The sequence below is a fragment of the Mixophyes fleayi genome, chromosome 1 (genome assembly GCF_038048845.1).
Source record: "Mixophyes fleayi isolate aMixFle1 chromosome 1, aMixFle1.hap1, whole genome shotgun sequence".
NCBI classification, from domain to species: Eukaryota; Metazoa; Chordata; class Amphibia; order Anura; family Limnodynastidae; genus Mixophyes; species Mixophyes fleayi.
In genome coordinates, this window is record NC_134402.1 from 82,058,387 (window position 1) to 82,346,744 (window position 288,358).

Sequence of the window (288,358 nt, forward strand, 5' to 3'; positions counted from 1 at the left end):
TCGTTACTGACTTTAAACAAACCAAATATCTCTATGTGTAGAGAACTGTATTACATAAAGAATACCTTCTGCTCCCTTCCCTTTCAACCATACACTTTGCACACACACACTACACTTAACTCCTCCCAGCCACCTTCTGCTGTGGCTGCTGCTCTGTTATGTCGCTGAACACCCTCTGCACTTTCGGGTCACTTCCAGCTCAGCACCTGCTGCTGCTGACTGATAACACCATGCGGTGCTCCCCTCTCTCTTCTCTTTCATCCCCTCCTCTATCCTCCCCTCCTCTCCCTCCATTCCATCTCTCTCATCCCCTCCAACTCCAGAGACCAAAGTGAGCTGGGGGGGGGGACTTGCCCATGAATAGATCCACTATGCCAAGTTTTTTGAGTATAAAAATTATATTGGGGCTGGTGGGGGTGTTAATGTAATTTAAATTTGGGCATGTGGGGGTTAATAAATTAATGTCAGGGCTTATTGGGGGAAATTTGGTTGCTGTTAACTTAATATATGGGACAGGTTGGGGGAGATAGGTCTGTTTATTAAATGGGATTACCATTTATTTAATGGGGAGCTTGTGTTTATTAAACAGGAATGCCATTATTTAATGTCAGGGCTGGGTGGAGGGGTAGGCATATTTGTTAGAAGTGAATACTGTTTCATTTTGGATCTGTTTGGGGGAAGGAGGCCTGTTTGTTAAACAAAAAACACTATTAATTTAATGTCTGGATGGTCAGGGGGGACATAGATATTATTGATAAATGTGAGTGCAGTGCTCACTCTTTGCTTTCTAGGAGGTGAGTAGTAACTATCTCTTTTACAAAAAGGGCCCCAATGTTCCAGGATCCAGCTAAGCAGCATCTGAACTTAAGACACCAATAGCGGCACTGAGTAGTCAAAGCTGCAAGAACAGGTAGGAGAGAGCAGCACTCTGTTGGAGGGCAATCTAACATTTCTAAAAGTTTTGATACGCCCCCACAATGGGTTGGTCATGCCTCCTCAGGCAGAGCCTCATCGCTTGGAGGCAGCAAAATTGTGGGGCGCCATCGCTCACTCTCGGCCATGGTGCTAAAATGTTAAGTTAAGGTGATTGGTCAGAGCATGCAGCCAGAGATGTGTGCTCTAAGCATGCCCTAAAGTTTAATCCTGGGATGTTAGTGACTGAGAGAAGATAGATTTTCACAGTACTTATTTTTCATAATGTAAAGATCTGTTACTTCTCAATTAGCTTGGGTGTTACTTATAGCTGCTAAACATTATTGAGCTACATGCTTTGGAAAATGGAGGCTCAGAGAAAGTTTTAAATGTGACACCCTGAATGTACATTTGTTTCACTTGCTAGGGACTCACCTACATTAGATGCCTTGACATTGGCAGGTTAGCTTATCCGAAGATAGCTGTATATGCACAAAATTCTCCTATGTATGTATTTGCTGACACATGTATCAGAGCGCTGGACAACTTTGTCTTTTGTTCTCATAAACATTATTTGTAATATAAAAAGAAAGGATGTGTCTTTTACTGAGTGTGATATTGGGAACAATCTATTATGATTTACCTTTTGCGGATTAGTGAAAATCATAATAAATATATTGATTGCAACTGTATTTTAGGTATTAAAATATGTGCAGTATCATTTGTCTAAAACTGTAAAAAACATGAAATTGTGTTGCATCGTACACTAATTACTGTTTATGTTTTGTATGGGATGGCACCTTTATATCATTTTACGTCAGTAATTCACTTTGACTGTAGGAAACTGGAAGTGGCCTTAGAAGATATGTCCAACATAAATAATCCCCATATTTTCAGCAGCAAGCATCATGACCACCTGATATCTTATTTCCTTAGTACCAGCTGTTGCGAGCAGCTTCTGGCTGTAGCCATGTGATCCTGTCAACAGATCAGACCCACTCCTAAACAGTGACAAAGTCTCTGGTACAGCTATGACGGTGCTGGAGGAAAAAAAACCTTTTGCTCAGCAACTCTCCAATGTCTACTTCACTATCCTGGCACTTTTCTGCTTTAAATTGTTTGTGAAAATCAGCCTTGTGATCCTCAGCCATTTTTACATAGTGAAGGGAAATCGTAAGGAGGCAGCACGAATACAAGCAGAATTCTACACAGTTACCCAAGGACACGGTACTGTACTCATCGATTGTATAGCTTTATCCAGCAATTATACTGTAACTAAGACTGATAACTGTGCAAACTTGTTACTTTCCTTATTATGTCTGTAATACACTGGGTCTGTTTGTTTCCTAGGTCACAATTTATTAATTACTATCTTTTTGAGAACTGCTACAAAACACAGTGTTTCATTCTGGATGACTGCACAGGAGCTATGCTCACTAATCACTTTATTAATGATTACACTATTGTCAAAATTAAACTTGCCTTTAAACATGCTATGTGCAACATTCACAAAAACACATGTAACCATTTTTTACATTAGCAGAACATATTTAATGGAATATGTTTCCCAGTATAAATTTATCTTTATGTAGTCACTCCCTTTGCTTGGTGGGGGCGGTATTGTTGCCATTGTTCTCTGTATAGAGTTAATTCTGTATTCTGTTTTGATTTTACAAACTTTATCTATTCACAGTAACTGTTGCCACATGATATTTATACATGCAGATATTGTAAATTAATATATACAGGAATAAGGTTGATGTATATAATAAATTATCTGTGTTTTATTGTGTATTTTTTATATGTTGCTTTATCTTTTTGGCTTTCAACAAGGACTTTTTATGTTTTCTAGGCACAGTTGTTTATATGTGTTGTCTCTGGATACAGAGTTCAACTATGCTCTTTGACACAATTGTGCATCATCATCATCGTTTATTTGTAAGGCGCCACAAATTCTGCAGCAGCAGACAGACGGCAGCATAAATCATATAAAAACAACTTGTGCATTAAAACAGAACAAGTAGATACGGGGTAAACAGAGGAAGTGCTAACATGAGACAGAAGGGAGAGGGGGCCCCGAGACAATAGGAACTAATAGGCATACTTGCCAACTCTCCCGGAAAGTCCGGGAGACTCACGAAATTCCGGGCGAGCTGGCATTTCTCCCGCATTCCCAATCTCACCGAGAATCGCGTCATTTGACGCGATTCTCGGTGAATCATGCCATTTTTGAGGGCGGGAGGTGACGTAAATTACAGTTTCGCGGGGGGCAGGGCCAAAATGACGGGAGTTGGTAAGTATGCTAATAGGACAGGAGTGGATGTGGCAGGTAGAATGTGCAGAGGGAGCAGTCTAAAGTGAGGGTAGGAGAGGTTAAAGTGAACAGATGGGTATTGAGAGAGCAATTGAAAGATTGACGGTTGAGGGATAGTCTGATCAGGCGGGAAACGAAGTTCATAAGTGGGGATAAGCTTGAGAAAAGGATGTGGGAGAGGTGGTTATCGGGCAGGGAGTGGTGGTGGTAGTGGGGGGGGGGGTGGTAAGGCTATATAGAGAAGCAAAGAATCAGAAGCAAGCCAGCGCCAATCCTAAATTAATAATATATTATTAGATTAAACTGAAGTCCACCTTATAACATATAAATATTTATTGCTACAAACACAGTTAAAACAATAACATCACAGTGTACACTGTTAAAAATTTACACATAAAACCAACACTCTAAGTGTTTGGCACATAAGTATATTCTGATAACAATGTAATAATGGTAGGTATGACCACATCCTTTTGATACACACACTGTAGCAAAAAAATATATCTGTGATTAACTGTGACAATTCAATTGAAACATTAGGTCTCCGGTATGTTGATAAAACATGCAGTTTGCATAAACCCATATAAAAAAGATTGTATACTTATCTGGACACCATTACGCTGTGCAGATCCTGTTGATAAGTGATGTATAGAGAGCACAGCAACTTGATATGCTGTCCACTCGAAACAAAAGCATTAAAGTGCATATACTTAAGTAGACACAATAGCGGGGGAGATTTCACCACTGCCTGCAATGTTAAAACCACTTGTAGGACTCTTTAGTATGAACAAGTCATTTGATTCTTATGACAGCTTATTAAACAGCAACTCTAGGCTGCAGAAGATTAACCGATAAGGCTGCCATCACTAATCCAAGCCGATAGTATAGAGTGTCCTTCCAAGTGATCCGTAAACAAGTGAGGATAATTAGGCATCTCACTGTCACGAGTCGCCACGTAAAAGCTCGGCTAATCGCTCCTGGCCACGTACCGTAGGGTGCCCTGGCAGCTGGGACGTCACATCCGACCTCAGCATCCCGGCTGTTGCCAGGGCAACCGGGATGCTCTCTTACAATCTGTTCCAAAAGGTTATGTTGGTAGCAGTTAGCGGTAACATTACAACCAGCCTAAATAAACACATAGTGGAGGATTTTGCGTCTATGGATCTCAGTCAAACTACCCCCTGTCCTTCTCAGGTATTGGCTAGCCATGTTCAGACGCTGTCTCCAGGTGCTCTCTCACCAGTTGTCTGTACAAGAGGATGTTTCTGAATCATCTCAAACCATCCCGGGGACTGGAGGCTATTCGCAACTTTATAGAAAGTTACAAGCTTTATTTTCACCTGATGCCTTACTCTTCTGGCTCAGAGAAACAAAGGATGGGGATTGTAATCTCTCTGCTTCAAGGAAATCCTCAAAACTGGGCCTCGGCTTCAACCCTAGCAGTCCCACTCTGCAATCTGTGGACGCGTTCTTTAACACCTTAGGCTTAATTATTGATGATCCAGATCAGGTGGAATCACACTTAAGATCTCTGAAACGGTAATCTCCTGAGGAATATTGCACAGAGTTCAGGCGCAGGTCCACGGACAGCGTGTGTAATGAACCTGCCCTTTGTAGCAGATTCCATTTAGGTTTGTACAACCAGATAAAGGACTTTCTGGTGCAATATCCTTCACCCACATCTTTGGAAAACCTTGTGCAACTTGCCATTAAAATTGATAGTCGAATCAAGGAAAGAAGTGGAAAAAGAGGCACCATCTTATTCTATACCTTCAGCATTCTTCTTAGCAGCAGTGGAAATTGTTGATCCAATGCAGTTAGCGGGCGTACAGAATCCACTGGTTAATACATCTACCCTCTGGTCTACTTTGCCCAGTAGAGGCTGGATTTTGTATTCCAGAAGGACAGGAGTCTATGACCTTCTATAAACTTCTAAGGTCTTAATAAGATCACTGTTAAAAACACCTCTTATCTCAGTTCTATTCGATCAACTTAAGGGAGCCACAGTCTACACCAAGATTGACCTTCACGGGGCATATAATCTGATCCGCATTAGACAGGGCTACAAGTGAAAAAACGCCATTAACACTCAATCTGGCCATTATGAATACCTGGTCATGCCTTACGGCCTCTGTAATGCACCCGATGTCTTCCAAGATCTGATCAAAGATGTTCTTTGTGACTTTCTGGGCAAGTTCGTTGGGGTATACCTATATGACATTTTGATTTATTCACAGTCCCTGGCACAGCATCATCTTCATTTCAAGCGGGTACTCCTAAGACATTGAGAACATAATTTCTTCACCAAACTCGAAAAAGTGTGAATTTGAATCCCAGAAGGTTTGTTATCTCCTCTTCTCGATTGTCTATGGATCAAACCATCCTGTATTGGATGCCCCCTACCAATCTGAAAGTTATCCAGAGATGTTTGGGCTTTGCTAATAGTTACAGAACATTTATTTGTTCCTTTTCTGATTTGGTGGCTCTGATTACTACCCCAACCTGCAAAGGGGCAGACACCGCCAATTGGACTTCGGATGCCGTAGCCTCCTTCAAGGCCCTAAAGATAGCTTTTATTTCTTCAGTTAGGAAACATCTTAACCCTGACTTACCTTTTGTGGTGGAAGTGGACACCTCCGATGTAGGTGTAGGTACTGTAACGTCACAGAAGGACGTCCACCATCACAACCTGCATCTTTGTGCAATTTACTCCTGAAAATTTTCCTCTGCAGAAGCTAACTGCAATGCGGGCAATCGAGAACTTCTGCCTATAAAATGGGCCTTTGAAGTGTTGCGTGACTGGTTAGAAGGGGCTGTTCATACCATGTCTGTAATCACTGATCATAAAAACATGTTATATATTGAAGATTATATATAAAAGGTTGAATGCCAGATAGGCAAGCTGGGATCTATTTTTCACACACTTTAGGTTTGCCATTACCTAAAGACCAGGTTCTAAGTACACCAAAGCCGATCAACTCCCATCATTATCCTGCTGCTAAACGTCTGTCGATTATTCCTTCCTCCTCCATTCTCGCTGGACTGTCTCAAGATTTGGGTACAACCCTCTGCCAACGCCAAAATCGGGCTCCTCCGGAAACCCCTACAGACATATTATTTGTTCCAATTCATCTTAGGAAGGCAGTCCAATGTGAGCAAGACCTCTGGACACCCTGGTATCTCCAAGACCATTGAGATCCTATCATGTATTGTCTGGTGGCCTTCTTTTTTCTCGGATGTCAGGAATTTTGTCCTCCTGTGAAGAGTGCACCAGGAGCAAATTCTCCAGAAGCTGTCCCTCGGGCAAAATGATGCCCTTATCTGTTCCAATGAAACCATGGACACATTTCTCGATAGATTTTGTTTGGATCTACCTTGGTCATCTGGTCATAACAGCATCTGAGAGGTAGTGGACCGGTTCATTAAGATAGCCCATTTCATCCCTCTGGCCAAACTGCCTAATGCTCAAACCCTGGCATCTCGGTTTCCCCAACATGTTTTCCTGTAGATATTGTCTCAGATCATGGCTCTCAGTTTATCATTGAGTTCTGGAAGTCCTTGTGAGCTCTGGTTGGGATTAACATCAACCTGTCATCAGCATATCATCTGCAGTTCAGCGGGCAGACAGAGAGAGTCAACTAATCCCTGGAGCAGTTTCTTTGGTTGTATACCTCCAAATTTCATAATAATTTTGCTACCTTGCTCCTGTGGTCCAAGTTTGCATATAATAACTCTTGCCACTCCTCCTCTGAGGTGCAGTATCAATTGCATTGGAGAGTGGTGTTATAGAGTCAGGGCTGTTAAGTTTGTGCAACTTTGGATAGATGTGGGGGGCAGGACGTTGGGAGAGGAAAGAGGAAAGGAGATTGTGATCAGACGGGGAATACTGAATTGGAGAAATTTGAGATGTCATAACGGTGTGAGAAGATGAGATGGAGGGGGTGACCATTATTGTAGAAGATGATGTCCATCAAGCTATGGGAGGAGGTGAGTTTGAGGAGATTAGAGGCAGCAATATTGAAAGGGGTATCAATTGAGATGTTGAAATCCCTGAGCTTAAGGGTGGGAAGGTCAGCAGAGAGGAAGTGGGAAAGCCAAGCAGCAAAGTTATCTAGGAATTAGGAGGGGGAACCAGAAGGCTGGTAGATAAGAGCGACATGGAAGTGAAGAGGAACAAACAGGTTAATGGGATGAACTTCAAAGGAGGAGAAGGATAGAGATGGTTCAGAGGAGATGATGTTGTAAGTATAGCAAGGATGCAGCAGGATGCCTATTCAGTCACCATGAAGGTCAACAGGACAAGGAGTGGGTGTCTGAGAGGACATGCCAGGTTTCCGAAATGACTAAGAGACAGAAGCATTGGGAGAGGAAAATATAATGGGTGGTTAAAAGTTTGCTGCAGAGGGATCTAGCATACCAGAGTGTGCAGGACAAGGGGAGATGAGTGAGAACGGGATGTGAATGAGATTAGAGGGGTTGGAGGTGATAGCAAAAAGCTGATTACAGTAAGTGAAAAAAGGATGTGAAAATTGTGCACTGTCAACTGTAATCTGTGACTGGTTTGCAGCGAGTCCTCACAGAAGAGATTTGAAATTGTTCTGCATATCAGAGTTTTTGAACTCTAAAGAAAGTTTAAGCTTCTTCCTGTGTACTGGAGGGGACATTTAAAAACTCTGATAATGCTATTTCACCCCGTACTGGTGGTGGTTCTATTCATCCTACATAAGTCACTGGCATCACTCACGCTTACATTTAGGGAGTCTGCAATTTCTTTGTCTCATTAAACATGTCCATTCTCATCAGTTGATTGCCTTAATATTCTTCTTGTTTTTTTCCGTTTACTAATGTATCTAAAAAACATTTTTGGCATCGTTTTTAACTGACTGCAATTTTTCTTCTGGACTTTAGTATGTTTTATTGTGTATTTAGTCTTCTTTAGACTTATTTTATCCTCCTCTTTGGTTCTATCTGAATTTTTTTAGTGGAGATGAGTGGTTTTGGTTTGAAGAAATCAGACAGATCCAAGACTCGTTGTCACGAACGCCCAGCCTGTCCCAGATACAGCAATCTGAACAGCTGGCAGTAATTGGTGTTACCTTAGTTAATTAACAATCAATACACCTTTTCTGCCACCACAAAAGATTTATTATGGTGTCCTTACGTTCACCAGAACCACTTATTAATGTTTCACACTTAAATCACATACATATGTAGCATGAGCCTCCCTGGGCTTCGTTAGTTCAAAAAGAATCACTGAGAGAACGCTAGATAAAAGTGAAGAGGCAGTAACAATCAGATGTCATTAAATGAACAGAGGAATCAGTAGATATTTAGACAAGTATATACCCAATTGTAAAGCACAAAGTAATTTGCTGTTGCTATAAAAATAACTGTTGATGATGATAGACGACGGTGGCCTTAAACAATACTAAAAAATTCAAAGATTAGTACTATGTACTTCTGGATTTGTAGATAATTCATTGAAAGCCAAGAGCAGTGCTTTCAAATAACTTGTTTTACTTAATTGGTTGTTTATGCTATGAGTAAGGTAGATGTGTGCCATAATGCTGCCCTTGTGAATCAAGCAAGGAACTTGTAGGGTGGGGTGCAGTGTTTAAGTGGAAGACATTTAATTAGATAAATTAGACAGCAAAAAAACCTGTAGTGTTTAGAGTGTAAGGTGCAAGAGTTAAAAATATTGAAACACTATGCACACACTAAATTTGAAATATTAGACAGCATGCATCATGGAGAGTGAAGAGGCAGTAACAATCCGATGCCATTAGATGGACACCGGCATCAGTATATATTTAGAGAAGTAGATAGATACGCAATTGTAAAGTGTTACCTAATTTTCTTGTGCTATATAAATTAAAATTGATGATGATAGACAAAGATGGCCTGCACCCATACTACAAAACTTCAAAGACTACAAACACAATACATTTTGAATGTTACAGGGCATCCATCATAGACAGTGTGGTTGGATCACTTAGAAATAACTTATTGTATACATTCATTTTAATTAGTGGCGCAGTGCAGCAATGTATATAATGTACCAATTTTTGTATTGGAAATGTATTGATTTCTGAAACAGTATGTCATGATTTATTTTTGTCCCTTTTCTAAAGAAAATCCCATGCTAATTAAGTGTTTTCATCTGTATGACCACATCTTTTTAGCCTTAATGCACAGTCGGGGACCTTTCATCCTGTATTCTAGAGAGATAGGAAACCTATCTGAATAATGTAACAGCAAGTAAGTAGGAAATCTCAGATTGATGTGAATTTTGTTAAGTATAAATTGCATTAAATCCAACGTTAGACAACATATTACATCCTGATGCTAAAGATCTGATGGTGGCTTAGTGGTTAGTACTTCTGCCTCACAGCACTGGGGTCATGAGTTCAATTCCCAGTGTTTGCGTGGGTTTCCTCCGGGTGCTTCGGTTTCCTCCCACACTCCAAAAACATACTAGTAAGTTAACTGGCTGCTAACAAATTGACCCTAGTCTGTGTTTGTGTGTTAGGGAATTTAGACTGTATGCTCCAATGGGGCAGGGACTAATGTGAGCGAGTTCTCTGTTCAGCTCTGCAAAATTAGAGCCGCTATATAAATAAATGGTGATGATGATGATGATACTATCTCAGACTTTGTGCTGCCAGCTAGGATCAAGGGCTGGGTTACTCCCTGCCAGCATGTGTGTCAGAAACCATATATAAGAGCTGTTTTTTGTATTTCAACTGTAGTATACCATCTGTACTTCTGAATGATCACTAGTACCTCCAACCCCTTGAGCAAATAAACATCACTGTTTGAAGATGCTGCCTGACGTATCATATGACCAACAGATAAGAGCTTATACTCTAATCTGTTCCCCGGCTGTCCTGTGTTGAACCCAGCATCTCTGTGTCAATGCTCTACCCGTAGAAGTCCTGATCCATAGTAAGCGGTCAGGAGGTACCTGCCAACCCAATGCAAAGAGGCTCTCTAGCAGCTATACCAGCTACCCAGAAGAAAGTGGTACCAGGTGCCGTGAAGGTGCCTAGTGTTGGCAGTAGATTCTCATACAACTATTATGTAGTTGACATTCACAGTCGGTGAGTACCTAGATGACACCAGTAGGAGTGGTCAGTAACAGCCGGTTACTGATGGTGAGAGAAACCCAGATAAACTGTGCAAGGAGAACATCGCTTTATTCTCGTTCCCCCAACAGTAAGGCCATCCGGTCACAGACAGTGAAGTTATAGTAACAGGTACAGGTCATTGGATGGGTAGTTGTATGAATGAATAGAGATAGACATTTATAAAAGTAAATAGAGGAAAGTGGCCTGCATCCATAATAAAAAAATTCAAAGACTAGTACTATGCACTTTTTGAAGGGCAGAGTTTTATCGGTAGCCAAAAGCAAAGCTTTCAAATACCTTGTTTTACTTATAAGCTATGAGTAGGTAGATCTGTGCCGCATTGCTTCCCTTGTGAATCAAACAAGGTGACTTTGAATATATTTGCCAGTTACCATGTATATCTACATCCAGTTACCATGTCTAGATTAAAATTTCAATCTCGATTCATCTTTCTGGATAAACTCAAGTGTAATATCTGACTTAGTATGGTTGGTTTAGGAAGCCCTGAACGGGACGGTCTCCTTGGTTTGATACCGGAAGGCTGGTGGTGTTTGGAGTCCGAGGTCTCTGTGCCTCCGGGGGATAGGATCCGTAGGTGATTTTAAAATGCAGTGGTGGTACTGGAATAATCACCTTGCAAAACCCTGGGGTAAAGGGGACTGCCCGAGACTTGCGGCGGAGATGAAGTTGGAGGGTCAGTTGGGCGGCTCTGAAAGCGGTTCCGTGCTGCAAGGTGAGATGGGTATGAAATGTATATAAATATGGAATGTATAAAAAAAAAATATATCTATATATATAGAGAGAGAGAGAGAGAGAGAGAGAGATAGTATAGGTGAAGTGTAAGAAATATGTAAAATCGACAGTTCAGATAGGCCAAGAGTTCAGAGTCTCCCTCCCACAGTAAATATGTCTAACTTATTATGATGTAGATTTGGTTGTCAAAAATATCTGTCTTGACAAGACAATGCAGTTAAAAGTCCACATTCTGAGTAAATAAAAGGACCGAATTTGGCACTGGCAAAGAATACATGTAGAAAAGGAGATATGATGGCTGATGATTTACACTATGTGATTGAGTTAGAGAATCATATAGACTTGTTAATTCTTTATATTAAATTCACATAAATGATTTTTAAATTGACTAAAGTCAGTCCTTTTAAAATCTAAAACCTTTGTTTTGGTGCAGTTATTCTTTAATGCTGCCATCATATTAAAACACAAATATATATGGTCATTAGATCCCAAGTTCCCTACTATAAACACATTTGTCCAACCATACACCACACACAACACATTCATCATGTGTCCTGGTCTTCCTGCTCTGTATCATATGTCTGTATTCTCCCTCTGTTTGACACTCACTTCCTTTTCTGTTTGTGTTTCTCCCTTCTCTATTTCCCTTCTGTGTCTATGTACATTCTGCTTGTCTTTCTACTCTGTTGTTTCATCATTGTCATCATCTGTTTTTGAGGTATCACAAAATTCCACAGTGGTGGACAGTCAGTATAACAAATCATACTTTAAAGCAGATCAAGTACATGCAATGTTTACAAAGGAGATGCAAAAGTGAGAGAGAGAGGGTAGACTGGGCCCTGCTTGTGGGAGCTTACAGTTTGTAGGGAGGGCAATGCTGAAATGATAGGAGCTAGTAGTACATCCAGGGGGAGTAGTGTTAGGATGGGTAGGATAGGCTATAGTAAAGAAGTGGGTTTTGAAATAGAGTGCAGTGGTGGGTTATGGGAGAGACTGAAAATTGGGAGAGTCAGAGAGGAAGTTTGGCAAAGAACTAAGAGGCAAGAGGTCAGAAATATATGAAGGGAAGGTGTTGGTGAGGGTTATGAAGGTGAGAGTGAGTAGCTTGAATTGGGTTATGGGGAGCCAGTGTAGAGATTTGCAGAGTGGTGCTGCAGAGTGTCAAGAGAGAGAGACCAGACTTACTGCAGCATTTAGGATGGATTGTACCAGGGATAGATGGGTGATGGGAAGACCAGGTAGCAGGAGGTTGCAGTTGTCTCTTATACTCTCTTCCACTTTCTGCTTTCCTCTGTCTTTCTATTTTGTGTGCCTCATCCCATTTTATTTGTCTCCCTCTGACTTTCTCTTCCCACTTCTGTGTCTATCTCCCTAATCCTATTTTATTTCTCCTCCTTTTGTCTCTCTCATTGGAATAGTAGTATGGCCTTGTTTCTGCAGTAACTATAGAAGGACAGGGACTGGGTCATAAAGGAAAGCAAAGCAGAAAAAAGGAGTAACTTTGCACCTGGGCAAAACCATGTTGCTTTGGAGGGGGAGATAAATTCAAAATGTGGGGACAGATTTATAGTTGGGATAGGGCATCAATCTTAAATTTCAGTGTAAAAATAAGCTATCAAGTATTTGTGTGTTATATGAAAAAACAGCCAATATTTAACTTATGTGCAAAATAAAAAAACTAATTTACACCCCTTGCATTGTAACATGGTCTGTCCAGGAGAAAACGTACTCCTTTTTTTTTGCTTTGCTCTTCTAAATGACTCAGGCCTTCTGTCTTTAACTTTACTCTGCTGCCTCTAGCTGGTGCTCAGGAAAAGTACAGCAACCTCCATGTCTCCAAAGTACTCTTCTCCAGGAAGACTTATGTTACAAACAGTGCTAACTTAAATTGTCATCCTAACTGTTTTTAATGGTGAACAGTGAACCTTGAATGCAAATAGAGAATTCCGAAAATGTAACTTTGAATACTGTAATATTTACATGAAAGGCGAACTCAAACGTGAAAGGTGAACCTTGAACGCAAACTGTAAACAGTGAAGTCTTTTGAATATTGTACCATAAACATGTTCATGGCCATCAAACCGGAGAAATTCAATTAATTTCAAACAAGTCTCAATCTGTCACTTCCCTATGTCTCTAGAACACCATATTTAGTCAGCAAATTTAAAATACAAGTAGGTATATAGGCATGGCTACTTGATGATCAAAATGATTGGCAGCAGCACTACTTTTCTGCCTAGAGTCTATATCCCGATTAAGAGGAAATGAGTGCTGCTGCTATATGCAAAGATAAGACACATCAACATTCATCTTACAGTCTGAAAAATATTGTAAAGCATAATGATTTGCATATAGCACCTATGTCCGAAAGATGCTTTGTACTTTTTATCCCTTCTTAACCTCCCATGGCCATTATACTCACCTACTACCCCTCATCACAGTTCACGCAACCCTTACTTTTATTCTCTTTGTTTACTCGAACAACCTAGTGGCACCCAAACCAACTTTGCTGTGTGACTGGATGATTTAACCTCACCAAGTACTTTTTTCTCATTGCAATCTGGCTGGACCAACATACAATAAGTGGCACTTAACCTTATCTATCAAAATCCTATTTTTCTATAGATTGTCAGCTTGTGAGCTTTGTTTACTAGTACCAAGTCTTTTAGGATTACTGAGCTTGTTCCCAATTGTAAAACACTGCAAAGTATACTATTGCTTTATAAATAAATGTTAATAAATAAACAAATGGGCTTCGTTCAGTTGAAGTCAACAAATGACTGGCAGATCACATTAGCTTCACTGATAAAGTAGTGTGGCAGATCCCACACCTGATTAATATATGTACATGCACAGAAAAATAGAAAAATAAAATGAGCCTTACTTAAAAATATAGTTTTACAACATTGTACTTTAAAGCTGAAAAGTGGGAGAAGATACAAAAATAGTAGGGAAAATAGCAGAGGGCATACTAGAGACTAATGCAAAACGTATGTTTAAAAACAAGCGAATGATTTAAAATGCTGTCATGCAGATCTATCACTCAGAGCACAGCATCAGGGCGGAGATGTGGATGTTGTAAATTAAATTGCAGTCTACAGTGACATGAAATGGGTTCAATGTGCATGTTATCATGATGGCTAAGCCATATGATGAGAATAGGATGTTAAAGTTAATGGGGTACATTATGGGTCTTTGTTGCAGTATAAGCATTAATGGGCAAACCAAAATGCTTGAGTTTATAGCGTTCCCATCATCATAAGATATTAAATTCTGACCAATACTAAATATATACAGTGATATAACATACACGCTATTTCTTCCATACATGCTTACCCTTTATAGGTCTCTTCCCAAACCCTTTATTGAAGTATTGGAAACATTTTAGGCAAATCATAGGGAAGAAACAGATTGAAAGCCAAACAGCTTGCGCACTCAATCTCAAAATCAAAACTATATATATCACCCACATTTACGGACCCAAACAAGCTTTCGCTTAAAAGCTAAACAGGAAGTCCAAGACCATCTTCATCCAGCCTAGCTGATAACATTGATTACTTGAGAAACTTGTAGCATGCACGTCCCTTTCCCAAAACGGAGTTTTTTAAGATTGCGGTAATAGGGAAAAACTCCATACAGATAAACAGATGCAGGGGCCATATGTTTACTTATCATGCATTTGTTGCAGGGCCTACTTGTTCTCAACCGATCCACCTGCTATTTACACTGCACCAGTTCTTCATGCACTGCTTCAGTTTAGGGGAAAGACAGCAACAATTACTCTAACGGAAGTACAGTGTGGAAGGAAAGAGGGGTGTCCGAGGTGATAGGCGGGAGTAGAGAAACTGCACTATAAACCTGTTGCTGACACCTCAATTTTGAGCTAGGCCTGGGAGCGGGGCTGCAGATATTTGTGACAGGAAAGACTCCTGCCCAAATATCTTACTAATGGTGAGGGGCTAACCAAGAGCAAAACAGAATGGGGGACACTTACCATATGGGCACTCTCTACTCTTGATGGTGATCTGAGACATCCAAGAAGGGGGTTTAGGAAAGGACAGGAACAACATCCCTTGCACAGAGCTGTCTACCTTTTCTAGTATTGACCACCTACTCTAGTGTTAACTACAACAGCAGCACCCTGGTCCTATCAGCACTCTATATGACCAGAATGCTTTGCAACATTAACCTCTAATGCTAGGTGTAGTATACAACCCTATCTATGACCATAGCCTAGGCCTGTGAGAGGGTTGCCTAAAAACCTTTCGTCTGGCAGCTTTTATTAGCAGCAGGGGAAAACCGTGAAAGCCCAGTGCGTTCCCCATGCTACTTCTCCTGCAGGTGACCTTCAGTGGTTGTGTGGGCGCACATTTATGGCACGTTGAACCCGCCTCTCTTCAAGTGAATCGGCTATAAGTCTCGGTTCAGGTACCGCCCCTGTGGGTTGCCCTGTGGTTTCTTCCCGTATAGCCCAGAGGATGGGCGGGTTCGGTAGAATCGGGACGTAGTGCCCCGTCCAGGTAGATATGTGTCTTTTTTCTTGATCCATGGCTTTCCACTGCTGTTGCTGTATTCTGTGTTCAACTGCAACTCTTCTGATTTGCTCTGACATCTTGTTGCTTGATCTCGGCACCATTGCTTCTCTGCTCCTCTTTTTCGCACTTGCCTACTGGTCTCCAGAGCTTCTCTTGGGTCTCTCTCCACTGGTCGGACTGACTGTTCTGCTCACGATGGTTGAATATAAGCCATCTCAAAGGCGCATGGCAATGATATGCTGAGCATCAATTTGCTCGCTGCGGCGCTCAAATTCAAATGAGCGGAGGTCAGCCCTGATTATCTCACTATCATAGCCACTGCTCAGATTCCCTGTCACCAATGCCAGGGAGCACCGTAAAGTGACCAGACTTACCACAACTGGAACGGAGGTCGGATAAATCTTCTTTTCTTTGTGTCCTGGCCGGCTTCAGTGCTGTAATCTGTGGGGCTCTGCTCCAGGGGCACCTTCCTACACATATTTTATTGTGTACTGTGATCAGAAGCATACATGTAACTAGAGAAAAATTTGCACACAGAGTGTATCGCCTTAATCACTAGCTGTTTAATAAAATATCCAGGATGAGACAGAGTAACACACATGAGGCCTGATTCATCAAGGAACGGATCTGAAAATTTGTGTGCTGATGAATTTGTATATAGGACTGCTTTGCTCTATTACAGAAGATACTGCAGGGTACGTCCAATCCATATGTGAAATACACATTCGCAAATGAATGCACAGAAAAAAAAATCTATTGAATTAATGTTACCTGTTAATAATATAAGCATTGATGACCAAATGATTTTATATATATATATATATATATATATATATATATATATATATTTATTTTATTTTATTTTTTTCTTTTCTTTTCTTTCCATGAAATACATATTAGAGATAGCATACTAGGCTGTCACTTGTACTCAGAATTAGCCCTGGAGCTAGAGATACAGCAAAAAAACAAGTAACTTTGTAATGACCACCAATGGGCACCAATCGTTCTCCGGGCACCCCAGGCACTAGACGCCCTGAGCAGCAGTTAGGGGGGGGCACTGTAGGCTATTATTGGGCATTAGGCCCATAGCTAGTTAGGGGGGTCAGCCCCACCAGCACGGCACAAGGCCCTTAATTAGTTAGGCCTGAGCGTTAGGCCAATGGCCAGGTATGGGGCTCAGCCACACAGTCAGGGCACAAGGCCCTTAACTAGTTAGGCCTCTAGTTAGTTAGGCCTAGGTACTAGTCCCATAGCCAGGCAGGGGGCTCCAACCCCCAGAGCAGGGCATCAGGCCTTTAGTAAACATAAGGCTTTCATCATCTGGGACACAAGGCCCAGAACTCCTTCTAGGTCAAGCGGCAGGCTCTGTGCAGAGTAGGAAGATATACTGTGTATTGTGGTATGCATACGTGGATTGTGGGGTTGGGTTATATTTCCTCTTTAGGAGCAAGAAGTCAGCGTCCTGTTGGAGATAAGCTTTGGTGCCTGGTCCATTCTCTGGCCACACTCGAAGCCTGGAAGGGGCAAAGGAGAACGGGCAAAGCGCCATGCTAGGGAAAAAGCCACACGGTAGGCTTCCCGCCCGATAAGTCCCCAGGGTACCCGTAAGGTTCTAGAGGTAGTGGTTGGGCTCTTCTCTGGCATTGCAGCACAGCCCTTTTGCGTTCCGGGGGTGTTACCTGCAGTTCCATTTGGGTGCCTATTTCCTATTTCCGGCAGGTTAGCCTAACGGTTCCAGTGCAGACAGTGTCTCGTGGGGTAGGGCGTGGTTCAGCTGAGTTCCGGCAGTGCTACTGATGGTTCCAGGTAGCGACCCCCACATTTAACACCCCCGGAACTCAAAAGGGCTGTGCTGCAATGCCAGCGAGGAGCCCAACCACTACCTCTGGAACCTTACGGGTACCCCGGGGACTTACCGGGCTTGTCCCGTGGCGTGGCGCTTTGCCTGTTCTCCGTTGTCCCTTTCGGGCCTCAAGTGTGGCCAGAGAACGGACCAGGCACTAGAACCTATCTCCAATGGGACACTGACTTCTTGCTCCTGGAGAGTAAACTCAATCCAACCCCACAAGCTCACAATGATGTTGGACTAGATGTGACGGCGTAATAATCCCCGGCAGGCAGCTCCTGAGGACCGGATCATTCGGGATATCCACCAATCAGGAAGATTAAAATAAATCCACCTTCACCCTTCTTCCAGACTGCTGACCAGCCACCTAATATCGTCTCCTTTTTGTGGGCTAAGAATTCGACATTTACTAGGACTCTACTGCCTCCTGGGAAGTCTTGGAATACGAACTGTCAATCCTTATCCGTGTTTGAACCCCTTTGGGTTATTAGCCATTTAGGACTGTTACTTTAGCCTGGTGGGATCTCCCCACAAGGACACTTTATCCTCTTTTAGAGGGATCAGTGAAACCTTTACGTTTGTGTGTATACCTGTAGCTGTTGTTTTTGCTATGATTTTTAATTTTGGAGTGGTCACTCAGTTAATTGTGATTTTCTGTATTATCATTTCATTTCGATATATATACAATTTGATTTTCATCATACTGACTGTCCTTCCATACATTGCGCTGGGGAATCTATCCATTTTTATTTTCAACTAGGAGATTGGGCCCTTTCTCCCTAGGTCTAATTTCCCTTACTGCATACTCAATTTCACTAGGAAGCGCAATTTCTCCCTACATTTTCTATTTCTTTTATTGTCTCTAAGAGAACTTTAACACACATTTGTGTAGAACATAAGTGATTATTCCTATTAGATCAGCATGTTTTAGTGACTCCGGCCTTGTAAGTTTACTGCACTGTATATGAAGAGTTATATAGTAGATATACAGTAGTTAGAATATTTTATAATGTGAACCTATTATGTAGCACTGTATGAAGCCGCATGGAAAAATAATTTAGATATTGTTATTGTTATAACTAAATAATAATATTTAAAATTTTGATTCCATACTGCATTCCGATCATGCCATGGGTAATCCAATATAAAACATCCGGGGCTGAATGCAGTCTGCAGGGCACCTGCTGTAAGGGCCATGCTAATGACACAAACAGGGATACATTTGACAGTAGAAGTACTCTGGAGACAAAGTTAACTATATGACCTGTAAAAATAATTTCCTGGAAAATTATTTAAAGTATTCACTGCTGCTGCTATGTATCTGTATGTGTCATGTATTTGTTGCAAGTTGTGTTTCTGTCTAACATTAACAGCTCCATGGAACGTCATACTCTCTTGCGAAACTACGGAAACACTGACTGTGTTCAAAACAAATGGCCAGAGTTGTTTTCCTTGTCTCAAGTCTCAACAATTGATAATGACATTTCACAACAGTTGTTGAGGGACATAAATTGTGCAGATCAAATTCTCAGCATTCATTCCAGACAGATCAGTAGTCTATAAATAATAAATAAATGCACAGTATGTTTGCATGAGGATATGCAGCATACTGACTGTACTCTAGGTCAATGACTAAAATTTACCAAACAGTCTTACTGCAAAGCTCAAGTGGAAACTTCTGTCTGATAGATGCAGAAGTGACAATCTGGCAGCTAAATTATTTTTCACTAAATTTGACTTGTCACTAAAAATGACCTCACGAGAGGTGCATATCATCTATAAAGAGCAGGCCCTTAGCACTTTATGATTTGTTTTGGCATTTAAACTATTGCAGCATTGACTTTTTTGGCTAGTAATTTATTTTATCACTTTTGACTCTCATCAGCACTTAGCAACCATATTGATGTGGTTTGAAGTATTCCATATCTGTTGGCCATTGAAAGGTTAGCAGGACTCCTATTTCTCCTCCTATATATTTTTTAACAACAAATCAATAAACAATGGTAACAAATATACATGTCAGGAACACACAGAAACCCCAGATTCGAACATTCAGTCTGGTTTTATGCTACTATTAAAGTAATTTTATCGTTTTAAAATAAGCATTGCCCAATCAATTGAATGTGTGTCCAACGCACAAAGTGATTTATTTTTAACGGATGTAAATGGTCAACAATTCAATACATTATTATATCATGATAAAGTACAGTACAGCACAGCCAATACCAAAAGATAATACATACATACCGCTGCAATCGCTTGCGCACGCTGCGCAACCACGGGACCCGATGGACAATATTCTGTATAGAATATTGTGTCAGAGTTGACTGAGCCCCAGTGAGATGCAGCTAATATATATACAGTCAGTGTTTCATTGTGAACAATAGAGATGACGTAGATTGTTTCTATAGGTCCAGACGTTGGGTGGGTCCAGGCCAGCCAGGTAATAGGTTGATTCAATCTAAGGAATCCAAAGGTGGGGGTCTTCTCTCCAGGGGGTCTGCTCCTTTTCATAGCCAGTATCATACAAAGGTTTTACTCTCTAATATCAATAACTAAAGTATGCAATGTGCGATCTCTTCGCCGATTGCACCGGACAGCTGCTGATGATTAGGGCTTCAATATGATATCAGGCATGACACCTTTCCTATTACCTAAACCTTTAATAACACTACAATGTACATATAATCACTATATATATATATATATATATATATATATATATATAGACTAATAATAAACCGAATACTATCTGCTCCTGAATTACAGTGTAACAGAACCAATATGAAATGATATAAATAACTAACTGTTGTAATGCGAGTGTGTGCGTGCGTATTTTACCGTGCGAACACACCACGTCACGTAACACGTGGCGTACGCTTCGCAATACGCACGGCAAACCAATATTAAACCAATATACTTTCGTTCATCCAATTATACGACTTCAACAGTCCACCCTTTGATAGTACAATAAACTATCACCTTAAAGATGTTATAAGCAGGATCTCAGTACCACGTTTCATTGTTATGTAATACAAATCCCCTTTGGTGTATGTCCACACTGTTTGTAGATCTAAACAAGTTATCATAAGAGAGAGTCTTAATCCTCTAAACGACTTCTTCTTTTACTATAAACCGTACACTTCTGGAGCTTGGAGATAACTTCTTGTATGCCCTTCAAGGGTGCAATAAAACACTTAATACATTATTTGGAAAGGTACATGGTACAGTAGAACGTGTATCAGCTATACAGAATTCTCTACTACAGTTCTTCAAGTTTAACAGGTTCTTCTGTCCAACGCATGTCTTTAAGCTCAGAATACATTTAAACACTTCATGTTCATCAATAGCATCATCCTATGTCTATCAATAATGTCATATGCAATCTCCTTCAGCTTGCGTTAATATACACACATCTAATAATGTCACCAGTTCTTTTCATCAACCCTTGTGGGCGGGCTATTGTCTGTTCGTTCTTCCCAGTCTCTCAATGCTCAGATTTAACAGTGATCGGCTTGCAAAGCATTGGGAGACTTCAGACTAAGGGACCTAGGTGTCCTACTTTTTCCCCTAGTGACCTCCCACCCATAGTTCAGGTACCACAAGAATATTTAGTGGAAAGAGAACTAATCCTACTTGATATAATCACTGAGGCACGTGTGAGCACGCCCAGCACTTTGTTTGGTCTAAAACCTTACCCTCCCAAGAATGATAATCATTCTCAAGGATGCCAGCTCAAGTCCGAATATTACTGGACTGGCATCGCTGGGTGTGTCTCTTTTCTAACCATGGGGTCGCCGTACTTACGGACGTAATGCTACTCAGACAATAGCCCCTCGCACTTTCTCCAAGCTCCAAGGTTTCCAAATTTTCCTTTACCCCTGAATTGAATAGAGTAATTGGCCGGACTGATTATGCTACTAACTTCTTCCTCCCCAACACCTCCTTATCATTACCCGAACCAGTCTCTGTCACCTGCTAATAATCAAAAGAATCAACCGTCCTGAGAAGAGAGTGAAATGAGAGAACACAAAACAGGAAAAACTACAACTTCATGCTGGACAACAGTCTTAGCCTTTGGCTCAGGTGCTACTAACTGCATTCGAGGCCTTCCAGTACAAACTCATGAGTGCGTTTGGACCCTTCTCTGAGTGTTGGCCCCTCTGCAGTGGGTGGTATGGGCACCAGTGTGTCTCTGCTACCCTTGAAGCCGTGAGGCTGGTAGCCTACACCTGGTACCTGTCTGGCAAATAACCTAAGCTTAAGAGATTTCTGCTCCACAACTTACTCTCCCGATCCAACATCCTGACAGTTAGTGTGACCTTTCAGGAAACAGTGTTTTGGACGTTCTCGGTTACTGTCTCACTATTTACCTTCTCTCAAGGTCTAACCTAGCCTCCCAGTTACAATCTCATCTCACGAGGGGTCAAGAACATTTCAAAAACCGACAGGTTAGGAGTCTGCCCAGGGGTGATCTTTTAGTAGCGGGAAAGGACTAGTGGCACTTCAATCAAGTTCCAACTCTTATTCTATTCAATTCATTCTACCGAGTACCACTACTTTATGTTCACACTGGTTTATGGCTAACTGAAAGTATGTGATTTGTTACCACTACTCATACATTATACATCTATTATCAATAACATGAATACCCCTATCATCTATTATAACTCTAGGACTATCACATTAAATAACAAAAGCTTTGAGTATGAAACAGTAATACATTAGACACATTTCAATACACCTCTACCTAGACATATTTCATTGGTACACCTGTGTATACTTGAGGATCCTGCATGGTGGTAATTGGATGACGTGTATTTGTTTTACCTGGAGGAAAACCCATCAGCAGGAGGGATATGGGATGGCTCTATTGGTCTACCTTGTCCATCTCTCCAGAGTCCACCAGACTGATCACCACATCTCTTCACCTTCCAGACAGTTTATCCCTCGGGTAACACAAATCTTCCTATATTAACCAATATGTGTATGCGTGCATGTGTGTGTGTTCACCTTTTTAAAACTAAAACAATACAACGAAAAACAAAAACAAAACATAGATTTGTTAGCTGTCACATAAAACCCTTCTGTCTATTTGACAGCTATGTTCTCCCTGGTGTGACAGCCATGTATGGTTGTGCGTGTAAGTGTGGACCTTACTAGCAGCTACTTCAGTTGGTAACTGTGTCACTGTATAAAGTCCTCTATGTAGTGTCCTAATCATGTGCTGGTATTGCTATAAAACGATCTCAGTCACCTCAACATCGCCCTCTAGACTAGAAAAATGCTAAAGACCAATGTATATCAATCGATTTTCCCTCTGCCAACTCACATGTCATTCTCAGTACCTCATATTCAGCTACTTGACTAAGTGGGAAAGGCAAAGAGGTCTCTTTCTATAACACTTTCTTCAAATATAACAGTATCCAGTACATGCCTGTCTAACAGTGAAAATTATAAAACATGAAAATTCTACATTTTCTAGGGTTTCACATTATGTCATATCTTGTGGTAAAAATCCTACTCCAATGTTCTACACAGAGATGCATATCTGTAGCAATCTCCTGTCTCCACCCTTTGTGCATCCATAAAAAGGCACATTTTTGTACAGGAGGCACGAACCAAAACAAAAAAACAAAAAACAAAACAGATATGCAATCTATAAAACATGAATCGTATTTCCACAACAGAACCTTTCTGCTTAAAAAAAAAATCAGCAGTTTCTATACACATGAAAACAAAACCCCTGACTGTTTCTGTAACTTATGTCAATCTAGTGTGTGTATCTCTGAATTTGTCTTATGTAAAAATATAAAAATATGTTTTAGCCCCATTGTTGAGACTGTGTAATTTTATCTCTACCAGAGCAGAGAGAGAGAGAGAGAGGTAGAGAGAGAGAGAGGGAGAGAGAGAGAGAGGGAGACTAGCGTTTGTATCAAGAATGAGAAATAGGAAAGCAATGAATGATGGGAATACAAAGGTTTGAATACAAACATACATGTAGAAAGGGAGATTTTTACAACAAAATGACAGCTGGATTCGGCACTACGACTCTATGGGGACATGGCTGTATTCATTCCACTGTTCCCCTTAGCTATTTGCTAACTATGACCCCTCCCCATACTTGACTAGGGGTTCTTAACAGTGCAATCCAGTGTCGTCCGTCATTTGTTCATTAAGAACTCGGTATCTCATTGACTACATACCTTTTCAACGGACTTTTCTAACTTATAATAGAGAAATGTGAAAATGTACTCTTAGTGACTCATATTTTCTCTGAAATACATAAAACGATATTTTGGAGCAAAGTATGTACATACTTCATTGTTGGATAATGATTCTCAGCCAAACAAATTATCATGAGTCACTGCAGCCTAAAACAAAAGAGTGTTCCAATTGTCTATTGTTAATTAGTCTTTCAAGAGTAATTCTTCTATTTCTCTATCTCACCCCTTTTAAACACTTGTCTATACTTCTTTTGTGTCCCTTTTATCTGTGAAAAGAAAAACAAGATAGTTATCTTAAAACAGCAAACAAAACAAACATTTCTATTCTTTGCCGTCGGCTAGCGATTTAGGAAAACAAACATGTGACAACATAAAACAAACAAACAAAATCAACAAAGATTACTTTTAAAAAAATAAGTTTCTTTCTACATTTTGCACCTTAATGCTCACCACAGATTAACTCTAGAGTCGACTATATTTCTCCCCCAGAATATTAGTTGTTACAGAGTGTGCAATCAATTAAAGGGGAACCTCTGAGAGAAGTGTACGCCTCCTTTGTGGATGTCTATGTGATTTCCAACCCAGGTATTCATTCTTCTCTCTACACAGTTCCTACTCATGTGTCCCTTCTTATGGCAGTAGAAGCACGTCCCTGTCATGTCTGCACAATGTTTTGCTAGGTGTCCTATTTTATTGCCTTGAAAACACTTCCTCAACTCGTGTTGTTTCTCTTCTTTTTTACAATCTCTTGCGAAATGGCCTTATTCGTTACACTTAAAACACCTGATTTTTATATGTTTCTTATTATGTGGGTTGTATGCTGGTGGTCGTGTGTGCAGTCCCTCTAGTGCTGGGATACTTACCATCATTACCCTATCACTTAGTGTCTCTTTCCGTTTATTTATACTTTTATCATGTTCTATAGCTGACTCCCTGAGAGCACTTACAGTGGTTCCTTTCCAGTATGGTAATGAAGTTTGCACCCTTCTTTTCAAGTTTTCCCTGAGGCCATCCATTAGAACTTTAACAGCAACCTCTCTGTAATGTGGATTATCTTTTATGTCTGGTACCCCAGTATATTTGCCCATTGCTATCAAAGCTCTGCAAAAATAGTCTGCTGCATTTTCACTATCTTTTTGCTGGATACTAAAAATTTTACTCCAGTCCACTATCACTGGGAAATATGTGGCCAACTGTGTGATTATATTTCTAATATTGTCCTGATTATCATCCTCGGTTAAGGATTCATCCTCCTCCAACATACAATCATTAATGAACTTTTGTATATCAGTATTGAGAGGAAGACAGGCCTTCAATAATACTCGCCAATCTTTATTAGTTGGCTCATACACATTACCATAATATCTAATAAACTGCTGACATTTGGTCAAATCTTTCCTAGGATCAGGGAAATCAGACAAAATTGAAAATGTTTCAGACCTAGTGCATGGATCATGCTTTGCTACATGTTTTAAGGGAACATCACTATTCCTGTCTGCTTTCCCATTGGGAACTGCTGCTGTGCAGACAAGATGTAAGTCTACCAAATCACTGAAACTAGTTGCTGAAATTGCTGCTGCAGTAAAATGGATGTCTCCCCCTGTGTTAACCTTTTCATTACTCTCACCACTTTCAGCAGCTGCCCCTGCTGGTGGGACCGTTCCTCTTCTTTGTCCTGAAACATTACTTTTAACGTTACTTAAAACAACATACAAGTTACTAGTTACAGTTTTTACATTTTTGGTATTGGCTGTACTTCCCGCCCCGACCGAATTTATCGGGGGCGTGTTTGCGCTCAGTTCGCCACGCTTTGCAACGCACACTTCCGGAATGCTTGTTTCCGCTGAACACGTGTTTTTCCTTACACTCACTTCCGCTGTGCGTTCGCTGCTCTGCCACGTGTTACCTTCCATTTGCCACGATTTTAAACAATGATTATGTGCATTTCTCACTTTCGTTGACTTAATCAACCATACTTTATCTTTTACGGTATTTAGCACCTCTGCATTAAAACTCCCTGTTGTTGGGAAAGGCCTATCACAATCTTTGGTCATTTCGACCCACGTGTCACAATACACAGTTGCGTATGCACCATATTTTGCACACATGAGAAATCTTGCTGACTCAATAAGACCTTCCTTAGGCAGTAAATTGGTAATCTCTAGCGTATGCCTAGCACCCATGTTGCACAATATACTTTCTACCCGGAACACAGACACACCGCAATGCTCTGTTCCTTCCGGCCAAATGTGAAACACAGACACACCGCAATGCTCTGTTCTTTCCACTAAATAATTTCAACTCTGTTGCTATACTCACCGCTAGAGATCTATAATGCTCGGTGAACGTATTTCCTTTAGCCGCGTTCACTCGCTTTTCTCGCCCCTGGCGAGGATCCCTAATACAGAAATATCACTGTGGGCCCCAAGGGCTATCAGCTCCTCGATAGCCTGGCTCAACCACAAAAATCTGCTGAGTTTATTATCGCTGGGAGTGCAAGTTAATACAATCAACCTGCCTTTCCAGTATAATTCCTCCTAGCTGCTTCACCAATTCGCACTAACGGTGCGATCGGATCGCACTGCCTACCAATACTAATTATTAGCAAACCTTGCGATCTATTGGTAGCGCTTTTGCGAAAACTTTGTTTTCGCATTCGGTATACCTGCCCTGTATACCGTCCTTCAGTTGGGCAATCCGCCTCGTCAGACAGCAACTGAGCACCTCAACAATAAAACAGTGTATCTACGTTACAACATCACACACTATACACCTTTTCTGCGCAGAAAATCAAAAGTTCCCAACAACAGTAATAATACCTCAGAGGCTTTCACAAGTAATTATACTATACACGTACAATAACTATCAAAACGATTGTTTAACCACGTGGCAAGTCTACCGGAAGTTCGCGTACGCACAGCAGGAAATACACATACGCTAAGCAATGCAATACAGTTAAAACGCACAATGACAGAAAAAAGAAACAGTTTTCTCTTTTGTCCCTAGGTTCTAGTTAGCGTGCCCTAGATAATGCAAAACGGACATTCGGTTTCACAACACAGAGTAAAATTCAGGTTTTGAACACAATGCGTTCTTACCCGTTTATGACGCGTCTCCACCCTTTGTTGAGGAACCGAAATCCGTTGGTCTTGCGTATCATCGGCAACGAAACCTCCAAAGCTCACGAGCCCCCAAATTATTAAAGTAATTTTATCGTTTTAAAATAAGCATTGCCCAATCAATTGAATGTGTGTCCAACGCACAAAGTGATTTATTTTTAACGGATGTAAATGGTCAACAATTCAATACATTATTATATCATGATAAAGTACAGTACAGCACAGCCAATACCAAAAGATAATACATACATACCGCTGCAATCGCTTGCGCACGCTGCGCAACCACGGGACCCGATGGACAATATTCTGTATAGAATATTGTGTCAGAGTTGACTGAGCCCCAGTGAGATGCAGCTAATATATATACAGTCAGTGTTTCATTGTGAACAATAGAGATGACGTAGATTGTTTCTATAGGTCCAGACGTTGGGTGGGTCCAGGCCAGCCAGGTAATAGGTTGATTCAATCTAAGGAATCCAAAGGTGGGGGTCTTCTCTCCAGGGGGTCTGCTCCTTTTCATAGCCAGTATCATACAAAGGTTTTACTCTCTAATATCAATAACTAAAGTATGCAATGTGCGATCTCTTCGCCGATTGCACCGGACAGCTGCTGATGATTGGGGCTTCAATATGATATCAGGCATGACACCTTTCCTATTACCTAAACCTTTAATAACACTACAATGTACATATAATCACTATATATATATATATATATATATATATAGACTAATAATAAACCGAATACTATCTGCTCCTGAATTACAGTGTAACAGAACCAATATGAAATTATATAAATAACTAACTGTTGTAATGCGAGTGTGTGCGTGCGTATTTTACCGTGCGAACGCACCACGTCACGTAACACGTGGCGTACGCTTCGCAATACGCACGGCAAACCAATATTAAACCAATATACTTTCGTTCATCCAATTATACGACTTCAACACTACCTATAATGAAAGGATACACCCCAGAGGGTAGGTATACATACTGCAAGGAGGTATAGGCTTTGCTGCCATCCCTATGAAGGTCATAGCCCTCCGTACAGGTCAAGAGTGACTTTAAAGAGTTAAATACTGGGTAACAAAATCAGGAATACAGCAGGTTTCTGAAGACAACAGGAATAATGCAAATTGTTGAAAATACCAGAAATACAGCGGCTGGCTGAAGATACCCAGAATTTAGCGAATGGCTGCAATTACCAGAAATATACTGGATAGGCCTGAGTCATTAAGGAGAGCAAAGCATAAAAAAGAAGTAACTTTGCACCTGGGCAAAACCATGTTGCATTGGAGGGGAGGTGGGGACATATTTATAGTTGGGATAGGGCATGTCCAGGATGAACTTTAAATTTCAGTGTAAAAATAACGTTATCAAGTATTTGTGTGCTAGATGAAAAAGCAGACAGTATTTAACTTATGTGCAAAATAATAAACTCAATTGCACTCCTTGCATTGTAACATGGTTTGTCCCGGAGAACATTTACTCCTTTTTTTGCCTTACTTTCCTTAATGACTCGGGCCCGATGATTGCGTATACCAAGAATACAGCGGATGGTTTGCAGATACTAGGAATACAGTGGATGCTGACAGATCACGGAATACACTGGACTAGATGGAATTACCAGGAACAAATTGGAACAGATGGAATTACCAGGAACTAAAGATATTACCAGAAAAACAATGGAACAGGAGCTAAGAGTCAACTTACAGGTCAAAAGACTTCAAATTGTCCTATCTTGCAGCCACAGCTGCTTATATATAAGGAAGCAATTACAGGGTGTGGAGGCTGATATAAAGACAAAATGACCCAGTCGTTAACTTTTATACAGGTCAAGGCACTCTTAAGCACTTGGTGTCCCAATGCTATCAGAGAACAGCACTTCATCGTCATTTTTCATTTTAGTTGAGCCTATAGTCAGTACATGCATTGTTCTATGATATTACTTTTGATGGGCATATAGCTGTTTGTGCACTTCCGCAACACCATTGTAATTGCTTTTGCACTAAGCACCTGCTTTTGTATAGTTAAATTGCATATACTTTATGCACATGATCATGACAGCTTTTTAGCTGGGCAATGAGTGGATATAGAGAAAAGTGGAGGATTTGCAAGCCTGATATTTAAATAAGCAAAAGAGTTGTCTATGTAAACTTGCAGACATGGGGCCTGATTCAAAGGGAAACACAGGTTGTAGATCTGCAGGGTTGTTGCCGTGTTCTCCCTTTCTTATGCCCTGTTGTTTCTTTTCTCAGCTTTAAGCTCAATCAAGTTAAATTGTAAGCTTTGTTTGCTATAGCTTGTAACACTTGTTTATCTTACCTTAAAATGTCTGCTAATTACAGAGTGATGCCTCTTCTGTTGGTTACATGTATTGTTTTAACTTATTACTGAGATTAAGTATATGGTGTGGCCAGAGCCGTCTTAACGCATGGACGGGGGCCGCATGATCATAGGGGCCCCATAGGCTTGCCAACTTTTCAATATATTATTACAGGAGATTTATTTAAAACCTTCAAACCCAATTGTGCAGTTGAACGTTCATTTTCAAAACTGACAAAAAAAATCAGCTTAGCAGCACAATGGGGCAGCAGCGTTTGAACTGTCTTTCACTTATGGAACATGACATTCTGAAGACTATTGACTTCAACCCAACTATAAAGCAATTTTCTGCAAATACATTTTGCAATTGTTTGTGTTAAACACTTTATTAATATTAAATAAGTAATAGTAATTTCATGTGCCATCTCCTACTGTATGATTTACCAACTGAGTATCATTTTTATGTTGAATTTCTTGTCTTTCAACTTCAAAGCTCATGTTACATTGTCCAAACGTTTGTGTGGATTAATCTCTGCTGTAGAGCATGTTTTTTAATGTTTAAACACTGTTTTTGTTGGAGGTACCAATAAATATAAACTTAAATTTTAATTGATAATTTGCATGTTTATTCTTGTGAGTGGTTGTTTAGGTTGGGCCCTAGTGCAGAGCTTTGCCCAGAGGCCTATATCGCTGTTAAGACAGCCCTGTGTATGACACTTTTGAAGGCTGTGAAGTCTATCTGGTTACTTATGTTTCATACAGATTGTTGTTTGACCTCTAGTGGACAGTAATGAGTAAAATTTTAATATGGTTTGCTGGATTGAAAAGCATAGCTACATGTACATTGTGGTGTATCTTCCTGATTGCTTCAAGCCATATATTAGTCTAAATCAAACAGTATTTTAGAGAAAAATTCAAAATTTGATGTGGTGCTTATACATCTAGCCTGCAGTCTCCTGAGAGTAGGAGAGCACCAGGAAGTGCAAAATTAAGGAGTTCTGTGATGTATATCAAGTGCAGTTTGTAAAAAAAACATTTATTAGTGAATGTAAATCACACTTTTTGTATCCGACATCCTTATTTTTGGTAATAGTTTTGGTGTTTCAATGTGTGCATTGTCCTTTAGTTTCTCTGTTGCCGTGTATGTCCGATCTAACGTCTCAATGTCTTCTGTGATGCCCAACACAGCACATGTATTTAGATTGTAATGTACCACCTGTATGATTTTGAGTATTTTCTTTGGTATGTATTGGCAGCTGCAAAACAGCATTGCCCCTGTTCTACTCACTTTTAGTGTTTTCTTCTTCAGCTTGTTTCAATAACTGCAGAGTACAACTTCCATACTCACCAGTATGACTTCTTTTTACAATGTGATAATGGACTTTTTGTGCTTTAGCCAATTATTTCCTATGTGCAATAAGTAGACTTACAGGGTAATAGTCCAGTAATGCACTTGCTCCTTTTACTGCTTGTCTGTTTGAATGAGCGACAAGTGAGAGCATATCTATACTGTACCCAAACTGAATTGTTTATTATATGTTCTATAGAGATAACCTCTAACCTGTGTGGTGGACTATAATGTGTGTGGAATGTGTGTTCCAATAATAACTTACATTTCCATGAGGTTGCCCAAGGTGAATGAACCTCAGACAAACATATAAACACATTAGGCTGGTGTAACCTCTGTGATTTAGAAATGCTTATTTTAGTAGTGCTCTCATGAGCATTTTTTAACTATTAGAGAAAACACTGTTTTGATAATTACAACTTGTGTGTGACATTGATTTTAATAGACCTGTGTCATGATTATAGTTCAATCAGGGTACGTAGAAACATAATATATTAATGTGGTCATGATCAATATTAAAATCTGAAAAGCTTTAGGCAATGTGGTTTCCAGCAAATCACTGTATTTAAGCAAAGGATGAGTTAATGTATTTTGATGTATGCTCCAGATGCCTGCTTTATGTCACCTTTGATTCCACTGGTTAACAAAATTTTATCTATCACATTTTTGGGTGAAACCCAATTAAAGTTTACAATATTACATTTATTAACAATACATACATAGTAGATGATTAACTCACTTAAAATTTAAAAGAATAGAATTTACTGCTGTATTTTGCCTCAGGAGCATCGCTTTTAAGGGTCCAGCAATAGTCACAAGCATACATGGACTTCACTTGCCCTGATACCACATTTGCATTATGGAAATATCCCGATGGAACCATTCGCCATGTTCATTGCTGACTTTTCCAAGATCTGCTGGGAAGAAATCCAGGTGCGAGTCCAAGAGATGGATCTTCAAAGACATTTTACATCCCATGGTCTTGTAAGATTTTTAAAGATTGTCCACTATTTCTTTGTAGTTGTTTGCCTTATGTTTCCCTAAGAAGTTTGGGCAAATACTCTTGACATACTCCCATGCAGATTTTTCAGCCTGATTCAACTGACCATCGAAGTTCTCATCATGAACCAGTTCTTTTTTTTGAGTTCCTACAAAGATCCCCTCTTTCATCTTTGCATCACTGATCCTAGAAAAAAAAATTCTCAAGTATGCAAATCAATGTCCACTTCGATCCATTACTTTAATAAAGTTCTTTGTAAGACCAAGCTTTATATAGAGAGGAAGTAGATATACTTTTTTCCTGGATCAACGAGTGCTGTACTGACAACATTCTACTTTCCTGGAGTTAGTGATGCTCGCTTTGGCTACTGCTTCTGAGTGTAATGATTTCTCCAGTCTCTGCTGCCCCACTCACAAAGAAAGCAACAGTACATCAAGTTGTAGTTCAAGCAAAATAGCAATCACTTTTAAGTCCCCACAGACATTCTATTTGTTCCTAAATATTTAATTTTATCCAGCAGGAGTTTCATGCTCTCATATGTTTCTTTCATATCAGCAGAATGAGCTAGTGGTACTGATGGAAACTTATTTTCATTGTGGTGAAGCACAAGCTAACTTTAAAAAAATCGATAAATATACTTAAAGTCATTATGTCTAAACACACATACTTTTGTTTCTTTGTGGAGGAGATTCCAGCCTTTCAATCTGGAGCCTAAAAGTTCTGCTTGTCTTTTAGATAGGTTCAAATCTCGGACAAGGATTTTGAGAGCTCCTTGGGTAACTAAATGTGATTCAGAAGATGAACAGTTTGGATCAAGCCTTACATGATCATCACCATGCTCTACAGGCACTATTTCTTGTTCATCATCACTATTTATAACATTTACTGGAAGCTTTGGCACAAACAATTCTTCAGTATGAGGCACAGGCCTTATGACTGATGGTAAATTAGGGTATGTCACAGTGTGCTTTGACTTAGAATTGATGCCTGAAATGTTCGTAAGACAAAAGTAACAAACTATACAGTGATCTTTTGGTTCCAGTCAAATAACTGGAACAGCAAAATTTGATCGACCTGACAAAAGTTATACAACAAAAATGAGGGGCCCAATTTTTATCTTGGTCTCCAACTTTGCATCCAAAGTAACACTTTAAGCTCATAACACTTCTTAGTGAGTGGAGTAAAACAACATTTCTGAAATGTAAGTGTTACCTCACCACAAATGTAGCAAAAAGAGTTTGGATAGTTAACACAATTTCTAGGCATTGTACCACTTGGTATTCTAAACACTATAACATATGTACTGAACTATATATGTACCAACTTATGACAGAAAAACACACAGCATTAAATATTTACAGAACGAACTGTGACCATCGACTGTCTAGGAATGGTGACAGTGGATCATGCTGCCAATAGCAACCAATCAGCATTTATCTTTCATTTTATAAAATGTACTTGATAAATGCTTCCTCAAAGCTGATTGATTGCTATTGGCAACTTATCCACTGGTCCACTTTTCCACTCTTTTCACTGCTTGATACATGAACCCCTTAGTAACAAAGGTTTACTTGCTTAGTCATCACTCCTATGAAATATCATATCCAAAGTGCACACATTCAATCGCTTATAATTATGTACCCTTCTTAACTTATACTAATCTTCCAAGAACAATATAATTAAAGAAAACAATGGATTTTTACTGAAAGAAAAAAAAATATCTCCCTAAACGCTGTATAAATGGGTTGTATATCACAATGTATATTCTTAAAGAGGGCATAACTTTAAAATTATGGGTTATAGAGATATTTTAAGATCATTTTTGACATTAGAATACAAAATACACACCTGACGTGCCCTGTCAAAAAAAAATCTTTGTTTACCAGTGTTAATCATTCAAAGATGCCTGTTGTCCCAGAAGGGCAGTCATTCCTTGATTTATTGCCCAGTTCACAGATCTTGAAACTTGGCTGAAATTATTTTGCTAGAAAGGACAATCCAAGTTCAGTGTATATTCCTTATGGGAAAGGCACTTAGCTGCACTTCTATGTACACCTGCTCGTTAATGCAAATATCAGCCAATCGAGTGGCAGCAACTCAATGCATAAAAACATGCAGACATGCTCAAGTGATTCAGTTGTTGGAAGAAATATTATCTAAGTCATTTGATTGTGGAATGATTGTTGGTGCTAGACGGGATAGTTTGAGTGTCTCAGAAACTACTGATCTCCAGGGATTTTCATGCAAAAAGTCTCTAGAGCTTATAGATAATGGAAAACATAAAAACATCTAGTGAGTTGCAGATCTATGGGTAAAAAAAAAAGGTCAGAGGAGAATGTCTAAACTGGAAGGTGACAGTAACTCAAATAACCACACTTTACAACAGTGGTATGTAGAAGAGCACCTCTGAACGCACAGCGCATTTAATCTTGAAGTGGATGGGCTACAGAAGCCGAAGTCAACACTGGGTTCAACTTCTGTTGGCTAAGAACAGGAAACTGAGGCTACAGTGGGCAGAGACTCACCATAACAAGACAGTTGCAATTTGGAAAAAACATCACCTGGCCTGACTAATCTCAATGTCTGCTGTAACATGCAGATAGGTCAGGGACAGAATTTTGCATTAATGGAGTGGGGAATGTTTTCTTGGCACATCCTAAGCTCCTTAATCCCAATTGAGCATTGTTCAAATACCACCGCATACCTGCGTATTGTTGCTGACCATGTACATTCCTTTATAGCCACAGACTATCCACCTTCCAATGGCTGCTTCTAGCACGATAATGTGCCATGTCCAAAGCACACATCCTCTCAAGCTGGTTCCACAAGCATGGCAAAAAGTTCTGTGTACTCCAATGACCTCCGCTGTCCCAAGATCTCAATCCAGTAGAGCACCTGAAGATTCACAGCATGAATGTGCAGCCAACAAATCTGCAGCTACTGCGTGATGTTATCATGATAACATGAATCAGAATCTCTAAGGAATGTTTCCAGAACCTTGTTAAATCCATGCCAATAAAGAATTCAGGCTGTTCTGAGAGCAAAGAGGGGTCCTACACCTAAAAAGGTGTACCTAACAAACTGAGTGTGGCATCGTACAGGAATGTTCGAGCCAAAACTCACTCAATACACCCAGTACTTAGGGTGTGCAGATCAAACAGGTAAGGACAATAGGAGAGATAGAATGGCATCTTTATTACATTATGTAATAATACAATGTAATACAGCAATTCATCTATATATAAACACGTTTCAATAGCCAGGTGAGTCACCATCCCCTTAGTTTTGACCCTTACCCACTGTGACTACAGTTACCAGCCCCCATTGGTCACTATGGACTAAGAGACTGTATTTGAACTTGGATTGTCCGTATTAATTTCACATTCAAAGACGTTTGTTAAATTCCCTTGTGTGGACTACATAGTACATCTTTAGAAATATGAGATGGCGGACTGCAACTGTTAACTCTTAAATGTAACTAGGTGGCTTGCACGTTTCACTTAGAAATACAAAATGGCTGCTAAATTGTTTCCTGCCCAACCATCATCATCATCATCTATTTATATAGCGCCACTAATTTTGCAACGCTATACAGAGAACTCACTCACATCAGTCCCTGCCCCATTGGAGCTTACAGTCTAAATTTCCTAACATACACACACACACAGACAGAGACAGAGACGGGTCAATTTTCTAGCAGCCAATTAACTTAACAGTATGTTTTTGGAGTGTGGGAGGAAACTGGAGCACCCAGAGGAAACCCACACAAACATAGGGGGAATATACAAACTCCACACAGATAAGGCCATGGTCAGGAATCAAACTCACGACCCCAGTGCTGCGAGGCAGAAGTGCTAACCACTACGCCACTGTGCTGCCCTGTTGCTCTGAGAACAGAAAGTTTGAAGCACCTGAAACCCCTGTCGCTTCTCAAAATCATGGAAGGGGTTAAAAGAGTGAGTTTCTCTTAATTAACTAGGATTAAGTGCTTCAACAACCAGTTTGAGCAACTATTGTTTCTCTATTAACTAATCTCCTGAGCACCATCTCAGCAGGGATATATCCATGTGGGGCTGATCATCCATCCCAGCCATTTCCAAACCCTGCTCAGCTTTCAGCCAATCACAGGTCCAATAGTCCTGTGATTGGCTGCAAGCTGGGCAGGGGTTGGAAATGACCTTGCATGATGGAACTTTCCCCTTCTGAATTTTGGACCTATTAAAAGAACTCTGGAAGGAAAGTTCTGTGTATTCGAGATTCATCAGTTTGGTGTTTAAGTTTTGACTTCTACCAGCTTCATTGCAATTCTATCCTACATCACACAATATAATAAATGTATCAACATACAGTATATTGAAATATGATTTTAAAAACATAAAATTACACAAGGTTTTACAAATCTACATTTCTATAATTAATTTCCTTAATATTATTCTGCTAAAATATGCCTTAATGAGTTAAAACTCAAACTAGTTAAGACTATTGAAATTTAGTCCGAACATCTAAAGTAAATTTAAAATGGCACAATAGCTCTGTACAGGTACTGCTGATAACCTTTCATGGATGTGCATTGGAATCTTAAGGTATACAAACACGGTAAGATTTTTGGTTGGTTAGTTTGACAATTTTACCAAACTGTCAAACGATAGTATACTGTGCGGGATTAGATTCCAATTGATCTGGTGTGGTGGAAAACCAGGTGGAACAATGAGAGACATTATTCAACCTTACATGCTCTACAATCGGGCTGTTCGATACAGTTGTTTAACAACCAAACCAGTGCTATTTGCCCATGCACATGTACAGCTATATTGTTTACAGATATGGTTGGGCTACAGTTGTGCAAACACTGTGCTTTGTGTCTGGGATGCTCTATGTTCTTTGAAATGACCAAAGTACATTTTACTAAGCACACTTATACTTAATGGACACAATCTCTAACTTCTAATATTATTTTAACATTGCTGGGTTTTTAAACCATGTAGGTCTATGTATAGATATTGTTGTGCAACTCTTATAGTGGTTTTCATTTTCTCCAGTCACCTAAAATGGACATACATAGCCTGCATATATGTATATCACATGACACAAGGTCATTTATTTTCTACTGTTTTTGTAAGAAGGAAGTTGTACTTTTCAGCCGTTGGTGCAGATTGTTGTAAGTCATAGTGTGTGCAGTATGGTTTTCCAGCCAAGAAGTTAATCTTGCCCATTAAACAGACACTTTATCTTTCATGGGAAGCAAAGTGAAGTCTCCAGACCAATAGGAGAATGTTTTCTGGCTTACATCCAGAATGAAAATAGACTCCTGGACGGCCTCTGCATTTTAAGTGAACTGCTTTGGTGCAACTTTTATTGAGCAAGATAAGGGATGTGTTATGCCAGTCTTTCCCACTGTAGGAACAACAACAACCTTCTATTCTACCAAGTCTTACAGCAGAAATCATTCATTTCTATTCTGTTAATTGTAAAGCCCTGTGGGATTCATGGTTCTAAGAAAATAAACATCGATTGATTTGCTTTTCCCAGTATCTATTTTAAAAGGACACAAGTATGTAGCCCCTTCTTTCCTAAACTATGGATCCTGCTGCAGCTAAGCTGATTCCTTCTGTTTTAAAAATAGAAAGCACTAGGTGCAGTCCATCCCTTCCCCCATTAAGTACCAACCAGCCCAGACTATGAAGTGTTACTGAAAAGATTTCAGTGTGTTGCTGACATTCTGCATACAGTACAAACATTCTCTAAGCGGAATAGCACATGAAAATCCAGCCTGAGGAGTGTTGTTAATTCACAGAGGAGGGAGACGTATGCAAGGAATAGAATGGCTGTAGAGGCTGCTGCACAGCATAGTCTCAAGAGGAAAAGGACAGTAGACAGTGTAGAAAAGTATCCTGCAAAGCGAAGCGCTAGCTGGGGCATCCTCACTAACCAAGGTCAGTAAAACAGCATTGGCTTGCAGGCCTTTAATGGGATGGCATTTACTGGAGGATTTTGTTTTTAAAAACGTACTTATATTCATGATACATGATGTTACTAGTGACAATTTGAGGATTAATTAAAATAAGATGCATAAAACCCAAGATAATCAACTTATTGTGGATTTTAATATTTTTATATCAGTAACTATTATATTTTTATTAATAATTGTTCACATCATTAACATGAAGCTATATGGTCTATCCATTTTGCTCGACTGCTAACGTCATGTGTGTTGAAATACAACCTGTAACAAAAATGATTAATACAGATTATATAATTTTTTGCCTGTAATAGTAAATATCTTTTATATATCAATTGTATTTTAGTGGCTTGACTACTAGATTAAACAATTTAGCAATTTTAGACTTCATAAAGAATGGTTGCAGGAGAAAATGAGCTCAGTTAAAGCTCATGTTTGTGTCTAATAATTTAGGTGTAGTTGAATTACAATGAACCTTTCAGTAGGAACATTCATTGTAAATGGGGCAGCATTCAGCAATATAAAATACCAATCAGTGCAATCGCGCACTTACAGCATATTTACTTTCAACGTAGATAAGTATAAAATTTTAAACCATACTTTCTGCGTATGCAAGTATGTCTTACAAAGCCGTGACTTAGAATTCTAGTGCCCTGGGTGAGAAAGACAAATGCCGTCCCCCTAGCCCTCAATTTTAACCAAATTAACCTAAGATATTCCTAAATTGCGCCCCCCTTCAGTGTTGCGCCCTGGACGGTCGCCGCTGTCGTACAGCCCTAGTTACGGCCCTGATGTCTTACATACATTTTCAAAAGAGCAAAACTAGTTTAACTATAGCTGGTAGATCATCTGTCCTTGCATTCAAATCACAACCTAACTAGAATCTTTACTGGTTAAGCCACACAATAAACACATATGGGCAATATGTAGGTGTCTGTGGGGGTTCAGATTTGGGTGGCACTGGAGAATACCTTGCTAATCACTGAATAGGCACACAAGTGCTCCCTTTTATCACTGATGTGGAGAAATTAGATTTCTTTTTGTGTGAATGGATTATTCAAACAAGCTCAGAGGAGGGGGGGGGGGTGACGCATTAAAGAGGTAACCCACTTTACAGGTGGGTGCTTAGCAGCCTCTCCCCTAATATTTGGTGGTATGAACCATGTCTTATCCTACACTTTTAATGGGATGCATTTTGCACTTTCTAGTTGCACTATGGCGGAAAAGCAGAGATATAGAACAAAAACATTCAAGTTTAAATGAATGATGGGGTGGTTCTAAAGTAGAAGACGGTTGGAAGTTGATGTGACATTTAAACTGTTTTTACCATATGCATTTCCAGAACATCCACAAACCATGTCCCTTTTACAGTGCTGTCAAAAACTGAGATGTTGGTGTACACCTTAAAAAGTATTTGATGGACAATTAGGAGAACAAATAAAAGAACACAGAAGACAGTGCTAAGCTTAAAACCTAATGATAACACTTTAATAAAAAAAAAAAATCGGTTAAGTACCAACTGTGCTCTTGGAATCTATCTATTGTATACATCCTTGGTTTGTTCCCCAAAAGGAGATTGGATTCACATGCAGCTGTGATAATTGGGTGGTACAGCCCGGGAGTGCTCTGAATTGAATGTCCCACAATAGTGGTAATTATAGGAACTTTGCCTATGGACGGTGATTATTTTATTTGAGTATTTTCCTTACCTAATTTACATCTGAGTTTTGGATGTTACAATGTTTAATGCACCTAAGGTTTAACTATTAGTCTCCAGCAGTAATGCATAATTGTCTTTTGCATATTACGTGAACATTTTATTAAAGTGTTATCATTGGGTTTTAAGTTTAGCGCGCTCTTCTGTGTTCTTTTATTATTGCCTTATACTAGAGGTTCCAGAGCCTGTCAAAAAGAACTGCAGCTTAACCAGGCACTGTATTTATATTTTTTGAAGATCACTTAGCGCCCTTCTTATTGCGTGTTTAATTAGGAGCACAAGTCAACAGAAACATTTTTTGGGCCTTGCAATTGAGCTTTCTAAAAAGATAGACCCCAACGCCCATACAAATATGTAGCTAACAATCAGCCAGTGACAGACAAAGAGCCATGTGCACCACAACACAATGGTTAGTACATTATAGTCAGGGCCGGATTAAGGTAATGGAGGCCCTTGGGCTAAGGGGGCCTCCATTCCCCCGTGAGACTCACCCTAACCCCAAGTGCTTACATCTTTCTGTTGTCCTGTCACTGTAGTCTTTCCGCGGCGCGCTGTAAACTCCTTACTGAGGAGATCTCGTGAGAGTGTGACTCACGAGATCTCCTCAGTAAGGAGATAACTTAGCACCGTGGAAGGACTACAGTTACAGGCTCAGGGGCCCCCTGGATGCCGAGGCCCCTGTGCTGTAGCCCAGTTAGACCTTGGGTTAATCCAGCCCTGATTATAATACTCCTATAACCTTGCTTAGTACCAAAGCAGCAAAACTGACATGGTTATTGGCTGACATCTAAAGTAATATAAGTGTATGTTTCCCTGTGTGATTGTGTAAAAGACTATTTGGTATTACCCGAGTTAAGTGTACAACTACTTTCCACAGTCACCATTCCACACTGCACATCACATTGACAAGTTACTGTATCCAGTACTAGAGATCAGTGACATTTTTAATACAGTTACACTAAATTTTCACCTTGTTCTGCATTCACATATGACATTTTAGAAGTTTTCTTGGATGAACTTGGTCAAAACATTTAGAACATTCTCTGGTGGAACTTGGCCTTAAGTTTTTCCAGTCCTACCCCAACTACACTGCAGAAAGAATTGACCATCATTGTCTCACTTCTATTCATAGTTTATACATTCAGCCAGATGCAGATTTATAAATACAGATCAGAATGGCAAAGCAACAGCAGAATTTGAAGATCTTTTCACTGGAATTTCAAATCTGGGGTGTTCCAGTGTGACTTCACTCATTTCTACACAGAACTGAATTGCCATCTGAATTGCACAAAACCCATAACTAGCCACATTGCACTGATAAATTGTGATTCACATTGCACAGACCCCAATTGCATCCATACTGCAGAAACCAGGGATCTGATTGAGGGTAAGAGAGCATTGAGGAGAGTAAGGGCAAAGTGAAAGAATGTGAAAGTGAGGAGCATGGGAGATCAGAAGGAGACTTCTTAATTAACAGGGAAAAGCGGAGAACATTAGAGGGCAAGAAGAGATAAATTAATAGGCAGGAAGTGGTGTAGAGAAAGCAGCAGAGTAGAGCAGGTAGAATTAGGTGATAGGGCAGAAATATGGAAGCAGCAAAGAGAATACAGCAGTGTAAAAAATGGGAGTAGAAGAGAGCTGAGGTGCAGTGATGTGTGTGCGGGAGGGGCAGGGGCAAATGCAGGATTTGTAGAGGGGGGTTTCCACACCACGCCACCAGTGGGCGTGACCAGCATGCTTGGGGGCTTGGGTATAATTTTAGACAGTGCTTGGCTGCTCTCCAACTCTTCCTATCCCCATAATATACCTGGGCAATGCTGTGTGCACTACTGTTAGGTGCACACAGCTCTCCCTTTTCAAGCAGAGCTGTGTGAAGCAGGAGCAGCGTCAAACCACCTCACTTATACAGTGCCCCAGGCTTGGAGGGGGGTTTCCAGGCACTAGAACCCCCCCCCCCCCCCCCGGTTTGCCTATGAGGGGGGTGGTGGAATTGGTTTTAGTTGGTTATATGAAATAGGCCAGGTCAATGAAATGCTAATGTTTACAACACCAGAAGCTCCTGTCCTTGTGCAAGATACAAGTTCAATTTTAATGTTGTCCACTTTTTAAAGCCAATCTAGAAATATACAAAAACACAATTTTCCTTGTTCCAAGCTAGACAAGCAAATAATGCAAGAACATTGTAGCTAGTAGAGATTTCTCCATGCACATATACACAGGCATGTTTTCAGGGTTAACTGTTAAGGGAGTTGAATTACAACTCCTCAGACATAACTGCCATACTAAGCACAGAAACATTGCTTGATTTTAAAATCGGTTTAATATAGTACAGCCATGAGTGCTTTTTTGGTACATAGCGAATGGTGGGAGGTGCCTTGGGGAGACGGAGATCTAGGTAACGAACATTTTTTTGTCTTGTGTTTGATCTAGTTTGTGATAAATGCTGTATTTGCCTTCATGCTTGTAAATGTCACATGACATGGATCATGTTGTTAATCTAAATATAGGTTGCTTCTAAACAGATCTCTCAGGCTACAACCTTAACAACCTGCAGTAAATATTGCTTTTTGTGCAAACTATACTTCATGCCCTTCTGGTTTTTAGAGGATTTGATTAGCTTCGAGAATCTTTATTTTCCCTTTACGCATTCACCTATTTATTTTGTTCACTATTTCCCAGAATAATGCTGTATGTGAGTATAGAAAACTACTGTAAATATTTTTTTAAGGTACTGTAGTTATTTAAGAGCAAATCACATTACAAGTAGAAATACACATTACATCCACATTTTGAAATGCATACACAAAAGCACAAGAAACTGCAGCATTTAACTTAATGTTATTGCAGCATAATTATCATTCATAAATTTAAGATGATCTAATTGCAAAACTTAAAATTTTTTAACAACTTTGGGGTCTAAGTCCCTGTTTGTATTAACTATCTCCTGGTTGGATATTTGAATAATTAGGCTTTTATATATATATATTTTATATATATATATATATATATATATATATATATATATATATATATATATAAAAGCAAAGTTGTTATGAGTGAGAGCTCTTTATGTTTCTCTATCCCTCTGCTTCTTTCTTCTCTCTCATATGTTTACATTTTACACATTTCAGAAAACATTTAGTTACACATAATGTAGTATATGTTACATTTAAGCTACTTTTTCCATCAACGCCCTCTTAAGGAACGGATAGTCTTACACCTTGAAGATGAACATGAAAATGTTTGGAATGCAGCAGGTGTTGTCATGGATATTGACTCAGGTTTGTCACATTTCCATAAATGCACATTAACAGCTTTGGACGACTGTGCTACTTTTAAATCAATTACAGCATTCATGTTAAATGTTATTTAGAGTGTGTGTATGGGGATGGGGGGCATTTATTAAGTGTTGTACAGAATAACAAACAGTATTGTCCGGAGTAATCAATCCAATTCTGTAATTTTTCTAGAGGAGTTTGAAAAATAAGAAGTTTACATTTGATTGGGCAACATCAACTTTTTCTTTTTGAACCAGTTTTCGTAAATGTAGCCGTATGTCTGTTAATGTTTTCTTACATGCAGTGGCAGAGTGAGGGGTTAGTGGGGGAAATTGATTATGTCCATGTAGACTGTAAGGGCTAGATTTACTAACTGCGGGTTTGAAGAAGTGGGGATGTTGCCTATAGCAACCAATCAGATTCTAGCTTTCATTTATTTAGTACCTTCTACAAAATGACAGCTAGAATCTGATTGGTTGCTATAGGCAACATCCCCACTTTTTCAAACCCGCAGCTTAGTAAATCTAGCCCTAAGTGTCATTTACAAGCCCCCAAAAAATTTATGGACCCAGGCGTACATTTAAGGGGTGTTTCCAGTTGCCTGGAATGCCCCCACCCCCATCCTCACAGCCAGTTCACCAGCACACTAACTACATTTTTATACATTTACATGTAACTACATTTTAGCTTGGTTTCTGACAGTTTAAAGTCACTACTGTGGCTGCAGCGCTTCTCATATACAGTGGTTATTGTAAGAAAGACTGAAATAAGTTTCAGCCTTACAGCCTACCATGCAAGCAAGTGGTGTCCGCACTCAGTGTGTGTTACACCGCACTCCAAACACTTTGTAAGTCTGCTCGCTGGGCGTTTGTTGCCTGAAGAATTCCCAGACTGTAGAACACAGACCCCTGTCTGGTCAAAACCAACAGATTCAGGGACAGCAAATAGAGTAACCCATATGTATTTAAAATTGGCATATTTACTTTACTGGATAAGGAGTGAGGATTCCCTCCTTCTATCCCCCTTCATTTATATCGCCATCTTTAACTCTTTAACATGTACTATTTGAAACCCTACATTTACTTCTGTTGCAGTTTTTATACCGACCAAGCACAATTAGCTCTAATACAAATGTTTACTTGCCAAACCAATAACATATACTATTTGCACTCTCCATTTGTCTAGCAACAAATAACTTCATACATTATGAACAATTTTAGTTAGTTTTGACTATACATTATATGTTGGCTACTACCTTTCCCAATACATCCCATTAATTTTCACACTTTGTTAATAGACAAATGGACAATGCCAATAAATAGATTAAACAAATGAATGAAATAAGGGAAATGAACTAAGGGCAATGATGAAATTATTACATGTGAGAGGGTTAGTAGGAAAAGAATTACAGCGGATGGTCAGATGTTTTTTCCTTAGTCCTGCACAGCCATGATTTTGTCCAGACAGTAGAGATAGCTGAGGCATATGAAGTCTCGCCCCTGAATAGGCTGGACATGCCATCTCCTCATTCAAACATTTAGAAACCTCCCACTAGAAATCCTATGTTTGCCTTTGGGACCTTTTTCATGTGTACATGTGTGCTTACTTGTCAGTCAAGTGCATTTCAAAGTGCATTTCAAAGTGCACACCTTCTTGAAAGTCTTTGGAAACACCCTTGTAAAAGTCTGTGTCGATTTTTCCTAAAAAGGCGCAGTGAAAACGTTACATCAATGTCCACCTTACTGCTTAATTCAGACCTCCACCTTTAGTCATTTCAACTTTTAGATTGGCTTCTTAGCACTTCTATGTGTATTTTTATGGAAATGGAAAAGTGTAAAGCGTGTCTTATTGTTAGTATAGGGATGAGAATTGATCAACGGCACCACTTATGTAAGGGAGAATAAATAAGAGAAGGGCTGAGTGCCTTCCCATTTCTTTTTCTATATTTAATCATGTACCGCAAAATGTAATTTCATTTATGAAATCCAGTGCCCAGTAGGCTCACTCACATGCTTTATCCTCAGTTAGGAATGATCCACCCTTGATCCACGCCTCCCCTGTAAAGGTTACAATCTTGGCCTGAACATTCATGCACTTCCCTGGAAAACAAGACACAGTAGTAACGTGACAGCAGGGCATTTGCACTTGGTTGTCCACTTATGCTGTTTGTAATTGTCCTTTTGAGTTTGTGTTCTTTGTCTTTTTAAGGACAAGTTATTATACTAAACGTATGTTATATAGTATTATAGGGAACCTTGGGTGTAACAAAGAAAAACAACATAAAAATTCAGTATTATTTGCAACTAAGTAAGTCACTGGATATAATAGGCAAGTGTATGTGTCATACTGTCATACCTTTAAAACTATCAGCATAAGAGTACTGACACACTGGGATTCTCACTATTTTAAGCTCATGTGAAGCACATTTCAGTCAAACAAGTAATTACAACTCACCTTCTGACATCATCTAGACTGACAGTTTTAGGAGGCTGTGGCTACATAATACCTTATTTATGTGTATGTAGCTCCACCAGCCCTACTTCATCTCACTGGAGGTAAAATAACATTACCTTGGCAGCTGAAGGCTTTGGTTACATTGTGATCTTCTCTACCTGTTCGACACCTAAGAGATGACTATTCATGTGAAATCTACTTATGCGAAGACATCAGGATAGAAATATATTTTTTTCAACTTAGATGGGGTGAAGACACAGCTATTGGAGCCCAATGATCCAACCTTTTATGGATTTATAAGAGGAGAAGCTGGTTCTCCATTCATTATATCCCAACAGTATTTTGGTGGCTGAAACTTTTTAATCTTTATTGAACTAAATTAGTCATCCAGACCAGGCTGGGTGTATTACCTTCAGTAAATCACTTTTTCTCAAATGCAATGGTTTTCTTTTAACAAATGGACCAAACATTCATTTTACTGTGAAAAAAGAGTCTGATATGAAACTATTTGTGTATTTTAATTATACAGTGTATTATAATTTATTTTTGTCTTTGGGAAACTTAATAAAAATATATACGTGTTGATGATACTTATAATTGCTTAAGAGTATAAACATTTTTGGGAAGTATTTCTTGAAGCATGTATTTGCCAAACATAGGTTTATGTATTAATTCATATTGCAGTAAAAAGACGCCATAAAAACGTGAGAACTAATATATAATGTAAAGACAATGTAAACTTCTGAAGAAATTTAAAGTACACTGCACACAGTGGAACATGTTAGGCAAAGTTCTGGAAATATAATCTTAAAGGCCGATGCTGTGATGTTCTCCACAGTTATGCAAAATTGCATATTTTGCCTCGCAGTTCACAGCGGTGAGCAGGAAAATCCACATTACTGGGTACTGTAGCACCTGGAAATGCACACAGTCAAACATCACAGTAATGTTTGGTGGCACATCGCACTGACTTGAATTCTCCCCTGAGAGTTATACTTTTTTTACAACTTTGTGACATTCATAGTCTATAAAGAGAGCTGGGATAATGACAGTTCATTAATTATGTTGTGTGGCTGGAGTAACAACAAAAATGATATGATGAATTCTGGTACACGTAAAGCCAAATTCTGATTGAGAAATGTGCAACGTTGTCACCTATATACCGAATTAAATTTCTGAACAGTTTTGCTGACATTTTGATCATCTCAGGGCTGGTGCAGAGTTGGTTGCAAAATGGGACTAAATAACACAAAAAAAATGCATGGATTTCTGCCCATATGCAGCGCTATACACTGTCCACCTCTGCATCAGCAGCATGTGCTCCTGGTTTATGACATGTCATTATCGTCAACGAGTATTTGCACCTGCCATATGAGTAAAACATATGCCTCTTAACAGGCATATATGTATGTTACCTTCTGCAGCTCTGCATCAGCCAAATATGTGTAAAAAACATTCTTTTACTGTACTTGGCTGCATTTGAATGCCCCTTCCCTCCTCAGTCCCCCCTCTCTGTGCACAGGAAAGCGCAAGTGAGAGAATTGCGCAAGTCTGCATTCTGGGCATGCGCAGATTGATTTCCCACAAGATACGCCATACACACTAGCATACATCCTGCTGTGAGTCAGTCCCCTTTACTATAGTATATTTATGGAAACATTTTACACTTAAGGAGAGATAACCGGACTGCTGATATGTATATTGTGGGCTAACAATATTTTGTCATTGTATTGTCATTCATAGGATCATGGGCAGACAGATCACCACTGCATGAAGCAGCAAGTCAGGGGCGGCTACTTGCACTGAAAACCTTGCTTTCTCAAGTAGGTAAACCCTGTTATATTATATACCATATGTTACATGGATATATTGTACAAGACTACATTGTGGTCCTCTAAGAATATTTATTTCAAATTAAAATAATTTCACCTTTAAAAAAAAAAAAAAAAAAAAAAAAAAAAGCATAATAACATTATAACTATACCAGGAAGTGCAATAAAGGATTTTTAGAAGAAATGGAAATATTAATAAGAAGTTTGAAACTATTATTCTATATGTAAGTAGGAAATGTATAATTTTAATACTAAACAAATGTAAGAGCTACACAATTTTTGGCTCAAAGGTCTATAAAATTATAAAGTTTTTATAAGTAGATGTTTTAGAGTTTTTTAATATTTATACTGCACAAATTAAATTAGCTCCTGTATATTCCATGTTTTTGTCTATCTTTGACTTCACATAATACCATAGATTTGTTACGAGCCGTAGTGGTTCCCCTAGCCGCCACAACTTGCTTTCCCAGCCTGGCTGCATCTCGGCCGCCTCCTTTACAACCGGCACGTCACTTTCGGTTCTCGGCCTGGCTGTTGCTAGGGCAACGGTCGGGACGCCTAGCTGTCAGATCCCTGTGTCCTGGCGGGGGAAATAGCCGGGCACGTGCGCAATGAGGGGAAATTAATCATCAGCCTCCTGGGGCTGATTGCCTTATGCTTTACCTCCCAGTGGTGATTGGCTGTTCTATGTATTTAAGGCAGGGAGGACTGAGCCTCCCTGCCGGTTATAGTGTTCAGCTCCTGGCTGCTGATCTGCTCCTGTATTCTGTACCTGTTTTCTGGATTGATCTTTCTGTATGATCTCTGGTTTGTTTCTTGGACCATGATATATTGCTGGTGATCCTGACCTCTGTCCTGTGACTCGGACATCCTAGTTTTCTGCCGGCCCTGACCCTTTGCCTGAATCTCACCTCATTGCCTGCTTATGCCCTTTGACCCCGGCCTGGTACTCATCACGCTTATCTTCTGCCATCACCCTCTTGTACACGCTACGGTATTATCCATAACATTGTACTACACTGAGCACTGAGTTTAAGACCTGGGGGCATCTGAGTACCTGTGAGTGTGACAAGCACTATGGTAAAGGCAGCTACTCTAGGTGAAGACCTCTATCACCTGTTCTACAAGCTAATGACAGCAGCTGTTAGCCGTGACAAGGTTTTCATTTTACTTTCATAACTTTGTGTTTCCCCTGAAATGCACTGGTCTATCTTGCAGTAAAATAGATGCATTTTAGATACTTGTGAACCTCACTTTGCTTATAAATTACCATTACAATGGTAGTTGCATTTGACATACAGCATATTATTTATAGGTAAGGATTGTCCATGTTTTCACATAGTAGCCTGTATTTAAGAACATCCCCACAGGCAGTTACAGTGCTTATAGAAAATCATCATACCCTATCAAAATCATTACCTTTTGTCACATTACACCATGGAAATTGAAAGAAATGAAATAAAACTTTTTCCAACTTTATTTACACGTTATAAATCTCAACATCAAAGTGAAAATAACATTCACAAAAATTATTATTAATATAATTTAATTACTAAAAAATCTGGTCTGGATAAGTGATCATGCAGAGTTGGTTGCAAAATAACCAACATCCTGGCATCATCCACCATTATAAACTTGCTCGGGTACAACCATTGACGTTCCAGATCACACGACAGGCTAATTTTCCACCACTTCCCATCATTTGTAGACGTTTTGATTTCTTCAGCATAAAACCAGCGGTTCCTTGAGGATTCCACTACTAATAGCGCATGGTAAGGCAAAGAATTCACCATGGTTGGAACGGTACTTTCAAAAGGGCTCCAGGATAAAGTTGTGAAAATGCACAAGTGAGTAGAAAGATACAAAAATATTTCAAAGGCTTTTACTCTACCTCTGTGTACTGTTCAAAGCACTATTAAGAAATGGAAAGAGCATGGAACATCAACATTTTGCCTAGATCGAACCGTTCCTCCAACCTGGATGACAGAGCAAAGATGATATTGATCAGGGAGGCTACCAAGAGGCCAATGGCAACTTTGAAGGACTTACAAGTCTTTATGGCTAAGATTGGTCAATTTGTGCATGTGACAACTATCTTACAAGCTTTATACAAAGCTGCCCTATATGATAGGGTGAAAGAAGCCTCTTCTGACAAAGTGCCACATTTAGTCTTGCTTTGCAAAAAAAAAAACACTTGCCAGATTCTGATGCCATGTGGTAAACGGTTGTATTTTAAATGAGACCAATATAGAACTTTTTAGACTGAACGTCAAGCGCTATGTTTGGTGCAAAGCAAACACAGCAGACCACCCAAAACACACCATACCTTATGTGAAGCATGTTGGTAGCAACATTATGTTTTGGGAGTGTTTCTCTTCAGCAGGGACTGGGCGATTGGTCAGGATTGACGGGAAGATGGATGTTGCCAAGTACACACAAATTCTTGGGGAAAACCTGCAGCCCACTGCTAGACAGCTCGAAATGGACAGGTGGTTCCCCTTCCAGCCTGACAACAACCCTAAACATACCGGTAAGAAAATTACACAGTGACTTAAGGATAGGAAGATGAATGTCCTTGACTGGTCAAGTCAAAGCCCTAACATAAACCTGCTGGAAAAATCTGTGGATGTTCTTGGAAGAGAGCAGTCCATCATCATCATCATCATCATCATCATCATCATCATCATCATCATCTATTTATATAGCGCCACTGATTCCATCACCGCTCTCCATGAAATTTGACTGAACTTGAACAAATCTGCAAGGATGACTAGGCAAATATTCCCTAATCTAGGTTCTGGGTGCACAAAGCTGGAAGAAACAAATCCAAACAGACTGATGCCTGAAATTACAGTTGGCTCTAAAAGTAGTAAATCAGGGTACTGATCACTTTTCCAACCCTGTTACTCTAGTTTTTAATTTTTTATTAATTTTCAGAACTGTTGCTTTTTTTACGTTAACGTAGTAAAGTGAAATGTGTAAATAAAGCTGGAAAAATTTTGATTTAATTTATTACAGTTCCCATGGTGTAATGTGACAAAAGGTAATTATTTTGACAGGGTATGATGATTTTCTTTAGTCCTGTACATATGGGGCCTGAGTCTTTAAGGAAAGTAATGCAAAAAAAGGAGTAAATGTTCTCCGGGACAAACCATTTTACAATCCATTCCTCCTTCTCTCCCTCCCTCCCCTGTGTCTCTCTGTCAGTCTACCCCACCCCTTAGATTGTACGCTCATTTGAGCAGGGTCTTCTCTCCTCCTGTCTTCTCCACTTTCAACTCTGCTCGCCAGCTTCCCTGCCTTTCTCCTTGAGGACCCTCTTCTCCCGTCCCCTCTCGCTCCCTCCTCTTCCCCCTGGGGGTCTCCCTCTCATCCGTGCCCTCCCTCCTTGGGGCCGTTGTTGGCAGACGTTCTCCTCTCCCCGCCCTGCTAGCTGTGCCTTGAGCTCACTGAGTTACTGTGATTATTGTTTACTGTACTGTGCTGTCTCACCTCGTATTGTAATTTCGTTTGTCCCTGTACGGCGTCGCGGACACCTAGTGGCGCCCTATAAATAAAAATTTATAATAAAATAAATAAAAATGCAAGGGGTCTAAATTAGTTTATTATTTTGCACATAAGTTTAATATTGTTTTTTTTATGTAGCACACAAACACTTGATAGTTTTATTTTTAAACTGAAATTTAAAGTTGATTTAGGACATGCACTACCCCAACTATAAATCTCTTCTCACATTTTAAATTTACCTCCCTCTTCAATGCAACATGATTTTACCCAGGTGCAATTACTCCTTTTTTATGCTTTGCTCTCTTTAATGACTCAGGCCCATGATGTACTTGTTATACTTAGTGGCCAACCAACAGAAAAGTGACCAATGAAACAAAATCGACACAATTCCCAAACTCTTTCTTACAGTGAAGTTACTGACTTGATGATGATTGCTTTGATGACATTAATTGAGCATTTTCCCAAAGATAATACAATTTCCAGTACACACTTGAGATTTAAGAATCAGTATCTTTAAATTAAAATCTGCTTTTTAGAGTTGCCTATGAGAGAATTAATAGAAATTGTGAACATCTGAAAATAATGTATATACATTTGTTTATATTGATTTAAATATCTTACCACAAATGCTGCAATGTATTTGACTGAAATGTGCAATTCGTCACAATTAGGGTTACAATGTGAACACATTAACTATCGATCATGTGACCCCATTACATGAAGCTTGCCTGGGAGATCATGTTGGATGTGCAAGAATTCTTTTGGAAGCCGGAGCAAATGTAAGCTTTGTCATACTACACCAAACACTTTAGGACACATTGTTTTAATGTTACAACTGACAGTAAGATGCATTCTACATTACAAATAGAGTATTAGTATTCCTAGGCAAATGCATGTCAGAGTTTTCTTAATTTACTTAGTAGATGTTGCTGCTTTAGAATTTGAATTAAAGCAATATCCAGATATGTGAATAAAACATTTATAGAAGGTCTATGTGTATTTGTGTGGCCCTGCAACATATAAATTGTTCACCTATTTCTGTATATTGCTCCTGCTTACAATTTAGTTCAACAAGATGGAAACAAGTTTGGGGTGGGGCGTTGTCCATGTACTGGACAGATCCGAGTTGTCCTTACCGAGTATAGGCTAGTTGTAGTAATGCACCCCATAATGCATCCAGATGTAAAAGTGAGATTTTGTGTTGTGTGATGACATATCTCAATGAGCTTTAGGGAATGTAGTGTGAGCATTTAAAGGGGGTGTTCCCAGATTAGCGGGTGGCTGCACAGCCCTTTCGCCTTTAATAATCCTCTGAATTTTAACGCATTCTCAGAGGTGGCTGATATCAGACGTCAAAGGCATTCTTCATGTAGACTTTGGAAGAGGAAAGATAATTGCACAAACACCAATGTAATAAGAGCATCACAGTGTACCAATGTGAGAGCTGAAATAAAGAGAGCCTGATGTCCTCCTAATCAGTATTGAAAATATGTAATTAATTAAGAGTTGGTCCAAAGTGACCAACTATAGTGCAGAACTTTAAAGGGACATTGTTGCTATTTCCAGCATATGCATTCCCATCTACGCCTGCAATCCTGCAAATGTTCATGCAAAATACATACATGGGGAATACCCCAAAGGGAAACATGGGTATAAATTTTGTTTTTGAAAAATAAACACACATATATATATATATATATAAAAAACAATGCACTGGACATCTGTATTTACCAGCTTTCTATAGTCTAAAGAAGGAGGAATTTAGAGGAATTAGCTTAAGGGGAGACTGGGACATTTTGTATGTAGTATGGTAGCTTTATAGTTACCTTCTGTGGAAATCACATGAGGTTCATGTGAAACACTTTGCTTCATGTCTATTCCAAGACATCTTGTGATATGTTTTAGGTGAATGCTACAACTATTGATGGAGTGACTCCTTTATTTAATGCATGTTCAAGAGGCAGCGCAAGTTGTGCAGAACTACTTTTGGAGTATGGTGCAAACACGCAGCTGGAGACATGTCTTCCTTCACCTACTCACGAGGCATCAAGTAAAGGTAAAGTGGATGGCAGCAGCACACAGAATGCTTATGCCGTTTATTCTATTGTTTTGTGTTGATTTTTATAGTTTGGTTTTTCTGTTAACACTAATTATTTCATGATAGCATTGTGAAACATTTCATAAAATTCTACCCTCAAATAAATATATTATAAATATTAAAAAGTTAGTAAGCATTTTTTATTTTCTCCTACTAAGTTGAACAAGCATAGCAAATTGTCCAATTCCTACCAGCAGCCTCCAGCCCAATACAAGACTCTCCTGTACACCATATTTTTGTTGGACCTAGCCCAGTCCATTTCAGTGGCTTCTGCGTGTATTTTCCTGTAGTCCTGCTTGTATCCATTGTCTAGTTCTGCAGCTCATCCCTAGTTCTATCTGAATTATTTTTAGTCTGTAGTTGTCCTTGAATAAGCTTTTTATCTATGTAGTGACAAACTTGTTTGCCCTAGTGTGGCTGCAGGGTCTATGGGCCTGATGGTCAATTGGACATACACTTGTTTGTGTAATGTAAAATTTGCAAACTGGTACTGCCCACAAAACAAGCTGCTTGCATATCCGCGTAGGCAGAGTTGCACGTATATATTTACACCTGCTTGAGACTGGAGTGGCTCGAGGCAGGAGGAAAGGGGCAGTCTAGCATAGACCAAGTACAGAAAGGGTGTGTGTGCATAATTGCGAACAGATACAGACCGAATGTTGATACAGATATACATATTGAAGACATAATAAGTGGTGCTGGCTGAGGGCTGATGCAAATACACGCTGATAAATAGCTGATGATGATGAAGATGACAATGATGGTTGCCAGCACTAGCTAACCACTTCTAAATGGCTGATTGTGAATTTACCTGTGAAGCTGATAGATTGGTTCTTATTAATTGCATATATATTATAGGATTTTGTGGGCATATTTTGAAATCATATTTTGCTACTTACATTCGTACGCAAGAAAGAATATTATATCTGCTGTATTATATCAAGCCTAGTAATGAATGTGTTTTTTGTTTGTCAAAACAAATGTTAATAAATTTTCTTGTGCATACCTGACCTAAACCTGGTGCATATGCTAGAAGCACAGAGCTGGACACCCCGCATAAGAAACAAAAACACACTCAAAAAAGACAGACTAGATGGACGTGTATTTTATTTTCTGCCATCAAATTCTATGTTTTCATTATATGCCCAGCAACAAGCTTTGACTCTAGGGGGTAAATGTATCAAGCTGAGAGTTTTCTGGCGGGTTTGAAAAGTGGAGATGTTGCCTATAGCAACCAATCAGATTCTAACTATCATTTTGTAGAATGTTCCAAATAAATGATAGCTAGATTGGTTTTTTAAACCTGCCGGAAAACTCTTAGCTTGATACATTTACCCCCAGGTCTTCACTAGTGGTTTCAGCGTCAAACATATTATTTTATCCTGCCTAGAATCTTTGCATGATGCATGTATTACCCCCTCTCCTGCCGCTCCCCACACAATTTAAAATCTCATCTGTCATTAATCACTACTAGAGTTGAGTGTATGAGGTGTAAATTAATAGAATGTAGTGTTACTTGTATAGTCCATGTATGATCCTCTAAAACCATTTTAAGAACATTTTTAGATTCCTCCATTTCTATAGAATACCACCATTGCAACTGAATCCCATATTCTCCAGTAATTGTTCAGGCATCTGACATTTGACCCTGAACTGCTCCTAGATCCCTTGACTTATTCCTGTGAGTGTGTGTGCCAGTTTCAGTGTTTGGTTCTTCTCTGACTATCCACTCAGACCTTGGCTGTTCTGATTTGCTACTTGTCCCCATTACTCTAACTTAAATGCTTCTTTTTCTCTTTTACTGTATTGTTATATATTTAATTTCTTATTTTCTGAAAATTGGTTCTAACCAGTTTCGATCCCTGGGTCTCTATAACTATTATCCTTCCCTACCAGTCCCAGGATTCAACTCCTGTATTGCACTGTTCATTATCCTTGTGAGCATAACAATTACCAAGTGAACATTTTCACACTTCTATCATGACAGATAAACCTGTGGATGCTACTGATGGCACTCATTTTTACATAGGAATGATGTAAATACATGTACACTGTGAATTTCAGTTGGAAACACACTCCTATAAAGACAGAAATAGAAATGCTTAATCCTTTATGGCCAGAGGGGATTTGCACCATACTGACTATAACCTTTTCATTTCTAAGTCCATGTAAGCAAATTTTATACATTTTATTTTAGAAGAGCAGGTTATTTTATTTGGTAGCATAATAGTTAGAGTTTAATTTTGTGGGCACTAGAAAGACTGGTATAATCACAAAAAAAGTACAGACAAATACCCCAAAAGTGTATTGCTTAGTTCTCACGAGTATTGGGATCAGGGCCTGATTAACCCTAGGGCTAACTGGGCTATAGCCCAGGGGCCCCGGGCATCCAGGGGGCCCTTCAAAGTCCTCAGCAGCATTATTGATCGGTCGGGGGCGCCCCCGGCCCTATCAATGTTGCTGAGCACTGTCAGTGCAGTCCTCCATCCCCGGCGCTCAGTAATCTGCTTACTGAGGAGATCTCGCAAGAGTTCATGAACTCTCGCGAGATCTCCACAGTAAACAGATTACTGAGCGCCGCGGAAGCAGGACTGCACTGACAGGTAAGCGCTTGGGGGCGGCGGGCGGCTCACATTGGGGGCCTCGCGGGGGAATGGAGGGCCCCTTTGCCCAGGGGCCTCCATTCCCTTAATCCGGCCCTGATTGGGATACAATGGGTTCATTTGGCAACAGGCTAATTTTATTAAAGCAAAAATCTCTAAAATTGATTGGAGGCAGAGAAAATGGTATACTAGTAAAGGTTTGTTTTTATAAATAATTTTTTTTCTGTGGTCACCGTGATAATGTATCATTATGTCAATTGGTTCCTGGTCATCTCTTGACAACCTCAGGTTACAAGGCTCTGACCAGTCATCAACATCAACTCATCATCAACATTTATTTATATAGCGCCAGCAAATTCCGTAGCGCTTTACAATTCTGTTGGAGGGACCCCAAATCCCTGCTATCATTTATACACAACAAGAGAAACTAAAGCTCATTAAATACATGAAGTGGGCAATTGCTCAGGGATTAAGAATATTTAGGCATTCCAGATTTTAAAATGCTTACACATGTATTCAAGCAGTGATATATATACAACATATATTTGTATATATACACTGTACAAAAATAATAGTACACATATTGAGTAAGTATGCTTGTAGTTACATATATATTCTATCATTATTATTATTTTTATTTTTATTGCTATTATTTGTAATACTATTATTTGTATTTGCAGGTTACAGTGAATGTCTGGATGTATTGATTTCCTGGGGTATAGATGTGGACCAAGACATTCCTCACCTAGGCACTCCTCTTTATGTGGCGTGCAAAGGACAGCACTTAGCTTGTGTTAGAAAACTCTTACATGCAGGTCAGTGATTTACACAATAGACTAGCTATACATGCTGTAAACAAAAATTATTAATGAAATATACCAGTGGTTTCCAAAGTGTGCGCCGCGGCTCCAAGGGGTGCGCGTTGCTGACACAGGGGTGCCGCGGCGCTGTCACAAGGGTGCCGTGGTCAGGAAAAAAAAACTTGCCAATCTGGTGGCGCCCAGGACCTAGCATCCTCCTCCCTCCTCGCTTCTCACTGAATGTTGGGTGTGACGTCATCACTTCCAACATATTCAATGAGGTGCGGCAGGAGAGAGGAGGATGCTGGGTCCCGGGCACCGCCGACTTGGTAAGAAGACAGAAGAGAAGACAGAAGAAATAGAAGAAAGAAGGCGAAGTATGGTAAGTAAAGAAACAGAGGGGCAAAAGAATGAATGAGGGGCAGAGTGAGGATGAGGAGGCACAGAGTGAAGAAGAAGAAGCACAGAGTGATGATGAAGAGGCACAGGAGTATGAAGAGGCACAGAGCGTGAGGATGAAGGGGCACAGAGTGTGTGGATGAAGGGGCACAGAGTGTGTTGACAAAGGGGCACAGAGTGTGTGGATGAAAGGGCACAGAGTGTGAGGATTAAGGTGCACACAGTGAGTATGAAGGGTCACAGAGTGTGTGCATGAAAGGGCACAGAGTGTGAGGATAAAGGGGCACAGAGTGTGTGGTTGAAGGGGCACAGAGTGTGTGGATGAAAGGGCACATAGTGTGTGGATGAAAGGGAACAGAGTGTGTGGGTGAAAGGGCACAGAGTGTGAGGATGAAGGGGCACAGAGTGTGTGGATGAAAGGGCACATAGTGTGTGGATGAAAGGGCACATAGTGTGTGGGTGAAAGGGCACAGAGTGTGAGGATGAAGGGGCACAGATTGTGATGGTGAAGGGGCACAGAGTGTGAGGATGAAAGGGCACATAGTGTGTGGATGAAAGGGCACATAGTGTGTGGATGAAAGGGCACAGAGTGTGTGGATGAAAGGGCACAGGGTGTGTGGATGAAGGGGCACAGATTGTGATGGTGAAGGGGCACAGAGTGTGAGGATGAAAGGGCACATAGTGTGTGGATGAAAGGGCACATAGTGTGTGGATGAAAGGGCACAGAGTGTGTGGATGAAAGGGCACAGAGTGTGAGGATGAAGGGGCACAGATTGTGATGGTGAAGGGGCACACAGTGAGGATGAAGGGGCACAGAGTGTGTGGGTGAAAGCGCACAGAGTGTGAAGATGATGGGACACAGAGTGTCGGTAATTATTTTGGAGGGGTGCCTTGAAAAAATTATGGTGACTCTAAGGGTGCCGCGAACTGAAAAAGTTTGGAAACCACTGGAATATACTGGTTCATATGTTGTGTATAATTACATGTAAGTGAACATTTCAATATGTTTATAAAAAAAGCATAATATTTATTTATTGTTTTGATGAGGGTGCAGTATTTTACTATATTCATTGTTTGCACCCCGTAAACTTGCTACTTGATAATTATAAGGAAAAGAAAGCCAGACGTATCCTGAAAAATAACATTCACAGATAAAAAAATATATTTTTATTAAGTCACAGAGAGAAAATTGGTCTAGTTCTTGGGGTTTTAATTTAGAACTTGTCTATTATTTAACCTGACTATAACAAATCTATTGAATTTACATTGTGGATCTTTTGTAGGTGCTAATGTACAGTACGGCAAACAATTTGACACTCCATTACATATTGCCGCTCAGCAGACTAGTACAGATATTGTAAGTCTATTAGTAGACTTTGGTGCCGATATTAATACCAGAAATTTAGATTTCAAACGTCCAGTTGATGCTGCTGCTGCAAGAAGCCCAGTAGAGAAACTCTTGTTGATGTACGAAGGTAAGTGTTTTAATTTTGGTATATTAATTAATCCCAGTTTGTACCATTGGAACCCAAGTCATAATTTTTTAACTTCAATAATATTTTTATTATTAATTTTTCAAAAATTATGGGGTACAGAAAGAAGAAAAGGGATGGGGGGTAAGGAAAGGACACAAAATAAAAAGGGGAAGGATTGAAGGGGTACATAGTGGGGGGAACACATTAAACAATTCTGCTGTTAAACCATATTGAACACATGAGGGAGGGAACCTAATAGGATCCCTTCCAATTCGTGAAAGTTACACTGGTCGAATGGTCACCATGGAACTACTAATAGGGACATTGGGGAACTTCGCTAAATGTAGGAGATGCAGGTAGTAAATCCCAAGTCATAGTTTTTAGTTATTAGAAATATCTTAAAAGTTATCTAATTTTAAAATTCTATTGTAATAATATGTGGACCAGTGCCATGTTTTTAAAAAGAGGATAAATTGCAGGAAATGCGCTATTTCAGTTATACGTTAATTAATTGTGTTATGAAAGAGTATCTGAGTATTTTATGCATGTAAATTTACAGACAACACAGACTTTGGCTGAAATACACTTTAATAAACGTTTTCTCTGTATTCCCTTATGCAGAGGAAGCAGGCTTATGTTTACCCCCCTGCCTGTCTTCCATCTTCGTTTGTAACTGGCACTTTTCTGGCACTCCGCTTCGAGAGTATTTTGTGCAAAGATTAGAAGAAATTAATTTATCCATTAGCCTATGGCTAGATTAAGGGGCAATTCATTTTCTTATACTCATGTGAAGATGAATAGGTCTTGTGAAATGTATGCTATTTCCTATGAAACATACCATTTTGAAAAAATATAGGCTGGCAAGGACTCAACATGACGTATCCTCAAAAAACAATTAGTTCTTCAATCCAAAAAAGTAATATTAATTGTACTGTTGCCTACATGAATAAGTGCAGGAACTCAAATGTAGATAAGCCGCTACTTGGCTTTAACTGATGCCAGTCACCTCTGCTTCTGCTCTTGACCGTATGTTATTCATTTATTTGACTGTGTGATGTTTAGCTATCCACTTGCTGCTCCCTCTGACTCCATATTAGTACATGAGGAAATCCCTGCAATGTTTGTTATTTCTGTCTCTAAGACACTGAAAAGTGAAATGAAAAATTGGGAGTCGAGAAAATCTAACAATGTGTCTGGAGAGGAAGGCTAGGTACAGAGACATGTACTTAACAGAGACTTCGCAGAAGAGCCTTAATTTGTTAATTGTGTCAAAATTGTGGCACAGGGATTCTGGCTCAAGCTGACTTCAATGTATCCACAGTTGTTACAGGTTAGCTGGTGGTAGATCTCTTCTCACTAATGTTCACCTAGTTTCAAATATGGTTACTAGTGTGGCCACCAAACAAAATTGAAGTTATAGTCATATTAATGAAAGCAGTCCTGTGGAATTTATTATTATGTGAACCAAAAACAAAAAGAAATGGCCCAGGTGCACAATACTCTCTATTATTTGAAGATTGGGAATAGAGAGATGTGCATAAAACTTTTATTAATACAAACAAAAAAAAACGAAATATATCCGACTATCCTAATTTAAAAACAATTGTGTGTGTTTAAAATCCACTAATAGAGTGATTCTGCCTCATGTTGTGTTTAAGGGATTAGTCCTAGGTAGTATCATGGAGGAATTGCTAATATGTTATAATATGATAGTGCTGCATAAAGGATTGTCTATCTATACACTATTGCAAATAGATCCCGGTATAATAACCACTTTAGATGCAGCAGGTTACAAATATATATAGATAGGTATAGGCAGGTTCTACTAGAGAAAAAGCCTTCTATTAAAATAAAGCACTGTGTCTTGCTAGCTACCTAACTATTGCTCCTTCTAACTTGGAATATATTGGAGCAGTATAGGACAACATTCCCTACAATATAAAGAGGCAAGAATTTTAAGGAGCCGCTACCTGTACAATGTTATTTAGAAAGCCTAATACATTGTACAGGTGGCGCCTCCTTAAAATAGCAGGTTAAGAACAGCAAACATAATGTGCAGCTTGAAAGTGACGTCATAGTTACCTGCCGGCTTCTTCATTCATCGCTGCGGTTTCTGGTCACTGTTTTCAGCTGTCAGTATTACCATTGTGCCAGGAAATGTACCTTTGGTGTATTCCTGTCGGTGTATCTGGTATCGGCGAGATGGTCATCATAATAAGGTATCCCACCCTCCCACCCTCCTGCAGACAAAGGTGATGCTTTGCATATGTCTGGGTACACACATTTTCAAAGATCATAAGACTGGGAGTTCATTTTTGCTGGGTACACACTACAGTATTTGCAGCTAATTATAGGGCCAATCACCCGATAAATGACCGTTCAGACCGATATCGCATTAGTGTGTACACTTAGACAATGAACGATAGTCATTCCAAGCACCGGCCATCGTTTGATTAGATTGTTCAGCAGAACTATAAATCTCGTTCAGCTATGAAACGACTTCCTTACAATTCTGCGGTGTGTGTGCACTCACGATCAGCATCTCTATAGAATTTAGAGTCATAATCTTTTCAGCCGACAGTTATGACAGATGAAGAGCACAGATCTGAGGGTAAATCTTTAAAAACGTGTATAGTGTGTACACATGAATCGGCAGGCTGATCGGGACTTTTTTTCTTCAGTCGTTAGTAAAATCTTTATAGATAACACACTGGCCGGAATATTCTGTAATGTGTATCCAGCCTTATTGACCTTAGAAGAACCATCGTGGCCAACTGTGGCTTCTGGTCATCATAATCTCCATTTGTTTTGGACTTACATTCAGAGAGTATCAAAGAAAGCTTAAATCCTAATACAATTGATGTATTAGGTGAGAATGTTCTTGTCAAAAGATTTGTAAAAGGATTCTTGATGGTTCCCTCTAAGTTAAATTAGGCTATCTGTGCTCTTATGGAATTTTCTTTCAAATTTTAGTAACTTGAATAGTTTACTTAAGTAAGGACTATTATTCTATTTACTTACAACATAAGCAAAGCATGTACGTAAACTTGAATGGCATATCTACTCTACATTTCTATCAAGATACTGTGAATATCTGGCTTCCTCTGGGAACGCCACACACGACATATTTGAATTTTCACAAATATCAGGATATTGTTTCATCTGCTTTTTCTTCAATATGATAAAGAGAGAAACAATATTTCTGTAACATATAAGGATGCATTCAAAATTACCTTATAGCACTTAGATTTTCAGAAAAGATTCCAAGATACTAAAATATTTTAACTAGAAACTGATTATTGAAAAAGTTCAATTGCTGCTGCTCAGTGACTATGATATAGACAACTACTAAATTTACAATTTCCCTCTCCTCCAGTAACTGTGACATTAGTGGGGGGAAATAAAGGGGTATATTTTAAATGCTATTTAGTATATTTTAAGCATGGTGCTCCAATCTTCAATCTCTGATAAACACTACTACTTGTCACTATTCTTTACTACTGATGATTTGAAAATGAACTAATGTTCTTCTATCTGCTTTCTTTTAGCTAATCCATGTTCACTATGTCAGCTGTGCCGACTCCATATTCGGAACTGCATTGGACAATCTAGATTACATCTTATTCCTCACCTGCAGTTGCCAAAGATACTGAAAAATTTCTTACAGTATCGAGAAACTATAAGGAACTTTTAATAATTTTGTAAATGTGTATGTTAACTTTATTGTAAAAATCACTTTTCCTTTAGCAAAATATGCCACTGATTTAGACATTTGATTTAGCTCAGTGCCTCTCAAAGTAATATTATGCACTTACACTGGTAAAGAATATTTAGTGTTAACTGGAATTTAGTGGTGTTCCTATTGTATGTGTGTATATACAAGTAATGCTTTCAAGCATGGTGAAAAGGTATGACTCTGGAAACATTATTTTTTTTAAACATCTTATATCCTCAAAGTTCAAGAATGTTGAGTCTTTAGCAGTGTTAGAACATTTGCAGAGAACAAGTCCCATGCATCTTCTATGGCAAAATGATTATAATACTTAACATTTCCTGAGCAATATAGGCTTAGTGCAGTAGGGGCCTTCAGTTGTTATGAGGCAAATATAACTGCACATAATTTAAATAAGTTTGCTATACAAAATTATCAGATTAAACCTGACACCCAACCAATATAACGATGATCTTGTTTTTAACCAAAAATAGATTACCGCATCTTGTGAAGACATTGCACAGCTCAGCTTCCAATTCACAGCAGGAAGAATATAATTTCATGATTTTGCAGATCTGTATTTCCATGGGGCTTCTGTGGCTCGGCCTCCCTGTTGCATGGTAATGTGCACGTAATGCCATGTCCATAAATCAGGTGCCGCATCTTTTACACTTCCCTTTTAAATGTTGCCAAATAGATGTAGCCCTACAACAATCTGGGGGTAAATGTATCAAGCTGAGAGTTTTCCGGCGAGTTTGAAAAGTGGAGATGTTGCCTATAGCAACCAATCAGATTCTAGCTGTCATTTTGTAGAATGTACTAAATAAATGATAGCTAGAATCTGATTGGTTTTTCAAACCCGCCGGAAAAATCTCAGCTTGATACATTTACCCCCTGATGTCAATTCACCAAATTTCAAAACAGCAGACATTATCGAGAATTCTTAAGTAAAAAAGAGAAGAGTACCCCCATTTACTGTAATCACTATATGAACGTGGCTTCCACAACCTCTTTACATATCACACATTAATTCTTGTGTTATTTATGTATTGTATTAAATCTGTGCATTATCTGTGTGATAATATTAGATCAGGATTTTATGGAATTGTATTTCTCTGATAAAGAGAACACATTTTAGCATAACAAGGGGTCTATTTATCATTGTAAAATAAACTCTTCTTCCTCGTTGGTGTCAGTGCTTCTCCCAATACAAGAAGGGGCCGAACCTGTTTAAGAAGAATCGCAACGACTTGAATTGCCAGATTCTTCTTATTGTAATCGCAATCTCAAAATGGTTATACATAGGATCTTCCCATTTGCAGAGGACAAATGGGAAGATCCTATGTATTCTCTAGCCCTCACCTCCCACGGCTGCAGCAGGGCTGCTAAAGCCTTCCGGAAACAGAAAAAATGCTTTATTATATAAATAAAGCATGTTTTCTCTTTTATTTTTATTTTTAAAAAAAACATTTTTTTTTATATTTTAAAATGTATTTTTTACTTCTTTTTTTTTAAAATTTATTTATTTTAAGCAGCGATAGAAAACTGGTCCGCTTGCTGCTTTTTAATAAATATCTCCCATGTTGTGAGTGTGCACTTGTATACATTTTATACTTCGAAAAAGAATGTATGGGTAGTTTCATTGTATTATTATATAAATTATTATTATACAGAAACCAGTCTCTACCACGTTTTGGGTGACATATCCACCTTAAACAGTGCTACGCAATATACTATACATATGTTAATTCTATGCTAAATTCTATGTAATCTAAATAACACTGCCTGGACATCTTGCAATGTACTGAATATAAACTAATCACTAAGAACAGCATATTTCATCAAATACAAAAAACACTTTCTATGTAAATGTATCTGTATGCACATGCTGTACGTTTGATTCTCACTGGATGAAAGTTGAGTATTTGCTTTAATGTCTAATAAATACATATAGAAATGTGTATCTGCCTCCTGTCCTTTGAAAGATAACTAAACATAAAAACTTACATTTTCCTATAGGAAAAAATTAATGCAGGAAAAGATAATGGGCAATGTTCAACCTTCATCTGATTTTCTGCTGCTGCTGTTTAGAAGTGAATACCATCACAAATAGTAGAAAACATGTCCCAAAATCTCATACAGTATGCAATTTTGTAAGGTGTATTATTAAGAAAAAACAAAAATAAAGTTTAATGTCTTCTTCCTTACGCTTGACACTGTGCCCTCCATGTTGCTTTTGCTCCCCTTCATCTTTCTCCCCTGTTTCACACTGTGCCTTCTGTGAAGATACTGGATTTATCTGATCCAAATCTGCCCACTTCACACTGGCTGGCCAACCACGGGCAGGGCTGCCAAGAGGAATTTAGGGCCCGGGTACAACAAATTCATGGGGCCCCCCTCATAGTCGAGTAAGCCCTAAAAACATTTTGGGGGTGTGGTCATACATTCAGGGGCGTGTCAATGTGCCGTTGGGGCGTGGCTAGCCTAACGGCGGTGCAAAAAAATTCGGGGTGTGGTCATACATTTGGGGCAATGCACCGTTGGGGCGTGGCTAGCACATCAAAATCACTAGGTCCTGAATTCACCAGAGCGTCACACATGTCCCAGCACTCCTGACTTTTAAGACATCTAGCACCACAGTGTAGTATACAAAGAATGCAGTGTGTACACAAAGAGTTCAGTCTTGGCCTGCACCTTACATTGGGCAGAACACTCACCAAAAATTGCCATTGTCCCTACTAGAATCACAACATTTCACACACTCTGCTGCTCTCTCCTACCTGTTCTTCTCACTTACACCACCTGTGACTGCTGCTTTCTTTAGTTGTGGCTTGTCCGGATCCTGGAATGTTGGAGGACTTATTTGGGAAAAAAATGGCTACATTTAGAAAATTACAGCCAACCCCGGCGTTAAATCAATAGCACCCACGATTAATAATTAGGCCTTCCTCCAGCCCCAACATTAAAATAATAGTATTCACATTTAATAAATAGACCTCATTCTCCCTAAACTCACCCCCATATTCAATAGCCCCCAAACCACCCATCTTAAATTAATAGTCCCCACTATTAAATGTGCCTCTCCCCTTTTTTTTTTAACTCTGTGCTTCTCTCCGCTTTTTTATTTATTCTGTTTCTCTCCCCTTTTTTTTTTTTAACTCTGTGCTTCTCTCCCCTTTTTTATTTATTCTGTTTCTCTCCCCTTTTTTTTTTTTTTAACTCTGTGCTTCTCTCCCCTTTTTTATTTATTCTGTTTCTCTCCACTTTTTTATTTATTCTGTTTCTCTCCACTTTTTTATTTATTCTATGTTTCTCTCCCCTTTTTTATTTATTCTATGTTTCTCTCCCCTTTTTTATTTATTCTATGTTTCTCTCCCCTTTTTTATTTATTCTATGTTTCTCTCCACTTTTTTATTTATTCTATGTTTCTCTCCCCTTTTGTATTTATTCTATGTTTCTCAACCCCGTTTTTTTACTCCCCCTTCTTTTTAGCACTGTCCCTTACCTCCCCTTGCCTCTCCGTTTCTTTACTTACCTCAAGTCAGCTTCTTTCTTTTTGTCTTCTTCTCTTCTGTCTTTTCTTCTTTCTTCTGGTTTTGTCTTGTCCGGCGCTCCTCACTGACTGACGTGCGTGACTTGATGACGTCACGCCTGACAGTCATTGTGAATGGAGAAGAGGAGAGGAGGGACGCGGCGCCGCGGTCACGTATTTTTTTTGTTTGTTTGTTTTATTGTTCCAGCTCCCCCCACCAACGAACCCTCCCCCCCCCCCCCCGGCCGCGGAAAAAAAAATACATAACAAAAAAAACCGCAAGATAAAAAAAAAGAACAATTAAAAAATTAGAAGCGAGGGCCCGGCCCGGGCCCCCTGGCAAGCCCGGGTAAAATGTAGCCGCCTCCTCCCCTCTCAGCGGCCCTGACCACGGGTGCCTTTCTATGCCAGGGAAGCCTACCCTGTACCTTCTAAGGGTCCTATAGTCACTCAGGCAAATGCAGTTAGAAAGTAAAACAATACATTTATTGTAATAAAATCAATCACTAGATTATTATATACACACATTAAATAAATGCCAGGTTGGTTTACCACATCATCTGTCCCTTACCCCACTAGCTTAAGGAGTTACAGTCACCAGGCTGTCCTGACTTGAAGCTCCATGGATCTGCAGATGTAGTACACTGGTAGAGAACGGCAACTCAACACCAGACCTTGCACCTTCCAGGAATCAGTCCACAGAATGAACACCCCTCCTCCCCTTGAGTGGTTTCTTACATGCAGGGTCAACTTTCCACAGTGCTATCCTCTCCCTGGGCACACCCCTGGCTCTCTCTCTCTCTCTCTTAAACATTGGGGGATGCTAGATCAGGCGGTTGGAGATTAGCTGTGCTTACACAGAAGCTACCCTGCTTAGTTGCAGACAAACTGGACTAGTCCTGTGGAGGACAATGGATACTAATTTGCCTTCTCCACCTCCAGATATAGAAGAGCAGTTAGCCCCTCACCTGTCTCCTGGAACTTGATCCTTACCCATAACCCACCTGGTTTCACTTTAAGAACAATGAATAACAGTTTCACTGCAATATCAGCAATAAACAATATACATATTTACAATGTCCCCTTATCAATATATAATTAGACACAGCATTTGTACTCTGGTGAGCTGGGGAACATAAACAGAACTATAAAAAGTACATGTTGTAAAGCTAGGGACAGCCTGGTTGAGGGGATATCAAGCTCGTTTCATCACACTCTTCATGCTGCTTTTTCTCCACTTCATCTGTCTCTCCTGTTTCACACTGCACTCTCCATGCTAGTTTTGCTCCCCTTCATGTCACCCTTGTTTCACACTGCACCCTTATGCTGCTTTTACTCCCCTTTAACTGTCTGGTTGGGTACTTTTACCCGAAGCTTCAAACCCCAACAACAGTTACGGCGACATCTTCACTACGAATCCTGAGGACCCCGACATATTCTTCATCTGGACTGTTCAGAAAAATGCAAATGTCCGGCGTGATGACGTCATTCCCAACATTCAGTGTGAAGAGAAGAAAGGGAGGAGGGCGCAATGACACGAGATATCTGACGCCACAGCGGCGTCACATAAGTGTTTTTTTAATTGATTTCTTTTAGCTGGGCCCTAGTGGGGCCGCACAAACGATGCGTTTGAATCGCGAGTTTGACACCCCTGCTCTAGGGAATTTTGAAGTATCTATGAACTGCCCAACCTCATACCAAAGTAATAGAACATAGAAACTCTGTTCTCATTTACATTCTTTTAGATCTCATCTTTGATTAGATAGTCATAGTTTGATATACTTAATGAGCATCGAACCGTATTTTAAAGGGGTAGGTTACCTTATCACGAAGTTGACAACGTTGACATGGAATAGCCCGACATGATTAGACCGAAGGTGACATGCAAAACAGCGTGGTAACAGTGACAGCTTGAAAAGGAGACTTGAAACAGTTCCGATGAATGAGCATCCCGGCAGCCTGCAATGACGTCAGTTTCAAGCTCCCCACTATCGTCTGTGCTGTTAAGCTGGTAATTTAAGGAGACGCTGGCTGTACAATGTTCTGGGCTTTCTATAGAACATTTTCCAGCCTACGTCTCCTTAAATTAGCTGTCATTATGAATTTAGCTTTGCAAAGTAAATTTCAAAACACTACAAGTTACAGTGTTATCTAAAATACACTTTTTCTTACCAGCACTTCTCTTATCTACTATTTAAACGTGTTCTACATATTTCCTGGAACATTGCCATGTACTCATTATTTTTCTTAAGATTTATACATTATATTTGAAACAAACATAAAGGCACAATACACATTATTAGATGACTGCTATGTTCTAATTTCTCAGACCCCTCTTTTGATTCAAATTTAATCTAGAACCTCTAAACTATACTCTGCCTGTAGTCCTATTTGGCTTTTATTTAGAACCTACTTCACTATATATTTCTCTAAAGGTTTTATATAATGAAATCTTATAGATTTATTCAAGTCTAGTGGCCGTACCAAATGAAAGGGAGGGAGAAAATAAACAGTGCACTCAGCAAGTGTTATATGTCACTTATTTCACAAGAAGAGGGATTGTCCATTGTGCTGTATATCTTCATAAGGAAAGGCTTCAGTAATGAGCATGTGGAATTCACAGAAAAGGTTCTTGGTTTCGGCACTGATCACAGATGGCAGTAGTACTGAGCGTTCCACAAAGGCCGCACTCATCAGATGGGGTGTACCGTACAGCGGTTAAGAGAGGTGTGATAGCTTTAATTTCTCTGGAAGAGAAACACTCAAACTTAATACACTTGATGAGTTAAATTATCAGATATATATATATATATATATATATATATATATATATATATATATATGTATATACATATACAATAAGGATTAATAACAGTCCTTGAAATACAAAGTGTATCAGACCCGATATCCATCTTCCTATACACTTGATCTAATTGGCCGGGTTTAGCCATGAAAACCATCCTTCTAGATAAGCATCTCCAGTGTACTCCTTTAAAAATGTATATTTCTCTTATTTCTTGTAAGTGTTCATCAATTATTTTCTCTGGGTCATCTGTGTCATTAAAAAGGTGCAACACTGGACTCCAAATTGAGTGTTTAGGGTCAAGCAGTACCCTTCAGAATGAGCTGTCAGGTAGTCCAATATTAACCTATTGTCTTGTGTAAATGTAATAATGTGTTGGGCTCTTTGTTAGTGGGATTCTGGCAAAACCTGATACACCTTTCTTCAGGAGGGTGTCCACAATACTCACAAATACATTTCTGTATTGGGGTAAACCCCTACAGTCATGGGTTGCCTTCTTCTTTATGTGTTTGAGTTGAACTTTCATAGTGGAATTTTTCCCATTATGTATAATGATCTTTACACTGCTATTGGCATGAGTCTGGTTCTCCCAGACCTGCCTTTCTTTTGTAGACTAATAAGCAACTATAACCCACAACAAAAGAAAATAACTTGCAATCAATATACCTCCCGCTAATATCATTGAACACCACACTCTTTTGTTCCTTGGACTTTTAAGTAACTTGTAATTATACATTTTACTCCCCTTGTCTGAAGATCTTGCAGTGTGAAGCGTGTATCCAGGTGTCTCTTCCTTGCACCTTCACTGTCGTGGGAGTCATCAGTAAGATTTGGTATGGTCCTTCGAACCTGGGTTCAAGAGCTTTTCTCATGTGTTTCTTTATAACAACCCAATCTCCAGGTTTCAGCCGATGAGTGTTAGAATCCTGGTTTGGATCTGGAATGGAAGTGGATATTAGTGAATTGTTTCCTGTTTCTGCCATTAGTTTCTGCATTTTCAAATTTAATATACCATTCAGCCTTTCTACCCACCCACTATGCTGAGGTGTGTAATGCTGATGTGATAACCACTCTCTCTAGAACCTGCTGTAGTTCCTTGCCTGTGAAATGGGTACCTCTGTCACTCTCAGTCACTTTTGGGACCCTTATCGACATCCTACTTCTGACATCAGTTTCTTTGCCATTGCTTTGGTGGTTGCTGTTCTGCAAGGTCACACCTCATCCTACCTTATGACTTGAAACAACAATTAATACAACCTGGACCTGTACCTGGGTCCCAAAGAATCAAATTCCTTATCAAATTGTGTATGTTATGGATTCCAATGCAATGACATTAAACATTGTCCATCAAATTTTCCAAGAACAACAGATAATATGCAAAACTTACCTTAAACAAAACGAATATTAAACTTTTCCTCTGATTTCCTTTTATGGTCGAACACACGGACTAGGGAAGCCTGCAGAAAGATACAGAGCTGGGCAGAAAACTACTCACCATGTGGATTTATACGTCTGTGTCCCTCTCTGAACCAGCTGACGTTCCGTGGGTCACTGTACACTGACCAGCTCGGTTTGGGATCCTCCAAAGAAATGTCAAATCTATCGTATGCTATCCATGGATAGAAACTGAGCTATACACAATCAAAGAAATTTTTTACGATCGATCGGAGAACAGAGAAAACACAACACCATCTCCTGTGTGTATAGAAACTGTTCTTTTTACAATCAAGATTACACATTTATATAGCACTCTGAAACTTTTTCTAGCATGCAAAAAGATAACACCTGGCATCATATGTAGCCCTAAAATAATTGGGGCTATAAATCTGTCATTATTATTTCAAAACACTAGAAGTTGTAATGTTATCTAAAATGAACAATTTCTTACCAGCACTTCTCTTATCTACTATTTGAATGGGTTCTACATATTTCCTGGAACACTGCCACGTACTCATTATTTTTCTTAAGACTTATACATTATATTTGAAGCAATCTTAAAGGCACGATACACATTATTAGATGACTTCTATATTATATTTGAAGCAATCATAAAAGCACAACACACATTATTAGATGACTTCTATATTTTAATTTCGCAACATCAATTAAACTATTAAAGTAAATCTCTAACAATTGCTTTTACCGTCTCACTGTAACTTGATAACCTCTGGTCTCAAGTGTCCTCCAGATCTCAACAACCCCCCAGGATCCGGCAATCACACCATAACCTTTAAGTGCTGCACACAGATTATAGAATTGGAATTAATAATTTATTATGTTGTTTATTTTTTAAGGTTTTTTTTAAAGGGGATGAAAACTACATTGCAATATGTATTGCTATTAGCTGAAGAACTAAGCAGCAGTAGTACCTAGCCATAACAGGAGTCCCAGGGTAGTAGTAGTAGTATAGCTGAGCTGATGGGGTAGCTGCTAGAACTGATCATTCCTGCAGGGAATCACCAATTTTATGGACCATCCTGTGGACATAAAATGTATGCTTGAGTTCCTCTGGTATTGGAGGTGGGCAGCTGTAAATTTTAAGTCTAGTGCACTAAGAGCATTAACTTGTGAGTTTGTATTTCTTATTCTGTCAAGATTTTTTCATTCATGTATGCTTCAGTTATGGTTTTCTGTAATGTTTTCACCTTCTAATATTTTCAAAAATCTGTTTCATTGTCGGTACAGGTATGTTTAACGGTATGTTATAAAGGATGGCTGCTTCGATGGAGACCATAATTCACATACTTCTCATCACACTTTATAATAGTGTGATGAAACTGTCAAAATTCTAATATCAGGAGAGTCAGCTGCCAAATTGTCTTCATAAAAGAAAGAAAAATATCTCAAGGTCTGATTAATGTATTGATTTGTCGATGGCAGGCACCAGAACCCTGGACCTTATTTATCACATCCAAAAAAGTGAAGGGACAACACAAAGGTAACCTTTTTGAGGAATTGATTTCTTCCTAAGATAGATGACAACAAGGCATAAGGAGTAGAGTATGGGCTTAGTGTGAGATTTAAAGCTGCTCTGTTATATTCTTCTTGCTGTTTTGAGACTTGAAATTTGTACATTTTAATATTACAGAACCTTACATAGAATGCTATTTCAGTTACCTTAAGGGTGTAGCAAAAGTCATTTGTTACACAACTTATACAAAGAATACATTTAAAAAAAACTAAGTAATATTACATTTCTTAATATTCTGCCATATTAATTATTGATAATTTTGATTAATAGTAGTCTTTTAATTAGTTTCTCAAAACTAGATAAGTCTAGACAACATGTTTGGAAACCTTATTCCACACTCTTAAAAGATATTTTACCAACCAAATTAACATACAGATGCATTGCACAACAAAAACTATAGTAACTATTCCCTTAACGATTTATGTACTATGTCACACAATATCAATAATTTCTGGCAGTATAACGATATAAATAACAAAAGTCAAAATTAAATAGAACCTGGTGCAATATGGATGTGGTTCATCCGCTAAGAGTCCTGCAACGGTTGGTGATCCAGTAGAGGTTACTACTAACTAGAGGTCTACTAACAGCGAGGAAAAAGTAGGCCTGAGTAAATAGGGGACTTTAGGAAAAAGTTCAAAAAACAATATCCTTAAAATAAAAGCCAAATGTCAAACCGTAGCAGTCCAAAGAACGATACCAAGGGTATATGCAATGCTAGTAATCAAAATTTTATGCCAGAGTCCATAAGCCAAAAATCTGTCTGAAAGCAAGCAGATGTTTCAAAGGAATAAAAACAGAATGGTAAAAGGTGAATAGCCAAGAAGTCCCAGTCATAAATACGTCAGTCCATTATGGACCTGACTACTATTTGGTTTACCTGATTTTGATATGGCATATCACAATCAGGTAAACCAAATAGTAGTCAGGTGTAAAGCATAGTAGGTCTAGTACACAAGAGTGCACTGGTCAGGGAAAACAAAGAAAGAGTTATGGTGAGGGTCTCACAAGCAGATTTCAGTAACAAAGCAATTTACTCACAGCTCCAGTGGTCTTTTATAATGCAGAGGCTGATCTCCTGCTCTTAGAAGGCATATGGAATGCATCTAATCTGCATGCGCTGGCGAAATTCCAAGTCCACCGATTTTTCATGTCTGCCTTGCATCTAGAATCGGGACTGAAGACCAGACCCCAGCCAAAATAATGGTATGTGGCACACCAAATTCCAAAGGAGGTCCTTAAATCCCAATTACCTGTTACTTTTAACTTTTCTCCTCCACTTTAAGAATGTTTACAATATTTTGCTGTATAGCTTGGGATTCAGAAAATCTAGAAACATTCTATTGTACTAATGGTCCTTACTTCCTCAGTTAATTTAATTAATGATGGGTAGTTTTATTGGTAGTTTTATTGAATATTTTATCTAAAATATTGGACAAATTATTTACTGCCTTCATGGCTAGGTAAACATCATACGTAGCAAAACCACACATTCTGTTTTTCCTATTATACTGCTTCTCTGTAATTGCTCCTTAAAAATACAGTAAAACATAATTCAGAAAAGGACTTATTTACTAATTTTGTGGGAGTCACTTGTAAGCATTTCATCTACTTACAAAAAATACTTATGTATGTTTCTATTCTACATACATAAAATTAGGGGTATTTTACACATGATTGGGTTTTTCATCAAGCAGAACAGAAAACAGCTAAAAAGTGACATTAAATGTTGATCTTCATTTTTCAAATAATCCTGAAATATCAAACATAAGTTTCTTACTTGAGACACTATTAAGAATCGACTGAGCACTGTTATCCTGTTACAGTGAAATTACCCTTACTGTATCCTATAACTATTAATCATTTCTTTGTTAAGCAAACACATTCTACACAAGAATTTAAACAAAATATCTACTGAAATTCCCTTACACATTCCCTTTCATAATACTTACATACTGATTTCTATTTCATCTACATATTAAATGGCTGTCGTAGGGAATCCTCTCACTGTATGTATAGGAAAAAGTGTGCACATCCAAGAATTGATTTAATTGGTCAAATTACAATACTGGTTAGCAATTATAAATGTCATCATACTGTGAAGATACCTGGTTTAGGTTTGGTCAACTTGTACCCACTCAACAACTAGCTGCCCACCTAGGTGTACATTATGTGCTAAATGAGGTTAATAGGTACCTTTTAGGGGTTCTAAGTCACTCAGGCAACAACAGTTAGAAAGTACAACAATACTTTTATTATGAAAAAAGAAATCAATATTAACAAATGTCAGGCAGGCTTACCACACTCAATGGCTTGGCCTAATATTCTCCCTTCTATCAGCATGACAATCTCAAACAGTAGCAGCAGGATGCCAGTCTAGCCGAAACCTAAACTTCAAGGCATAGACTGTCCCAAGCTGACCACCCCGACCCAGGCCTAGGCCCCTCCTTTTATGGACAGTTTAGTTCCCCTACTCATGGGGTGTTACCGAGCAGTTCTATCCCAAACACTCACCCACAGGCCGCCCTGCTGGTCTGACACAAGGATGTGTAGCTGGACACAGCCTGGAATAATAGGGCCCAATTTAAGTTAACTAACTAATTGGCTGGGTCTTCATAAGGACTGGAAGACTCCCAATTTAACACCTTCCATTACTAATCTCCAGAATCTGGCTGTCATCTGACCTGGACTTCCTGTCTCCTGTTGGGACATGGTAGTGCAGCCCCTCTGCGGCACATCTGACTGGGACCCCCCTGACAATTACCTAGAACCCACCTGGCAACATTTAAGAATACACAATAAGAATGTCACAATACAATACACCTATCAAAATAGAAAAGGATACATATGGGGTAAGTTACACACACATAAAACGCCCTCCTTACAAGTTTAAAATGTGAGGGCAGGTGTCCAGTGGCTTATGATTTTCTTTTTTACACTGGCTCTCACCACACATACAATATACCAAAATTGTCCCTGCTCCTCTCATGCACTTTGGAGACACAATTTTATTGTCTTAATACATAGATTCATCTTGACTGTTGATTATATCCTCTTCAAGTAGTGAAATAGAGTTGTCAGGTTAAGGATGGAATACAGTTTTATTTTGTTAAAATTTTCGAAAAGGGTGCTCCAAAACTATGAATACCAGGAGAAAAATGGTGGCATGCAGATAGTAGTGAGATATATATATGCCCTACCTATTACATGATCTTATTCTCACAAATATAAAGCATCGGAAATTTGTGAAAACTGTCGGTAAATTACACAGTAGCACTAAGGAGTGCCTTCACACCAAAACCAAGACTGTTTCAAGGATCTACTGGACTATCATCTCTATACAGCTGCTGAACCCGCTAAGTTCAACTGCTGTTTCCATCTCTGGTTGCTGAACCCACTGAGTCCAGCTGTTCTGGACCATATGTCCAAGCTGCAGTGGCTGCCTACTCCATTACCCCAGGAAGGAGACATGGCAAAGGAGCCTCCACTTCCTCTACTGCCCTGCACTACATGGATCAATTGCTGTTCTCCACATCTATCCCTGTTCAATAGTCTACACATATGTACAGTTTTGTTTCCTGCACACACTCACCGGCCTACACAAGCAATAACAAGGGCAGCGCGGTGGTTTAGTGGTTAGCACCTCTGCCTCACAGCACTGGGGTCATGAGTTTTATTCCCAACCATGGCCTTATCTGTGTGGAGTTTAAATGTTCTCTCTGTGTTTGCATGGGTTTCCTCCAGGTGCTCTGGTTTCCTCCCACACTCCAAAACAATACTGGAAGGTTAATTGGCTGCTATTAAACTGATCTTATTCTCTCTCGGTCTGTGCGTGTATGTGTATATCTTAGCGAATTTAAACTGTGAGCTCCAGTGGGGCTGGGACTGATGTGAGTGAGTTATCTGTACAGCACTGCGGAATTAGTGGTGCTATATAAATAGCTGCTGCTGCTGATGATGATGATGATGGTGATGAAAAAAGCTCACACAAAGAAATCATCCTTGTGTGTCCTCTTTCTCGACCTACTCCTCCTCATGGCGACTGGTGACATCTCACCCGACACTGGGCACCAAGCCATCCCAGGTATATGCTAATGCTCCTTGTTTCACCCCAATACTTACTATTCTCCTCATACTTTCAATCCCTCCACCTTATCAATTTCTCTCCTTAGCTATGGTTTAAATTATTTTAATATATTAAATTTACTAAGTCACCTTCACTTAAATACCCCAGTGAAGGTCACTCAAATAATTTTAATATACTTTATTCTAATTGTGATATTTGTCTTATAAATACCCTTTTTTCATTCAAATAGGTACTGCAATACCTGTGGTTTAAATATATTTAATAGATTGCTATATTATGTATCACTGTTGCCTTTAAGATGAGCAATCTGGAAGTTATAGTGTTAAAAATATGCTTATATAATGAGGCACAATATCTACCACCTCACATGCTTTTGCAAGGAGAAAAATGTTTTACACCTTCTAAAAACTCCTTCCCCATCCCTTTATCTACTTGCAAATGTTCTTATTTTGCTCCTAAACAACATTCTGATAGATCAACAGTTTCCATGAAGTATACTAGCTTTCATGCCAGACACTGTAGCTCATTGTAAATATTTATATTGTTAATTGTATATTGGTGATGTGGCAGTGAGGTTGTTATTCATTGTCCTTAAAGTGAAGCCACGGGGGTTATGGGTAGGGATCAGGTTGCAAGATACTGGGGGGGGGGGGGGGGGGGGGACTACTTAGTGTCCATTTTTCTCACCAGACTAGTCCAGATAGGCCATCTAGCAGGGGAGGTTCTGTGGAAGGACAGCTCATTTTCACTCCCCTCTCCAACCCTTCCTAGTCCAGCACTGACCAATGGTTAAGAAGAATCGACCCAGAGGTTTGCCTAGGCAGGGGAAAACACTGTGGAAATTAGACCCTAGATACAAGGAGCACTCCATGGGGGCAGGGGATATTCATTCTGGGACTGGGAGCTGCAGGATGGCTGGTTTTTAGAGTTGCCATTCTCTACCAGTGAAATACATCGGCATATCCACAGGTCGTTAAGTTCAGATAGCCAGGTGACTGTAACTCCTTAAGCTAGTGGGGTAAGGGACAGATGATGTGGTAAACCTGCCTGGCATTTATTTACTGTGTGTTCATATTAATCTAGTTTATTGTTTTTATTACAATAAATGTATTCCTTTACTTTCTAACTGATTTGCCTGAGTGACTATACTAATCCTAGAAGGTACTGGTTAGACTTCCCTGGCTTAGGAAGGTACCCATGGGTAGCCAGCCAGAGTGAAGTGGATTGAATTGGACCAGAAAGCTCGGTATCTTCACAGCAAGGGTACATCAGCAGTGGGAGTTACCCAGAAGAACTTGTGTTTCTGAGAAGGGCGCTGCTGCCTGTTCTAGAGGAACGACAGGACAACTTGGTCACTACTGTGCGCTGGCTGGTGGGTTTTGAAGGTACTTTAATTAATCTCTACACATGCTGCCAGCATGGAAATAAATGAGGTGTTCAATTAAATGCAAGGCGGCCACATCCATGCTGGTGGTAGTCAATTACTCGGCACTCGCGATGCTGACAGACTTTACAACGACTAAAAAATACTGATTACTATAACAGCAACAACATGTAAATATGGACAGACAAGCAGGATTTCCAGCACATTTAATTATCACCACATTGAAAAAGCGACTTTCACAAATATCTACAGTAACAAATGACGTCACTTGTAATATACAGAGGGAATACGTTGCTTTGAAAGCGGCAATGGCCGGACCCACTGCCTGTATAATGTAATCCAGGTGGTGGGTCTGGCCATTGCCGTACTCTGGCAAGTGTCGCCTTTTCGATGTGAAGGTAATTAAACATGCTGGAAATACTGCCTGTCTGTTAGATAGTAAGTCCGTATTTTCACGTTGTCACTGTTATAGCAATCGCTATTTTTTCAGTCGTTCTAAACTGCGTCGTCATTGTGAGTGCCGATAAATCCTATCACACCCGTCCCTGCGGCCCCCTAAATCCCAGCTGTATAAAGCTGCCTAATGGTAGTGCCAGGCCTGGTGATGCAGAACTACACCCCTGCTCCTACTCCTCCCATCATACCCCAAAGTCCATGCTGCCCCCCATACCCCAGCTGTATAAAGCTACCTAATGGTAGTGCCAGGCCTGGCAATACAGAGCTACACCCCTGCTCCTGCTCCTCCCATCATACTGTGCAAACGCATTAGCACTTATGTTCTGTAGTTCATAAGCCTTAGCTTAGTGTACAGTACTGAGCATATTAAAATGCTAAGCATTGCCAAGATTATGTATGTCACATATAACTTAGTTTAAATGTTCTGTAACTTGTTTAAGTTTTATATGGGTAACAAAAGGCAACAATGATAATAACAATATAAACTCCTCTCTCCACTGACAGACCTGAGACTAATAACAAAACAAAGGGCAGACCGATGAGATAACACGTGATATAGAGGGCGGGACTGTTGGCTGCATCGGTATAGGCTGCGGGGCTCTGTAGCTTGTAGTCACGGTAACGGTCTCTATGGAAACGGAAACGCTCCCCTGTCCGGTGTGCAGACACTGAGACCCTGCTCTGTATGAGCGCCGGTCATCCGCTAACATGGCGTCATACCCCGAGGTCCCGCGCAGAACCGGGGTGCCCCGAGACGTGCTCCGCTGGCTGCAGAGTCTGGATTTGAGCTTCTCCCCTAAAAATTTCCGAAGGTACCTGAAAGAAAATGACGGGAGAGATCCTGACTGACTGTGGATAAGATACCGGCTCTTATGGAACTACAGGTCTCGGCATGTCTGATCGTGCGTGCTGAGACTTGTAGTTCCCACAGCGCCTGCAGTTGCCTAACATTTTTCATAGTCAAACACCATTGTTATACAATTTGGGAAACAACATTAACTAAAGGCATCATAATCAATGCAGTAGATTCCCTGTAATCCAAAAAGTTTGTAAATAATCACCTGAATATAATTATTATTATTATTATGATTATTATTATTAGTAATAATATCGTAATATTTCGGGTTTCAAGGTCTTGATCTTCCCATGGTATATCACATGTTACAGCAGCATAGCACATTGAAATTTCAACCAAGGACATACATAATGATAACAGTAATTCACTGTATAAAAGAGAACAAAGGGTGAACCTAAAAATAACAATGTTAATGTATAACTTGGTGTAATGTAGTTTCTTTGTTCAATAGTTGCCTTTAAACTGAGCGACTTGGAATTAATTTGAAAAACTGAACTTGTTATGGAAAAATTTATTTGAAGGGTTGCACCAATCAGCAGGTCCTCATTTCAGATGCAATATTTTTGGCCTAAGATCACAACACTACAAGTTTTCACTTCAATATCAATTGATAGAAATGGTATTTGTAAAGAGATGCACATGTTGAATGATGTTGCATTTGTTTTCGTTACTATATTGTAGCAAAATCTGTATCAGTGATATGTTTAGATGAGTCTTGATTATATAAAGGCACAAATAAAAGGCCATTGCTTACTGGTCTAGAGGGTTAAAGCAAGAGGTATCCAGTGTTGGCTAACCTGTGACACTCTAGGTGTTGTGAAACTACAAGTCCCAGTATACCCTTCCAGCAATAAGCTGCTATATATTGGCAAAGCATACTGGGACTTGTAGTTTCACAACATCTGGAGTGTCACAGGTTAGCCAACACTGACCTATGGCCTATCTCACATCAGTGGCCACAATGGGATGGAAAGTGATGACGTTGCTGGGTCTAGTGTCATAACTGCAGTGTATTGCAAACGTTACCACAGATAAAATGTGTTTGCTTGTTTTAGAGACTTCTCAAATGGATACATCACAGCTGAGATCATGTATTGGTATTATCCAGAAGACATCCAGTTGCATTCGTTTGGCAATGGAACCTCACTAGCTACAAAATTAGGCAACTGGTCACAACTAGAGAAGGTAATCTCTTAGCTATTATGCTGTCAAACTTCATGAACATGTGATAAGAATCGTTCTGTCGATACATCAAACTAGCCTTTCCAACACACCAATTACAATTTGTTGTAACATTTTACTGCAAATTAATTTTAAGGTTATAGTTTAATAGAATTTACATGTTTTTCACAGTTCTTCATGAAAAGGAAATTGAATGTTTCTAAGGAATTAATTGATGGAACAATCCATTGCAAACCGGGAGCAGCTGAAATACTTTTACAGGAAATTTATGTTATGCTAACAAACAGAAGGTGAGGACAATATTTGATATTATAGCAGCTTAAATTCTGGTGTGTGTAAGTATATCATGCCTACAATTTATATTATGCATTCCACCAGGTCACATGTGAAGCAATTTTAATGCAGCTATGCAGCGAGTATCCATTTGTGTCTCTATTTACATTGGTAATCTATAGCCCTACCAAAAAATAAACCGTATGCTTATTTTGTTTTTTTGAGTTCTGGACCCGGACAGGACACTGTGAAATTTGGAGCAAATGTGAAAAACTAAACTTGTTATGAAAACATTTATTTGCATCATGGCAGATGCAGGATTTTGTGCCTAAGATAACAACACTACAAGTTTTCACATATCAATTGATAGAAGTGGTATTTGAAGAGATGCACATGTTAAGTGATGTTGCATTTGTTTTCACTACTATTTTGCAACAAAATTTGAATCCATGATGGGCCTGATTCATTAAGGAAAGTAAAGCAAAAATAAATGAGTAACTTTACACATGGGCAAAGCCATGTTGCATTGGAGTGGGAGGTAAATGTAAAATGTGATGAAAGATTTATATTTAGGGTAGGTCATGTCCTATATCAACTTTAAGTTTCAGTATAAAAATAAAACTATCAAGTATTTGTGTGCTACATGAAAAAGAAGCCAGTATTTATCTTATCTGCAAAATAATAAACTAATTTGAACCCCTTGCATTGTAATATGGTTTGTCCCAGAGAAAATGTACTCCTTCTTTTGTCTTACTTTCCTTAATGAATCAAGCCTAATATGTTTAGACAAGTCATGTGATTATATAAAGGCGCAAATTCTAGGCCAATTGTTTTCATACTGGTTTTGGGGGTTAAACTTAATTATATCACTCCTTACCATTTGTATTTCTCTCCTCAATGATTACAGTATATGACATCACAGTGCAATGGTTATAGTAATGTCACTAATGATTTTAAGAAGATTTGTTGACCTAGCAGTGTGGTCAATTTTATAGATCACAAATATATAGCTATATACACTTCCTGCACAGCCTTCAAATAACACTATTTGCAAAAAGGAATTTATACAAGTGCTAGAGCAATGGTAAAAGTGGCCAGTCAACCATTTCTGCTCATATATTAGTCAGAAGTGAGGTCTTGAAGGGGATTCCTGGCATCAGTAATCCACCCATTCCCCATGATTACCTATATAGCCTATTCAGTAGCAGTCACAGCAAATGTAAAATGTTCATTGATGATTTGATTATATTTTATATTTACTACATCTTTTCTGAAGGGTCAGAACAATCCAGGATAGCGAAGTAGACTTCACAGATCGCCATTATCAAGAGAAGCTGCCTATGGTCGCTAGATCTACCGCAATAAAAGCGGTAAAAAACAATATAACCTTGAGCGAGATTCTGGCTGAGCCGGATATTATTGTCAACAAGCAGAAAGTTCAAGCTGTGATTGATTTACATTTGCATCAGAGACAGCAGGAGAGAATTGATGACCCAAGTGAGTAGAGCACATTGACAGTGTGTCTTTCCAAGTCTAATTGTATATTGACAATAATTTTTCTGCAGTAAATCTCTTTTTTCAGCCAAGGAATACTATTAACATTATTTACAAGTGCAAAACAATGCAGAATAGTGAATTTTCAGATGCATTAGAGTGCACCTGCTCTCAATGTCAATAATATTCCTTATTAAAGATGCCCGACATTTATGTGTACATTGTATGAATGCAACTTTGTTGCACTTGTGTAAAATTGTTTCATTATCCTAACCCTCTTGTTAAAGCAGCAGCCCCATGAAAAAAATGAGGTGTGTTTTGAACACAAATCACTGTGGCAGGCTAAGAAGAATGTTAGTACTTACTATTTACCTTGGTTTGTTTCTTCAGGCTGCAATTAATGATTTACAGTTCTACACAGTGTTATGTACTACCTTGGCAACCACAGTCACATGGCTTTGGACATCCCCTCTGAGCTCTGTCTTCACATGACATGCTTAGAGCTGTGTACCTGTGTCCGTGTAACTGTCAACCATACTTTACAAATTCCAGAAAGATTTTGAAAAGGAGATAATGATGTAAATGTATCATTAAGGGGTTACTCTCGATTCTCAGGGATTTGCCGTCATTATTTAAAACAGCAATTTTATTAAAGGTTAAGGCCATCATATTGATGTTTTCTCCTTTGGACTTCAACAGCGCAACATATGTTTCTAGCTAGTTACACCTACAGAACACGCTACTCCATACACCATCTGACTTATATTCCAAATGATAACTAATTTTTCCACTAATAAAGCTGGTGCCAAGAAATGCGAGTCGAACCATGTACCCAAAATCCAACACCATCTGTCTCTAAATCCAAATAACTCCCAGTTATCCTATCCTAAACTTTAAAAATATATTTGCATTCCAAGGTTATATCTTGAGTTGTCATGTACTTACAAGGAGGGTTTATTTCTTTAACCCTTTCAGTTTACATGGATGTAGGAATATTTTACATCTTCACATCCCGCAATGATCATGCTCCACAAAAACACAATGGGAGTGATTATGATGTGCAAAAATATTGGATATTCAGAGCAAAAGTTATTTTTTCCTGCTTTATGGCTGCACACACTTTACATGCTGTTAATGTGTGTTTGACTCGGATAAAAGCACCTTTTTGTTATTCTTCATCTTCAGATTGACCACTATGTCTCCATATTTTTGAAGTGGACAGTTATAGCCATTCACATCAGCAGAATACTCACAGATTATTTGAGGAGATGGGTGTGCTGATCTTGTGTGACCTGTGCTTCATGATTATGTTGAATGCAGAATACCACAGATTTAGTTAGTGTGAGGAGCAGGGTCCCCAAATAGCTAGTGATTCAAAAATCCACTTAAACTGATGCCGGAAGATTATAGTAAAACATGCACTTCAACATGAATCAAAGTTCATACAAACAACTTGTTACAGATTCAGAGTAAGATGGTTGGAGCTGGGCAAATCACAGTGTTCCATACAGAATGCGGGATGTCGGCAATATGGCTTCCAATTCTGCTCAGAAAAGCAAAAAAATTCATTTCAGAGCCTGATTCATGGTTCGAGCTGCTCTTGGTTAATATGCTTCTAGCGCCCACTCTCCTTCCACACCAGTCTAAGGGGTATATTTACTAAACTGAGGGCTTCAAAATGTGGAGATGTTGCCTATAGCAACCATCAGATTCTAGCTGTCATTTTATAGCATACACTAAATAAATGATAGCTAGAATCTGATTGGTTGCTATAGGCAACATATCCACTTTTTCAAACCCACAGTTTAGTAAATATACCCCTAAAGGTAAAAACAAACTAGTCCTTAATTTAAAATCCAGTTTCTTTCCTAACCTCATCAATGTTTGTTTGCATGTTTTCGAAACTCAGCTCCAACTTGGCTTTTTTAAAAAAAAAAAATCCTTTTTTATTAAACAACAAAGAATGCAGTTGATATGAAAATACAGTCAAAATAAACAATGTACAGAGTTATTTTTTTTATACAACTACCGTTGACATGTCATACTTCCTTTGTTATACTTTTACAGTTTTATATTTATTATGACAATAAGAAGCAATAAAAAACTAACTTAAGAAATCCCAGGAAGAGAAATCAACCGAGTCAGGCATCTAAACAATCAAAAATGGAAAAGAGAAGAGAGAAAATACAGATAGTAAATTTTCAGGTATATAAAATAACATAAAGGTGCAATACAGTCATGGCCAAAAGTTTTGAGAATGAAAAAAATACTATTTTTCACAAATTCTGCTGCATCAGTTTCTATGATGCCAATTTGCATATACTCCAGAATGTCATGATGAGTTATCAGATGAATTGCAATTAATTTCAAAGTCCCTCTTTGCCATGTCAATGAACTTTATCCCAAAAACAACATTTCCACTGCATTTCAGCCCTGCCACAAAAGGACCAGCTGACATCAGATCAGTGATTTTCTCGTTAACATAGGTGAGAGTGTTGATGAGGAGAAGGCTGGAGATCACTCTGTCATGCTGTTTGAGTTAGAATAACAGACTAGAAGCTTTAAAAGGAGGGTGGTGCTTGAAATCAATGTTCTTCCTCTGTTAACCATGGTTACCTGCAAGGAAACGTGCAGTCAACATTGCTTTACACAGAAAGGGCTTCACAGGCAAGGATATTGCTGCTAGTAAGCTTGCACCTAAATCAACCATTTATTGAATCATCAAGAACTTCAAGGAGAGAGGTTCAATAGTTGTGAAGAAGGCTTCAGGGTGCCCATGAACGTCCAGCAAGCGCCAGGACCATCTTCTAAAGTTAATTCAGCTGCGGGATCGGGGCACCACCAATACAGAGCTTGCGCAGGAATGGTAGCAGGCATGTGTGAGTGCATCTACACTCACAGTGAAGCGATGACTTTTGGAGGATGGGCTGGTGTCGAGAAGGCCAGCATAGAAGTCACTTCTCTCCAGGAAAAAATCAGGGACAGACTGATATTCTGCAAAAGGTACAGTGATTGTGCTGAAGACTGGGGTAAAGTCATTTTCTCTGATGAATCCCCTTTCAGATTGTTTTGGGCACTTGGAAAAACGCCTTACCAGAGAAGGAAAGGTGAGCGCTACCATTAGTCCTGTGTCATGCCAACAGTAAAGCATCCTGAGACCATTCATGTGTGGGGTTGCTTGTGAACCAAGGGAGTGGGCTCACTCACAATTTTGAGGCAAAGAGCACAGCCATGAATAAAGAATGGTACCAAAACATCCTCCAAGAACAACTTCTCTCAACCATCCAAGAACAGTTCAGTGAAGAACAATGCCCTTTCCAATATGACGGAGCACCTTGCCATAAGACGAAAGTGATAACTAAGTGGCTCGGGGATCAAAACTTTAAAATTTTGGGTCCATGGCCAGGAAACTCCCCAGACCTTAATCCTATTGAGAACTTGTGATCAATCCTCAAGAGGTGGGTGGATAAGCAAAAACCCACAGATTCTGACAAACCCCAAGAATTGATTAGACAAGAATGGGCGGCCATCAGTCAGTATGTGTCCCACAGGTTGATTGACATCCTGCCAGGGCGAATTGCAAAGGTCTTCAAAAATATTGACTCTTTGCATAAACTTAATGTAATTGTCAATAAAAGCCTTTGACACTTATGAAATGCTTGTAATGTTACTTCAGTATAGCATAGCAGCATCTGACAAAAAGTTCTAAAAACACTGAAGCAGCAAACTTTGTGAAAACCAATACTTATGTCAGTCTCAAAACTTTTGGCCGTGACTGTAGTAGGGGGTACACTGCCAAGTGGGGTAACTCCGGAACCATTATAGGAATGTAGGAGTAATCCAGTCTGGGTACATATATCTTACTACCATTTAGGCATAACACAGCTTAATAGAGGAGGGCAATAAAAGAAATATAGAGATACCAAATCACTGCTGTCTAATCAAAGACCACATAGTGGATTCAAATATTTTCATAATGGCTGTCTGCAATTTCTCAGTTAAGGACTCTACATATGGTCCCCACTTAACATAAAAGTGTTCCACTCCCTTCACTATGTCTGGAAGGGTCGCTTTTCTATCAAAATAAAGGACATCTAATAATTCAGATTTCACATCAGTGAGTAAAGGAAAAGAGGCAGATGTCCATTTCCACAAGATAATTTTCTTTGTTATGGTCACTATAAGCATTAACACAGGCTTTATTTTAGGCACAGGAAGTTCTGGTAACCATACTTGGAAGTCCGCAAATAAAAGAGCTTTGTCGTCTTTTTCTAAGGAAATATGGAATATTTATAAATACAATGACTTTATCACGTAATTTTATATTTTTTCTGCAGGGCCAGAAATTGGGGAAAAAGGTAGCATTTTAGTGCTTACATTTGGGGCAGCATCCGATCACCACGTGGTCACCATGTGTTTTCGCTGGTACTGTGATATATACGTCCTATGGAGTGTTGTGAAGTGCACTTCTGGTTAGGTTTTCATTACGCATTCAGAATGATCAAGGAAAGGTCCTGCACCAGGTAGATCAGGTGTTTCTTACAGCCATGCAATCAGTGTCTTTAACGTCAGGTCTTCATAAAGATATCTGATCCAGTATTTGTTGCTAACAATAAAGGGCAGTAGAGATTCAAATTTATTGTGTTCTGGTAAAGTATCCTTGAGTAATGGTCATGGTTTGTACATACATGTAGAACTGAGTATTGCACTTGGCTTTGTAAACGGTTAACAGTAATATTTGTCACTGATTTATTTTGTTTCCATTACATCAGAACTGTATAGAGTAAAGGAGATGTGGACGTGTGCTTCAGAGGGTGAGGGATTGAAGGTGGGGGGAGGGGGGGGGTCTGTCACACCTGCAGCCATCCCTGTCTCTCCTACTTGCTTTCCACAAGCACCCACCTGAGGATGACTTGTTGTCTTCAGCCTTTATCATGGGAATATGTCAAGATTAATAACCTTACTACATTTATCTGTCATGTTTTCTTTTTTATCTTTTTACTTTGGAGAGCAACTATTCTTTTATATTTTAAAATTTATTTCAGTTTATACCTCTCCCATTCACAGATTTGCACCTCCACAAATCTTACACCCCCCATCACCCCAATCCTTGGCTATAGCCTAGTCAGCCTATTGGATAATCTGGCCCTGTTCAGAGCCTTATTAAAAGTGCAGCATGGTCCACTCAGTGTGAGCAGTAATCACACCCCAGCCAGCACTTTCAATGAGCATCTTTAGCTTCTTAAGAGTCTTCGGATGATTTTATAGAATAAAGCCATTGATATGTATGTATTAAAAATATAGTGGAATTATTAAAATCTCAATATGTAAATTTGTGACATTGAAAAAAGGCAGACCCAATGTATTCTGTCATGATTTATTTTTACAAATGTAAGTAAGGGTCAAACAAACATTATTTAAGGAAGAAAAGGAACATTTGTTAGTAATTAAGGAGTGGCCCAAAAGTGATAGTGAGCAGTATTTTGTATAGAGTTTTTTACAGATGCTGACATGCATTTCATTCAGAACAAAAATCTGCAAAGCGTTTGCTGAATCAGACCATCAAAATGTGAAATAGGGGAGTGTAACTAACTACAAATGCATTGTGCAGCTAAGTAGGCCCATATGTGCAGATTTTCGTTTTTGTGGTTCATAAATAAGCTCTATGATGACAAGAAAGGACAATCTCATTTATGCACTGCACGAGCACCAATGATAAGTTTTTATTTATCAGAATAATGCATATAAATAAATGTCATGTTAAATTTAAATTCCCAACACTGAATTTGCTTTGTTTTCTGTTTCTCATCTAGAAAGATTTAATGTGAAACCATCACTGGGTGAGCGTGCCATTCGTCTCCCACCTCCACCTGATCACAGTGACAGTGTGAGCAGCTTGTCAAATAGATCATCATCTTCCTCCTTGTCTTCTGGTTCCAGTACGTATTTAGAAATTCTGTCTTATTTGAATAAGGCAGAAATGTTTTAATCATATTTAATAAAATGTATTATGTGGGACAATTACAGCCTTTCCAGCAATATCTGCAGAGATGGTTTAGGAGGTTGGGTTCAGGGGGCCCATGTTCCCAGGCCTCCCACTTCAGGAGGGCCCCTGTGCCTGCCTCCATGGAAAGGTATTTGCCTCATATATTAAATGCATGATGCAGACTACTTGGAGCACTGTCTGAGTGTTCCAAAGAGACAACAGGCAGCACCACAATCCAGTGCTCAGAGAGGAAGTGTACTGGGCAGCAATGAGAGACGAATGGAGGGACAGACAATGAGAAACACATGGAAGGGGTGGCAATGAGAGAGATATGAAGCAGGCAGCAATGAGAGAGACATGGAGGGGGCAGCAATGAGAGAGACATGGAGGGGGCAGCAATGAGAGACATATGAAGGGATGCAGCAATGAGAGAGACATGTAGCAGGAAACAATGAGAGAAACATGGAGAAGACAGCAATGAGAGAGGCAAGGAGGGGGCAGCAATAAGAGAGATATGAAGCAGGCAGCAATGAGAGAGACATGGAGAAGACAGCAATGAGAGAGACAAGTATATGGCAGCAATGAGAGAGACATGTAGCAGGAAACAATGTGAGAAAAATGGAGAAGGCACCAATGAAGCAGGCAGCAATGAGAGGCATGATGGGGGAAGCAATGAAAGAGGCATTGAGGAGGCTACAATGAGAGAGACATGTAGCAGGAAGCAATGAGAGAAACACGGAGAAGGCAGCAATGAGAGAGACAAGGATAGGGCAACAATGAGAGAGACATGAAGCAGGCAAGATTGAGAGAAACATGGAGGGGGCAGCAATGAGAAAGGCATGGAGAAGGCAGCATTGAGAGAAACACGGAGAAGGCAGCAATGAGAGAGACAATGAGAAGGAAGCAATGAGAGAGACATGGAGGGGGCATCAATGAGAGAGACATTGAGAAGGAAGCAATGAGAGAGACATGGAGGGGGCAGAAATGAAAGACGTAGAGGGGCAGCATTAAGAGAGACATGTAGCAGAAAACAATGAGATAATCATGGAGAAAACAGCAATGAGAGTGGCAAAGATAGAGAAGCAATGAGAGAGACATGAAGCAGGCAGCAATGAGAGAGATATAGGGGAGGGGGCAATAAGAGAGTTATGGAGAGGGCAGCAATGAGAGGGAGATGGAGAAGGCAGCAATGAGAGAGATATGGGGGAGGGGTCAATAAGAGAGTTATGGAGAGGGCAGCAATGAGAGGGAGATGGAGAAGGCAGCAATGAGAGTTGTTAAGGGGTATAAATGACAGAGACATGGAGGGTGGCGATGGGAGAGATACGAGGGGACAGTGGGAGAGATATGAGAGGGCAATGTTTGCATATATTTGTATTATACCATAGGGACCCCTATCTTAAGTGTCCCAAGCCCCCAAAGCCTTAATCCAGTTCTGAGCTGCTGTATTCTGTTACACATGATATCACAAACCAGCCTGTCTGTAAAAAGTTAAACATAATTTCTGCATTGCATTTGTTTTCTCACAAATGTCATTTATGATTTCTCACCAATCATCCTTGTGTTGTATTAAAGCAAAAATTAGTTATTAGGACACACATCCCTGGGGGTAAATGTATCAAGCTGAGAGTTTTCCGGTGGGTTTGAAAAACCAATCAGATTCTAGCTATCATTTATTTAGTACATTTACCAAGTAATAGCTAGAATCTGATTGGTTGCTATAGGCAACATCTCCACTTTTCAAACCCGCCGGAAAACTCTCAGCTTGATACATTTACCCCCTGGTGTTATATATATCTATGGGGCTCAAGAAAAAGTGAGTGAATATTTCAGTAAAATAAATCGCCGTATAGTGTCTTGGGGCTATCCTGGAAAAATTTTTTGTACAATTGAATCTGCCCTATGTGTTGGGTTTGTGAGATGAATTTAAAATACTGTTGTATTCATTCATGTCAAGAGATATAGGACCTGATTCATGTTCGGACGTAAGTCTGTTTGCGTGCCGTATCTTGCATGAAATAGTTCTGAAAAAGACCAGAGTTGGAACTCAAAAGGACAAAAAGCACTTCAGTCCACTAATTAGAATTATTTCAATAAAATCATTTGTCTATAATCAACATATTTTTTCTGATTATCTGGCAAACTTGCCTATATTACAGAGATTAATGTTGGCAAAGTATTAAAAATAAACAAAAAGAATGTGTGAAAGAAAAAGAAAAAGAAATTGTGAACATTAAAAGCAACAGGACCCTTCAGTGTTCATCAACTTCTTGTTGATAGTATTGAATTATTGTTAAGAGAGTATATCTAAATCTTGTCCCATTTGGGATATTATCTTCATGAAAATTATGATTGGAATTGCTAAACTCTCTCAGTTCTCATATATCATCCATGATAGGCTTGAACGTCTAATTTTGGCTACACACACTAATAAACACATAATTGTTATTTTCTCATTATGCTCATCAGTGATGTCTAAATGTATGTCTTGAGTTTATTTTAGCCTCCTTATTTACTTGGATTAACACTCCTGTAGCTGTTCTATCTTCCCCAGATATGTATAAGATATCCAATACGGGGAAATTTATAGAGTCACACTCCAGTGAGATATCCTCCTACATTTTTGCTGTCATATGAAATGGATACAATGTATCATAAATAATTCCCAGAGAACCGAACACACCCGAACTTAGCAGATCTGCGCTCCCTCGGAATTGAAAACGAGGCAAAATGTCATCGTTACATCGTCGGATCTCTGATCTCACGAGTTTTCGATTCTATAAGTATTGCCCTCCATGGCAATCCAGCACCATTTCACAAAGGGACACAGAAGGGGTGGCACAGTTTTTGGCAGTCTCTAGTACAGTTGGGCAGCGTCATAGGTAGAAAAAAAAGAGGAGGGGTAGCAGTGTTCTTCAAAGTCTCCAGTGACATATGGAGAGCTCCATTGCTAATTGTCATTGCTGAAATACAAATAATAGGTCTTGCAGGCTTGGTCTTCTAAATCTGCAGTCACATTGTACTGTGTTATATAGGTAACATACAAAAAGGAGAGCTTCATTGCTCCATTGTTAATTGTCATTACTGAAATAGAAATAATAGGGCTGGCAGGCTTAGTCTTAATCTTCCGTTACATTGTACTGTGTTATCAAAATGGATTCACAGCAGTACACTGAAGACCAGGAGCACCAAGTAGCTGCTGGTACCAGTCATGATGATAGTAATCCCTCTACCTCATCTGCTAAAGCCTATGATAAAGTGTATAATGTTTTTTAAGTCAGGGAAACAAAAATGTAAAAAAGCACTTTTTACCTTTGTCAAGAAAAAAAGACCTGTAATCCAGGAAAAGTTATCTGCAGAAAAAAATAAAATTGCCAACATGCCATTGTACACACGCAGTGGCAAGGAAAGAATGAGGTCTTCTCCTTTCTCTATGAGTGCTTGTTCTGCAAATGTCACTGAGGCATCTTCTTGTAAGGTCAGTCATGAACAAATAAGGCTTTGTCATTCAGACTCCAAAACTGGTGTCCAAATACGTTTACGTAAAAGCCGAGCTGGAAAAAAACAGTAAGGCATTAGATGAAAATGTATGTTCAGATTTAAAAATGACACAAATGCCTGAGGAGAGTCTATCCACGAGTGCTATGTGTAATCCTGACCTGTCTGGTAGTGTACCCATAAAGAAGGCCCCTTTCAGCATTTTTTCAGGTGTGTACATTAACAGCCCAAATGTAGCCGGTGATACACAAATTGAGGATGCTACTTTGGAATTGCAACAGGATGAGGAGGATATTTGTGTAGCTGACGAGGGTGCTAATGAGGATGTTGATGAGGATGATGTTGTTTGTGTAAGTCCTGTACTAGTGGAAGCAGTTCTTGTACGTGATAAGAAGAAGGCCATTGTCATGCCTGGGAATAAGACCAAAAAATCCATCTCTTATGCATGGAATTATATTTACCCAAATCCTGACAACAGTTGTCTAGCCATTTTGTAGTGTTTGTAAAGCCACAGTCAGTAGAGGTAGGGACCTTAACCATCTGGTAACCTCATCCATGTTACGCCATTTGAAGCGAGTTCATGGCAAGCTGTTGGGAAAATCAGAAAGTTATGCTAAAAAAATAACAACAAGCAGTCCATCATCATCTAGGTCCCTACTCTCAGCTAGATCCTGACACCTGCAATCTACACCAACAACACCGTCCTCATCAATATCCTCAGTAGAGATCGGAGTTAGTCCTGCATCCAAGTTGCTAAGGCTAGATGACTCCTCCACTATCCTGGATTCCTCAGAAGAATTATTGAACGTTACTCCTACTGCTGCTGCTGCTGCTGGGGGTGAATCTTCATCCCAGAAGCAGACCAAGAAGAAGACTACTAGTAGTTTACAACAATTGACTGCTAAACAATCTTTTGCAAGAGGAAGCAACTATGAAAGCTGTCACCCAGTCGCAAAGCAGATCACAGACACCATGGCGACTATGCTAGTATTAGATCTGCGTCCAATATCCACTATTATTGCAGCTGGTTTTAGACAATTACTTGAGGTCTTGTGTCCCCGTTACCAAATTCAATCATGACACCATTTTACTAGAAAAGCTATTCTTCACCTCTACTAGAAGGTTTGTAAAAATTTAATTATTGGGCTACAAAATGCCATTCTACCCACTGTACACTTAATCACAGATATGTGGACAAGCGGAACTGGGCAAACTAAAGATTATATGATTGTGACAGCCCACTGGGTTGGTGATTCGCCTTCACCAGCAGGAACAGCAGCAGCATGTACCCAAGTACATCACATTTTTCAGAGGCAGGCTACTCTAAGAGGCATACAGCTGACAATCTGTTACAAAAACTAAGGGATGTCATTGCAACATGGCTTATCCCGCTTGGCTTTTCCTCAGGATATGTCATTTCTGATAACACCACCAATATTGTGAGAGCATTACAGCTGGATGAATTCCATCACATTCCCTGTTTTGCTAACACAATAAACTTGGTGGTGCAGAGCTTTTTAAAAAAATAACAGGGACGTGCAGGAGATGCTGTCTGTGGCCCGTAAAATATCTGGACATTTCCGGCACTCGGCAACAGCATGTAGGAGATTGCAACAGTTATAAAAGCAATTTAATTTGCCCTGCCACCAACTTAAGCAAGAGATGGTGACAAGGTGGCGTTCCACCCTGTATATGCTTCTGCAGATGGAGGAACAGCAAAAAGCATTCCACGCTTACTCCACAAGCCATGACATTACGAAGGGAGGATGTATTTTATTCAAGCGCAGTGGAGAATACTTTCCGTGTTGTGCAAGGTGTTGAAACCATTCAAATTAGTCACCTGTGAAGTGAGTTCAGACACTGCTAGCTTGAGTCAATTGATTCCCTTAATTAGACTTTTGGAAAAGCAGCTTGAGAAACTGAAGGAGGAGATTAAACAAAGCAATTACGCTGTATGTAATTGTCGCATGTAAGTATGTTGGATTTGTAGATCAAGTACTTTATTTCCTTCGCCAGTATCCAAGAGTTATCAAAATCTTGAAATCGGATCACTACATTTTGGCGACTGTGCTTGATCCTAGTGTCTTATCTTTGTTTCCACCTGACTCAGATCTGAAGAGATGCAAGGAGCCCCTGGTGAGCAAGATGACAGCTCAAGTGTTAAGTGACAGGACGGAGTCTCCTCCTTCAGTTTGTCACTCAACTGCTGCTAGGAAAAAACTTGGCTTTCCCAAGAGACCCAGGGATTATTAATTATTATTATTATTATTATTATTATTTTTTATTTATAGGGCGCCACTAGGTGTCCGTAGCACCGTACAGGGACAAACAAAATTACAATTCGAGGTGAGACAGCACAGTACAGTAAACAATAAGCACAGTAACTCAGTGAGCTCAAAGCACAGCTAGAGGCGGGGGAGGGGAGAGGGGAAGGTCCGCATACGACGGAGCCCAAGAGGGAGGGCACAGATGACAGGGGGACCCCCAGAGGGGAGAGGAGGGAGCAAGAGGGGACGATGGGAAGAGGGTCCTCGAGGTGGAGGGCTAGGTAGCTGGAGAGCAGAGTTAAAAGTGGTGAAGACAGGAGGAGAGATGACCCTGCTCAAAGGAGCATGCAATCTAAGGGGTGGGGTAGACAGACATAGAGACACGTGGGAGAGAGGGAGAGAAGGAGGAATGAAGGATAGGGAGAAGGGAAGGGGAATGAAGGGGAAGAGGCAGAAGAAATGGTAGAAAGTTAAGTGGGAGATTGGAAGACTTTAAGAAAAAGGTGGAATGATGCAGATGACTCGGCACAACATTTTGACATCTGGTCTGGTCTAAAAGAATTGACAAAAAAACGGGACACCTCTGCCGTAAATCAACACCCAAAGGATGGTTGAGGATTATTTTCATGACAGCATAGAAATAGACATATCAGACAGTCCCTTTATTTGGGAATTTGGAGACCCATGTACCAACTCGCTTTGCACTGCCTAATCTGCCCACCCTCCATTGTGTACTCGGAAAGAGTTTTCAGCACAGCCGGGAACCTTGTCTGCGATTGGCGTAGCAGGCTACTTCCTCAAAATGTGGAATAGATGATGTTCATAAAAATTAACTTCAATTTTCACGAGGAAGGCCTTTCCCGCCAATTACATCAAAATACTGAGACTTCTGTAATGGTGGATTCCAGCGGTGATTAATTAATAATGTGTGAGGATGATGACAACAACATCTTGCCACAGTAGATTTCAGTAACTGCACTGTTACCTTAGATGCCTTAAGCCCATTGTTAGCTTGTTTTGTGGGGGCCCAATCAAACCAAGCACATCAGGCTCAAAAGTGACACTCCTTGTCACTGAAGTGCTTTGTTTGTTAAAGTGTACATGTCCTTAAGATCCAAAATAAGGGTGGGTGGGAGAGCCCAAGGACAATTCCATCTTGCACCACTTTTCCTTTCAGCTACTGCTGTGTGCCAGTGTTACCTACATGTGCTATATACTGTTATGTGCTTTGCAAAAATCGTAGACACCCATTGATGATGCAGATGACTCCGCACAAACTTTTGACATCTGGGGGTAAATGTATTAACCTCCGGATTCTTGAACTCGAGTTCGGCGTCTTCAGCGCTTACATTTAAAGCGGCGCTGACTTGTAAAGGGAAACTTCCCCGCTTTAAATTTAAGCGCTGAAGACGCCGAACTCGCGGGAGTTCAAGAAGCCGGAGGTTAATACATTTACCCCCTGGTCTTGTCTACTGTAAAAGAATTGACCAAAATTTGTGACACCTCTGCTGTAACTCCACCTGATCCTACTATCAACTATCAACATCCAAAGAAAGGTGGAGGATTATTTTTCATTTTTTTTAAAACCGGTATAAAGACAACAGTTTTATTAACAAAGAACAATGTTGCTTGCAGAACTAATGTAAGTATGGATGTCTAAATAGACGTGTATATGTATTACCTTCCACTTTGATGCTGTTTCATCATTATTGCACAAGGTGTTTGTAATCTGCACTTTACGTCAAAGGTACCTAACTATATTATAATTTTTTTGTGAATTTGGGCTTATTCAAAGCTCAGTGATGAACTTGCTTTTTGCTGTGAATTACAGTAGTTATTTTTAGTGCATTGTCTGGCACCATGGATTGGTCTGGGTCTGATAAAAGCATGCATTCCGCTCGTCGGCATGTTTTAGCTGTAGAATTAACACAGTTATCCAAGGAATGGGTGGAGCGATCAAATGAACCATAACTGATTTCATGATCCAAGGACAATTCCATCTTGCATCACTTTTCTTTACTGACACTGCTGTGTGACAATGTTTCCTAGATGTGCTAGGAACTGCCGTGTGTTTGAGTCATTGCTCTGTCACTTAGCATCCAGCCAGGTCGCTGCAGTCTTTGTTTGAAAGTGTATGAAAATAATATTGTTACCTGTGAGGTGGTCAAAATTGACTGCAAATTACTTGAAATTAGTCTTATTGAGGTTAATAATAATGTAGGGGGAAAAAAAAACAAAAATATGTGATTTTAGCAAAACAAAATAGGTATTTTAGAAAAAAATCGGGATCCAAAACCAAAACACGCAAGGGCGGTTTTGCCAAAACCAAAACACGAAGTTAATCCAGATCTAAAACCAAAACCAGAACAACGGGGGTCAGTGAACATCTCTACTAATAATTGCTGATTATAACATCATAGCCTTCAGAAATCAAAACAGTATCATTCACAGAAAGAGATCTTGTGCATTCACACTGAGTTCAATTTAGTGTTTGACATGAAGTTGTCTTAAGTGATATGGTATAACCCTTAGATTCGCTGTATAATATCTTATGGGGCACTGGGATCCCAGTGGCCTCACAGCACTGGGCCTTATCTGTGTGGAGTTTGTATGTTCTTCCCTGTTTGTGTGGATTTTCCCCGGTGCTCTGATTTTCTCCCACACTCGAAAAAATATACTGGTAGGTTAATTAGCTGCTATCAAATTGACCTTTGCCTGTGTGTTAGAGAATTTAGACTGTAAGTTCCAATAGGGCAGGGACTGATGTGAGTGGCAAGCATTCTCTATAAAGTGACGCTAAATTGGTGGTGCTACATAAATAGATGATGATGATGATAACGATACATTGGATAGAGTTCACATCTGTCTTTCACACAAAACAATTTTTTTTTTTTGTCTTTGGCAAAAGAAGGCTTTTTGTTGGATGTACCGGAACTCCCCAATTTGAAAATCAGACTTTCTGTAAGGAATTAACCAAGTGGGATGATTATATTATTATTAACTTTATTCACATAACAGCAGCATTCTCCACAGCACTTTACAAGAAGGAACAAACACAATAATAAGATAAGAAGTTAAAATTTTGAGTGAACTCTATAGAGGGGATTTAATCAGCTGGAATAGCCTACAGAGGTTAATTGTTTGGAAATGTGATAAGCTTTCCGAATGGGTGCAGTCCAAAAAAGTCCTGTATCCATGAATAGAATCAAGTATTGAGTATGGATGAGATTCACAGATCTTGGGCAGAATGGAGGGGGCAAGTCAATAGATATATATTGGGCAATTTTATTAATGGATTTGTATGTTAGTAGAAATATTTTATGTTGTATTTAGTGAAGTATAGGCAACCAATGTAGGGACTGGCAGTTGAGCAGAAGTATAAAATTGTTTTGACAGAAATATTAGTCTAGCTGGGTGGGGGGGGGGGGGCATCCAGTCAAAGACTAAGGGCTAGATTTACTAAACTGCGGGTTTGGAAAAGTGGAGATGTTGCCTAAAGCAACCAGTCAGATCCTAGCTTTTTTTTATTTAGTGCATTCCACAAAATGACAGGTAGAATCTGATTGGTTGCTATAGGCAACATCTCCATTTTTTCAAACCCGCAGTTTAGTAAATATACCACTAAGAGACAAAAAATATCTATAGATACTACACACAGGCCTCTTCACATGGCCATCAAACCTCCCACAGGCCCATCAGACCTCCCCATATGCCTCTTAGATGACCATAAGATCTCCCCATGCTATCAGACACCCCACAGGTCACTCACACCGCCAACAATATGGCTTCTCACAACTCCCAAAATGGATCCCACAAGCTCTGCGGCTTAGAAGTTGAGAGAGTACACCGCTCTCTCTTCTCATGAAGCTTGGAGGGGCATAGGATTTGAGTGTTTAAAAGACCGTTTGGTCAGAATTATTTATTTTTATAATAGGAGAAATAACAGCATGCTGAAATAGTGCGGGAAAGATAACAGTAAAGAGAGAGAGAGAGAGAGAGAGAGGGAGTGAGAGAGAGATTATAGGTGTAAGCTAAGCTAAGAAGTCAGTGAGTGAACAGAGTCAAGTGGATTGATAGTAGAGTGTGTGCATAAAAAAAGAGTAGCTACTTCATCTTCATTTGTAGGATCAAATGAAGAGAAAGTGCTAGAGGTTGTTGTTCGGCAAAGAGGATGCAAATTCATTTCACACCTTGTCATTCTTTTCTTTGAAGTAGTAACCAAGATCTTGGGCAGTGCTGGTAGTCTAATCGGTTGGTGTCTAAAGGGTTGAGTAGATATTTAAATGTATGGAAGAGGCATTTGGCATTACAATCCTGAGCAGTGAGTAGAGGTTGGAAATATATTTGCTTGGTAGTGTCCAAAGCATTTCGGTAGGAGTGGTAAATACCATTATATTCGAAGAAGTCCCGTAACTTTTGCCAATTATGTTGTACCTAGCAGAAAGTTTTTGAAGGCATTGTTTATTTAATAACACAAAAAATTGGAATAAGGCGCAAATGGGACGGTAATGGAATAAACAGGTTTTCTGAGTATCGCAACACAAATAGATATACATCAATAACAATAAATAAAAATTGAAGAATAAAATAAAACGTTCATAATCACAACCAAACCCGGAAGTAGCTACGGAGACACGATCGCGCCTCAGCGTGGCAGTAGGAGCTTAGCCGCGTATGAAAGAAACCTTTATGTGCATTACTACCCTTACTAAATGTAAGTGTATTTTATCATTGTTTTAATCAAATTTTATATTGGAACACTACACTATTGGGGGAATCTTTGTTTTTTCTTGTCTCCTGTTGGGTAACTGGGGCAACTGAACCCGGAAAAAGTTACAGAGACACGATCACGCTCTGGTGTATCAGCAGGACCTTGGACGTGTGTGAAAGATACCCTGATGTGTACTGTTACCCTTACGTAATGTAAGTGAATTTCATTGGTGTTCATTAAACAATTCTATTTTGGAATACTATACTACAAGGGAATCCTTGTTTCTGCTTTCTCCCCATATCTATATGAACTGTATGGTGAATCTTGGAAAAACGTATGAGAGCGCATTTCGATTGGCCATTTGGAACTAGATTCAGAATCAAGAAAGACTATGTACTGGGATTGTTATCGCTTTACATTGTGATTATGAACGTTTTATTTTAGTCTTCAATTTTTATTTATTGTTATTGATGTATATCTATTTGTGTTGCGATACTCAGAAAACCTGTTTATTCCATTACCATCCCATTTGCGCCTTATTCCAATTTTTTGTGTTATTGTCTATATTTTTGGAAATCTAGTGGGTTTCCAAGAGAATTGGGCTGCATTCCCCATCCCCTCCCCCATCTTATAGGAGCGCAGGAAGGACACCCATTATATGCTATTGTGTTTATTTAGTATTCCACGGCTGAGATCAAGGACAATGCTGATAATAAAGAGTAGCTGGAGCCTCTTGATCAAAGGTTGTTGCCAAGGTGTAATTAATATGTGGTTCTGCCCAATTAGGACAGTAGAATGTAGAAATTGGGGTGAGAATTTCTTGTAGAGAGGTTGAAATTTTTTTGAAAATGAATAGAACTGAGATTTCTGCAGGTATGTGAAAGTTTGTTTAAATTAGAGCGTAAAAAAGTTTAATTGATGAAAGAGAGATTGGAGGTGATCAGATGAGGCTCTGAGTGAGGGAAAGGATGTTAAAATCGGAAACAGAACACAGTGGAGAAAACAAGATCAAGGCAGTGGCCATCACTATGAGTAGAAGAATTGGTCCACTGGAAGAGGATAAAAGAGGAGGTTAGAGAGTAATATATCTTGAGAAACTTGGATTTGAATACGGACGGAACTATGCTCAAGTTGCATGATTTTTTTCAAAAATGTAGCTCACGTGCAAATTGCATTTGGGCATGAACCAGGCGGTGTGAGTGAATTCCGAAAGGCACATTTAGAGGATTTTGAAAATGATGGGAGGCAGGTGATATGTTTGAGGTTCACTGGATTTCTGTAGTTTGCAAATTCATAAGTAAGTGTATATGAGATGTGGGAGGGAGGTGGGTGCAGGACTGGATTTGGTGATATATCACCAGATGCTAGAAGCATAAAAATTGAGACGTTGAAAGGTTGATTGCAAGATTTTAAAGATCGTATTTTGCGCTGACAGCTCGAGGATATTACAGTTAAGGAATGACAATAGGAAAGAAGTTTGAGTGTTAATTTGAGGGGAATGGAATAATGATGGACAAGTGGGTGTGATGGACAAATATATGGACAAATGGGTGTGATGCTGGTGGAGATGTTATAATTATAAGGATAATGGAAGTTATACGATATTAATAAACAGTGTGGTTAACACTGGGATTTGAGTATAAATTGCAATGGACTAAGGCAGGCCTGGCCAACATTTTGCTCTCCTGGTGTTGTGAAACTACAACCACCAGAATGCTTTGCCATTAGCTAGTTAGCTAATAGCTTGCAGGGCATGCTGGGTGTTGTAGTTTTACAACACCTGGAGAGCCACAGGTTGGCTAGGCCTGGACTAAGGCAAATAAACAATAGGAAGTAAAGAGAAATAAAATTAAGTTACATTGTCCACAGTAGTGAATGCATCTATTTTAATAGACCAGATATTTCAAATACTTAAAGTCCCTTAGTGTTTTGTAGTCCTTTTTCAGTTTCTCTGTACTTTCAGCTTTTTTCCACTATTCATACCAAAGATAGTACCTGAATTTTATGATGGAAAAGTTGTATACTAGATGCGGTCTTATTTAAACACTATGGGCCTGATTCATTAAGGAAAGTAAAGCAAAAAAATGAGTAACTTTGCACCTGGGCAAAACCATGTTATATTGGAGGGAGAGGTAAATTTAAAATGTGATGGCAGATTTATAGTTGGAGTAGGTCATGTCCTAGATCAACTTTACATTTCAGTGTAAAAATAAACCTATCAAGTATTTGTGTGCTACATGAAAAAACAGACAGTATTTATCTTATTTGCAAAATAATAAACTCATGTGCACCCCTTGCATTGTAACATGGTTTTGCCGAGGTTCAAAGTTACTAATTATTTAATGAAACAAGCCCTATATATTCTATAGTATTAATGTTCACCGCTTGGTTAAATGAGATCAGTGTGAAATTATTATTGGCAGATTGCAATTTGGTGGTGGAGTGGGATGTCTAGTTCCTTTCTACAGAGGTTTGCCACAACAGCGGTTAGAGTATTTTCATTTGTAGTTTACTTATAATAGGAGGAGAACTCTTCTGACAGTTGCACCTGACTAGAAGGATCCCACTACTATACAATGCCCACCTTTCAAATTAACTGTAGAATGCAAATCCATTAAATGGTCTCCATGCTACTACGAGGTAGTAGTTATTCAGCATGCAGAAAACAACAGTGTAAACATCACTGGAATCACCAGTTAGATAAAACTACTTATTAAAATATTATCAAAAATACTTGTTCAAGAATAGAATGAGGTAAAGTTTTAAGGCAAAAGTATAGCATGTAATGGTAAACCTACTTTCTTTTCAAGATGTATGCAATTAAGCAAGCCCTAGTGTGTCATGAGGTGGGTTGGTTGATTGTGCATATGTAGTGTATGGTATAGTAGATGGTTTGAAATAATTATTTGTGCATCACGTGGCATAATTTTTGTTTCCCTTATTGTCTGATTTGTTATCACTCAGTATATATCGAACAGGCCAGGCTCCGGAGAAAGCCATACCTGACACCAAGTTTAATTTGCAGAACCTTACCTGGTGCAAAGATGAGTGTTCAGAGCCATAGGGATTCAGAGAGTGAAATTGCAAGGGAGTGCCCTCATTTACTTGATGAAGCAACATGTATCATTAGGTCATTATGCACGGATGCTGATTTGCAATATGTAGTACTAAATGTCACTTTCTGGAGCAATATCTGGAGCAATTAGACTCACTGGACTTCCAGATTGAAAGAGCCCATTAGGTGTTATTACAAATGCAGGTCTTCACGCTGAGGAATGTTTTCCTTGCTCTGCTCTTCACTGTCAAATGAACTATGTCTCATGGAAAGTCAGGGCAGATTTTCTAATGCTGGATGAATAATTCAAAGGAATATCAATTACAGCTATTACATTTTCAAAATGGCTCTTGCTTCACATTACTGGATGGGATCTCTCAAAAAATGTGGGTCAAGAATATTCTTATTCATTTTACAACAATGTTCAAAGGAATAAATGTACAATAAGATAAACTTTAAATTATATGAAGAGTCTGTTTTTAAAGCTGTATATGGAGGGGTTAGATCCTAGTGGTTGGTGGGTGGGGACACCACATACATCCCATAAGATGTGGGATCTCTGCTTAGAGTAAACTAACCTAGATCATATAGCTCTACATATAGCATAGGTTTTTACCCTTCTGCTTGTCCATCAGAAATTGCTTGATTTATATCACTGTTTTACACAAAAGTGCAGTTTAGGTCAACTAAAATGTTTGTAACTGACCTTATTATACCTGTTTCTTTTTGTTATACTTTGGAAAGTCTTTTGGTTACATCATTAGTACCTAACTTCCTTACCTGCCCCACAGTTCTTGTTCTTTTTCCAAGAATATCCGTAGTATCAGTCATACCTTACAATATTTTTCACTATCATTGTTTTCTTTATTTACACAGGCAGGGCCGATATCCGAAGCAAAACAAATGTAAATTTCAAAGAAATCAAAGTGAACCAAGGTGGTAGAAGCTATATATCCTCCAGCTCCACAGTATCATCCTCCACATTAAGTGCGTCTTGAGAGGAAACACATGTGTATTTCAATGTCATTTGTCTCTCCTGAAGTAATGCATTGTCTTCTAATAAAATAAAATGGTGTTAATTTTATGGATCGTGTCATTTATCACTTTAACAAATCCTAAATGTAAATCACAACAAACAATTTATAGGGGGGTTGTATAAAAGTGAAGGTGATGGCTGGTCTTAAAAAGCTGGATAATAAACTCCAAATTCTTCAAAAACAAAATACCACCACTTTACCAGTAGTTTAAAGGGAAGTCTATAAAACTGGAGGAAGAAGAAAGTGGAAGTTTATAATGGAGGTAAAAAGAACTAACCAAAGTATTTTTTTTAAAGAGTGTGAATTCATCTCTATTTTAAACACATACTTCCACATTCTGCCATGATGAAGCACATCCAAGGTGTTATGACTTTCACAAGCCAGTCCCGGCAGTTTACTTGGTTAAAAGATATAATATTTGTATACCAATAAAATTATTAAATTTAAGCCTTCAGTTATTCACTCATAAACAATAAACCTAAAAATCACAATAACCATTAAGAACCATTCCTTAAATATCCAGTTTGGTGTCATTTTAGGCACATATTGCTTCTCGGGTGATCTAGAAATGACAAAAAAAAGAAATTACATCACGTGCAAGCAAATAGTGTCTGTAAACGAAAAAATGTGATTTAAAATATGTTTACCTGTAATAATCTTGCAATCACCTGACCTCTTCTGCTGCGTATTGGTAATGACTGTCAGATATCGCAATCATTATTATTCTTATCTTTTTTTTAATAAGGCAGTGCCATACATGACATATACAGAACACAATGATCCATAACCCATTACGTGATACATGAAAACAAAATACAAAGATCAGACATGCTGAATAGACAAATAATTACCATATAACATGGTAATGCAGATCAATTTATTTATGGGACAGGGACTGAGACTGATGGTAATAACTAGCAGGGAGTAGGCCTGAGCTCAAGAAAGCAGGGCAAGAGGTACAGGGAGTGATGGAATAGTAGAAGGAGAACACAAGGAAAGAGGGTCCTGCTTGTGAGAGCTTAGATCCTAAAAGTAAATGGGAAGAAACAAATAGAGTGGTATCGATTGGGGGAGTGACGGTGAAAGCTGAGACAAGGGAGTTAGGAGGAAAGCTGATATGCTTGAATAAAGAAATGAGTCTTAATGGCACACTTGAAGCCTTTGAGAGTAAATTATTTTATAGGAAAGCCAGGGGGACACATGTAGTTGCCCATCATGCAATCAGCCTCCCCTCAGACAGATAGCCTATTGGTTTCCCTGGAGGTACAGGCAAAATTGAAGAGTGAGATAGAAGAAATGTTGGATCTAGTGTAATTAGAAAGTCCCATAGCTCATGGGCTGCCCCAGTAGTGCTGATCTCACAAAAATGTGTGGGCACCTAGTTCTGTTTAGTTCTGAGGTTAAATGAGGCCCCTATATTTGATGCTTATACCATGCCCAGGATAGATAAACTGTTAGAGCAATGACCCCATGCTCGCTATATAGCCATTTTGGATCTGAATAGGGGGTACTGACAGATCCCTCTGACAGCCAAAGCTCAGGAGCAGTCTGCATTTATCTCCCTGTTTGGGCTGTATGAGTTTATGGTCATGCCCTTTGGGATGAAAATGCTCTTGTCTCCTTCAGCAACTTTTTGATAGCATGCTAGAGGGCCAAGAGAGGTATGCAGCAGCCTACCTTGCTGTGTTCAGACCTGGGAGGAACATATGAACCGCTTGATCGGTGTGCTAGATAAAAAAGGGGCAGGTTTAACCATTAAGCCTGTAATATGGCAAATTGGCATGACTGAAGTACAGTACTAGGGGCACTGAGTACGGTGAGGTATCCTGCGTACCCAGCCAACTAAGGTAGATCATATTACTGCATATCCCTCTCCTAAGACCAAAAAAACAGGTCATGTCTTTTTTTGGGGACTGCTGGGTACTACTGGAAACTTGTACCTCTCTCTAAGGTTATATCAATATCAATAATATCCAAAATCAGACCTCTCACATTTTTGGTGATTCTGTGATATTTTAGGACACCTCATCTGGGTGACTGAGCAGCTGGGATGAATTTTAATGAGGGGGAATAAAGACACAGGAAAATGTCATATTTTCTTAACTATCATACTCGCTTGAGTCATACAAATGAAGGGAAACATGACATGATACTTGGAGGTAATATAATTTTTGTAGGGCATTCTGGTAAGAATTTAAGTCAATGTAAATAAATCCTGACTTGAAAAGTGTATGAAAGAGGTCATAAAAAAATTATTTTCATTTACACAGACTTTCTAGGTCTGACATCACAGGAAAGGGTATTGTGGGCATCTGAAGAATGTTTAAAATTTCCTCTAAATCTAACAGATTTGTTCACTATTGGGAGTCAATTTCATATTGAGAAGTGTCCCATTATTCCTGTTCTCCCAGCAAGCAGACATTTTCTGTTGTTTATTTCTTTTTATTTTGCCAAAAACTATTGAATTAGATATTTGTATGTCATGTTGTAAATTGTTTTCATCTTAAGCTTTGTGGATTTATTTTCCATATTAAATTGCACTTAATTGTTACGACTCTGCCTATTCTTTGTATGTAGCAGCAGTACCTCAAATCTACCAGAGGTGCTGCTGTTCTATTCATGAACTTTTCACCATGCCTGTAGAAGTTAATCCCCTTGCCTGATGCCTGATTAGAACTGCACTTGTCCCACAGCTTGAAAAACCTGCCTCAAGCTGTGGTCTGTGCAGTTCATCTTTAATCCCTGGCTGCTACTGGCTCCTCCCTGTTCCAGTGCTTGTGCTTCTGCTGTGGATTTTCCGTTGTGACCCTCTCCCTGATTCCTGGACCCTGCTTGTTTGCCTGTTGCCCCGACCATGGCTTGATTACTGGACTATGCTATTTCGCTTGTGACCCTGACCTCTGCCTGGCTATTGGATTCTGCTTAAGCTGATCTCTGCTTGATCACTGGACTCAGTTTGTCTGCTTCCCTGGACAGGCTTGTGCCTCCTGGACTGGGGTAACTCATAATACTTGTCCCTGCTATTTATCTGTATCAGTCATTACTTGGAACCTGTTGCTCTGTGGACTTTTTTTGCCATTGATCTCACCTGTTCATATCTGTGGATTTGAGTTATAACTGTTTATACTGCAACCTGGAAATCTGCATATCCCACCTACTGAATCCTTGTTTATGTATTTTGCCTCAATAAAGATATTTGCTTTATTATAATTCTGTTGCTGCTTCCTGAATGCACTAGGAATCATAACAATAATAAGAACAGGGCTCACTTAGCTTGATTTTAGAATGCTGCATAGTTGAAATGGAGGAGATCATTTGGTTTTTGATAATTCTAATGAAAGTATATTGTGATAGATAAGTTTAAAGGGAGAACCAAAGGACTCCTGGTAAGAGTGTCAGCTCTTCACAAAAAGCCTTGGTTGTGGCATAATTGGTAAGTTAGTGTGTGGGACAGACAGGGCGAGTTGTAATAATTTGTAAACAGGCCAGGTGGCTGTTTTTGATTAACCCTTTGTCACACACACATCATGCAGGCTCAGGTGAGTGCTGGATCGTAACAAATCATTTTGCAGATGTATGTCCCTTAAAGTCACACTTATAATTGAACATATACAGAAACAAAGTAGCATGTATATTGTAGTAAATTCCCCAAACCCTTTAATATGGAAAAAGTGAACATACATAAAATAATAGTAATAAAAAGCCTATCTGGAAACCTCTAGTAGCATGTTTGTTACTTAGAAACATCATCAATAGACTGGGCATGTACCAGCAATTTCCTCAAGGAGATAACCAAAGTGGTTCAGAGTTCATACGAAGGATTAAATCAAAGTCATGTGTGTATGTGATGTCAGATCAATAAGCCGGCTTCGAGTCCACATAATCTGATGTAAACTTACCACCATCATACAAATGCATTCACTGTATGCGGACCTTGAAATATTTTAAAATAGTTTTAGTGTGATATCCAGTATTTAAATAACTTTACTTTTAAAACACCCCTATTAATAGCTCTTTTGATATAATAAAACTGATAATTGTTTTGTTTTTTCTAACTGGCTAACTGATGGACCTGTGAGGATCAGGATGATTAGAGCTCCCAGTATTTTTTCACAAATAGAAAGTATCAGATGGGATCCCAGATGTCATCAGAAAACTTCCAGACATTTGGCACTTCTCCTCATGAAACACTGCAGGTTGCAGGGGCATGGTCAGCAGGTAGGCAAGATGGCATCACGTCCTACTGATACACCAATACAGCCTCTGTCCCAAACCTTTATTCTGATTCTATCTGTGTGGAGACATCCGTCAGGTGTCTTTCAATTGCTACTTTAGTATAGTCTCTGCTCTCCTGCTAATGACCCTGTAGTGGCCCTGACAATTTTCAATACTGGCAAGATTAAACCTCTTATATCCATTTTGTTACATGCCTCACCAGAATGCCTCCTGCATGGATCAACTCTAATGGGATCTCTCCCCTCATTTATTGCTGTGTGATAAGTTTTACATGCTCACAGCAAGACTTACTATATCCTTAGCACTCACCCTCAAATTGCGTTATTCCCTAGACTGAAATCCAACAAAGTGGTTGTTATACGTCTGATTAGAGCCCTACAATCAATACCAAAGGCTTAATTGTCCCTTTCCACCATTTAAGTCCATTCCTTTTCCTCTCTCTGGTCCTCATTCATGAATACACACATTCGGAGTGTAAATTACATTTAGCATTAAAGGTATTTAGGCATTGTGTGCTGTTGAAATCGGGTGTAGGACTGCTCTGCGCTACTACACAAAACACTGCAGGATACGTCCAATACCTATGTGGATTATAAATTCACAAAAGAATGCAAAGGGAAAACAAATAATTAATGTCACCAGTCAATAATATAGGCAGTGTAGATGCAATTTCTATGAGTATGGAAGCAAATGCAGTCATTGACTTGCTTTTACCCTTAGGCTAGGTACACACTGGAGGTTTTTCAGTCAATCATCAGTCCAATCAGCTGATATACGACCATTCGGTCAGATATCGCATTAGTGTGTACACTAACTATGAATGACAGTCGTTCCAAAGTGCTGATCGTCGTTTCATTTGGTTGGTCGTACTGTTTGATAATCTCGTTCCAATTACCTTCCGATAATGCAGAGTGTATGTACTAATGTTCACAATCTCCATAGAGTTTAGAGTCATGCTCTTTTCAGCAGATGCTGGCAATTAACATGTCCTAGTGAATAAATGTAAAGCATTCTGGAGATTAAATATTTTGTGAATATTTTGTTTCAGAGTCACAGAAGCTAACGAAATTCGTTATGACATGTGGATAGCTATAACAAGGCGGTTTAAATCGATGGGACAGGAATGAATGAATGAATGAATGAATAAACTGTGCTGTTATTAGCTAAACAACTAGAGGACTAGATTAAGAGCACATATCTGAAGGTAAATCATGTAGAGTGTGTACACATGAATCACCCGCCCGATCGGACCTTCAATCGTAGGTACAATCGTTGTAGATAATAGATTGGTTGGAAAATTCTCCAGTGTGTACCTAACCTTAGTCGTAAAACAGCTGAGACTTTTATGACTATTATAGATGTACAGGGAAATAAAGTGCCTAAGTCTGACCAAATTGCTTAAGTATTTCACACATATTACACCACCATTTATGCGAATAAATAACTCACTAAACTGTCATTGAGACAGGGAAAGACTAATAAAACAAATGATTGTGTAATGGCTTCTAACATGCCCATTATCTCTTAGGATAAGGTAAAGACATTAGATGAACTGATAATTGTAAATAATTTGCTGCTATTTTGCAGATTTTATCAGGCAAAATCTCTGGCCCTGACATTTTTTTTTAAAACTTTATTATAAATTATGTTTGGATCCTCTGGCATCCGACTATTTAATAAAAATGTAACCATATCTGTTAATAATCAGATCCCTGACTCAGCAATGGAGCTTAGTAGGAGTGAGAGCTAAATAAAGGCAATATACAGGTTAGGTCTCTAAGCCCTCATTGAGATAGATAGATAGATAGATAGATAGATAGATAGATAGATAGATAGATAGATAGAGCTAGCGTATTAAAGTTACTTTATATAGAAGAAGTTCACAATCAAAACATGTAAGGTGGTCACCCATGCATATTTCTAATTGCAGTTTCAACTAGAATTCGGATGGAAAGGGCTCTCTACTGGCATCTGACGTCACTTCTGGTCCAGACTCGAAAAGCTTCAGGAACACACTGCTGCAAACAGTTCTATATGACAGATTACTTATTCTTGTATGAGATTTTAACTTGGAAATTTAATAAATTGTGCTTTACTGTTGATACTGCATATGTTTGACCGTGTAGGTATATACTTTTTTACAGGTCTACCTATCATAAAATATCTGGTTCAGGTCTGAAATATCTTGTCCAGCCCATATTATCTACTGTTGAGTTATGCAGATATTGTTTTTCACATCCATAATACTTGTATTCAGATCATACTATAATATTAAGACTTCCCAGTTGAGTCTTTTTATCTTCGATATATATATATATATATATATATATATATATATATATATATATATATATATTCCTATGCAGTCAGGGCCAAAAGTTTTGAGAATGACACAAGTGTTGGTTTTCACAAAGTTTGCTGCTTCTGTGTTTTTAGACCATTATGTCAGATGTTGCTATGGTATACTGAAGTAAAATTACAAACATTTCATAAGTGTCAAAGGCTTTTATTGACAATTACATTAAGTTTATGCAAAGAGTCAATATTTGCAGCGTTGACCCTTCTTTTTGAAGACCTCTGCAATTCGCGCTGGCGTGATGTCAATCAACTTCTGGGCCACATATTGACTAGTAGCTGCCCATTTTTGCCTAATCAATGCTTGGAGTTTGTCATAATTTATGGGTTTTTGTTTGTCCACCCGGCTCTTGAGGATTGACCACAAGTTCTCAATGGGATTAAGGTCTGGGTAGTTTCCTGGCCATGGAACCGAAATGTCAATGTTTTGATCCTCGAGCCACTTAGTTATCACTATTGCCTTATCACAAGGTGCTCCATCATGTTCTTGGATGGTTGGGAGAAGTTGCTTTTGGAGGATGTTTTGGTACCATTCTTTATTTGTGACTGTGTTTTTAGGCAAAATTGTGAGTGAGCCCACTCACTTGGCTCATAAACAACCTCACACATGAATGGTCTATGCTTCACTGTTGGCATGACACAGGACTGATGGTAGCGCTCATCTATCCTTCTCTGGACAAGCGTTTTTCCAGGTGCCCCAAACAATCTGAAAGGGGATTCATCAGAGAAAATGACTTACCCCAGTCCTCAGCAGTCCAATACCTGTATCTTTTGCAGAATATCAGTCTGTCCCTGATGTTTTTCCTGGAGAGAAGTGGCTTCTTTGCTGGCTTTCTTGACACCAGCCCATCCTCCAAAAGTATTCACCTCACTGTGGGTGCAGATGCACTCACATCTGCCTGCTGTCATTTCTGAGCAAGCTCTGCACTGGTGGGACCTCGATCCCGCGACTGAATCAACTTGAGGAAACGGCCCAGGTGCTTGCTGGATGTTCTTGGGTGCCCCGAAGCCTTCTTCACAACTATTGAACCTCTCTCCTTGAAGTTCTTGATGACTCGATAAATGGTTGATGTAGGTGCAATCTTACTGGCAGCAATATCCTTGCCCGTGAAGCCCTTTTTGATCTCCAGCCTTCTCCTCATCAATACTCTCACCTGTGTTATCGAGAGAATCACTGAGCTGATGTCAGCCGGTCCTTTTGTGGCAGGGCTGAAATGCAGTGGAAATGTTGTTTTTGGGAAGTTCATTGTCATGGCAAAGAGGGACTTTGAAATGAATTGCAATTCATCTGATCAGTCTTCATGACATTCTGAAGTATATGCAAATTGTCATCATAAAAACCGAGGCAGCAGACTTTGTGAAAAATAATATTTGTGTCATTCTCAAAACTTTTGCCCATGACTGTATATATATATATATATATATATATATATATATATATATATATATATTTGCAGTATTTGTGAGTTTCTCACTGTCAGCCGTGTGCCAAATATCTTTGTGTGTGTATAGAAATACAATGGCCCAACCCAGTGTCCCAGGCCAGGACCCAGATAAAGAAAAGTTGTCTTCCTTGAAAGAAGATGCAAATACTTACACCGTCTGATCTGTCTCAGGGCACAATGGACTGATCAGTCGCTTATTTTGCAATCCATCACAGAGAGAGCAACATGAAGCCAGAACCCCTCCATCAATGAATACTATCGCTCATCAGAAGTGGATGAGGCAGACACCATTATTCTTTTTCGTCTAGGGCACTAAAATATCTAGTTATGGCTCTAGCGAACAATCTACTTTTAGCGTGCAGCTGACATTAAACACTGGTCTCCATCAGAGGAATACTGTTGTATGGCGGTTGTGATCTCTGTCTCCTGCTTCTGATATAAAGGCCAGAGAAGAGGTGGGCTTTCAAACCTGGTCACAGCAACATGCATGCTCAGTTATCAGGCCAAAGATGGGGCCCCATTGTGATGGTGCTAAGATATATTTATGATGACAAGGAAATATTTTGCAGATCTTATTCGTCCTTGAATAACATAATTTCATCAAACAGTACTTCAAAATACTTTTGCCTTTCACATTTTAACTTTTAAAAGATGACAGTTTTGTAGCATCTATCTTTACAGCAGGCGTAGTCATACCGTTGCAATAAATAAGGCTGTTTAATTACTATTTATTTTTCTAGAATGTAGTGAAATATGGAAATAGGTTTACATGTTTTAATTCAATATACTCATAAAAACACTTTATTTGAAACAGACTATTCTGCTGTAAACATATTATATGACTTTGTAAATGCTCAAGACATTTGGACCTATATTCTGCAAGTTACTTGTTTTCTAGACAAACTGTACCTATCTTACCACAGTGCACAAATAATTGTAGCTCCATTGGGCCTGATTCATTAAGAAAAGTAAGGGAAACAAAGAAGTAAATTTTCTCCTGGATAAACCATGTTACAATGCAAGGGGTGCAAATTAGTTTCTTATTTTGCACATAAGATAAATACTGGCTGTTTTTTCATGTAGCAGACAAATATTTGATAGCTTTAATTTTACACTGAAATTTTACGTTGATCTAGGACATACCCAACCATAACTATAAATCTGTCCCCACATTTTAAATTTACCTCGCCCTCCAATGCAACATGGTTTGCCCAGGAGCAAAGTTAGTCCTTTTTGTTTTGTGCTTTACTTTCCGTAATGAATCAGGCCCATTGAGTTAGAATTAACCCAGACCTTACCCACCTACAATACTGTACACAAGATGACTTATGCGCTTATAAACACAGTCTCACATTTGTAGACAGGTGTCAGGGAACACCTATATTTTCTTTATGCAGCTCAAACAACAATCTTTTACTCATAATTTTATACGTATAAAAGAGATTCTGACGTAGGTTTGGGTGGTTTCTTTTGGAGGGGATGTCTTCTTTGAGCAACACAAAATGACCTTTTCTGCCATTTTATACTACTTTTTACCAACCAACATGTTTGTGAACAACCTCTACAATATCTTCGACATTCACCCTTAAGTTTACTTTATTCCTGGGATTGTATTTTTCCGTGTAGAAGTATGTTTTACCTTTCATTAAATCAATACCAGAATCATAGTTTACTTTGTATATCTTTATTTATAGAACGGTATAAACAATGAATGAAAGGGAAATGGGTATGACAAAATGTCTGCAATCAATAATATATATTTTTACAGTTAGTGGTACTACACACAGTAGAGTTACAGTACAAAGTTGTGTGCTAAATCTTTACATTACGTAAAAATGGTAATAAATTTCACAGTTTCATTTCTTAGCCTATGTACAGCACTAAAATAACAACCAAGCAGCTTATATTGACTTATTTTGAGTTGTTCTCTAAGATTTACTTGACATATACAGTATTTTATTTTTTTATGACATGGTAATAATCTGCATAAAAGTAATATGTCAGTAAAATGACATAACTTGTTGGGCTTTGGCTAGTCAAACTACATATATTTTACTTTTTTTATATACACTTAGCTTTGACTTTACCATTTACCAATCAGAAACTTAAAATAGTTGCATCTGCTAGAATTAAGTATAGTTAGTTACTTTCATCCACTGAGGGAATAAAAGGTAACATCCCGACACAGCTATACGTAGCTGCCTAATAGTCTGTCCCTTTTGCACTTATATTTTATATCCCGTGATAAGTATCGGTATCCTCTCCATGTTGGAGGTGAGTCCACTTTCAGAAAGGGTTCAATCGTATTCCTGTCCCTAAAGGTGAAAATGGATTAACCTTTGCCCACATTAAAGCATCATTCAAAGAGATAGCTGACTTTCCATCTTCTAGAAAGAAAACGGGCCCCTGAAAAAAAAACCAAGAATGTCACCATAACTGGTAAGCTACATTATGTATGTATGTATGTATATATATATATATATATATATATATATATATATATATATATATATATATGTATATATATATATAATTACTATACTGTAGATAGTAACATTTCTTTGGTATTCATAAGTTTATATAAAAAAGACCACAAGATAATAATGAAAAAAAGTCCACAATAATCACTAAGGGTGAGTCATTAAGGAGAGTAAAGCCAGAAAAGGAGTAACTTTGCATCTAGGCAGATTTTTAGTTTTGGGGTAGGGCATGTCCTAGATCTACTTTAAATTTCAGTGTAAAAATAAAGCTATCAACTATTTGTGTGCTACATGACAAAAAAGCCAGTATTTTCTTTATGTGCAAAATAATAATCTGGTTTGCACCCCTTGCATTGTAACATGGTGTGTCCAGGAGAAAACTTACTCCCTTATTTGACTTGCTCTCCTTAATGACTCAGGCCCTTAGTGACTTCAGGGCTAATACTGAGTTGAATGCCCAGAGAACATAATTTAAAGTTGCATGTAAAAATAGCATATTTATTAGAGATGCTCAGGCTCGGTTCACCCGAACTTAGCAGATCCGAGTACCGAGCCGGCTTGGTACTTTCGCATGCCCTCGGAAATGAAAATTAGGCAAAACGTCATTGTTACGTTTTCAGATCTTGTGAGTTTTGGATTCTATAAGTACTGCTCTCCATGGCGATCCAGCGCCATTTCACAGAAAGACACAGAAGGGGTAGCACGGTTCTTGGCAGTCTCTAGTGCAGTTGAGCAGCGTCATAGCTATAATAGAAAGAGGAGGTGTAGCAGTTTTCTCTAAAGTCTCCAGTGACATTCTACTGAGTTATAGCTCACACAGAAACCAAATAGAAATAATAGGGCATTTAGCTAACGCACCAACAGGACAGCTTCATTGCTAATTGTCATTGCTGAAATATAAATAATAGGGCTGGCAATTTTGTTCTAAATCTGCAGTCACATTGTACTGTGTTATATAGCTAACACACAAACAGGACAGCTCCATTGCTAATTGTCATTGCTGAAATAGAAATAATAGGTTTAGCAGTGTTGCTCAAAATCTGCAGTTACATTGTACTGTGCCATAGCTCACCCAGAAACAGGAAAGGTGGCAGGGTTCAGTGCTGAAACAGAAATTGTAATATTAATTATTACAATAATAAATGTTATTCAGTGTTCTTAAAAGTCTCCAGTGACATTTTATTGTGCCATAGCTCATACAGAAACAGGAGGGGTGGCAGTGTCCTTGTCACTCTCGAGTCTCAGTCATGATAATAATAATCTCTCTACCTCATGTGCTAAAGCCTATGTTCAAGTGCATAGTGGGTTTTAAGTCAGGGAAACAAAAAGGCTTGTACTTTTTTAAAGAAAAAAACACCTCTCTAATAAAGGTGAAAGTTTACTGTAAAAAACATAAAATTGCCAACATGCCAATCTACCCAACATATTACCAAGCATACCAGCATCAGCTAGCCCCCTTCTCTCAGCAAGATCTCAGCACCTGCAATCTACACTATCATCATATTCAGCCTCATCAGTTTGTACATCATCCTCAAACAATACTAATTCATCCAAGCTGGAATCCACCAGCACAGAAGCCTGTGTACTTTGATGTAATTGCCGGTAATGGCCTTCCTCATAGAATTGGTAGTTCATTTTCCAGCAGAGCTGTCACAATTTTTAGGCAATTCTCTAACACCTGACCAAATGTGAAAATGTTATGCACACTCATCTGCATCACCACTAGGTGTCTTGGGAAAGCTAAGTTTTTTCCTAGCAGCAATTTCCAGAGAAATTGAAGGAGGAGACGTCATTGCATCTCTTGAGATCTGGATCAGTTGGAAAGAAAGAGAAGACATAGCTTTTAAACCTAGGATCAAGCACAGTTGCCAAAATGTAATGATCCGTTGCTGCTCCCCACTTATGGAATTCCCTACCACGCTCAATCAGACTTTCTCATAGGGGAGAAGTCATCTTGCCTTAGCAACTTGGATGCGGAATTAGTGGCGCTATATAAATAAATGGTGATGATGAGGATGATGATGATGCAAGACTAACTCCGATCACTTGTGAGGATATTGATGATGAAGGTGTTGGGTGTGTAGATTGCAGGTGCTGGGATCTACCTGAGAGAAGGAAGGTAGCTGAGTTTCTGATTTTTACAAAAGCTTTCCATGAACTCGCTTCAAATGGCGTAACAAGGATGAGGTTTCTAGATGGTTTCACTGGCTCCCCTTCCCCTACAGAATTCTGTTCAAGCTCCTCACTGTTAGATACAAGGCCCTCGCCAACTCCACTGCACCCTACATCTCCACCCTCCTCTCTATTCATGCTCCATCCCGCCCTCTCCAATCTGCCAATGACCATCGCCTCTCTACCCCCCTGATCACCTCCTCCCACGCACATATCCAAGACTTCGCCCGCGCTGCCCCCCTCCACTGGAACAAGCTCCCTCCCTCCATCAGAACTTCCCCTAATCTGTACAGTTTCAAACGGGCTTTTAAAACACACCTTTTTCTTAAAGCCTTCCAGTCTCCCACTTAACTTCCTACCTTATCTTCTGCCTCTCCCCCTTCATTCCCCTTCCTTTTATCTGCCTCCGTTCCCCCTTCTCTCCCTCTCTCCCCTGAGTCTCTCTGTTTGTTTACCCCATCCCTTAGATTGTTTGCTCCTTTGAGCAGGGCCATCTCTCCTCCTGTTTCCACCACTTCTAACTCTGCTCTACAGCTATTTAGCCCTCCTCCTCGAGGACCCTCCACCCTCTGTCCCATCTCGCTCCCTCCTCTCCCCTCTGGGGATCTCCCTGTCATCCGCGCCCTCCCTCTTGGGCTCCGTCGTATGCGGATCTTCCCTCTCCCCTCCCCTGCCCTCTCTAGCTGTGCTTTGAGCTTACCAAGTTAGTGTGCTTACTGTACTGTGCTGTCTCACCCTGTATTGTAATTCGTTTGTCTCTGTACGGCGCTACGGACACCTAGTGGCTCCCTATAAATAAAAATGAATAATAATAATAATAAAGTTAATGTCCCTACCTCTACTGACTGTGGCTTTAAAAACACTATAAATGGCTAGACAACTATTGTCAGGATTTGTGTAAAAATAATTACACACATAAGAGGTGGATTTTTTGGTCTTATGCCCAGCCCAGTAATTACATTTTTACAAACTGTCTGGTAGAGGTGAGGAATAGCTTTTCTAGTAAAATGGTGTTGTGATGGAATTTGGTAATGGGGACACAAGACCTCAAGTAATTGTCTAAAACCAGCTGCATTAATAGTTGATATTAGATGCAGATCTAATACTATCATAGTCCCCATGGTGTCTGTGATCCACTTTGCGACTGGGTGACAGCTTTCATACATGCTTCCTCTTGCAAAGAATTGTTTAACAGTCAATTGTGGTAAACTACTAGTAGTCTTCTCCTTTGTCTGCTTCTGGGATGAAGATTCACCCCCAGCAGCAGCAGTGGGACTAACGCTCAAGAATTCTTTTGAGGAGTAGTGGAGGAGTCATCTAGCCTTAGCAACTTGGATGCAGGACTAACTCCGATTGCTACTGAGGATATTGATGAGGACTGTGTTGTGGGTGTAGATTGCAGGTGTCGGGATGTAGCTGAGAGAAGGACCTAGCTGATGATGGATTGCTTGTTGTTATTTTTTTTAGTATACGTTTCTGATTTTCCCAACAGCTTGCCATGAACTCGCTTCAAATGGCGTAACATGGATAAGGTTCCAAGATGGTTAAGGTCCCTACCTCTACTGACTGTGGCTTTACAATGCTACAAATGGCTAGACAACTGTTATCAGGATTCGTATAAAAATAATTCCACACATAAGAGGTGGATTTTTTGGTCTTATGCCCAGACATGACAATGGCCTTCTTCTTATAACTGGCAAGAACGGCTTCCACTGGTGCATGACTTGCCACAGTATAGTTCATTAACAGCACTGTTTGCTTAGGTGCCTTAAGCCCATTGTTAGCTTGTTTTGTGGGGGCCCAAACAAACCGAGCACTTCAGCCACTAAAGTGGCACTGCTTGTCGCTGGAGTGCTTGCTTTGTTAAACTGTACATGTCCTTTTCAATATGTTACATAAGGGTGGGTGGGAGGGAGGGCCCGAGGACAATTCCATCTTGCACCACTTTTCTTTTCTGCCACTGCTGTGTGGCAATGTTTCCTAGATGTGCTAAGAACTGCCATGTGTTTGTGTCATTGCTCTGTCGCTTAGTATTCTGCCAGGTCACTGCAGTCTTTGTTTGAAAGTGTATTTGAACATTGTGACCTGTGAGTCAAAACTGACTGCAAATTACTTGAATTGAGTGTTATTGAGGTTAATAATAATGTAGGGGGGATAAAAAGAGCAAAATTATGTGATTTTAGCAAAAAATAGGGATCCAAAACCCAAACACGCAAGGGCAGTTTTGCCAAAACCAAAACATGAAGTTAATCCAGATCCAAAACCAAAACCAGAACACGGGAGTCAGTGAACATCTCTAATATTTATGCCCATCCAGCTGCATCCAGCTCTGCATATATGCCAGGTTTATGTCATGCATATATACACCCACATGCACATAAACACAGCCAGGTCATAAGCACAAGGAAAGTTTAACATTTGTTTTGATAGCAATTTGGCGTGATTTCAATGAAAAAAACTCTCTATCATACAGCAGATATAATATTCCTTCTTGCATACAAATGAAAGTAGCAAAACAAATTGTAAAATAAATATTTTTAATGTAGGCGCACCAAATTCTATAACATATGCAAAAGCAATGAGGAAAGTGGAATTGGCAACCAGCCAATCAGAAGCTGCTAGCTAGTGTTGGCAGCCATGATCAATATCAACGTGTATTTGCATCATATCTCAGGCACCCACAATTGATAGGGCTTTGCGAGGCGTATCTACTTTTCAGTGCGGGTCTGCATCTTTAAGCAATTACGCGATCATACCCTTAAAATGGGTACACATCTATGCAATTATCATGCAGATCCCACGATTTACGACAGTTTGTTCAGATATTGCAAAAATGTGTACGCTCCCACAATCATGATTTACCGCACAAACACACATTGCATCTGTTGATATGGTTTTTTAAACTTTCTAAAAATCATGATCAACGATGGAAGGATTTCGGTCAAATGTGGAAGTGTGTACGCACTCACGACCAGCAATGTAGGCAGATATCTGTAAAGTGTGTAGAGAGTCATGATCTTTTCAGCAGATGGATATGAGTAATGAAGGTCACAGATCTGAAGGCAAATTGTGTAGGTTTTACGTATGAATCGGCATGTTCTTCAGGACTTTCAATTGTTGGTGAAATTGTTACAGAAATTGTATATGAAGTAGGATTGCATAGGGGTGTACCCAGCTTTAGTGTACCCTTCTCTCCCCTGCCCCCCTTCTCCAGTCACAAGCAGACGAAAGTGTAGATGGATGTAAATCTGGATACTCGCATGTGTGTTCAGCTTGTTTTGTACAACAGTACAAATTACGCAAGTGACTCTACCCAACTCAACATTAGGCCCTTCATGAGGGTCCAGGCACAAAGTATGTACTGTAGTTTTTTATCCTTTTTTATCCTTTTTTTTTTTTTTTTTACTCTCAAGCACGTGGGTACTACATATGCGTAATTCCTTGGGAGGAAAGTGAGGATGGTCATAGGAGAACAAGTGTCAGGGTGGCTGGTGCTATTTGGGAATTTTCTGGGAAAAAAACTAATAATATGCTGGGGGATTGGGTACGAATGAACTATTATGAGTATGGCGACATGGACAAGGTCTACAAAAAAACCCGAAAAGCTGCAAAAACAAATGAAAAAAAACATCAGCATGATGACAGCAAGTGTTTCCTATTGAAGAACACTTCGGCAGTGCAGACTGGTGTCAACGCGATGTCTGTCAGTAGAAATTTAACACTTGCTGTCATCATGCTGATCCAATCGGAGATCTCCAGCGTCATCTTTAAGGTAAGTCTGGTTTTTTTTCATTCGGTTTTGCAGGTTGTCATGTTTTTTTTGTAGGGCATGTTCATGTCGGCATAGTGGTAATCGTTTTTACGATTTCCACCGGTGCAGGGAAGATCGATTACAGCCTCCGTTCACCCTATCACAATTATATGTTGTGTTATCTTGTAGCAGATCTGATATTTGATACAGATTACATTGGACTAAATAGTTTTAGAAGTACAGATGAGGTCCGGATATCTCTTCACATCTACGGAATGCTGGTAATATGATAGTGATGTCATTGGCTTTCTTAGCACCTGGTACTGACGGCTTAGGCACTGCCTCATTTTGAATACAGTGCTTACATTAAGTGTTGTGTTCCAGCTTTAGAGGGTTAGGAACAGATTACATTTATTTTGACAACTCTTTGGACCCTCGGCCTATCACTGGCAGCCCAGGTCAATTTGGCTGAGCGTACAGCAGAGCGCCAGCTATTACTGCTGGCTATTTAGTTTGCCTTAGACCAATGTGTGGCATGTGTTGATGTAGACAGAAACTAGTTAATTAAAAATTAAAAAGCTTAAAAATTAGAAAGATGCTTGACCAATAGGCTTCATTTGTACTTAAAATGCAAAATAGTTCCTCTTTATTCTATTAACATGTTAATATAACAAATAAATAATAAAATACACAGCTTGGTTTTGTATAGCATTTGTACAAGAAATGTGAATGAGCTTCATAAAAATGACCCCAACCTTTCATTTTATTCATAAGTGTCTCTGAGGTCCTTGGCTTCAGTAACTCAGCTAGCTTGCTTCAATTTATTACGGCAACAAGACTATAATTAGCATGTATCTGGTTTTTGTTGAAAATATAGGTAAAATAGTCACCATGGGAGTTTGTAGGGAGGGAACTGAAGTGAGTTATGCTAATGACAGCGATCACTGGATAGTCTGTTCTTACTGCTTTGTAAGTGCAGTTTTTTCTCTATGTATTAACAATAAAGCAAATGTCAAGACTTTTTGTTATTATAAATGTGCTGTAGAGTACATTCTAGAAGTGGGCTTTAATTGTTTTGTGTTCATACTTGTTCATCACATTGTGTTCTCACGAGAGAAGCACTACATTGGATTTTGCCTACAACTTACATATTGCATATATTATGCATTCTGGAAAAATGCTGAGAAGAGATGCTGTCATTGGATGGAGATTTAAAATACTCTGACTTCAGGTGTGCAATGAAGGCAGCTCCCACTAGGACAGGAAAAATGGGCATCCAGGGATAGAGAACTCCCTTCAAATGATACATAGGAGATATATTACTAGACAAGCATCCACAGCCAACCAAACTGGGTGCTGTATGTACTCTACATCTTCCATCCTAGAAAAGGGAATCCATAGGATGGGCTCAGTTAGTCTGCACCACCAGCTCCTCTCTGCTGTTCACCGGAACAGTTTAGTTAATGTTGGGGGGACCAATGTATGGACCTCTATAATTTTTGCATGTTTATTCCCCCACCTATAAAAAATCTAAGCAAATACCGTACAAGTCTTACAGAAGACTGTAACTGTGCCATGTCGTGCTAAGAGAAACATGTTTTAAAATACTTTACTGTAACTTATTTTGAATTACTTTCCCCACTTCATGTTCTATCTTTGCACGAGAATCTTGAACAACCTTTACAATTTAGCATAAGCTATATATTCTGTGTTTTTGAAGCAATAGCAGATGCATCCCTCATAACAAATATATACTTCCCAATAGTCATGATTCCCAGAGACCAGAAATGGGGTGTGCGGGATGTGGCCTCTCATGTCCTGATTTTCTATTCGGGAAAATCACAAAGTATGATATATGGACTATTTATAAATGTAATAAGCACTTTTGATTAAGAAAATAAATGTGGTCATGTCTTCAGGGACGGTGCTAGGGTCCGTGGCGCCCTAGGCACATTTTCAAAATTGTCGCTCCGCGCCCAAGGCACATTTTCAAAATCGGCGCCCCCACCCTGCACACTTACAAAATAGTGTGTAAGTGTGCAGGGTGGAGGCGCCGATTTTGAAAATGTGCGTCTTTTCTTACCTAAACTTGCCTCCTCTCTGCTCTGTCTGCTCCCCTCCACTCACTGACACTGTCGGGCCGTGATGATGATGTCACGACCGACAGTCAGTCAGTGAGTGGAGGGGAGAAGACGGAGCAGAGAGGCGGCGGTGGTGGTGAGCAATAGTCCCTCCCCCCCCTCCCTGTGGATGTATGTGAAGCTGTGCAGCGGCCGTGAAAGGTATGGTCAGCGGTGGCCGCACAGTTTTAAATAAATTTTTAATCTGTGGCGCCCTCCAGGCGCCCTCCAGAGCCCGGCGCCCTAGGCAACTGCCTTACCTTGCCTAATGGGAGCGCCGGGCCTGCATGTCTTTCTTGATATGCTTGTTACATTAAACTGTATGAAACATGCAACCCACCTGTATTCGTAACCCGGTTAAGCAAGAGACATGAACATCAGAGTGACTTGGAAGATTAGATCCTGTGACATAGTCTGGTCCGATCAATCCTTTAAGAGGTTCTTCTTTTATCTTTAGGAGTATACTTGAATAAATCTTTCTTTGCAACTCTGTAGGCGGCGTGTATGGAAGATCATCACTTGACCTAAACAATAAGCAGCGGCCACAAAGTAAGTTATCACCTATAGATATGATATATACGCATAAAACGCAGTCAAACATTGCAGAATGTCTGGACACTAAGTTATGCCCAAAATTAGGATTTTACCTGAAGCACTTGATTGTCTTATGTAATCAACCATTAGAGCTACAACTTCAATCATACTTTTATTTTCATTTTTTCTAAAAAAAAAATCGAGTTCTACGAATTTTAAAAATTATAATGATTCTGTAATAAATATTTAAACCTTCTTCTCTATTATACCATTTATGTTACAGTAGCAGTTCTACCACCACAACTGAAAGAATATTAGTTAAATATGGAAAAAGTAGAGAAAAATAACAAAGAGGCTAAAGTGGATTTTAACGGGGAGCTCAAGAACACGGGGGACCTGATTCATTAAGGAACATAAATACTGACAAATGTCATAAAATCACTCTGCATATGCCTAGAAATTGACTATATACCAGTGAATGCAAGAACATCCAATTTGTCTCAGAGTGTAAAGGGCACTTCAGACAACCTACAATTTCATGGAAGAAGAGGGGAGGGGAATTAGCGTATGCACATAGACAATGTACATTAAGGGTGTGCCAAGCTTGAGTGCACGCGGAAACCTTCGATTCAAGCATTGGGCATCTCAAAGGTACATGGTTTTCTGTCATATCACTTGCACCAGCAACAGGTCAGGTGTAAGTGCCGAGTGTTAATGACAGTGATATATACATGCCAGAACATATATTTGTAATCAAGAACAACTGTAAAAATGCATTTCATGCACAGTAGACAGTAATGACATTATGATAAATGTACTTTATGGGGGGCTGGAATGGAAAAAAAAAAATACTTTTTTAAAAAATATATTTTTAACCTTAATGATTACTAGAGATGTTCACTGACCCCGGTGTTTTGGTTTTGGTTTTGGATCTGGATTAAGTTCGCGTTTTAATTTTGGTTTTGGATTTGGATCTGTATTTTTTAGAAAAATTGCTACAATATGTTAAAATCTCATTTTTTTTGTTCTTACATTATTATTAACCTCAATAGCACTAATTCCAATCATTTCCAATCAATTTTGACCCTCTCACAGGTCACAATATTATTTTCATACACTTTCGGACAAAGACTGCAGCGAACTGGCTGGATGCTAAGCGACAGAACAAAGACACGGCAGTTCTTAGCACATCTAGGAAACATTGCCACACAGCAGTGGCAGAAGAGAAAAGTGGTGCAAGATGGAATTGTCCTTGGGCCCTCCCACCAACCCTTATGTAAGATATTGAAAAGGACATGTACAGTTTAACAAAGCAAGCACTACAGCGACAAGAAGTGCCACTTTTGTGGCTGAAGTGCTTGGTTTGTTTGGGCCCCCACAAAACAAGCTGCCTTAAGCCTAACAGTGCAGTCAATGAACTCTACATTATTAAACCATGTCTGCTTGTGCTGCATCTTTAATCTCCTTTTCATCTCTCCTTCTCATCTCTGGATGCTTCCCTCTCATCCCTGAAGAACTGCCAAACTTATGTAGACACAGGAATGGATATTACAACTGGAGTGGCATTAGATCTGCTTCAGACAGTCTGTGACACGGAACATGTGGGCAGCATGAAATCCGTCATGTTGGAATACGCTGCATTGAACAAAGATTTAAACCAATATATAGACGCAGTTGAGGAGACCTTACTTAAGTTAAAACGTGACCCACCGGATGATATCCCGGATTTAAGAGAGCTTGTACACGAGAGATACATTGCACTTCAGAAGAATAATACAGAGGAAGCTCTGAGGCAGGACGATAAATATGTCCAGTTTAAAGAACAGCTAAGAGACCTGAGAAAACAAATGGGTGTGTCACCGGCCCCTGCAACTAAGCTTTGGAAGATGAAGACGAGGAGATCGCTGTCACCCAGAGCACTCCTATAATACAGTTGGAGATGGTGAACTCAGTGAAAAACAAAGTATGTGGTCACACGTATGAGAGAGAAGCAATTGAAAGATGGATTGAAAACAAACTTTAAAAGGTTAAATCCGCCGGGTGTCCCAAAATTGGCTGCGATCACTCTGACATGAGTATATCGGATCTTGTTCCAGACAATGCATTAAAAAGCGCCATTGAAATTCACAGCAAAAAAACAAGGTTATCAATGAGCTTCGAATCAGCCCCAATTCCCCAAAATATAAAATATAGTTAGGTACCTTTGACGTAAAGTGCAGATTACAAACACTTTGTGCAATACTGATAAAACAGCATCAAAGTGGAAGGTAATCTATTTAGACATCCATGCTTACATTTCTTCTGCAAGCAACATTGTCCTTTGTTAATTAAACTGTTGTCTTTATACCGTTCAAAATTTTTTATAATAATCATCTGCCATTTTTTGGATGTTAATAGTTGATAGTAGGATCAGGTGGAGTTACAGCACAGGTGTCACTAATTTTGGTCAATTCTCTTACAGTAGACCAGACCAGGGGGTTAATGTATCATAGTCCGGTTTTTGCATCCCGCGCGAGATCGGCGAGACGACAGCTAAAATTTAAAGCGGCGCTGCCTTGTATAGGCAAACTAGCCTTTACACGGCAGCGCCGCTTTAAATTTTAGCTGTCATTCCGCGTGGATGCAAAAAACCAGACTGATACATTTACCCCCAGATGTCAAAATGTTGTACTGAGTCATCTGCATCATCAATGGGTGTCTTTGAGTTTTGCAAAGCACACAACAGTATATAGCACATGTAGGTAACATTGGCACACAGCAGTAGCTGAAAGGAAAAGTATTACAAGATGGAAGTGTCCTTGGGCTCACCCATCCACCATTATGTTGGATCTTAAAAAGGACATGCACACTTTAACTAACCAAGTACTTCAATTACAAGGAGTGCCACTTTTGAGGCTGAAGAGCTTGGTTTCTTTGGCCCCCCACAAAACAAGCTAACAATGGGCATAAGGTAACAGTGCTGTTAATGAACTCTACTGTGGCAAGATGTTGTCATCATCCTCAGTCTCATCGTCACCCTCATCAGTTTGTACATCATCCTCACACAATATTTATTCATCACCGCTGGAATCCACCATTACAGAAGTCTCTGTATTTTGATATAATTGTCGAGAAAAGCCTCCCTCATTGAAATTGTAGGTAATTTTTATGAACATCATCTTTTCCACATTTTGAGGAAGTAGCCTTCTACGCCGATCACTGACAAGGTTCCCAGCTGTACTGAAAACTCTTTCCGAGTACACACTGGAGGGTGGACAGCTTAGGTAGTGCAAAGCGAGTTGGTACATGTGTCTCCAAATTCCTTTTTTTCTTGCCAGTATGTAAAGGGACTGTCTGATGTGTTTATTTCTATGCTGTCGTTAAAATAATCCTCCACCATCCTTTGGATGTTGATAGTAGGATCAGTTGGAGTTAGAGCAGAGGTGCCACGTTTTTTGGTCTGAACTCACTTCACAGGTGACTACTTCGAATGGTTTCAGCACCTTGCACAAGACGGAAAATATTCTCCACTGCGCTTGAGTAAAATACATCCCCCCTCCTTTGGTTTGTGGAGTAAGCGTGGATGGCTTTTCGCTGTTCCTCCATCCTCAGAAGCATATACAAGGTGGAATTCCACCTTGTCACCATCTCTTGCTTCAGTTGGTGGTAGGGCAAATTAAATTGCTCTTGTAGCTGCTACAATCTCCTACATGCTGTTGCCCAATGCCGGAAATGTCCATTTATTTTATAGGCCACAGACAGCATCTCCTACACGTCCCTGTTATTTTTTTAAAAGCTCTGTGCCACCAAGTTTATTGTGTGAGCAAAACAGGGAATGTGATGGAATTCACCCAGCTATAAAGCTCTCACAATATTGGTGGCGTTATCAGAAATGACATATCCCGAGGAGAGTCCAAGCGGGATAAGCCATGTTGCAATGACATCTCTTAGTTCATGTAACAGGTTGTCAGCTCTATGCCTGTTGGTGAAGCCGGTGATACACAGAGTAGCCTGCCTCTGAAAAATAGGATGTACGTGGGTACATACTGCTGCTGTTGGCGAATCACCAAGCCAGTGGGCTGTCACAGTCATATAATCTTTAGTTTGCTCAGTTCCGCTTGTCCACGTATCTGTGGTTAAGTGTACAGTGGGTAGAATGGCATTTTGCAGCCCAATACTTACATTTTTATGAACTTTCTGGTAGAGGTGAGGAATAGCTTTTCTACTGAAATGGTGTTGTGATGGAATTTGGTAACGGGGACACAGGACCTCAATTAACTGTCTAAAACCAGCTGCATTAATAAGGGATATTGGATGCAGATCTAATACTAGCCTAGTCGCCATTGTGTCTGTGATCCACTTTGCGACTGGGTGACAGCTTTCATGCTTGCTTCCTCTTGCAAAGGATTGTTTAACAGTCAATTGTTGTAAACTAATAGAAGTAATTTTTTTTGGTCTGCTTTTGGGATGAAGATCCACCCCCAGCAGCAGCAGCAGTGGAACTAACGCTCAATAATTCTTCTGAGGAATCCTGGATAGTGGAGGAGTCATCTAGCCTTAGCAACTTGGATGCAGGACTAACTCTGGTTGCGACTAAGGATATTGATGAGGAAGGTGGGTGTAGATTGCAGGTGCCGGGATCTAGCTGAGAGAAAGGACCTAGCTGATGCTGGACTACAATTTTTTTAGCATTAAGTTTCAGATTTTCACAACAGCTTGCCATGAACTCGCTTCAAATGGCATAACATGGATGAGGTTTCTAGATGGCTAAGGTCCCTACCTCTACTGACTGGGGCTTTACAGACACTACCAATGGCTAGACACCTGTTGTCAGGTTTTAAGTAAAAATAACACCACACATAAGAGGTGGATTTTTTGGTCTTATGCCCTGGCATGACAATGAACTTCTTATCACTGGCAAGAACTGCTTCCACTGGTGCAAGACTTACACAACAACATCATCCTCATCAACATCCTCCTTAGCACCCTCGTCAGCTACACAAATATCCCCCTCATCCTATTGCAATTCCAAAGTGGCATCCTCAATTTGTCTATCACTAGCTATTCTTGGGCTGCTCATCCACACATCTGCAGAAATGCTGAAAGGAGGCTTGCTTATGGGTATAGTATCAGAAAGGTCAGGCTTACACATAGCACTCGTGGATAGACTCTCCTCAGGGATTTGTGTCATTTCTGAATCTGAACATACATTTTCTTCTAATGCCTTACTGTTTTCTTTCAACTTGGCTTTTACATGTAAAAGTATTTGGGCACCACTTTTTGAGTCAGAATGACAAGGTCTTGCTTGGTCGTGACTGACCTTACAAGAAGATGCCTCAGTGACAGTTGCAGAACTACACTCAAAGAGAAAGGCAAATGCCTTATTCTTTCCTTGCCACTGCGTGTGTAGAATGGCATGTTGGCAATTTTATTTTTTTCTGCAGTTAACTTTGCCTGGATTACAGATCTTTTCTCTTTACCAAGGTAAAATGTGTTTTTTTACATTTTTGTTTTCTTTACTGAAAAACACTACGCACTTTAACATGGGCTTTAACAGATGACATAGAGGGACTACTATCATCATGACTGTTGCCAGCAGCTGCTTGGTGCTCCTGGTCTTCTGTGTACTGCTGTGAATCCATTTTGATAACACAGTACAATGTGACTGCAGATAATGAAGAACACTGTCAGGCCTATTATTTCTATTTCAGCAATGACAACTTGCAATGGAGCAATGGACCTCTCAGTAGAATGTCACTGGAGACTTTTAAGAAAACTGCTACCCCTCCTCTTTCTATTTTAGATATGAGGCTGCCTAACTGTACTAGAGACTGCCAAGAACCGTGCTACCCCTTTTGTATGTCTCTGTGAAATGGCGCTGGATCCAACACTCCTGAGATCCGTCGACGCAACATTGATGTTTTTGTGTTCATGCACTACAGGTCTCAGTGGTCCCTGGGTTGTCATTATGGCAGGGGGAACCCATGCTTTTTGTCCCCCCGACTTTGTTACTACCAGCCTAGGCTGGCAGCAATAAGGTTAATCTGTTTAGTGGGGGGGCATGTTGTTTTTTAAAAATATTTATTTGTTTTTAGACTGCATTGTGCCATCGGGTCTGTAATCAACTTGGTCAGGGCTGCATGGAAACACGCCCATTCCCCATCCTGTTTACTCCCCTAAATCGTAGGCTGTAGTAAATGCTGTTTGTGCTTCTAGATCATCTGGTTCTCAGCATGCGCAGACTGATTTTGTGGAGAATAAGCAAAAGAACCACAGAAATGCTGCGTAATGACTCTTAAGGCCCTGGGTTATCATCCTGTGCTGACTGAAGGTAGATCAAACCTTGGAATTTATCTTTAGTTGTTTTGTCCTGCAAGTAAGAGACACATGACTAGGGACTTTTTTTAAAACAAAAAACTTTTTATATGCATGTATATTATGTTGATAAGAGGCTGAATGTGCAGCTCACAAAGTAGATTGCATAGACTTCATTTTGCCAAATGTACTAAATAAATGACAGCTAGAATCTGATTGGTTGCTATAGGCAACATCTTCAATTTTTCAAACCCGCAGTTTAGTAAATCTAGCCCCAAGTCTGTGAATCACCACGTAATAAGGTTTTCATAATGGCAACTTTATTTGTAAATGTCTTAAAGGACTTTAATTTAAAGAAAGTCTTTAATTTAAACATTTTTGGTCCAGAAGAGGTTAAAGCAGAGAAGGCAGATTCACAAGAGCCTAACTAGTCCTGGCATCTTGAGTGGCCACTCGAGTAGCAAGTTTATGGATCAGAATTCCAAGCTATTCTGTTAAAATTTCTGCCGGACCATGGCCCATTTTTAATGTGTTGGCGTGTCCTGACTATCCGTTGATGGATGAGGTTCAATATCAAGTGGAACAATCATTCCAAGGTCGAAATATCTGTGTCAAGTTTGGCAAAACATACCACAATTCTTTTGGAGAATTACACCCCATTATTGTTTTAAATAAGTTTACAGTGTTTTAATTAAATATTTGTTACTAGTAACTATAAGAAATGAGGCAGATATGGGACATTAATTTGCTACTATTTAAAAATGGGTGTGTTAAATATAAGTCAAATAAGTCATTTTAAATATGACTACTTTCTTAAATATATAACAATATTTATTTTATTAATAAACTTTATTTGTTCATAATATAACTCATCAACGTGCCATGAAGATTAGGTTAGCAGTTTTCAACCAATCAACAATATTATCTGGCTTTTTAAAAAAAACAAAAAACCTATGAATGAATGTAGCCACAAACAGGGCCGTAACTAGGGCTGTGCGACAGGGGCGACCGCCCAGGGCGCAACGCTGAAGGGGGGCGCAATTTAGGAATATTATAGGTTAATTTGGTTAAAATTGAGGGCTAGAGGGGCAGCATTTGTCTTTCTCACCCAGGGCGCTAGGATTCTAAGTTACGGCTCTGGTTACAAAGGCGAAAAAGGTGAAAAGATATTGTGGGGATTCAAGTTGAAATGCAGGTAACAGCCATTGTACATCTCTGGTTCTGGTTTCTGCTCAGTCTTTTTAACAAACTGATTTACCCAAATCAATTTGTAAGTGATATTGGGGCACATTTATCATTATTCACATAAAGTGAAAAGTAGTTTTCAATCCTTATCGCAATGATAAGGATTGAACTACTTCTCACATTTATGTACAGCCGTGCAGAGAAACAGCAGTTCCGAAAAACTGCTGTTTCAGTGATAAAAAAAACCATACTTACCCCCCTCTTCGGAAGCGCTGTCTTCAGGTCTTCTCCTCACTCTTCAAGTGCGCATGTCCAGTTCCAAGAACTGGACATGCGCACACAGATCCCCTCTCTGTCTCTGCAACTATCGTTGCAGAGAGAGAGCTGTGAGTGACAGGGAGGGATCATGTGATCCCTCCACACATGCGCTGTCCAGCTCTGCTCTCCGGAGCAGAGCTGACAGCATTAGATTTCCTCATGTACGCTGGCGTACATTAACATGACAAGTTCCCGTAAAAAATGTTTTTTCGGGACTTGTTAGATTGCGGCCAGGAGCAGTCACCATTCTGTTGAATGGTGACTGTTAGAAAAAACGAACTGCAGCGAAAATTAATGGTTTTGGAGATTGAACAGTCGAACGGAGCTATCATAAATATCAATTGCAGACTTCCTTTACCTAATTACACGGTAAGTGCACGATAGTGCAATACCGTCATTTGTTAAATGTGCCCCATTGTCTCTTTGCTAATGAATACAAGCTATATATTAATATCTGTGCTCTCTCCTGTGGCTCATAAGATCAGCAAGCAGCTCTGTGTAGTGCCCTAGTTGCCCCACTTATTGAGTCTACTCCTTTCCTCCATGACTTCTTATCCCACCTCTATTCAGAGAATATAAAAGGAACAAGATTGTGTTGTTCTCATAGCCCCATTTGAAGCTTCCAGAATCTGGGATACTTTACTGCATAATTAGCTCATTCATTCTCAATAGAGGTTTCCTCAATGCTGGGGCTACTTTCACATGGACCATTACTTCATCACAATTTACAGACGCTGTACCTAACTACATGGAGGTTCAAACCACCTTCTTAAGGGACACGGTTGCATTGTTTACCACAGCTGTGGTAAACAATGCAACATGTGGGTGCACTAGAGAAAAGCCTGGCCATTCGATTTTTGAAAATGCATATCTTGGCCTTATTCCCATATTGCTTAATTGTTTTGCTACATAACAAGTATCAGGAGTGTCCCGCAAAGTCAAATTTTTGCTGTTTAACACACAGATAAGACAGTTGTAGAAAGGTACCAAGCTTTATACCAAGGGTGAAACCTCTATTTCCATTTTGAAGAAAAAAAGGAGTATTCTTCTTGTAAATTAAGAGGTGTGTCCTGTCTACTGGGGGCACTGGATGATAGCCCATTGTTTGTAATTACAAATGTAAGCACAGGAGAAAGGAATCCAATGGTAATTAAATCATTCCTTTTTGTACCCCATACATTTGATTTTGCAACCTAGGCTAAAGGGCACAAACTAACATTTATAAACAAAGAACACACAGAAATTCATGACAATATCCCATGAAAACCAGGGTAGTGCAGCCTTCTATAGAAATGTTTTACTGTTTGTACTACAGTAGACGGTGAACACTTACTTATTAGTGGTGTGTGTACATGCTGTCCATGCATCTAATTCCACAGAGAGCTGCTCAATCTGCAGGGGAACAGACACTTCCCGACGTTTCAGAAGCTGACTGGAAGTTATTGCAAAGAGAAAAGAAACATTACATGTTGCTATTGATATGAGAAATGGATAAAAATGTACAAACTTCCTATTAAAATATGTCTATGACTGAATTTTAGAAAGATGTTTAATGATTTGACCACTCTAGAGTCTTAGTTATAAAATGATCTTTTATTGCATATATACGATATTGTGTTCAGTTTTATTTTACCAGGAATATGTTACATTATGCTTCTTGGGACTAATTTACCTGGTATACTCATAAAGTGCAGGGACAATGCTTGTATAGTGCCTCCTAATAGCAAGCAAAGCCCCAGTGTACCCACACAGTATCAGCAGTTCATTGCGTACTCTGTAAGGAAAAATACAGAAAAGATTCACATTTTACAGAGCTCAGTTACAATTCATGTTAACGTTAATGGGAAAATAACCTTCTTTTAAACAAGCATGACGGGACTTTGGGCTATAACTTTTGGCTCTCTATCTAGATGAAATAAGTGTTAGCACATACTCTAAAAATTTGGGAGCATGGGGGAAACATTGTCATCCTCTTTATTCCTTCTAAACTTTGAATCTCTTGAGCAGTTTCATTTGCCTGCATGGTGGTGGTGAATTTTATGTTTTGAAAAATAAGAGAGATTTGTTAAAACTGTACAAAGAAAGCGCAGTAAACTATTTCTACAGAGATGTCTACATAGGGCATGAGGAAGAATACTCACTCACTACATTTATGAAGTACTAATCTCTCCGTTCTGATGTAACTGAGAAGGTCAAGGATTGGACAAATAGAATCCAAGGTCCAATCAAAACTGCTAATTTGTTCTGTGGAAAACATGGAACAAAGAGAAATCAATCAATGAAGTAATAATCGTTAGTACTTTTCAGGAATATATAGGTGTTCTGAATATCTGCTAAAAGAAAACTTTGTAAATGTAATATATGGTTGAATGCACTCCCTACTATAAATTATATGGATATCATAAGTTATTGAGGAGTTCTGTGACCATATAAAAACCAGTAGGTCATAGAAATCTGAGGTGGCTTCTAAAATTTGTAATCATTTAGGTGGTGCATCTCTTGTATTCAAGTTTTTCTTCTGGACACTGATGACCTCAGAGCTCACCGGTGATAAGCAATGACATCAAAACTTGCTATTTATACCGATATTGTTTATACAAGTATATACATATATTAATATTACTTCTAAAAGTTTCTTTACGTTAGGGTTTCCATGTTGACACATTGACATTTCAGGTCTTAATTTACTAGATATACTTGAAATGTTGTATGCTTCAACACTACTTTAGATATAACAACCATGCCCTCTTTTACTAACATTGAAGTATAACTGTATATCATGTGTATGCAGTGAATATAAATGTGGTGAGCTTCATCATGATGCTGAGCTAAGTTTTGATCCTGTCAGTGCCCTATAAAAACAAATCAGTTATAGAGATATGATACTAAAAAAATGTCTTGTCTGTAAAGGATAATTTTACTTTCAGTGGTTTTAATTCCCTACACCCTTCATTCAAATGGTAGAGGTCTGTCTCCTGCATCCACCTTCCTGCACCAGAGGTGGGCTGTTAAGATCAGACCTCAACAAAGGAGGACACAATTTGCAAAACATTCAGTAAGTTTATAACTATTGAAGACATGTTTTATTAAATATTTGCTGAAAACTTTTGTTAAAATAAATGTATTAATAACGTGTCTATCCAAAAGTCTAGGAACACCTGTGACATCCATGGACATTTGAAAGTTTTATGTCATCATTTATTCAGTACCTTTTACAAAATTGATCCCAATTGGAAGGGCCTTTTCAGGTTCTGAACTTAATAAATAGTATTTGACAGCTTGGAAGATGTCTCCTTCTGCATGGAAACTCTCCGCAATTTGTGAGCATTCTTCCAAAAATGGCAAGTTACACTGCAAATAATTATGGAGAATAATGGATTGTCAGTAGGGTCATGCAACCCCCCACCATATTATAGAATGTTATACAACCTTTAAAACTGACTAGGAAGTGAATAAGGGAATTAAGCCATTAATGACCTAGTACTTTTTCTACTGGGAAATCACTCGTTACCTAGTGACATACAGGTTTCCTTTTTATATAGAAAATGATCAGCTTATTAACTTGTACCATTCAAAATCTCTCCTATGTTCTAAACAGAACCATGTTATACCAAATAACTTTTTTATTCTGCTCCAGACCATCCCTAGTTACGTGCACTAATTAGGCTATAAAATTCATAATTTTTTTATTGTAAATGGAAGCTAGGGATACATTTAGGTGGATTAAACACAAGGAAGGAACAGACCATTGCAGGACCCCATTGCCGAATTTGGTCAGGGGCCCAGCGATATCGCCACAACCTCCCAGCCCCCCCGCTCTGCTTTGAAAAGAGCCTTTTCTGAATATGAGCTGTCCGGTGCATATATCACCTGCTCCTGGTCAAAAGAGGGGGGGTATTAATGAGTACTGTAGAAGCCTGGGTGTGGGTCTTTGTGGCCTCAGATTTATGGGGGGACCCCTTACCCTTGGCACCCATAGTGGACATGGCCCATACATCTACAGCAGTTCCACAACTGGTTATACACTTACTAACAAGCTGATACTGATCAATTTTTAATTTTTAATTTCTTGACTTTTTAAATACAAGCCTCTTGCCTTATTATGGGTACAGTCAACAAAATGATGAGACTGAACCAGATGTCTGTTATTATTACCATTATTATACTTATATTTTTTTATTATTTATTTATTTATCAACCTTAAGGGGAGCTGCAACTTAAGCGTTTCAGACACTGGTAATGTAGGATACGAATAATGCATATCACGCCAAATATGCACAGTAAGGGGCATATTCAATTGTTGGAATTACTCGGAAAAGTAATGCGGCGTGTGCACCATCCTTATGGTAATAGTGCGCGTAATTACCGTTATTACGGTACCTTTAACACAGGATTTAACACAGGATTTCAGCTCACAGCTCAGGAAGCTGCGAGCTGAAATCCGGCTTAGAGTTACCTTAATAACGATAATATTTTTAACACCGCGGGAAAAAAGCCAATAATTGAATATGCCCCTAAGCGTACCGTTACGAGTTGCGGCTCAGATTCCTAAGTAATTTCCAGGATGCAATTTACGCTTACGCTGTCAGCGTGCATAGCGTCCAACTGGAAGTAAGACCATGAATTTTTAAATTCACATTTTGCACAATTTAAATTCTGTTAACATATTTGGGATGACAATGGTAAATTCATTCTGCTTGTGGTGCGCTTGTTGCAGGATTGGGAACACATAAAAGTTCCAACGGTGAAACGTGGCAAATGCGGAATGAGGTGAATGTTTTGTAGAACGGTTTTGAAAGTGTCACTCATCTCTATTCCTCACACTTTCTTTCTTTAGTCTTACAAAACAGGAATTCTTTTTTATGCAAACTTTTGCATGTATTGTATATTTGTTTTCAGCAGCTACTTTATATATTGTCCTTTCAGTAAACCTAGTCCTGTTAATGTAATGGCAGATATTACGGTATACTGCAGATTGAATAAATCATGTTTTGATTTGAAGATAGGTGAAGAAATGTGTCTGCCTAAAATAGTATTTTGAGAATCGTAAATTCACATAAGTAGGGTCTTTACCATCAGTATTATGAGTTATTCTCCTAGTAATTGTTAATAAACAATTATATCACCCTTGAATATGCTGATTCTATATAAATAATATCAGTAAGATAAAACAGGACATTCCATTTCTGAAACATACTTTGCTGTGGAGGTCGTTAATCTCTGCAGTGCATCCTGGGTAAAATGCACACAGCTTGACTAAGAAGAGGTCATTGCTAGGTATCATTCTGAGGAGATCTGCTGCCAAGTCCCTGTAAAAAAATAAATTATGCTCATATACATTTTATCAGCAGTGTTCCCAAACATAACATTACTCATCATAACTATGTAAAGATGGATAGTGTGAGGCATGTATGACCACAGAATAATCTCTGAGACAAACATGTCTCACAGTCTTGTAGGAGAGAGAGAGACAGAAGTTTCTAGAAAAAAAAAAATACAGTGTGTGTCACAGCACAGTGGTGAGACAGGCACATTGTATTGCTATGTGTGATAAAAATGAACACTGCATTGGCACAAATTTGTAGAAAACTTGATGGTACTTGAATGCAAAATATGTAAAGGCTATGTTTATGGATACATCTAATATTTGTTTAGAAATATTTAAATAATGTAATGTGTAACCAAAATATTGCATATGCCACATAAAAGGAAATGTAATTGGATGTTGCTATTTATTTAATTTTGTAAATGCAGTTTTCATTCTACTAATGGCTTTGTTATGTGGCTCCTCGCCGCTAATTGAGTGCAGTATCCTCTTACAGCCTTGACATGTCACTGTTGCAAATGCCGCTAGTAGACAGACAATGGCCGTCATTTAAAATCCTGAAAAATAGAATGGCCTAAAAGCTTTTTCCCCCATATTGTGACATCATCTGCCTACTTATGCACCCACTGTGTCAGATTTTAAGACACTGAACAAAGATTTCCATGGCAAGATGACGAAGCTTTGCACAGCTTCTTCCCTGCTCAAGAGGATCAGATTGTAAACCCACATTGGAGGCAGTGTTATCCACTACTGCTCATTGTAAGTGCAGTACATAACCAAGATACTTGAAATAAACACAGTCTTAATGCCCCTTTAATACCTTCATGAGAGTTGAATAAGCATTATATTAGAGTCAAAACTAATTAAGGTGACAGTCCATATGTACAAACAGTTATTGTTTGACACAGCATTTTGTATCATTGCAAACCCGGTCGTGCTTACTTTTTTGGCCAAAAAGATGGTTGTGCAAAATGAAAATATCAAATAAAGCATTAGTCCTTCAGACGTGAAGAAGGAGACATATTTGCACAAATCCCTGTGAATCATGTGCTAAATGAGATGCACACATTTGCTATCTGCTATACACCCTAAAAATGCCCCCCCTATGGCAAGATGTCTCCAAGGGCAGCAAACACAACTGTGACACCTACAGGTCATAACAAGACATTACACTGCATCATGTTATATGCTTGTTTTAAATGATGGACTTTGAAATAAAATAAAACTGGTAGTAAAATAGAGTGTCAGTGTACATTGTCATTAGTAAACGTAACATAACCGTTTTATACCTGTATCCAAGAGATGGAAAGCTGAAGAAAAGATATATCATTAGAATGTGCAACATTATTACCGTACATTTTATATTACTGCTGTTTTCTATTTTTTTACTTTTCGCTACTCTGTTTGTTTCTATGTATCATGTAATTTTTTCTTTACATTTCAAAAATAAAACATTGTAAAAAACATAAATAAACAAAAGTTCTATGAAGTGAAATAGAGATACTTTCAAAAACAACTTCCTAATACACATGATAATTTGGGGGATAGAGCAGATTCCAATCAAATGTTATTGAAATTTTCATACTCCAATTGATAACAAGATGATTTGCTATTCGATCTTCTATAAGCCATACAGTTGAAAACGATGATCAGATTCTCTGCAGCACCAGGGGTTATAGAGAGCTGCAACTACCTCTAGTTGCCAGCCAAGTTCTAATGTTGTGAATAAGGAACAGAGGGAGTGTGAGAGCTGTTCTGTCTTTTCAGCCTGTCTTGTTATACACCAGCTGTAATTTCTAGCTCACAAGTAGATATGTTATAACAAGCATAATATATGTTTAATTTTTCACAAAGACAGACAATAATTTACAAATCACCTCCACAGTAACTGAGGTATATTCATAAAAAGAAAATGTGGGTGTCCCTTTTAAATTCATGATTTTAGATATGCCCGGTTTATTATTGTGTTACATGAGACACAATCACGATCGGTTATAGGTCCTGCTGCTAGGAGCTAATGAAGTTGTCTCCCTCCTCACATCATGCATAAAGGCATGACACTGGGTTAATCTGTTTTTGGTTAGCGTACATAGAATGTAGATATGTAGACCCTTTGCGTTTATATTTTTATAATGTAATCATTCATCTGCCATTTATCAGTAAGTTTTTATATATGTATTTATGTATTTACTTTACAAATAATATATCCATTACAACCAGGGCACACATTAAGTCTGGCTTAATAATCTATGATTCACATTTGAAATAATATTTAATTTAATTTTTATTACATTACTTTGTCTACATATGATTGATGTCAATATTTTATAAGTAGACAATTAACCAATTGTACAGCTGTTGTTGTTACATATACTGGACCTCATTTACTGGATGCAACATGCAAAATTCTGCTTTTGCACTGGTGCACCTAGTGCTTTCACTGTGTATGTTTACGCTACACTCTTGGCAGATGCCTCTTTAGATTGAACTGTGTCTGAGTTTGTAGAGAAACGGAAAAATACGAAGAGCTGTAAACGTCAAAGTCCAACCTCCAACCACTACAGAATAATTGCCTTTATTAAAATAAACTTTTTCATTTTTGTCATAAAATTCTTCTTGGTTTAGCTTCATTTATGGCTTAAGTGAATCATTAAAGTCAGGTCTTTATTACAAGTGCCACTTTTTTCCATTTGAAGCTTTTTTTTTAATTTGAGAAATGTGACTACAAATGTCCTTTAAAGTGCAATTGGAAGGTGCAAAAAATATAGGATGGAAATCAATCTTTGACAGTTCAGAGTTGGTGCTAAATTCAAGTCTTTTTCCAGAGTGAAAATGGCTGTGCGCCCTTCTGCAAATCAAGGGACATCCCTAAATAAGGTCACTCTTCACCTCTGTATCTCATTTCAATACCACACCTATTCCATACTTATAAATACTCCGTTTGTCCTCTGCTTCTCCACAAATGCTGCTATTTTGTTCCACAAACTCTGCGCTTTAGTGTAAATCTAGGCGAACCTGAGCACAATTGTCACTAAAGAGAATGTTGTTCTGAACCTCAGCCATTTACAGAACCCTAAAAAAGTGGAACACAGATATTGATTGTAGGCTGCACTGCAGACATTTCTAGTTAAGAATCTCTAGACGTATTGAAATATTAGAAATATCTTCTTATCTTTTCTAGCTCACTTACAACCTAACTGTAATACATACCATGTGGTCACAGTCATGCATTTTCTTGCAAGCAGCTCTAGTGCATATTGAGTTGCTTGTGCTGCACTCTCTCCAATAACTGTGCCCACACATACTGCCAGTTCCAGCTCATTGCCACGGATGAGGTTGGCCATGGCTAGCTTAAATGAAACAAAAGACATTTAATTTATAAAAAGTTTCTTAGCATACACTGACAATCGTTTACATAGAAAGGAAAAGCTGGGAAGTGCAAAGGCGGCCATTCCTCCCATCCAGGCAACCACAAGATCAATGTCTGATTCTTGTTTCGGGTATTAAAAATTCATGAAGATCTGCCCACCTAGATCTGTTGGGCTGAGCAGACACAGCAGTTACTTATAGCCATGGCCTGTCCAGCCTGAGCTGCCGTCGGGCACTTAATGAATGCAGCTTTAATCACAATAGGTGTTGGGATCATACATCCCTGTGGAGAAGTACACATGCCATTCACATTGTTAGTTGGACTGACCCAGATTTCCATTCAAGATCTGCCTAGCACTCAACACAAATGCACATTACCGGCATGATCACTATGCCTCCATAGTGCTAATGCCGCTTGTGCCTATCTATTCCTGAATGCATCCAATTTTATGCATTGTGCATGCAGCTTGCAGTTTATGGTTCGCAGAGCCCTTTTCCACATGGAAGTGACAGAAACCAGGACTTGACCTATACTTGTAATGCATTTTGCACCTGGGACACTTTGATATAGGAAGATGCTTTAATGTCAATATAATAAAAACATTCAAATGTAAAAAAGTGACACATAATAAATACAAAATCAATGTCCTCTGACTCTCATGGTTTATTTAAGACATAAACAAGATTTTACAGAGCAGTAATCAATGAAGGGGGTTGTCCTAAAGTGGTGGTGGACTGGACTCACAAGTTACTTTTTACTCATTCCACCATGTGCATCCCAGCGGGACCCTCAAAATTATAGAATTTGGCCTAAGAGAGCTTTTATGAGAGCAGTTCCAAAAACCAGAATGCATTTAAGTAAAAAAAATATGTACTGCATGTCGGCAGATTTTTCGGCTCAGAAATAATCTTCTTTGTGTACTTCTTCATAGGGATCAATGATTCCTATTTAAAGCTGTGTTCACCAAGTGGCTTAATATATCTCAGGATGATTGGATCATAGCTGCTTTACATGCACCATGGGTACCCTGCCTAAAATCCAAAAATCAGGAAAAAAAATTGATTGCCTCTGTGATCTCACTGATTCCTTGTAAACCAATAAACTTCACTATATATGGGTGTATACCAGAGATGTACATCAAATTTCCTGCAAACATTTAATCCCAAAAGGCCACGTGCTAGGGCGCCACAAAGAGTCTTTTAAAGTACACCTATCACTTACATACATTGGAGGCAGTATGTTGTAGCAGTACCAGTATTCACGAGAGTACAGCCTACTGTGAACTGCCTCATTTATGTAACCAATTCCTAGTCAACCGATGGGCTGCATTGCAATGAATGTTGGTTCTGTCCACAAAAAATGACTGCATCTGCTGTGTGTAGCTGACACCCACTTTAGACTATTTAAGAGGACAGTAGATTGCCTTAGCGAGTTAATAGTAGTACACATATTTTCAAATATTTTATCTTAAATCATGCCACAAGAACATCTATCTCTGTATAAGTTCATTTGCGGTCGCACTCAGATTCCCGATGCTGTAACTCCCGACAAGAGTTATCTTTACTGTGAATGTTTATGTCCCCGACAAACTATTGCTCCGGAATGTTTTAAAAACTCACTTGGAGTAAACGCGGTTCATTAAACAGCCTGGCAGCACATAATGATGTCACTCTGTACGCCAACAGTAATATTAGTACACTTAAAGAGGCAGTTATGCAATTGCTTAAGGCTACATTATGTAAGCTTTACTAATAAACATTGGACAGACAGCGCCTCTTTTAACTGCCCCCTTAACTGTACTAATATCACTGTCAGCGTACAGAGCGACGTCATTATGTGCTGTCGGACTGTTTAATGAATCGCGTTTACTCCAAGCAAGTTTTATAAACATTCGGGATTAATAGTTTGTCGAGGACATAAATATTTACAGTAAAGATGTCACTGTTACAGCATCGCCAGCATCGTCTTTTAGTACCCAACCCGTTCATTTGCGGCACATTGGTTAGCTGAGCTGTCTTACAGCACCAAGGTCATGTTTCCATTTCAACTAGGGCACTATCTGTGTGGAGTTTCTTTGTACTGCCTGTGTTTGTGTGAATTTCCTCATTGTGCTCCAGTTTTCTCCCACATTGCAAAAATATACTGGTAGAGTAATGTTAGTGTGTGTTTTTATGGTAGAGATTCTAGACTGTAAGTCCCACTGGGGCAGGGACTGATGTGAATCATTAAAACCTTCTCTGTAAAGCTCTGTGTAATATGTTAGTGCTATTAAAAAAAGGTTTATAAATATTGGATACTTCAAAAACTTGTATTTCAGGTAAATGATTCTTATTCTTTTCTTTAAAAAAGTTTAAAATTCTTGTCATCTGGTTAATAAATTATTACCCTATTAAGATCCACAATGTTGTCTCAGAAGTGCATAATGAAACTTACTTCAATGTTATCTACTGCTAAATGACAGCATGCTGCAAGCACAGCCCGTCCGTCCTGGAAATACCACTCTGCCAGCTCTGTACTGACTCTACTCAGAAGTCTGCACAGAGAAAGAGAAGTAGTAGAAGTTTGTATTCATTCATTTATTCATTCGCTCACTGATAACTCAACAATAAGCACACGATGGGCCTGATTCATTAAGGAACGTAAATGCAGATAAATGCTGCATTTTGCATAAAATCGATCTGCGCATACCTAGAACTAGACAATACACCAGTAAATGCAGCAACATCCTATTCATCTTTGAGTGCAAAGGACCTTTCCTACAGCCTACAATTTCATCGGCAGAATGGGGTGGGTACTGGGTGTATAAATGTAGTCAATGTACAGTAAGGGCATGCCAAGCTTGAACGCATGCGGAAGTGTCCAATTCAACCTTTAGGCATCTCAAAGGTACGTGTTTTTCTGCACCAGGTACAGGGCATGTGTAAGTGCTAATTCTAGTGATGACGTATGTGTATGCATGCTAGAACATGTGTTTGCCATCAAGAGCAACTGTAAAAAAATATTTTATATACAGTAGACATTCATAACTTCCTAATAAATGTATTTTACAGGAGGGGAGATACAAAAAAAACCTTTTAATTTTGATTATTTTAATATTTTGTCATTAATGACTATATTATATGAGGTGACATTAATAGGTTTTTTTTTCTTTTCTTCTGTGTGCTCTTTTGGAACTTAATATTTCACATATGTATCGGACAAATCCTGCAGTGCACTGTCTGTTTGAGCAGAGCACACCTAGACCCACATTCAACAACAGACATATCTTTACATTAGCTCCTTGTTGAATACGGATGTACGTAAATCTGATTTAAGTGCGTGTTAAAGAAAAAAAATACGTTTTGCGTACCTTAATGAATTAGACCTTGTATATGTCCAGCTCCAAGGTTGAAGCTTTGAACACTGTGATGAGATGTGATGTTCAATACTTACTCATTGTAATCATCTATGTTGTTGCCATCAGTTGGAGATGCAGTAGTGACTGAAACGTGGTCAGACTGTATGTTTCCTTCACAAGCTGCCTAGAAGTAAGTAAGTCAGTTACTTAGTAGGATATGGTGTAATAACTAACTCTTGTATAAGACTATTGCTTGCTATAAACAGGGAAATCATGATACAAAGTTTGGACTTCAGAGTTAATGAAACCAACTAACTGCATAGAAAATTGAATCCTATGTATCTCATTTTTTTTTTCCATGTACCGGTAATTTGTTTTTTATTAAAACTTCAAAATTAGTACTAACAAGAAGTACATGACGTACATGTAACAAGTAAGGCATATTTCAAACTTAGAGTCACAGATAAGAATAATAATCTAAGCCACAGTAAAATGACTTCATTTTTTTACGAATATACAATACAGAACAATTAGATAAAGATGTAATGACATAGATATAAAAGAAGACGAAGAAGAGTTAAAGAGAAGAGAAGGTAGGTAAGAGTGGATAGTGGAGGGGGGTAACTCCTTGAGGTGTATAAAGCCCAGATAAAAGAGATAGTGTCCACAGGGTTAACATGTAACGTGACCTCTCGCATAAGCATCTATCAACATTCAGATCTCAACTGAGAATAGTTAACCTGAGTCGATAAGAGAGCGGTAAGACGTGTGGATTCTTTAAATTCAAGCAATCGCAGCCATGATGCGTATTCCGTGACCTTCTTTTGGCTGGAGAAGTATATGTCCTCCATAAGCCCAAAAAGGTCAATCTATGTATCTCATTTTATGAAGACAGCCCCACTTTTCAAAATGTGTTTGACTCAGCCACAACACTTAACTGCATTCAATCTTTATCTCCTGCTCATACGGTATCAGATTTGAAAAGGGCAGGGATAGAACAACCAGCAGCTAATCAGATAATCAGAACTATCACAGCAGGACAAACTATTGAATGAAATTAGTGTGTTGAACTTCTTGAGTTGCCCGCTTATACGATTGGGACAGTATGATTATATAAAGGACATAACCTATATTGTAATGTTTCTACCATATCATTTCAAGCCTTCACTCATCACAGCTGTACATGTTCAGCTCTTAAAGTAAGTAAGTCTGTCTGGATAAATCGCATACTTGCCTACCCTCCCGGAATGTCCGGTGACTTCAAAATTACTTGATTTGAGATGTCAACTGTTGTTGTCATTTTACCTACCCTCTGGGAGATCAAATATAAAAGTTGGTAAGTATAATAAATCATGTTATGCAGCCCACACACTGTTTAAGGGGCCCTTCTCTGAAGTTTTTTCCTACAGTCACATTTGTTCTCCATTTGTGAGAACTAAATTTAGGATTGCTTCCTTGCATGTTGGTCCCTTAACTAATTACTTAAAAAATGGTCAGTTAATACTTCTGGGATCTAACAATTACCAGATTCCAGACGACATCAAGTGTAGTGAAATCTCCCATAACTATCACCTCACCTTTCAGTGTGGGTTCCATTCATTGAAATGAGTGAACACTTAATAAAAAGTGGACTATATAAGTAAACTGAGTGTTTTTGTTTTGAATAGGCTATACATTCAATGCAGCATTTTATATTTTAATTATTCTTTGGTACTCTTTAAATACTCATTGTTTATTTTAATTTTTCCCAATATACTGTTTGCTCTCTTTTCTGGCATTTAGTTGGTGATCCACAGTGGGCTGGAGCCATAAGGAGCCTCACGTCACACACCATAATATCATGGGGTGGTGGATTGCCAAATGTGCATCTTGAGAATGAATGCATAACAAAGAGTGGTACTTTTTAGTTTTAGTAGAGGATTTTAGGGTAAGGTTTGTGTTTGATGAATAATTCAGTATTCTTATATAATAACATAACCTCCTCTCTTGAGTGTCATTAATCTGAAGAAATATATAATCTGGTAGAAGTTTGTATACTGTTGGTGGATCAGGGTATTTTAGCATGGCTAGTATTTCAAGTGGAAATATAAGGCACTGCTAGATTCATGTAGTCTTATGTCAGCAGGATTCAAGGGTAAAAGAAGCAAACGTCTGTGCCTATTGCTGATATTGCCAGAGAAAGGGGAGCTAAGCTGCACACCTAGAGGCTGATTTAGAGTTAAATGGATAAGATACCCATTTTGCCCGTACACAAGTATAGGTCTGCACACTTATGTTTGTACATCTGTATTTTGAGATAAACACATTTTAAGATAACAGCAACCTTAAATCTAGTCTATAGACTCATCTGGAGCAAATATAATAACATAACAATCATCATCATCAATTCAAAAATTGTACCTATCCCGTGTAGGTTTATAATCTGTACTTGCTAAGGAATGTATTTCAAAGATTCATGTAACCCAAGATCACACACATACGGTACTACCCATCCAGATGAACACTCCTGATTTGCTCTTCAAGTGCAGGGGCTGGAATTATCCAACACGTGAAACTCACAATTGTGGTGCAAGTTGTGTGCATGCACAGTGCCACTAATGTTATGCAAATCTCAAAATGACACCACGCTTATACACTTACTGTATGTGTAACTCTTAATCACTTGCCTCATGTTATGTTGAAAGGAATGAAAGGGAAATGCATAGGTTATAGACAGGTGAAATTGATCAGAAGGTCTTCGTACCTGTGCAACAAGTAAAGCCTCTTTCAGTTGCCCTCGGGAAGTAAAGAAATTTACAAGTCTTTTCACATCCCCGGTAGCTATGCAATAAGGAATAACATCATCATTTTCTTCCTCAATAAGCTGAGTCGCTCTCCTGTTATAACATAAGATTTGCTATTTAGTATGAAAGGTAAACATAGGAAGTTATATTCACTGTTACCAATGAACAGTCAGGATCATTTAAAGTTCAAAAGTAAAAGACACATCACAAACATGTTGAATCTAATTTCCTTTATATCTTATGTATATGCTACCTATAGCTTGTTCATTGATGTTCTTTCAACATACTCTTGCAGTATGCTAAATACCATACCCATTAAGTTCATTTTAGAGTGGTTGATAGACCAAGAACCAGATTGGGTATCTTCTTCTATAGATGACCAGTAAAATATAAGTGAGCTTAGTATTTTCATTTACATCATGTATAACAAAATACCAATATAATAGTATTATTTACAATGTGTATGCATCTTAAAAGTGGAAAACTATAACAAATTTAAAGAGCTCCCATCACTTCCATATACTGGAGACAGCCATGTTTTAAGCTGAACCAATATTTATGAGAATTCATGTTACACTGAACTGCCTCTGAATTCATATGCTGCATTGTCTTGAATATTGGTTAAGTCAACAGAAATGACTGAATCCATGTGTAGATGACAGACATACTTTAAATAGTATTGGTGAAAATAATATATTGCAACAGACACCTAACAAGACAGCACAGAATTTCTAATATTGTAGAAGACAGCTATGGTGCTCACCATGTGCACAGAGGGGATCAGCTTAATCTTATTAACACACAACTAAAACAATATTTTTTTTCTTTCTATTGATCTTTAGGAAGCATTTGATTGTTTACTTTGGTAGTTTATGGTACCCTACTTTAACATCTTGGGCCTGATTCATTAAGGTATGCAAAACAAATGTACTCTGCGTTTTTTGAAAACGCAAGTAATTTGGGTTTACGCATATCTGTATTCAGCTTCAAGCGGATCTGAAAAAACGTCTCTTGTTGAATACGGTTCTAGGTACACTTTGCTATATGCATATTGAGACAGTCATAACACTGCAGGATACATACAATACATATGTTAAATATAAAGTCCCATCAGAATGCATAGGGAAAAAAAGTATTAAATTATCGGCACCTGTTAATAATATAGTCATTCATGAAAAGTTCTAAAAAAATCCCTCTACCTTCCCCAGTTATCTACCTCTAAATCTCTAACCCATGACTAATAGAATATTATGTTTTCTGGTGCTTGATTGAATGGAGTTCACTTTATCGCATGGGAACAACTGAAAAATATGCCTACCATAAAATGTCATACCAAAACTTTTTTGTAGATGTGTCCGCACACCTTGGAGAGTCTGCCCTTCCCTTGTTACTTCTATGGTCTTACCCCAATGTGTCTTACTGTGCAAGTGTCACGTCTCTACAAACACCTGAATAAATATCATTCTAGAATGTCCAGGAACAGGGCTTTCAGAGGTCACACTTCTGGAATTTCATTCCAGGATGGGTGACAACAATACGCCCTGGATCCACTACTGACTGCTTTTGTGGTTGTAATAATATTTGTAATAATATTTGTATGATATGGTATGTATGGCGGACCTGCCCTGAAGCAAAATAGCTATGGGTAAAAGTGATTGGAATGACATAAAATGTCTCCTATTAACTGTCTTTCAGGTAGTAGTGTTAAGGGGTGAGGAAGAGGCCACAATGCCATAGATTGTATTACAACTACAGCCCATCTGGTAATTACTTCCAGATGGAAAACAGGTAATATGCCTTAATTATGGATTAATACACTATTTTGTATGGAAAAATTTAGTTGCAGCTTAAATAGGAGAATCCTTAAAATTTATGAGCATCTTGGGTCCCTGGATGACGTCTTCATACTGTCCTTAATGATCTAGTTTAATAACATCTACCACATCATTCTTACTTATTATCTCTGTCCTTCCTTTCTCTCTCTTCTCTTCTCTCCCTTTTAGTTATCTGCTTTATTGAGGAATCTTACTTTAGTTATCTACTTTATTGGACGGAAGAAGACTGAAAGTTAACATAAGGAAGATTTTTCTAATACATAGGGTGATAGATCCATAATCTCCCAGCATTTGTTGTATGCAGTAAAATAGTAAAAAAAACCTCAGTCGAGCCCCCCAAACAAACACAAATAAACAAACAAAAAAATGCACACACAAAAAGGGAACACTAGATGGACCACAGAAAAATTTGGGGTCCCAACAATGGGTTCCATAGCCGGCAATGTCGGTCCAAACCAACATTACCTGTTACAATGTGCACGTTGGCATTTCTATAATGTTACTTACTGGAAAACAATTGCTTCCCATTAGAATTGTATATTTACTCACCTTTGCATTAATTTTTTCCAGTATTTCATAGAAACACCTGGAGCCACTGACAATGCCTTATCCCACTATAAATGAAATAATATGAGACATATATAATACAATACATTTTATTCCTCAATTAATTTGCATTGATAAGTCCACCATACAATAGATCCCCTATGTACACTTCCTGGGGTATAGCATTTGTTTGGGTCTGTCTGTGTATGTTATATCATTCCTTACTCCCTTAATCAGTGGCAGAACTACTGCAACTGCAGGGGTTGCAGCTGCTACGGGGCCCTGACTTGAGGGGGACTGAGCAGTGCTGGGTCGCTCTTTCGAAGCCCTTAACTGCATTCAGGAAAGCAGATCATGGGCCTCTTCTGAGTATGCGTGGGTTTGGCACATGTGAATTAAAGCCCCACTCGGTGCTTCACTGCACCCATACTGAACCTGTGCATTCTCAAAGAAAGCCCCCACTCCATTGTTCTGGGCCAGGCAATGCCATGTTCTGCTTGTACCATTTGTACGTTATAAGGATCATTGGGGACCTCTCTTTATAAACAAGAACATTTCAAGGTGAACGTATAGTTTACGGCCTTTGAATACTGTAATAGGGATATTTGTTTTATTATTAGTATAGGCAGAGAAATAAAATCCTTTTCTAAGAAGGAAAAAATGTGTGTGCCCATCCATAAAATGTGGAAAAGCCTCCTTAAATGCCCCTTCTACCCCGTTTGTTCAAATGAAATCTCATTTTTCCACTTAAGTGCAAAATTGAGTGCATTTGTGCACCAAATCAGCACTTGGCAAGGTACATCTGTCCATCCAACTGACATTGGAAAGTACACACTTGCACCCTCTACAGATGCCAATATTTGGCTTCAATTCCATGCACATGATATAAAACCAACCACATTTGTGCAAAAGTAGGCAGATAACATCGCAAAAGACTATTTTGGGCTTCAAATTTGCCTTTTTGCATAGTTGTAAATGACCATTTATGTATGTAGTTATCTTAAGCATGCTAAATACATGCACACAGTAATTATTTCCAATAAAGTGAGTTATTTATACCATGCAGGTTCAGTACAGAACACAATTTTGTGCCTTTTTGATGCCATTGCACGTGTTTTTCTTTTGTGCACAAAATATGTGTATGCAGTTTTTGCCAAAGTACGTTCATTGAAGCTGGACAATGGAAGGATCTAGGTGCTCTCCATGTTTAACTAGAAAGATGGCTTTTGGGCACAGCATGGTACATAAAATTGGTATGTAACCAAGACATAGAAATGAACTAAAGGTGTGCAAACGTGGAGATGTGCCCTGCATTTGCTAGATACCACAGAGCTTTTTCAGGGCACAAACAAGCTGGAACTTTACATCTGCTTATAACTAGTGTAAACATGGATTTCCAATCGGAAGCTAATTTTAGCAAATTAAACAATTTGTTATCAGTGATGCACATTAGAAAGCAATGTATAAAAAAGTTTTAAATTGAGAAATAGGAAACATTTATGAGCTACAGCCCCTTTGTCCTCATATTTACTCATACTTGCTTATTCTCCCGGAATTCCCAGGAGGCTCCCGAATTTCGGAAGAGTAGGCAAAGTTCCCGTACTCTCAGAAATTCACGGCATTGAATGGAGGGGGCGGGGCTTAAGTGCATCATTAAGCCCCATCCCGCTCTTCAATGCTGGGAATTTTGGCATGAGAAATCTTAAAAATTGGCATGTATGTGTTTACTTGATGAATAAGCTAAAAAGAGATATAAACAGTGCTGAATCATGACTTTGCAGCTAGAGAGCTTGGGTTTAGCACAGGTAGGGCTTTCATAGGGGGTCACAATTCCATCTTAGACAAAGACAGAAAATCCTGGACTAATGTATGCACACATACAAATATATACACATTCAACCAGGGCCTTATATGTGTGGAGTTTGTATGTTCTCTCTGTGTTTTCATAGGTTTCCTTCCTAACACCAAAAACTGTTCAGTTAATTGGGTGGTAACAAATTTGCCATTGTGTGTGCGTGTGCTAAGAAATTTAGAATGTAAGCTCCATTGGGGCTTACAATGAATGGCAAATATTCTCTGTACTATATAAATAAATTCAAGCAAGCAAGTGCAATATCCACAAAAAAGACTGTGCATGCACATCATAAATTACTTGAAAAGAGTGTCTCATTTAGCACGTGTAACTAACATTTTGTTATTTTAACAAATAAAAATGTTTTTGAAAGTTAAAATGTGCCCTATTTATAATTAGTTTAAATAATGATGCAGTTTAATTTCTCATTATTTAGGTCATACTCTTGGATAATAATTGAAGAAGTGGTAGAAAGTACCTCCCCGAGTTCCACTAAGAGTTCACAGTATCTTTGGATTTGTCCTAATCGCAGGTGGATTTCGGCAGCTTCCTTCAGTCGTTCTTCCTTGCTTGGAGCACCGATGCCACCACCAAACTTGGACATCTTCACTGTTGTTAGCTCTTGGGCTTTAGACTGTCAGGAATACAAACAAAAGTTTCATGTTTACTGACATCCATGGATTCCAACTTAAATATGTCATTTAATTTCTTTAGGGATTGTACACACAGGCGTTGAAAGCAATGCGAGCTAAATGCTTCTTAAAGCGTGGCAATTTATCATCACTTTAACAGGACAGTCAATGCATGCTTACAACATGGTTATGATGTGTTCAGTGACACATCTTTTCAGATGTTTTGCTTCCAAGTTGGACACTCAGATTAGAAAGAGGTATCTCAGAGAGCGGGGGAATATGCTGGAGGTACTGAGTTCACCCTTTGGTGTGTTAGCAACACACCAAACAGGACTTCATTTTTCCTTAGCTTTTATTCTCTCCATTCTCACCTTTTTATGAAGGTGACTGTTTGTGAGATTGTGCACAAGACTCACCAAGTCATCTGGAGATAACTGAACAGCAAAGTAATGCCAGAGTTTCTGGAGGATATGTGTAGCGCTCTCAATGATAGATTCATAGAAACACACAATTCCCAAAATGTCTGTACAGGTAATTCTAAAATCCTAAAAACCTCAACAATGGGTAACAACATCATGGAAGGAAACTACAACATTCCAAACCCATAGACACTTGTGGATGGAGGAGAACCATTTCCTCATGTTTTCTGTGGCCAAAATGACATTTTGATTAACACCAAATAAAATGAATCTATATCCAAACAGAGGACTTGAGTAACCTAGGAATATCTTCAATCATTGGCTAAGCCACACATGTTATTAGAATATGCCTTCAGCAGATATATATATATATATATATATATATATATATATATATATATATATATATATATATATATATATATAAAAATATATATATGTGTATATATATATATCTATATATATATATATATATATATATATATATATATATATATAATTCAACTAACTTCTTCCCATGTTACTACTTTCATAAAAGTCATGAGGGGGTCACTATTTTGAGGGCTCCTGTTCACAAAAATTGGTAAACATAACATGGACAGCTGTTAGGAATCAAGGACATGCACATAAGAGACAAATTTGTTACTCCTGTTTGGGAATTGCCCTTTCAGTTTAATACAATTTAACCATGAAACATAACCCTAATCAAAACATTGTTTTACATTTATGCAAATATTGCTATACACTAATCAGTTAGTATAAAGTTTTGAAACATGAAAATTGTTTAAAAATGTGTATTATTCACTTTTGGGATTTTCTTTTACATTTTTTCATTTAAAATAAACATAATTTTGTAACTAAAAAATGTTGTTATGTGAAAAGCTAGCAATTAAGAAATATAATTTAGAACAAAAAAATTAGAATTTCCAACTTTTTTTCACAGAACGATGGGTAGGGAGTCGGCACTTGAGTTTCTAAGGCCGTTGTGAATGTGCCTTGTGAATGCTTTATCACGCTTAGCTGTAACGCACTGCATGATGTTTGAGTGTTATGCATCTATCATGTCAGGCTAACCATTCAAACACAAACATACCTCTATAAGTTGAGGCCTGGGCATGATGGGTTGATTGTGCTCATTATGGGTGTGATTTTAGAGTTAACTTTCTGTACTTGATTTTGCTTTAACTCCTTTCTTATTGCTGCTTGCTGTGACATTTGGATTCTTGATCCTGACTTTGGATTCTGATTTTGTACTGCACCGTCTGTTAGAGACTGACCCTTACCTAAACCTAGACATTGCTGATCGACTCTGGTTTGCCACTTTATGGTTTGTCTGGGCTTCATACCTCTTATACCCATCTGTTGTCTGATTCTCTATTCCCTCTATTGGTAAAGACTTCTGACTCATGCACAAGACTTGGGGGTAACCACACACTGGTAGGAACATTGAGCTTTGAAGGAAACAAGGGAAATTATAAGTGCAAATATGCTTACATATATTGTGGTCTGTGTATTATGTAATATACCACAAGCAATACTGCATATGATGAAGTTAGTACTGGACTCTAAGGAAATTGTTGTCATTAGTATAGTGCACATTGCAGTACTGTAATATATGTACATTAGTGTGAAGTGCAAGAGAAACCATACAAACAATTACAATATAACATTAATTTAACATGAAGTCCACCATTTTCATTACAAAAAATCTTATCTTCACAAACTTCTTTATATAGCTGTATCTTTGATTAATGGCTGCCACAGGGGATACTGCAGTTGTTATTTTTTGTTATTAAATGCAAATAACCCAAAATAACATGGCTAAATATAGTTTATGCTACCAAACATTCACATTTTTCCTATCAAAGTACCACTTGGTTCTGCCTGTCTCCCTTTAAGTGGCGCTGGTGAGGCCTGGCCAGTTTCTGGGCATTTACAAATGGGTCAGTAGCATGGTCAGGGGTACATAGGAAATTGAAGTGACTAAGCAGTGAAGGGGACGTAATCTTGTGTCCTTATGCCTATCGTCTTGCTTTCAAATAATATTGTAGAGCACATTTATTTATAGTGGTGTACAGGGAAAAGGTAACATTTTTGTAGTTAATTTTAGAAAATTAAAGCAGGTGTCTGATTGTTTGCTGTACGTTACAACACATTTTTCTCCATACTAGTTTTCAAAAATACACCTATTTGTGTGGTTAAAATCTGTTGCTCTGCTTGTATGAGTAAACTCTCTTATCTATGTGTGTTTTGCCTTCACTGACAGCTAACATTCCATCATGGAACACTTCCATAATGAGTCATTTGACACATGTGAGTGACACTTGTTAGCTGAGGGCAACAGGTGCTTCTTAACTTTGACACATATAAAGAGAAGTTGTTTAGATTCTTTCAGGATAATTGAGAATCAGTAATTTAAAATGTCCCATGTTCTGATGGAGAGGTGCTGGGCACATCTGGGTTGTTTAGAACTAAATGCAGGCTATGTGTACTTATGACCCTAGTTTTATTGCCACAAGCAAAAATGAGATTTCATTTTGCAGGATGAGATATTTAAATGACATGAGGATATATTCATACCTCCCAATGTCCTGAGTTGGATTGGCAGGGCAGAATGGACTTTCCCACCTGTCACTGGTGTGTGCAACAATTCAAATATTTCTGGGTGGTGGGGGTTAGGGGTGACAAAGCTTTTATTAAGCTCTAAGCACACACCTGTGGACATGATTAGACCCCAAACATAAATAAAAAATATATAGGCCACATAATGAACCTTTATTGGTAATGTATCTCCACAAGGAATCAATATAACTTACTCATGTTTCATATGTAAATGAGTGAAAAATTCATATAATGTTTAGTGGAATTAATGTCATGTCTCTCCTATGTTCCAGGGGAGAGTTATAATACTTTTGTGAAACCCATATATAAATTTTATCTTGCTAGCTCCATTGATTACACATTTATACAGAGGTCTTCTCAAATATGGATTATGTAAAGTATTGCTTTGATTCATTTTTTTTACCGATATGGATTATGCACTGATTTTTTTGTGACTAAAATGTGGAAATGTGGTAATTTGTAGCTAGAAGAATTTAGCCAATCGTTAAGATCTGTGGAGTTAACTGGGCAATAAGTAAAAGGGTAGACCTCCTGGAATGAGTATTCAAAGCCATGTGACATAAAGCAGGCCTCTGAAGCATACATTAAAATAAATGAACCTCTTCTTTGCTTGCACGCAGTGATTTGTTGGAAACCATCTAAATCAACTTCAGATTTTAGGATCGATCATAACTACATTAATATATTATTATTATATATTAATATTTTCATAATTAACCAGATAAAGTTATAATGATAGTTACTAAGGTATTTACACTTTAAGAAGTAAGGGTTAATATAGGAATTTATAGTTCAGTGAGCTATCACAAGAAATACAGGTGATACTATATCACTAAAGTTCAATATTGTACTTACTGTCTTAAACCTAACAAGATGCTTCATGTGCATAATTCCTTTGCAGTAGTTTTGTGGAAGTAAACTGTCATCTTGACCTTTCAACACTGCAACTAAGTCCCATAAATTTTTGCTGCCTCCTGGAGGCTAAGGGACAGAAATTACAATAAATCATCCATACATTTATACAATAGTAAAGTAAACGTGCTGCAAGAATCTGTTTTTTTGTAAACAATAGGAACGATCCACAAAATACATGGTAAAATAATAAAATCATTTTATGCTGAAAACTTCACAATTATTGTAGGGTATTAGGTATAGTCTTTTATGTACAATCCTTAATCAATCCTTCAGTTTTGTTTGAACTGTCAAAAAATAAAAAACAGCTAATAACCGTAATATGAAACAAAACAGCAAACAAAAAAAACAGAAATTTACTCCCAAAAATCACTGACAATTCTACTGCAGTCCATTTTTTTTTTAGAAAGGTGCAGATCTGCAGGTTTTGAAATTAATTGATTTAATATATTAGGTGTTGGGTGAACCTCGTAGAAATGTGTCTCGTAAAAATAAATATATTTGTCTTGTGTTTATTACAATGCACCTACATTGTAAAAACAATTCCACATCAACAGGCATAGTCAGTGGCATAATTATGTTACAGTATATTTTGCTGTCTCTAAAACAACAATTTCTATGTAATTTACGGCTTGTTCCCACAAGCAATATTATTAAGAGATGACAGCAGGGCAGGACACTACCTGGACTAAATAATAGCTGTTTTCTCTTTCATCCAGTCTGGGGGACACTGCTTACCATGGGTTGTGGAGGGAGCTTGGAGAGTTGGCACCTAACTAGCTAAGTTTTAGTACTGCCGACAGACCCCTCCCCTCTACAATCCCCATGGACTCTTCAGTTTTTTTCAGGTGCCCTGGAGTTGGGCAGCGTTTTTTATAGCTAGTGTAATTTAAAAAAAAAAATTATTTCTTTCTTTTATTTTATTATTCTAATCTTTACTGGTGACAGTGCTGGAGTGTGTTCTATGATAGAGAACACACTCACAGCCAGCAGCGCAGGCATTCCCCTGTCAGCTGGGAGCCAGAGGCTCTCACTGACAGGAAAACTTTCAGAGGGTGCCTAAACTGAGGAATGACAAGCGGTCTCATGGACCGCTGCACTCCTCCAGCCTCCCCGATAACCGGCACTGCCATGACAGGCATAGAGTGCCGGTTATCGGATTTACAAGTAGCAGCAGCCATCTTGGATTTTCGGGCCAGCAGCGCTACGGAGAGAGGAGGAAGGGGGCTATACCACGGTTCCCCCCCATGCATAGGAGGAGGGCGCCGGGTATGTCGCTGCGGAGACCTCTGTAAAGAGGTCTCCACTACCTGTCACGCTCCATTTTTTCTTTTTTTCTTTTTACAAGCGTTTTGGAGCTATTGAAGGGGGGGGGGAGCTAATACATAGAGTTCCCCCCCTCCTTCCACAGAGAGATGGTATATCCCAGTCTTCTGGCGCCAAAGGAAGCCCGGGAAGAGAGATCAGAGCTGAGGGAGCAGACACTGGACAAACTGCCGTGGACTTCTCTCCTTTATGGCCCTGGGCTAAGTATTGCCTTTAAACACACATATTGTTTATTTCTGTGGAAAAAAGTAGGCTTGTAAGGTTTACATTATAGTCTCCTACTTGCCTACAAAACATTTGGTGTTTAATTATTACAAGTACAACTTTTATTATATAGATCAGTTATTTCTTGTTATATAATCTGTTTTTTTCTGCATACATATCTCTCTCTATTCTCTCTGTTACACAGCTAGATTAACCCATTAATCTGTGTGTTTGGTGTGCCTTCCTTTATAAAAATGACAGATAAGGGAAAGGGCCCTATTGTAAAATATTTCACTTGTTCAAAATGTCAAGTCAAATTACCGTGTGGGCAGGGGGACCCTAAATTGGCGCTCTGTTCTGCATGTGATGCAGGGGCTTCCACTGTGCAGACTCATCAGTCCACAGCCCCTCTGACGGAGGAGCCGGCCTGGGTGGCCTCCCTGACACAGTCGGTTTCCTCCTTAGCTCAGATGGTATTACAATCTAACCAATTGCTATCTAATATGGCTACTTCGGTGGCTACTAATAATAGCACTCAGCTGGGCCTCCCTGTTACCACAGGGTCCATTGGAACGTCTTTACCTGGACCTTCCTCTTTCTTTTCTGACCAAACCCCTATCCCCATAGAAGGGGCATGGTCTACAGCTTTCCTTAAAGGTTTAAATAAGCTTAACTTGTTGCTTGAATCCCCAAACATCCCGTCCGCTAAAAGGAAGAGACCTAGATCGGATAACCCTATCACGGTCCTTTCAGATTCTGAGGAATCTTCTGAGGATGAGGAGACAGTTTATTCCGATTCTGACCAAGTTCAGTCTTCGGAACAGGAGGATAGTTCTAGAAACCAATTTGTTAATGATTAGGTTTTTTCAGTTAGACAAGCGTTAGACCTCCCGGAACCGGAGGATCCTACGCCTAGAGACAGAATTGTGTTCAAGAAAGCCAAAAGAAAGGCTTGCCGCTGTTTTTTGTATGATTCTATTCATATACTTGAAATAAAGAATCTTTACATATTACAGATTTCTTTAACACATTTCTGACACAGTACAGGTCAAGTTTATAGTTTGGATGCACTCAAGTTAAACTAAGAATAGTTTTTAATTTGTAAATTAATCAAAATACATTTAACACTATATTATTTTCATGATAAACAGGGATTGGAGGATGGAGGCGAGGGTTTGCCCATTTTGGTTAAGGTCCCAGATTTTGGATGAGTCCTTTGTGTATGTTATAGTTATAGTCAGGGCCAACGAGAGGAATCTCCAAGCTGCATGGCAACCTAGGTTAAAACTGCTATTGTGTGCGCGGCCTAGGGGTGTGTGACCATGAGGACCCCCTTAGGCTGCAACATGACACAGCTTCAGCAACAGCCTAGATGGGAAGCTATTGATCCTTTCCCCGAACCACAATCTGACACTCGACACCCCTCTCAGCACCCCTGGTATAGTCTAACGTTGGATAATATTCAAATTTCCAATACAATACTGGAAAATGTCAAATAAAATTATTTTGTGCTGATTTTTATACTTGGTGGACTGCAAAAGGGATGACAAATTGTGGGCTAAAGGGTGGGTGCTATTTTATTTCCCCTGTTTGGATGGATATCTGTAAAAACACAAAATCAAAAACATTACCTAACGCTATTAAATTTTGATCCCTACATTGTACCCAGTTCACTCTTATTGTCTAGTGAAAAAAATCACAGAGAACAATATATATTTCATCAGATATTATGCAAAAATACCTTAATAACAAGAGACTGTCTGGATTATATAATTGTGATATTAGAATAGCATGTTTTTTTGTGTTTTTACTTAACATGTAGAAACGTGATACTTACAGATAGACATTCTGAAAACCACCTTAATTTCTTCCCTCTTAGATGACCGGTAAGTTTGTCTACTTCTTGTTTAACATCACGTGATACTTTCCCACACAATAAAGGTGGAGCTCCAGGCTCCATGGCTCGGTCTAACAGACAGAAGGGAAACACAGGAACATGTATTATCAGTGCAATAACAAGTGACCAGTGGGCCCTCAGGACATTTTTAAGTTAACAATCCCTACTGTGACAACATACCAGATGACGTATTGTATTGAATTGGGATATCTCCAATTTTAGCAAGTTAGGCTGTGGAATAGCTGGTTGCCATCTGGATATACTTAAATATGGTACAATAATCAGGCAATAGGCTAGATAAACATAAAAGATTGAATATATATATTTATATTGTAACAAAGGGAGGCATTTATCTGACAAGATGCAGAGAAAACATACAAGCAGAGTAAGACATTGGCACAGTTATGCACCTAGATTCAGGTTAAACCAAGTAAAGACTTATGTATAGTTTAAAGTTTTGTTAACTTACATGATTTCCTCTCAGCAAACAGACAGGGTGTGTCTGTCTGTTAGTGCAAACAGAGCCAGTGATGGGCGTTTTCACTTAAAGAGAAGGTGGGTGTGTCACATGCCCATCAAGCTAGGGTTGGGGGAGGAGTATCATGAATAAAAGCTTGTTTGTGTCATTTGTGCACTGAGACCAACGCTGGGGAAGCTGGCTGGTCTTGAGAGAGCTGAGCTATGTCTAGCTAGCGTTTAGGGTCTCCAATAATTGCTGTGAAATCTGTACGATGTCAAAACATTTACCATCCTGACAATAAAACTACATAAAAAGGAAGAAGTTGTTCGCGTGTGCTCCCACAGTAGCGGGCTCTTGCCACAATATATGTATATATATATATATATATATATATATATATATATATATATATATATACTCAAAAATGGTAGAGGCTACACATTTAGTTTGAAAATATGTGTTATGCGGAGCATGATATCAGCCTCGGTGGTTTTGTATCCCTAACCCTGATGGTGTTATCCATTAAAGGCTTCTGAGAATTGTATTGAGCTGCCTACATTCACACACAAGTCCACTGAAGCCACTGGAGCACTGTTAGTCAAAAATAACATGTGTGAAATTCAGCACTTAATGGCACATTCAACAGAAAGGAGGTAAGTAATAGACTCTATCTGGTTATCATAATGGGGCTCTGCTGTCTATACCATTTGCCAGAGAGGTGTCTGTTTTATATACCGCTCCCGACAATGGACTCTGCTTTCTTTACTTACCATCAGAATAGGCTCTTTACAGACTAGTAACCAGGGGCTCTGTTTTGTATAAAGGTCAAAAGATAACTGGCTACAAAGATAGAGTATCTTTGTAATCTAAAATGCTTGTAACCTACTATTTCCCTTGTACCTTTTGGTCCACCTCTGTAAGCATTATCTCGCCAGAGGTATCATAGTCCAACTATTTTCCAATTTATTTATCTTTATTTAAAAATCGTCAAATGCAGACAATGTTTGCTCATTCATACCTGCCCCAATGTAGCACAAACATACACTAACATTAAGTTTTTGGACTATGGGAGTAAACCTATGCAATTATGGAGACAACATGCAAAACTAAAAACAGATAGATTCCTCATTGGAATAAAAGCCATGGTCTCAGAACTGTGAGACAGCAATGCTAACCACTGCAATCATCCCTATTGGCTGTCAATTTCAAATTGATGAAAGTCAACTCCACATCAAGACACATGGAAATAGGAAGTAGGTAGCACTTGGTGGTAACAACATGCTCAGCTATGGTAGGTAAATAAAACAGCAAAGACACATGTAACGTTTATAACAAATATAATGCAAACATAAATATAGGTGAACTTCAAAATGAGGGATGCAGCTCTCTATGCATTTTTATATAACATTTTTATACAATTATTGTGAAAATGATAAATTTGCAGTTTGATCAAAATAATAATAAATCAGCTCAGCACATACCAGTGTTACCAATAATTTCTTCCCAAGGACGGTCTGCCAAGATATTTATTTGAAGAGGTGAAATCAAAGGTGTTAGTGACCAGAGCCTCACAGTGGAATCCCGGGAGCAAGATGCCATTGTGAATGGCCTATTAGGATGGCATGTTAGACCTAAGAAATTATGTAAAAAACAAGGATTTAAATATATAAAACATATATAAATCTATTGATTATCAAATAAATGTTTTATATGATACATAATGTTTTATGCCAGCCATCATCATCATCATCATCATCTATTTATATAGCGCCACTAATTCCGCAGCGCTGTACAGAGAACTCATTCACATCAGTCCCTGCCCCATTGAAGCTTACAATCTAAATCCCCTAGTATACACACACAGACTGAGAGAGACTAAGGGTAATTTAATAGCAGCCAATTAACGCACCAGTATGTTTTTGAAGTGTGGGAGGAAACCCACACAAACACGAGGAGAACATACAAACTCCACACAGATAAGGCCACGGTTGGGAATCGAGCTCATGACCCCAGTGCTGTGAGGCAGAAGTGCTAACCACTAAGCCACCGTGCTGCCCAGCCAAATCAAAAATATAGGCTGCAGAAACAATAAACTATTAAACACATTTTCTATATCAAGACAAGAATCCTCTAGATGAAGTGACCACAATGCATGAAAATACATATTGAATCTCCATGTAAGAGACACTGAAGTAGACTACAATGCGTTTTTTTGTGCACCATCATACAGATATCGAATGTCATGGTAATCCTCATTCACTACAATAAAAAACATGGCAATTGAATATATATATATATATATATATATATATATATATATATATATATATATAGACCAGCCTAAATTCTTCATGGCATGGATTCAACAAGGTGCTGTAAACATTCTTTATAGATTGTGGTCTACATTGACATTACACATCATCACGTAGATGCTCTATTAGATTGAGATCTGGTGACTGTGGAGACCATTGGGGTACACTGAACTTATTGTTATGTTCATGGATTCAGCTTGAGATAACATGAGCTTTGTGACAAGATGCGTTATCCTGCTAGAAGTAGCCATTAGAAGATGGGAATCTCATGTTGCAGCAGAAATTGAGATATAGCAAAAAATTTTCCAATCTTCAACTGCCCAGTTTTGGTGAGCCTGTGCCCACTGTGGCCACAGTTTCCCCCCAATGTGGTCTTCTGCTGCTGTAGACCATCCATTTCAAGGTTTAATTTGCAGTGCATTATAAGATGCTCTTCTGCCTACCATTGTTAAAACGCATGTTTTATTTGAGTTAATTTCGCCTTCCTGTCAGCTTGAACCAGTCTGTCCATTTTCCTGTGACCTCTCTCATTAACAAGGCATTTTGCCCATAAGACTCATTGTTTTTTGTTTTGTGCACCATTCCCTGTAAACTCTATAGACTGTTGTGATGGAAAATCCCAAAAGATACTCAAACCATACCATCTGGTACCAACAATCATTCCACGGTCAAAGTAACTTAGATGACATTTCTTCCCTACTTTAGTGTTTGGTCTGAACAACAACTGAACCTCTTGAACATGGCCGTAAGCTTTTATGTATTGAGTTTCTGTACTTGATTAGCTGATTAGGTAGTTGCAATAACAAGCAGGCGTACCTAATAAAGTAACCTTTGAGTCTATATATGTACTGAGCCCTAATGAAACAGCAGCGCCCAATAAAGTTGACCGTACTTTTAGTGCTTGTTGATGGATTAGACCATTGCTACATGAAAAATAATTCTTAAAGTGCCCAATCTGTATTAATACTCAATAAGAAATTGAATGGTGTGATTAACAAAGGACATGAAATCTGGATAAGGCACAACTATAAAAAAACTAAAATTACAAATGGTATATATAATGAACATACCATAAACATCAGCCCCATGGTCATATACAGTGTCCAAACATGTTCCATCCCTTGTGTCCCACACTCGTATAGTGTAATCCCAGCTCCCAGATATTAGAAGGTATGGTATTTCTGTATTCCACATCAATCCTCGGACTGGAGATGAGTGACCGCTCAGAACATTTATACAAGCATCTTGTGTGTAGTCCCAGATCCTTACAGTTCTGAAAAGAGTATCACAATATAATATTACAGATTGGGCAGAATTTTCCACAAGTGCACCCTTAGACTTACCAAGATTTGAAAAACTCTAAAAAAAATCTTTAGCCCTTTATGTCCTAGAAGACTAAGATAAAAATATATAACAGAACAACTATTTAAAAGTTGTAAGTCTCCTTGAGTTAAAAGAAAAGTTGGGAGTCTCCAAAAGTTGTTCTACAGTATGTTTTCCCAATGGCCAAATACAAACTGAGACTGTGTCACACACCTTGGTACAATCACACAAATTTGGTAGCTTTGTCCAAAAAGTCACCCCCTACTGGGAAATATTTTTGAGATTTTGAGACAATAGATTTATTATTATTATTATTATTATTGTTATTATTATTAATAACCTTTTATTTGTATAGCATCTACATATTATGCAGTGCTTTACAAATAATATTTAATCATTCACATTAGTCCCTGCCGCAGAGGATCTTATAATTAATATTTTCTAAAAGGCACACACTAGGGTTAATTTTGTCAGAAGCCAATTAACCTACCAGTATGTCTTTGGACAGTGAGAGTAAATGAAGGACCATGAAGCCCCAGTCGAAATCAAAGCTATGGTCCCAGTGCTGTGAGGCAGCAATATTAACCATTGTCTAGGTAAAAACAATCCCTAATAAAATTTCTAGGGTTTTAACTTGCAAATACTGGTTGTCAAAGCCTATCACATATATGTAGGAATGGTTGGATAAAACTATGCACAGAGAACAAATAGATTTATCTGCTATTTCTTCTCCTTCTTGTCTGGAGTCTGTTTGTATCTTTCCTTGCCAAGACGCTCCCTGACCTCTTCATTCCTGTGTAAAATCACCATTAGACCACTGATTTAACTGCTAGAAATAAAATAGACAGCAGGTTTAAATTAAATTGACTGTGTTACTATTAGAACTCCAAATAAATCATATATGTAAAGGTTTTCTTTACTTTGTGTTTGGGAGATGGCACCATGGCAGCTCTTCCTATGTTACTGACAATTGTAGCACTAAGGTTTAATAATGTAAATGAAACCCAGTGTAGAATGCTTAACATTAATGATTTAATGTACAGTAACTAGAAAATAGGATACGTACTAATACAGAAAAGAGAATTAAATAACATTTCATTAGTTTGTTTAAACCAGGTGCTAGTTAATGACAATACCTATGTATTTGCTGCCAAGCCATATTTTTAGTGAACATTTCTAATGATATAACATTTAGAGATGCTTAAATGATTCATACTTGTTTGATATTTGATCAAATGCAGCTAGTTACAGGACCTCAGACTTTTTCACTGTGTGATTGGGCTTTTTTGGACAGTTGTAATAGGGTTTGTGGTTCGAAGTTTGAGTTTGTAGGTCGCTGTTAAAACAAAATAAACTATATTATGTTGCCTGTTTGAGCTTAAATCACTACATTTTGTAGTATTTTTAACACATTTTTTAATTTGAGAAGCCAACGTTACTGCATTAGAGTTCCAAATTCAAGTTTGCATGGACAACCTTTTAAGATACTTTCCGATGTAGCCATTTAAGCTCCAACAAGCTTGAACCTATTTATACCATTTAGAACCTGGATGAACCTGCTTGCCTTGCTCAAATTTAGCATTATCCTTTAAAAGCACTTTAAAACAAATTTGAGCTTCTGTAATTAAATGTAACAACACTTCCTGACTAAAATTACAAGTTGAAAACTCTATGAGCACTCAATTCTAAATAATGTTAACCACCCATGGTTTCAAAACTTCCAGTTAGCATTTAAAAGTGCAAACAAATAAATTAAGCAAGAGAGGAAAGTCGACAGAAACAACCTACCCATCATCTGAGCCACTGCAGAGAATTCCTTCTCTAAGGGGGGACCATCGAACATGAAACACTTTCGCTGTGTGTCCAGTGAAAACCTTCAGAGGCTGATCGGAGCTGGTGGCTAAATAATATACTCTCACATTTTTGTCTTCACACCCAGTTGCAATCATATCTCTGTACAACAGAATCAAAACAAGAAGAATAACAGGGGTTTGGTATGCAGAATATTTTAGATTTAGCAGACATTAGTACAGGCTCCCTGGATTTCATGCTGACTAACAATCGCATATCTTATTTTGAGATAAATGGTTGGCTTATGTAGATCAAAAAAACAGTAATTTTCTCGAGTGCTCAACAAATGCTGCTGTCCGAGGTATGGATCTACATAGTTTTACTTTATTTAACTTTTGAAAAGTCCATGAAAATGTAAATTGTCAGAATTGACATACTGGGTCTCTTGTAGAATTGGACACAAGCCCATTTGCGTTGCGTAAAATACGAATTTCACTACTGCACATGTCCACAAAAACACTTTAGAGTCTGTATGCAGAATCATTTGCATCCTATGCATACGACTCCTAAGCATATAGAAGTGGATCAGGCAGACAAGGGGCATGCAAGCGTTGGCCAAGTACAATAAGGGCATCTTCAAGTAAATTTGACTGATATAGGCCTAGAAACGTATCTGTTGTGGCTCCTCCACCCCTGGTGTAAGTTGCGAACTGATAATGATGACGATGAGCTGAGATGCGTCCGACTATGTAGGATGTGATTTTCCTCTAGGCTCAATTCTAAGTCTACGATTTAGATGGAAATTGCATCCAACTTTACATGAGGCTACTTTGTCTACAGTTGACAATTCATTGCAGATCTGTTAAAAAGCAAAGTATTGTCTTCCCACCCCACTAGATAGATGAAGTCCCTCCCACATCTTTAGGACAGTGATCTGAAGGGATCTCACACTGGTTAAGTATCTGATCCAACAGGCATTTAAGCTACTGTGACATCATTGACCCTGCCCTGTGTATGAATTAGCCAATCTACATATCGAATTTGTGCCCTCCCACAGAATTGTCACTCAAGCCCTGCCTACTTTGCAAGAGACCTCCCCCTTCTCACATAGTAACTTGCTGCAGAGGAGTGAAACAGAGCCATAATAGGCTTATTTACTTAATTATAAACACTCCAGTCATTTCAAATATAGATCTGCTGAGGGAGGAAATTTGCGTATTTTAAAGCATGTTATGCTTAAAGTTCAACAATATTCTCTAGTTTGGTCAACATATTGATGAATACAAGTCTAATGTAGTCAGTCTATATCAATTAGACTAGACCTGTGGTGCCATACATATAAAAGCCAGGCACTTTGCAAACGTGGAAGTAAATGTACAGACATGGTGTAATTCACAATATCACTCTGTGATCCCTTGCTTATATTTCCCATGCAACCCCCTTTTTCTACCTCAGTTTCTATATCACTCTATTTTTTACACATACATTTGTATGTATTTCCTCCCACATTACTCCTCTGAGTTTCAGTGGAACATTCTGTCTGATTCTCAATAGCTCAAGTCACATAATTATACTAATATACAGATTTTATTAATGAAAAATCTAAACATATGCACATAAAAAGATTTAAATAAATGGACATAAATGAATTATTTTGTCATCAGTGCTGGTAACTTTGAATATTAATATATAGAATATTTTATATTAGGACAATACCTCTATTTCAAATACTTATGATGCTGTGGAAATATTATATACACTGCAATAATGAGTAGAATATAATGTTGCATATAAAGTGTGTCAGAGCTCCAAATATTTAAAAGAATGAAATATTTAAATAAGAAAAATAAATAAAATGGTATATGCGGTGTGCACAATACAGTAATCAAATTTACAATTGCAGTTCAGAAATAGATCCTAGCTAATTACAGATGGTTCGTGACTTGGTAGTTCTGCAATATTGAGACTTATAAAGACAAAATATAAAATGTCATTTTGTATCCAAATAAACACTGCTTATAACTTACTGTCTACATCCTATCACAACCAATTCTGCAGGTATTATTATTATTTTTATTATTATTATGATTATCATAGTAACATAGTTGATGAAAAAAGACACTAGTCCATCAAGTTCAACCTATTCTGGATCTCCTGTGATCCCTCTCTTATATTTTAAATTGATCCAGATGAAGCAACCGCCAATCTGTTTTATCGGGAAAAATCTCTCCGGAGCCAATATTGCAGTTCTACTTCTCCCTAGATCCACTAATCTCCTTTAATTTAATAAACGTCCGTAACCCTGGATACCCTTTTCCGCTAAAAATTTGTATAACCCTTTCTTGAACATATCTATTGAATCTGCCATCACAACCTTCCCTGGCAGTGAATTCCATATCTTTACTGCCCTTCCTGTAAGGTGCCACAAAAGATCTGTAGCCAGGACCTGATTAAAGGTTCAGGGCGTCCTAGGCTAATTTGCTCAAAGCACCTCCTCGCCTTCCACATCAGGATAATATGAGGTATGTAAAAAAAAAAGGTTACTTCATTTAAAGTCCAGCATCTTACACCTCCCAAACCCACCAATGTTTACATTCCTGTGTATGTGAAACTCAGCTTTTTAAAACAGCCAAGGCAATCTTTGTGACTCATTTAGTTTTCATTACAATCAGAGCTGTATAGCAGAACGGAAGCATGAACAAGCGCTACTGAGGGTGAAGATGTGAAGGTGGAGCAGGTGTCACCATCCTTGTCTCTCCTACTCGCTTGTCCTCAAACCTCCACCTAAGGATGACTCATTGTCTTAAGCTTTTACCATGGAAATACGTCAAGATTAAAACCTCACAACATATTCTCTTCTAGTTTAAAATTATTTTGAGTTTATACCTCCTCCTGTCACAAATTAGCACCCCCCAAAATGTTGCACCCCCCCAAATACTTTGCACCCTAGGCTGCAGCCTAGTCAGCCTATTGGATAATCAGGCCCTGAATGAGGAGGCAGTCACTGACAGAATGTAGGGAGTGTGACGAGATGACTAGGGAGTGGATGAGGGTCTGCTCCAGGTTGAGAAAGGGCCTGATCCTGGAGATGTTTTGAAGGAGGGAGCCGAATGCTTGGGAGAGGGATCTAATGTGGGGAGTAAAAGAGATAGAGGAGTCGAGGATAACTACTAGGCAGGAAATTTATTGAACTGAGTAAAGGGTAATGTTGTATACGGATAGAGAGATGGGCAGAGGGGTAGTGACTTTGGAGGGCTTGGACGATGATGAGTTCAGTTTTAGACAAAGAAAGTTTAGAGAATTAATAGATTTTATACCACATTCATCTGTAGAAACTGTCCTTGTAGTAATAACTGTCATAAAAACAGTTTTATCAATAGAATGTAAGGAGGATGTAGTCCTCTGTAAACAATATGTCTCCTTGAATGTTTCTGCAATGCTGAGCTAATCCTTAGCTCTACCTGGTCAGTTACTGCCCATGCAGACACCATACTAGTAAGGATTCTACCTAACACATTTTTATGTTTTAAATATTTTTTATTGCCAATGAAACTAAAGATACTGGGCCTGAGTCATTAAGGAGAGCAAAGCATAAAAAGAAGTAACTTTGCACCTGGGCAAAACCATGTTGCATTGGAGAGGGAGGTAAATGTAATATGTGGGAACCGATATAGAGTTGGGGTAGGGCATGTCCTAGATCAACTTTAAATTTCAGTTTATAAAAAAAGCTATCAAGTATTTGTGTGCTACATGAAAAAAACAGTCAGTATTTAACTTAGAAGAAAAATAATAAACTAATTTGCACCACTTGCATTGTAACATGGTGTTGTCCTGCAGGACATATACTCCTTTTTTTGCCTTACTTTCTTTAATGACTCAGGCCCAACTAACTAATGGTAGCTCCTTTAGAATGCTGCCAGTGTGGTTGCTTCTTGTTGCATTTCCCATTACAGGCAGTGATCATGTACATTCAGGATTGGATGTACAAATGAATAGTGCTGACATTTACAGTATATTTCTGTTCTGTGCATTCTAATGATCATTCTGTTGGATTTCTATCACAGTTACAATGTGAAGTATTTTGATTAATTTTTTGCACTCTTTTTTGTCTAACGTATTCATTTTGCTTTTTCTTAAAATTTGAAGGTGGGGATTATGGGGGCATTTAAGAAAAGTCATGCAAAAGGGGCAGTGTTGCTCAAAGCAACCTATCATGATTGTTTTTAAATTGCATTGCGCTTGGATTGTATTGGTTGCTATGGGCAGCTTCACTTTTTTCCATTGCACCAGTTCTCATAAAGGTTCCCTACTAGGGGTTATATACTAAACTACAGTTCTGTGTAATATTATTGGTGCTATATAAATAAATAATAAATAAACTGCACAAAGATGTAAATCTGCACTTAAACCATAGCAACTAATATCACATTTTATTTCATCTTGTAACTTTCCCTAGACAAACATAAACTAACTATCGATGGGTTACTATAATTTTAATGTAGCTTTCCACCACAATGTCAGTAAAGAAACCTCAATGGGTGCACTCTCTTGGAGTGTGACACAATGACCATAAAAAGGATATCAGTTAAAGCTTTCAAATATCAGAATAAACATTTTCATATTATTTTAGCTCCCATCACATCAATACCTTAATCCATTACAATGTGGGTGTGTGTGTGTGTTTGAGTGTACATGAGGGGTTAAAGGTCTGGTTATATGATGGACTACTGCAATACAAATGCACAAATGTCTAAAAGAACTACTTGTATTTGTACCAAATTAAAAAAAATGAGGGCCAGGGATGAAAAAATCAGATGACAGCTCAGTTTTTAGGAAAAAGTACATTTAAAACAAGGTACATTTTCCAAATTGATAATTATCAAGGCCATCAACTCAGGAAAAAGGTACTGTAGCTGCTAAAACAGGTCTAGTTGTAGGGTGTGCTTACATAGCTGACAATCTTTGTTACTACAATTATGTTAGATGCCAAGCAATGACTGGGTGACATATCTACAGTAAGTGATATGAAGGTGTGTATTATAGTATAGTATATTATGGAAGAGTAGCATAGTAAATTGCTCACTTGTTGTTTTGGCTCCAGTCACATCCAAATACAGCTGCTGGGTGTTTATACTTATGCAAAAGTTTACCATCAATAGTTCGGATGATACTGAAACAATTACAGACAATAGTAAGTAATTACTTTTAACACATCACAATTTCATGTTTCCAATAAAAGTACAAAATACGCTATCTAAATACAAAATTACTGATTATACAAGACCAAAACAGAACTCACCAGAATCCATCTCCACTACAGGTGGCGATACGCTTAGAATCTTTATGACTCCAAGAGATGCAGAATATTCCATATTTTCCATGCTATAAAATAAAATAATAATATATATTAAAGCAGCAATTGCATACAGAATGTTGTTTTTTTTAAAAAAAGTAAGAGAAGTACCTTTTATGCATGCATCTTATAATATTTTTTCTTAGCTGTCTTCACACAAGTCATTATGGGGTCTATTTACTAAGGTGTGATCATAAAAACAGAGAAAGCATCAGTAAAATGGAAAAATCATAGATTTCTCCTGCCATAACCCATTTAACGTTGCTTAATGCAGCTCCCATATCAATATGGGAACTGTGAAGTTATCCAATTTGTTAAGATGCAAAAAGCAAAGCTTAATCTCAGGATGATGTTATCTGTCACTTTCAACAGGTTCCAGCTGAAGCCTGTCCGGCTTCGGATTCCTCACCCATGGAAGTGCTATGCTTATGTGCAATGCAAATCCTCTTCCTCCATTCACCGGCAGTGTTAGGCTGCTGGTAAATAGTAAACAGAGTTAGTGGAAATGGGAGATTCGCCAGGGCTCCTAGAACAGATCCAGGATAGTAAATTACAGCAGTGTTTAATGATGCATATTAATTGTCACCACTTAGTATCTTAATAAATAGACCCCCCAAATATACTTTGATTAACAAAAAACAGTGATGATATCATAGAGTACACAAAGATTAAGTAAGGCCTTTCTTCATTGGCCAAGGTTTATGATGTTCCAATAGAATACTGGTCATAGCTCAGTTCAAAGGATTCCTCTGTTCAAAGGTGGGGGCAACTCACTCCAACAGCTGAGCACATGTCTTGCTTGAGGGAACTGACCAGAACTGGTTTGAACTAACCCTTCTAACAAAGTATTTCTGAGTATAAATCTTATACTAATCATAACTAGCGATCGCTATGTGCGATCGCTTCTCTGAGGGTACCGGATTCCAGCTGGTAAAAGGTGGATTAATATAAGACCAAACACCATACATTTATTAGGACGTTAACCATAAATACCTTTAATGTAAATTTATCTTTGTATAACTAACCTTTGAGTGTTGCTAATAAAATGATGTGAGTTGTAACTTTATTAAATGTGTACTTTTTACAAATGTAAGTGTAAATGTAAGTATGTGTGTTGTTTACCCGTGCGATTGAGTTATTAGATGTAGCGTACTAATCACAATCGTACGATAAACCAATAATAATCAATTTAGCATGTCATGTGATAGAGGAGGAGGGTAAGAAGGAGAGGTGATTTTATAGTGCACAGAGCAGCTTGAGCGCAAAGAGGAATTTCAAAGCCTTTCTGCTCACTACATCATGTGTCATGTGACTGTGGCTGCCATGGTAGTCACATACCACTGTGGAAACTGCCGAATTATAAATCAGTAATAGCAGACTGAAGAATCAAATCAGGTAAAAATGGTAATTATTTAGCTTCTTCTTATAACCTGCCAGTGATTAATGATAACAATTCTCCTCATACTTTCATGGGATTGCTACTTTAAGTAACATACATATTTTACAGAGTTAATAGTGTGATTGTTGGTTATATATTATACTTCTAGCAAAATCTGAGCCTCACACACAATGCACTTCACTAAACACTGGTACAGATGTGCCATTGAGAAGATATTTTATATGCACAGGTAGTACAGATAGTTAACTTTAATATCTTACTGTTTTTTTCACTCATAGTTTAATGTTTATTGTCTAACTTTAGAGATATGCTAACCATTTTTCTGATCTACAGCAGAAGCACTGCTTATTAATATAAAAAATGGAAGGGACTTATAGTCTGGCCAATATGCTAATGACCATTTCATAACTTATTTAAAACATTTACAATCAACAAACTACTGGCAAAGGTAGTTCAAGTTTAACCCAAGGAATACAATTCCTATGCTGCTCTAAGGGGCATATTCAATTGTCCGTGTTACTTGCAAAAGTAACACAGCGTTAAAACTATTAACGTTATTACGGTAATTCTAAGCCGGATTTCAGCTAGCAGCTCCCTGAGCTGTGAGTTGAAAGCCGGCGTTAAAGTTACCATAATAACGGTAATTAGGAGCACTATTACCGTAATAACAATAATAGTTTTAGCGCCGTGTTACTTTTGCAAGTAACACGAACAATTGAATATGCCCCTAAATCTCCAGGACCAAAATTTATATCATAAGCTTATGCTTATATTTTGAATAAAGACTGTGCACAAGATGTAGCTTCATTTAAAATGTTTTATATTCTCATTATCATTCTGTAACAATCTTATACATAACATAACACAGTGTATTAATTATAATAGATGTTAATACAATGCATTATATTCATTGCCTGTTTTATATATATATATATATATATATATATATACATCTAAGTATTGTATATGTGTGTAGGTGGGTTTCTATTGTATTTAGGTTTGTACGTATGTCAGCTTGTATTTTGTGGTGTGTGTGTGTGTATATAGAGTAAAGGGGTAACATTGTGGAAGAGACAAACTCACCACACTATAAAACTAAAAAAACATTTATATCCCACACCACTCACATTCATTATACATGAATTAAAACCATATATTCAATCAAATGTCAGCTATGCCACATATAAACTTATACCATTTATATCACATTTCATATGCATCTGCCATCTTATTAGTTATATTAGAGATAAAACTTTAATTGTAACACTAACCATGGATCCTGAGGAAATTCCAGAACTCTAGAGACAGAAGCAGCTATAATGGTTCGCTCTCTCCATAGGTGGTAGTGCAGCTTAATAGTCAGTTAGTTTATTTTAACTTCCACTTACTGAAGTTGTCATGGAATATTATTTTTTTTTCCCACATTGCTTTCCTCATTTAGGAGGATTATTACATGTTTAATATATATGAGTGACTGATAATAAGTATAATACAGTCTACTTCAAACCAAATGTAAGAAATCTTGTTGTTTCCGAGAAAAACATAGATATAATTTGCTGATTTCTACTATAAAGTTAAATTTCTCAACTTTTTTTTAAAAAAACAAGCCATTTTCTCGAGAAGCACTTGCCCTTAATTTGTATACTTACCTCATTAAATCGAGTTATCATTTTCCCTTTCTTAACATCCCATATGAAGCCCCCGTTCCGTGATGTTGCACCAGCAATGCAGTTCAAGTCCCCTGTAGTGGGAAAATGTGATAAAAGTAGACTTATAGAGAATAGTTTAGTAGGTTATAGACATTAGTATTTCAGTGCCAGCAGACTTACCAGGAGCCCAAGACAGTGAGTAAATAACTCCTTCATTTCCTGGTGAAGTGTAGACCGCAGTTAATGTATTGATATCCCAAACCTTTATTGTACCATCAAATGATGCTGTTGCTAATAAATTAGGATCGTCTGGCTTGAATTTGCAGTCAAAGATGGTTTCAATGTGACCCTGTGCAATTAAAACAAAATACTATTGAAAATAATCCTCATACTGCTGCAAGATAGTACTTTGTAAAATGTGTAATTCATCTTTGAGGAAACTGTCACGTTATTCTAGATATAATGGGTTCCAACACTGTTGTTGTCATGTAATACATGTAATACGTGTCTTACCCATAGGCAGCCTAGTTTTAGTCTGTTGTTTTTCCCATAACGGATGTGTTTTTGAGCCTGCAGAGACAATTTCTGGATATGTCTTGACTAGTAATCCTCTTCCTTTTTGAAGCCACTGAAATTTCCCCCTCATATGCTTATATAAATTACTCTGTCTTGTATATGAGTATATTGTACACTTCAAAATACAAATATTTGCTTTAATTAGAATTAGATCTAATAATGAGTTAGGAGCTCTTACATATTTGTAGAAAAAATAGAACTTCTAAATTAACTCCCTACACTTTGCTGCCCCTCAAAACATTCAAAGTGAGGGGAGCCGAGCAGGGAAGAATGAAACCTCCCAATAGATGAAGTGTCCAGTAACCGCTTCTTATACGGGCAGAGGCTCACAAGTGATCCTAAATCTGTGATCCTAAGCATAAGCCCATGGAAGAGGAGATTACTTTGAAACTAGAAGCAAAAATGCTTGTTTCTGGTTAACTGGGATCTGTATCCCAAGGTTGTGAATTTATAAATGTACTACTTGTGATTTATGCTGCTACACTTATGTGTTACTTACATATTTTTAAATTTTATTTTAATAAATTAAACTTAATCTATTGGGAGCTTTTTGTCTCCCCTGTTCAGAGCTTGTCACTTTGGTGACATGGTGATTCCGAGTTAAGTCTTTGCTAACCTGCCTTTCAGATAGTTTTATCACTAGATAATCAATGAACTTGAATGAAAACATGTTACTTGAGACAGTATCCTCATAGACGCATGATGTAAGAGTAGTTTTTTTGTTTTGCAAGTGCAGAGTATATCCAGTTTTTTCACTGGGGTGGGGTGGTTGAGTGCGGGAGGGTTCACTCATATGTAATTGTGGAACTATAGTTGCTTGATACACTATAGTTGCTTGATAATACTTGTAACACAACACAGAAAACAAAACAATTCACAATTTCCTGGCAACAGGATGCTTCCTCTAATTTCCGCCCAGCGCTTTAAAGGGCGCATGCGTGATAGCTTCCGCATCCCATTGCTAGTCAACTAGTCAACGGGACGCTGTTAGACTTATTATTGGCAGTCAGCTGTGCTCTGACTGCCAAAACTACTTCTGGCCAATCAGAACCCAACTTCCCCTATTATAGGAAACTCTGTCACCACTATGGTGCCAGAGTATCATGTCTCCTCATGCTCCAGTGCTGCAGGTTCTGTTCCAGTTTTCTGACTGATCTTCCGATTTCTGACTCGGCTACTACTGACCCTGATTTTAGATATTACTTTGGGCTTCATTCATCTCTCCTGGCATCTGACTCCTGGGATCCTGCACAGCTTGACTTCGGACTGTACGACTACACCTGTTCACCCGATACTTTGTTGATGGCTTGGAGAACCGCAACCTGTGCATCTCTTGCAGCAAAACCAATACCTCCTTGCTGGGTTCCCTGGCGAAGACTAGAGGAGCGTTAGACTCCGTGCCTCCAAGCTCAGCAACGTCAATTCCAGCAAGCAGCCATCAGTTTATCTCAGTCCTTACAAGAATCTCCAAGTAGGAATAAAAGACCAAGGGTTCTATTTGTTAAACAGAGAAAAGCCTTACCTGCTGTTATTGCCTGAGGTAACCCCAGCTGACAGAAAGATTCACCGGGTGTTGCTGGCTATAGCTTTGCATGGGGAAGCCTATTTAACAACAACAGGGGCACATGTACTGCTGCAATCCTTCTTCTGCAATGTTAATGAATGAAAAATTCAGTGTTATTTTAAAAAAATTTTTTTGTAACCCCTGTCCCCACGTGTGAAAGAATGGGCGTAATTGGGGGTGCATGGCAAGTAAGTAATGCTCCTCTCCACTGTGCATCCTTCCCTGCCCTGGCTGGTTCTTGGGTGTGGGCATAAGTGACTGGTGGTCCCCAGCACATGCCGGTTTTACAGCACTGTCTGTTAAGTGTGGGCACAGGGGTTGCTGTGTGGTGGTGCAGTGCTATAGGTTTCACAGTAAGTTGGATGACAGCCCATCTCTATATTATACCATAGAAACGCCTTCTTCATTCCATCACAATAATTGGGCTGCAAACAGTAAAACAAATATTTAAAACTTCTGCCTCCTCCAGCACAGTTCTTCAACAGGTAACATAGATACTTGTGTATAGGGCAGTCACATTTAACATGGTGTCTCAGGATACAGCTATTTCTGTCAGTCAGTCCCACCCCCACGGTGACTATTTACTTGCTTGAGCTCTGAAAATTACTTGCTAGCCTTGTTCAATCCCTCTATTCTGGGCTAACATCACTCACGTACTTGGGCTCTGACACTTGCTTGCTTGTGTTCCTATATTGTATGTATAAATACACATATATATATATATATATATATATATATATATATGGACAATAGTATTTGACCACTCCTGTTGATTATTGAATTGAGACCCATTGCCAGAGGTGTATAAAATCAAGCACCTGGCCATGCAGTCTCCATTTGCAAACATTTGTGATACAAAATGGGTCATTCTGAAGAACTCAGTGATGTCACGGGTGGTACTGTTATAGGATGCCACTTTTGGAATAAGACAGTTAGTGAAATTTCATCCTTGCTGGATATTCCACGGTCAACTGTAAGTGATATTATTAGAAAGTAGAATCGTAGAAACAACAGCCATGAAGGGGGAAGGGGAAGAGCACGTAAAATCACAGACCGGGGTCAACGACTGCTAAGGCGCTTGGTACGTAAAAGTCGCCATCGCTCTGCTGATTCCTTAGCTGAGGTGTTCCGAACTTCCACTGGCATTAATGTAAGCACAAAAACTGTGCGACGGGAGCTTAATGGAATTGTTTTCCATGGCCAAGCAGCTACATGCAAGCCTCATAGTACCAAGACCAAAGCCAAGCGTCGGATCCAGTGGTGTAAAGCACACCGACACTGGACTGTGGAGCAGTGGTAATGTGTTCTGTGGAGTGACGAATCCCACTTCTTTGTTTGGCAGTCAGATAGGTGAGTCTGGGTTTGGCAGACGCCAGCAGAACGTTACTTGCCGACTGCATTATGCCAACTTTGAAGTCTGGTGAAGGAGGCATAATGGTATGGGACTGTTTTTCAGGGTTTGGACTAGATCCTTCTCTCCAGTGAAGGGCAATCTTAATGCTTCAGCATACAAAGTCATTTTGGACAGTGCTATGCTTCCAACTTTGTGGCAACAGTTTGGAAAGGCCCTTTTGTATTCCAGCATGACTGTGCCGCAGTGCACAAAGCAAGGACTACAAAGACATGGTTTGATGAGTTTGGTTTGGAAGAACTTGACTGGCCCGCACAGAGCCCTGATCTCAACCCCATCAAACACCTTTGGGATGAACTGGAATGGAGATTGTGAGCCAGGCCTTCTCGTCCAACATCAGTGCCCAACCTCATAAATATTCTACAGAATGAATGGGTACAAATTCCCACCAGCATCTTGTGTAAAGCCTTTCAAGAAGAGTGGAAGCTGTTATCGCTTCAAAAGGGGGACTAACTCCATATTAAAGTAGGGATGTGCACCGGCGACTTTTGAGGTCTCGTGTTTTGTGTTTTGGATCCGGATTTTCGTTATTTTTGAGGTTCAGATTTGTCTCGCAAAACACTTGACGAAAGGTCTCGGTTCGGATTTAAGGTATTGGATTCGGATTTTTTTTGAAAAAAACATAAAAAGTTTAAAAATCAAGTTTTTGGGCTTATTTTCACTCCTAGGCTATTATTAACCTCAATAACATTCAATAACAAGCATTTCCACTAATTTACAGTGTATTCTGAACACCTCACAATATAGTTATTAGTCCAAAACGTTGCAAAAAGGTATCTTTCTGGACTGCGTAGAGGAGTGGGTCACCACAATATCTTAAAAACCCTGAACTTTTATGATTCGCACCAATAATTGTACCTGGACTGCGTAGAGGAGTGGGTCACCACAATATATTAAAAACCCTGAACTTTTATGAATCGCACCAATAAATGTACCTGGACTGCGTAGAGGAGTGGGTCACCACAATATATTAAAAACCCAGAACTTTTATGAATCGCACCAATAAATGTACCTGGACTGCGTAGAGGAGTGGGTCACCACAATATATTAAAAACCCTGAACTTTTATGAATCGCACCAATAAATGTACCTGGACTGCGTAGAGGAGTGGGTCACCACAATATATTAAAAACCCTGAACTTTTATGAATCGCACCAATAATTGTACCTGGACTGCGTAGAGGAGTGGGTCACCACAATATCTTAAAAACCCTGAACTTTTATGAATCGCACCAATAAATGTACCTGGACTGCGTAGAGGAGTGGGTCACCACAATATATATAATAAGAAAACCATCAACTTGTTTGATTCGCACCAATAAATGTACCTGGACTGCGTAGAGGAGTGGGTCACCACAATATATTAAAAACCCTGAACTTTTATGAATCGCACCAATAAATGTACCTGGACTGCGTAGAGGAGTGGGTCACCACAATATATTAAAAACCCTGAACTTTTATGATTCGCACCAATAATTGTACCTGGACTGCGTAGAGGAGTGGGTCACCACAATATATTAAAAACCCTGAACTTTTATGAATCGCACCAATAAATGTACCTGGACTGCGTAGAGGAGTGGGCACTGGGCACCACAATAAAATATATAAAAAACCTTCAACAGGTCTGCATTACACTACACATACGGCTGCTCCTCCATCCTCTCCATCATATACATGTTGGAGTTTTAGCGTGTGACAACCTCTTGTTTTTGATAATGTCAGTGCATTTTGAATATTTTTCAATTTGCCCCACACCACTGAATGTACTTTATCTATGATACGCATCTATCTATCTTGACTGCGTAGTGTGGTGGCCCCGGTACACAATTTGGTACCGAGGCCACAATATAATTAAAAAACCCTCCACGTGTCAGAATTCCACCAAACAAGTATCTGGACTGCGTAGTGGGGTGGCCCCGGTACCCAACTTGATACCGGGGCCACAATAAAATAAATACACCCTCCACGTGTCAGAATTCCACCAAACAAGTATCTGGACTGCGTAGTGGGGTGGCCCCGGTACCCAACTTGATACCGGGGCCACAATACCTCCTCCAAACATGCTACAGACAATTCGTCATTGAGATCCCATTAAGTATGTTAAAGACAGACAGGGTCCAAGTGTTATTAGTTGACTTTGTAAAGAAAAAAACTGTCCCTGTTGCACATAGTCGTGCAATGAAGACTTACTTTTTCATTTAAAGGCACGATCTTTCAAGTGTAGTGTTTGTAAGTCTAAGTCATATTATACTTTTGGTAAAATTGGTTTTTTTTGTTCCTCTTTATGTTAATTAATTAGTAATAGAATTAAAGTAGGAAATAGAATTAAATAGAATTAAAGTAGGAAATAGAGTGGTATAGAGTTGTAGTGTGGTATAGATAGAGTGGTCCACACAATATAATAATAAAACCCTCAACTGGTCTGAATTCCACCAAACAAGTATCTTGACTGCGTAGTGTGGTGGCCCCGGTACACAATTTGGTACCGAGGCCACAATATAATTAAAAAACCCTCCACGTGTCGGAATTCCACCAAACAAGTATCTGGACTGCATAGTGGGGTGGCCCCGGTACCCAATTTGATACCGGGGCCACATTACCTCCTCCAATTTCCAAGTGTAGTGTTTATAACATCTTAACACTACACTAATTCTAGCACGTCAAAACCTCTTGTTTTAAATAATGACAGGGCATTTAACTTTTGATTTAATTTATTGAATTTGTTGGCATTTTCTTTTACTTTTTGAACATGGCAAACGACTGTTGAATGGTCACATAATGCCAAAAAAAAAGTTGCAAGATGGAATTGTCCTTGGGCCCTCCCACCCACCCTTATGTTGTTGAAATAGGACATGCACACTTTAACAAACCAATCATTTCAGCGACAGGGCCTACCAAACAACTGTGGCTGAAATGATTGGTTTGTTTGGGCCCCCACACCAATAAAACAATTCATCTCTCCCTGTACAAACTAAACAGGCTCTAATGAGGAAAGATGTCGTCCTTATCCTCAACCTCTGATTCCTCTCCCCCTACAGTGTGTACTTCCTCCTCCTCACACATTATCAATTCGTCCCCGCTGGACTCCACAACCACAGTCCCTCTGTACTGTCTGGAGGGCAGTGCTGTACTTCATTGAGGAATTGATTATTCATTTTTATAAACATCATTTTTTCAACGTTGTGAGGAAGCAACCTCCTTCGCCGCTCACTGACCAGGTTCCCCGCTGCACTAAAAACTCTTTCCGAGTACACACTGGAGGGGGGACAACTCAGTTAAAAAATAGAGCCAGTTTGTACAGGGGCTTCCAAACTGCCTTTTGGAGTTCTACCACGTCACTACCTCTAGTTAATTTAGATTGCAAGGCTTGTAAATATAAATACTTTGAAGATAAAAAAAAGCAGGCTGCACAGACTGTGGAGCTAGAAAGTGAAATTAAATGGACCACGTTACTTTGGTGGCTATCTATGCCCCCCCCCCCCGCCCTACACTTGTAGTTGAATATAAATAAAGCAGCCTGCATAGACTGTAGAACTAGCAATTCAAATATACAAAGAAATGGACAAAGGCAGTTTGGTATCTGTCTGCATCAGATCCCCTCTCCACTAGGAGTAAAACAGAAAACTTTTCAGCCGTTATATAATCTAGAATATAAATAGAAATTGAGAAATGCAATTTGGTATCTGTCTGCATCATAATCATCAACATCCTCCTCAGCGCCAGCTACATCAATATCCTCCTCCCAGTGCACAACATTCACACCTTCATTAGCCAAATCTGTAACTGGACTGTGGGTGATCCTTCCAGCATATGCAGAGGGCGTGCTGCAAATGCTGGATGGAGTCACCTCTTCCCGTACAGTGATGGGAAGGTCAGGGTTCACAACCAACAACACCCTTGGACTCGCCTTGGGGATTTGTGATGTCATCTGTTTAGAAGGCAGAGTTCTTTGCTGTTTTGTTGTTGTTGCTGACAGCATAACTCTCTTAAATTTTTTGTAGGGGGGGGGAGGAGGGCTTTGATCCTTGGGTGAAGTTGGACCACTAGTCATGAACACGGGACAGGGCCTAAGCCGTTCCTTGCCACTACTTGTCGTAATTGGCATATTGCCAACTTTACGTTTCTCCTCAGATGATTTTAAGTTTCTTTTTTTGCTGTTTTTTGAGAACTTGGGCTTTTTGGATTTTACATGCCCTGTACTAGGAGATTGGGCATCGTGCTTGCCAGACGACGTTGATGGCATTTCATCGTCTATGTCATGACTAGTGGCAGCAGCTTCAGCATTAGGAGGAAGTGGGTCTTGATCTTTCCCTACTTTATCCTCCAAATTTTTGCTCTCCATTATATGTAGCACAAGATACTGCAGAATGTGTGAACTTGGTAATATTGCAGTACCAATGGACTTATAATGCTGGATTGGTTTTGCAAATTTGGTTATAATTATTATATATTTTTTTTTTTTTTAATTTTTTATTATTTTTTACTTTTTTTTTATTTTTTAAAAACTTGGGAATAATGGGGAAATAACTATGCCCTTAGAAGCACAGAGCACAGGACACAGCACCACTGGACTGAACAGGACACGGCACAGGACCCAGCAGCACTACGGAACTCAGCAGGACAGAGCACAGGACACAGCACCACTGGACTGATACTGCAGAATGTGTAAACTTTGTAATATTGCAGTACCACTGGACTTTTACTGCTGAATGTGTGAACTTGGTAATATTGCAGTACCAATGGGCTTATACTGCAGGATTGGTTGTGAAAATTTTGTGGTAATTAAAAAATATTAAAGTAGTTTTTGGTATTTTATAAAAAAAACTTTTTTTTATTTTTTTAAACACAGGGGAATATTGGGGAAATAACTATGCCCTTAGAAGCACAGAGCACAGGACACAGCACCACTGGACTGAACAGGACACAGCACAGGACCCAGCAGCACCACTGACCTCAGAAGGACAGAGCACAGCACACAGCACCACTGGACTGATACTGCAGAACACAGCACAGCACAGCACAGCACAGCACAGCACAGCACAGCACAGCACAGCACAGCACAGAACTAAACAGCACAGAACTAAACAGCACAGAACTAAACAGCACAGAGGACCACCTAACACACCCTCCCTCTACCCTGATCAATGCCCGAGTGAAGATGGCGGCGACTAGCGGGGAATTTATAGGATCCGAGTATCGCGAGATCCGACAACGGGATTATGAGTCAGAGCCTCAGTTTCACTTTTGAATTTGGCGCCAATACCCGGATCTGTCTCGGATCCGACTCGGATCCGCAACGTTCGGGTGGGCTCGGATTTCAGAAATCCGAGCGCGCTCATCCCTATATTAAAGTATATGTATTTGAATATAATGTCATTACAGTCCCTGTTGGTGTAATGGTCAAACGTCCAAATACTTTTGTCCATATAGTGTATATTAAGCTACAAATTGACAGATGGTGCAAACAGATTATCAATTAAAGCAGTGATTTAGTAAAAAAAGAAAAAAAAAGAAAAATTAGATACATACCAAGTCTCTTAAGAAATCCCACTTCTTGGCACCCATATCGTAAAGCCCCACACCTCCATCCATGAAGCAACAGACGGCATGACCAGGAGGCAGCGAGAAGGCTTGGTTCTGTGTTAGCGTTGGAGGAGGTACAGCCTCACTGGTTGATGATATGTAGTGGTTTTTTGTAGGGGACTGTGCTAAAAATGCTCGTTAGGAAAAAAAACAGAATATGGTATTTATTTATATCAGTAAATTATCAAAGAATAACCAGTGGTGGAAGTGGGCAGGTATACAATGGCATGCCATACTGCCACTTCACCTACTGCTTTCATTGTAAATATCTAATTTCATTCACTAATATTTTTCATGCCACCATTCTAAATCTCCACTTCAACCACTGGGTATAACAGTGTATATTTTCTGAAATCATATAGTTACACAATAGAACATACTTAATTAGAATCAACTATATTTCATAATTTTTGCATCTGTCTATGCACATGATTTTGGATTTGTATATAGCTAATAGATGTGAAAAATATACTACACAATATTACTGTAAGAAAAACAGAAAACAGTATCAAGAAGCAACAAGTCATTAAGGGACTCATTAAGGGTACTCATGATGAGTTAGACGCACGTTTATTTGCCGATTTATCTGCATGTGACACTTGCCCCTTCTTATGACTGGAGAGGCGGAATGTGGAAATGAAGGGCGGCCTAACATAAAGTACAGTAAGGGTGTTTTTAAGTAACTGCGAGTAATGCAGACCTGCGCGTAGACGCAGATAGGCCTGTCAGTAGCCATACCACTAGTGGGCACCAAAGGGCTGGTGCAAATACAGCTCCTATTGAGTATCCTTACCCTGTTCCACAGTCTTGGCATAATGTGCAGTGCTAGGCTTGCGCCAAATATACTGCCTAGTGATGAGGCTAAAAAGTTTACTTTTGGGAATCTATTCAATTCCGTGTTCATGTGTGATAATGCTTCATGTGTGATAATGCTTCATGTGTAAAAAAAGTGCAGAATTTTTTCTCCACCTCCTGACCATATTATTTCTTTATATTATCCACACTTATCCTTATAGTGCTCCAGATATTATTTAGGTGTATCTGGGCAAATATACTTATGCAATTAATTATAGTTTGTGATTTATTTAGAATTAATTTAAAACAAAATGTATAACTTTTTAAATGTATTTTAAAGAGTACTTTATGTCGATCAGTTGTAAAAATTTCCTAATAGATTCACGTTGACTCCATGATGTAATTAAGTAAAAAAACAAAATAAAAAGTGAATGATGCCTATGGAGGTGAATACTTTTAATAGCAGCTAAACTTAGTGTAAAGCTGAGGTACAAATCTTGTTCCTGATTTAAACTTTCTGCATATCTGATGTTACATGCACATTCAAAGACTTTTTCGGGTTTTTGGTTTTAAAACAAGAACAGCTTTAAATTACAGAAAAGTATGTAACTTTTGTTTGCCACTTATGTTTTGTTTTCATGTTTAAAATAACATAATATTGTGATGCTACAATTAAAATTTACTGTGAACAAATTATATCATATGCTATGATACCTACATCTCCCCTCTATTAGATAATACATTTTATACTAAGATCTAGCGGACCATAAATCAAATCGGATGCGGGGCTCAAACACAAACAGCATTATTTATTAATCTGCAGTTTGTAAATAAATTGCACGTGGTTTACCACAAACCGCTTTCAGTTTACAGTAAACCATTGGTTTGCAAACCGAATATCATGCTAAAACCGTTAGTTTCTGTTTTAAACCTTTGCGATGCATGTGATTTTGACTTACATGTATCTTTAAGATACCCCTTTTAGGAGGTGTATCTTTGCCCCATAAACCTGGTGTAATGTATTAACTGGTTGTTTTAAAAACTGTTCAGAAAATCGCACATAAAGATGCAATTTTTTATAGGTGGTTCTGACTGGCGAGATTAGTCAAATTGCATGCACTAAATGATGCCTGATACCTAAAAGTCCCTGATTCCCAGTCAATAGCTAAAATGTGACCACTAAATAGCTGGAAAAATATGTTTAGTTATATACCATATATACACTGTATCATAGATAGGTCATACTTGTCAAATCTCCCGGAATGTCCAGGAGACTCCCGAAAATCGGGTAGGTCTCCTGGGCAGGCAAATATCCCGCATATGGCAACATGCTCCTCAAAATAATGCGATTCGCGGGGAATTGCTCATTTTGGCCCTGCCCCTGCGAAAAAAACGGCATTTTATTGCGGGGGCGGAGCCAAAATGACTTGAATTACCGCGCCCCACACATCCCGCCCTCCAACCACGCCCCCCTGCCTGGGATCTCTCTGAATTAGCTTGCCAAAGGTTGGCAAGTATGAGACAGGTACAGCCATAAATCAGACAACCTATTATGAGCATCATACTCAAACCACATCTGACTAATCTTGTCAATGATACATTGGATTTTTTGTATGGATCACAAAACTGGCTTTGCTGCTTGCAGTCTGCCTGTTTGAAAGAGTGAGGCTTGATATTTTAAGAACCGCACATTGATACCCACCCCCCCTTTCCCCCCAATATACAAGAAATATATAACTTTTTTGTTATTGGAGCATATATTGTACTCACTTTTTTTCTTAGGAGGAGAGTTGAGGACATGCAAAGCGTGGAAGCCAGTCTTCTTCAGTTTAAAATTATCTATAGGGGTCGTTTTAGAGACATTCCATACCCGTAATACACCAACCTGGGAATCTGAGTATATTAGAAATATATATTAGAAAACTGAAACCTCCATTATATTACAGACCTTTATATAATTAATGATAATAATAATAATAATAATAATAATACCAAGTACTCATCTTGGACACACATCCTAAAATGCTTAGCAACCTATGCTGGTGCATAAGTATAATTAACTGTTTGCTGCAGCTAATGCTAACTGAAAATATGTTGCTAGTGATATTTTTATCCAATGTAAGTCTTCTAGACAACTGCTGTTATGTTACGCTCTCTCTGCATCACTGATGCCAAGCTCCAAGCCCGTAACCTCCGCCATGTCACATCTGTATAATAAAAATGAATGCTCTCTACATGTAATTAAAAATCATCATATAATTGTAAGCTGACAGACATATATAATAAAATTTGGTAACATGAATGATTTAATGAAAGGAAATTATTGAAAGGAAAGACTGCCATTGCTGTAATTCTGCTGCCCCCGTGGGCTGGTATATACTGTATGTCATCCAACATTGTCAATATTCATTTTCTGCTTTCTACCCTTACTAAAACACTCCTCCTTGCACTCTACTCCAATATAATAGAACAATGTCTATAATGCCAACGTGGCATTAGTTATGTGCTTATGGACTTAAGGAGCAGCGAGCTGGTCATGGAATGTCAAAGGTTTTCATCATAGCCTAATCATATTACAGTTGGGTAAATATATGACTTCTAATGGTTATTATAACAATACCAGTTTTACTAATACATTAGTGTGATACATATTAAAATATCACAGCTATACAACTGCAGTTAGGTTCAGTGCTGAAGACAATTTAGGTGAAGTTAAAAATACGTCCAGAAATCTTTTGGTAAAACTATTTACCAAAGACAGAAAAAAACCAAATCTGTCGAAAACTGGATATTTTGTATGTAGGTCTTCACTTTATTTATCAAATCCTCCTGGCCTGTAGGCATCATTGCCTGTGAAACTTTCTGTGGCGGTGATACAAGTGCGCCCTGTGCGGATGGATTTGGCATATGCGCAGTGAACTGCTATGGGGCTGGGTAATGAACTGTTACGACCCTGATGTCAGCATCATATGAACATTTGATAACCAATAAACAGTGAACGATTCCATCCAAACCTAGTTAGATCTGTTGGGATATAACCTAGCATGACACAAACTGTGCTAGCTATAGCTATAATTTGCTTATCTGTTAATCTAGCAAAGGGTCTGGTAATTTGGCAAAGGCCCAAACAAATTAATTGAGAATATGAAGCTGCAAAAGTATTTGAAGGGAAGAATACCAAGAGAAGCAGCCATATGAATGACAACCATTGCCATTGATGTATAGACAAATATTTTTTATTGGTCGTACACACTTTTGTAAACTACTAGAACGTCTCCACTATCTACCTGTTTCTTATAATATAGTATAAAGTTTATACAAACGTTACAAGTCTTGCAGAACCGGAGATACATTTTGCATAATTTGAAATGTATACCTCAATATACAGTCAGTCCTGTTAGATTACATAGAAATTTTATCTGCTCAAAAAAGTTAATCAGTACACATACTAATTATTAGGAATGTAGCTGCAAAAACATATACATATAGTGTATAAAGTCATTCTAAATATACACTAGATATGAGCGAAGTGTGACAAAATTTGGGGTGAATGTAGTTTCACCTAAGAAAAGGCCATTTCTGGCCATTTCCACACTGTATTTGTAATTTTCCATTTTGTGGAATCTATAATCTCTAAATAGAGCTAGGACTTCACAGCGACACAAAATGAACCCTAGTATGTGCATCTGTGTGAAAAATTTCATGACCGAATATGGAATACTGCAAATATTTTAAGGAACGATTTTAAAAATGTCAACTCTACATATTACATTCTTTCTTATCTCTTTAATTTACCATTTTGTATCTGATCAGGTATAACATAAAAAACTGAATTTTATTTGGGGAAATTCAGCTCATGACAGAGGATTCAGTAAGGTGATGTATGAGAATAAGATTTAGACTTACCTCCTGTTATAAACATGCCTGGAGCTGAGGGAACCCAGGCCAAGCACTGAACAGATGCTGCTGCACTTGGAAAACTGAATGTTGTGATGCAAGTTAAAGACTCCGAGTCCACCAATCGGATCCCATTATGCAAATTAGCAACAAGAAGGTAATCTGTGGAAAGTGGGTCCCATTCTAACGCTGTCACTGGATCTTCCTCGTCTGTTCCCTCCAGGGACTCCGGTCTCAGAACATGTTTTTGGCTCTTGCAACCTTAAAGAAAAACCAAAAACTAGATGTTTATCACAGAGAAAACTACTTGTGTCAAGGACACTGGGCCCAGTTAAAACATGAGTTTCCAGTCCTGAAAAGTATACCATAACTCTTTTTTTAGTGAAAAAGGGTCAAGGAGAATGGATAGTGCCAGATTTTTTAGATCTGGAAAATATTTTTTTCCTCCAAAATCCCTGTTTTTCTTTAGAGTCCCCAGTTGCACATCATCATTTCCATTGCTCTGTAAGCTATAAGTGATTCCCACCTGTCCAGAGCCGTAGACTGCTGATTGTAGGTGTGGCCATCTATTTCCACCACGTTCCTTCATCTACGGACCACAGTTGCATCCCTTAATCCACGAGCTCCTGTACAATATAACCACCACAACTACCTACAACCAGTGTTTCATGGCTATGGACAGGTTGAGAAGCAGAGTTTACACGCACTCTCCCATAATAAGCGCATTTTTAAACACATTAGAGAACCTGTAGATGATATTATAGGTATATTCTTATTCTGTGGTTTGTATAAGAAGTTGATATTCTTTTATCATGTATGTTGAAGCGTGTAGTACCATGTTCACCCAGGAAGTGCTGCATGCAATCTGCAGACATCCTCCTGTCCAGCAGACAATTTTGATTTAAAACATTTTTATAACCCAAACTAAAGGTTAATGAATGACTTCCATGTAAACTTTTGAACCATGAATTACTGAAACATATTGGCTATTATTATGGAAAATGTTGCTATATAAAAACTAAGAATAGATTCTTTCCATTTTGTTTTGAAGCATTAGGATATATTTACTTCATTAAAAGTCTACTCGTTAGGATTTATGATTCATCACAGCTGAGGACACAACATGTTTATTAAGTACACACTTGATAAACATCATATGTCATATGAAAAGTATTTGTATCTACTATCTGTGAACTATTTAGATTAAGAACTACAAGGTAAACTATGAATTATTAAAAAGCATATTTTGTTAGTACTATTGAGCCAGTTGTGCGTATATTGTAAAGTTAAGTTGATACTTCCAATCTCCATAAATCTGCCCTTACAGATCTGCACATAATTGGGGCCTTTTGTGAGTACTGAGATTGTCCTGTTTATCTTTGTTTAACGAATAATTCCACATTTATTTTGGAATATTATAGAAAATGGTAATTAGCTGCACTAACCTACTGTCCACAAGGTGCAAACTCATATCAAAGCACTGCCTACATTTACATCCAAGTTTTGACTTCGATATTGAACATTTATTTCAACGAGTTGCTCATATTACCCATATGAATATATTATTTTAATTGTGAAAGTAAGGAGATACCAGGCCTGTCTTTATTCAAATAATCATATAGTTGTGGAACTTGTAATGTTAAATACACTGGACATTGGGGAGGTATATTTTCTATTCATTCTGTGATGTTCAGCATGGTGGCTTAGTGGTTAGCACTTCTGCCTCACAGCACTGGGTTTGATTCCCAACTATGTTCTTATCTGTGCAAAGTTTGTATGTTCTCCTGTGTTTGCATGCTTCCCCCCATTCCTCCCACACTCCAAAAATATACTAGTAGGCTATTTGGCTGCTATTAATTTGGCTTCAGTCTCTCTCGGTCTGTGTTTGTGTGTGTGTTAGGGATTTTAGACTGATCCATTAGGGCAGGGACTGATGTAAGCTAGTTCGCACATCACGGCCAATTGAATCTGCCCCATACAGTATGAAAATGCTATATTTGAAAAAATGCAAACGCATTTGTGTCTTTTGTTCAATTCTTTTATTCTTTTTTAAGTAACTGAGGATGTAAGTCTATTGAAGAAATATCTGTAGCAGTTACAGTTTAAATACATTTTCCAGTCTTTGCGCAGTTAATTCAATAACAATAATTAAGAGTGTTGCACAACAAAGATTAACAGTGTTTCACAAAGTGGATTTGCTAATTAAGGAGCAGTGACACTACACTGAATTATGTCCAATCATTAATTGCTGCATTAAAACAAAATTTCCTCAATTGTTAGGCAGAAGAAAACAAGTGTCTGTTCATTTACCAGAAAAACGCTACTAATACCGCTTTCATACTGCCGCCCCGGCAATATCCCGGGTTTTTCAAGCGGTTTTTCAAGCGGTTTTTCAAGCGTCCCAGCTCAGAAACACCATTCATACTGCACCTCGGACCCGGGAATTTCCCGGGTTGACCCCATTCATACTGCACAAGTCTGTGCCCTGGCAATTTGTGGGAGTCATCACCAGAGCAGTTTTCATTGGCTGAAAAATGGTGATGTCATTGAAAGATGACTGGTTTTTTGACGCATAAATATGATGCAAAAGTGGGTGGTAATCCTCCAGAGACAGGCAGACAGCCAATCAGCTAGTTTTCTGTGCAACCCGGGTTGAAAAACCCGGGTTGCACCATTCATAGTGCAGGCAACCCGGGTCCGACCCGGGAATTACCCCTCGATAAATCCCGGGTTGAAGACCCGGGTTTTTAGACCTAGGATTTTTGACTTGTACCATTCATACTGCACCAAGACCCGGGTCGTTTGAGCTCGCCCCGGCAAAAATCCGGGATTTTGGTGTAGTATGAATGGGGTACAAATCATCTACAAAAACAGAGGTCAGGAAATGTTTTGGCCTCTTCTAAACATGTATGAATTAGGGCACCAGCACCTAGATGTGTATTTACTATACACACAATGCAAGATTCATATAACTAATTATAAAATAAAAACATGAGTAAAGTGCAGTTGCAATGTAAAACTTATTTGAGAAATAATTTACAAAATCTCATGTGATCATTTAGAGCCAATCTGGAGCCATTTCTTTATACTGGAAGGTTTCATATAGTTTGAGGAGATCACATGAAGTTTCTCAGAAGAACGATGAGCATGTTCCTACCAGTACATGGGATGTTTACACTCTCATTAATACTCATGAATATTTGATACCTTGCCCAAGAAATGGCTCTGATCATTGATCTGTAGGTGACAACACATACATGGACTGCTCTTGTTAAATAATTTTACTCATGTATAAAATAGGACATCATTTTTTATTTAAGAACTGCTGCTAAAAAAATTAAGCAATAACTATTTTCCAAAAAATACATTATATATGTCAGTTTTTCACATAAAGGGCAAAACAATCCTTTATTCATAAAGTGCCAGCGTTGTCCATTACTGGAGACCAAGCTACAAAGCATGCATATGTTGTACTGTAGCATGCATTATGGCAATATACTGTAAAACTCTTTGAATACAGATTTAGTATACCCAAACGTACACATTGATCCTGCACACAACTGACATAATTCGGGGTACCAAGTCCAGGACCAGGATAGTTGACCAATGCCAGACGAGACATTGGTAAACATACTGCACACATAAGAACCATGTGTAATTGACTTTTTACCTGGCTGAAAAATGGAAAGGCTCCCATCTGTGTGTCCAAAGACAACTTTTCCTTTTTTCCTGGGATGCCACCGAAATAGACAAATATCTGACAGAAAACTATGTGCCTCTTTGTGAACAGCCACACCACTGTCTGGCCCAGCAATAGTCCAGATGTAAAGGGGACCTCTGTGTGACACAAAAGCCACCGCATCCACTGAGTTCCAGCACCAACTCAGAGAGGCCGGCATCCCTAGACAGGTGAAGTAAGAAGAAAAAATATCATACAAGGTTAAACAAAGAAAGACAAATCATACCAGTTGTGTTCCCAGAGAAGGAGCCATCCAGCAATTCCATGTTAAATGCTGGATAAATACTAGTAAACCTCACCAGGATTCTTTTAGGGGTGACATACAGAAATATATACATATACTCCACTTGATGAAAGCTTTAAATATAGGTCTAGGGATAAACAATATTATAACACATAAAGCATCAATGATAATAACAAATGTTCGGTTTGTCATGTGACAATTGTGCTGTGTCATTTTACCTTTTGTGCTGTCAAGTCTGGCAACCACTTTTTGCTCAGCCACATTCCAGATGATCACTAAATTGTCCGCACTGGCACTTGCAAACATGTCGGGGTTGTGAGGACACCAAGAGATGGCGGTGATTGTCTTTTTGTGCTCCGACATGATTGCACGAAGCTTAAATTCATTGTATCGGTGATCCAGCTTGAAATAAATAAAAATGAAAAACGTGAATCAGTTTTTTTGTTGCAAAGGCAGATATAATGCAATACTGTGTGTCTCCTATTACCCAAAATTCTGCCTCATGAAAACACTTATGTAGACACATTCATCAGGAATACATTTGCACCATTCTTGCTGTCTAAACGATTTGTGTAAACACAAGCTCCTTGTGGCCCACCGTCTCATTAAATCACTTATACATCAGTACTGTACATCTGACAACTTGGGCACCGTACTGAAGAAAATAGATGTGTTTCATACATATGTCTCATCAATTTATTTTAATGTAATTCTTTTCTTTATTTGCATTAGTATTCAGTGTGCACATCTGTGGGAGAATCAAAATTAATTTGCATTGACATTCCTATTGAAATTCAGGATTATAACTAAGATAAATTCACTTAATGATCATAATGAATTAGAATGTACCTTTTTCAAATGTTAATGCATGTCAGTTGTTGATGATATTTCGTTTTCTTTTCCCACCCCTAAAATAAAGTCACTGCCAATATTTCTTCTAAAAGAACAGACATGCTCACTTAGATCTTTCTTTGCCTTTCCCTCTGTCATTCACTTATCTCTGTTACATGGAAATTAATTCTGATTTGTTGCACTTGCAGTATGTGTTTAGTTTTTAGTCACTTGCAATCCATTAAAAGTAAAAAAAAATAAGAAACAGCTGCACACTATAAGGTACATTTATAAAAGTATCTAGTGTGCAAATGTTCTATTTAGATTTTTTCTTTTGAACCATGTTTACTACCTGTCCTTCAATATTTTCAATCTTCTTAACCTTCTCCACGAACATGTGCTGAAATACGTCATAGGTGTACAATAATATCGCAACATTTGTACACACAGAAATGATCTCAGACCACATATCTACAGGCATTTGATTTGAGTTCACACTCCAATTAAACCACATGACAAGTGCAAACGCATTTGACATATGGTTGTTTTTCTTGTGTTTGGATGCTTATCAGTGGTCACTCCAACGGGTAAATGTGAGTTTTACTTCCATTTTACCCGATGCATGAAAGGGTTAACACAGGTAATAACACTGCTATTGCAACAATTAATTTTGTTGGCAACAGCTTTCTGATCGGGAAGCCAATTTAACAAGGACCGTAGATTTACTTATACTGCTGCAATGGCTGTTCTGAAATTTCCATTTCACGGTGGCAATTACAGATGAAAATCATTGTCGTGAACATAGAGAACTTACAGTTATTTATAAGGGTTAACCCATCACATAATTGGGGAGAGTAAGGCCTAAATCATAACTGCAGTGTAAATATGGTATCAAATGAATCCATTGATAAGTTGAGCTACTAAAGTGTCTGTTGTGTGTGTATTTGGTGGCTCTGCCAGTGTTATAAGATAGCAGTGTCACCTGTAGCAGCTTCAAAGACCCCTGCCATGATCTATACTCTGTCTGGGATGCAGTTTTGACACCTGAATAGACTTTTAGGAACCGCTCAACATGGTGTCTGGCTCAAAGAGACCATGTGCTGACTTGGCTATATTTTATATAGACAAGAATAATTCAGTCTTAAAATATGCCACTTAAAATCAATAAAAGTAGTGATTAACCACATATGCCTCAATAACATGATGACGGGCAGCTCATATGTCAAATTAAGAATTCTGCCACCAGGAGAAGTTGAGGAAAGGAGTAAAAGATCAACTGATACCGTGTACCTAGGCCTGTTTGGTATCAATAGATGGGTAAATTCATAGGGGATCTATTAGTAATAAAATGAGTCTGTGTGACGCTCCACAGAAAAGTTAGGTCACATAGTAAAAGTACTAAATCAGGCAACATGCAAATGTTGATTGAAAAAAGTGTCACAGACCACAACCCTTGGAGGTGGAGACAGGTGTGAAAGTGTCTTTAAAAAGCTGAGACCAGTTACAACAAATTGTCAGTCTTTTGGGAAAATCAATCCACATTATTAAGCTGTCCATCTTCCAAGCCAACTTCCCATGGCACAGATTATACAACTCATGCAAATTATACTCTAAATGTAATCCCTTTTCTTTTAAATTGTTTTGCTTGTGTATGTCATAACAGTTGTTTATTGTTTTTTATATCTGAAAGCCCTGTACCTTTGTATATTAAATCTATAATTTAATAAGTGACGTCCAAATACTCTAACAAATCCATTAGCCTGTTAAGAAGAATATAGCTCGACCAAGTTAACCCTTTGAATGCTGGTGTGTGATTTATTAACACATTTGACTAACAAGCCTAGTTTGTGCTTGCATTAACATTTGTGTAACAGTCTGGAGGTGTGATGATTTACCCTTTGATTGCTGGTGTGGGCTTTGTTAACCTGTGGGTAGCCAAAACCCTTGTGTGCCAGTGTGGGACAGTATATCGGGGTCCTATTGCCCGTATTCAATAGGTGGTGGCAAAGCTGGTGGACCTGGCTCAAGAATTAAAGAATAATGAGGCACGAGCAGATTCCACAGGATTCAGATTGGATGTACTACTTGCACTTTCTGAAATATGCTCTTCCTTCAAATCAGCTGGAATAGATGTGTCATGTCTCATGATTTATGCTTATCCAGTAACAAGCTCTTCTAGGTGTGATTACCTTTTATGATCACTGATTTGCTATAGATCCTACAATTATTTCTGGCTGTCAAGTATTGCTAGTGAGCACCATGGTTTTAGTAACATCCTTGGTGTTTCTGTAGTTTTAGCAAAATTTTGTTAGCATTTTCAGGAATGTTGGGGCAAATAGTCTCTGTCACTTTAGGCAAAGACTTTCTCAACATTCTTCCCATCAGCAGTTGTGCAATAATTTGTTTATACCAGGGATTGTATATTACTTTGACGTATAAGTGTTAAATGAGGACACTCACCAATTTAGAATGATTTTCAAAACAGTGTCTGACTCACCCTTTCAGCTGGCAAGTTTGTCTGAGGACTAGAGTGAACTATTCGAAATCCCCACTAACAGACAAAGGGATGTGTCTCTCTACTGGAAAAGGCATGAAATTCCATAAACAAGGCAGCTGCAAGACTACAAAGAATGTTCCTGAAGTGGCAGAAGTATAATCTTTTCATACAGCCTAGGCAAATTGATGGTTATTGCTGAAACACTTTCCATAGCATTGGTACTAAAGGAATGGACAATGAAGAAGAACTTATTGATGTAAGTAGCCTTCTCTGTGTAATCCAAAGAAACATTAAGTTCTGAACTGCTACACTCATTAAAACAGTTAAGCAAATACATAAGAAGGGTGACTTATTCGGATAATACCATGTGCCCTCTGACTTAAAGAAATTTGTCAGTCACTGACAACCAACTTATGTTAGATTGTGATTTCAAAATGCTCCAGGCTTGAAATGCTAAAACCACTCCATACTACTATTCAGAGCATTTATCTCTCCAAAGAGGTAGACTGATTATATGTTGGTCTGCCATATCAGAGGACATTGCATAAATTGTGGAAACTTGTGTGGTTTGACAAAAAAATAGACAAACCAATAGATTTTATTGTCCCATTTTTTATTTTAAGGGACATGCATTTTTGTTGTGGATAATTCTAGAAATATCAAGAAATCCTCAAACTATCAGACAGAACATGCCACTTCATGTTTTGCCATTCCATAGACCAGGGTTTCCCAAACCCAGTCCTTGGGGCTCCCCAACAGTGCAGGTTTTCCGGATCACATGTGACATAATTAGGACCACCTGTGGATCTGTTACAATGTGTCAGTCAGTAATGAACACACATGTGCTCCAGCAAGGAGATATGGAAAACCTGCACTGTTGGGGAGCCCTGAGGACTGGGTTTGGGAAACCCTGCCATAGACTGTTTGCAGTCCCTCACATAGGGCCTCATTTAGACTTGGGAATACTTCAATTTGTGTGGTGTGAATATACACATATCAATACTGCATATGTGCACCAAAACCAAAATGTTTCCATATCTAGATTTGTGCATATCTTACACTTCTGCCTGAAGAGGCAGAATGGAGGGGGGCAAGCGTAACTTGAGTACAGTAACTGGGTGTTCCCATAAGTGTAGCATTCCCTTTGGAAATGCAACATAATCAGACCCGGATGCTTCCCAGATACTCCTTTTAGTAAGCATTTATCTTGCGGATACTGGAGGGCTGGTGTAACGATACGTGCTGATGATGATCACTGTCAACATGATATAGCCATTTAACTGGTTAATAAAGCCAACGTTTATAGCAAAATATATATATATATATATATATATATATATATATATATATAAAACATTAGAACAATTGAAAGCTTGGGAATTAATAAAGTACACCAAATAATTATTATTATTACAGGGCGGATTAACTTACCTGGTACACATATATAGCCAATGTGGCACAGTATGCAAATCTGTCTCCACTAGCAGCACAAACGTCTTTGTTCCATGGCTGACATCCAGCAGCCAGAAGACCTACTTGCTTTACTTGGGACATCTTCGTCTAGAACAAGCAAATTGCATCACATTAATTTCACTAATCAGAATGTAATTCTCTTCTGTATATATTAACTGCTATAGCAAAAGTGTTTGCTATAGCATACCTATGGTAAAAAGTAAATATCTAGTTTGGGCAATTGTGGATGAAAGGGGAAGTAAAACATCTTTGTGCTTGAAGTAGGTAAGTTACTACTACTACTACTACTACTTACTACTTAAGTTACTCAATCTTCTGTACCTACTGTACTGTAGATGGAGAGTAATACAGCAGCATAGCAAAATGTGGGGCTTGGATGGTATAAATACTATAAGGTGCATAGTGCTAGGATAATTTGAATCTTTCATTCAACTCACACTATGAGCCCCAATATAACAAAGATTGACTGGTGTGCATTGGGAACCTCATTAGCCACTTCCCCAATCCAGTTTAATATTGGCAGAACAGACCAAAACTGGTATAGTGGGATTTCATTAGTTGTTGGCTTTCTAACATCAGTTCACAGTTCACTGTTGATTCAATGCAGTCTGACTGTGCTAAACACTGCACAGTGAAAATGGCAGACATTGGCATGATGGATTCCTATGTGAGCACATGTGTGCTAAGTTGCACTATTGCATTACAGTGAGATTGGAAGAAGAGTAATGACATAGGAATCAATTTTTCAAATGCTTGCTATATTTCCAGTGTGTAAGGCAATTGGTATGGTCAGACATAGTGCACATACAAATTGGTATTTGAACAAGTCTTAAAGTGATTAAAACCCTATATTTTTTTATTTTCCCACTGTGTAAGTTTAAAATTAAGGGATAAATATATAAAAACATGCTTTACCTAGTTTATATGCTCACTATTCAGCACACAGATCCCCCCTACCCCTCCCATAATACCTTTATTTCCATCCAGAGGCCTTTTTTCTCTTTAAAATGTTCCTACTACACTGCTGAGTCGAATCTTGCCGTCTAGGCCAAAATTTGCCAGCCCTCCCCTATCTACCATACAATAATTTAAGGGTGTGGGGCTAGCGGGATATGTTTGACATCATTGGGTGTGTGGTGTGGTATCATTTAGAGCAGGTCTCTCCAACCTGCGGCCCTCCAGGTGTTGTGAAACTACAAGTCCCAGCATGCCCTTCCAGCTATCAACTGGTTTTCTACTGGCAAAGCATGCTGGGGTTTGTAGTTTCACAACACCTGGAGGGCCGCAGGTTGAACAGGTCTGATTTAGAGCATGACTAGGTCCAGGAAATACCAAAAATATGACATAAAACTAATACTTTGCTCATAACTAAAAAAAGCAAATATCCCATACTGTATATTCACCTTATGCATTTAGCTGCAAAACTTAGTAAGTTTCACCTGGATAATTTGGATTTAAATGTTTCAGATACCCCCCAACCACATACAGAGTAGAATTAATTAAACATTGTTGTCCCAGCTCTATTCATAAACTATAAATTCCATTGAATACAAATAGAGGACTACAGTGCTGAATGGAATTCCATTGAATGGTGAAGCAAAATTGAAATCCAAAGATTGTATTGTTGGAGCGCCACACCTTTGTAGGTAATTTAATATTAATGATTCAGAAAACATTATCATCGTTTTATAGTGTATACTGCACTATTACAAATGCTTGCGTTTAATTGGGCAAATCATCAATTCTTTTGCCATCTCAGACAGCAAGTGTGTTAGTTTCATACCCTTTTGTAAAAAACAACAGACACACCTGCAAACAGGGGAGTTCTTACACAACACACCATGTTATCTAAAGAGTACATGTATAACTACTATACTGCTTCAAAATTTCATTAAGGAGGGTAAAGCAAAAAAAAAGGAGTGACTTTGCACCTTGGCAAAACCATGTTGCATTGGAGAGGGAGGCAAATTTAAAATGTGGTGACAGATTTAGAGTAGAGCATGTCCTAGATCAACTTTACATTTCAGTATAAAAATAAAGCTACCAAGTCTTGTGTGCTACATGAAAAGGCAGCCAGTATTTTCCTTATTTGCAAAAAAAACTAATTTGCACTCCTTGCATTGTAACAAGGTTTGTCCAGGAGAAAATTGACTCTTTTTTGCCTTGGCTTTTGCCTTAATGACTCAGGCCCAATGTGTCTATATTTTAGAATTTCTGGAGACAAGACCAAAGTTCTTTTAGGAAAAAGGATCATTTTAGAGCTTGAGCTAGATTTACAGCTAGAACATGTGTTTGGATTAATGTTACCTCAACTGTTAAAAATTGGAGTAGGCTAATATTTCTGACTAGAACATTAGTGCCGTGAAAGGGTTAAGACTATGACAATTAGGTTAAGGTATAAGTTAATGCCCTAGGTGGAATATAATATTTGTTCCCAGTGTAGTGTGAAGGAATCAATGCTCATTAGGGAAAATGATGACCCAATTGTATATTACTTTATATAGTCCTAATGTAGCATATTTTGCAGTACATTGGCCATTATCAGGATTGACAACTTTATGGGGAGCCTACTGCATGTGACTCCCTCTCTAGTCTCAAGACCCCCTGAGCATCGAAGAGACACCAATGAGAGTGCCAGGAGCTGTAAATTGGTTAAGACAGGTTCCGGGACTTTTCATACAAAAAAAAGGTGCTTAGTGGGACTATAGATAGGAGTGGGTAGCGGTGAGTACTTGTCACTAACAGAGATATAGAATCTGCATTGCATTGCTACCATAGATTTGGGGTCGCTATTCTGTTGCCACACCAACCTAGGGTAGGTAAGGACAATAATGATAACTAGTGAAAGAATCATTGGAGACCATTTTGCTAAGTTTTAGTTATTTTTTTTCTATATTATACCAATAAAATAAAAAAATATTTATTACATGATCAGTAGGCTGGACATTATTGCCATTATTATGTGCTACCAAAAGAAAGCCCCTTTGGTCCTGGAAAAAAGCAATAAAAAAACTTTTGTCTATTTAAATTGAGGCAGTCCCAGTCCCATGAATTCTTGGCCATTCCCAGCTTTTCAGAGTCTTGGGATATGTCCCAGGCTCAAAGGTTTAAAAATGTAACTGTGGAATTGTATATCCTGTCTCCCCCATCCTCTCTCGAGCACTCAGGTATTCACTTTTCAATAGAAACACATTGATGCTTCAGCTGTTAGTCACACTTCATGACTGGCTGTCATCCATCACCTATCACGTCTGTAAAAAGAAAGGACGATTTTTGAGAGTGGGATACAAAGAGGAGGTGTGAGGCAGAATATGCAGTGCTGGTTACAAGGTACAGAAGGCAATGTAGAATGCCTTGTGTACACTTTCTTAATATAATGCTCAGGATTTCCTTTGTTATGAAACAGTGATGGTATACAATAATAATGTTCGAAAAGAAGTAGGACACCTGGCAACAAGAGGAACTGGGAGAGTATACAAGGCATGTCCTGTAGTTCTGCAGCTGATCCATCCTAAGCACAGATGAGAAATACACATACAGAGATACTGGCTGCTGCTGCTGCTGCCTCAGTTGTCAGCAAAATGGATTAAAAATATCCTGCTGATTCCTCTCAGACGTAACAATTCCCAGTCCAACCGACATGCACATAGTAAGTAACTGGAAACACCATTCATCAGATCATACTGAACAAAATGGCAGCAGAGGGCTGGACAAATATATTTTGAAATACATTAACAATAAGACCTTTCATCAGTGTAATCCTGGTAGTCACCTATTTCCTCTTGCTCAGTGGCTGCATCTTTTTTTAGATCACATGCAGTATACCTCACAGGAATAACAAACAAGCCTTCTAACCCACCAGGATAGTATTAATATATTTTCAGTGCAACAGCAGCTGATATCAAAGATTATTGCAGTTTCCACGGAGATGGAAGAAAGCAGAAATAACCATTATGATTTGTAACCAGCTTCTTCAGCAAGAAATCGAGCTCTCGTCTGTTGCCATTTATAGAAGACAATATTAAAACTAAAAGGCTGTAATGAAAAAGCAGCAGTCTATAAAAGAACCCAAATCCTGCCCTTTCTGGAATACGCAAAGGAAATATACTGTGCATCGCCAGACATCTGGAAGAAGAATCCCTACCTTCGCATATGTATCATATTTTGTGAACCATTTAAGGATTTCCATGTCCATTCCAGATTTCAGCTGCTTCTAGAAGACTGCTGTATCCTGCTTTCTCTCCAGCAAAAACTCAGTTCACTAGAGAGATGGAGGGACCCTGTCTGCTCACAGGATAATGCAGCCTTCCTAAAGGATGCAAGAAAAACGCATGAGTATTGTGTCACGCACAGCACTTATATACAGACACTGCCAGTAGCCAGGCAACTGCAGGGTTTAATATGTGTCATTTTGTTTGCTTGTTTGTATTTCTTTGTAGCTTTTTTTTACCATGTGTCTATTTTTGTGGTTTTTCTGTGTGTATCTTGAGACTAATTGCAATTGAGGAATGAAAACTGCCATGACTGAGAATATGTTCATTTTTAACCCCATTGTTGCCTGCTAAAACTACATAGGAGCTCAAACATAGATGGGGTTAGCCTATAATGAGGTAGCACGATTGGGTGGGCAATAAAATTACGGAAATTAAATTAAGATACCCCCCCTAAAAAAACACACAATTTTATAGAACAATACTTTAAAATAGTGATATTTAACTCATTGGTAGACCTAATAATGCTTAAAAAGGCAATATGTGTCTTTTAAAGTGCACATGTGATGATCAACAGGGGATCGCTGATCTGTAATTGTGAGACAATGGAATCCGAGGGTAGGAACTAACTTAAATAGACAGAATGAGTAGAATAAGATATTAAAGGAGATTTTGCAGAGAGAGTATTATCAGGGCCCTCTTAAGAACATCTTGGGCCCCCGGGCACAGCAGTGCACCGGGGCCCCTATATATACATAAAAAAAAAAGGATTATATATATGGGCCCTGCAGCCCAGGGGAGCCCGTCGGAGGCAGCAAAAAAAAAACCAACCCGGAAAAAAAAGTAGAAAATACTTACCTTGCGGACAGCTGGCGATCCGGCTCCCTCCATGGTCTCCTCCTCCGTCGCGCTCCGCAATGGATGTCGGGCGGGCGTGATGACATCACGCCCGACATGCACCTCTGACGGGCCCCCCTGGGCTGCAGGGCCCCCGGGCACCTGCCCATTTTGCCCAATGGGAAAGACGGCCCTGAGTATTATTATGACTCATGGATATACCAAGACAGATACAGTAACCAAATGAAGGAGTTAGAACCAGAGAATTGTCAGACTGGCCAGGGTCAGGAGTCTAGAGCGGAAATAATATAATCATATAGCAGAGGGTCAAAAAGAAAACAAGTAGTTAGCAAAGCAGGGTCAATACCAATAGTCAAATGAAAACATAAAGAGAACACAGACACAACAAAGGATATCAGACAAGACTCAGTAACACCCAGGGGAGGGCTGGCACATTTTAGCCCGGGGGGGGGACGGGGGGGGGGGGGGGCAAAACTCAACTCAGCAGCCTATTAGGAACATTTTAAAGGAAAAAAATGCAGATGACCCAGCCCAAGGTAGCCCAATATGGGACCGTGCCAGGGGGGCAGATGCCCAGTGCCCCCGAGCCCAGCCTTCTCCTGATAATAACTCCAGGAGGAGGAACGAATGGGACCTGAAGCACTATCCGAGAAATGTGTCCTGAGTCTTTGCATGTAATTGGGCCAATAGCAGCTTCCTTCCCACTTGGTACTGCCTTTGGGGACTCTTTTGCCCTCAGGACCTGGGTTGCATGAGGAAGTTTGAAACTACAGCATAGCATTCTAAGGGTTTATTTAATAAAAAATAAAACAATATTCCGTATATATTTTATCCAATATTTAATAGTCTAGGATTATATTTGAAAGATAAGTAATTCACAGCCTTCATTTGATAATATTAATATTTGCTATCTTCAACAATCATTATTTTTTTGCCTCATGTCTGAAAAACAGGAAATGTAGCTACTTGTCTGCACTGCTAAAGCTGGCCACACACAAGCTCATCCTGCCACACAAGTGACAGATCATTGCCCACTTTGGGGACATATGTTGGATGAAGTCTGGCCTTTCAGCCCCTCGAGCCAAATGGCTGCATTACTTCTGGCATCACAAGGGCCTATTAATCAATTAGAAAAAGACTGTTAGCAGCCATACTCCAAAATGCCTGATAATGATCTGATTGATTTTGGTTTCATTATTATTTAGTATCATCTAGCTGGTGCAGGTGCCAAGATGGAGCAGGGGCCTAATCTCAAGAAAATACACATTGTAGTGGCATGGTTTAGCCCCAGGATGTTGAATGGCAAGGCATCAGGATGGCAGAGCCACTGGAAGTAGAGATGCAGACTGGAGACTGCAGTTTAAATTGCTGGTCTGCTCCCCTCTTACACTAGGAGGCAGAATCCAGATGAGTGAAAGTGATCAGTATCACAGTACAGGCGGCATTGGGGGGCTTAATTTGTGACTCTGAGCTTGATCGTGTTAGAGGGCCATATTGTGAAGTTGATTAGCAACAGACCTGGATAGCAGCATACCTAACTAGATGTAAGGAGCCGGCAGAACTACATCCCAGTGTGTAGGAAGGTCTTGTGGGCTGTCACAAAGACCAGCGGCAGGACTAAGACAAAGTAGCGGTGGTGGACTGGATCTGAATCTGGAGTGGAGGATTGTGCAAGGACAGGCAGAGTGGATGGTGAGCAAAGGTAGGTGGACAGCTGAGTAGGACCTCGGAAGATACAGATGGTTTAGGACCCCAGTGAAGAGCTCACCAAGGTATGTTTGCTCAGCCAGAATGATGGGATAGCTAGTCTTTGTACTGATTATCAAGGTCATAATAAAATGGCAAGAACAGAAATTGATACCTTTAATCTCTGAGTTATTTGATCAAATCAAAGAAGCAACCATTAGAAACCACTTTTTCTAGATTGACATACGTGGAGCATATAATTTTATCCGAATCCATGAAACAGATGAGTGACCGTATTGTGCTCAATATGACTATATGGTGGTGTCTTTTGGGCTCTGTAATGTACCATTTATTTTCCAAGATTTTATTAATAAACTCCTCCATAAATAAAAAAAAAACATGTTAAGGGCCATGGAGGTCTTTAACAATTTATTTTTATTTATGGAGGGCTTTGATAATAACAGTTTTGGAAAAATTATGAAAATGGTGCCCAATGATGAAAAATTCACATACATGTGAGCACCCTTAACCATAAAGTGAGCAGATCCTGTGCACTGGTCTACTGAGACCTTATCAGCCTATAAGAATCTGTAAACAACAGCCTTTATCACTGCCTCACTTAGTGGAAGTGATGCTCCTGATGTGGCTGTTGGAACAGTACTCAAACCAGAACTAGTTAAATCACTGTGCTTTGTTCTCCAGGAAATTCTCTCAAGCCAAATTTAACTATGATATCTGTAATGAGGAATACTTAGCCATCAAATGGTTATTTGAAGAAGAGACATTGATGGGAAGGGGCCTGTCAACCCATCACTGTTTATACAGATCATAAAAAATTGTAGTACATTGAATCTGCTAAGCATTTAAGCCCCAGACAGGTACTATAGGCACTCTTTTTTTACTAGATTTGATTTTATTATCGCTTACCGACCTGGTTCCAAATATTTGAAGGTGGATACCACTTTGAAGTTCCTGATGTTTCCATTATTCCCTCCAGCAAGATTCAGTCAGTGATTATTGTCCATGGCCAGGCTCCCCAAGACATTCCATTACACCTCTTTTTGTCCCTGCTACACTTGTCTGTGAGTCATTCTCCCCGAGCCTATGAAAGCAAGCTGTCTGGAGTACTTAAGGTAATTTGCCCTTGTTTGCAAAATCTGTTCCCAAAATAAAAGTCCCAGGACTTTTCCTTATGGTCAGCTTTCACCCTTGCCCATACATAGTAGAGGCTGATACCCTCTTTCTATGGGCTTTATAGTCAGCTTGCCCACATCCAATGGATAAACTACTGTCTGGGTGGTGGTTCACATGTTGACATGTTCAGCAAATTGGCCCACTCTGTGCCTCTCATAGGGTTGCCCACAACCAAAAATCTAGCCTTCCCTTTCATCCAAAATATTGTGAAATTACATGGCATTTCGGTCAAAGGGGGTTCACAATTTATCTCATATTTTTAGAAAGCCTTCTGCAAAATCTTGGGTATTGATGTTTTCTTTTCATCTGCAGATGATCTTCAAACCAAGAGAGTCAATTAAATTTTAGTGCAATATCTAAGATGTCATGGGGTAAATGTATCAAGCTGCAATTTTTTCAGTGTTTTCAAGTCGCTGCAAACCACTTGAGATCACCAGCGATTTTATGTGCGACGATTTTAAAGCACCTATCCCGCTGATGGTTTAGTTAACACGAAGGAGAAAACTCGCCCGAGATTTGACAGAAAAAAATAAATCATGCTGTTAGAGCTATCTGGGCATTCATAAAATAACAGGAGGCACAATACAAGTTTTAATTATGAGGGTAATCATAATTTCTTGTTTAGAGGGGCAAAAACTACTACTAATTATCATACAGGGGCCAAATTATTTTATGAATAAATTAGTTGGCCAAATTTCATTACTGAATATATGTAAGGGATTTTTATTTTATTTTATTAAATTATAGTGGCATACTATTTTTGCCATGGGCCGTGTTCATGTACAATAATTCTTTCCATGTTTCTATAGGTACCTCTCCCTTTTACTGTATTTACGGCTTGCACACAAAGTCTTATTCATTTTCTATTCCAGCTTCTTCTGACATCCTAGTAGTCAAGCAAGCAGGCTAACAATTAAAAGCCATATGGAAGAATGTTCCATATTGCTTTCTGTGTGCCTACTGCACTGACCTTGGGTTTGGATACTGACCACGCTCCCTGTTGTCATCAGCCATGACCTTTTGGATAATGACCACATTCTGTTTGCTGCCTGCATTTGCCCCTCTGTTTATATATGACCACTCTCACATTGCACTCTGCCTGCATGTACCTTCTTCATAGGCTCCTACTGCAAGTAAAATACTACTATTGCATGCTTAAAGCTTGGGGGCAACAGAGTACCGGTGGGCATACTGAGCTCTAAGGAAAAAAGGGGCTGCTAGAGGTGAACAACATGCTTAGTTTTAGCAGTTATCCCAGCTCAGACCCCTGGCCTCACACATAAACAGGACAAGGGATCATCAATTGTTAGTGGAAAATAGCAGGCTTCACCATCAGCACAGGAAGAGGTTTTTACCATACTTGCCAACTCTCCCGCATTGTCCGGGAGACTCCCGCATTTTGCGAGAGTCTCCCGGACGAGTGTGGCAATCTCCCTGATAGGAAGGGGGAAAAATTTAGTTTAAACGCCGCGATTCACCCGGAATCGCGGCGTTTAGCCCCGCCCCCACTGTAAAATGACGCGATTTGCGTCATTCCGTCACGGGGGCGGGGCCAAAATGACGCGATTTCGCAGCCCCGCCCCCTGCACGCCCACGTCCCAGCAGGCATCTCCCGGAAGAAAAAAAAAAAATGTTGGCAAGTATGGTTTTTACTATAAAGGTGGCTAAGCTGTGGAATTCCTTACCATGTGATGTATTAATGACAAATTCACTAATAGGATTTAAAAATTGATTGGGTAACTTCGTACAAGCAACTGTATCTGTGGCTGTAATTAGAAAAGGGCATTATGGGGATGACTGATCCAGGGAATTGATCTGATTGCCATACTTGGAGTCAGGAAGGTGGTTTTGTTTAGCCTTTCTCTGCATCAATACAATTAAAGTTTACCAATTGTTAGAGTCAAGAGACCTGCATTTTTTTTTTCAACTTGACTAACTATGTAAACTATGGTGATGTAAGAGACCAGACTAAAACAAATTAAATTAACAATAAAATTTGCAATTAGTTTAAAATGAGTAAAAGCAATTTCTAAATGCCCTAATATCAATTAGGGGTATGGATCAAAAACATAATGTCAAAATCATTTTGCATTGCACGATATCATGTCATCTAAAAAGAAATATATTTATATGTATTTACAAGTTAACCCGTGCATGATACTCATGCATTCTAGTCAAATCAAGCTACTTAAGGTGTTAAAAAGGTTCTTGTCATGCATTTGGGCCATAGCCCAGGCCTCAACCACCAACCACTCCCCACTGTCACCCCCGGCAACCCCCAACCACTCCCAACTGTCACTTCTCCTTCAAGAAATATATATATATATTTTTTAAATCTTTATAAACACTTTTAATAATTAACAAATTAAATTAACAAATTAAAAACATCTTAGTATACCAAATTTCAGCCCTTTCTGAATTTTTTTTTTCCACACACACTAAGAATTTAGTAGGTCAGTGTATAACTCCGCCCAGCAGGTGGCGCTGCAGCTTGGTTTTATTTTTTCCACACACACACACAGACAGACTAACACACGCCACTAGACATTTATATTATAGATAGTTAAACAGCATTAGGAACATTATATTTACTGTCTCACTGAATTCATTTTGGAGTATAAAAGAATACAATGCAACACTAAGGGAGACATTTACAAAATTGTTGATTTGTATACAGTTTGCAAACTTTCACACATCGGATGCATTTCTCAGATTCAAATCGCAGTCTTTATCATCCTGTGGTTTGGAGGGTGAAAACTCCTAAACTGTATACTATTTAAGCCAAATTGTATGGTAAAATGTGTTTTTACTTTGCAGTTTCCCTATGTGGATTCCTAGCGGGCGGTTTCACCCCAGGGGGCTTCACTGTTCTAAATTCAAATAAAGTAAATGCTGCTACCCCTCTCAAACTCTCAAAATGTAGTGCAAGCTCTTGTGGCACTACAAGTGCCAACATGCACTGACAGACCTTGGGGGCAAGTTTGTGCTTGCACTTGTAATGCCACAAGTCTGCACTATAAATTGTACCCCCATTAGACATTGTTAAATGTTGCCCCCATTTTTTAAATAATAATGGGTTCCCCATTCTAAAATAATCCTGATTGCCCCATTAAATATATTAATAATTGAGCCTATTAAATATAATCCGGATTGACCCTATTAAATAAAATAATGATTTCTCCAATAAATATAATAATGAGTACCCCTATAACATATAATACAAATTCCCCCAGATAAATATGATAATGAGTGCCCCTGTTAAATATAATAACAATTGCCCCTAATTAATATGTTATTGATCATCCCCATTAAAAATAATGATTTATTGACACATAACTATTAATTAAATTTGACAACACAATAAATACCTACCTATAAATCTTCTTTCTTCCTTGGTCCGCCATACTCCATATAAAAAATACTGAGATCCATAAGGAGAAACAAAAAAGCCCCTATGTAATAAGTGGACTGCTTTCAAGGAGTTCTGGTGAGACCGGATTCATAACTAAACAGCCAGTCAAGGGCAGTCTCTTGTAACGCTCAGCCAATCGGAGATAGCCAGTCATATATTAGCCAATTAAATATTATCACCACACCGAAAAAAATATATCCTCTTAAACATAGCATACATGCTATGTAATTATATTAATTCATGTCTATCAGGTGGAGTTCTGAATATAACATTTCAGCAGCTGCACTATACTAATCTAGAACATTAATTTTGAGGCTTACAGTGTTAATTTCAAATTTCAGAACCAGTTAAACATAGTATTTTTATGAGGCACACTGCTAAATAAACCTTTCACTGGTGCTTTGTATGACACACAACTTTCAGATATTAATTTTGTAGAATGCTTTATGGACTGTGATTAGTTAATCATGGTAATCACACTGTGAAAAGATTTTCAAGTAGGCAGATCTGTCACAATTTTTGATGAAAAACACCATCTCCAATCCATGGCCACATCATTAGTGCACATACTCAGGTTCACTCACATGAACGAGCAGTTTAGTTTAATCTTATAGACTAGAGAACTAGAGCTAATACAATCTCTGCAGCAGCATTCACATGTTGCTATGATATATCACACTGTACCATTGAACCCTAAATCTACTATTTAAACTACAAGCCCCTGTCCCTCTTTAGCTTTTTTTACTTTCCCTCTTTTAGGTTTCTCATATGGATTTTGTGGATAACTTATTCATTGAACTTTAAAATTTTCAGTCTGATTTTCTTAGCGTAATCATACAAACATCAAACATCTCTACTCTGTTTTATTATATGTCATTTTAGTGATTTATTGTGTTTGCGACTTTGTTGTGTTTGTTGTGTTTTGTGGTCATTGTGTGTATAAAAAGGTGCATGCATATGACTGTTTATGTATTTGTAATGAGGGCACAAATTCATTTTCAGTAACTCTTTCAACTAATTTTGTGTTAGTGTAAATCCTACCATATAACACCTAACTTATGGTGCTGATCATACAGCTTGAACCAAGGGCCAAGCGACAGAATCACTGTTCAATTTGACCACACACTGATTTTACAGGCATGTACAATAACTATCCAAATCATTATGCTCAGGTCATGACTGGGTTTTATTTTAGGCCATACAAACAGTGATATTGGATCAATTTCCCAATATCAAGGGTGTCATGTGCAAGCTACTTACTAGTCAGATAAAACTGCAAATAGGTGTTTGTGATTTAATTCACAGTATAAGCTTGGGGTGTATCACAGAAACTCTATTTCCAAACATGGGTTAAAACCTGAGAGGGGGAGACTAAATTACTTTATTTAATTGTCTCTAAATCATTGTGCTCTACCCATAAGTTGTTTATGAATAGAGAGATCCAAGTGTGTTCTTAGCTACACATGAGTGCCCGATACCAATTTGTGGCACATGTCATAAAAGTAAAACCTCTAGTAATCTCTCTCAATTTCATCAATAATATCCAACAAGAGTCTCCTACCATTCTTCGTGGTTCTATGATATTTCAGGATATCTCAAATGGGTGACTGGAAGTTGAGCAGATAAGTTTCAATGAAAGGAAATAAGGACAGAGGAAAATGTCATATTTATTCAAATAGAGTCCTGTCTGGTATGTAAATGAATGGAAACATTTGACCTGTTGTGTGGAAGTAATATCATCTTTGTAGTACATTCTGGTAAGAAGTTTGGCCAGTGTAAAGAATCCCTGACTTAAAAGGTGTATTAAATAGATGGTTGTATTTGCATGAACACAGACTTTCTTGTTCTGACATCATAGTGGATAGGGGGCTGTGGGCACCTGAAGCATGTCTTGTAAATCTAACAGATTTGTTCACTGTTCGAAGTCAATTTCATATTGAGAAGTGTTCCAGTGAATTCAAGTTCTCTCAGTAGACAGAAAACTGATCATTTGGGAGTGAACTGCTTTTATGTTGTTTACTCCTATTATTTTGCAAGAAACTATTGTATAATATATGTGTATGTCATTTTTGTTCATTGTTTTTCATCTGAAGCATTGTGGATTCATTTTCCATAGAAAATCACACTTAATAAGATAATGTCTTTGTGTTCTTAGGAAATTATGTGTCAGTTTGGTATTAGAATGCTATATAGCTGAAACAGAGGAGATCATTTGGTGATGGCATGATTGGTAATGAAAAAGATAGTGTGTGAGATAGACAGGGAGAGTTGTAATCATTTTTAAACAGACCAGGTGGTTATTTGTTATTAACACTTTGTCACACACATGTCACGCAGGCTCAGGCGAGTGCTGGATCATGATACCATTGTGTGTTTCGCTAGAATTACTAATGTTAGTCACCAACCAATCCAAATTAATCATGCACACATTTGTCCACAACAGTCCTGCTCCTTATTTCAAAAGTACCATGATGTATCGTTTATGTACAACAACTGTTATTGGTGATGTTTTCATACTAATTCTGCACAACAAACAAGACTGAACAGTCCATGTAATCTGCCACAAAGATGCATTATAGTCAACTGACTCACGTAGTTTAATTTTACAATATAGTTGTAACCTATATTATATTAAATAACTACATCTTGACTTCATTTTGAAACATTTAAGAAGTATAAGAGTTTTTCTCATGCAAAATATTATACAACACTTAAATCATATTGCAACCTTTTCACATGAAAATAATTTTAGAAATGCTACATAAATGCATTGTGCATTCTACAATCTGCTTCAGAACTATTTATCAAGTGGACTTGTGGACCTGCTCCTTTCTAGGGACCATCCTGCCATCTTTCAGCCAGGTGATGCCCACATTCTGTACTGAGCCAGGTGACCCCACATACCGTGACTCAGGCTGACAAATATCCTCTGGACCTTTACTGGTGCTGTCTGTCTGTGTAACCTATGGAGATGGCTTTCTATGGATTTTGGGCCCCCAGTGACTTGTGTCTTCCTTAACGCACACACAGTGTGTCCCCCTTGGTCTGGTGTGTCAGTCATGGTATTGGTCACTAAGCAGGGCTTCCTCGCTTCTACTTGATTAGTGTAGTCCTTGCATCACTGTCATTGCTGAATGAGTACAATTCTATTAGCCCATGCATTGACTCAGCAGTAAAAAGGAAAATTAAACTTGGTACACAATTTACACTCAGGGGACTAACGAGCCATTAACATGAAAAAGCCCTATCTCCAGCTACATTGGGTGTTTTCACTGCAGATAAGGCATCTCCCTATCAATCTAACCAGCAAAAACTTGCCATGCAAGGGAACTGACAGTATGGTCTTTCAATTCCACTGCGCATGTGCAAGACGACTAGTTGGGTCACTCATGCGCATATGACCCAGCTTTTTTGTTAATATTTTAATATTAGTTTGCTGCAATAACTGATTTTCTATTCCAGAGCTGCCATGCTCCTTGTAGCTACCATTTGTGCTACTCCAGGTCTTGCTTATGGAGCTCCATGCTCTGTGACCACTAACACTGCAATTGGTAAGCGAGGGGAAGGCCCTAGCAAACTTAACACTTTGCTATAGGAGACCCAAAATTCTAGTTACAACCCTGTATGCAGGACTCCATTATTTAATGATACACGTAATGTTAATCCTCCAAAAACACAAAAAATACATTAAGATTACAGAGAACAAGTGTGGGGTGAAGATTACAGTATGATAAAATAAATAAAGAGCAAAACAAAACAAACCCTTTTGGCAATTATATAAGCATACTTACTGGCAATTATACTTATCTTACCTCCAAACTTTTAAATTGGGGAATCGAATGCAGTGCACGAGAAGGGGCATGGGCATGTCTCCCTAGGCATGTGGTCACATCCCACCAGGTATGCCTACGCTGCTTCTGAGCGCTGGCCTAGCCCCAGCTTTCTTCAATACACCCTTTCAATACTGTGTGCACCAGTGGCAGGTGTGTGTGGCACCCATTCACCCGCTGATGTGCGTTGAAGAGCAGCAATGAACAGGACACATCTCCAAACTTTCCCATCATGGGAAAAAGCTGTTGGTAGGCCGAATGGCTGGACAGAGCCCTGAAATTGGGACTGTCCCACCTAACTTGGCACATTTGCTAGGTATGTCATATTGAATAAACTTTAGTGCACTGTCTAAAGAATATGCAACAGCTAATCTGCTTCCATTTCAATAGAGAAATTGATACTATCTAGCCAAGTTAGCTTAATGATTAATAAAGGTTGTTTCATTTGTATATGTAATATCTCAATAAGCCTATGGAGAACCCTACACTACTTCTTCTCTAGTCTTCAATTCAGTTGATAGATTCAAATTGAACATTAAGAAATTTATTATGAAGAATTACCATATGTAATAAAGATTTAAAAGCATACATAATTCATAAGTTGAATTAACAATTGCAAGATATTCAGTTTCAGCTTTAAAGAGGTCAGATTTAAAGGCTACTGTGTTTTAAATGAACATACTGATGCTTATTGGGGGGGAAACAAAGTTTCCTATGCCCATTTACCAGGGAGTATGCGTATAGCCCAACTGGGCAGTGTTCTGTCTCTCTATCACCGTACCCTCCCCCATACCACATCAGCACTGGCAACGGTTCAGAACAAGGAGGTGGTGATTTGTGAATTGCACTGCAAAACACCTTGGTTTTGTACAGGTGTGCATTTAGTCCAGTCAGTGCACTGCAAGGTGAATGCCTATACTCATGAGTGACACCTTGATAATCGAGAAGTTCACCTACTTGTGCGGAGAAGTGGATAAAGTTTGCAAAAGTATAAATGACATCAAAATCCAACTTTATATCATACCTTTTATTGAATTAAAGGGTTTATGTCTCTTTCTTAACAATAACTTGATTTAGCTTCATTTATTTCATTGAGGGTACATAGGTATGGTCTTTAATACATTGGCAATTTTGTGCTTATTTAAGCTTTCTATTATATTGCTTGAGTGCACCTGGAAATGTCTTCTCAAACCGGGACCCATTAAGAATAGGAAGAGATCCGAAGACCATCAGCTCTGAGTTGGTACAAGATTCATGGAATACCACTACAAATTCACCCCATCTCTTCTTCCTCCAAGTCTGCATTGCTTCACAAAACAAGGCACACTGGTGTAGCTACTCTGTACTTTGTTAGAAACTCCTCACTCTGCCCATCTGCTCCTATTGGTCGGTACAAATTCCTGATCCTTCATGAACGCTGTCATATTCTTTCATAAACCCATGTGCCTCAACAGAAAATTAAGTGCGCTTGTGCAAACTGAAGCACGAGGTGGGTCCAAAGCTGCTTTTCTGATGTGCAGCAAATATTTGAGATTGCAGGAGTGCTAGGGGTTCAGAAAGAGTGCTCTGCCCACCAGAGCATTGCAACATAAAATATACAATGCCAGTGTTTAAATTTATTAATCAACGGATTTCCCACTGTCATCATGTCATCACCTAGTGAGTAACTAAAACACAGAACTAGAGTAGGAATCTTTAAGTTGATGGAATTTGCTGGATTGAGAAGTAAGTAAACTCTCCACTGTTATCAAAATATTTTTCTATTTAAGTAGGAAACAGCCGTCGCAGCTTATTTCAGGATGTGTCCAGCACTGTGTTATGAGATGTGCAGGAGGCAACAAAATAACTCCATGTGAAGAGGCTGACCTAAAATGTACACTATAGTTATAAAGACAAACTAAATATATGCAAGCTAGCTGTAAGCACACAATGATTGCTCACCAGCCAAGCTCTCTTTCCCCCACAATCTATCAATATTTTTAGGATGATAACAAAAATAAGACCCTCTTTATCCTGCACTACCTCTTTTCCTTTCAGAAAGTCAGACACCATTAGGCCTATTTTACCACATGGCGCATAAATAGCAGCATGATGGACGTCTCTAATCCATACTCATTATCTGCTCCTATTCCCGCTTACAGGACTTTTTTCAGGCTGTACCCACTTTGCGGCATTTACTCTAGTGGACAATAAGACTAATACAGTCTTCAAATGTTTTCTGAAAACCCACCTCTTCAGGCAAGCTTATTAAATTCCTCAAAAACCCTCTCAACCTCCCTAAAGTACCCTATTACCACCATTTACACAGTTCACACAAGACAACAACCCTTTGACCAAAATAGCTGTGGGAGTGGATCATATAATCCACTTAGCACTTTTTACCTTTGCAATCTGGATGGACCAATATGCAATATACCTCATGTATACAACACATTGTCCTATAGATTGTAAGCTTGTGAGCAAGGCCTTCTTACCTCTCTGTCTGAATTACCCAGTATGGAATTTGTAGGTGCTATGCAATAAATGTTGATGATTATGTTGATAATGTAGGCTCAGCTCAAGGGCAAGACATTGAGGCAATTACCTTAGGCCCCCAAGGTGCAGATAATTAACAAAACAGTATGTTATAAAGATTGTACATATATATAAAATATCCAAGATTCAACAAGTTTTGTATTTTTTTATACATTTTTCTTAGTCCTCATATTAGCAAGTTGTGGTACCATAGCAGGACAATAACAGAAGTATTTAGCAGTATGTTTTAAAAGAAATAATTAATTGAATTGTGTTTCTGTTCACATGCATTATTGGTATAAATGTTGTTTAGGTTTTACAATTCTTTACTCTATTTTTAGTCCCATGTTATATTTAAGATATACTGAGAATGATGCTTTCATTTCTGAGGGTATTGAGCTTCATATTAAATAGTCTTTTGCTTGATAAGTTTTTTTTAAATTTACTCTTTAAATCAATGATTTGGAAGACTGGAGAGGTGCTTTGGTTTATAAGGTGGGGTGAAGCTGACATATTCATTTCACCTCAGGTCCAAGCTTGGTGAAATCACAACTAATTCTGAATTTCATGTTTATTGATCTACTTTCCCATGTGGACCACATACTTTATTATTTAGAACTGTTGTATTTTCTATTTTTCTCTAAAATACTGTTTATATAAATATGATTTATGCCCTACATAACCTAGGACACAAAGGTTGTCTACCTCATGTGTGGAAAGGTGTTTATGAAGTAGTGGCTGAGGTCCAAGTACCTGCAGGTCTGTACCAGCTTAGCATATATTTTGCATGGCTGAAAAGGATCCACATATTGCGCTAAATCTTGAATGCCTCCAGTAAGTACAGTCTCCACCCCTTGCATTTCTGAGTAAAATCACTGGGGCTATGGGCTCTATTGCAACCAGCTCACATCTGTTTGGAGTTTGTATGTTCTCTCTGTGCTTGCATTTTTCAGGGCATTCCTTCCCATGCAGAGGGGCACATGGCCATGGCCACCCTGCAAAAGGACTTGAGTTTTGCACTTGGTCAGAGTTGGAGACATTAGGGTTTTGTCCTCTACTTTTAATTACAGATGTTCACTGATCCCGTGTTCTGGTTTTGGTTTTGGTTTTGGGTCTGGATTAACTTTATGTTTTGGTTTTAGTTTTAGCAAAACCACCCTTGCATGTTTTGGTTCCCGATTTTTCTCTCGAAAATCCCTATTTTTTTTTTTTTTGCTAAAATCACATATTTTTGCTTTATTTCCCCCTATATTAATATTAACCTCAATAACACTAATTTCAAGTCATTTGCAGTCAATTTTGACCACCTCACAGGTCACAAAATTCTTTTCACACACTTTCAAACAAAGACTGCAGATTTAGAAGATCAAGCCTGCCAGACCTATTATTTGTATTTAAGCAATGACAATTAGCAACGGAGCAATGTAGCTCTCCCGAATGCAGTGTCGGACTGGGACATGAAGAGCCCACAGGGGGACTGCAAAGCTAGAGGCCCACCAGAGGGGGTGTGGCCAGCCATCAAAGAAGCAAGACCAGACACTAGAGGGGGTGTGGTCAGCCCACAAAGGACAGCTAGCACCATAGTGTAGTATATAAAGAATGCAGTGCGTATATAAAGAGTACACAGTCTTGACCTGCCCCTTAGATTGGGCAGAACAGTCACCAAAAATCGGGATTGTCCCACTAGACTCAGAACATTTGACAGACTGTCCTACCTGTTCTTGTCACTTTCACCACCTGTGGAAGCTGGTTTCTTTAGTTGCGGCTTGTCTGGATCCTGGAATGTTGGGGGCCTTATAAAAAAAAAATGGGTACATTTAGAAAATTCCAACCAGCCCTGGCGTTAAATCAATAGGACACACAATTAATACATAGCCCTTCCTCCAGCCCCAACAACAAGTAATAGTATTCCCATTTAATAAATAAACCTCTTTCCCTCCCTCCAGACAGCCACAGCAATAAATTAATAGCATTTACATATAATAAATATACCTATTTCCTGCAACTGTCACTGCCATTAAATAATTCATATTCACATTTAATAAATAGACCTCATGCTCCTCAAACTCCCCCCCACATTCACTTAATAGCCCCCAAACCACCCCATCTTAAATTAATAGTCCCCACTATAAAATTAAATTGCCCCATCATCACCCCACAAACAAAATAGCACCTATTAGTTAGCCACCACCTTCCACACACATATTACATTGCCACAAGCCCGCTGTGCTATCACACACACATTACTGTGCCCCTTAATCACCATGCTGCGCCTCCTTATGATCACATTGCACTCTCCATGCTGCTTTTGCTCCCTCCCTTCTCCTGGCCCCTTCATCACCCTATGCCATGCTGCTTTGGCCCCCCTTCACACTCTGCCATGCTGCCTTTGCCCCTTTTCACTCTCTGCCATGCTGCCTTTGCCCCTTCTCACTCTCTGCCATGCTGCCTTTGACCCTTCTCAATCTCTGACATGTTGCCTTTGCCCATTCTCACTCTCTGTCATGCTGTCTGTGCTCCCCCTTCACTCTCTGCCATGCTGCCTTTTCTATTGACTTCTTTCTTCTCTTCTTCGGTCTTCTCTCTTGTTGCCGACTCCTCTCTGTGCCGCTCTTCACTGAATGTCGGGCGTAATGTCATGATGTGACGCCCAACATTCAGTGATAACGGAGCAGAGAGGAGGGTCGCTGGCGCCGCGGTCACGTGAGTATTTTATATCTATTTTTTTCTTTAAAGTTACCCACTCCCCCCACCAACGAACAGAGAAGCAATCGGGGTCGGGGCCTACTGGGTGATAGCCGGGGGCCTACTGGGTGATAGCCGGCGGCCCAGTCCAACCCTGCCTGAATGTCACTGGAGACTTTGAAGAACACTGCTACCCCTCCTCTTTCTTTTCTACCAATGATGCTGCCCAACTGCACTAGAAACTGCCAAGAACTGTGCTATCCCTTCTGTGTCCTTCTGTGAAATGGCGCTGGATTGCCGTGGACTGCAGTACTTATAAAATCCAAAGCTTGCGAGATCTGAGATCTGATGATGTAACAATAACGTTTTGCCTCGTTTTCAATTCCGAGGGATCTGCAAATTTCGGGTGTGTTCAGTTCTCACGGAACCGAGCCTGAGCATCTCTACTTTTAATGGGATCAATTTTCCACTTCATGTTGCAGTTTGATGGAATAGTAAATTTCAAAGAGAACTCTATGAAAGGGGATAAAATGTTCAATATACAAACAAGTGCCCCATGTAATAAAGGAGGATCTTATATCTTTTCACTGTCACAATTAATGGAAGCCATAAAAGAGGCTAAACCCCGAGGTATATTATATAAAAGTTTATTTTAATGAGAATAGTGGTAGGAGGCTGGAAGCTTTGTTGCGAAAAGCAATGTTTTCAATGTTAGTCTGTGTACCTCTTCAGCATTTTCTGCCTCTCTAAACACATTGGCGTGGAGGCACCTACAAAGAGCTTAGTGTAATGCTAATTCAAGGTATTTTGCAGTGCACATTGGGTGTGCTCCATAAAGTTTCAGTCTTCCTTTCCTGTCTCTTGTTGATAGAACAACAAGGGTTTTATCAAAACAGGTTTTTGCTCTTTTATAGTTAGGTATATGTTCAATATTGTTTTTATTCCTTTCCTCTGTAGAAAGCTTATGGACATCAGTAAAAGGGAGAGTTAATTACACAGCAAATGTCTATTATTTTACATAAGAAAGTATAATTTTACTTGCACAAGTCATGTTCCATTGTCAAACTTACGCTGGCTATAAAACTGGCTAAATAACTGTATATGAACTAGAATATATTTACTTGCACATTAGTTTGTATGCACTGATTTGTATGGTATTTAAAGTTCACAAAGAGATGTTGCTATGGTATCCTCTTCGGCTGTTGCCAAGATACAACTCCCGGTGGTATCGCTGCATGACATAATTATTCATTTGTTTGTTTGATTGGCATGCACGAACAAGCTTTCAGCCAGTAAAACAATATTCAATAAGTGGTCTGGTAAACTAGAAACTGTAAATGCATTTACCAAATCAATTGTTTTAAGGAAAACTAGAGTTCAAATACAGATTGATGTAGCTAGATGCAACACACTGAAAGATGTTGACTTTTAAATGACTACAGAAATGCAAATAGAATGCAATTTATTGAGGAAAAAAAATGTTAGGCAAAGATAGGTGTGGTACATTATATAACTTTTAGATCAAAAATAAATCGGTAATAACATTTTGTAATTTATTTCTATGCAAATTAGTCTGGATTTTTTAGGCGGAAAAATAGGTTCTTTGAAATGTTATTGAGTTACACAGACGTGAGTCACTTACCAAGTAAAATTGTTAATTATGATGAGACCAATTTTTATCTTTTAAAGTTGTGCCTCTTTCACTGATTAAACAGCTTTCTTTTAGTGCAGCCCCAGATATTTACTCCTATGTTTAACCATTTAGTCTTCCTTAGTATATCGGTTCCAAATATGCGTATTTTGTACAAGGTCTGAAACAATTATAGGGAGAAGAGATTATTACTATTAGTTTCCTGTCTGCATTTTAGTTTTTAGCAGCATTTATTCCTCTATGAAGGTCTGTTACGACTATGCAAGGGAGCCTTTGTTGCCGCAATATATTAGATAGTCGTGAACTGGTTAATCAGGTCATTTGAGCAGTACGTGGGGGGGGGGGCTTACAAAATGTTGCTCCCAAATGTCTAGTAAAATCTACACATACATACATTTTAAATAAATAATGAATGAAGAATAATTACTTTTTTTTTTGGAATATCGATTGCAAAACATTTTGTTAAAAGTACAGAAAATTAGCTACATAGCTCTTAAAGAAAATGTTTACACAATGTTTACTTCTGCATTCAGCTTGTTAATACTGTTAAGTTTTATAAATATATATATATATATATATATATATGTATATATACATATATATCTATATTTATATATATATATATATATATATATATATATCTATATCTATCATACATGTCAACTCTCCTGGAATGTCCGGGAGGCTCTCAATTTCTGTAGATCTCCCAGACTCCTGAGACAGTAGGATATTCTCCCGCATCTGCCAACTTCCAGGACTTGGAGCCTCCATGATGCCACAATTCCCTGAACTTCGCCCTCACATGACTACCCCCCACCCCACGGATCTATATGTACCGTATATATTTTCTTAGCTCAGTCTGCAATGTTGCACATTAGGCCACAGTTGAAAACTTATGTGTGGTGGCTCTTAGACCCATTTATTACAGGTTTATTACAGTTTGCCGGCTGTGAGTCTTAGGGGCATATTCAATTGTTTACATTTTCCGCCACGGAAAAAGTAAACAGGTTATTACGGTAATTCTACTCAGATTTCAGCTCGCAGTTCCCTGAGCCGCGAGCTGAAATCCAGCGAGAAACTACCGTAATAACGGTATTTAGGCGCACTATTAATGACGGAAATAGTGCGCGCGCCGCAAAATTTTGGGCGTTTTCACCAACAATTGAATGTGCCCCTTAAAGTCCAGTTTTAACTGTTTTGTTTTCCGTTTGTGTTTTGTACCTTTTGCTACTGTGATTTGTTATGTACAATTGTAACTGTTCTCCTGAATCACTCAAGTAAACAATGCATCTTCTGTATAAAGAAATACTGGCATTCTCACTGTACCACAAGTGGAGAAGTCGGCTCAGCTGTCTAAATAGTGTCTTTGCATAAAAATGTTGGAACTTTTACAGACATTTAAATATGTTGCAAAATCCACAACATTTTCATACATTGGATGTTAGATTCTCTGAATGCCCTCTGAATCATGACTTGCCTTCACTAACAAAATAAATGCAAAATTGATGTAAGAAATATATTTTGGTTATATTTTTCAATGTATGTGCATTTTTTGTGACAAATAAAAAAAAATACTAGTATGCTTGGTGGCATAACCATATTTACCCAATGCATGGGTATTATCTTGGGTTTACTTTATCATTAGACATCATGGGTTGTATGTATTAATGTGTATATAACCCACTGCTATATTTTTGGAGCAGAGCTTTGCTTTATGTAATATTTTGCTTATATTATATATTGCAGCTCTATTTAAAAAGCAGAACTGATCTTTTCCACTCAGAGTTCACTGAGAATGGCTCGGTGTGGTGGGGAGAGATCCACACGAGACGCCACATCGTAATGACTAATTGTAATAAATAAAACAGTTACAAGACTCTAAGTCCACCTATTATGTTAATTTGGGGGATTCAGGACTGAATAATGAGAAACGAAACTTATGAGGAAAGATTTCAGGGTGGGAAGATAGAAACCTGTCCTGGAAAAGCCAGGTCACATTGGAGATCTAATTATGGTTCACTATTTTACGTTTAACTAATTATAATTGGGTGAAAAAAACTGCAGATGCCTTCAGCAGGGCTTTAGAAATGTGACATTCTATATAGAATTATCATGATGGTCTATTAAAAGGTAGCTCAGCCAAACAATAATCAGCTTTCATGTCTTTGAGTCAAATCCTCTTTCAGCACAATCCATGAGGCAATCTACTCATAAGAGCACACGTGACACACACACACGAATATACACACACAATATACACACACAATTAGCATATATTTGTTGCTGTTTAAGTCTCTAATTGCTTCCAAGCACACACTCTCCAGCATCAATGCAGGTATTCTGTGGATAAACACATGGGAGGATTTCGGTGTATTTTATAAATGTCATGGAACTTGTTAGATGTATCATAATCAATGTTTGTACTTTTGTTTCCCTATAGGTCCTCTACTTTTAACAATCCCTTTCTACAATATCCGACAGATACTCTATGTAGTGACACTAAATGTATTGTGCATACTATATATTTTTATTCTTTGCAAGTACTCTAATTAATATTACTAATAAATGTTCCACTTCCATTTTCTCCAAGGCTAAACATCAATAGATGGTATAACCAGGGGAGGGCAGGCAAAGTATAGTCCAGGGGACAAGACTCGACTCAGCAGCCTAGCCCGAGATATCACACTATGGGACTGGCCCAGGGGGCAGATGCCCCACAGCCCAGCCAGCCCCTGGGTATAACCCTACAGTACATACTATATATATATATATATATATATATATATATATATATATATATGTGCTGTCGTAAATTGATATTCTTAGTAGTAGTTGGTGCTGAAATCCCTAATACAGTACTTTTTTTCTACAGTCATTTGTAAGCATCATTTGCAGATACATACATTTTAATTTTCCAAACTGAAACTCAGGAAACTTATGCTCATATGCAAGCCATGGAACAGATCTGCTCAACACTGTCCAAATCTGGCATGGCTCTGCCCATGAATTGTTAGGCTTTGCCTTTATTCCTAAGAAAACAATTAGGACTGTCCTTAAAATATTGGGCACATTGATGGTTTGCAGGTGTAAAATTGATTGATGGCTGAAGATATTTTTGAGGGGATAACTGGGCTACAACATCTGTTCTCTAACAATATTTTTACACAGTGAACTATAGGAAAACTATTTGTCACAGACTGGGTTTGACTGATGACTACTAGTTGGTACTACTTTTATTCATGAAAATTTACTTACCATCTTTTATAGTTTTTGTAACCTTACTTTCAACCCATTATAGCTCCTTCCTCAGATTACCTCTCCCAGGTGCACACTTTCTGCTGTCACTCACCAAACGTTGTACTTTTTGTATTATATTTTTAAATGTAGTCTGTTATATTATACTATATTATGTGTGAGTGCTGAAAACAAACCTCCCAACAGCCAGTAATCCCAACAGTAGTAGAAGTCACACCTCCCATGTAAATCACAAACAATAACTTAAATATCTTTAAATTCTCATAATTTCCTCAGCAGGTTATATTGAATTAAGATTTGGATTTTCCCTTTCAACACATATGCTCCAATGTTCCACTGACTATATCTTTAAAACTCCTACAGGGGTGGCTGTTGCCCACATAAATATTCATAGTCTTCTACCCAAATTAGATAAACTAAATGTTTTCTGCATAAGCTCAAAGTCATAATTCTTATTGAAACTTGGGTAACCCACAAAATTACTGATGCATTTACAGCCATTCATGGATATTCTACATGTAGAAAAGAGTGATAAATGTTGCTTTAAGTTCAGGAGTTTTTATGTTTTATACATTCTTCTATAAACCCTGTAGTCCATCTGTATTTGAACACAGAGTTTGAAAGGTTTGCCTCTTTTTTCCAATTCCATCATTACTGATATGTCATACTTCCTGGGTAGCATTCTCACCTTAAATGCTAAGAGTGAACTTCTAGACCTCTGGAACTTTTTCACGTGCCTTGACCCTAAAAACAGCAAATTCTGTACATAATTCAAATCAACTAATTTACCAATCATCTAGGACCAATCTTAATTCCTCTAATCCTTTCCTGCTAAACTGAATCCTATCATCCTGTCCCAGCCTTATCCTTAATTATGGTATTGTGCCTGACATTTTAATGAGCTAACAACGGCTCCTGATATAGAAATAACTTGATACCTGAATTTGATTCTGCATTGGATTTTTTCAGTCTGAGTTGCTAAAACTATGTGACACCCATGCCCCAAAGTGCTACAAATGAGTGCATTGAGTTTACCTTCCCTGGGTTACTATGGATACTACTGATTTATAGATGCCTTGTGGATGCCTTATTAACTACTACCCTGGTCATTTTATCAAAGCACTTAAAATCCTACAAAATTCTGGATGGTTATTAATTATTTATTTGAGTCATGCATCTTTCAGAACCCTGCTAGTATCATAAAGAATGATGTGATGTTGTCTAATACTGCTATTGCTAGTACATTTAATAAGCACTTTGTGGGACGTGCTACTTTTTACTAGCCCGGCATAACTGTGACCTTAATTCAGATGCACTGATTGAGTGCTTCCATATTGGTACTCCAGAATATACTCATGGATGTTCAATCTAGTATGTGAATGGGACAATTGGCAATAAGCTCCTGTCACTCAAACTAAACAACCAATGTTTCTGTGCCTTGGTGTCCTTAAGTCTAAAGCCTCCTTACCAAACTTAGCAATTATGCCATCAGGTCCCAATCTGAGGCATGGTAAATTACAAGAGTTATCCTTATCCTTTTAAAAGAGGTGACAAAATTGTTATCACAAACTACAGACCCATCTATTTACTACCTATTTTATCCAAAGTCATGAAAATATATTTTTGTTTTTCAATGATAGGGGATGTTCCTGGACTCCAGGTGAAATCACTTTGCCTGTCAAACTTTCATACACCTTCTAGACAATTTCCTAATAATCAATGTCTAACATTCGGACACCTTTACACCTTAGATCCACTTCCAGAAGTCTACATATGGTTACATTGGGCTTATTGAGTACCACATGTCTATTATATCTGCACCCAGCCTCAGATATTTAAAAACATATGTTATTTTATATGATAAACATGTATGTTATGTAATGTATAGTTCCCCTCTACTGTAACCAAAATTGGTGTGTGATCTACCCAGGGCATACTTGAAAATGAGAGATAAAGCTCAGTGTATTTCTTCCTGGCAAAATACTATCATATATTATATAATGAATGTAAATTATCAACACTGCTCCCCTGGTTTTGTTTGTTATCATTAAAAATTCTAATCCTATGTAATCTACATGTTAAAATGTATCCATTATAATGATGTTAATGGAATAGAAGTGCATAATGAACATTTCCAATGGTTTTATCATCTTGGGTAGGTGTGGTGTATATGATTAGATTATAATGTTATGGACACAGCGGGCCTCCTCATTAAGGAGAGCAAAACAAAAAAAGGAGTGAGTTTGCTCCTGGACAAACCATGGTACAATGCAAGGGGGGGCAAATTAGTTTATTATTTTGCACATAAGTTAAATACTGTCTGTTTTTCATGTAGCACGCAAATACTTGATAGCTTTATTTTTACATTGAGATTTAAAGTTGATCTTGGACAGTATTTCCTACCATTCTATATATTTGATATAGAGCAAAACAAGTATAACATCAACAACATACGTGTGTACTTGTTGCAACCAAAAGATTGTCATCACTGAATTTAAGTGCATAGGAATCAGTCAATCAAAATTCCTAAGAGCAAAGAATACCCTGGGGCCTAATTGCAATGATTACTTTTCCATATTTACATAATATACGGTGCCATTGATATATTGTGTGCTAATGAGGCATGGAAACATTTTCAAAGTAGTGTCTCCTGATAATTAACACTATAGGCAACCAGATAAAAACATTTTTTACAGCTAAGCCTGGAGTTTCTTTTGGGAACATTTTGTGCTCTCCTAATTGGGTTAATTTTTTCTTAAATGCTTTTTCCACTGTATGCAACAACTTGATTAAAGTCCCTTGTTCCTAATAATAGTATTTTGGTTCTGGGGCTCCCCTTCTATATGCAAAATGTGCCAAGATATAAACAGTGGGGGAACAAATTGTAACCCATAGCAAAATGCATCACTGTCTCATGAAATCCTCATTTACAATTCTTACCCCGATCAATCATAGATTATACATATATCAGACATGACTCCAGATATAACACCAATGCAGCGATGCCATGCAATTTTCCAGAACAGTGCCTTCGCTGCAAAACATCATCATCATCATCATTTATTTATATAGCGCCACTGATTCTACAGCGCTGGACAGAGAACTCACTCACATCAGTCCCTGCCCCATTGGAGCTTACAGTCTAAATTCCCTAACACGCACACAGACAGTCAGAGAGGGAGATAGAGACTAGGGTCAATTTGATAGCAGCCAATTAACCTACTAGTATGTTTTTGGAGTGTGGGAGGAAACCGGAGCACCCGGAGGAAACCCACGCAAACACAGGGAGAACATACAAACTCCACACAGATAAGGCCATGGTTGGGAATTGAACTCATGACCCCAGTGCTGTGAGGCAGAAGTGCTAACCACTTAGCCACTGTGCTGCCCCAAACAATATCAGTACACTGATCCTGTGCACAATCCTTTCTTATAACCAGTATAAAATACAGACCCTTACATTTGGGGGGATTATTATCAACACTTGTTAAAATCTTGGATTAGTTTTCTTTCTTCCCTTTGGGTAACACCCTACTTAATGCATTTTCGATAATCGATCCTACTCTCCTTTACCAGTCAGAGGGTTATTATTTTGTTAATCTGCATAAACATACTCGATCAATCTTCTCTACAAGGGAAGGAGCAAATGTTCTCATTAAACTACAAGCAAAACAAAGCACACCTTTTTCCTTACTTCTAAATTAAAGTGATATTATTGCCCATATCTCAGTGGGGTAAGCACAATTTATATAGACAATGTAATTTAATTAGGAGACTTCAGATTAATGCTTAAATACAACTATAGAAGAGGGACTGAGTAGTCTTGGGAAGGGTCCTTATAGGGGGGGGTTGGGGGTGGACTTTTATAAAAGAACCAATCGCACCAGATCTGCGTGTACTTGTAGGAGTTATTATTTAGGTATGCAGGGGTTTTCTTCATGGCCTCCCGGTACCAGATTTTGCTAAGAAGGTTTTGCCAGGAAGAAGAATGCAGCCCCTGTCCTTTTTAATCTTTTTATTAATGATCTTGTAGATGGCCTAGAATCTATGGTGTTCATATTCGCTTGATAACACTAAGCTATGTAGGGTTATTAGTGTGAAGCAGGATAGTAACTTGCTCCAAAAAGATTTAGACAAAATAGAAAACTGGGCCACGATGTGGAAGATGAAATGTTAAATAGATAAATGGAGTCTTATGCTTCTAGGCTGTGTAATTATATTAAATTAATTAATTAAATGGAATAGAGTTGGAAGAAAACTGAGATTGAAAAGGAATACTAATTACCAAACAACTGAGTAGCAGCACACAGTGCCAAGCAGTGTGCTGTAAAGGCAAATAAAACATTGAGATGCATGGGGGATAAATGCATGTGATAAAAACATAGTATTATCATCATATAAAATTATATCATATAAAAGGTGGGAAAACTCATTAATAAATGGAGTTAAATTATATAGAGTTTAGAAAAACTATACGGCGACCTGATTAATATGTATACACATATTCAAGGTCAATAAACCGATTTGTAGAAATGATCATATAGAGGATAAAGCATTGTCAATTGCAGATGAAAGGCAGTTTCATCATATTCACAGGAGAGAGGTTATTTAGCTGGTTTAGCTGTGCAATTCTGTACCACATGAGGTGGCAAAATTGCAAGTTCAATAACAGAATTTAAAAATAGGCAAGAAATTATATGTGTTGCTTTAATTAGTAGAGGACAGTTTGGGGGTCAGGAAAGAATGACTGACCCCGGTGAGACTTAATTGGCAACTGTCACACTGCGGTTTGGTTTTGTCTTCTTCTGGTTTAACTCAATTCGAATTTATGAAAGATTGACTTTGTTGCTTTTCCTTACTAACTGTGTAACTATATGTCCATGGTAAACCTGTGCCTCTTTCATAAGGTTAATTTAATGTGACACTTTTATCATTAAAGCCTTTTACATCAGACTAAAAGCAAAACAGAAATCAAATGATTGATTTAATAAAGGCGTAACATGCTATCAGTTTCCCCATCCTTTCAAATATGTGGAGGAGGAGAAACACTTTAGAAGTTTTTTTCCAAGCAAGATTGAAAATGATTGACGTTTACCTAGAACTAACTTTCTACATGCATATTATGTACATTAGTAAATATTTCCCTTAATCAGATTATGACATCATAAAACACATTGCATGTTGGCCTGTGATGAAATTTACTCTCACAAACACAACACAAAGGACACTTTTACGAACAAGTCTGAGGTTACTGTGTGCAATATTTTCTTTAACATATACATGAACTATCTACTTACTATCTACATCCCTTTGCAATATATTAATAATTAGATACAAATTATTGCATTATAGATCATCTGCAATAAACAACCAAGTAATGCACTCAGGAAGACCCACAAAAATAGGTTTGCTTTTAAAGGGAGGATGATTTGAGAATTTCAAAACAATATTCGCAATCAAGATATGGTCACACCAACTGCACAATAAATTTAATAATCATACACTGCAGGATCTGTGACTTTAAAAAGATATGCTGTGCACACAGCAAATATTATTGGGAGTAGACTCGTTTACTTAGAGTAAAATGCACAAATTTGTACTGTGTATGTTCACTATTGCACCTCTATAAGCTTAGAAAAGTAGAACAGGAAGGGAAGGAGCATGCAAAGCTGACCAAATACAGCCGTATCGCTAGCTGGTGCCTGATGATGAAGTCGCCAGCACTAGCTAGCTGCTTCAGATTGGCTGGCTACAGATTCATCTCTGAAGCTGATTGGTGCTTTCTTTGTTGTTCATGCCTATATTACATGGTTTTTGGGCACATTGTAAAATACAGTTGTTGCTAGCTTCATTAGTACACAAAAAGTAAGATTATACCTCTTGTATTAGTTTTTTTCTATTTGAATGAAACCTAATAAAAAAAAGGACCTATGGCACTTAAATAATATTAATAGTGTGGCTCAACTAAATACAAGGTAAATATTAATAACATTCAAAATAACTGAGGCAGATAAGTACCAGCTGCTGACTTACAGGATTCTTTGAACCTGTTGAACAAGGAAATAATAAATTACAGAAGCAGCACTATACCTCCACTCAAAATCTACTAAACTGTAAGATGAGTCAGATGTGAATTTAATATAAATATTTTAATCGTAACAATCAAAACACCTAAAAGATAAAAAAAAAAATGAACACAGACATATAGGGGCAGATTCAAGTAGCCGCAATATTCCTCAGAATACCGTACCTGCGCACTTTTACCATTACTACGATAGAAATACCCTCTGATTTATCCTCACACCTTTATGGGGCACAAGGAAGAAGGAGCGGATGTTTATGTAAAAAATATTCGCCTCAAAGTGTCTCCGGAATGGTCGTGGCTAATTGAAATTGAATACCTTAGATTGTAAACAGGATCATTTTATATATATATATATATATATATATATATATATATATATATATATATATATATATATATTTCATATCCTTAAAGATTAGCAACAAAATTGCAATTTCAATAAGCACTTTTCAGTAATTCGGTTTTTGGGGGTAAATACTTTATTTTTACATGCAGGCTTTTAAGGCTTACTTTTTGGGCACATATGCATCCAAATCAGCATGAGACCCATAATATTAGAAAAAAATATTCATCAGAGAAAAAATAGTTTAGCATCTTAATTATAAAAAAGATAGAAATATGATATGATACCTCGTATAACATACAACTTGTACACTCTAAACAATTATATAAGACAAAATTAATTCATTTCACAAACAACAACCGATTTACCATGAGCCACATGGTGCTAAATGAAAGTGAGCTCAGCACCCCTACCTGTGTTCAGGACTGGGTTGCGGAACTTTGTATAGCCAGGGATGGGGCTCTTGTCGCTGCTTTGAACTACCTGGACAGCAGGTAGGTGCTGAAACTTGTTTAAAGAACAGCCCTGTCAATGTGAAGTGCAAAATAGATACAGTCATACGGAAATGTTCAAGCTGACAGCTAGCACCAATAACAACTCACACTATTTACAAAATAACGAAATAAAAAAACAATAGTATACAGGTTAACCAAAGCACAAACACAGGATGGTATTTTGAAAGTACTACAATATAACATTAATACATTCAAACACTGCTAGAGCTAATAAACTGTACCAAGCTAAAAACAGTGATACACATGGGCTCTGCCCAGTTTTCAGTGATCAATCCCGGGTGTGGATGAAAACAGGAATTGCCGGAATGCCGGAAAGCCGGAATGATTTGGCTCCCTGCAGCGCCCTCTGCTGCTTGGTGTCTTGAGTGAAACTTGCTGTGTTTTCTCTGCCTGTATAGTGCATTCTGTTCTGCTACACAGATATGTTCACTGTAATATGTCGAACAACTGTTGCACATATTATATTGCATATATATTGTACTGTGTGTATGTGTGTGTGTGTGTATATATATATATATATATATATATATATATATATATATATATATACACACACACAATATATTTTTATATATTTCTGTATGTCATAGCTATATATTCTAGTTATCCATTCTACCTGCCTGAATGTATGTCGGAATGGGGCGCTTTACACATCCATTCTGGTTACCAGAATGGATGTCTCAATATCTTAAGCATTCATTCCAGGTGCTGGAATGGATGCCTGAGTACCTTAGTTATCCATTCCGGCTACCAGAATTGGGCTTCCTGGGGCGTATTCAATTGACGGCGGGATCGCCAAAAATCCTGCGCTCGAAAAATATTACCATTAATACGGTAATATCTCGCTGGATTTCAGCTCGCGGCTCCCTGAGCTGCGAGCTTACCGTATTAACGGTATTTACGCGCAGGATTACCGTATTAACGGTAATATTTTTAGAGCGCGGGATTTTCTGCGATCCAGCCGTCAATTGAATACCCCCCTAAATATCTTAGACAACTATTCCAAGTGCCGGATTGGGGCTCAGAGTACTCTAACCATCCATTCTGGCACCCGGATGTGGCTCTGAGTACCTTAGCTATCCGTTCCGGGTGCCGGAATAGATGTCTGGGTATCCTAGCAATCCATTCCGGGTGCCGAAATGAATGATTAATGTACTCATAGCCCCATTCTGGCAGCCGGAATGGATGCTTAATGTACTCAGACTTGCATTCCAGCAGCCGGAATGGATGCTTAATGTACTCAGACGCCCATTCCGGCAGCCGGAATGGATGCTTAAGGTCCTCGGCGCTCCATTCCGGCAGCCGGAATGGATGCCTTAATGTACTCAACCGTACATTCCGGCAGCCGGAATGGATGGGTAAAGTGCTGGCAGACCCAATCTGGCAGCCGGAATGGATGCTTAATGTACTCAGACCTCCATTCCGGCTGCCGGAATGGATGGGTAATGTACTCAAAACCCCATTCCAGGACCCAGAATGAATAGCTGTGGTACTCACAGACCCATTCATGCACCCGGCCTGGATAGCTATGGAACTCTGAGACCCATTCCGGCACACGGAATGGATAGCTATGGTATTGGTAGACCCATTCTGGCATCCAGAATAGATGGGTAAGGTGCTCAGAGCCCCATTCTGGCACCCAGAATGGTTGGCTAAGGTACTGACAGACCCATTCCAGCAACCAGAATGGATGGGTAAGGTGCTCAGAGCCCCATTCCGGCACCCGGAATGGATGGTTTAGGTTCTCATAGCCCCATTCCGGCAGGTGGAAGGGATGGTTAAGGTCCACGTAGCTCCATTACGGAAGCCGGAATGGATGGCTAAGGTCCATGGAGCCCCATTCCAGCATCCAGAATTGATGGGCAAGGTGCTCAGAGCCCCATTCCGGCACCCGGAATGGATGGTTTAGGTTCTCATAGCCCCATTCCGGCAGCCGGAATGCATGGTTAAGGTCCTTGTAGCTCCATTACGGCAGCTGGAATGGATTGGTAATGCACTCAGCGCTTCATTCCAACATACATTCAGACAGGTAGAACGGATAACTAGAATATGTAGCTATGATATATATAAATGTATATAAATACATTGTGTGTATATATATATATATATATATATATATATATATATATATATATATTCACACACACATACACACAATACAATATACTGTATATGCAATATAATATGTGTAACAGTTGCTACATATTACAGAGAACATATCTGTGTAGCAGAACAGAATGCACAGCGAGCTTCACTCAAGACACCAAGCAGCAGAGGGTGCTATAGTAAGCTGACTCATTCCGGCGTTCCGGGATTCCGGCAGTTCCGACTTTTACCTAATCCCATCAATCCCTAATCTCAGATAATACACACTGACAATAAGTGAATACATTCTTATCACAGCCATAGGCATTCAGAACTAATGCAGCTGGCAGTCCGAAGCAGCAATATGTACCACTGTCATACAGGTTGCCACACTAGATTGGATGGTTCAGACTGAGAGGCGAGCAGTAAAAACCAGGTACAGGTGACATAATGACCCAGGTGCATGCAGCTATGCAGAGACAGCAACAGTCATCACAAGCACTGACCTCTTTCCCTGGGTTACTGCTGTCACTGTGCAAAAGAAACCACCTCACATCCGCAGCAGCTACACAGTACACAGCTATCAGCAAATAACCAGGCCAAGCACCACGGAATCAACACACCCACTAAGTGAGTCACAATCACACACCCTGACCTACAAGCATCTGATTGGAGAAAAGAACTGTCTGTAACACTGGCAACAGTAGCATCCCTATTAACTCATCCCATCCTACTTACACTGAGCTTCGCTGCTCTAGTAGAAACTGACTACAGCACATTCTGCTGTCTGCACAGAGTTTCCACATTTTACACATGAATGACAGTATTAGTGTACAAATAGGCAGCTCAATATTACAAATATTGTAGATCCTTAAAGAGTACCAGAGTCTAATCTATTTTTTATAAGTTATGAAATATACTCGGCATGTCACTATATTTTGTGATGGTAAACAACAATTAGAATGTATCATAGTACTTGGTTTACTAAAATGTCAATGGAACAGAACAACCAAAAATTACAGAACAACCAAAAATGAATGGCGTTAGTGTTTTGAATGCCAAAACAATTTGTAGCTGAGATAAACTTTGGGGCTTCTGGCCACTGTTGGATACTGGATGTACATCGGTTTGCATAGTCTAAATTATGAATATTTGCACTGCACATGCACAATAAGAGAGCGCATGTAGTGCGTTCATGTAGAGTTGAACACATCTGACACTTGTGCCTCCTTATGACTGGAGAGACAAAACAGGGGAGAGAAGGGGTGGTCTATCATAGGTTGAGTACACTAAAGATGTCTTCACATAAATGACTACGCATATACACCTGCTAGGAGCCATTTCTATTGCTGGAGGGCAGGTGCACATACATGTTGATAGTAATGAAGACCGCGACCTCGAGCTAGGCTGCTTCTGATTGGCTGATTGCAGATTAACCTCTGAAGATGAGTGGTGCATTGATTGTGTATATATTAAAGGATTTTGTGGATGCATTTTTACAATTATTTGTTTGCTACTTTCATTTGTACACGAGAAGGAATATTATATCTGCTGTATTATATCAAGCCTAATAATGTGTTTTTTCAATCAAAACAAATGTCAACAAATGTTAATTTATTTTTGTGTTTGCGCATGTGGTTGTATGTATACCTGATCTAAACCTGGCCCATATGTTACAGGTGCAAAGCTGAATGCATCTTGAGGAGTTTTCCACTCAGCACATGGGCATAAATACGTTATTTTTATGGGCATCTGTGTTAGTGTCAATTCTGTCCAACATGCATCAAACTAAGCATCATGCCCACTAAGTCTAAGAGGTAAATATATCGCATGGCGGTTTTGTTAAACTGACAATTTGTTGCATTTATAAGGGCATGTTGTATTGAGCTATCTTGCCATAAGAAGAGTCACCATTAACTCATAATTTATTGTGGCAATCATTGATTAGGGGGCATATAGGGCAATTTTTATTGTTAATTTTATTAAATATTATTTTTTTAAATTATGGGGCAATATGAATATATAATAATAATAATAATTGCTAATGGGGCAATAATTATTTATGATGGGGCAACAAGTGCCAGCATGCACTGTGCATTCTAGTACTTGTAGTGTCACATGTGTGCAATATAGTTTGTGCACCCATCATTAAATAATAATTGTTGTCCTATCATATATATACCCCCCGATATATATACCCATAAGTATATGTTCAGAATCTGACTGACCAGCTATACCATTATCACTATACAACATTTTGCTATCTCAGGGCATCTTATCTGCTTGCTGTCACCTGGAAAGTACCAATACTGGTAAAATATTAAATGAAGCATTCTATCCAAACTATGCATTATTTCTGAGTTCATTTATAATCACAGTTGGGCAGAGTATTGCTCCATAGCTATGAGCAGGCATTGGACCGCTCATCTAGCATTCGGCTATTATGGATTACAGCATTAGATTGTAAGTGAATGACATTTTGCTCCCCAAAGATATCCCCAAGCTCAACAAGCCTACAGTTGAATTTACAGAGCTCACTCCACACAGGACTATCACTGTACCCCTATTATTATTATTATTATTAATTTTTATTTATAGGGCGCCACAAAGTATCCGTAGCGCCGTACAAGGACAAACAATGGCACAGTACAAGGTGAAACAGCACATTACAAGTAACAGTAAGCACTATAACTCTGGGGGCTCAGACACAGCATGAAAGAGAGGGAGGGAGGGGAAAAGTGAGTACAGGCAGGTAACTATGGCCCAAGAGGGTGGGCACGGATGACAGGTTGAGAGTCACTTAGGGGAGCGGAGAGAAGCGAGAGGAGACAGAGGGTAGAGGGACTGAGAGGAGGTGAGCTGAGTAGCTGGAGAGCGCAGTTAAAAGTCATGGAAACAGAAGGTAGGAGAGCCCTGCTCAAAGGAGCGAACAATCTAAAGGGAGGGGAGGACAGACAGACACATGGATGAGACGGAGAGATGGGAGGAAGGGGGAGAAGGGAAGAAGGGATGAGAAAGAGAGGTAGCCGACCGGTGGGAGTTTAGGCATGAGACTGGAAGGCTTTAAGGAAAAGGTGGGTTTTTAATGTTCGTTTGAAAGAGGACAGATTAGGGGAAGTTCTGATGGAGCGGGGGAGCATGTTCCAATGGAGGGGAGCGGCGCGGGAGAAGTCTTGGATACGTGCATGAGAGGAGGTAATCAGAGGGGAAGAGAGGCGACGATCGTTGGACGATCGCAGTGAGCGGGGGGGAGTGTGAATAGAGATAAGGTTAGAGATGTAGGGAGCAGTGGAGTTGGCGAGGGCCTTGTAAGTCAGAGTGAGGAGCTTGAAAAGGATTCTGTAGAGGAAGGGGAGCCAGTGAAGGGCTTGGTAGAGTGGGGATACAGAGGTGGAACGGCGAGAGAGGAAAATAAGCCTAGCAGCGGCATTAAGTACAGATCTAAGGGGAGCGAGCCCTATCTCTGGTCACTATGATGAAAGAAGTCACCAATATGGGACCAAGTCCCTCCTTTGCTAATCTCTGTTGCCTCAACCATACCACACAATTGGAGACTACACAAAAATGCTAGTAGCCAATGCCTGCTTTGATATTGGTCGCTAATATTGCTTCTTCCTTACAGTAGCCACCCTTTCACCTCTAAAAACTACAATTATTATGTTACATTATATATTCTGCACACCTCTTAGATTATAGACTCATTTTAGAAGGGTCATCTTTACCTTCTAATTCATTTCATCACACTTATTTTTTTTTGTATTGTGTTCCCATTAATGTACAGAACTGATTAACATTTTATCACATTATGAATATGGGATAATAATAATAATAAAAATAATAATAATAATGAATCCTTGGGGTAAATGTATCAAGATACAATTTGGCATTTTACTCAATTTTTTCGGGCGAGTTTAAACTCGCTGATGTATGAAAGTGCAAGTTGATAGAAAATCGGCAGTAAAGTTGAGTTTTTCAAAATCGCAATTTCACAAATCAATACAAATCGCAATCCCAACGTTTTGCCACTCTTGCAATACAAGTCACAATATATATATATATATATATATATATATATATATATATATATATATATATATATATATATATATATAAAGCTGCGTTTTGCAAAATCACTGCAATTTTATTCTAAAAATAGCCAGAATCAAAACGCTGCTATGGATAGGTTAGATTAGCAAACACATCAGCTTTACCATGCTGCCCAATGTTAACATAAAGGCAGGGCCGGTGCTAGGGTCCTTGGCGCCCTAGGAATTTTTTCAAAATTGCCCCCCCCCCCCCGCAAAAATCGGCGCCGCCCCCCCCCTTCCCCCGCAAAAATCGGCGCCCTCCTCCCTCCTCCCCCCTCACCCCGTCTTTCCTTACCTTGTCTCACCACTGCCGCCTCTCTGCTCCGTCTCCTCCCCTCCACTCACTGACACTAGTGAGTGGAGGGGAGGAGACGGAGCAGAGAGGCGGCGGTGGTGAGCAATAGCCTCTCTCCCCTCCCCCATGCATCTGAATGCTGTGCAGCGGCCATGACAGGTATGGTCAGTGGTCGCTGCACAGTTTTAAAGTAATTCACCATTCTGTGGCGCCCTCCAGGCGCCCTCCAGAGCCCGGCGCCCTAGGCAAGTGCCTAACCTTGCCTAATGGGAGCGCCGGGCCTGCATAAAAGAAGGCACAATACAAATTTTGATAACGAGGGTAATCATGATTTTAGAGGGGCAAAAATTATTATTAATTACCTTACGGGAGGTCAAATTATTTCATGAAATAATCAGTGAACCAAATTTCTTTAATTATTATGTATGGGAAAATGATTGTATTTTATTATTTTATAGTGGATTACTATTTCATTACCAGTTGGGAAATAATTATTTTTCCTGATGTGACAACGCCTGTACAAGGTTCATTACATGTACCATGTACCTTGTACAGGCGCTGTATCCTTAAATTATTACATGAACAAGTGGGATCACATTGAGTCTCTTCAATGTGACGTCAGCCACCGCTGCCGGCTTCTTCAGGGCCATAATTGAGAAAAGTCATCCATGTAAGCTGTCATTAATTTCAGTCAGTCGGCGAGCAGCTCTTCGGTTTCCTCCAGTCGGGGTAAGCACTGTCGGGTTTTCCACGGCCGGAAAATGGTAATGTGTGTGCGTATATTCTCAGCAAGAGGATTAGCTGGAGATAATAATTCCTCAGTATATACGATAAGGAGCTAGCTATAGTCTATATGGAAATTATACTAATTAGATCCAGTTACCGTGAAATGACAGATAAACCTGTGAATAATATAGGAGGCATGAATGGAGGGTACTTATGAATCTTTTAAAATAAATCAAATATAGAACTATAGTGTCTAATAAAGGGGACTAAGGGCTAGATTTACTAAGCTGCGGGTTTGAAAAAGTGGGGATGTTGCCTATGGCAACCAATCAGATTCTAGCTGTCATTTTGTAGAAGGTGCTAAATAAATGAAATCTAGAATCTGATTGGTTGCTATAGGCAACATCCCCACTTTTTCAAACCCACAGCTTAGTAAATCTAGCCCTAAGTGCGTGAGTTATTGTCAACTGAGACATATATTCCAGCGTGTGTGCTTCCCTAAAGTTAAACCACAGCTTGAACTATTTACCTGTGCCTGGTAATTAACCCTTTAGGGGACAGCTAATCCGTGAACTTAATAGTAGTATCTTTCTGAAGTGAGATATAAATCGCATAATTTGAAAGAGAGTCATTAATTTAAGAGCACCATAGGGAATGGAAGAAGTACTAATATCTTATAAATAAATTAGTAAACAAATTACAATGCTAAAAGTTTTAACGAAAAAGGGACTATATACAAAAATGATTGTCTACTGAGACGGTGGGACCCCAATGACTGAATATACACAGAATTTGTGTAATAATAAGAGTACATTCAATCAAGTACTACATTAATCATAGTAACACCAAGTCCCCTTGGAATGCCTTGAACCAAGTGGAAATTAAGGCAATCTAATCCATTTATATCTATTTAGAAGAGTTAATCGATATGAAACCATAAAAGAGACACACTTACACACTATTGAACGATTCTTTATTGCACTATATCAGAAGCCATAATTACATTCATTTGTTCTTAAAACACTGAAATTGCAGCAAAATTATGTTATCAGGCAACAATATTGGAAGAAAATTATAGTATATATCTAAGTGAGTAGTGAAGTGGCTGAGCAGTAACTACTGCTATTTTAACAGTGGATATTTCAACCATTCATAGTAATTTCACATTTACCTATTTTAATATTTCGCTAGCTTAGGAGATATATGGGGCACTAAATTGTTGATGATTTTCCATTTTAATGAATATCAATAAAGCTTTAATGCAGGGTTGTCCAACTTGCGGCCCACGGGCCGCATGCGGCCCAGCACCCCTGTAAATGTGGCCCAGCAGGAGTTTTGGTTGTGGCAAGGGGGCAGTGCTGCTAATGGAAAAAAAAAATCCTGCAAAAAAAAGAAAAGAAAATACTTACCTTGCGGTCACGTCAGCTGGTACTCGCAGTGAATGTCGGGCGTGATGTCATCACACCCAACATCCATTGCGGAGCGCAGCACAGAGGAGTCACCCACGTGAGAAGAACAATCAGCAGCACAGAATTGTAGAAAAGAAGAGAAGAGGACAGGAGAACAAGCCGATTAAAAGGTAAGTTAAGGGGGATTTTTTTTATTATTTCAAGGGACGCTGACCAGTGAATAAAAGTCACCTGGTCCTGGAGCATCATGGACCTTATCTCCCTGCTACATACTTCTACTTGTATTACTAATGGGGCATTATATATTATTCTCTTTGGCCCATTATAAGTTGTTATCCCTTAACTAACATAGTGGTGCAATTAGCAAAACAGGTCACAATTTGGGGTCACAGTGGTGTATATGTCAGGTACCGCAGGCCTGGTCAGGGCACCCTGATATACAATGCCTGGCTTAAATGCACTTTATTGATATTGCTTCGAAACAGTACAAAAAGTGATTATAGTATAATAACTAGGGAGGATTTTGTTGAACAGGGCAATTGAAAGGTAAGTATAGGGGGATTTGAAAAAAAAGTGATATATATATATATATATATATATATATATATATATATAACTTTTTTTCTCATACATATATGTTAACTATGTTTTCTATGGTTTTTTGGATGATCAGCTATCGTTATTGTTAGTGTATCTTATGTGCGGCCCAAACCAACTTGTCGTCTTCCAATGTGGCCCAGGGAAGCTAAAAGGTTGGACACCCCTGCTTTAATGCATATTTTATGTTTACATCAATGAGACACAAAGTATAAGCCATTGAGTGCCCCTTATATTATTATTATTATTATTATTATTATTATTATTATTATTACCGTTTATGAATTATGAATTATTTCCACTTATACACACTTCTTGTTTCTTTTTTTGTCTACAAGAACACTGCTACCCTGTTTCTGTGTGAGCAATGGCGCTGGATCTCCTGGGGAGGGAGGTACTTATGAAATCCAAAACCCGTGTGATCCGAAAATGTAACAATGACGTTTTGCCTCAATTCAGATCCGAGGATGCGCAAAAGTACCAAGCCGGCACGCGAGCCTACTCGGTTCCCCTAAGTTCGGATGGGTTCAGTTTTCAGAAAACCGTGCCGGAGTATCTCTACTACCAACATGTGTAGCGCTGACTCATGTATAAAAGCTGTGCAGGTTTCCTGAGTGAGTGGCAGTGAGTCACATATTTTTAGGAAATTCTCGGTGCTTCCTATTTCGAACCAAAGTGCCAATGTGCAGGTAATCAAACGGGACCCAGCTGGTTGTAAAAGTCAAAATGTTCTTATGTTGCAATAGTAGCAAAAAATTAAGGAATGGTCTCACCTGATATTGGAGTGGCTGTTGTTAGGGGAAGAATAGCCCAACTATTGATCTTCATACAGCCTGGATTATCTCCCAATCAGACTCTCTGTACCTTGTTACACATGTTAATCAGCAGTAGGGATCCCAGATGAAACTGTCCAGCATTATTAGGTATGAAATTCCAAGTAAGAAATGCTTGTTGATAAAAGCGATCATGATGTGGGGATTATATCTCTCTCACCTCTGACACATTTCACTAGTTTGTGACTTTATCTCAATTGCTATACCTGGCTTTTGTTATTTGTAAGTCAAAGCAAAGTGAGTGGTTATTTCGCACAGCAGTCTAGTGTCTACAACAAGCTACCTTATATCACCCTCTCTTACAGCTCATTTACTCAAATTTTAGGATGATTGTACAATTAATACATTGGGTCTTCTGTCAATAAAAGTGAGATTTAGAAAGGTCACTAATTTTAAAACTTTGCTGTACTTAATTGTGCCTATGACAGGGTAATGCATGTGCTATATAGTCTTTTATGTTATCCCTCTGTGAAGGCTATGAGAAAACTTAGTGGGATTGTCTGTTACCACTCTGCCTACTTTCTGTCTTATTTTAGAACCTTTCTGGACATTACCATACTTCTAGTGGTCTCACGGAAAAAAGGCAAACCCAATATATAAGTCCTTCCACGGAGTTCCCATAAAGGAAAAGATTTTTCTCCCGAGATCTTGCATTAATAAATGTGAATCTTCTGAAAGTTGTTGAAGTATTCTGGATAAAATATTATAGAGCTCAATAGCCACCAAGGCTAATACTGTCACCAGCATTACTGGCACAAGTGATCATGTGTTCACTTTCTATTATCACATCCATGTGTCATCAGCACCCTTTTCTGCTTGAACTTACCGGACATAAAATTTCTTGGCGTATTCTTTATAAATTAAGATTCCAACTTCTCATATAGAGTAGGTATCAATTCATACAAAAAGGGGTGAGGATCCATTTGATGCATTACCATTTATTAATGAAAATAAAAAGGGATTAAAAACACTTACATAAACAAAAATGCGGACATATAATAAGTTGGCCTCCTAACCGATTACAATGCTAAATCAGCATAATAAAGAAAGTGCAGATCAAAGCCCAGGTACTATGCTGCAGATTCTGTATGTGATCAATGAGCAGAAGAAATCAACAATCCTAATCTAACGCATTTCATCTTTACAGTAGGTCTTTTTCAAGGTTGCAGGTTTCCGGTTTTTAAACTGAACGGTAACCAAAGACATGCTAAATCTTATCTAATATCGATTTATATGATTTAAAATTAATAAAATAGATCCTGCCTGGTAAATCATTCAGTGATGATAAAATAACATCTTAAATAAAACATACATAAACAATAATAACATCAATCCCTTCCCAATCTACCTAGCTTTAGTGAAAGAGGTGATAATCCAGAGAGTGAATCACATTGGAAATGATGCTTGGCACGCACGAGGAGTTGGATGGTTCAGACCACGTAATGACATATGAACCAGAAGTGAGACTTGGAACACACAAAGGTCTGGGTTATTTCGACCATATGATGACCCACTCTAATTTCATTTGATATCCTTCTATTATAAAAATGAATATTTTCACTCAAGGAACGCATATGAAGTGCATGGATGTAAAAGTGGTAGCTGGCAATAATATGAATAAAAATTAATTCATCATTAAATATATATGTTAATAGTTCGGAAAATGGCAATTTCTGGCATCTCATCTGGGAATGTCCCTGTATACAAAACTTCTGGCGAAGAGTCATACGATGTGTTCAAAAAACGGGAATTGAAGTCCCACTTAGGTCATCGGCCACCTGTTTATTTGGGCTCCGTCTGAAGGGAAAGGTCAACAAACTGACAAAAATGTATATCTCCCAGTTGTTTATGGTGGCTAAGGTTAGCATAGCCCGCTTATGGTTAGCCTTGACGAGTCCCACAATTAAGAGTTGGAAAATCCTGTGTAATGCCACTATAGGGCATGAAAGATTTGTTTACATGAGCAGGCAGGCATTGCCAAAGTTTGAGAATATATGGTACAGGTGGGTGGAGTCTCCATTTTATTTTGTATCCTCGAGTCATGATGTCCCGAATACATGAGGGTCTGGTTCCCCTGGATTACATAATAACAATAATAAAGTCCATAACAAAAAGCAGAGCCCCGCCTCTGCAGAGTACGTATGCAAGAGTATTTACGATGTATATTCCTAATTAAGTATTGTACAAATGTTATCATTATGCGATACTGGTGTCTTACAATTTAACCAATATTTTATATTGGCATATTTGCGACTGTATTTTCTTTCTTATGTATTTGTTTAATTTTTTTGTTTTGTTGTTGGTATGTATGTACCTTGAAAATTTCCAATAAAAATACTGGATTTAAAAAAAATATATATATATGTTAATAACATACATGGGAGGCTGAAGGTGCTCCATCTCCATGAAATTCCTAGGTATATTCCTCCCTTTGTACCCTCTGTCAGCTATGGAGTACAACTACCAACCATTGTTACGACAAATTGACAGTTTCACTAAATCCTGGGCAAACTACGAGGTTTCTTGGAAGGGTCAGGTAGCATCCCTGAAGATAATGCTGCTTACAAAGATCCTGTATTTATTCTGCTCTGTATCATACTTTGTTCCTCTGACCCCCCTTAATAAATTTTATAGTATAGCCTTCTACTTTGAATGGCGAGTTAAGCGATTTCTGAACAACATATTTTCCAATCTAAGCTCCGTGAAGGTCTCGCTACCCCTGAGCTAGAAGTCTACCAACAGGCTTCTCTGTTGGATCAACTTAAAGATTGGCAAGCCTCCCGCTCGCTTAAACCTTAGGTAACCATTGAATCACATAACTCCTCCCTATTCCCCCTGGCGAACCTCTTGTGGTTGGATAAATCTTGTAGGCCAACCTCTCCAAACACCCTACGCAACATCACTGAGTCCCTTATTGCTTGGGATAAAATGATTCTCATGACTCACGACTCTCCCCTTCCCTCCTTTCAACTCTCCACATTGGCCCTATCAAAATTGATCCCCAACCTACGACTGAACTTTTGGTATAGCCAAAGAGCAATGCGGATACAGGATCTTCTGGAAAGAGGAGTGGCATTTCCACGTGGTACCAGATTCTTCAGCACCTGCTGAGTCCTGGGACCTCCCGGTGCAATTTCGTTGGGAAGCAGAATTGAGGATCCCCCTAACGGCATAGGATTGGGAGAAAATCTTCCAGAAAATGTAAAATGGTCTAGGCGTGTAAATCATTCTCAAATGTTGCTGAAGATACATAGGCTCTATCTCACCCCAGACAAGCTAAATAGGATTTGGCCGACAGTGTCTAAATATTTTTGGAGAGAATATGATGAGATCGGCTCCATCATGCATATTTTCTGATCTTGCCTGAAACTCAGACCATTTTGGGAAGTGGTGTTCCATCTGATCAAGTGGGTCACCAACACAACTCTTCCACCATGCCCAGCCATGGCTCTACTCTATCACTATCCGCTACCCCCCACAGTTACAAAGACATAATCACTATGTTACCTTGCATATACTCATCACTACTAGACACTGGAAGTCCCCTGTGCGCTCAAGCCACTCTCTAAAATTGTTGCTAAAACTTAAAGTAACTATGTCATGGATACCATTTAGTTTAAAAACCTCACTGCGGTGTCCTCCCCCTTAGATGGTACCCGTGGCATGAATTCTACATGGAACATCTCCTCCCACAAGATCAGCTGCCCTAAAGTTTAATACCTATGGCCTTCCAGAGTCAACAAACCTAAGATTTGACTGCTGATGTTGTCCTTTCCTCTTCCTGCGTCTCCACTCTCCCCCTTTTTATCTTCTCCCTACCCCCTATTTTCTCCCTTCTGCTCTCCAGATCCATTCTTCATGCTGTTGGTTTATGTACTTTTATGTATGTTTTCTTTGATTGTTTGATTTCTTTTTCTCTTTTATTATTTTTCTTTAAGGCACATGGATCGTAATGTCTCTGACGTGCAGAACGGTATTTTGTTTTCCTTATTTTTGTTCTGTTTTAAAATTTCAATAAAAAATACCAAGTTAAAAAAAAAAAAGTTGTGGGTTGATCTTTTTAGGCCCCTAGGGATCAGTTGATCTGCAACATACCTCTCTAGGGTTACTATCTCCCACCATATTTTGTTTTCTTTAAGCATTGTTTATGCCAGCTTCCTCGTGACATTATCTGTACCTCATCCTCTGAATCTATTATATCTTCCTCTATATAATTAGAAAAATTCTCATCTGCTAAATAATTTCTATTTTCCCTGTGCTTAAACATAATGCTGCTCTCAGTAGGGTTGAAGGTGGAATACAAAACAGAACAAACACAATAATAAAACCTCACTCACATGCAATATGGTAATCAGAAAACTCCATTTTTCAAGGCTCAGATCCAGTTAAATGTTGTGAAAAAGCAAATAATATAGAGAACCGTTTTGTGACCAAGGGTTATATTTCTGGTGAAGTAAATGTAGCTCTAAGAGAGCCTTCTGATAACCAATGCAGATAAAGAAAAAAGAAAAGCAAAAGGGTATAATCTGACTTTTATTACCAAATCCAGTTCACAACATAAAAGTACTGAATTAGCTTTCAAAAAATATTTGTAAATCCTATTAAAGGACCCTATTTTGAAGCAGATACTTCCTGAACACCCTAAATTCATTTACAGAAGAGCAGATATTTTTAAAAAATAATTTGGTTAAAAGTGGTTATATGAAGACTAACGGCTAGATTTACTAAACTGCGGATTTGAAAAAGCGGAGATGTTGCCTATAGCAACCAATCAGATTCTAGTTATCATTTATTTAGTACATTCTACAAAAGGACAGCTAGAATCTGATTGGTTGCTATAGGCAACATCTCCACTTTTTTGAAACCCGTAGCTTAGTAAATATACCCCCAAAGGTTTTCATAGGTGTGGCGAATGTAGGAGTGCAAGAGTGCTAAAAATAAATATACACAATTTAAAATTAAGGGGTTTGTATATAAAATCAACAAATGCATTACTTACCACACCAAAGATGTAGTCTATCTACTGGAGTGTGTTTGTGGATTACGCTACATTGGGAGAACCACGTGGCAGTTAAAAATACGCCTTTCAGAGCATGTATGTAACATAAAAAATACATAACCATCCTCTAGTGACTCATTTTAAGGAACAACACACCAGCTCTGAAAGACATATTAAATGATTCCTGAGTATAAAAGCAATAAGAGATAACTGGAGAAGAACAGACATGCATGTAAGATTGACTAAGTCAGAAATGAAATTCAAATATCAATTTAAAACCTTAACCCCTGAAGGACTTAACAAGGATTTCAAATTGAAATGGCTTTTATTAGAGATGCTTGGGCTCGGTTTTCTGAAAACCTAACCTGCCCGAACTTAGGGGATCCGAGTAGGCTTGCTAGCCGGTTCGGTACTTTTGCGCTTCCTCGGATCTGAATCGAGGCAAAACATCAATGTTGCGTTGTCGGATCTCGCGCGTTTTGGATTCCATAAGTACCTCCCTCCCCAGGAGATCCAGCGCCATTGCTCGCATAGAAACAGGGGTAGCAGTGTTCTTGTCACTCTCCATTCTCCAGTGACATTGCTCAGTGCCATTGCTCACACAGAAACAGGAGGGGTAGCAGTGTTCTTGTCACTTGACAAAAATTTACTGGAAATGATTGGAAGTTAATGTTATTGAGGTTAATAATAATGTAGGAACAAAAAAAGAGCCAAATTATGTGATTTTAGCAAACAAAATATAGGGATTTTAGAGAAAAATAGGGATCCAAAACCAAAACACGCGAGGGCGGTTTTGCTAAAACCAAAACTAAAACACAAAGTTAATCCAGATCCAAAACCAAAACCAAACACGGGGGTCAGTGAACAATGACATGTAAATAATGGAGAATATCATTACTTATTGAATAAAGGACATAATTAATTTATAATTAATTTATCTTAATTAACTTAACTTAATAATTAATTAAGTTTTAATTTTCATGATATTAAGGGTGCAATACTATTGTATTATCATATTATATAATTCATAAGTCAATAATGCCTCATCATATATTCTGAATGGCAAGATAGCTCAAACAGCATGCAGTTTGAGCAATCTCACCTCTCACTATGGTATTCCACCTATCTATCTATCTAGCCACAGGGGCAAATGCAGGATTTGTAGAGGGGGGATTCCACACCACGCCACCAGTGGGCATGAGGGAGTGGCTATAATATTAGACAGTGCTTGGCTGCTCTTCAACTCTTCCTATCCCCATAATATACATGGGCAATGCTGCATGCACTACTGTTAGGTGCACGCAGCTCTCCCTTTTCAAGCAGAACCGTGTGAAGTGTGGGCAGGATCCAGCCACCTCAAGTATGCACTGCCCCAGGCTTGGAGGGGGGTTTCCAGGCACTAAGAAACCCCTCCACGGTTTGCCTATGAGCCAATCGGATGGAGGTGTAAAAAACCTGTCTTTTTTCTGGTAGTTTTGATAACGATTTTATCTGTTTTTAGACCATCACACATCGCCAGTCAATTAAAATCCCAACCTCAAACTGTCCTATTGTTAATGCAGCAATGTGTTGCGGTTTAATACAGAATTTTTTGCAAATCTATTCATTAGACTAGCACCATTATAGAAACGAGGTGAAGTCATATAATACAAATATTTCTACACCTTTATTACTTAATATTTACTTTATACATATGCACAGGAAAAATAAAATAAATATACGATTAGAGTACCCTTAACCTGTGATGTGGTGGGGACCTCTTGGTGGGTAAAAACTCATACCAAACGAAGGGCGTGCGGTTACTCAAAAGTCCACCTTTATGGTTCTGATGGGTGTGATCAATTCTGATCGCTTAATTAGTCATTTTGAACAATTGCCTCCTGGTGGTTGGTGTTTCCATGGTGTCATATTCAATATTATTTATATCTACGTATATATCAATATCTTGATCAGTTACTGGGAGAACACTGTACAGCCCTGCATATTGTGTATGACTTAGTAGTAGTAGGCACCAGCTAGTTGTATTTGTTTTACATATTGACCAACAGATAAGGGGCTAGTTTTATAGACTAACCACCAGATTGTAGACCACACCATGGTAAACAATCCACCAGATTGGAAATGCTAGCAAATGGGCTCTGGCTCAGTTGTGTCTAACTTTATTATATAACATTAAGAAGACATGGGGGTCATAAAATAATCATACGCGCAGGGCACAAAACCTTGTTTCAGTCTCCTTAAGCTAACTACACACTACAGGGTTTTTGTCCAATAATCGGCTCAACCAACCGACATACGACCACTCGTTCAAAAGTCGGGTCAGTGTGTGTAGGGACACGATGGTCGAAAGTCTGCCCAAATGGACGATTGTCACCTCATTTGGTTGGTCGTACCGTTATATATTTTCGTTCCAATCTCGTTTCCGCTGTGCAGTGTGTATAAACTTCCGACCGATCAACAACAATCCTCCGATACTTCCTCGACCTGGGGGGTGTGTGTATGTAAATTTGGGATGACTGTACCAGTCCCACGTGGTGCGGTATCCGCACATCACAGGCTTGTGCTTTGTATAGATGTATATTGCACCTGTCTGGCTGCAGACCATTACACTTGTATAAAGCACGTGTGTTATTACCCTTTCAAAATAATCATTGCATTGCACTTTACCAGTTAAATGTTTTTTCTACATTTTATGTATGGTAATAAACTTCTATTTTATAGGAATGAATGAAGAGACAGTGTTGCCTTCTCGTTTTATGCGGCTTTGGGTGTTAACTATAGTGAAAGCTCTACCCCTTTATGCTAATGTCTTTGGTATATCGTTACATGCCCCGCAAATGTTCCTTCAGTGTGTACGAAATTAAAATTATTGCTCACGACAACATGGCTGTAAAAAGTCGCTAACGGGACGGCCGCTCTTCCCTTTATCGTCTAAAACAAGGCTAGTGTGTATGCAGTCCATGGACCGAGTGATCGGACCATCGATCGCATGTAAAATTGATCGGCATAAAAAGTTGGTGGAAAATTCTGTAGTGTGTACCCAGCTTTAGACCTGATGTCTCATTTCACTTACTCTTATCAAACCTTAAACCTGTAAACCTGGCCGCTACACTAAATAGTGCTCAGTACTTTGGTTATTTTTATCATTTTCTTCTAAAAAACCATAAAGAAAAATATATTTTATTAAAAGAAGAAGAACAGTAGCAATATCACAAGTCAATGTAAAAGCATCTGTAGACAATGGAGTAGAGGGACTAAAAGTATGGGATTCATAACCCTTATCAGACCAAAAACCATCGGCGTTGTACGTGTTGTGAAATGTTATATTAACCAATGGGATCATATTGTGTAATTATCTCTATTTTTGTTACTAACAGGCAATAAATGTAACACATTGAAAGAAACTAGACATCTGGAAAAAAGATTACACAGCTGTGTGAAATGTGGTTGAAACTCTATAGCTATTCCTAAGAGACTATGCTAAGTAATTGGATTTCAAAACAGACATTTCCCCCACTTATAAAGGGTGTAAAAATATTACAGTATAGTAAAATGAACACTATTATATCTCTAGCCATTTTGTAGATACTTAGAGATACATTTTATTTCTGTTTTAGGAATGAATGCACATATGTTGTGTAGGTGGATAAATGCAATGACACATTGATACCAGTCATAATGTTAATTATAACTGGTACAGAGAGGTTTTTTTTAATGTACACAATTTTGTGTCTTTAAGCAATATGCAGTACAGAAAACTATGATTTGGAAACAGCAGCTAAATTTTGTGCTGAAGTCGCAATAAAGGTTAAGATTTCATGGCTAATAACCTAGAAGTCTTAACTAAATATTAAAGTGGAATTAAGTTGTTTGTGTTGCGCCTGAATGACATGTCAGTTTCACTGTGTGTATGTATTGGATTATTATTTTATAGATTCATTTTACTGTAATGATAATCCAGACTTTCCAACTTAATCTATATGTTGCCATCCTCTGCCTTATAATGACACTATATAGCTTTACACCACTAAATAGCCCAATATGCCCAGCAAGGCTCCATGTTCAGACTTAGGGCTAGATTTACTAAGCTGCGGGTTTGAAAAAGTGGGGATGTTGCCTATAGCAACCAATCAGATTCTAGCTGTCATTTTGTAGAATGTACTAAATAAATGAAAGCTAGAATCTGATTGGTTGCTATAGGCAACATCCCCACTTTTTCAAACCCGCAGCTTAGTAAATCTAGCCCTTACTGTTGCTTGATGCTGTCCTCCACTTAGGTGCCAGCTATAGCAGGAAATGCCCTTTATGTGTAAATCAAAATCCCCCACTAGAAGCTATAGGCTGTAGAACCTGATTGTCTAAAATTTTTGCATTGACTGAAAAAAAGAAGGGAATAAATATTGTTGCCGTTCATAAAGGTCCTGCTAACCTTTTAAACATACAAGAATTAATGAAGAAATTAAGCAATGTCGATATATATTCCCATTTCCTCATAAACACTGTACAATATTAAAAATATCAAATATTCTTCAATAATTATATATGTATATATTCTGCCTTAATATATAGATTTTTTTTTATAAAACTTTGGCTTATACACGAGTGAACTTACCTGTTGTCCGGTCCCTCAGCTCATAACTTCCGCTGTGGAACGCATGTGCATTCCAATGACAGGAAGTTCGGCATTTGGAACGCAAACCTGCGTTCCACTGCGGAAGTTATGAGCTAAGGGACCGGACAACAGGTAAGTTCACTCGTGTATAAGCCGAAGGGGGGCTTTTTCAGCATAAAAAATGTGCTGAAAAAGTCGGCTTATACACGAGTATATACGGTAAATGGAACTTCTCCCTCTCCTAATGGCTCTATCTCATGGCTTCCAGCTTCTCTATCACAACCTCTTCTCAGTTCTCCTCCCTCTGCTTTTCCAGCATCACACACAGTGTTCCTGCCCCTGACAGCCTCGGCATGTCTCTCTGGACTCTGTCTCACCCCAAGGCAGACTGGGGGATGTAGTTAACCAGCAGTCTCCCTGTGTTCTGTTTCACATGTGCTGCCTGTCAAAGGAGCCAGCGCTACATACACCAGTCATTTATATATAGCCACTCCTTATAATAACAAATGTATTTATACTTCTCAAATAAGAGTCAGTATTTATGTTTGTTAGAATATCTCCCCCCTCACCCACCAGTCAGCAACATTGTTACACAGTACAATCACTGACTCTTTCCCATACTTGCCCACTCTTTCAGAATGTCCGGGTAGGTCTCCTGGACTCCCAGGAGAACAGGACATTCTCCCTCATCTGCCCACTTCCTTGTGAAATGGGCAGACTTTGGAGCCTCCATGAATCGCGTCATTTTGCCCCCAACACCCACCCCCCTGTGATAAAATTACAAATTTACGTCACTACATTGAGGGGGTGGAGCTAAGATTATGTGATTTGCCGAGCCCCACATGGCCACCTCCCCACAGATCTCCCAGAGGCCAACTTTCTAAAGTTGGCAAGTATGCTCTTTCCTTCTGCAGTCATTGCATTAGCAGATAGTTGCTGGCAGTGTGGGCAGAGAAATCGTAATAGATTGTAATATGCTTAACCTTCTATACCTCTTACATTCACAGGACTAGTCACCTGGCTACTTCTTCAATCTATGTTGGAGGAACAGTGTCCAATCAGTGAAAAAGTAGTATGAAGGATTTACTTGTGCTCATGTGCATGCTGCCACTTATAGTGCCACAAGTATATACCCATCTGAATATATTCAGTGTTGCCACATCATAAAAAATAATTATTGCCCCATTGGTAATGAAATAGTATACCAATATAATATAATATAATAAAATAAAATAAAAAAATCCCTTACATATGATCAGTAATGAAATTTGGCCCACTAATTTATTCACAAAATAATTTGGTCCCTTTAAAATAATTATTATTAATTTTTGCTCCTCTAAACAAGAAATAATGATTAACCTCATAATTAAAACTGGTATGTTGCCTCCTATTATGTTAACATTGACCAGATAGCCCTAACAGTATTTTATTGTCATGTTAAATCTCGGGCGAGTTTCTATTGAATCTTCGGAGCGTTTGACTAAACCAAAAGCAGGATAAAGGCTTTAAAATCGACACACATTTGATTGGATTTTGGAATGTCAAAATCGCAGGTTAATACGTAAGGCGACTTTGCACATAAAATCGCCGCTGATCTCAAACAATTTGCAGCGATTTGAAATCACTGAAAAATCACAACTTGACATATTTACCCCCTGGCATGTGTATAATGTGGCTGTTAGATGATTATTGGTTCAATTTGTTGCAGTGACTTCAAGCAGCAAATAGAGCATGTAGAGGTGCAGCTATTAATGTATACACCTGCTACCATAGAGCTTGTCCGTTACCTCTCATGATGTCACAATGCCAAAGTTTACATCAGATAGTCCTATTTGATGTCAAATGTGACTGTCACAGAATTATTGGCACAGTCAGTTACTTTAGCAACAACGTTTAATGGGTTCAATGTTTCAGATGATATCCAATAATGGTATTAGAAATGTCCAACACCCCCAGGGTATTGAGAACACTTCTTTTATCTTCATGACTCTGTTAGGGCATACTTGCCAACTTCTCCGGGTCAGTCTCCCGGGCTCCCGCAAGAGCTGGCATTTCTCCCGCATCCCGGAATTCCCTAATGACGATAATTGCGTCATTTTGGCCCCCGCCACCCACAACAAAACATCATTTTACTTGTGGGGCCAAAATGACGTGATTCGATGCGCCCCGCCCCCTCCCACCCATTAGTTACTCCCCTCTCCCGGACGTTGCCTACTGAAAGTAGGCAAATATGTGTTAGGGTTACCACATGCCTTGTTTGTTCCACACCATGAGCTGTTTGGGCTCTGTTAGCAATGTATAATGCAGGGTTTTGTAGTTTGTTCAACTTATTTTTCCACTTCTTATCCCCAAATATTATAAACTGCTGTAACAGCTGACAAGCAACCTGTGCATTCCGCGTTTTCAGTGAGCAGGACCTACGTCTGTTGGTACAGCTCCACGGATGGGTGGAGTGAGATGCATAGTACCTTTTATTTCTAGCTACTGCTCAGTGTCTTCTTTCTATGCCAAACTAGGGGAAAATTAAAATTTCCATTATGGCTCAAAAATCTGAATATTTAATTTTCGGTTTGTGCAGATAAACATAATAAACAGGGGCAAACGCAGGATTTGTAGATGGGGTTTCCACACCACGCCATCAGTGGGCGTGACCAGCATGCATGGGGGCGTGGCTATAATTTTAGACAGTGCTTGGCTGCTCTCCAACTCTTCCTATCCCCATAATATACATGGGCAATGTTGCGTGCACTACTGTTAGGTGCACGCAGCTCTCCCTTTTCAAGCAGAGCCGTTTGAAGCGGGGACAGGGTCCTGCCACCTCAATTATACAGTGCCCCAGGCTTGGAGGGGGTTTACAGGCACTAGGAAACCCCCCCTCGGTTTGCCTATGATAAATATAGCAGAAAGTGGATATTACGTTAGTTGAATTGGAAAGTATGTTTTAGAGCTCTGAGACAAATTCGGGGTCCATATATATTTTCTTTCTTATGCACCTGCAGGTCGTCTCTCTGTAATACAAAAATATGTTCTTACTATTATCCAACATGTGTTGGACACACTTTGTTTGGGACTGCTGTATATTGTGTTGGGTTTAATGTATTGGGAACTGTTTGGTGTGATGTACCAGGAACTATCCACTATATGATGGGCATTGTTATAAAATGCGTTTTTTACTCTAACATAACTATTTTAACCCATTCATTTAATCTTTTCAAATGTAATTGTAATAAACTGTTTAGTTTCTATAGATATAATTAACCAGTCTCTATGGAGTGTTTGGGGTGAAGCTTCACCGGTGGTAGCAACATTTATTTGGCCCTCTTTGTTATATTAAAAAAATTGGTAACTGTGTACGTGTGATATGAATGAAATATGACTGATGGATCATTGTTCTCATTATTTTTAGCCCTGTGTTTCCTTCCTTTCCCTGGCTGACATATATTGTCCACTAGATGTCACTATTAGCTATGTATTCAGATAAAATGACTGCTCTGTAACGGTGTTCATACTTTGTTATACATGTGAGTGCTTGGAATACATTCCAACGTTATATCTGGATGATCTGTTTACTATTTATTTTTTTCATTATATATAAAAAAAATTATATTTTTCTGAGGCTTTCAACCTAAATGTTTAGAAATAACATACTAATGTTATAACATTCCTATTTTGGCTGGCCTGTCCTAAATTTGCAGCCTTGAAAGGGGTTGGGCCTTATAATAATGTGGACATTGGTCGGATTTGGGCATGATTTGAACGGACCTAGTTGTGATTTGGGTGAATCATGGGATGGGCTTATTGTGTTATGAATTTGCTTATTGAAATGTTGGGAGGTATGGTATGGGCAAAAACAGTACATTATCATAAAAACAGTAATTATAGGTATACTAATCCGGAGTAATCTAAAGGTTACAAACACAGAGATAAAATATAGTATTCTGTGGTGTTTCATTCTATTTCTATGTCCTGGTCTAGTTACTGTGGTAACATAACTACAGGCAGACAGCCTGCTGCTTTCCAGGTCTTGTCACGCTGACGTTCCTTGCCATTACTGGCAGAATGGAACATGCTAGGAGTCATAGTAACAACAATTTAAAAGGCTACATCAAGAGATAAGTGTAATGAAATCTCAGTAAAGATTTAATAGGTTCTGGATCTTCTATGTTTTTCAAATCTGTATTTGTAGGTGCACCACAGGCTAAGAGCCAGTGAAGAACCAGACACAAAATAGTGCACACTCTATATGAATGGATGTTTGTCACATGTGTGTTAACTAGAGATGCTCAGACTCGGTTCCCCGAGAACCGAACACACCCAAACTTTACAGATCCGAGTACCGAGCCGGCCGGTAAATTTGCGCACATTCGGAATTGAAAACGAGGCAAAACATCATCGCTACATCTTTGGATCTCGGGAACTTTGGATTCTAGAAGTACCGCCCTCTACAGAGATCCAGCGCCCTTTCACAGAAGGACATAGAAGGGGTAGCACAGTTCTTGGCAGTCTCTAGTGCATTTGGGCAGTGTCATAGGTAGAAAAGAAAGAGGAGAGGTAGCAGTGTTCTTCAAAGTTTCGAGTGACATTCAGGAGAGCTCCATTGCTAATTGTCATTGCTGAAATAGAAATAATACGTCTGGCAGGCTTGGTCTTCTGAATTTACAGTCCAATTTACGGTGTTATATAGGTAACACACAAAGAGGATAGCTCCACTGCTAATGGTCATTGCTGAAATAGAAATACTAGGTCTGGCAGGCTTGGTCTTCTAAATCTGCAGTCACATTGTACTGTGTTATATAGGTATCATACAAAGAGGAGAGCTCTATTGCTCCATTGCTAATTGTCATTGCTGAAATAGAAATAATAGGTCTGGCAGGCTTGGTCTTCTAAATCTGCAGTCACATTGTACTGTGTTATATAGGTAACATACAAAGAGGAGAGCTCCATTGCTAATTGCACCACTTTTCTTTACTGACACTGCTGTGTGGCAATGTTTCCTAGATGTGCTAGGAAGTGGCGTGTGTTTGAGTCATTGCTCTGTCGCTTAGCATCCAGCCAGGTCGCTGCAGTCTTTGTTTGAAAGTGTATGAAAATAATATTTTGACCTGGGAGATAGTCCAAATTGACTGCAAATTACTTGAAATTAGTGTTATTGAGGTTAATAATAATGTAGGGGGAAAAAAGCAAAAATCTGTGATTTTAGCAACAAAAAAAAAAAAAGGGATTTTAGGGAAAAAAATCGGGATCCAAAACACGAAGTTAATCCAGATCCAAAACCTAAACCAGAACCAGAACATGGGGGTTAGTGAACATCTCTAGTGCTAACCTGCCAACAAACTAGGCCTCACCTCAATAATACCAAAACCCCACAAACCAAACCCAGATCCCCACCTATTTTAGGTGATGGTACGTACCATTTCCAGTAACACCCCTTCTTGTTGGAGAAAATCATGACTGATAGCAGATATGCAGGAGCTTTGAATGACATGTTTCTAACAAGAAAAAGATAGCATTCGGAAGCAGCCAGGCACTTGCTGCAGAGTGCCACTAAATCAGCATATGGCAGCTTCAGAACAAAATCAGTTCCTAGCAGGGAAAATGCAGCACAGAAAAGCACCTATATGATGCAACACTTCAGTATACATACACATGGATCGGGAAAGCATGTAGACCTACATTCACATTGTAATTAATGCATTCAAAATATACAGGATTCTTTCACAGGAACCCGGCTCAACATGATACCACCCATATGTATGCTCTATTATATCATATGTCCTATTACTGATACATCTCAGCAAAACACTAACTATAATGAAAACTAATTAAGCTTTATGACATGCAAAGTACACCTATGTTTAATGGTATGATACATTTAAAGTACATTAATTAGATTTAAAGCATTATGTGGTATATTGATTTTAGTGTATGGTGTAGATGAGAACAGATTGATACACCTGGGCAACACAAACTCAGCTGCAGTCAGCGTACACAGAATAACAGAATCTAAACACATCTAAACAGAGGAGCATAGGCACAGGAGGGAGAAAACACAACATCAAAGGTATCATAGGAGCTCAGATTGCCTAGCAACCATTTCCCTCCCTGCAGTAATCAGTCAAATATAAGTATTAACCCTTTATGTGCTGTGGTGGTATAATCTCTCTGTGTTGTAAATCAGGAAACCCCTCTCAGCAGTATAAGGCTTATCCTACAGGATTCTTCTGCCTAGTACCTAAGGCTCATTTAGGATCTGCACCTAATTGTCCACAAAGCACATTGCAAAGACGATTTACCACATCCCAGTCTTTGAATCATCCCTAAAAATCAATTTGTGCCTACATTTGCACATACTTGTAAAATGTTCATGGTAAAGACAGTATAAAAGTTCCACCTACTCTAAATACTGCTTTGTTTATGTCTTAAATTACAGTGGTTATAAAATGTGTTCACCCCTTTGGCATGTTCACATTTTATTCTCTTACATGCAATCAAAATAATTTTACACCACATAAAAACAACTGTAAACCTTTCTATTAATTTGATGAAAATAGATACAGATTGATCGCATAAGCATCCACCCTTCAATGTCCCCCTCATTGTAGATTGGAGAGCAGCTTCTTTAGCTGCAATTATAGCTTTGCACATATGGTCACTGCAGTTTTCAGACATCTAAGCTCCAGTAGTCCTGGGTGAGGACTACTGGAGAACAGCAAATTTCAAATAATTTGAGATTCCTGATGGAATTGAGGTCTGACCTCTCACTGAGCCTGTCCAAGATATTGGGGCAGCTCAATTACAAGTGAGTCACGTCTGAACCATTCTCATCAGTCCCTGCCCCATAGGAACTTACAGTCTAAATTCCCTAACACACCCACACAGACAGACACAGAATAGAGTTAATTGTTTTGTCAGCAGCCAATTAAACTACTAAGAGTGTGGGAGGAAACCCACGAAAGTATTGGAGGAACATACAAACTCCACACAGATAGGGCCACCGTTTTGGCCCACTCTTCAACTAATTTTGTACACACCTCGTGGTTACAGTACTGTAATTGCTGGTTCTTTAACCCCTTGCATGAAGTTCTGGCGGGACATCACTTGTAATTAAATCTATAGTCAAATCCATTATTCATAGACATAATCATTAATTATCATTATCCTATTATTTTATTCTCCCTCTTCTTTTTCATTATCAACTTCAGTTTTTCAGCTTATGTACTAAAAAGCCAATTCAAATAAAGTGGAAACAATAGAGATAGTACATTCTTTTTAATGTGTTTTGGGATTTGTTTTTACACATATCAATATGGGTTTCTCCCTATCCCAAATGCCTGGGACAAAAATTTCCAGCTAAGCATTTTTCTGTATTTTTGAGCAAAATGCCAAACATATGTTACAAGGTACATTGGGAACTAGGGGGACCATTAAAACCATCCCTGTAATTTCATATACTGTCTTTGGTGTTCTTTTACCCATTGAGTTGTTTAACAAATTCAAATTTAAATTTCAAAATGAATGGCACTTATGGATGTGTGGATGAGCTCTGAGTTTTTTTAGGTTCATAGTGATTTTTAAAATATTATACTTATATGACTCAATTGACAACAACATAATTTGTAGTGTGTTGCATTTAACTTTTCTGCTGCCCTCTGGTGGACAGAAATATATATTTCCTTTTCATACACCGTGGCTGCACTTACAACCTCCTTATTCAGCTGAGCAGATACAGAAAGCTAAAGCTAAACACCCCTGGAAGATATATAAGGTGGCTCTTCCCTCCTTCTGGTGTCTTTTTTTTTTTTTTTTTTTACTCTCAACTGAAGATAGGAGTTTTTGTTAAAGTAGCTAGCATTCATTTGTATGATTGTGGCTTAACTATTCCCTGAGTACTGGCTTGTCCCTATGATACACTAGTCAGTGCAAACAGGGACAAGGTTTAAGCTTCTGTTTCAGAGTGCAGATACCAGTGGACCATCAACATAACAGATGAGCATTATTTAATACCATTATGGTATTGCTTATTCAATTATATTTGCGATATGCGCATACATAATTGAATAAGCAATTAAGATTGAAAATGCTGCACTAGGAGGTGTCTTTTTCTTTTTACTTTTTAGAGTTTATATTCCTGGGTGAACAAACAGGAAAAAATATTGTTGCATAGACCTTCTTATGTATTGGAATATATAAATAAGCAGAATTTGAGTGTCTATTGCTTGTGTTTTTAAAAAGAGCACGTAACCTGTGCATACATAATCCCGTATTGAAATGCAAGTGTATCTGACGAATACGTTCTAATGTGAATAGGCCAGTAATAAACTTATGTTATGTAAATCGCACATAGACGTAATTTACTCTTCTAAGTGATTTTGGAGCAAGTGCACCATTTCTCATTACATACGTATTGACCCCTTATTCACATATGAACACACATGTGCATTTCCTTAACTGACTTCATTACTTCTTAGCACTGATATTTCTTGACAATTACAGCATGTTAATCCTTTGACTGCATTACCTCCTCAACCTGCACTATTCCATGATAACAATAATCCATTTATGTCATACTTTACTAGCAAGTATATCTCATTTAGAGATGTGCCGGCTCGGTTTCCTTGTAACCGAACCCACCCAAACTTTGGGGTTCCGAGTACCAAGCTGAGTCGCTCAGTACTCTCGCGCCTATTCGGATTCCAAAACTAGGCAAAATGTCATTGTGACGACGTCGGATCTCGGATCTCGGTTCTCGCGAGTTTTAGAATCAATAAATACCTGCCTCCTCGACAATCTAGTGCCATTTGAGAGAGGGACAGAGAAGGGTTAGGTCACAGTATAGAGCAGGAATAGAGCAGTATAGAGCAGGTTTTTTTTCTGAATTTGCACTACAAAGTGCTTGGGGTCTCATATACCCCCTTATAAAAAAGCTGAATTGTCTGAGTGCTGAACTCCTAATATAGCACAGTATTTTTCTAAATCTGCACTACAAAGTGTTTGGGGTGTCATATACCCCCTTCTAAAAAAATAAGTATTTTTTGAGAGCTGAAATTCTAATATAGCACTGTATTGTTTAGGGAGGGCATAGCAGAGATTAAACTGGATTTTTCAGAATTTGCACTGATAAGTGTAAAGTCTAATATACTCCCAAAGACGAGTGCTCAATTGCTAAGAGTCAGAAATGAAGAGGAAGACAAGCAGGCTTGTCTGTAGAATTTGCAGGCAAATTCTACTGCATTATATAGGTAACACCCAAAGAGAAGAGCTCAATTTCTCCATTGCTAATTGTAATTGCTGAAATAGAAATTATAGGCCTGCCTGGCTTGGGCTAAATCTGCAGTTACAATTTATTGTACCATAGCTCACTCAGAAACAGAAGAGGTGGCAGGGTTCAGTGCTGAAACAGAAATTGTAATAATAGGGCTGTCAGTGTTCTTCAAGTCTCTGTGACATTGTATTGTGCCATAGCTCATATAGAAACAGGAGGGGTGACATTGTTGGTGTCACTCTCCAGTCTCAGTCATGATGATACTAATCTCTGACTCATGTGCTAAAGCCTATGTTGAAGTGCATACTGGTTTTAAGTCAAGTAAACAGAAATGTAAATAAAAAGCTTGTACCTTTTTAAAGAAAAAAAACCTCTTAAAAAAGGTGAAAGTTTATTGTAGAAAAACATAAAATTGCCAAGATACCATTCTAACCAAAATATTACTAGGCATACCAGCATCAGGTAGCTCCCTTCTCTTAGCTAGATTTCAGCACCTGCTGCAATCTACACTGTCATCATATTCACCCTCATCATTGTGTACATTTTCCTCAAACAATACTAATTCATCCCCGCTGGAATCCACCATTATAGAAGTCTGTGTACTTTGATGTAATTGCCGATAATGGCCTTCCTCATGGAATTTGTAGTTCATTTTATGGCAGAGCTGTCACGATTTTTGGGCAATTATTTTAGAGCAGAGAAAATATCAAAATGTTGTGCTGACTCATCTGCATCACCACTGGGTGTCTTGGGAAAGCTACGTTTTTTCCAACAAGCAGTTGCCAGAGAAACTAAAGGACTAGACATCATTACAAGATGTTGATAGCTCTTGGTTCCTGGCGAAGCAAATTAAGTATTTAATCTACAATTACAATATAGTTAGCAGATTTACTTTGTTTTATTTCATCCGTAAAATTTCTGTAGCTGCTTCTCAAAAAGTATAATTAAGGCAATTACTTGACTCAAGATAACCGTGTCTGCACTCTCTTCACAGGTGACTACTTCGCTGGACTAAAGTACATTTCCCTCAAATGCTAGTCTTCTTGAAGCTGCTGCATTCTCCTACATGCTGTTGCAGAATCCTGAAAATGACCCTAAATTGTGTGAGCAAAACAGGAAATGTGATGGAATCCCCCCCCCGCTGTAATGCTCTAACAATATTAGTGTCGTTATCAGAAATCACATATCCTCAGGAGAGTCCAAGCAGGATTAGCCATTTTGCAATGACATCCCTTACTTTTTGTAACAGATTGTCAGCTGTATGCCTCTTACTGTATGCCTCTTCCTCTAGCAAAGTATTGTTTAACAGTCAATTGCTGTAAACTACTACTAGTCTTTATCTGGGTTGAGGATCCACCCCCAGCAGCAGCAGCAGCGGGACGAACGCTCAATAATTCTTCAGAGGATTCATGGTTAGTGGAGGAGTCATCTAGAATTAGGAACTAGGATGCAGGACTAACTCCCATAACTTCTGGGGATATTGATGATGAAGGTGTTGGGGGTGTAGATTGCAGGTGCTAGGATGTAGATGAGAGAAGGGAGATGATGCTGGACTGCTTGCTGGTATTTTTTTAACCTAAGTTTCTGATTTTCCCAACAGCTTTCCATGAACTCGCTTCAAATGCCGTAACATGGATGAGGATCCTAGATGGTTAAGGTCCCTACCTCTACTGACTGTGGCTTTAAAAATGCTACAAATGGCTAGACAACTGTTGTCAGGATTTGTGTAAAAATAATTCCACACTTAATGGTATTATGCCAAGGCATGACAATGGCCTTTTTCTTATCACTGGCAAGAACTGCTGCAATCTTTGTTTGAAAGTGTATGAAAATAATATTGTGACCTGTGAGGTTGTCAAAATTAAATGGAAATGAATGGAAATTAGTGTTAGTTAGGTTAATAATAATGTAGGTACAAAATAATACCTAAACCAAAACCAAAACTCGAAGGTAATCCAGATCCAAAACCAAAACCAAAACACTGGGGTCAGTGAGCATCTCTAATCTCATTACACATTTGCTTCGAAAAAAAACATAGACACACACACACAAAAGGATCTGTAAGCAACTTTTTGTAAGCAAATAAATAAAATTAACTATTTAGCAACATACTTATAAATATTTTTTTAATTATAAATATTTTAATTACAATTAAAATACTACCATATAACATCACAACATTTTTACATGCTAGAAACATAACTTTGCTCTATGGGTGCAAATTTGTTCCACCTTTTTCTAGCTGTTTAGAGTTGTTACATTAATAGAAGTTATCTAAAAGATTAATCTTCATGTGAACACAGTAATAGCCAGAGGACTGGATATTGAAGGCACATGCAGATGTATTTTAAGGGTTGCTTTAAGGGCAAACACTTATTAAGCTCATTAAGCCATACACCTTTATAATAGCAATCTTTGCTTAGGCAAATACAGATTTAGCAAAGAAAGTAATTCTGAGGCCTATTTTTGCTGAAAAAGAATTTTAATTATATATACTACTAGATTATTAAATCAAGATATTACATTCTTCTTTAGGGACATGGGATGGCTTTCCTGGCTCCTCCTGCTGAAACTCATGGGGTTACTCAAGTGGCTCCTTCGTGTGCTCCAGGGGTTCCGCACGAGCTCCTCTTCTGTCTGCTTTTCTGTCTCCTCCCTTGCCTTCTGTAGGTGGCGATGGCTGCATTCTGTTGGACAAAATATGACACATTAGTAAGTTCTTAGATATTATCTGTCTCTCTCCTAGATAGATAGATAGATAGAAAGAATCTTAGGTTTAATTTTTTTTATTATTAAACATCATACATGGAGCATTACTCCACCATTTCCCAACCAAATACAACCACATCTACACTACTTGTATATGGACTTGACCTAGGAGGTTTATTAAAATGTAATTATCCTAAACTGAATATATCACATAATGATACATACTGACACATCACTATACCATATTACTTTGTACAATGAAGGTTAATACAAGCCACAATTTTATGTACACTACTTTCTCTTTGACACTGGGATATAACTACATGGGCCAGATAAAATTATAATCACATGTATTTATTTGCAATTGTTTAATTCACACTTGGCAGGCTCCCTCCTAATGTTGCAAGGAGCTGCAGTTGCATCCTCCGGAGGTCCATAAGCTGAGCAATAGACCGCCTGCTGCCCAATCCTGCTTTACAAACTGTGTGGCTGGACCAAACAGTGGTCCATAACTTTTTTCAGGGCCCTCAGCTGGAGAAATTCAGAGTGGGGACATTAATGTTGTGGAACATAACATGTTAAATATAGATGTTCCTCAGATTCACAAGCAAATTGCTCAGAATATTGCATCACAGTCACCACTGCAGTCAATGGTAATCAATCCCTCACATGCAGCAAGTTCTCAGAATCATGACCAAGTGTTTCAACATAGTGGAACGGCATCAGTACAACAGGTGCCCAGCTAAGCTCTGTGTCCTCTGCACATAATTCAATATCCAATATAATTCTAGGTGTGCATAGTGACAGGGGTCAGTCACATAGGACTCAGCAACTCACTTCACAGTCATCTTCCTCTTTTGCTTCTAGCATTGTGCACCCCTCTCATGCTTCTGCGCAGCTTTCAACTGTGGTTATGGATGCTGCGGTTTCTCAATTTTCTGTTGGTGCGCAGAATGTTATTCATCCTGCGGGGCAGTTTGTTTCATCATTTATGGTAGGCCCACCCCATCCAGTTCAGCCATTTCAAAGTTTACATGCCGTTTCTGATTTTGGTCAGCAAACTTGGTTTTCTCAGCCGGTACCATCATCATCGGCCATGCAATACTCTTTTCCCCCAGCCGTGTTTTCACAAGGTGTACCTCCTCAGCAGAGGACTTTTGTTAATATGCAAATTTTTCCCTCATGGAGCCCAAACTTCCAGTGCAGCAAAGCACCAATTCAAATAGTACTGGTCCCTCATGGCAAGTCTTTATACCCATGGTCTACTGGCAGCAGCATATGAGTGCAACTTCAAGGGCAGAACTTACCAATGGCCACGACTAGCAGCTTTCCTCCCCTATTCCTCGCACAGCTCCCTCAGCCTCTCAAGGTGCGGAAGGGCGAGTGACACAGCACACTCAGGTTATGTCCAAATCAATTGATTGTAAGTGCACTCACCATGGCAGGGGGGAGACAGGGCCAAACACCCACGGGAATATGCCAGCGGTGCAGCATGCTGTTACTATTCATAACATATTGTCTTTTTAAGTATTGCAGGTGCCAGGATCTGCAGCAGTTGTTGGTGATTCGGTGGAACAGCACATTGAGGAGGATGAGGCCATTGAGGTGGAGAACGCTATGAGAATCGTGGAGATAAAATGACTCTGTATCTGGTGATAAATTGTAGGGTGAGTATGTGAGACGAATTATTGCAGACGTTTATCAAGCCATTCTGAAATTATTAGTTTAGGTGAGGAATCCTTAGACTCAGATCAAGGGGATCATAAGTTGATGCGTTTGCTGAAATCTCATATTAGGTCAAAAAGCAGACATAGGAACAGGAGGTTAGGGCTTGAGTCTCAACTGGCGCATTGCAGCTAAAACATGGTGCGAGTGTCAAACACGGCTATTCTGAGGGATATTAGGTCCAGTGTACGGCAAATGATCGATCAAGGGATATTTGTGGATATGTTTACAGTGAGTCCGGTAAGAGAAAATTAGCCGTAGCAAAGTCAAGGACTGATAGTGGTGAGGAGAGTTTTTGGTCCTATAATAATTGATTATCAGGCTTTATTGTGTTTGCATCGACATAATTGGACAGCAGGCCATTCGAACATCAATCTGTACTGAAATATATGCACATGATTCACAAGATGTATTCATCAGATAATAATAGCTGGGTTTGGAGGTTGCATGATGAGGAATTTAGGTAAAAAGTTTCCAGTGAACATAGCATTCCCTTTGCGTTCCAAGATATAGAGATTTGGGTTGCAGTTCAACAATCTTATATGTCTAATCAAGCTATGGGGCAGTTCAGGAGGCAGTCCTTTCCAGGTAAATCAGGGCAGGCCCCTCAGGTTGGAAACAAGTGTTTTACATTCAACAACTCTCAATGTGTTAAGGGTCCCCAATGCAAATTTAAACATGCCAGCTTACATTGCGGTGGTAGACACCCGGTTAAGGAATGTAGTCGTGGTTCAGGACCCCAGTCCAAGAAACCTCCCCAACCATTTGCTTTTAAGTAGGGCTCTCACCCCTATATCTGTGGATAATATGGCCAGATGGCTTAGCCTTTACCCGGATAGTGAAAAGGCTGTTTTTCTGTTTAGAGGTTTTAGTGAGGGATTCAGATTACCGATTGTTGGGGACATAAAGGTTGTGGCTTACAAGAATCTTAAATCAGCTTATCAGCACCCTGATGTTTTAGCGGAAAAATATATTTGAGAAGTTCAATTGGGACATATTTGTGGGCCATTTACTTATCCCCTTGGCGGATTTATTTTTTTCACCAGATGGCGTAGTCCCCAAAAAAGTTGCAGGTAAGTTTCAATTCATTCATCATTTATCTTATCCAGAGGGACACTTTTTTTTATATAGGAACTTCATAATGCAAAGAGTGTAAAAATTTTGCAAATGGGCAAAAGCAAACCTTTAATTAGTACAATGTATACAAATATATTTATGAAAAAGAGGCCTGTGAATGACAAAAATACCTAATAGCCACGACTCTCCATGTGGCCATGTGCCTCCTTGTCTCTGGGCTAATCTGCACCACATGCCTGATTACCAAGGCACAAGAATCATGGGTGCTTCCGGCCATTTAACAACCAGGCATTGATTGTAGAGAGATGCATCACATGTAGTCTGAACATTTATCAAGCGCAAATGTTTTCTATCTGCAAAAATAGATCCATTTTTACCAGATGAGATCAGGGCTATATGTGTACATCTACTGCTGGCTATGGTGGCAAACTGCCACATTATGAGCACAAGAGAATCCTCGTCGAATGGCAGATATATAAATTGATGGATGCGCTACAGGAAAGCCAGCAACACCACCTTCAGCACATGAATAAAGGTGGGATGGGACAATCCTGCTGTGACAACCACTGTGTCCTGGAATGATCCAGACGCACAGCAGTGTACCACCACCAAGAGTTTGGTCAGCGTTGGTATTGCTGAAGGAATGTTGTGCAGAGGTTCTAGGTCACTCTGCCACTGCACAATGTGCAGAGGGTCTATGGGGACATAAGGTGGAAGCCGATAGCGCCGGATCACCAAAGCACCTGACATAACAAAGAGGCTGACACCTGGCCTGAAGACTTGATCTCCCTAATAATTGTTTATACAATAATTGGCTGTATGTGAAGGAAAATTTTTTAATAAATACATTATCTTATGCACTGTAAACATGGTAGATTTTTTGGTTCCCCTTTGAAATTATAGATTATAGACCAAAATACTTACAATTATCACAGCTTTGTTCATGTTAATATAATTATTTTAAGGTTCTGTGTTTTCGATTCAGTACAATAAAGTGCGTAATGTAAGTCTTTTACAAAAAATTATATTTGGAAAAAAAAACGAGAATGCTAATGTATGCAAGTACATTATATGCAAATACATAAATAAAAAAAATATAGCAATGCAAATGTCTCCAAATGCTTTGAAAGGGTCAGAAAGACAATTAAAAACATCCACACATGCTAACATATGCAATGCTTTCTAAATAAAATGAAATCATTTTGTTTTGTTGCTACTGAGAAGCACATGTGAAAGTTTCACCTACCCTTTTCAATATGCAGATAGCAGGAATTATTTTGGCTATATTTTAAAATGAAATGGCGTAATGGCGTCCCCCTACCATGATCTTATATAGTGGTGTCAGGTGTGCAGATGAATTATCAATCATCATATTAGATTGTGAGAGGAAATGCCATGTTTGGATATCACTATCATCCATCAGTTACACCTGCTGGAGTGAGTGCAAACCTTACGTCTGAAAAGAGACAAACGTCTGAATACGGCAGAACTGGAATTGGCTACATCTGCGTGGGATCAACCTTACAGTCCCTGGGCTATTCTACCCTTCCCTCCGTCATTCCGCCCTACAAGTCATGCAAGGGTCATTTGCGTTTTGATATGAATTGCATTACAATTGCGTTTGCTCATGTAAGTCCGATTCTTATGTATGCACAGAGCTATTTCAAACAAGATGCAGAATGCAAATGAATTTGCATCCAAAGATGAAACAGGCTTCATTGAAATATATCTGTCTATAGTCATATATTTGTGTCCTCAGCAGAAAACCTGCCTGTCACAGATGTATGTATACTGACACTTGTCACGATTGTGCTTAATATTTTAACAATGGTGAGCTGGAAAAAATATACATACAGTAGTGTAAAAACAATGGCTCTTATTTTCCTGAATCGAGTTGTTAGTTAGAAAAGATATATGCTGTAGAAAATGAGACAATTATACAATACATGCCCTTTGTGACTTTTTTATGCCAATTATTTCATGAAAATACTGTAAATGCTTTAATATCTCATCATTTTCTTACACATATGAGAACTAATGAGGTAGTCTAACTTAATGTGATTTTTTTATCTTGCAATTAAAATTATTCTAATTTAAACAAAAAACAATAAGGAGGTACATCATTTGCATCAAGCAAAATTAACTTTCATTTTAACTTATCTGGACTGTCAGTAAAATTGTGCTCCATAATGAGCTGGGGGAGATACCCTTTGTGGTGTTGTGCAGGGAATAGTCTCTATGTGGTGTAGCTTCTGGTCTTACCTAGAACCCCTGGGAATGGAGCAGTATGTAACAGAATCCAACAAGTAGTAGTTAGAGATGCATGATGATCAATGTGATGATCAAAGACATTGTGCAGTCCAGAACTGTACCAAGGGACTAACAAACAAGAGAATGCTCAGGATAAGGAAATAGAACAGCAAGAAATCAGTCCTCAGAAAATAGCAGAAGTCAGGGTCAAGGACAAACAACCATATTATTAGCAGAGCACATCGAGTAACAGAGTACTTTAATGTACTGAGAATGAAAATGCTCCAATTTAAGCCGATGGGGGTGAAAGAACACGCAGGCACAACCACAAGTACGCTGCCACAAACAGAATGATTAAGCCAATATTTTTAAAGAATTGTGTTTCCTTTGCACAAGTGTATTGCCATGAAATGCAAGCATGTTACAGAGAGTTCATTTTTAAAACTGAACTTTATATATATATTTTAAATAATTTAAATATTTCTAGAAATTGGACTGTTATTTATTTTATTTTTTTACATTTGAAAGCTAAATGCTTATTAGAGAACACCAACACAGAATTTATGTTTGTTACAATTGAGTGTCGCTGCAGCTTATTGTAGTTTCTGTGAGTACAATTTACTGCATTGGAAAAAAAAATGCAATTCAAAAAATATGTCTTGGAGCCTGGGTAATATTGTTTTAAAGTGGTGCATTGATGAAACATTTCAGTTATTTATATTGTTCAAAAATTGCTTTCAGGGCTTATTTAGAATTAGGAACAAAACAGAGAGAGGTACAAATATGGTCCTGGACAAAGCATGTTGTAATGCAAAGGGGGCAAATTAATGTTTTCCTTTTTTTTTTTGCATGCAGGGAAAATACTGGTTGTATTTGCATGTAGCACGCAAGCACTGAACGGCTTTATTGTTACACTGCGATTTAGAGTTTAGCTTAGACACACCCCTCTCTACTCTAAATCTGTCTGGACATTTTGCATCTGCCCAATCCCCTGTAGTAAGTTTTGCCAAGGTGAAAATTTGCTAATTTTTTTGCTTTGTTCCTAACTCTAATTGAGGCTCTCAGTGTGCTACAAACATCTAACAGGTTTATTGGAGGTTTTCATTTTAGCTCATATTTGCCAACTTTGGCAAGTTTGCCGCCTTCCTAAACACACATCTTCAGTTCTAACCTATTATGATAAGGGTGGGTCCTCGATGATGCATGATTCACATCATAAGCCTTGCCCCTGCCATTTAATGAAGTGTGTCACAGACCCGGGAGGTTGCCCAGCTCTCCCGTGAGTCCGGCAGGACTCCCAAAAATTCGGGAGTATCACAGACATTTTGGAAAAGTTGATAACTATGTTTTTTTCTGAAGTACAAAATTGAAGTCCCTCTCCTCATTTCCCACTACTTATAAATTATTATTATTATTATTATTATCTTTTATTGATAAGGTGCCACAAAGGGTCCTCAATGCTGTACATGACATATACAAAATGTAGTGATCTATAACATATGACATGATACATGAAGAACAAAATACAAAGACCAGACATGAATTAATTAAAATACAGGTATCATTGTAATGCAAATCAAATTATTTGTGGGACAGTGTTATGATTCCTAGTAACCTCAGCAAGCAGCCACGGAAGGATAATACAAATGTCTTTATTCCAGCAAAATATATAAACAGGGATTCAGTTCCAGGAACATGCAGGTTTTCATAAACAGGTATAATGAACAGGTATGGCAGGAAGGTACACAGAAATGAATGTTTCCAGGAACATGCAGGTTTTCATAAACCGGTATACAAGTTTTTACCCCAGTCCAGAAGGCACAAGGCTGTTCAGGAAAGTAGATAGAGTCCAGGGATATTGTGAAATAGCATACAGCGGTGGTGAAGTCCAGGCAAAAAGGTCAGGGCTGGCGGCAAACAACAAATCCAGGAAACAGGCAGAGATCGAGGTCATAAGCAATACAGCAGAGTCCAGTACACGGTCCAAGGTCATACACAGCAAGATCAATCCAAAGGCAGAGAAAGGGAACTGAGCAGGAACAAATGGGAACACAAGCAGCAGCCAGGTAAACAAGGATGAACTGCTCAGAGCACAGCTTGAGGCAGGTACTTAAAGCAGTGCCACAGGTGCAGTTCCAATTAGGTCTCAGGTAAGGAAATTAACTCCTTCAGGTATGTTGCAGAGTTCAGGAGCAGAACAGCAGCACCTCTGGTGGTATGAGGTACTGCTGCTAGGTACAAATGACATAGTTGTAACATAGCCCCCCCTTTAAGGAGCGGATTCCAGACGCTCCAAACAAGCTCCCTTCAGGTCTTCTTCCTCCTCTTCATCTTCTTTTTATTGCAGGATGGTAATATGCCCAAAAAGCCAGTCACCAAGGTTGGTGTTTGTTGTGACTGAAGTGGCAAAGCAAGGTTTTTCCCGTTCTTGCTAACCTTCTCCCTAGGTGACCTAGACTGTATGATGGAAGACACATTCATAGAGGTCTTATGGACAAGAGCAGGAGCTGACGCACAGGCTGGAATGGGAACAGAAAAATCGTGATCAGATGACTTGACTGTGGATGGAGTGTACTTCTGACAAACAGCATTAATAAAGTCCATGGTATTATGAATAATGGGGTCATCAGAATTTAGTAATGAGAAGGCCCAGGTTTGTGGTTCTCCTCTAAAACACGCAATAATTGAACCCACTTGGTTAAATTGGTCAACAAAAAAACCGGACATTCTTGAGACTGTTTCCCGAAAAGCTCGAGTACCGAACCAAACTGTTTGATGTCTCCATCAAAGAAGACTGGAGGAGGATCTGATGACTCGGAAGAAGCCTTTGGGCGTTCAGGCTCAATAGCAGACTCTGAAGAGTTCCCAGCTTGTGCAGCAGTCTCTGGAGAGTCCCCAGCTGGGACGGCAGGGCAGGGGTCCCCGGCTGGGACGGCAAGCTGAGTACGCTTGACGGGAAGCCCGGATTGGGCACAGCGCTCCGACTGGATAGCCCTGTGAGAAGCCTCAGAGCAGACAGCACTGTGAGAAGCCTCAGAGCAGACAGCACTGTGAGAAGCCTCAGAGCAGACAGCACTGTGAGATGCCTCAGAGCAGACAGCACTGTGAGATGCCTCAGAGCAGACAGCACTGTGAGATGCCTCAGAGCAGACAGCACTGTGAGATGCCTCAGAGCAGACAGCACTGTGAGATGCCTCAGAGCAGACAGCACTGTGAGATGCCTCAGAGCAGACAGCACTGTGAGATGCCTCAGAGCAGACAGCACCAAGTGGTAACTCGGGCTGAACCGCATAGAGTGGCAACTCGGGCTGAACCGCATGGACAGGCGACTCGGGCTGAACCGCATGGACAGGCGACTCGGGCTGAACCGCATGGACAGGCGACTCGGGCTGAACCGCATGGACAGGCGACTCTGGAGCAGACTGTAAGGGCAGTGCCCCCTCTGGTGCTGAAGACTCGGGAGTAGAGGCAGTGGCTGAAGACTCGGGAGTAGAGGCAGCGGCTGAAGACTCGGGAGTAGAGGCAGCGGCTGAAGACTCGGGAGTAGAGGCAGCGGCTGAAGACTCGGGAGTAGAGGCAGCGGCTGAAGACTCTGGAGTAGAGGCAGCGGACTCAGGGATGGACACAGTGGCAGGAGACTCCATGCTGGAGGCAGATGATGTGACCTCAGAGCTGGAGGCAGATGATGTGACCTCAGAGCTGGAGGCAGATGATGTGACCTCAGAGCTGGAGGCAGATGATGTGACCTCAGAGCTGGAGGCAGATGATGTGACCTCAGAGCTGGAGGCAGATGATGTGACCTCAGAGCTGGAGGCAGATGATGTGACCTCAGAGCTGGAGGCAGATGATGTGACCTCAGCGCTGGAGGCAGATGATGTGACCTCAGAGCTGGAGGCAGATGATGTGACCTCAGAGCTGGAGGCAGATGATGTGACCTCAGAGCTGGAGGCAGATGATGTGACCTCAGAGCTGGAGGCAGATGATGTGACCTCAGAGCTGGAGGCAGATGATGTGACCTCAGAGCTGGAGGCAGATGATGTGACCTCAGAGCTGGAGGCAGATGATGTGACCTCAGAGCTGGAGGCAGATGATGTGACCTCAGAGCTGGAGGCAGATGATGTGACCTCAGAGCTGGAGGCAGATGATGTGACCTCAGAGCTGGAGGCAGATGATGTGACCTCAGAGCTGGAGGCAGATGATGTGACCTTAGAGCTAGAGGCAGATGATGTGACCTCAGAGCTAGAGGCAGAGGCTGGATCCTCGGCACAGGCTGCTGGAGCTGGCAGATTGGGTCTCTTCCCAGAGAACAGAAATGGTGGAGTATAAATAATTTTGGAATGCGGAGAGAAAATAACAGGAGATGGTTCAGTAAGCTGACGTGGTCTACGGACAGGACAGTCCTGCAAGAAATGTGCATTGCTGGCACAGTAGAGACACAACTTGTATGTTATCCTGCGCCGCCGTTCCTCTTCGGCCAGATGGGGGCGTGGACCACCTGTGTACTGGGAATTTGTTACCCCATAGTTCATAGAAAACAGCAAATTTGTAGAAGTATTTTTAAGAGGTGCTGTTTGCACAGGTTCATCATCAGAGAAGGTGGATTTAGACAGATCAGCAGCTTCTGAATTAGGAGAGACAGAATCTGACAGTCTCCTGAGCGGGTCCAAAAGCAAAGTGGAGAATTTAGCCAGCTGGGAACGTAGCAAAATAATGTCCATCTGTAAAGTTTGTAGCAGTGGCAATTCCAAGACTGGTGAAACAGACATGTTGCAAACACAAACGAAAACTTGATTGCAGAAAAAGGTCCCAGAATAAAACAAAACTTTCACCTGACTCCAAAGCTGTTTTGCAGGCTGGTTATACTGTCCCGGTTCAAATACAAAAATACTAGGAATCCCAGGACTAAGCAGAGGGCATGCAATCAGCAGGCCTAAATAGTATGGCAGTTCATCATGTTATGATTCCTAGTAACCTCAGCAAGCAGCCACGGAAGGATAATACAAATGTCTTTATTCCAGCAAAATATATAAACAGGGATTCAGTTCCAGGAACATGCAGGTTTTCATAAACAGGTATAATGAACAGGTATGGCAGGAAGGTACACAGAAATGAATGGTTCCAGGAACATGCAGGTTTTCATAAACAGGTATATAAGTTTTTACCCCAGTCCAGAAGGCAAAAGGCTGGCCAGGAAAGTAGATAGAGTCCAGGGATATTGTGAAATAGCATACAGCGGTGGTGAAGTCCAGGCAAAAAGGTCAGGGCTGGCGGCAAACAACAAATCCAGGAAACAGGCAGAGATCGAGGTCATAAGCAATACAGCAGAGTCCAGTACACGGTCCAAGGTCATACACAGCAAGATCAATCCAAAGGCAGAGAAGGGGAACTGAGCAGGAACAAACGGGAACACAAGCAGCAGCCAGGTAAACAAGGATGAACTGCTCAGAGCACAGCTTGAGGCAGGTACTTAAAGCAGTGCCACAGGTGCAGTTCCAATTAGGTCTCAGGTAAGGAAATTAACTCCTTCAGGTATGTTGCAGAGTTCAGGAGCAGAACAGCAGCACCTCTGGTGGTATGAGGTACTGCTGCTAGGTACAAATGACAGACAGAGTTGTAACAGACAGTGAGTGAGAATGATGTTAGTAACCAGTGAGAAGTAGGCCTAAGCTTAAGAAAACATGGCTAGGGAAGCAGGCCAAGAGGTACAGAGGGTAATGGAATGTTAGAAGGAAAACACAAGGATAGAGGGCCCTAAAAATGAGACCTTACATCCTAAAGGAAAGGGGGAGACACAAATAGGTTGGTACTGACTGGGGGAGTTGGGATGAATGCCGGGACAAGGTAGTTAGGAGGAAGGCTGATAGGGTGAATAAAGAAATGAGTCTTAAGGACATGCTTGAAGCCTTTGAGAGTAGAGGCTAACCTGATGGAGCGTGGTAGATTGTGTCACGGGCACTAGGAGTTTTGACCCAGAATTCACCAGATGTAGCTTTACCCACAAGATGCGCGGAGTCTAACACAGTGGCTGGTATTCTCCAGTAACTCCCGCAAGGAAGTATGGGTTTTAGCGGCTTCCACTGTGCAGGTCGCGGCCCTCTGGGGAGTATGGTGAATATGCAGATACAGCTATACACAATGAGAACACAGATCTGCTTAAACTGAATAGAAGAGGGAATGCCAGAATATATATATATATATATATATATATATATATATATATATATATATATATATATATATATATATATTATATAGTCTCTGAGTAGTAGAAACAATGATGACCAGCAATAATGGGAGGAGAGAGTTCCGAAGTGCCTAGCACGCAGGTAACTTAAAACAGGCAGATGCTTGACAACTGAAGAAAAGTCTATACAGACAGCCAATAATACAATGTAGTGGAAGAGTCAGCGACTCGCAGCTATCAGTACAGGTGCACAGTAAAACTTAGTCCCGATAATAGGTAACATAAAATATAGCTTTAGAGTAGGCTGGCAGGTATTACCAATGGCATGGAATGAAGACTTGTCCAGGTGCAGGTAAGATACAAAGTAACATGGAGCGGTCTGCGGCTGGCAGGTATTACCACTGGCGTGGAGTGAAGACTTGTCCAGGAGCAGGTAAGATATGAAGTAGCATGGAGCGGTCTGCGACTAGCAGGTATTACCACTGATGTGGAATGGAGACTTGTCCAGGAGCAGGTAAAATACAAAGTAGCGTGGAGCGGTCTGCGGCTGGCAGGTATTACCACTGATGTGGAATAGAGACTTGTCCAGGAGCAGGTAGAATACAAGGTAGCGTGGACAGCAAACAGGTACCATAAACAGGAACAGGGAACTCCTTGGTACCTCAGCAGAATGAGGACCAAGAACAGGCAAAGGTAGAAGGACTGCAGGTGTCTTAAATAGTGAGAAGTAATTAATCATCCAATGAGGAGAGGAACAAGGTTTAAACAGTCTGTAGGTCTGCACATGCGCAGACCCCTGGTCAAGATGGCGGGCGGCCGCAGTGCAAGACAGGCGCCGGCTAGACAGAGAGAGACCCAGGTCTTGAGCCATAGGAACTAACAGTCCTTTGAGTGACAGATTGTTCCACAGATGGGGAGCAGCCCAGGCAAAGTCCTGGAGGCGGGAGTGGGAAGCGGTGATCAGTGGAGTTTTGAGGTGGGGGTCATTGGCAGAGCAGAGGGATCGACCAGAAATGTAGGTAGAGATGAGGTTGGAGATGTAAGGGGGAAGGACTGATTAAGAGCTTTGAAGGTGAGGAGTTTACATTTAATTTTTTAGGCCATGGGGAGCCAATGTAAGGACGGGTGGAGGAGGACAGCAGAGATAAAGCGGCGGGAGAGAAAAAAGAGGCAGGCAGCAGCATTGAGGATGGACTTAAAAGGTGCAAGGCAAGAGTCAGGTAGACCAGAGAGAAGGAGGTTACAGTAGTCAAGATAAGAGATTATGAGAGAGTGAATAAGTATTAATGTGTCTCTATCATTTATCTATGCTTTTCAAACACTTATTTACAAAAACAAATTTGCCTATCATTGATATCCAACATTTTTCATAATGTGAAGGTTTGAGTAAAGAGTTGTAATAATAGTCACTGGAGAGATTTTTAAGGAAAATGGAAAATAAGTTTCTTTCACATGGACCAATTCCTTCTGGTGCAATAAAGTGACATTTTTTCGAAAATACTGCAACTTTTCATGCCCAAAGTTAGCTGATGTTGCACCCAATTCAGTGCAGATGCCTGGCCACTGGACCTTGCTCAAAATGTGCTGGGTTTGGTGAGAATTAAAGTTGATTGCCAAATAAAAAAACTTGCACACAACTTTGGTTAGTGATGTTTCAGCATGCACTGCCAGCCATTGACTGGAAGGGCATGACGGTGCTTGCTAAGCCACAAGAGCTCACAATCTTTTTCATTAACCTGGTCCCCACAGCATGAAAGCCACGAACAGTTCTGGTAGTCTCTGGGAGTGAGAGAATGCTGTTGTTTTCCTCCCCTGATCCATGGGTGGGTTGGACCAAGGGGCAGGGTGGCATATATCTGGGTTGGACCTACAGTGGATTGTCTGGCTGGCCTAATAGAATGAGGGACTTACCTCCTCTGTTTTATTTTCAAAAAAGAAGGGACTGCTATTCCTGGTGACTGTCCCCTCCCACCTTATTGTAAGTGCCTCCTTCTCCTTCCCTCCCTCCTCCGTCTCACCTATCTCCTCTCACTGCTTTCTACCTAGGCTTCACTGCTGCATCATTTCCCAGAGGCCGAAAGAGCAGTCTGCCTCCCACAGATATGGCATGGGGGATTATTAATATATTGTAGGGACTTGGGGGGTAAAATTTTAAGTGAAGAAAAACAAAATAGTTCACACCACAATAATACATACTGAATTGTTTTGGGGAGTTATGTTTGTACTGAACCCCTGACTAACCTTGTTTTAGTCAGTTGCTTGTCCTTTAGGTTCTGGGCACATTTTCTTTTATCTAGATAATGGCCAAACAAATAAAGTAAGCCTTAAATTAATTTAAATATAAAATGGTGGAAATTATTTAATAAGATTGGCAGCCACATAATACAAACAAGAAATTACCTTCTGAACAATAAGCTTTTCTTTTGTCAGCTCGTTGTGAAGATTCGTGGTCATCTGCATCATCAATATTTGGGGGTGGGCTGCTTTGTTGTGACATACTTAACTGGGAGATATAGCACCCAGCTAAACAGATCCTGATCCCAGCTTCACTTAAAAATATTTTGTTTTTATATTAGTGAGAAATACATCCCAAAACCCCTCGACCTTTTGTCACGCTTTACAAGTTATAAGATTGTTACTTAGACATGCCTGCCTGTTACGCTTCAGTCACTTTACCTTAGCACTGGGTTTTTCATGTATACTGTACTTTTGATATGTATTGAAAATAAAAAGTAAAAAAAAAATTAGGAAGAAATTATTTTCATTTTGACAACACAAACAATTCATATAATAACAATACATGTGGCACTACAATAACGCCATACCCTCCAAAATATGTGCTAAAAGGGAGTAAGAACAATGCAATCAATGCACTGTGCGACTGTTGTTCAAATACACCATTCATCTCTTTAAAAAGCATTCTATTTGTATGTAGCAGTGAAAATTACTTTTCTTGCTGGCATGCTGGTATATGTAAACCACCTAACCAGGCAGTTGGTAGAGGGACTGTGAGGTCAGAAAATAGACACCAAAATGCTAGCAAAATCAGTACACAGCTTTGCTAATCATTTACACCACACCACTTGTGTGGGAAAGTTGATATTTTTTTCAGAGGTACAGGCAGGGCCGCCATCAGGGGGGTACAGGGGGTACCCTTGCACCAGCCCCGGGCTCACCAGAGGGGCCGGCAGTACACACTTGCCAGGGCGGCCCGCTATCGTCACTGTGACAGCCAAGCTGAAGACAACAGCGAAGACGCCAGGACTGAAGGACAGCAGGCAGAGCCGTGACTGTACCTTCAGCATTAACTTCCACAGTGGAACGCCCTACCTGCTTCATTGTACTGGGCCCCACGATTTCTGATGGCGGCCCTGGGTACAGGAAATAACATAGATGGCACTCACCACTTTAGTCTGTGTCATCAAACCCCCTTGAACACCATCAACCACGTCTGATCCAGTGACAGAATCGATGTCTTCTTCATATTTGAAAAGCTTAAGGTCCACAGATGGACTAACTAATTTCTGTTGTGACAAAGTATTAAAAGTTTGTGGACTACTAAATTTTTGTTTAATTTCATTGGATTTTTAACATTTTTAATACAAAATGATAGACGTAATTTTTGGTGTGATCAACTGCAAATAAAATAGTAACCAAAAATTAATGTTTAATCTATAAAAAAAATAGCTCCCTGTGTTTCCTTATGCTAGTTTTTAAGATTTTAGACATAGGTTAATATTTTAAGAGACATTTTTAAACATACAGTGACACCTACATGCTGTAATTGTTCACAAGCCAACATACTGAAAGGATGGATCATCATAATAAAATAGAAGATGTAACCAAGTGAAATAAATTGCAAAGTGCATATTTTATTCTGAAAAGACTTAATAAGGTTGAAACTGGAAACAGCAGTAGTATGTGAATTGTTCCTGCACATCTACTCATCCTTCACCAATTAGTCTGATGTTCAAAGAGTCTGCAGCAAGAAATGTTTTCTGCCTTCATTAAAATGGAGAAAAATATTGAATATCAAGACAGCCGAAGGCGGAACTACCAGCGGTGCCGATAATGGGGACCGCTACCGCCAAATAAAATAAAAAATACTTACCAATAGGGCGGCGCCCGGGAACCAGCATCCTTCTCCCTGCTCGCTCCTCCCTGTTCCCTTCTCAATGAATGTCGAGTGCAGAGAGGAGCCACAAATCTGAAGAAAGAAGTAAGAAGACGAAAAACACACAGTGTGATACAGAAGGGACACAGTGTGATACAGAAGGGGCACTGATACAGAAGGGACACAGTGTGATAGAGAAGGGACACAGTGTGATGGTGAATGTAGCCAGGGGTACAGTGTGATAGTGAAGAGGGCCAGGGGGCATAGTGTGATACAGAAGGTGGCCAGTGTAAAACAGAAGTAGCAAAGTGTGATACAGAAGGGGCACAGTGTGATAGTGAAGACGGCCAGTGTAATATAGAAGGGGCAAAGTGTTATAAAGAAGGGGCACAGTGAGACAGAAGAGGCACATGTTATATATTTACATTTCTTATACTTGAAATTTAAAGTAAAAAAAAATGCTATACATCTTCTGTTTTTGTGTGCATGCATGTGTTTAAGCAGGGGGGGTAAAGGAAATATTTGCACCTTGACCCACAACTCGCTAGTTTCACCTCTGAAGACAGCTAGAGAAATGGTTTAGTAAATTGTTAATCACAGTTCATTTTATTAAATATACACTGGATTTCACAGTACAACACATACAGAACAAGAAACATGAAAGCCACGGACATACACGGAACTGTAATGGCAAACTCATGCCTGCAGTAATCATAACAAATGGGATTGGTTCTCTCCTCGCCTTCTTGAAAACACTGCAAAGGCTTCAAGAGGATTAACACTGTGCTATTCCAGGTAGTTTCCCCTCTATATGACCAGCTCAACACAGGTCAACAGATGCTGGCTCTGCTGATTAAAGTGCTATATTCATATAGCTGTCGTCGAGGTTTCAAATGCTTCTACCAGATAAGGGATAGCCTACCTGTCACCATTCCAATTTTCCTCTGACTTTTCCGTTTTTCAACAGTAAAGGGATGTGAGTGTGGTTTAGCAGATCTAGTATTAGTAATAGTACTAGTGGTGGTGGAAGTAGTAGTAGTACTACTAATATTATTATTACTATTATTTAATATTAATCAGACTTAACAAATGCATCACTGTAAAATTTCTAAAAGGTACCCAGGTATTACAAACTAAATCAAACGGATTGAAAGACCCTGTTTGTGAGAGCTTACAATCTACAGTCATGGCCAAAAGTTTTGAGAATGACACAAATATTGGTTTTCACAAAGTTTGCTGCTTCAGTGTTTTTAGATCTTTTTGTCAGATGTAGCTATGGTATACTGAAGAAAAATTACAAGCATTGCATAAGTGTCAAAGGCTTTTATTGACATTATATTAAGTTTATTCAAAGAGTCAATATTTGCAGTGTTGACTGTTCTTTTTGAAGACCTCTGCAATTCTCCCTGGCATGCTGTCAATCAACTTCTGGGCCACATACTGACTGATGGCCGCCCATTCTTGTCTAATCAATGCTTGTAGTGTTTCAGAATTTGTGGGTTTTTGTTTGTCTACCCGCCTCTTGAGGATTGACCACAAGTTTTCAATGGGATTAAGGTCTGGGGAGTTTCCTGGCCATGGACCAAAAATGTTGATGCTTTGATCCCCAAGCCACATAGTTATCACTTTTGCCTTATGGCAAGGTGCTCCATCATGCTGGAAAAGGCATTCTTCGTCACCAAACTGTTCTTGGATGGTTGGGAGAAGTTGCTTTTGGAGGAAGTTTTGGTACCATTCTTTATTCATGCCTGTGTTCCTAGGCAAAATTGTGAGTGAGCCCACTCCCACCAGTGCAGAGCTTGCTCAGGAATGACAGCAGGCAGGTGTGAGTGCTTCTGCACGCATGGTGAGGCGAAGACTTTTGGAGGATGGCCTGGTGTCAAGAAGGTCAGCAAAGAAGCTTCTCTCCAGGAAAAACATCAGGGACAGACTGAAATTCTGCAAAAGGTACAGGGATTGGGCTGCTGAGGACTGGGGTAAAGTCATTTTCTCTGATGAATCCTCTTTCAGATTGTTTGGGGCATCTGGAAAACCGCTTGTCCTGAGAAGGAAAGGTGAGCGCTACCATCAGTCCTGAGTCATGCCAACAGTAAAACAGATATAAAGGGTGGGGTAGGATCAGCGCTCCCTATGGTATGTTCTGTAGCAGCAGCCACTCGGGAAAGAGGATGGGGAACGGGAAAGAAGGCAAATGAGACAGGGGAAAAATTAACGGGTGAAGGGTGGCTCAACGCTAATAGACAATTCAAATGGTAGTTCCCTGGGCGCTTATTGAATATAATTGGCTAATAAGCATAAGCATAGGTTATGAATATTTATTACATACACAATTATATATGAGTTGCAACTCAATGACAATCCAACAATAAATGTTAACATGGCTCACAGAGCTAGTTGATAGCATAAGGAGCAACCATGGTTGTTAAACTAAATTGTCTGTGGATATCAGCAATCCCTAAAAAGTGATATGACAAATGCAGAGTTTAAAATAAAGTTATCACAATGCCAATTCTTGTAGGGCTAAACTTAATCAGTCCAAATACAAGTGCTGGATAATAATAAAGTCAATGCTCGAGATCCTGGGCAAATATGTCCATCGGAAACGCCAGAGATGGGAGCTGATAAATGGACTTACCCTTGAAAATTTCAGGGCTACAGCTGTGCTGCAAATCAGTTGCCGTGTTTCTGGTAAACTCCTGTGTGTACCTGGCTGGTTACCGTGGGGACGCACAGCGTCCCACTGCCGGGCAGATGTCTCGGTGCTTCTGGGGTGTGTAGCGCATGTGCATGCGACGGCTGGGTCCTGTTGATGTAGCGGTGGTGGAGTAAGATCCACAGATGAAGTGGTATCAAATGTGATGGTATAGTGCGTCTTCGAGTGTTCACCAACGCGTTTCACCCTGCTGGCTTCCTCAGGGATCGTAGTTGAAGTGGGGACAATGTGGGGGATTTAAATAAGCACCATTTCCGGTAGACTGCTGCTGATAGGTTCCTCATCCTCGTCTTACCATAGGTCGCCTCTTGTGATGGACGGGTGTCCCGCCCTATGGGCGATCCCAAGCTCCATTTTATTCCCACAGCGTAGCAGCTGATAAAAGTCAATGAATGAAGCGTTCTAGTATGGGTGAATCGGTTATCACACATTATTGTAATAAATTGGATCCGAACAGAACGTCTGCTCCATGATCAGCTTATACTGAATATACATGGGGCTAGTGATGTCCCCTTACATGAATAAATTGTATGGAATCTAGTAAACAATTCTAGTAAATAAAGGTATCAAACTCGCTATGCAGTAGTTATGAATTCTACAAATAAGGCTGGTCCCTTTAGGGGCAGTGAGGCTATTAATATGGGCTCACTTATAAAGGCTTAAACAGATCGCTAGCGGGCATGAAATAAAAAGATTAAATAGATACATAAGGTCCCCATATTAAGTCCTCTATATTGTATCGATAGAGAAATAATAAAGTTGAATTACACAGTTCTTTTGGGCTGTGGGTTAATTGAAAAGGTGTAGCGTAGCACCTTCTTCACCCAATGTTAGAGGGGTGAGGGGGAATTTTTTGCATTGAATAGGTAGATAGCCCTCAGAGAAAATGCCCTATTTCAAAGTCGATGTTAAACCCTTCTGGCACCAGGGTTTGCATCGTATATATGTATTTTGATTCTTTTTTTGAAATGCATTTAATAAAGTCCCCCCCTCTCCAGGGTTTGTTGACCTTCTTAATGCCCATGAACTATAACAGTGATGGGTCTTTTGAATGATGTTTTGAAAAATGGTCAGAGACACTGTGTTTGTCAAAGCCTTTTTTGACATTTCTCTGATGTTCAGATATTCTGATGTGCAATTTTCTGATGGTCCTCCCAATATATTGGAGCCCACAGGGGCATTGTAGGAGATAAATGACCCCTGCGGAGTCACATGTGTTTTTGTCTTCTATTGTGAAGGACTCCCCTCTGGTATGTGAGGTATAATGGGTAGAGGGTTTTGTTTGTCTTAAGCCACTCTCTTTACATGCTGCACATCTGTTACAGTGAAAGAAACCTTTCATTTTTTCTTTAAGCCAGGTTTCATTTGTATTGGATTTGTTTGGTGGAATAGTGCTGTGTACAAGTTTGGTTTTGAGACTGTTTACTTTTTTATAGATGAATTTTGGTTTGCTTGGAAGGAATTCCTTCAATTTGTCATCTCCTAGAAGGACCTTCCAATGTTTTTGGATGATATGTTCTATTTTTTTGGAATCATGACTGTATGTATTTATAAAGGGAATACTGAGGTCGGCCCCTTGCTCATTGTTTTTACAGAGGATGCTAGTTCTGTCTGTTTCTCTAACATTGGATAAGGCTTGTTCTACAATTTCTCGGTTGTAGTCTCTTTCAAAGAACCTGTCCTTAAGTACCTCAGCCTGTTTGTCGAATTCATCTATTTTAGAACAGTTTTGTCTTATTCGTGTGAACTGTCCTTTAGGGATATTTCGCAGCCAGTTTTTATGGTGACCGCTTGTTGATGGTATATATGAATTCGAATCCACTTCTTTGAAAAAAGTTTTGGTTTGTAACTGATTTTCAACAATGTATATTTGGAGGTCCAAAAAGTTAATGGATTCTGGGCTAGTGTCAGCAGTGAATTGGAGATTCAGGTGGTTGGAATTGATGTATTTGAGAAAGAGGGTAAGCTGGTCTGGTGGTCCTGTCCAAATGAACAGGACATCGTGAATGTATCGGCACCATAGGTGTAGGAATTGAATGAACGGATTGTTGGTCCATATGTTATGGTTTTCCCAAACAGCCACGGACAGGTTCGCGTAACTGGGTGCATATTTTGCACCCATTGCCGTTCCACTAACCTGCTTGTAATATTTTCCTTCGGACCAAAAATAGTTGTGATTTAGTGTAAAGGATATAGCCTCAATAAGGAAATTGATCTGTTCAGTGGGTATGTTGGACTCAGCTAAATTTGCGCCCAGTTACGCGAACCTGTTCATGGATATTTTGGGTCCATGGCCAGGAAACTCCCTAGATCTTAATCCCATTATGAACTTATGGTCAGTCCTCAAGAGGCTGGTGGACAAACAAAAACCCACAAATTCTGATAAACTTTAACATTGATTAGGCAAGAATGGGCAGCCATCAGTCAATATGTGGCCCAGAAGTTGATTGACAGCATGCCGGGGCGAATTGCAGAGGTCTTTCAAAAAGAAGGGTCAACACTGCAAATATTGACTCTTTGAATAAACTTAATGTAATTGTCAATAAAAGCCTTAGACACTTATGTAATGCTTGTAATTTTATTTTAGTATACCATAGCAACATCTGACTAAAAGGTCTAAAAACACTGAAGCAGCAAACTTTGTGAAAACCAATATTTGTGTCATTCTCAAAATATTTGGCCATGATTGTATAGGGGGAAAAGGAGAACAAGTAAAACTCAAGGTGGAGACAGGGACGTTTATACTATGGTGAATGGTGAAGCAAGAGGGTTTAGACCAAGCCTATTAGAAACAATGTTTTAGTAACCATTTTGAGGTTCAAAAACTTGAAACAGTCTAAAGCAATGTGATAGCATCCAAACAAAAGTAGATTTCTTAGAAAAGAGCTGGAAACATGTATGTGAGAAGTTAACAAAGTACAGTACCTAATAATGAGGTTGCTGATGGGACACAATTGTGGATGGCTTTATTGATTAAAGACAATGCTTTGAATTGTATCATTAGAAGTAGAGGAAAGCATTGGGCAGATGAGATAGTTGAGTTTGTGGTAATGTAAATATGCCTCGCAGTAACTATTAAAATGGATTGTAGTAGGTACAGCCCGTAAGGGGAAGTTATTAGAAGATGTCTATAGTAGTTAACCCAAAATATAATTATATAATGAAATATAATGAAAGCGTAATTTATGGCCATGACTGCGTCATGTATCAGAAAGGGGTATAGTGTAGTGCAGTGATGGGCAACAGGTTACCATAGGGCCACATATGGCCCACTGAGCCTTTACCTATAGCACCCAACTTTGTCCTGCTTTATTGTCAGAGTTGTCTGTTATAGCTGGTAACACTTGTTTAAAATGCCTGCTAATATGATAATATAGAAACAGTCAAGTCCATAAATATTGGGACATCGAAACAATTCTCATATTTTGGGCTCTATACACCACCACAATGGATTTGAAATGAAACTAACAAGATGTGCTTTAACTGCAGACTTTCAGCTTTAATTTGAGGGTATTTACATCCAAATCAGGTGAACGGTGTAGGAATTACAATGGTTTCTATATGTGCCTCCCTTTTTTTAAGGGACCAAAAATAATGGGACAATCGACTCAAAAGCTATTTCATGGACATGTGTGGGCTATTCCCTCATTATTTAATCATCAATTTAGCAGGTAAAAGGTCTGGAGTTGATTCTAGGTGTGACATTTGCATTTGGAATCTGTTGCTGTCGACTCAATATGAGATCCAAAGAGCTGTCACTATCAGTGAAGCAAGCCATCATTAGGCTGAAAAATCAAAACAAACCCATCAGAGAGATAGCAAAAACATTAGTTGTGGCCAAATCAACTGTTTGGAATATTCTTGAAAAGAAGGAAAGCACCGGAGAGCTCAGCAACACCAAAAGACCCGGAAGACAACGGAAAACAACTGTGGTGGATGACAGAAGAATATTTTACCTGGTGAAGAAAAACCCCTTCACAACAGTTGGCCAAATTAAGAACACTCTCCAGGAGGTAGGTGTATATGTGTCAAAGTCAACAATCAAGGGAAGACTTCACAAAAGTGAATATAGAGGGTTCACCACAAGATGTAAACCATTTGTGAGCCACAAAAACAGGAAGACCAGATTAGAGTTTGGCAGACAACATCTAAAAAAGCCATTACAGTTCTGGAACAACATCCTATGGACAGATGAGACAAAGATCAACTTGTACCAGAGTGATGGGAAGAGAAGAGTATGGAGAAGGAAAAGAACTGCTCATGATCCAAAACATACCGCCTCATCAGTGAAGCATGGTAGTGGTAGTGTCATGGCGTGGGCATGTATGGCTGCCAATGGAACTGATTCCCTTGTATTTATTGATGATTTGACTGCTGACAAACGCAGAAGGATGAATTCTGAAGTGTTTTGGGCAATATTATCTGCTCATATTCAGTCAAATTCTTCAGAACTCATTGGACGGCGCTTCACAGTGCAGATGGACAATGACCCGAAGCATACTACAAAAGCAACCAAAGAGTTTTTTAAGGCTAACAAGTGGAATGTTATGCAATGGCCAAGTCAATCACCTGATCTGAATCAGATTGACCATGCATTTCACTTGATGAAGACAAAACTGAAGGGAAAATGTCCCACGAACAAGCAGGAACTGAAGACATTTGCAGTAGAGGCCTGGCAGAGCATCACCAGGGATGAAACCCAGCATCTGGTGATGTCTATGCGTTACAGACTTCAGGCTGTAATTGACTGCAAAGGATTTGCAACAAAGTATTAAAAAGTGAAAGTTTGATGTAGGATTGTTTAGTTTGTCCCATTACTTTTGGTCCCTTAAAAAGTGGGAGGCACATATAGAAACCGTTGTAATTCCTACACCGTTCACCTGATTTGGATGTAAATTCCCTCAAATTAAGCTGAAAGTCTGCAGTTAAAGCACATCTTGTTAGTTTCATTTCAAATCCATTGTGGTGGTGTATAGAGCCCAAAATATGAGAATTGTGTCGATGTCCCAATATTTATGGACTCGACTGTATGTTTCTCTTTCTTTGATTTAATGTATTGTTTCAACTTATTACTTAAATTAAGGGTAATGTGCGGCCCTTTTAAAGATTGAAGTGCATCAGGTTGCTCATCACTAATTTAGAGAGATTGTGTAACTGAAAGCAGCAAGATTTGGTCAATGATTGGTTATGAGGCTAAAATTAGAGGCGACTCCCAGCAGAGAAACTGAATGGAATGATTGCATTGTTAATAGTGAGAAGTATGATATAGGTAATTATTAGCAGTTCAGTTTTTGAAAAGTTCATTGATGGCATGACCTATTTTGCCCCAGGGACATTGTCAGGTATGATTGACAGGCTTAACGTTTCTCTGTCAGAGAAGAGAGCAGGAGGTGGAAGTATCAATGGGGATGTTTTAGAGGAAGGTGACTCCAATATATAAAAATAAGGTAAATACAGCAATGCCATTTTGACTGTTGAACTTATTTTATCACTGGTAAGCAACAGATTTAATAAATGTTGTAGGGTGGAACAACTCCTTTAAATTATTGGAGCAATAAAGAACTTATCTTGGAGATGTAAATTTCATCAAAACGTCTGCAATTCTAATGGTAGTAGTGCAATAGTGGTATATGACATTTTATCTGGTTAGTCTTAATTACTTAGTACTAAGCAAGACAGAATCTACCACAGGCACATAATGATCCACAGAAGTACAGGTATACAAGTGACAGTAAAAAATGTGTTTAACCTTCTGGATAGCTAAGTGTGTTTGCTGTTGGGCTCATTGATATCTTTTTTTGAGCCTTAATCAGGTTTTCATGCAGTGTTGATACTTTCACAATACTTTGGATGTCCAAAAAATCCCAGATCACTTTGGTTAGTATAGGATATATTTAAAAATCAAATTTTTATTCTGTTTTTTTTTATTAAATAACTATGATCAACAATATATTTGAAGTCTATACTACACTCACTCTGAAATAAAATGAGCTTTGCAGGCATCAGTCATTTTGTAGAAAATATCACCATCATTGAAATTCTTATCAGTTAAACCATTATGCTGCATGCTGATGCATTTTTAAGTTTACCTTATGACATACCATACAGATACTAGATCAAATTTCAAAACCAAGTTGAATATGTGTAAATATATGCAACAGCTTACTTCAAAGATAATTTCGGTTATGACATGGGAAGAGATGCCTCATTTATAGACTTTGCATTACAGTGATCAGATGCTCGATAAGTATTATCTGTTGTGATCAGTTTTTATTATGAGATTAGCTGATACGCTATATGTAGGTTAAAGCAACATTGCAGGCTTAGAATATTGTTGTTACAAGAGGAATCTTGGTCCTCTCTGACCTTAGTATGTTTAAATTAAGTAAAATGTGCTTTTCCTTCATTTGAGTATTATGGTGAAACTGAGCCAACTATGTTCAAGTCGTAAGATTCAGATTCGTATTAATGGCAGCAGCAAAATTATAGCAGGTAGAACACACACTAAATTGTTCAAATGGTACTCTCCAGTGATTTGTAATATCCTATAACTTACAATAGGAGTACATGATCCCTTACATGAGTATATTAAATTCCCCATGTAAAGCTTAAAGCATAAAAAACTGTATTGAGGATTGCTTTCAAAATATGCAACAAAAAAGTAAAAATGTAACACATTAAATAAAATGAGCTTTGATGCTTTTCACAATCCAGCACTTACCTGAGCCCATGTGACGAGTGTGTGTGTGTTTGTGTGTGTGTGTGTGTGTGTGTGTGTGTGTGTGTGTGTGTGTGTGACAATGGGTTAAACAACCATTTGATCCTTTTAAACATGATTAAAATGCTCCTTGTCTGCCCTACACACAAACTTTGCCTTACCAATTATCTCACCACCAATGTTTTTTCTGAAGAGCTGACACTCTTACTTAGGAAGCCTTCAGTTCTCCTTTTAAACTGATCTATCACAATTTACTTTCATCAGAGTTGTCATAAACCAAATAATTACCCCTAACCCAGAGTTATCATAAACCAAATGATCTCCTCAGTTTTAAGAACACAGAATCATGAATTTGCTAAGTGTAATTTAATATGGAAAATAAATCCACAATGCTTAAGATAAAAAAACATTTAACAATATGACATACAAAATATAATACAATAGTTTCTTGTAAAATAAAAAGGAATAAACAACAGAAATGGCACATTTACAGATGATCAGTTTCTGTTTGCTGTGAGAAGCAATTAGGAAAAAGGGGACACTTCTCAACATGAAATGGACTCTCAAACACCTTTCAAGTCAGGATTTATTTACACTGGCCTAACTTCTTATCAGAGTGTCCTACAAAGATGATTTTACCTCCACACAAGAGGTCATAAATTTCCCTTCATTTGCATACCAAACATGTCTCCTGTAAGTATACTATATGAAAAATATGTGACATTTTCATGTGTCCTTATTCCCCTTCATTTAAACTTCTCAGCTGCTGTCACCCAGTTAAGATGTCCTGAATTATACCAGATCACCAAGAATGTGACGGGATTGCTTGTTGCATATCACTGATGTTATTGATTTAACCTTTTGGATAGATCTCTAGACCTGTAGCTTTTATGACCTGCGCCATAAATTGGTATTGGGCACTCATCTGTAGCTACGTGTTGGAAATCTCTATCCATAAATATCTCATGGGGAGAACAGAAGAGTTTAGCACAAACAAAGAGATACATTAATTTAGGATCCCTCTTCCAGGTTTAAACCAATGGCTGGAAATATAGTTCATCTGAGCCCCAAAAAGCTAATATTATGAATTAATTCACAAACACATAATTGCATTTTTATATGACTTGTAATTAGCTTGCATATGACAGTTTTCAATTACTGTCATGTTATTACAGTGAGAGAACTACCATAGGTAAGGGGTGTGTGGCTCCTACAAGACCTGGAGGTAAGGTCCCCGTGGAAGACCACCTGTACCCCTGGGGACCTTACATCAACCTTCAAGGCTACCACTCTACTGTTAAAAGAGCCGAGTCCTCTTGTGTGTGGTGTGTCATGAATCGGGATCTTAGTCCTGTTTGCGCCCCTCTGCAGTATCATACCACCGTACATCACCCTCCTGTCAGAATGAAGCATTCTAAATCCTGGGACAAAGCATGACTTCTGTCTGCTGTACTGGAGGCTGTCACCTTGGGTGAGACATTTGCTAAACATCCTGCTGAGTTTGAACAGCTGATATCATCCACCTATTAACTTACTCTGCAGACTATAAGAGTCTCCACCTATACTCAGATAATTGCCAGTGCAACACTTCCTAGTTCCTGGTTCCAGTTTACCACTGTTGCTGTTCAACCATTTGCCCTCTGAGTGAATTCAGATTCATTCTGCCTGTGAAATAAAGACTTTGGCTTTTAATTCTTTGTGTGGATTCAACTTCATTCTACCTTCTCGTGTACAGATTCCAGCTGTTGCCTTCCGTGTGGATCCTCCACTCTTCAATCTCTTCCTGTCTCTTCTACTAGCTATCTGGGGTAGTAGGTTGTTGTTCTGAGTCATCCAAGTTCTGGAGCCATCACTGTGTCTCGGGGTACTGACTTCCAGTTCCAGGCCTACCCCAGGTTTTGAGTTCTGAGTTGTCCAGGGCCAGTTCCAGGCTTATTCTGACTTATTCCAGTTGTGGTACTATATTCGTCTGAGTTTCTGACTTCCTGTCTCTTCTACTAGCTATCTGGGGTAGTAGGTTGTTGTTCTGAGTCATCCAAGTTCTGGAGCCATCACTGTGTCTCGGGGTACTGACTTCCAGTTCCAGGCCTACCCCAGGTTTTGAGTTCTGAGTTGTCCAGGGCCAGTTCCAGGCTTATTCTGACTTATTCCAGTTGTGGTACTATATTCGTCTGAGTTTCTAAGTTCTTGGAGGTATTGAGTCTCTGGTCGTGAGTTCAGGTCCTCCCTGTTCCCACATCCAGGTTCCAGTCCATCAGGTCCAGGTTCCAGTAGTTTATTTCAGTACAGAGTCCAGTCCAGCATTCCTCCTAATAACAACCGGTATACAGGAATAGAGTAATCTCTATGAGCAAGACATTCATCCGGCCTCCCAGTTTCCACTACATTCCTGCTACAGTTAGCCTCAAGGGTCCTGAGACGGATCCTAGAAACCCTATTGCCGTGACATGGGCAGCACAGTAGCCTAGTGGTTAGCACTTCTGCCTCACAGCACTGGGGTCATGAGTTCGATTCCCGACCATGGCCTTATCTGTGTGGAGTTTGTATGTTCTCCCTGTGTTTGCGTGGGTTTCCTCCGGGTGCTCCGGTTTCCTCCCACACTCCAAAAACATACTGGTAGGTTAATTGACTGCTATCAAAAATTGACCCTAGTCTCTCCCTCTCTGTCTATATCCCTGTGGGTGTGTGTGAGTGTGTGTCTATATTAGGGAATTTAGACTGTAAGCTCCAATGGGGCAGGGACTGATGTGAATGAGTTCTCTGTACAGCGCTGCGGAATTAGTGGCGCTATATAAATAAATGATGATGATGATGATGATGATGATGATGGTGCATGCAAAGTGAGTGCCGAAGCCGACTGTGCATTCTCAGAAGAGGCCCTCTTCATGCTTTTTTCAGAGCAGGGTGGGGATCCCAGGTTTGTGTGGGGGGGATCCTATTTCAACATTACCATGTTGCCTGTTAATGCAGAGTTCTGCTCCTGGTTATCTAAGACATGTTTGGCTGTATTGAGCTTTATTTTAGAAGAAAAATTGAAAAGTTGCAATTAATTAAGAAGATGATAGTAGATGGGACTTTGAAGTGAAGTTTTTGCTTCTGCCAGCATCTACTGTGCTATGAAGGACCAGAATCCTTTAAAAAGTGATGCAAAGCATCTTTATGGCACACTTTCTTAAAGTGCAATGGGGCCCTGCACCTCTATATGCAAATGAAGATAAAATAGGTGTATTTACGTATTTAAATTTCTGCATGGAGCATCTGCATTTTACGTTTTGTATGTCTAGGTCTATGGCACTATGCCTCCTCTTGAATCTTACCCGTAGTTCACAGAGTAGTAGTAGTAGTAGTAGTAGTAGTAGTAGTAGTAGTAGTAGTAGTAGTAGTAGTATCTTCTGATTCTACTGGGGGTTCACTTTCTGGAAAGACTTATTGTGTATGGATACAGAGTAAATACAGAATCAAAGAATACTGAAGATGGCTGCTACCAAAGGTTATTAGGTATTAATTGGGATAGCTGGCCACCGCATTATTATGGCAGATCAGAAAATGAATTATTAATCAGCACTTAAATGCATCAACACAAATATTATTACATTATCATAAGATAATATAAGAGATACAATCAATATAATCAAAAAAGACAACTCAGTTACACAATGGTGTAATAAGTGTATAACAATAAAATTAGAACAGGCTTAGTATTACAAACCCTATGATTCCTAGTCTATGGCTCACACAGTACTTTGTACATTCTAAAGCTACACATTCCACAGAACCCACCCTAAACTAGCTAGAGTGGGGTCAAAATTACACATAATATATGATATATAGCAGGAGTTGGAAGAGTCTGGCTGGACCGACTGCAAATGTAGACTTAACCTCATGTGTCAAACTCCCATTGTCCAATAGATTGTAAGCTTGCGAGCAGGGCTTTCTCACCTCTTTGTCTGTTTTACCCAGTTTGTTTATTAGTTTACTATGTTTGTCCCCAATTGTAAAGCGCTACGGAATATGTTAGCGCTATACAAATAAATGATGATGATGATGATGATTAATGATCTCAGACAAAATGGTACCATTGGCATGCTCAGGAACAGTGACCTAGGCCACACTTGGGAGATTGAAGAAACACTTGATATGAAGGTAATAGGTAACACAGGCCCAGATTAGAGAAGCGTGGGTAAATAGCATAGCCTCTGGCTACAATTTCACTAGTATTGGCTAAAGCAATGGTCACTTTGAGTGTGAAAAGTTTACTGGAAGGCAAGCCCCTAATTCAAACGGGCAAGGCAGTCACTAGCAGCAGCCCAATGTATAATAGTTGTAGTTCATAGGGTTACACACGCTGTCAATGGTTTTATCCAACTATGAGGTTCTGAGATTCCTCCAGTACTGTGGCTTTAGCTGTATTATTTAATAGAAATAGTCCTGAGATGTACCTGGGGTGGAAATACTTACCAATACCTGTAGTTCCAAGGCCCTTTTTCTGCAGGACACACTGAATGCTTGATCTCCTCAAAATGTTGGCTGTTCTGGACTCCGGACAATCAGGACACTTGACACTATCTCGTAACCTGGACCTGCTTGGATGCTAGATACCAACTGTTCACCTGAACTCTGCTGGACACTGGACTATCTCTGAGCCTTGACACTGGATAAGCTCTGGATACTGAATCACTTGTATACCTTGGCATTGGACAGGCTTTAGATTCCCACATACTTTACTTAGCACATACAACAATTAACTGGAGAAAGAGGGGATAACAGTACCATCTGAGATATTCCAGGGTCATGGACTCCTTACACCTCTTTAACAAAAAAACACAGTAGGACTACATCTGCCACACAGGAAGACGGCCTTGACGCGTCTGTGGGTCCAGAGCGAGTCGTGGCGGTGCTGATAGGCCTGGTTCGGTGCAAGTTTACGTGTTAATGAGGATGATGGATTAATTTTTGTATCCGACCCATCCATATACAGCACTGTAACTGAACAGATACATTTTTACATTTACACAAAAGTTGCAATTTTTCATCCCCCTCTAAAGTAGCGCCGGGGATTTTGGGCCGACTGGCCATCCCAATGTTCTGTCGGTATTGGCTGGTTCCTGCATCTGCTTTTGTTGCCATCCTTTATATAACAATTGAAACTGTGACATTAGTGTGCGAAAATGGAAAATAGTAAGGCGGTGTGGAGTGATAGTATCAGCCATTTGGCATTTAATTATAATATAAAATAATATCCTAAATTTCAGCACAAATCTTTCCTTTGTCAAAATGACACTTTAGCAATCTCCCTCTGTCAGTCTTCTAGTGTGTTTTATAACGAGATGAGTGGTGTCAGGTATGCAGGTGAATAGTCAGATTCTCCGATTAGTGATGGGCTGTGTTTGGTCATCACTATCATCTATGAATCAGACTTGACCTTGAGCTGGTGCAAACCTTACATCTGAAAAACAGCGTACTTCTGCGGGCACTGGAGCTTGAATCGCACAATCTGCCATGGGAACACCTTTACTGTATGTTGACTACAGGCCCATGTTCATGTGAATGGGGTCTGCAGCACATGTGCAGATCAATTACTTGCCAATATGACATCTGGTGGTACAAAAGACTACGGCATTTTGAAAACTGATACCAAATGCTTTGGAACACCACGATAATGCAATCTGTTTCTAAATAGCGCCACAGCACATTACTTGAATGGCAGAGCGAGAACACAGTATCAATATAACAGTTCATGCATCTGTACCATAGAACCTGCTCCAATAGCCTAGAGGAAAAGGAGCAGGTACTGAAATGCAGAGGTTCTGCGCTCACACTTTCGCAGAACCCTACACTCCAACACCTCAAGCAATCCCATCATTTAATCACATTGCTAGAATTTTTGTTACCATACATACCATATATAGTAATACAGTATGCAGTTAGAACAATATTTATTAAAAATAGCTTAAAAAAATTCACGTTTGGTCTCTGTGCTTTTATTTATTTCCCAGTCTACAGTTAAACTGTGCCCTTCAATGTTATTGTAGCTGCCTCACAAAGTTTTTTTTATAAAAGCTCAAATTAAATGTCATCATGTTGTAATCACTGGGCACTAAATGGCTCATCAATTATACATTAAATATAATATAATAACTAATTTAATAGATGTCACCAAACCATACAGTTCGTCCACTGCTTGGGCATCTAGAGTGCAGGAGCAGTAAGGAACAAATCTCATACTTGCCAACTCTCCCGGAATGTCCGGGAGACTCCCGAAATTCGGGTCAGTCTCATGGACTCCCGGGAGAACTGGCAAGTCTCCCGCATCCCGCAATTGCGGGGTTAAAATGACACGATTTGCGGTAAATCGCGTAATTTTGGCCCCGCCCGACCGTGACAAAACATCATATATGTCGCGGGGGTGGGTCCAAAATGACGCATTCGGCTGTGCCCCACGCTCTAGATACACCCCTCTCCCAGACACAACTTGCCAAAAGTAGGCAAGTATGACATATCTGCATTGCAGGCTGCTTCTCCCTCTGGAGTCTGGACTGACCACCCTCCAGCTATATGTACAGTTCGGCTGCCAGGGTCTTAAAGAGCCCTTATGACAGGGTGCTCCTCCCCCTTGGACAGTACACCATCCCACCCACCAGCCTCTCCAGCTCACAAGCTGCATTTCGGTTCATAATTAGATGTCTTAATGAAAACTTTTGGTCAAATTACATAAATTACAAACGTAAGTTATTTTCATAAAAATCTTTTTATTTAAGGAATGTAATGCACATTTCATATAATTGTAATATAGCAACACAGACAAATACATCACCATCTTTCTCTGCCCACTGGACAGTCCACCAGCTTCTCCTCCATTTTAGAGCTGCCTGTCCTTCAGCTACTTTAATGTCCAGTAATTCTCTAATATCCACAGCATGTGAGTCTATCTCTCTGTCTCCCCCTCTCTCCCCACTGTTTCCCTCTCAGCCTGTGTGTCTCTCCCTCAGTCTCTCATGTAAGTCTGTGTATCTCTCCTGCAGTCTCATGTCAGCTTGTGTGACTCTCCCTCTGTCTACCTCTCCCTCCCCACTGTCTACCTCTCAGCCTTTATATATCTCCCTCAGTCTCCTCCTCTCTACCCACTGTCTACCTCTCAGGCTGTATATCTCTCCCTCAGTCTCCTCCTCTCTACCCACTGTCTCCCTCTCAGCTTGTGTGTCTCTCCCTCAGTCTCGCATGTCAGCCTGTGTGTCTCTCCCTCAGTCTCCCTCTCCTTCCCCATTGTCTCCCTATCAGCCTGTGTGTCTCTCCCTTTAGTCTCCTTCTCCCTACCCACTGTCTCCCTGTCAGCATGTGTGTCTTTCCCTTTGTCTCTCATGTCAGCTTGCGTGTCTCTCCCTGTGCCCCCCTCCCTTCCCACTCTCTTCCTCTCAACCTGTGTGTCTCTTCCTCTGTCTCCCTCTCCCTCCCCACTGTCTCCCTCTGAGCCTGTGTGTCTCTTCCTCTGTCTCCCACTCCCTCCCCACTGTCTCCCCCTCACCCTGTGTGTCTCTCCATCTATTCCTTCAATATGTGAGGGCGTTCCTCTCTATCTTAGTAAGACATATATAGGGCTATGGTTCTCCTGATATGTGCACACTATCCGACATCAGGGGCGCACGCAGGATTGTTAGGGGGGGTTTCCGCCCCACAGAAAAGAAAAAAAAAAGTGAGAGATCTGCTGCGCATGTGCCCGCGGATGCGCAGCAGCTTAGTTTCAGCAGCACTGTACTATACATCAGCCGCGGCGCTGTCAAAGAAGCGTCCGCGGCGGTGCTGTATACAGTGTGCTGTATACAGTGTTTGACAGCGCCTGAGTCTGCATCCTATAGCGGAAAAAGGAAAGTATGGGAGAGCTCTTAGTGTAGTGTGGCTGGTGGTGGTGGGGAATGAAATGGTATGTGGGCTGTTAATTTAAATATGTG

At 39.1% G+C, this 288,358-nt stretch overlaps 3 protein-coding genes across 11 annotated transcripts; 2 read left to right on the top strand and 1 right to left on the bottom strand.

Annotated features, from left to right (window-relative positions):
• The first annotated feature begins 1,771 nt into the window (after positions 1 to 1,771).
• On the top strand, positions 1,772 to 63,300 carry ASB5 (ankyrin repeat and SOCS box containing 5). Of its 4 annotated transcripts, none has more exons than XM_075197482.1 (7): positions 1,772 to 2,139; positions 46,657 to 46,736; positions 50,924 to 51,031; positions 52,158 to 52,308; positions 55,634 to 55,768; positions 57,436 to 57,627; positions 61,176 to 63,300. In XM_075197482.1, the coding sequence occupies exons 1-7, from the start codon at positions 1,944 to 1,946 to the stop codon at positions 61,319 to 61,321; spliced, it is 1,008 nt and encodes a 335-aa protein (XP_075053583.1). In that variant the 5' UTR covers positions 1,772 to 1,943; the 3' UTR covers positions 61,322 to 63,300. The 4 variants fall into 4 exon arrangements, with proteins under 4 accessions (XP_075053583.1, XP_075053592.1, XP_075053601.1 ...); XM_075197491.1 differs by lacking the exon at positions 1,772 to 2,139 and adding an exon at positions 37,201 to 37,438; XM_075197500.1 differs by lacking the exon at positions 1,772 to 2,139 and adding an exon at positions 41,507 to 41,576.
• Positions 63,301 to 77,175: 13,875 nt separating this feature from the next.
• Positions 77,176 to 100,978, top strand: SPATA4 (spermatogenesis associated 4). The gene is made up of 6 exons (XM_075189494.1): positions 77,176 to 77,384; positions 78,484 to 78,613; positions 78,782 to 78,900; positions 80,160 to 80,380; positions 86,191 to 86,316; positions 100,771 to 100,978. The coding sequence occupies exons 1-6, from the start codon at positions 77,281 to 77,283 to the stop codon at positions 100,890 to 100,892; spliced, it is 822 nt and encodes a 273-aa protein (XP_075045595.1). The 5' UTR covers positions 77,176 to 77,280; the 3' UTR covers positions 100,893 to 100,978.
• A 9,657-nt stretch (positions 100,979 to 110,635) lies between these two features.
• Positions 110,636 to 224,015, bottom strand: WDR17 (WD repeat domain 17). 6 transcript variants are annotated; one of them, XM_075197559.1, is made up of 31 exons: positions 223,915 to 224,009; positions 223,107 to 223,120; positions 191,736 to 191,864; positions 187,195 to 187,378; positions 186,664 to 186,894; positions 183,003 to 183,254; positions 180,867 to 180,989; positions 178,248 to 178,435; positions 169,350 to 169,518; positions 169,170 to 169,261; positions 166,068 to 166,150; positions 165,852 to 165,938; positions 160,766 to 160,930; positions 158,725 to 158,927; positions 156,824 to 156,973; positions 154,823 to 154,953; positions 151,399 to 151,524; positions 147,349 to 147,504; positions 145,022 to 145,086; positions 142,598 to 142,730; positions 139,950 to 140,038; positions 138,951 to 139,050; positions 136,358 to 136,497; positions 134,437 to 134,457; positions 133,019 to 133,130; positions 131,031 to 131,172; positions 129,963 to 130,065; positions 129,494 to 129,595; positions 129,155 to 129,253; positions 119,831 to 120,014; positions 110,636 to 111,373 (listed from the first exon to the last, which is right to left on the bottom strand). In XM_075197559.1, the coding sequence occupies exons 3-31, from the start codon at positions 191,856 to 191,858 to the stop codon at positions 111,254 to 111,256; spliced, it is 3,873 nt and encodes a 1,290-aa protein (XP_075053660.1). In that variant the 5' UTR covers positions 191,859 to 191,864; positions 223,107 to 223,120; positions 223,915 to 224,009; the 3' UTR covers positions 110,636 to 111,253. The 6 variants fall into 6 exon arrangements, 5 of the variants coding, with proteins under 5 accessions (XP_075053660.1, XP_075053651.1, XP_075053632.1 ...); XM_075197550.1 differs by lacking the exon at positions 223,107 to 223,120 and having other exon boundaries at positions 223,915 to 224,015; XM_075197531.1 differs by lacking the exons at positions 223,107 to 223,120; positions 223,915 to 224,009 and adding an exon at positions 195,922 to 196,108 and having other exon boundaries at positions 178,248 to 178,426.
• Between the last annotated feature and the right edge of the window lie 64,343 nt (positions 224,016 to 288,358).

What these genes read in the sequence shown, in the direction of transcription:
- ASB5 (XM_075197482.1), top strand. Translation starts at nt 1,944, where the DNA reads ATGACGGTGCTGGAGGAAAAAAAACCTTTTGCTCAGCAACTCTCCAAT. An exon ending in TTTTGGAAGCCGGAGCAAAT is followed by an intron (nt 51,032 to 52,157) that starts GTAAGCTTTGTC and finishes GATATGTTTTAG; the next exon opens with GTGAATGCTACAACTATTGA. An exon ending in TCACGAGGCATCAAGTAAAG is followed by an intron (nt 52,309 to 55,633) that starts GTAAAGTGGATG and finishes TTGTATTTGCAG; the next exon opens with GTTACAGTGAATGTCTGGAT.
- SPATA4 (XM_075189494.1), top strand. Translation starts at nt 77,281, where the DNA reads ATGGCGTCATACCCCGAGGTCCCGCGCAGAACCGGGGTGCCCCGAGAC. An exon ending in TCCCCTAAAAATTTCCGAAG is followed by an intron (nt 77,385 to 78,483) that starts GTACCTGAAAGA and finishes TGCTTGTTTTAG; the next exon opens with AGACTTCTCAAATGGATACA. An exon ending in ACTGGTCACAACTAGAGAAG is followed by an intron (nt 78,614 to 78,781) that starts GTAATCTCTTAG and finishes TGTTTTTCACAG; the next exon opens with TTCTTCATGAAAAGGAAATT.
- WDR17 (XM_075197522.1), bottom strand. Translation starts at nt 195,972, where the DNA reads ATGGACATGGAAATCCTTAAATGGTTCACAAAATATGATACATATGCG. An exon ending in TGATAACTCGATTTAATGAG is followed by an intron (nt 166,151 to 169,169) that starts GTAAGTATACAA and finishes TTTATTTTATAG; the next exon opens with CATGGAAAATATGGAATATT. An exon ending in TAGCAGTAGATAACATTGAA is followed by an intron (nt 136,498 to 138,950) that starts GTAAGTTTCATT and finishes GTTTCATTTAAG; the next exon opens with CTAGCCATGGCCAACCTCAT.